Below are 245,912 nucleotides of genomic sequence, written 5' to 3'. Positions count from 1 at the left end.
AGAGAAGCACATTTTGAGTTTTTTTTAATATTTTCAAATATAACCGCTGAAACCATAGTTTTTGTACTTTTTGCTTTAATTCAAGCAAATATAACGATATTCATTCAAAAAACTGTTCAAATTCAATTTTCAATAAGAAATCGTTGTCACGGATTTTGTATCTTGAAGAAAAAAAACATGCGATTTTTTCGGTACACTTTTGAATGCATTTTTTTCTGGACATATTTTTGACCGAATTTAGCTTAAATACCGATAAAATACTCATTAAAAGTGATTTCATCTCGATTGATCAATAAATAAAAATGTACCTCGATTTTTAATAGAATTTTCAAAATCGACGTTTCACGACCACAGAAGCACATTTTGAGAATTTTTTCAATATTTTCAAATATAACCGCTGAAACCATAGTTTTTGTACTTTTTGCTTAAATTCAAGCAAATATAACGATATTCATTCAAAAAACTGTTAAAATTCAATTTTACATTAAGAAATCGTTTTCACGGATTTTGTATCTTGAAGAAAAAAAACATGCGATTTTTTCGGTACACTTTTGAATGTATTTTTTTCTGGACAAATTTTTGACCGAATTTAGCTTAACTACATATAAAATACTCATTAAAAGCGATTTCATCTCGATTGATCAATAAATAAAAATGTACCTCGATTTTTAATAGAATTTTCAAAATCGACGTTTCTCGGCCAGAGAAGCACATTTTGAAATTTTTTTTCACTATTTTCAAATATATCCGCTGAAACCATAGTTTTTGTACTTTTTGCTTTAATTCAAGCAAATATAACGATTTTCATTCAAAAAACTGTTAAAATTCAATTTTCAATAAGAAATTGTTGTCACGGATTTTGTATCTTGAAGAAAAAAACATGCGATTTTTTCGGTACACTTTTTAATGCATTTTTTTCTGGACAAACTTTTGACGGAATTTAGCTTAAATACCTATAAAATACTCATTAAAAGTGATTTCAACTCGATTGATCAATAAATAAAAATATACCTCGATTTTTTATAGAATTTTCAAAATCGACGTTTCTCGACCAGAGAAGCACATTTTGAGATTTTTTTTCACTATTTTCAAATATATCCGCTGAAACCATAGTTTTTGTACTTTTTGCTTTAATTCAAGCAAATATAACGATTTTCATTCAAAAAACTGTTAAAATTCAATTTTCAATAAGAAATTGTTGTCACGGATTTTGTATCTTGAAGAAAAAAACATGCGATTTTTTCGGTACACTTTTTAATGCATTTTTTTCTGGACAAACTTTTGACGGAATTTGGCTTAAATACCTATAAAATACTCATTAAAAGTGATTTCATCTCGATTGATCAATAAATAAAAATATACCTCGATTTTTAATAGAATTTTCAAAATCGACGTTTCTCGACCAGAGAAGCACATTTTGAGTTTTTTTTAATATTTTCAAATATAACCGCTGAAACCATAGTTTTTGTACTTTTTGCTTTAATTCAAGCAAATATAACGATATTCATTCAAAAAACTGTTCAAATTCAATTTTCAATAAGAAATCGTTGTCACGGATTTTGTATCTTGAAGAAAAAAAACATGCGATTTTTTCGGTACACTTTTGAATGCATTTTTTTCTGGACATATTTTTGACCGAATTTAGCTTAAATACCGATAAAATACTCGTTAAAAGTGATTTCAACTCAATTGATCAATAAATAAAAATATACCTCGATTTTTTATAGAATTTTCAAAATCGACGTTTCTCGACCAGAGAAGCACATTTTGAGATTTTTTTTCACTATTTTCAAATATATCCGCTGAAACCATAGTTTTTGTACTTTTTGCTTTAATTCAAGCAAATATAACGATTTTCATTCAAAAAACTGTTAAAATTCAATTTTCAATAAGAAATTGTTGTCACGGATTTTGTATCTTGAAGAAAAAAACATGCGATTTTTTCGGTACACTTTTGAATGCATTTTTTTCTGGACAAATTTTTGACCGAATTTAGCTTAACTACATATAAAATACTCATTAAAAGTGATTTCATCTCGATCGATCAATAAATAAAAATATACCTCGATTTTTTATAGAATTTTCAAAATCGACGTTTCTCGACCAGAGAAGCACATTTTGAGATTTTTTTTCAATATTTTCAAATATATCCGCTGAAACCATAGTTTTTGTACTTTTTGCTTTAATTCAAGCAAATATAACGATTTTCATTCAAAAAACTGTTAAAATTCAATTTTCAATAAGAAATTGTTGTCACGGATTTTGTATCTTGAAGAAAAAAACATGCGATTTTTTCGGTACACTTTTTAATGCATTTTTTTCTGGACAAATTTTTGACCGAATTTAGCTTAAATACCTATAAAATACTCATTAAAAGTGATTTCATCTCGATTGATCAATAAATAAAAATATACCTCGATTTTTTATAGAATTTTCAAAATCGACGTTTCTCGACCAGAGAAGCACATTTTGAGTTTTTTTTAATATTTTCAAATATAACCGCTGAAACCATAGTTTTTGTACTTTTTGCTTTAATTCAAGCAAATATAACGATATTCATTCAAAAAACTGTTCAAATTCAATTTTCAATAAGAAATCGTTGTCACGGATTTTGTATCTTGAAGAAAAAAAACATGCGATTTTTTCGGTACACTTTTGAATGCATTTTTTTCTGGACATATTTTTGACCGAATTTAGCTTAAATACCGATAAAATACTCATTAAAAGTGATTTCATCTCGATTGATCAATAAATAAAAATGTACCTCGATTTTTAATAGAATTTTCAAAATCGACGTTTCTCGACCACAGAAGCACATTTTGAGAATTTTTTCAATATTTTCAAATATAACCGCTGAAACCATAGTTTTTGTACTTTTTGCTTAAATTCAAGCAAATATAACGATATTCATTCAAAAAACTGTTAAAATTCAATTTTACATTAAGAAATCGTTTTCACGGATTTTGTATCTTGAAGAAAAAAAACATGCGATTTTTTCGGTACACTCTTGAATGTATTTTTTTCTGGACAAATTTTTGACCGAATTTAGCTTAACTACATATAAAATACTCATTAAAAGCGATTTCATCTCGATTGATCAATAAATAAAAATGTACCTCGATTTTTAATAGAATTTTCAAAATCGACGTTTCTCGGCCAGAGAAGCACATTTTGAGAATTTTTTCAATATTTTCAAATATAACCGCTGAAACCATAGTTTTTGTACTTTTTGCTTAAATTCAAGCAAATATAACGATTTTCATTCAAAAAACTGTTAAAATTCAATTTTCAATAAGAAATTGTTGTCACGGATTTTGTATCTTGAAGAAAAAAACATGCGATTTTTTCGGTACACTTTTTAATGCATTTTTTTCTGGACAAATTTTTGACCGAATTTAGCTTAAATACCTATAAAATACTCATTAAAAGTGATTTCATCTCGATTGATCAATAAATAAAAATATACCTCGATTTTTTATAGAATTTTCAAAATCGACGTTTCTCGACCAGAGAAGCACATTTTGAGTTTTTTTTAATATTTTCAAATATAACCGCTGAAACCATAGTTTTTGTACTTTTTGCTTTAATTCAAGCAAATATAACGATATTCATTCAAAAAACTGTTCAAATTCAATTTTCAATAAGAAATCGTTGTCACGGATTTTGTATCTTGAAGAAAAAAAACATGCGATTTTTTCGGTACACTTTTGAATGCATTTTTTTCTGGACATATTTTTGACCGAATTTAGCTTAAATACCGATAAAATACTCATTAAAAGTGATTTCATCTCGATTGATCAATAAATAAAAATGTACCTCGATTTTTAATAGAATTTTCAAAATCGACGTTTCTCGACCACAGAAGCACATTTTGAGAATTTTTTCAATATTTTCAAATATAACCGCTGAAACCATAGTTTTTGTACTTTTTGCTTAAATTCAAGCAAATATAACGATATTCATTCAAAAAACTGTTAAAATTCAATTTTACATTAAGAAATCGTTTTCACGGATTTTGTATCTTGAAGAAAAAAAACATGCGATTTTTTCGGTACACTCTTGAATGTATTTTTTTCTGGACAAATTTTTGACCGAATTTAGCTTAACTACATATAAAATACTCATTAAAAGCGATTTCATCTCGATTGATCAATAAATAAAAATGTACCTCGATTTTTAATAGAATTTTCAAAATCGACGTTTCTCGGCCAGAGAAGCACATTTTGAGAATTTTTTCAATATTTTCAAATATAACCGCTGAAACCATAGTTTTTGTACTTTTTGCTTAAATTCAAGCAAATATAACGATATTCATTCAAAAAACTGTTAAAATTCAATTTTACATTAAGAAATCGTTTTCACGGATTTTGTATCTTGAAGAAAAAAAACATGCGATTTTTTCGGTACACTTTTGAATGTATTTTTTTCTGGACAAATTTTTGACCGAATTTAGCTTAACTACATATAAAATACTCATTAAAAGCGATTTCATCTCGATTGATCAATAAATAAAAATGTACCTCGATTTTTAATAGAATTTTCAAAATCGACGTTTCTCGGCCAGAGAAGCACATTTTGAGATTTTTTTTCACTATTTTCAAATATATCCGCTGAAACCATAGTTTTTGTACTTTTTGCTTTAATTCAAGCAAATATAACGATTTTCATTCAAAAAACTGTTAAAATTCAATTTTCAATAAGAAATTGTTGTCACGGATTTTGTATCTTGAAGAAAAAAACATGCGATTTTTTCGGTACACTTTTTAATGCATTTTTTTCTGGACAAACTTTTGACGGAATTTGGCTTAAATACCTATAAAATACTCATTAAAAGTGATTTCAACTCGATTGATCAATAAATAAAAATATACCTCGATTTTTTATAGAATTTTCAAAATCGACGTTTCTCGACCAGAGAAGCACATTTTGAGATTTTTTTCACTATTTTCAAATATATCCGCTGAAACCATAGTTTTTGTACTTTTTGCTTTAATTCAAGCAAATATAACGATTTTCATTCAAAAAACTGTTAAAATTCAATTTTACATTAAGAAATCGTTTTCACGGATTTTGTATCTTGAAGAAAAAAAACATGCGATTTTTTCGGTACACTTTTGAATGTATTTTTTTCTGGACAAATTTTTGACCGAATTTAGCTTAAATACATATAAAATACTCATTAAAAGCGATTTCATCTCGATTGATCAATAAATAAAAATGTACCTCGATTTTTAATAGAATTTTCAAAATCGACGTTTCTCGACCAGAGAAGCACATTTTGAGTTTTTTTATCACTATTTTCAAATATAACCGCTGAAACCATTATTTTTGTACTTTTTGCTATAATTCAAGCAAATATAATGATATTCATTCAAAAAACTGTTAAAATTCAATTTTCAATGAGAAATCGTTGTCACGGATTTTGTATCTTGAAGAAAAAAAATGCGATTTTTTCGGTACACTTTTGAATGCATTTTTTCTGGACAAATTTTTGACCGAATTTAGCTTAAATACCTATAAAATACTCATTAAAAGTGATTTGATATCGATTGATCAAAAAATAAAAATGTGCCTCGATTTTTAATAACATTTTCAAAATCGACGTTTCTCGGCCAGAGAAGCACATTTTGAGATTTTTTTCACTATTTTCAAATATAACCGCTAAAACCTTAGTTTTTGTATTTTTTGCTTTAATTCAAGCAAATATAACGATTTTCATTCAAAAAACTGTTAAAATTCAATTTTACTTTAAGAAATCGTTGTCACGGATTTTGTATGTTGAAGAAAAAAAAACATACGATTTTTTCGGTACAATTTTGAATGCATTTTTTTCTGGACAAATTTTTGACCGAATTTAGCTTAAATACCTATAAAATACTCATTAAAAGTGATTTCATCTCGATTGATCAATAAATAAAAATGTACCTTGATTTTTAATAGAATTTTCAAAATCGACGTTTCTCGGCCAGAAAAGCACATTTTGAGTTTTTTTTCACTATTTTCAAATATAATCACTGAAACCATTATTTTTGTACTTTTTGCTTTAATTCAACAAATGTAACGATATTCATTCATAAAACTGTTCAAATTCAATTTTCAATAAGAAATCGTTGTCACGGATTTTGTATCTTGAAGAAAAAAAACATGCGATTTTTTCGGTACACTTTTGAATGTATTTTTTTCTGGACAAATTTTTGACCGAATTTAGCTTAACTACATATAAAATACTCATTAAAAGCGATTTCATCTCGATTGATCAATAAATAAAAATGTACCTCGATTTTTAATAGAATTTTCAAAATCGACGTTTCTCGGCCAGAGAAGCACATTTTGAGATTTTTTTTCACTATTTTCAAATATATCCGCTGAAACCATAGTTTTTGTACTTTTTGCTTTAATTCAAGCAAATATAACGATTTTCATTCAAAAAACTGTTAAAATTCAATTTTCAATAAGAAATTGTTGTCACGGATTTTGTATCTTGAAGAAAAAAACATGCGATTTTTTCGGTACACTTTTTAATGCATTTTTTTCTGGACAAACTTTTGACGGAATTTGGCTTAAATACCTATAAAATACTCATTAAAAGTGATTTCATCTCGATTGATCAATAAATAAAAATATACCTCGATTTTTTATAGAATTTTCAAAATCGACGTTTCTCGACCAGAGAAGCACATTTTGAGTTTTTTTTAATATTTTCAAATATAACCGCTGAAACCATAGTTTTTGTACTTTTTGCTTTAATTCAAGCAAATATAACGATATTCATTCAAAAAACTGTTCAAATTCAATTTTCAATAAGAAATCGTTGTCACGGATTTTGTATCTTGAAGAAAAAAAACATGCGATTTTTTCGGTACACTTTTGAATGCATTTTTTTCTGGACATATTTTTGACCGAATTTAGCTTAAATACCGATAAAATACTCATTAAAAGTGATTTCATCTCGATTGATCAATAAATAAAAATGTACCTCGATTTTTAATAGAATTTTCAAAATCGACGTTTCACGACCACAGAAGCACATTTTGAGAATTTTTTCAATATTTTCAAATATAACCGCTGAAACCATAGTTTTTGTACTTTTTGCTTAAATTCAAGCAAATATAACGATATTCATTCAAAAAACTGTTAAAATTCAATTTTACATTAAGAAATCGTTTTCACGGATTTTGTATCTTGAAGAAAAAAAACATGCGATTTTTTCGGTACACTTTTGAATGTATTTTTTTCTGGACAAATTTTTGACCGAATTTAGCTTAACTACATATAAAATACTCATTAAAAGCGATTTCATCTCGATTGATCAATAAATAAAAATGTACCTCGATTTTTAATAGAATTTTCAAAATCGACGTTTCTCGGCCAGAGAAGCACATTTTGAAATTTTTTTTCACTATTTTCAAATATATCCGCTGAAACCATAGTTTTTGTACTTTTTGCTTTAATTCAAGCAAATATAACGATTTTCATTCAAAAAACTGTTAAAATTCAATTTTCAATAAGAAATTGTTGTCACGGATTTTGTATCTTGAAGAAAAAAACATGCGATTTTTTCGGTACACTTTTTAATGCATTTTTTTCTGGACAAACTTTTGACGGAATTTAGCTTAAATACCTATAAAATACTCATTAAAAGTGATTTCAACTCGATTGATCAATAAATAAAAATATACCTCGATTTTTTATAGAATTTTCAAAATCGACGTTTCTCGACCAGAGAAGCACATTTTGAGATTTTTTTTCACTATTTTCAAATATATCCGCTGAAACCATAGTTTTTGTACTTTTTGCTTTAATTCAAGCAAATATAACGATTTTCATTCAAAAAACTGTTAAAATTCAATTTTCAATAAGAAATTGTTGTCACGGATTTTGTATCTTGAAGAAAAAAACATGCGATTTTTTCGGTACACTTTTTAATGCATTTTTTTCTGGACAAACTTTTGACGGAATTTGGCTTAAATACCTATAAAATACTCATTAAAAGTGATTTCATCTCGATTGATCAATAAATAAAAATATACCTCGATTTTTAATAGAATTTTCAAAATCGACGTTTCTCGACCAGAGAAGCACATTTTGAGTTTTTTTTAATATTTTCAAATATAACCGCTGAAACCATAGTTTTTGTACTTTTTGCTTTAATTCAAGCAAATATAACGATATTCATTCAAAAAACTGTTCAAATTCAATTTTCAATAAGAAATCGTTGTCACGGATTTTGTATCTTGAAGAAAAAAAACATGCGATTTTTTCGGTACACTTTTGAATGCATTTTTTTCTGGACATATTTTTGACCGAATTTAGCTTAAATACCGATAAAATACTCGTTAAAAGTGATTTCAACTCAATTGATCAATAAATAAAAATATACCTCGATTTTTTATAGAATTTTCAAAATCGACGTTTCTCGACCAGAGAAGCACATTTTGAGATTTTTTTTCACTATTTTCAAATATATCCGCTGAAACCATAGTTTTTGTACTTTTTGCTTTAATTCAAGCAAATATAACGATTTTCATTCAAAAAACTGTTAAAATTCAATTTTCAATAAGAAATTGTTGTCACGGATTTTGTATCTTGAAGAAAAAAACATGCGATTTTTTCGGTACACTTTTTAATGCATTTTTTTCTGGACAAACTTTTGACGGAATTTGGCTTAAATACCTATAAAATACTCATTAAAAGTGATTTCATCTCGATTGATCAATAAATAAAAATGTACCTCGATTTTTAATAGAATTTTCAAAATCGACGTTTCTCGACCACAGAAGCACATTTTGAGAATTTTTTCAATATTTACAAATATAACCGCTGAAACCATAGTTTTTGTACTTTTTGCTTAAATTCAAGCAAATATAACGATATTCATTCAAAAAACTGTTAAAATTCAATTTTACATTAAGAAATCGTTGTCACGGATTTTGTATCTTGAAGAAAAAAAACATGCGAGTTTTTCGGTACACTTTTGAATGCATTTTTTTCTGGACATATTTTTGACCGAATTTAGCTTAAATACCGATAAAATACTCATTAAAAGTGATTTCATCTCGATTGATCAATAAATAAAAATGTACCTCGATTTTTAATAGAATTTTCAAAATCGACGTTTCACGACCACAGAAGCACATTTTGAGAATTTTTTCAATATTTTCAAATATAACCGCTGAAACCATAGTTTTTGTACTTTTTGCTTAAATTCAAGCAAATATAACGATATTCATTCAAAAAACTGTTAAAATTCAATTTTACATTAAGAAATCGTTTTCACGGATTTTGTATCTTGAAGAAAAAAAACATGCGATTTTTTCGGTACACTTTTGAATGTATTTTTTTCTGGACAAATTTTTGACCGAATTTAGCTTAACTACATATAAAATACTCATTAAAAGCGATTTCATCTCGATTGATCAATAAATAAAAATGTACCTCGATTTTTAATAGAATTTTCAAAATCGACGTTTCTCGGCCAGAGAAGCACATTTTGAAATTTTTTTTCACTATTTTCAAATATATCCGCTGAAACCATAGTTTTTGTACTTTTTGCTTTAATTCAAGCAAATATAACGATTTTCATTCAAAAAACTGTTAAAATTCAATTTTCAATAAGAAATTGTTGTCACGGATTTTGTATCTTGAAGAAAAAAACATGCGATTTTTTCGGTACACTTTTTAATGCATTTTTTTCTGGACAAACTTTTGACGGAATTTAGCTTAAATACCTATAAAATACTCATTAAAAGTGATTTCAACTCGATTGATCAATAAATAAAAATATACCTCGATTTTTTATAGAATTTTCAAAATCGACGTTTCTCGACCAGAGAAGCACATTTTGAGATTTTTTTTCACTATTTTCAAATATATCCGCTGAAACCATAGTTTTTGTACTTTTTGCTTTAATTCAAGCAAATATAACGATTTTCATTCAAAAAACTGTTAAAATTCAATTTTCAATAAGAAATTGTTGTCACGGATTTTGTATCTTGAAGAAAAAAACATGCGATTTTTTCGGTACACTTTTTAATGCATTTTTTTCTGGACAAACTTTTGACGGAATTTGGCTTAAATACCTATAAAATACTCATTAAAAGTGATTTCATCTCGATTGATCAATAAATAAAAATATACCTCGATTTTTAATAGAATTTTCAAAATCGACGTTTCTCGACCAGAGAAGCACATTTTGAGTTTTTTTTAATATTTTCAAATATAACCGCTGAAACCATAGTTTTTGTACTTTTTGCTTTAATTCAAGCAAATATAACGATATTCATTCAAAAAACTGTTCAAATTCAATTTTCAATAAGAAATCGTTGTCACGGATTTTGTATCTTGAAGAAAAAAAACATGCGATTTTTTCGGTACACTTTTGAATGCATTTTTTTCTGGACATATTTTTGACCGAATTTAGCTTAAATACCGATAAAATACTCATTAAAAGTGATTTCATCTCGATTGATCAATAAATAAAAATGTACCTCGATTTTTAATAGAATTTTCAAAATCGACGTTTCTCGACCACAGAAGCACATTTTGAGAATTTTTTCAATATTTTCAAATATAACCGCTGAAACCATAGTTTTTGTACTTTTTGCTTAAATTCAAGCAAATATAACGATATTCATTCAAAAAACTGTTAAAATTCAATTTTACATTAAGAAATCGTTGTCACGGATTTTGTATCTTGAAGAAAAAAAACATGCGAGTTTTTCGGTACACTTTTGAATGCATTTTTTTCTGGACATATTTTTGACCGAATTTAGCTTAAATACCGATAAAATACTCATTAAAAGTGATTTCATCTCGATTGATCAATAAATAAAAATGTACCTCGATTTTTAATAGAATTTTCAAAATCGACGTTTCACGACCACAGAAGCACATTTTGAGAATTTTTTCAATATTTTCAAATATAACCGCTGAAACCATAGTTTTTGTACTTTTTGCTTAAATTCAAGCAAATATAACGATATTCATTCAAAAAACTGTTAAAATTCAATTTTACATTAAGAAATCGTTTTCACGGATTTTGTATCTTGAAGAAAAAAAACATGCGATTTTTTCGGTACACTTTTGAATGTATTTTTTTCTGGACAAATTTTTGACCGAATTTAGCTTAACTACATATAAAATACTCATTAAAAGCGATTTCAACTCGATTGATCAATAAATAAAAATATACCTCGATTTTTTATAGAATTTTCAAAATCGACGTTTCTCGACCAGAGAAGCACATTTTGAGATTTTTTTTCACTATTTTCAAATATATCCGCTGAAACCATAGTTTTTGTACTTTTTGCTTTAATTCAAGCAAATATAACGATTTTCATTCAAAAAACTGTTAAAATTCAATTTTCAATAAGAAATTGTTGTCACGGATTTTGTATCTTGAAGAAAAAAACATGCGATTTTTTCGGTACACTTTTTAATGCATTTTTTTCTGGACAAACTTTTGACGGAATTTGGCTTAAATACCTATAAAATACTCATTAAAAGTGATTTCATCTCGATTGATCAATAAATAAAAATATACCTCGATTTTTAATAGAATTTTCAAAATCGACGTTTCTCGACCAGAGAAGCACATTTTGAGTTTTTTTTAATATTTTCAAATATAACCGCTGAAACCATAGTTTTTGTACTTTTTGCTTTAATTCAAGCAAATATAACGATATTCATTCAAAAAACTGTTCAAATTCAATTTTCAATAAGAAATCGTTGTCACGGATTTTGTATCTTGAAGAAAAAAAACATGCGATTTTTTCGGTACACTTTTGAATGCATTTTTTTCTGGACATATTTTTGACCGAATTTAGCTTAAATACCGATAAAATACTCATTAAAAGTGATTTCATCTCGATTGATCAATAAATAAAAATGTACCTCGATTTTTAATAGAATTTTCAAAATCGACGTTTCTCGACCACAGAAGCACATTTTGAGAATTTTTTCAATATTTTCAAATATAACCGCTGAAACCATAGTTTTTGTACTTTTTGCTTAAATTCAAGCAAATATAACGATATTCATTCAAAAAACTGTTAAAATTCAATTTTACATTAAGAAATCGTTGTCACGGATTTTGTATCTTGAAGAAAAAAAACATGCGAGTTTTTCGGTACACTTTTGAATGCATTTTTTTCTGGACATATTTTTGACCGAATTTAGCTTAAATACATATAAAATACTCATTAAAAGCGATTTCATCTCGATTGATCAATAAATAAAAATGTACCTCGATTTTTAATAGAATTTTCAAAATCGACGTTTCTCGGCCAGAGAAGCACATTTTGAGATTCTTTTTCACTATTTTCAAATATATCCGCTGAAACCATAGGTTTTGTACTTTTTGCTTTAATTCAACAAATGTAACGATATTCATTCATAAAACTGTTCAAATTCAATTTTCATTAAGAAATTGTTGTCACGGATTTTGTATCTTGAAGAAAAAAACATGCGATTTTTTCGGTACACTTTTGAATGTATTTTTTTCTGGACAAATTTTTGACCGAATTCAGCTTAGTTACCTATAAAATACTCATGAAAAGTGATTTCATCTCGATCGATCAAAAAATAAAAATGTACCTCGATTTTTAATAACATTTTCAAAATCGACGTATCTCGACCAGAGAAGCACATTTTGAGAATTTTTTCAATATTTTCAAATATAACCGCTGAAACCATAGTTTTTGTATTTTTTGCTTAAATTCAAGCAAATATAACGATATTCATTCAAAAAACTGTTAAAATTCAATTTTACATTAAGAAATCGTTGTCACGGATTTTGTATCTTGAAGAAAAAAACATGCGATTTTTTCGGTACACTTTTGAATGTATTTTTTTCTGGACAAATTTTTGACCGAATTTAGCTTAACTACATATAAAATGCTCATTAAAAGCGATTTCATCTCGATTGATCAATAAATAAAAATGTACCTCGATTTTTAATAGAATTTTCAAAATCGACGTTTCTCGGCCAGAGAAGCACATTTTGAGATTTTTTTTCACTATTTTCAAATATAACCGCTGAAACCATAGTTTTTGTACTTTTTGCTTTAATTCAAGCAAATATAACGATTTTCATTCAAAAAACTGTTAAAATTCAATTTTCAATAAGAAATTGTTATCACGGATTTTGTATCTTGAAGAAAAAAACATGCGATTTTTTCGGTACCCTTTTGAATGTATTTTTTTCTGGACAAATTTTTGACCGAATTTAGCTTAAATACATATAAAATACTCATTAAAAGCGATTTCATCTCGATTGATCAATAAATAAAAATGTACCTCGATTTTTAATAGAATTTTCAAAATCGACGTTTCTCGGCCAGAGAAGCACATTTCGAGATTTTTTTTCACTATTTTCAAATATATCCGCTGAAACCATAGGTTTTGTACTTTTTGCTTTAATTCAACAAATGTAACGATATTCATTCATAAAACTGTTCAAATTCAATTTTCATTAAGAAATTGTTGTCACGGATTTTGTATCTTGAAGAAAAAAACATGCGATTTTTTCGGTACACTTTTGAATGCATTTTTTTCTGGACAAATATTTGACCCAATTTAGCTTAAATACATATAAAATACTCATTAAAAGGGATTTCATCACGATTGATCAATAAATAAAAATATACCTCGATTTTTAATAACATTTTCAAAATCGACGTTTCTCGACCAGAGAAGCACATTTTGAGTTTTTTTTCGCTATTTTCAAATATAACCGCTGAATCCATTATTTTTGTACTTTTTGCTTTAATTTAAGCAAATATAACGATATTCATTCAAAAAACTGTTAAAATTCAATTTTCAATGAGAAATCGTTGTCACGGATTTTGTATCTTGAAAAAAAAAATGCGATTTTTTCGGTACACTTTTGAATGCATTTTTTTCTGGACAAATTTTTGACCGAATTTAGCTTAAATACCTATAAAATACTCATTAAAAGTGATTTCATCTCGATTGATCAATAAATAAAAATGTACCTCGATTTTTAATAGAATTTTCAAAATCGACGTTTCTCGACCAGAGAAGCACATTTTGAGATTTTTTTCACTATTTTCAAATATAACCGCTAAAACCTTAGTTTTTGTATTTTTTGCTTTAATTCAAGCAAATATAACGATATTCATTCAAAAAACTGTTCAAATTCAATTTTCATTAAGAAATTGTTGTCACGGATTTTTTTTCTTGAAGAAAAAAAACATGCGATTTTTTCGGTACACTTTTGATTGCATTTTTTTCTGGACAAATATTTGACCCAATTTAGCTTAAATACATATAAAATACTCATTAAAAGGGATTTCATCACGATTGATCAATAAATAAAAATATACCTCGATTTTTAATAACATTTTCAAAATCGACGTTTCTCGACCAGAGAAGCACATTTTGAGTTTTTTTTCGCTATTTTCAAATATAATCACTGGAACCATTATTTGTGTACTTTTTGCTTTAATTTAAGCAAATTTAACGATATTCATTCACAAAACTGTTCAAATTCAATTTTCAATAAGAAATCGTTGTCACGGATTTTTTATCAAGAAGAAAAAAACATGCGATTTTTTCGGTACACTTTTTAATGCATTTTTTTCTGGACAAACTTTTGACGGAATTTGGCTTAAATACCTATAAAATACTCATTAAAAGTGATTTCATCTCGATTGATCAATAAATAAAAATATACCTCGATTTTTTATAGAATTTTCAAAATCGACATTTCTCGACCAGAGAAGCACATTTTGAGTTTTTTTTAATATTTTCAAATATAACCGCTGAAACCATAGTTTTTGTACTTTTTGCTTTAATTCAAGCAAATATAACGATATTCATTCAAAAAACTGTTCAAATTCAATTTTCAATAAGAAATCGTTGTCACGGATTTTGTATCTTGAAGAAAAAAAACATGCGATTTTTTCGGTACACTTTTGAATGCATTTTTTTCTGGACATATTTTTGACCGAATTTAGCTTAAATACCGATAAAATACTCATTAAAAGTGATTTCATCTCGATTGATCAATAAATAAAAATGTACCTCGATTTTTAATAGAATTTTCAAAATCGACGTTTCTCGACCACAGAAGCACATTTTGAGAATTTTTTCAATATTTTCAAATATAACCGCTGAAACCATAGTTTTTGTACTTTTTGCTTAAATTCAAGCAAATATAACGATATTCATTCAAAAAACTGTTAAAATTCAATTTTACATTAAGAAATCGTTGTCACGAATTTTGTATCTTGAAGAAAAAAAACATGCGAGTTTTTCGGTACACTTTTGAATGCATTTTTTTCTGGACATATTTTTGACCGAATTTAGCTTAAATACATATAAAATACTCATTAAAAGCGATTTCATCTCGATTGATCAATAAATAAAAATGTACCTCGATTTTTAATAGAATTTTCAAAATCGACGTTTCTCGGCCAGAGAAGCACATTTTGAGATTCTTTTTCACTATTTTCAAATATATCCGCTGAAACCATAGGTTTTGTACTTTTTGCTTTAATTCAACAAATGTAACGATATTCATTCATAAAACTGTTCAAATTCAATTTTCATTAAGAAATTGTTGTCACGGATTTTGTATCTTGAAGAAAAAAACATGCGATTTTTTCGGTACACTTTTGAATGTATTTTTTTCTGGACAAATTTTTGACCGAATTCAGCTTAGTTACCTATAAAATACTCATAAAAAGTGATTTCATCTCGATCGATCAAAAAATAAAAATGTACCTCGATTTTTAATAACATTTTCAAAATCGACGTATCTCGACCAGAGAAGCACATTTTGAGAATTTTTTCAATATTTTCAAATATAACCGCTGAAACCATAGTTTTTGTATTTTTTGCTTAAATTCAAGCAAATATAACGATATTCATTCAAAAAACTGTTAAAATTCAATTTTACATTAAGAAATCGTTGTCACGGATTTTGTATCTTGAAGAAAAAAACATGCGATTTTTTCGGTACACTTTTGAATGTATTTTTTTCTGGACAAATTTTTGACCGAATTTAGCTTAACTACATATAAAATGCTCATTAAAAGCGATTTCATCTCGATTGATCAATAAATAAAAATGTACCTCGATTTTTAATAGAATTTTCAAAATCGACGTTTCTCGGCCAGAGAAGCACATTTTGAGATTTTTTTTCACTATTTTCAAATATAACCGCTGAAACCATAGTTTTTGTACTTTTTGCTTTAATTCAAGCAAATATAACGATTTTCATTCAAAAAACTGTTAAAATTCAATTTTCAATAAGAAATTGTTATCACGGATTTTGTATCTTGAAGAAAAAAACATGCGATTTTTTCGGTACCCTTTTGAATGTATTTTTTTCTGGACAAATTTTTGACCGAATTTAGCTTAAATACATATAAAATACTCATTAAAAGCGATTTCATCTCGATTGATCAATAAATAAAAATGTACCTCGATTTTTAATAGAATTTTCAAAATCGACGTTTCTCGGCCAGAGAAGCACATTTCGAGATTTTTTTTCACTATTTTCAAATATATCCGCTGAAACCATAGGTTTTGTACTTTTTGCTTTAATTCAACAAATGTAACGATATTCATTCATAAAACTGTTCAAATTCAATTTTCATTAAGAAATTGTTGTCACGGATTTTGTATCTTGAAGAAAAAAACATGCGATTTTTTCGGTACACTTTTGAATGCATTTTTTTCTGGACAAATATTTGACCCAATTTAGCTTAAATACATATAAAATACTCATTAAAAGGGATTTCATCACGATTGATCAATAAATAAAAATATACCTCGATTTTTAATAACATTTTCAAAATCGACGTTTCTCGACCAGAGAAGCACATTTTGAGTTTTTTTTCGCTATTTTCAAATATAACCGCTGAATCCATTATTTTTGTACTTTTTGCTTTAATTTAAGCAAATATAACGATATTCATTCAAAAAACTGTTAAAATTCAATTTTCAATGAGAAATCGTTGTCACGGATTTTGTATCTTGAAAAAAAAAATGCGATTTTTTCGGTACACTTTTGAATGCATTTTTTTCTGGACAAATTTTTGACCGAATTTAGCTTAAATACCTATAAAATACTCATTAAAAGTGATTTCATCTCGATTGATCAATAAATAAAAATGTACCTCGATTTTTAATAGAATTTTCAAAATCGACGTTTCTCGACCAGAGAAGCACATTTTGAGATTTTTTTCACTATTTTCAAATATAACCGCTAAAACCTTAGTTTTTGTATTTTTTGCTTTAATTCAAGCAAATATAACGATATTCATTCAAAAAACTGTTCAAATTCAATTTTCATTAAGAAATTGTTGTCACGGATTTTTTTTCTTGAAGAAAAAAAACATGCGATTTTTTCGGTACACTTTTGATTGCATTTTTTTCTGGACAAATATTTGACCCAATTTAGCTTAAATACATATAAAATACTCATTAAAAGGGATTTCATCACGATTGATCAATAAATAAAAATATACCTCGATTTTTAATAACATTTTCAAAATCGACGTTTCTCGACCAGAGAAGCACATTTTGAGTTTTTTTTCGCTATTTTCAAATATAATCACTGGAACCATTATTTGTGTACTTTTTGCTTTAATTTAAGCAAATTTAACGATATTCATTCACAAAACTGTTCAAATTCAATTTTCAATAAGAAATCGTTGTCACGGATTTTTTATCAAGAAGAAAAAAACATGCGATTTTTTCGGTACACTTTTTAATGCATTTTTTTCTGGACAAACTTTTGACGGAATTTGGCTTAAATACCTATAAAATACTCATTAAAAGTGATTTCATCTCGATTGATCAATAAATAAAAATATACCTCGATTTTTTATAGAATTTTCAAAATCGACATTTCTCGACCAGAGAAGCACATTTTGAGTTTTTTTTAATATTTTCAAATATAACCGCTGAAACCATAGTTTTTGTACTTTTTGCTTTAATTCAAGCAAATATAACGATATTCATTCAAAAAACTGTTCAAATTCAATTTTCAATAAGAAATCGTTGTCACGGATTTTGTATCTTGAAGAAAAAAAACATGCGATTTTTTCGGTACACTTTTGAATGCATTTTTTTCTGGACAAATTTTTGACCGAATTTAGCTTAAATACCGATAAAATACTCATTAAAAGTGATTTCATCTCGATTGATCAATAAATAAAAATGTACCTCGATTTTTAATAGAATTTTCAAAATCGACGTTTCTCGACCAGAGAAGCACATTTTGAGTTTTTTTATCACTATTTTCAAATATAACCGCTGAAACCATTATTTTTGTACTTTTTGCTATAATTCAAGCAAATATAACGATATTCATTCAAAAAACTGTTAAAATTCAATTTTCAATAAGAACTCGTTGTCACGGATTTTGTATCTTGAAGAAAAAAAAACATGCGATTTTTTCGGTACAATTTTGAATGCATTTTTTTCTGGACAAATTTTTGACCGAATTTAGCTTAAATACATATAAAATACTCATTAAAAGCGATTTCATCTCGATTGATCAATAAATAAAAATGTACCTCAATTTTTAATAGAATTTTCAAAATCGACGTTTCTCGGCCAGAGAAGCAAATTTTGAGATTTTTTTCACTATTTTCAAATATAACCGCTAAAACCTTAGTTTTTGTATTTTTTGCTTTAGTTCAAGCAAATATAACGATTTTCATTCAAAAAACTGTTAAAATTCAATTTTACTTTAAGAAATCGTTGTCTCGGATTTTGTATCTTGAAGAAAAAAAACATGCGATTTTTTCGGTAACATTTTGAATGCATTTTTTTCTGGACAAATTTTTGACCGAATTTAGCTTAAATACCTATAAAATACTCACTAAAAGTGATTTCATCTCGATTGATCAATAAATAAAAATGTACCTTGATTTTTAATAGAATTTTCAAAATCGACGTTTCTCGGCCAGAGAAGCACATTTTGAGATTTATTTTCACTATTTTCAAATATAACCGCTGAAACCATTATTTTTGTACTTTTTGCTATAATTCAAGCAAATATAACGATATTCATTCAAAAAACTCTTAAAATTCAATTTTCAATGAGAAATCGTTGTCACGGATTTTGTATCTTGAAGAAAAAAAACATGCGATTTATTCGGTACAATTTTGAATGCATTTTTTTCAGGACAAATTTTTGACCGAATTTAGCTTAAATACCTATAAAATACTCATTAAAAGTGATTTGATATCGATTGATCAAAAATAAAAATGTGCCTCGATTTTTAATAACATTTTCAAAATCGACGTTTCTCGGCCAGAGAAGCACATTTTGAGTTTTTTTTCGCTATTTTCAAATATAACCGCTGAAACCATAGTTTTTGTACTTTTTGCTTTAATTCAAGAAAATATAACGATATTCATTCAAAAAACTGTTAAAATTCAATTTTCAATTAGAAATCGTCGTCACGGATTTTGTATCTTGAAGAAAAAAAAAATGCGATTTTTTCGGTACACTTTTGAATGCATTTTTTTCTGGACAAATTTTTGACCGAATTTAGCTTAAATACCTATAAAATACTCATTAAAAGTGATTTCATAGCGTTGAAAGTCATAACTTTTCCACAATACCTGACAACCATTTAATTTCTGAGCTTCCGTGGCGCAATGGTTAGCGCACTCAGCTGTTATTCAAAAGGTTGGTGGTTCGAGCCCACCCGGGAGCAGTGTTGTGAGGTCTCAGATGTGACGTAAAAAGTCGGAGTTTTTCCACAATACCTGACGACCATTTAATTTTTGGGCTTCCGTGTCGCAATGGTTAGCGCGTTCGGCTGTTAACCGAAAGGTTGGTGGTTCGGGCCCACCCAGGAGAGGTGTTGTGGGGTCTCAGATGTAGCGTGAAAAGTCATAACTTTTCCACAATACCTGACAGCCATTTAATTTCCGAGCTTCCGTGGCTCAATGGTTAGCGCGTTCGGCTGTTAACCTAAAGGTTGGTGGTTCGAGCCCACCCGGGAGAAGTGTTGTGTGGTCTCAGATGTAGCGTGAAAAGTCATAACTTTTCGACAATACCTGACAACCATTTAATTTCTGAGCTTCCGTGGCTCAATGGTTAGCGCGTGCGGCTTTTAACCAATAGGTTGGTGGTTCGAGCCTATCCGGGAGCGGTGTTGTGAGGTCTCAGATGTAACGTAAAATGTCGGAGGTTTTCCACAATACCTGACTAACATTCAATTTTTGGGCTTCCGTGGCTCAATGGTTAGCGCGTTCGGCTGTTAACCGAAAGGTTGGTGGTTCGAGCCCACCCGGAAGAGATGTTGTGGGGTCTCAGATGTAGCATGAAAAGTCATAACTTTTCCACAATACCTGACAACCATTTAAGTTCCGAGCTTCCGTGGCTCAATGGTAAGCGCGTTCGGCTGTTAACCGAAAGGTTGGTGGTTCGAGCCCACCAGGGAGAGGTGTTGTGTGGTCTCAGATGTAGCGTGAAAAGTCGGAGTTTTTCCACAATACCTGACGACCATTTAATTTTTGGGCTTCCGTGGCGCAATGGTTAGCGCGTTCGGCTGTTAACCGAAAGGTTGGTGGTTCGAGCCCACCCGGGAGAGGTGTTGTGTGGTCTCAGATGTAGCGTGAAAAGTCATAACTTTTCCACAATACCTGACGACCATTTAATTTTTGGGCTTCCGTGGCGCAGCGGTTAGCGCGTTCGGCTGTTAACCGAAAGGTTGGTCGTTCGAGCCCACCCGGGAGAGGTGTTGTGGGGTCTCAGACGTAACGTAAAAAGCCAAAGTTTTTCCACAATTCGTGACGAACATTTAATTTTTGGGCTTCCGTGACGCAATGGTTAGCGCGTTCAGCTGTTAACCGAAAGGTTGGTGGTTCGAGCCCACCCGGAAGAGGTGTTGTGGGGTCTCAGATCTAGCGTGAAAAGTCATAACTTTTCCACAATACCTGACAACCATTTAATTTCTGAGCTTCCGTGGCCAAATGGTTAGCGCGCTCAGCTGTTATTCAAAAGGTTGGTGATTCGAGCCCACCCGGGAGCAGTGTTGTGAGGTCTCAGATGTGACGTAAAAAGTCGGAGTTTTTCCACAATACCAGACGACCATTTAATTTTTGGGCTTCCGTTGCGCAATGGTTAGCGCGTTCGGCTGTTAACCGAAAGGTTGGTGGTTCGGGCCCACCCAGGAGAGGTGTTGTGGGGTCTCAGATATAGCGTGAAAAGTCACAACTTTTCCACAATACCTGACAACCATTTAATTTCCGAGCTTCCGTGGCTCAATTGTTAGCGCGTTCGGCTGTTAAATGAAAGGTTGGTGGTTCGAGCCCACCCGGGAGAGGTGTTGTGTGGTCTCAGATGTAGCGTTGAAAGTCATAACTTTTCCACAATACCTGACAACCATTTAATTTCTGAGCTTCCGTGGCGCAATGGTTAGCGCGCTCAGCTGTTATTCAAAAGGTTGGTGGTTCGAGCCCACCCGGGAGCAGTGTTGTGAGGTCTCAGATGTGACGTAAAAAGTCGGAGTTTTTCCACAATACCTGACGACCATTTAATTTTTGGGCTTCCGTGGCGCAATGGTTAGCGCGTTCGGCTGTTAACCGAAAGGTTGGTGGTTCGGGCCCACCCAGGAGAGGTGTTGTGGGGTCTCAGATGTAGCGTGAAAAGTCATAACTTTTCCACAATACCTGACAACCATTTAAGTTCCGAGCTTCCGTGGCTCAATGGTTTGCGCGTTCGGCTGTTAACCGAAAGGTTGGTGGTTCGAGCCCACCCGGGAGAGGTGTTGTGTGGTCTCAGATGTAGCGTGAAAAGTCAAAACTTTTCCACAATACCTGACAACCATTTAAGTTCCGAGCTTCCGTGGCTCAATGGTTAGCGCGTTCGGCTGTTAACCGAAAGGTTGGTGGTTCGGGCCCACCCAGGAGAGGTGTTGTGGGGTCTCAGATATAGCGTGAAAAGTCATAACTTTTCCACAATACCTGACAACCATTTAATTTCCGAGCTTCCGTGGCTCAATTGTTAGCGCGTTCGGCTGTTAAATGAAAGGTTGGTGGTTCGAGCCCACCCGGGAGAGGTGTTGTGTGGTCTCAGATGTAGCGTTGAAAGTCATAACTTTTCCACAATACCTGACAACCATTTAATTTCTGAGCTTCCGTGGCGCAATGGTTAGCGCGCTCAGCTGTTATTCAAAAGGTTGGTGGTTCGAGCCCACCCGGGAGCAGTGTTGTGAGGTCTCAGATGTGACGTAAAAAGTCGGAGTTTTTCCACAATACCTGACGACCATTTAATTTTTGGGCTTCCGTGGCGCAATGGTTAGCGCGTTCGGCTGTTAACCGAAAGGTTGGTGGTTCGGGCCCACCCAGGAGAGGTGTTGTGGGGTCTCAGATGTAGCGTGAAAAGTCATAACTTTTCCACAATACCTGACAGCCATTTAATTTCCGAGCTTCCGTGGCTCAATGGTTAGCGCGTTCGGCTGTTAACCTAAAGGTTGGTGGTTCGAGCCCACCCGGAAGAAGTGTTGTGTGGTCTCAGATGTAGCGTGAAAAGTCATAACTTTTCGACAATACCTGACAACCATTTAATTTCTGAGCTTCCGTGGCTCAATGGTTAGCGCGTGCGGCTTTTAACCAATAGGTTGGTGGTTCGAGCCTATCCGGGAGCGGTGTTGTGAGGTCTCAGATGTAACGTAAAATGTCGGAGGTTTTCCACAATACCTGACTAACATTCAATTTTTGGGCTTCCGTGGCTCAATGGTTAGCGCGTTCGGCTGTTAACCGAAAGGTTGGTGGTTCGAGCCCACCCGGAAGAGATGTTGTGGGGTCTCAGATGTAGCATGAAAAGTCATAACTTTTCCACAATACCTAACAACCATTTAAGTTCCGAGCTTCCGTGGCTCAATGGTAAGCGCGTTCGGCTGTTAACCGAAAGGTTGGTGGTTCGAGCCCACCCGGGAGAGGTGTTGTGTGGTCTCAGATGTAGCGTTGAAAGTCATAACTTTTCCACAATACCTGACAACCATTTAATTTCTGAGCTTCCGTGGCGCAATGGTTAGCGCGCTCAGCTGTTATTCAAAAGGTTGGTGGTTCGAGCCCACCCGGGAGCAGTGTTGTGAGGTCTCAGATGTGTCGTAAAAAGTCGGAGTTTTTCCACAATACCTGACGACCATTTAATTTTTGGGCTTCCGTGGCGCAATGGTTAGCGCGTTCGGCTGTTAACCGAAAGGTTGGTGGTTCGGGCCCACCCAGGAGAGGTGTTGTGGGGTCTCAGATGTAGCGTGAAAAGTCATAACTTTTCCACAATACCTGACAACCATTTAAGTTCCGAGCTTCCGTGGCTCAATGGTTTGCGCGTTCGGCTGTTAACCGAAAGGTTGGTGGTTCGAGCCCACCCGGGAGAGGTGTTGTGTGGTCTCAGATGTAGCGTGAAAAGTCAAAACTTTTCCACAATACCTGACAACCATTTAAGTTCCGAGCTTCCGTGGCTCAATGGTTAGCGCGTTCGGCTGTTAACCGAAAGGTTGGTGGTTCGGGCCCACCCAGGAGAGGTGTTGTGGGGTCTCAGATGTGGCGTGAAAAGTCATAACTTTTCCACAATACCTGACAACCATTTAATTTCCGAGCTTCCGTGGCTCAATGGTTAGCGCGCTCAGCTGTTATTCAAAAGGTTGGTGGTTCGAGCCCACCCGGGAGCAGTGTTGTGATGTCTCAGATGTGACGTAAAAAGTCGGAGTTTTTCCACAATACCTGTCGACCATTTAATTTTTGGGCTTCCGTTGCGATATGGTTAGTGCGTTCGGCTGTTAACCGAAAGGTTGGTGGTTCGGGCCCACCCAGGAGAGGTGTTGTGGGTCTCAGATGTAGCGTGAAAAGTCATAACTTTTCCACAATACCTGACAACCAATTAATTTCCGAGCTTCCGTGGCTCAATATGGTTAGCGCGTTCGGCTGTTAACCTAAAGGTTGGTGGTTCGAGCCCACCCGGGGAGGTGTTGTGTGTTCTCATATGTAGCGTGAAAAGTCATAACTTTTCCACAATACCTGACAACCATTTAATTTCCGAGCTTCCGTGGATCAATGGTTAGCGCGTTCGGCTGTTAACCGAAAGGTTGGTGGTTCGAGCCCACCCGGGAGAGGTGTTGTGTGGTCTCAGAAGTAGCGTGAAAAGTCATAACTTTTCCACAATTCCTGACAACCATTTAATTTCTGAGCTTCCGTGGCGCAGTGGTTAGCGCGTTCGGCTGTTAACCGAAAGGTTGGTGGTTCGAGCCCAACCGGAAGAGGTGTTGTGGGGTCTCAGATGTAACGTAAAATGCCAAAGTTTTTCCACAATTCCCGAGGAACATTTAATTTTTGAGCTTCCGTGACGCAATGGTTAGCGCGTTCAGCTGTTAACCGAAAGGTTGGTGGTTCGAGCCCACCCGGGAGAGGTGTTGTGTGGTCTCAGATGTAGCGTGAAAAGTCATAACTTTTCCACAATACCTGACAACCATTTAATTCCTGAGCTTCCGTGGCGCAGTGGTTAGCGCGTTCGGCTGTTATCCGAAAGGTTGGTGGTTCGAGCCCACCCGGAAGAGGTGTTGTGGGGTCTCAGATATAACGTAAAATGCCAAAGTTTTTCCACAATTCCCGAGGAACATTTAATTTTTGGGCTTCCGTGACGTAATGGTTAGCGCGTTCAGCTGTTAACCGAAAGGTTGGTGGTTCGAGCCCACCCGGAAGAGGTGTTGTGGGGTCTCAGATGTAGCGTGAAAAGTCATAACTTTTCCACAATACCTAACAACCATTTAAGTTCCGAGCTTCCGTGGCTCAATGGTTAGCGCGTTCGGCTGTTAACCGAAAGGTTGGTGGTTCGAGCCCACCCGGGAGAGGTGTTGTGTGGTCTCAGATGTAGCGTGAAAAGTCATAACTTTTCCACAATACCTGACAACCATTTAATTTCTGAGCTTCCGTGGCGCAATGGTTAGCGCGCTCAGCTGTTATTCTAAAGGTTGGTGGTTCGAGCCCACCCGGGAGCAGTGTTGTGATGTCTCAGATGTGACGTAAAAAGTCGAAGTTTTTCCACAATACCTGACGACCATTTAATTTTTGGGCTTCCGTTGCACAATGGTTAGCGCGTTCGGCTGTTTACCGAAAGGTTGGTGGTTCGGGCCCACCCAGGAGAGGTATTGTGGGGTCTCAGATGTGGCGTGAAAAGTCATAACATTTCCACAATACCTGACAACCATTTAATTTCCGAGCTTCCGTGGCTCAATGGTTAGCGCGTTCGGCTGTTAACCGAAAGGTTGGTGGTTCGAGACCACCCGGGAGAGGTGTTGTGTGGTCTCAGATGTAGCGAGAAAAGTCATAACTTTTCCACAATACCTGACAACCATTTAATTTCTGAGCTTCCGTGGCGCAATGGTTAGCGCGCTCAGCTGTTATTCAAAAGGTTGGTGGTTCGAGGCCACCCGGGAGCAGTGTTGTGATGTCTCAGATGTGACGTAAAAAGTCGGAGTTTTTCCACAATACCTGACGACCATTTAATTTTTGGGCTTCCGTTGCGCAATGGTTAGCGCGTTCGGCTGTTAACCGAAAGGTTGGTGGTTCGGGCCCACCCAGGAGAGGTGATGTGGGGTCTCAGATGTAGCGTGAAAAGTCATAACTTTTCCACAATACCTGACAACCATTTAATTTCCGAGCTTCCGTGGCTCAATGGTTAGCGCGTTCGGCTGTTAACCTAAAGGTTGGTGTGACGTAATGTAGGCTTATCATCTAAATGATCTTTGTACCGAAAGCTGTAATTGATAAGATCACGTGATAACATAATGTAGATAAATAGCCAGGATTTATTGTATAACGAGTTAGTTAACGACGGCTTCACGGCATGAAGTGTATACCCTGTTTATCGTGTAAATAAAGATTAATTAACTAAGTTAGTCGCAGTTGAACTCTAACTAAACATGGTGTCAGAAGTGGGATAGAATCTGGATGGAGCGGCACTTGCCAATATCCGGAGTTGCAGTCCAGCTTCGAAAAGATTTTTGCTCCCGATAACTGCCCCAATGTATGGTCGACCGATGGGATTTGATAACGCTCTCGTTCAACGCAGTTATTCAGCTCGGTGAAATCCACGCAAATACGAAGGCTTCCTTCGCGCTTTAGGACGACTACCATTGGTGAACACCACTTCGTGGCTTCTTCTATTTTGCGAATCACCCCCTGGTCGATCATCTTGTCCAACTCCTCCTTGACTTTGTCCATCAACGGTAGGGAAATTCGCCTGGGCGTGGCAATGGAGAAGGCCGCTGTTCCTGGCTTTAATTTGATCTTGTACGCCTGAGCCATGCACCCCAAACCCGAAAAGAGACCAGGAAACTCTGCCATGACATCGGTGTGAGAGACTTCCTGGATTTTACTTTCGTCAAGTCGCTGCAGCAAACGTAAATCTTCACTGGCTTTCAGACTCAGCAGAGGGAGCTGCAGTCCTTGGATTATGTATATGTAGTCGCTAATGGTTCTGTCACCCCATTTCATCGTCACTGCCGCCATGCCCCTGCAATTGAGCTGAACTTTGCCAGGCCCAAATAGCCGCCGGTTTGATTGTTCCACCCGCAGATCGCGGATGGATGTTCCGACCGATGGCTATTTGGGCGCGCTAACCATTTGGCCACGGAAGCTCAGAAATTAAATGGTTGTCAGGTATTGTGGAAAAGTTATGACTTTTCACGCTACATCTTAGACCACACAACACCTCTCCCGGGTGGGCTCGAACCACCAACCTTTCATTTAACAGCCGAACGCGCTAACAATTGAGCCACGGAAGCTCGGAAATTCAATGGTTGTCAGGTATTGTGGAAAAGTTATGACTTTTCACGCTACATCTGAGACCCCACAACATCTCTTCCGGGTGGGCTCCAACCACCAACCTTTCGGTTAAAAGCCGAACGGGATAGCCACTGCGCCACGGAAGCCCAAAAATTAAATGGCCGTCAGGTATTGTGGAAAAACTCTGACTTTTTACGTCACATCTGAGACCTCACAACACTGCTCCTGGGTGGGCTCGAACCACCAACCTTTTGAATAACAGCTGAGCGCGCTAACCATTGCGCCAAGGAAGCTCAGAAATTAAATGGTTGTCAGGTATTGTGGAAAAGTTATGACTTTTCACGCTACATCTGAGACCACACAACACCTCTCCCAGGTGGGCTCGAACCACCAACCTTTCGGTTAACAGCCGAACGCGCTTACCATTGAGCCACGGAAGCTCGGAACTTAAATGGTTGTCAGGTATTGTGGAAAAGTTATGACTTTTCACGCTACATCTGAGACCCCACAACATCTCTTCCGGGTGGGCTCGAACCACCAACCTTTCGGTTAACAGCCGAACGCGCTAACCACTGCGCCACGGAAGCCCAAAAATTAAATGGTCGTCAGGTATTGTGGAAAAGTTATGACTTTTCACGCTACATCTGAGACCACACAACACTTCTCCCGGGTGGGCTCGAACCACCGACCTTTAGGTTAACAGCCGAACGCGCTAACCATTGCGCCACGGAAGCTCGGAAATTAAATGGTTTTCAGGTATTGTGGAAAAGTTATGACTTTTCACGCTAGATCTGAGACCCCACAACACCTCTTCCGGGTGGGCTCGAACCACCAACCTTTCGGTTAACAGCTGAACGCGCTAACCATTGCGTCACGGAAGCCCAAAAATTAAATGTTCGTCAGGAATTGTGGAAAAACTTTGGCTTTTACGTTACATCTGAGACCCCACAACACCTCTCCCGGGTGGGCTCGAACCACCAACCTTTCGGTTAACAGCCGAACGTGCTAACCACTGCGCCACGGAAGCCCAAAAATTAAATGGTCGTCAGGTATTGTGGAAAAGTTATGACTTTTCACGCTACATCTGAGACCCCACAACACCTCTCCTGGGTGGGCCCGAACCACCAACCTTTCGGTTAACAGCCGAACGCGCTAACCATTGCGCCACGGAAGCCCAAACATTAAATGGTCGTCAGGTATTGTGGAAAAACTCCGACTTTTTACGTCACATCTGAGACCTCACAACACTGCTCCTGGGTGGGCTCGAACCACCAACCTTTTGAATAACAGCTGAGCGCGCTAACCATTGCGCCAAGGAAGCTCAGAAATTAAATGGTTGTCAGGTATTGTGGAAAAGTTATGACTTTTCACGCTACATCTGAGACCACACAACACCTCTCCCAGGTGGGCTCGAACCACCAACCTTTCGGTTAACAGCCGAACGCGCTTACCATTGAGCCACGGAAGCTCGGAACTTAAATGGTTGTCAGGTATTGTGGAAAAGTTATGACTTTTCACGCTACATCTGAGACCCCACAACATCTCTTCCGGGTGGGCTCGAACCACCAACCTTTCGGTTAACAGCCGAACGCGCTAACCACTGCGCCACGGAAGCCCAAAAATTAAATGGTCGTCAGGTATTGTGGAAAAGTTATGACTTTTCACGCTACATCTGAGACCACACAACACTTCTCCCGGGTGGGCTCGAACCACCGACCTTTAGGTTAACAGCCGAACGCGCTAACCATTGAGCCACGGAAGCTCGGAAATTAAATGGTTTTCAGGTATTGTGGAAAAGTTATGACTTTTCACGCTAGATCTGAGACCCCACAACACCTCTTCCGGGTGGGCTCGAACCACCAACCTTTCGGCTAACAGCTGAACGCGCTAACCATTGCGTCACGGAAGCCCAAAAATTAAATGTTCGTCAGGAATTGTGGAAAAACTTTGGCTTTTACGTTACAACTGAGACCCCACAACACCTCTCCCGGGTGGGCTCGAACCACCAACCTTTCGGTTAACAGCCGAACGTGCTAACCACTGCGCCACGGAAGCCCAAAAATTAAATGGTCGTCAGGTATTGTGGAAAAGTTATGACTTTTCACGCTACATCTGAGACCCCACAACACCTCTCCTGGGTGGGCCCGAACCACCAACCTTTCGGTTAACAGCCGAACGCGCTAACCATTGCGCCACGGAAGCCCAAATATTAAATGGTCGTCAGGTATTGTGGAAAAACTCCGACTTTTTACGTCACATCTGAGACCTCACAACACTGCTCCCGGGTGGGCTCGAACCACCAACCTTTTGAATAACAGCTGAGAGCGCTAACCATTGCGCCACGGAAGCTCAGAAATTAAATGGTTGTCAGGTATTGTGGAAAAGTTATGACTTTTCACGATACATCTAAGACCACACAACACCTCTCCCTGGTGGGCTCGAACCACCAACCTTTCGGTTAACAGCCGAACGCGCTTACCATTGAGCCACGGAAGCTCGGAACTTAAATGGTTGTCAGGTATTGTGGAAAAGTTATAACTTTTCACGCTACATCTGAGACCCCACAACACCTCTCCTGGGTGGGCCCGAACCACCAACCTTTCGGTTAACAGCCGAACGCGCTAACCATTGCGCCACGGAAGCCCAAAAATTAAATGGTCGTCAGGTATTGTGGAAAAACTCCGACTTTTTACGTCACATCTGAGACCTCACAACACTGCTCCCGGGTGGGCTCGAACCACCAACCTTTTGAATAACAGCTGAGCGCGCTAACCATTGCGCCACGGAAGCTCAGAAATTAAATGGTTGTCAGGTATTGTGGAAAAGTTATGACTTTTCACGCTACATCTGAGACCACACAACACCTCTCCCTGGTGGGCTCGAACCACCAACCTTCGGTTAACAGCCGAACGCGCTTACCATTGAGCCACGGAAGCTCGGAACTTAAATGGTTGTCAGGTATTGTGGAAAAGTTATGACTTTTCACGCTACATCTGAGACCCCACAACACCTCTCCTGGGTGGGCCCGAACCACCAACCTTTCGGTTAACAGCCGAACGCGCTAACCATTGCGCCACGGAAGCCCAAAAATTAAATGGTCGTCAGGTATTGTGGAAAAACTCCGACTTTTTACGTCACATCTGAGACCTCACAACACTGCTCCCGGGTGGGCTCGAACCACCAACCTTTTGAATAACAGCTGAGCGCGCTAACCATTGCGCCACGGAAGCTCAGAAATTAAATGGTTGTCAGGTATTGTGGAAAAGTTATGACTTTTCACGCTACATCTGAGACCACACAACACCTCTCCCTGGTGGGCTCGAACCACCAACCTTTCGGTTAACAGCCGAACGCGCTTACCACTGAGCCACGGAAGCTCGGAACTTAAATGGTTGTCAGGTATTGTGGAAAGTTATGACTTTTCACGCTACATCTGAGACCCCACAACATCTCTTCCGGGTGGGCTCGAACCACCAACCTTTCGGTTAACAGCCGAACGCGCTAACCACTGTGCCACGGAAGCCCAAAAATTAAATGGCCGTCAGGTATTGTGGAAAAACTCTGACTTTTTACGTCACATCTGAGACCTCACAACACTGCTCCCGGGTGGGCTCGAACCATCAACCTTTTGAATAACAGCTGAGCGCGCTAACCATTGCTCCAAGGAAGCTCAGAAATTAACTGGTTGTCAGGTATTGTGGAAAAGTTATGACTTTTCACGCTACATCTGAGACCCCACAACACCTCTCCTGGGTGGGCCCGAACCACCAACCTTTCGGTTAACAGCCGAACGCGCTAACCATTGCGCCACGGAAGCCCAAAAATTAAATGGTCGTCAGGTATTGTGGAAAAACTCCGACTTTTTACGTCACATCTGAGACCTCACAACACTGCTCCCGGGTGGGCTCGAACCACCAACCTTTTGAATAACAGCTGAGCGCGCTAACCATTGCGCCACGGAAGCTCAGAAATTAAATGGTTGTCAGGTATTGTGGAAAAGTTATGACTTTTCACGCTACATCTGAGACCACACAACACCTCTCCCTGGTGGGCTCGAACCACCAACCTTTCGGTTAACAGCCGAACGCGCTTACCATTGAGCCACGGAAGCTCGGAACTTAAATGGTTGTCAGGTATTGTGGAAAAGTTATGACTTTTCACGCTACATCTGAGACCCCACAACACCTCTCCTGGGTGGGCCCGAACCACCAACCTTTCGGTTAACAGCCGAACGCGCTAACCATTGCGCCACGGAAGCCCAAAAATTAAATGGTCGTCAGGTATTGTGGAAAAACTCCGACTTTTTACGTCACATCTGAGACCTCACAACACTGCTCCCGGGTGGGCTCGAACCACCAACCTTTTGAATAACAGCTGAGCGCGCTAACCATTGCGCCACGGAAGCTCAGAAATTAAATGGTTGTCAGGTATTGTGGAAAAGTTATGACTTTTCACGCTACATCTGAGACCACACAACACCTCTCCCTGGTGGGCTCGAACCACCAACCTTTCGGTTAACAGCCGAACGCGCTTACCATTGAGCCACGGAAGCTCGGAACTTAAATGGTTGTCAGGTATTGTGGAAAGTTATGACTTTTCACGCTACATCTGAGACCCCACAACATCTGAAGAATGTTATTGGTGAACACATATTATTTTCTGCAGTATCAAGAAGTTTAATAAGAAAATCAATTTTATTTTTAGGTTAGGTTAGGTTAGGTTAGGTTAGGTTAGGTTTGGTTAGGTTTGGTTAGGTTTGGTTAGGTCAGGTTAGGTTAGGTTAGGTTAGGTTAGGTTAGGTTAGGTTAGGTTAGGTTAGTTTAGGTTAGGTTAGTTTAGGTTAGGTTAGGTTAGGTTTGGTTAGGTTTGGTTAGGTTAGGTTAGGTTAGGTTTGGTTAGGTTAGGTTAGGTTTGGTTAGGTTTGGTTAGGTTTGGTTAGGTTAGGTTAGGTTAGGTTAGGTTAAGTTAGGTTAGGTTAGGTTAGGTTAGGTTAGTTTAGGTTAGGTTTGGATAGTTTTGGTTAGGTTTGGTTAGGTCAGGTTAGGTTAGGTTTGGTCAGGTTAGGTTAGGTTAGGTTAGGTTAGTTTAGGTTAGGTTAGGTTTGGTTAGGTTTGGTTAGGTTAGGTTAGGTTTGGTTAGGTTAGGTTAGGTTAGGTTAGGTTAGGTTAGGTTAGGTTAGGTCAGGTTAGGTTTGGTTAGGTTTGGTTTGGTATGGTTTGGTTAGGTTTGGTTTGGTTTGGTTTGGTTTGGTTTGGTTTGGTTTGGTTTGGTTAGGTTTGGTTTGGTTAGGTTAGGGTTGGTTTGGTTTGGTTAGGTTTGGTTTGGTTTGGTTAGGTTTGGTTTGGTTTGGTTAGGTTTGGTTAGGTTTGGTTAGGTTTGGTTAGGTTTGATTAGGTTTGGTTAGGTTTGGTTAGGTTAGGTTAGGTTAGGTTAGGTTAGGTTAGGTTAGGTTAGGTTAGGTTAGGTTAGGTTAGGTTAGGTTAGGTTAGGTTAGGTTAGGTTAGGTTAGGTTAGGTTAGGTTAGGTTAGGTTAGGTTAGGTTAGGTTAGGTTAGGTTAGGTTAGGTTAGGTTAGGTTAGGTTAGGTTAGGTTAGGTTAGGTTAGGTTAGGTTAGGTTAGGTTAGGTTAGGTTAGGTTAGGTTAGGTTAGGTTAGGTTAGGTTAGGTTAGGTTAGGTTAGGTTAGGTTAGGTTAGGTTAGGTTAGGTTAGGTTAGGTTAGGTTAGGTTAGGTTAGGTTAGGTTAGGTTAGGTTAGGTTAGGTTAGGTTAGGTTAGGTTAGGTTAGGTTAGGTTAGGTTAGGTTAGGTTAGGTTAGGTTAGGTTAGGTTAGGTTAGGTTAGGTTAGGTTAGGTTAGGTTAGGTTAGGTTAGGTTAGGTTAGGTTAGGTTAGGTTAGGTTAGGTTAGGTTAGGTTAGTAATATTTTATAAATCATTTAACAATGTTACGCCTTTTCCAAAATATTGAAATTTAGCTTCATTGACTTCTCAAATAATATGCCTTTTCCAAAACATTACTGTTATGTTAGGTTAGGTTTGGTTTGGTTTGGTTAGGTTAGGTTAGGTTAGTAATATTTTATAATTCATTTAACAATGTTACGCCTTTTCCAAAATATTGATGTTTAGCTTCATTGACTTCTCAAATTATATGCCTTTTCCAAAACATTACTTCTATGTTAACTTAGGTTTGGTTAAATTAGGTTAGTAATAATTTATAAATCATTTAACAATGTTACGCCTTTTCCAAAATATTGAAATTTAGCTTCATGGACTTCTCCAAAAATATGCCTTTTCCAAAACATTACTGTTATATTAGGTTACGTTTGGTTTAGTATTTTCTGCAACAACAAGAAGTTTAATAGGAAAATCAATAGAAAAATAGGATTGAAAGGAAAATTCATGATTGGAAAACCGCCCAAATTGCGGTATTCGGTCTAATGGGATTCGGTCGAACGAGACATTCGATCCAATGGGATTCGACTCAATGGTAGACAATCGTTAAATAACATCGGACCCATATAAAATACGGAATTTAATTTTTTCGAGGTGTTACACTTGCTTACACTAAGTGTATCTTTAGACCTAGTATAAACGATTTTGTTAGCTCTGATCGTAAAGAAGGAATTCGTTAATTAATCTCTATATAATAATGTTAATGTTACAAAGTTTACTACTTCGCTTATTTTTAACAGACGAGACTTTTCGAAGAGAGGTTCCGTATGAGCAAGGAAAGGAACATTATAAATATTTCTTATGGTGCGTTTTTGGATAATTTGTATTCTCTTAATGTTATGATTAGTAGTCCAACCCCAGATGGATATCCCGTATGTAAGGGCTGAGTAGAATAAGGAGTAGTAAATTTCAAATAGTGTAGCTCTCGGGACTAAGTTTTTGCAGTGATGTATTAGTCCACAGGCTTTAGCTAGTCCCTTACATACCATGTCGACTTGAATATTCCATTTTAAGTTTTCATTTAGCCAAATCCCCATGTATTTATAATTTGTGACTCGTTTAAGAATACGACTATTAATAGTAACCTTTTCGTAAGTGTTTTTGTCGTTGCTGTTGTTGGAGAATATGATATATTCCGTTTTGTCTGTGTCAGAGTTTTTCCACAATACCTGACGAACGTTTAACTTTTGGGCTTCCGTAGCGCAATGGTTAGCGCGTTCAGCTGGTAACCGAAAGGTTGGTGGTTCGAGCCCACCCGGGAGAGGTGTTGTGAAGTCTTAGATGTAGCGTGAAAAGTCATAACTTTTCCACAATACCTGACAACCATTTAATTTCTGAGCTTCCGTGGCGCAATGGTTAGCGCGTTTACCTGTTAACCGAAAGGTTGGTGGTTCGAGCCCACCCGGGAGAGGTGTAATGGGGTCTCAGATGTAGCGTGAAAAGTCATAACTTTTCCACAATACCTGACAACCATTTAACTTCTGAGCTTCCGTGGCTCAATGGTTAGCGCGTTCGGCTGTTAACTAATAGTTTGGTGGTTCGAGTCTATCCGGGAGCGGTTTTGTGAGGTCTCAGATGTAACGTAAAATGTCAGAGTTTTTTCCACAATACCTGACGAACGTTTAATTTTTGGGTTTCCGTAGCGAAATGGTTAGCGCGTTCGGCTGTTAACCGAAGTTGTTGGTTCGAGCCCACCCAGGAGAGGTGTTGTGGGGTCTCAGATGTAGCGTGAAAAGTCATAACTTTTCCACAATACCTGACAACCATTTAATTTCCGAGCTTCCGTGGCTCAATGGTTAGCGCGTTCGGCTGTCAACCGAAAGGTTGGTGGTTCGAGCCCACCCGGGAGCAGTGTTGTGTGGTCCCAGATGTGACGTAAAAAGTCGGAGATTTTCCACAATACCTGACGACCATTCAATTTTTGGGCTTCCGTTGCGCAATGGTTAGCGCGTTCGGCTGTTAACCGAAAGGTTAGTGGTTCGGGCCCACCCAGGATAGGTGTTGTGGGGTCTCAGATGTAGCGTGAAAAGTCATAACTTTTCCACAATACCTGACAACCATTTAATTTCTGAGCTTCCTTGGAGCAATGGTTAGCGCGCTCAGCTGTTATTCAAAAGGATGGTGGTTCGAGCCCACCCGGGAGCAGTGTTGTGAGGTCTCAGATGTGACGTAAAAAGTCAGAGTTTTTCCACAATTCCTGACGACCATTTAATTTTTCGCCTTCCGTGGCTCACTGGTTAGCGTGTTCGGCTGTTAACCGAAAGGTTGGTGGTTCGAGCCCACCCGGGAGAGGTGTTGTGGGGTCTCAGATGTAACGTAAAATGTCAGAGTTTTTCCACAATACCTGACGGCCATTTAATTTTTTGGCTTCCGTGGCGCAATGGTTAGCGCGTTCGGCTGTTAACCGAAAGGTTGGTGGTTCGAGCCCAACCAGGAACTGTGTTGTGAGGTCTCAGATGTGACGTAAAAAGTTTATTTATTTCATGTTTACATTAGATTCGTTTCATAAGGGCCTAAGTCAACTAGCGACTTTTTAGCCCTGCTTCGCATAGATTTTTATAACAAAACAAATAATAAAATTCTAGTAGTTAAAACTGATAATAAATTAATAAATAAATTAATTTAAAAACAAAGTTAATAATAAAAACAAAGTTTAAATCAAAAAATCAAAAAAGTTGAGCCTATTATATTATTTCGATTAATTGAATCTTAAACAGCTAATCCAAATTGAAGAGGGTTATTATCATAAAGGGTTTATTATCTAGGAGGTCCCAATTTAAATTCTTATCAGTTTTAATAATATATGTTCTTTTAGTTTGAATTTGAATAGTTTAATATTATCCAAATCTCGTATTTCTTGGGGAAGGGTGTTAAATAACATCGGACCCATATAAAATACGGAATTTAATTTTTTCGAGGTGTTACACTTGCTTACACTAAGTGTATCTTTAGACCTAGTATAAACGATTTTGTTAGCTCTGATCGTAAAGAAGGAATTCGTTAATTAATCTCTATATAATAATGTTAATGTTACAAAGTTTACTACTTCGCTTATTTTTAACAGACGAGACTTTTCGAAGAGAGGTTCCGTATGAGCAAGGAAAGGAACATTATAAATATTTCTTATGGTGCGTTTTTGGATAATTTGTATTCTCTTAATGTTATGATTAGTAGTCCAACCCCAGATGGATATCCCGTATGTAAGGGCTGAGTAGAATAAGGAGTAGTAAATTTCAAATAGTGTAGCTCTCGGGACTAAGTTTTTGCAGTGATGTATTAGTCCACAGGCTTTAGCTAGTCCCTTACATACCATGTCGACTTGAATATTCCATTTTAAGTTTTCATTTAGCCAAATCCCCATGTATTTATAATTTGTGACTCGTTTAAGAATACGACTATTAATAGTAACCTTTTCGTAAGTGTTTTTGTCGTTGCTGTTGTTGGAGAATATGATATATTCCGTTTTGTCTGTGTCAGAGTTTTTCCACAATACCTGACGAACGTTTAACTTTTGGGCTTCCGTAGCGCAATGGTTAGCGCGTTCAGCTGGTAACCGAAAGGTTGGTGGTTCGAGCCCACCCGGGAGAGGTGTTGTGAAGTCTTAGATGTAGCGTGAAAAGTCATAACTTTTCCACAATACCTGACAACCATTTAATTTCTGAGCTTCCGTGGCGCAATGGTTAGCGCGTTTACCTGTTAACCGAAAGGTTGGTGGTTCGAGCCCACCCGGGAGAGGTGTAATGGGGTCTCAGATGTAGCGTGAAAAGTCATAACTTTTCCACAATACCTGACAACCATTTAACTTCTGAGCTTCCGTGGCTCAATGGTTAGCGCGTTCGGCTGTTAACTAATAGTTTGGTGGTTCGAGTCTATCCGGGAGCGGTTTTGTGAGGTCTCAGATGTAACGTAAAATGTCAGAGTTTTTTCCACAATACCTGACGAACGTTTAATTTTTGGGTTTCCGTAGCGAAATGGTTAGCGCGTTCGGCTGTTAACCGAAGTTGTTGGTTCGAGCCCACCCAGGAGAGGTGTTGTGGGGTCTCAGATGTAGCGTGAAAAGTCATAACTTTTCCACAATACCTGACAACCATTTAATTTCCGAGCTTCCGTGGCTCAATGGTTAGCGCGTTCGGCTGTCAACCGAAAGGTTGGTGGTTCGAGCCCACCCGGGAGCAGTGTTGTGTGGTCCCAGATGTGACGTAAAAAGTCGGAGATTTTCCACAATACCTGACGACCATTCAATTTTTGGGCTTCCGTTGCGCAATGGTTAGCGCGTTCGGCTGTTAACCGAAAGGTTAGTGGTTCGGGCCCACCCAGGATAGGTGTTGTGGGGTCTCAGATGTAGCGTGAAAAGTCATAACTTTTCCACAATACCTGACAACCATTTAATTTCTGAGCTTCCTTGGAGCAATGGTTAGCGCGCTCAGCTGTTATTCAAAAGGATGGTGGTTCGAGCCCACCCGGGAGCAGTGTTGTGAGGTCTCAGATGTGACGTAAAAAGTCAGAGTTTTTCCACAATTCCTGACGACCATTTAATTTTTCGCCTTCCGTGGCTCACTGGTTAGCGTGTTCGGCTGTTAACCGAAAGGTTGGTGGTTCGAGCCCACCCGGGAGAGGTGTTGTGGGGTCTCAGATGTAACGTAAAATGTCAGAGTTTTTCCACAATACCTGACGGCCATTTAATTTTTTGGCTTCCGTGGCGCAATGGTTAGCGCGTTCGGCTGTTAACCGAAAGGTTGGTGGTTCGAGCCCAACCAGGAACTGTGTTGTGAGGTCTCAGATGTGACGTAAAAAGTTTATTTATTTCATGTTTACATTAGATTCGTTTCATAAGGGCCTAAGTCAACTAGCGACTTTTTAGCCCTGCTTCGCATAGATTTTTATAACAAAACAAATAATAAAATTCTAGTAGTTAAAACTGATAATAAATTAATAAATAAATTAATTTAAAAACAAAGTTAATAATAAAAACAAAGTTTAAATCAAAAAATCAAAAAAGTTGAGCCTATTATATTATTTCGATTAATTGAATCTTAAACAGCTAATCCAAATTGAAGAGGGTTATTATCATAAAGGGTTTATTATCTAGGAGGTCCCAATTTAAATTCTTATCAGTTTTAATAATATATGTTCTTTTAGTTTGAATTTGAATAGTTTAATATTATCCAAATCTCGTATTTCTTGGGGAAGGGTGTTAAATAACATCGGACCCATATAAAATACGGAATTTAATTTTTTCGAGGTGTTACACTTGCTTACACTAAGTGTATCTTTAGACCTAGTATAAACGATTTTGTTAGCTCTGATCGTAAAGAAGGAATTCGTTAATTAATCTCTATATAATAATGTTAATGTTACAAAGTTTACTACTTCGCTTATTTTTAACAGACGAGACTTTTCGAAGAGAGGTTCCGTATGAGCAAGGAAAGGAACATTATAAATATTTCTTATGGTGCGTTTTTGGATAATTTGTATTCTCTTAATGTTATGATTAGTAGTCCAACCCCAGATGGATATCCCGTATGTAAGGGCTGAGTAGAATAAGGAGTAGTAAATTTCAAATAGTGTAGCTCTCGGGACTAAGTTTTTGCAGTGATGTATTAGTCCACAGGCTTTAGCTAGTCCCTTACATACCATGTCGACTTGAATATTCCATTTTAAGTTTTCATTTAGCCAAATCCCCATGTATTTATAATTTGTGACTCGTTTAAGAATACGACTATTAATAGTAACCTTTTCGTAAGTGTTTTTGTCGTTGCTGTTGTTGGAGAATATGATATATTCCGTTTTGTCTGTGTCAGAGTTTTTCCACAATACCTGACGAACGTTTAACTTTTGGGCTTCCGTAGCGCAATGGTTAGCGCGTTCAGCTGCTAACCGAAAGCTTGGTGGTTTGAGCCCACCCGGGAGAGATGTTGTGGGGTCTCAGATGTAACGTAAAAAGTCAAAGTTTTTCCAGAATACCTGACGAACATTTAATTTTTGGGCTTCCGTGGCGCAATGGTTAGCGCGTTCAGCTGGTAACCGACAGGTTGGTGGTTCGAGCCCACCCGGGAGAGGTGTTGTGAAGTCTCAGATGTAGCGTGAAAAGTCATAACTTTTCCACAATACCTGACAACCATTTAATTTCTGAGCTTCCGTGGCGCAATGGTTAGCGCGTTTACCTGTTAACCGAAAGGTTGGTGGTTCGAGCCCACCCGGGAGAGGTGTAATGGGGTCTCAGATGTAGCGTGAAAAGTCATAACTTTTCCACAATACCTGACAACCATTTAACTTCTGAGCTTCCGTGGCTCAATGGTTAGCGCGTTCGGCTGTTAACTAATAGTTTGGTGGTTCGAGTCTATCCGGGAGCGGTTTTGTGAGGTCTCAGATGTAACGTAAAATGTCAGAGTTTTTTCCACAATACCTGACGAACGTTTAATTTTTGGGCTTCCGTAGCGCAATGGTTAGCGTTTTCAGCGGTGAACCGAAAGTTTGGTGGTTCGAGACCACCCGGGAGAGATGTTGTGGGGTCTCAGATGTAACGTAAAAAGTCAAAGTTTTTCCAGAATACCTGACGAACATTTAATTTTTGGGCTTCCGTGGAGCAATGGTTAGCGCGTTCACCTGTTAACCGAAAGGTTTCTGGTTCGAGCCCACCCGGGAGAGGTGTTGTGAAGTCTCAGATGTAGCGTGAAAAGTCATAACTTTTCCACAATACCTGACAACAAAAGTAATATAAGAAACCTCCCTTCGGGAGGAAAGTATACAAAGGCGAATTTTTCCCGATACATCCTCGTACCGCGAATGTCCCCGCGCATTTATACGGCCGTAAACAAAGTTTAAAAAATAGGGCCGGGCCGCGTAAAGCGTAGGAATACATTCTCTGATCTCGCGATTGCGTCGGCTGCTTAAGTTAAGTCAATTTCACAGACTCATGGTAATTTTAAACTATTCCAATGAAAAAATCCATGCAGCATTATTAGATTTTGATGATAATCAATCATTAATAAATAGGCAGTGACTCGATAAAAGGATTTTCATAGGTCTTTGCGTAAAATTTGAATTAAACCCTTACCTTGCCAAGGTATATGACTAACACTATACATACATAGATTTTAAAATGGCGTTATTATCTCGAAAATTTATTCTTGTATTCATAATTTTCATCTTCTTCTTGGCTTTACAACAAACTAGATTTTCGTTTTGAAATAACCGTATGGGAATATTTATGAACAAAATCAGGAATCTTCAATTTCTTTACGACAGACGGCTAAGCAGACTACACTAGTTTGAAGCGAGCCTTTTTCCTCTTTCCCTTTCCAACGACCATATCAAAGGACTAAGATCTACAGTACCTTGTCCGTGAGCAATAGTGTCTGAATATGGTATTTGGCGGTTCGAGGATGTCTCGCGTGTTTTAACGTTATGCCTATGGCGTCTTGTATACTTCCCTCCCGTAGGGAGGTTTCTTATATTACTTCTGCTGACAACCTTTTAATTTCTGAGCTTCCGTGGCCCAATGGTTAGCGCGTTCAGCTGGTAACCGAAAGGTTGGTGGTTCGCGCCCATCTTGGAGCGGTTTTGTGAGGTCTCAGATGTGACGTAAAAAGTCAGAGTTTTTCCACATTACCTGACGAACATTTAATTTTTGGGCTTCCGTGGCGCAATGGTTTGCGCGTTCAACTGTTAACCGAAAGGTTGGTGTTTCGAGCCCATCCAGGAGAGGTGTTGTGGGGTCTCAAATGTAGCGTAAAAAGTCAAAACATTTCCACAATACGTAACAACCATTTAATACCTGAGCTTCCGCGGCTCAATGGTTAGCGCGTTCGGCTGTTAACCGAAAGTATGGTGGTTCGAGCCCAACCGGGAACTGTGTTGTGAGGTCTCAGATGTGACGTAAAAAGTCAGAGTTTTTCCACAATACCTGACGAGCAAGTAATTTTTGGGCTTCCGTGGCGCAATGGTTTGCGCGTTCAGCTGTTAACCGAAAGGTTGGTGGTTCGAGCCCACCCGGGAGAGATGTTGTGGGGTCTCAGATGTAACGTAAAAAGTCAAATTTTTTCCAGAATACCTGACGAACATTTAATTTTTGGGCTTCCGTGGCGCAATGGTTAGCGCGTTCACCTGTTTACCGAAAGGTTGGTGGTTCGAGCCCACCCAGGAGACGTGTAATGGGGTCTCAGATGTAGCGTGAAAAGTCATAACTTTTCCTCAATACCTGACAGCCATTTAATTTCTGAGCTTCCGTGGCTCAATGGTTCGCGCGTTCGGCTGTTATCTAATAGGTTGGTGGTTCGAGTCTATCCGGGAGCGGTGTTGTGAGGTCTCAGATGTAACGTAATGTGGCAGAATTTTTCCACAATACCTGACGAACATTTAATTTTTGGGCTTCCGTGGCGCATTGGTTAGCGCCTTCGGCTGTTAACCGAAAGGTTGGTGGTTCGAGCCCAACCAGGAACTGTGTTGTGAGGTCTCAGATGTGACGTAAAAAGTCAGAGTTTTTCCACAATACCTGACGAACGTTTAATTTTTGGGCATCCGTGGCGCAATGGTTAGCGCGTTCAGCTGATAACCGAAAGGTTGAAGGTTCGAGCCAACCCGGGAGAGATGTTGTGGGGTCTCAGATGTAACGTAAAAAGTCAAAAAATTTCCAGAATACCTGACGAACATTTAATTTTTGGGCTTCCGTGGCGCAATGGTTAGCGCGTTCAGCTGGTAACCGAAAGGTTGGTGGTTCGAGCCCACCCGGGAGAGGTGTTGTGAAGTCTCAGATGTAGCGTGAAAAGTCATAACTTTTCCACAACACGTGATCGATCAATACCTGACGACCATTTAATTTTTTGGCATCCGTGGCGCAATGGTTAGCGCGTACGGCTTTTAACTAATAGGTTGGTGGTTCGAGTCTATCCGGGAGCGGTGTTGTGAGGTCTCAGATGTAACGTAAAATGTCAGAGTTTTTTCCACAATATCTGACGAACATTTAATTTTTGGGCTTCCGTGGCGCAATGGTTAGCGCGTTCGGCTGTTAACCGAGCCACGGAAGCTCAGAAATTAAATGGCTGTCAGGTATTGAGGAAAAGTTATGACTTTTCACGCTACATCTGAGACCCCATTACACCTCTCCTGGGTGGGCTCGAACCACCAACCTTTCGGTAAACAGGTGAACGCGCTAACCATTGCGCCACGGAAGCCCAAAAATTAAATGTTCGTCAGGTATTCTGGAAAAACTTTGACTTTTTACGTTACATCTGAGACCCCACAACATCTCTCCCGGGTGGGCTCGAACCACCAACCTTTCGGTTAACAGCTGAACGCGCAAACCATTGCGCCACGGAAGCCCAAAAATTACTTGCTCGTCAGGTATTGTGGAAAAACTCTGACTTTTTACGTCACATCTGAGACCTCACAACACAGTTCCCGGTTGGGCTCGAACCACCATACTTTCGGTTAACAGCCGAACGCGCTAACCATTGAGCCGCGGAAGCTCAGATATTAAATGGTTGTCAGCAGAAGTAATATAAGAAACCTCCCTACGGGAGGGAAGTATACAAGACGCCATAGGCATAACGTTAAAACACGCGAGACATCCTCGAACCGCCAAATACCATATTCAGACACTATTGCTCACGGACAAGGTACTGTAGATCTTAGTCCTTTGATATGGTCGTTGGAAAGGGAAAGAGGAAAAAGGCTCGCTTCAAACTAGTGTAGTCTGCTTAGCCGTCTGTCGTAAAGAAATTGAAGATTCCTGATTTTGTTCATAAATATTCCCATACGGTTATTTCAAAACGAAAATCTAGTTTGTTGTAAAGCCAAGAAGAAGATGAAAATTATGAATACAAGAATAAATTTTCGAGATAATAACGCCATTTTAAAATCTATGTATGTATAGTGTTAGTCATATACCTTGGCAAGGTAAGGGTTTAATTCAAATTTTACGCAAAGACCTATGAAAATCCTTTTATCGAGTCACTGCCTGTTTATTAATGATTGATTATCATCAAAATCTAATAATGCTGCATGGATTTTTTCATTGGAATAGTTTAAAATTACCATGAGTCTGTGAAATTGACTTAACTTAAGCAGCCGACGCAATCGCGAGATCAGAGAATGTATTCCTACGCTTTACGCGGCCCGGCCCTATTTTTTAAACATTGTTTACGGCCGTATAAATGCGCGGGGACATTCGCGGTACGAGGATGTATCGGGAAAAATTCGCCTTTGTATACTTTCCTCCCGAAGGGAGGTTTCTTATATTACTTTTGTTGTCAGGTATTGTGGAAAAGTTATGACTTTTCACGCTACATCTGAGACTTCACAACACCTCTCCCGGGTGGGCTCGAACCAGCAATCTTTCGGTTAACAGGTGAACGCGCTAACCATTGCTCCACGGAAGCCCAAAAATTAAATGTTCATCAGGTATTCTGGAAAAACTTTGACTTTTTACGTTACATCTGAGACCCCACAACATCTCTCCCGGGTGGTCTCGAACCACCAAACTTTCGGTTCACCGCTGAAAACGCTAACCATTGCGCTACAGAAGCCCAAAAATTAAACGTTCGTCAGGTATTGTGGAAAAAACTCTGACATTTTACGTTACATCTGAGACCTCACAAAACCGCTCCCGGATAGACTCGAACCACCAAACTATTAGTTAACAGCAGAACGCGCTAACCATTGAGCCACGGAAGCTCAGAAGTTAAATGGTTGTCAGGTATTGTGGAAAAGTTATGACTTTTCACGCTACATCTGAGACCCCATTACACCTCTCCCGGGTGGGCTCGAACCACCAACCTTTCGGTTAACAGGTAAACGCGCTAACCATTGCGCCACGGAAGCTCAGAAATTAAATGGTTGTCAGGTATTGTGGAAAAGTTATGACTTTTCACGCTACATCTGAGACTTCACAACACCTCTCCCGGGTGGGCTCGAACCACCAACCTGTCGGTTACCAGCTGAACGCGCTAACAATTGCGCCACGGAAGCCCAAAAATTAAATGTTCGTCAGGTATTCTGGAAAAACTTTGACTTTTTACGTTACATCTGAGACCCCACAACATCTCTCCCGGGTGGGCTCAAACCACCAAGCTTTCGGTTAGCAGCTGAACGCGCTAACCATTGCGCTACGGAAGCCCAAAAGTTAAACGTTCGTCAGGTATTGTGGAAAAACTCTGACACAGACAAAACGGAATATATCATATTCTCCAACAACAGCAACGACAAAAACACTTACGAAAAGGTTACTATTAATAGTCGTATTCTTAAACGAGTCACAAATTATAAATACATGGGGATTTGGCTAAATGAAAACTTAAAATGGAATATTCAAGTCGACATGGTATGTAAGGGACTAGCTAAAGCCTGTGGACTAATACATCACTGCAAAAACTTAGTCCCGAGAGCTACACTATTTGAAATTTACTACTCCTTATTCTACTCAGCCCTTACATACGGGATATCCATCTGGGGTTGGACTACTAATCATAACATTAAGAGAATACAAATTATCCAAAAACGCACCATAAGAAATATTTATAATGTTCCTTTCCTTGCTCATACGGAACCTCTCTTCGAAAAGTCTCGTCTGTTAAAAATAAGCGAAGTAGTAAACTTTGTAACATTAACATTATTATATAGAGATTAATTAACGAATTCCTTCTTTACGATCAGAGCTAACAAAATCGTTTATACTAGGTCTAAAGATACACTTAAAGTAAGCAAGTGTAACACCTCGAAAAAATTAAATTCCGTATTTTATATGGGTCCGATGTTATTTAACACCCTTCCCCAAGAAATACGAGATTTGGATAATATTAAACTATTCAAATTCAAACTAAAAGAACATATATTATTAAAACTGATAAGAATTTAAATTGGGACCTCCTAGATAATAAACCCTTTATGATAATAACCCTCTTCAATTTGGATTAGCTGTTTAAGATTCAATTAATCGAAATAATATAATAGGCTCAACTTTTTTGATTTTTTGATTTAAACTTTGTTTTTATTATTAACTTTGTTTTTAAATTAATTTATTTATTAATTTATTATCAGTTTTAACTACTAGAATTTTATTATTTGTTTTGTTATAAAAATCTATGCGAAGCAGGGCTAAAAAGTCGCTAGTTGACTTAGGCCCTTATGAAACGAATCTAATGTAAACATGAAATAAATAAACTTTTTACGTCACATCTGAGACCTCACAACACAGTTCCTGGTTGGGCTCGAACCACCAACCTTTCGGTTAACAGCCGAACGCGCTAACCATTGCGCCACGGAAGCCAAAAAATTAAATGGCCGTCAGGTATTGTGGAAAAACTCTGACATTTTACGTTACATCTGAGACCCCACAACACCTCTCCCGGGTGGGCTCGAACCACCAACCTTTCGGTTAACAGCCGAACACGCTAACCAGTGAGCCACGGAAGGCGAAAAATTAAATGGTCGTCAGGTATTGTGGAAAAACTCTGACTTTTTACGTCACATCTGAGACCTCACAACACTGCTCCCGGGTGGGCTCGAACCACCAACCTTTTGAATAACAGCTGAGCGCGCTAACCATTGCTCCAAGGAAGCTCAGAAATTAAATGGTTGTCAGGTATTGTGGAAAAGTTATGACTTTTCACGCTACATCTGAGACCCCACAACACCTATCCTGGGTGGGCCCGAACCACTAACCTTTCGGTTAACAGCCGAACGCGCTAACCATTGCGCAACGGAAGCCCAAAAATTGAATGGTCGTCAGGTATTGTGGAAAATCTCCGACTTTTTACGTCACATCTGGGACCACACAACACTGCTCCCGGGTGGGCTCGAACCACCAACCTTTCGGTTAACAGCCGAACGCGCTAACCATTGAGCCACGGAAGCTCGGAAATTAAATGGTTGTCAGGTATTGTGGAAAAGTTATGACTTTTCACGCTACATCTGAGACCCCACAACATCTCTCCCGGGTGGTCTCGAACCACCAAACTTTCGGTTCACCGCTGAAAACGCTAACCATTGCGCTACGGAAGCCCAAAAATTAAACGTTCGTCAGGTATTGTGGAAAAAACTCTGACATTTTACGTTACATCTGAGACCTCACAAAACCGCTCCCGGATAGACTCGAACCACCAAACTATTAGTTAACAGCAGAACGCGCTAACCATTGAGCCACGGAAGCTCAGAAGTTAAATGGTTGTCAGGTATTGTGGAAAAGTTATGACTTTTCACGCTACATCTGAGACCCCATTACACCTCTCCCGGGTGGGCTCGAACCACCAACCTTTCGGTTAACAGGTAAACGCGCTAACCATTGCGCCACGGAAGCTCAGAAATTAAATGGTTGTCAGGTATTGTGGAAAAGTTATGACTTTTCACGCTACATCTGAGACTTCACAACACCTCTCCCGGGTGGGCTCGAACCACCAACCTGTCGGTTACCAGCTGAACGCGCTAACAATTGCGCCACGGAAGCCCAAAAATTAAATGTTCGTCAGGTATTCTGGAAAAACTTTGACTTTTTACGTTACATCTGAGACCCCACAACATCTCTCCCGGGTGGGCTCAAACCACCAAGCTTTCGGTTAGCAGCTGAACGCGCTAACCATTGCGCTACGGAAGCCCAAAAGTTAAACGTTCGTCAGGTATTGTGGAAAAACTCTGACACAGACAAAACGGAATATATCATATTCTCCAACAACAGCAACGACAAAAACACTTACGAAAAGGTTACTATTAATAGTCGTATTCTTAAACGAGTCACAAATTATAAATACATGGGGATTTGGCTAAATGAAAACTTAAAATGGAATATTCAAGTCGACATGGTATGTAAGGGACTAGCTAAAGCCTGTGGACTAATACATCACTGCAAAAACTTAGTCCCGAGAGCTACACTATTTGAAATTTACTACTCCTTATTCTACTCAGCCCTTACATACGGGATATCCATCTGGGGTTGGACTACTAATCATAACATTAAGAGAATACAAATTATCCAAAAACGCACCATAAGAAATATTTATAATGTTCCTTTCCTTGCTTATACGGAACCTCTCTTCGAAAAGTCTCGTCTGTTAAAAATAAGCGAAGTAGTAAACTTTGTAACATTAACATTATTATATAGAGATTAATTAACGAATTCCTTCTTTACGATCAGAGGTAACAAAATCGTTTATACTAGGTCTAAAGATACACTTAAAGTAAGCAAGTGTAACACCTCGAAAAAATTAAATTCCGTATTTTATATGGGTCCGATGTTATTTAACACCCTTCCCCAAGAAATACGAGATTTGGATAATATTAAACTATTCAAATTCAAACTAAAAGAACATATATTATTAAAACTGATAAGAATTTAAATTGGGACCTCCTAGATAATAAACCCTTTATGATAATAACCCTCTTCAATTTGGATTAGCTGTTTAAGATTCAATTAATCGAAATAATATAATAGGCTCAACTTTTTTGATTTTTTGATTTAAACTTTGTTTTTATTATTAACTTTGTTTTTAAATTAATTTATTTATTAATTTATTATCAGTTTTAACTACTAGAATTTTATTATTTGTTTTGTTATAAAAATCTATGCGAAGCAGGGCTAAAAAGTCGCTAGTTGACTTAGGCCCTTATGAAACGAATCTAATGTAAACATGAAATAAATAAACTTTTTACGTCACATCTGAGACCTCACAACACAGTTCCTGGTTGGGCTCGAACCACCAACCTTTCGGTTAACAGCCGAACGCGCTAACCATTGCGCCACGGAAGCCAAAAAATTAAATGGCCGTCAGGTATTGTGGAAAAACTCTGACATTTTACGTTACATCTGAGACCCCACAACACCTCTCCCGGGTGGGCTCGAACCACCAACCTTTCGGTTAACAGCCGAACACGCTAACCAGTGAGCCACGGAAGGCGAAAAATTAAATGGTCGTCAGGTATTGTGGAAAAACTCTGACTTTTTACGTCACATCTGAGACCTCACAACACTGCTCCCGGGTGGGCTCGAACCACCAACCTTTTGAATAACAGCTGAGCGCGCTAACCATTGCTCCAAGGAAGCTCAGAAATTAAATGGTTGTCAGGTATTGTGGAAAAGTTATGACTTTTCACGCTACATCTGAGACCCCACAACACCTATCCTGGGTGGGCCCGAACCACTAACCTTTCGGTTAACAGCCGAACGCGCTAACCATTGCGCAACGGAAGCCCAAAAATTGAATGGTCGTCAGGTATTGTGGAAAATCTCCGACTTTTTACGTCACATCTGGGACCACACAACACTGCTCCCGGGTGGGCTCGAACCACCAACCTTTCGGTTAACAGCCGAACGCGCTAACCATTGAGCCACGGAAGCTCGGAAATTAAATGGTTGTCAGGTATTGTGGAAAAGTTATGACTTTTTACGCTACATCTGAGACCCCACAACACCTCTCCTGGGTGGGCTCGAACCAACAACCTTTCGGTTAACAGCCGAACGCGCTAACCATTTCGCTACGGAAGCCCAAAAATTAAACGTTCGTCAGGTATTGTGGAAAAAACTCTGACATTTTACGTTACATCTGAGACCTCACAAAACCGCTCCCGGATAGACTCGAACCACCAAACTATTAGTTAACAGCCGAACGCGCTAACCATTGAGCCACGGAAGCTCAGAAGTTAAATGGTTGTCAGGTATTGTGGAAAAGTTATGACTTTTCACGCTACATCTGAGACCCCATTACACCTCTCCCGGGTGGGCTCGAACCACCAACCTTTCGGTTAACAGGTAAACGCGCTAACCATTGCGCCACGGAAGCTCAGAAATTAAATGGTTGTCAGGTATTGTGGAAAAGTTATGACTTTTCACGCTACATCTGAGACTTCACAACACCTCTCCCGGGTGGGCTCGAACCACCAACCTTTCGGTTACCAGCTGAACGCGCTAACCATTGCGCCACGGAAGCCCAAAAATTAAATGTTCGTCAGGTATTCTGGAAAAACTTTGACTTTTTACGTTACATCTGAGACCCCACAACATCTCTCCCGGGTGGGCTCAAACCACCAAGCTTTCGGTTAGCAGCTGAACGCGCTAACCATTGCGCTACGGAAGCCCAAAAGTTAAACGTTCGTCAGGTATTGTGGAAAAACTCTGACACAGACAAAACGGAATATATCATATTCTCCAACAACAGCAACGACAAAAACACTTACGAAAAGGTTACTATTAATAGTCGTATTCTTAAACGAGTCACAAATTATAAATACATGGGGATTTGGCTAAATGAAAACTTAAAATGGAATATTCAAGTCGACATGGTATGTAAGGGACTAGCTAAAGCCTGTGGACTAATACATCACTGCAAAAACTTAGTCCCGAGAGCTACACTATTTGAAATTTACTACTCCTTATTCTACTCAGCCCTTACATACGGGATATCCATCTGGGGTTGGACTACTAATCATAACATTAAGAGAATACAAATTATCCAAAAACGCACCATAAGAAATATTTATAATGTTCCTTTCCTTGCTCATACGGAACCTCTCTTCGAAAAGTCTCGTCTGTTAAAAATAAGCGAAGTAGTAAACTTTGTAACATTAACATTATTATATAGAGATTAATTAACGAATTCCTTCTTTACGATCAGAGGTAACAAAATCGTTTATACTAGGTCTAAAGATACACTTAAAGTAAGCAAGTGTAACACCTCGAAAAAATTAAATTCCGTATTTTATATGGGTCCGATGTTATTTAACACCCTTCCCCAAGAAATACGAGATTTGGATAATATTAAACTATTCAAATTCAAACTAAAAGAACATATATTATTAAAACTGATAAGAATTTAAATTGGGACCTCCTAGATAATAAACCCTTTATGATAATAACCCTCTTCAATTTGGATTAGCTGTTTAAGATTCAATTAATCGAAATAATATAATAGGCTCAACTTTTTTGATTTTTTGATTTAAACTTTGTTTTTATTATTAACTTTGTTTTTAAATTAATTTATTTATTAATTTATTATCAGTTTTAACTACTAGAATTTTATTATTTGTTTTGTTATAAAAATCTATGCGAAGCAGGGCTAAAAAGTCGCTAGTTGACTTAGGCCCTTATGAAACGAATCTAATGTAAACATGAAATAAATAAACTTTTTACGTCACATCTGAGACCTCACAACACAGTTCCTGGTTGGGCTCGAACCACCAACCTTTCGGTTAACAGCCGAACGCGCTAACCATTGCGCCACGGAAGCCAAAAAATTAAATGGCCGTCAGGTATTGTGGAAAAACTCTGACATTTTACGTTACATCTGAGACCCCACAACACCTCTCCCGGGTGGGCTCGAACCACCAACCTTTCGGTTAACAGCCGAACACGCTAACCAGTGAGCCACGGAAGGCGAAAAATTAAATGGTCGTCAGGTATTGTGGAAAAACTCTGACTTTTTACGTCACATCTGAGACCTCACAACACTGCTCCCGGGTGGGCTCGAACCACCAACCTTTTGAATAACAGCTGAGCGCGCTAACCATTGCTCCAAGGAAGCTCAGAAATTAAATGGTTGTCAGGTATTGTGGAAAAGTTATGACTTTTCACGCTACATCTGAGACCCCACAACACCTATCCTGGGTGGGCCCGAACCACTAACCTTTCGGTTAACAGCCGAACGCGCTAACCATTGCGCAACGGAAGCCCAAAAATTGAATGGTCGTCAGGTATTGTGGAAAATCTCCGACTTTTTACGTCACATCTGGGACCACACAACACTGCTCCCGGGTGGGCTCGAACCACCAACCTTTCGGTTAACAGCCGAACGCGCTAACCATTGAGCCACGGAAGCTCGGAAATTAAATGGTTGTCAGGTATTGTGGAAAAGTTATGACTTTTTACGCTACATCTGAGACCCCACAACACCTCTCCTGGGTGGGCTCGAACCAACAACCTTTCGGTTAACAGCCGAACGCGCTAACCATTTCGCTACGGAAGCCCAAAAATTAAACGTTCGTCAGGTATTGTGGAAAAAACTCTGACATTTTACGTTACATCTGAGACCTCACAAAACCGCTCCCGGATAGACTCGAACCACCAAACTATTAGTTAACAGCCGAACGCGCTAACCATTGAGCCACGGAAGCTCAGAAGTTAAATGGTTGTCAGGTATTGTGGAAAAGTTATGACTTTTCACGCTACATCTGAGACCCCATTACACCTCTCCCGGGTGGGCTCGAACCACCAACCTTTCGGTTAACAGGTAAACGCGCTAACCATTGCGCCACGGAAGCTCAGAAATTAAATGGTTGTCAGGTATTGTGGAAAAGTTATGACTTTTCACGCTACATCTGAGACTTCACAACACCTCTCCCGGGTGGGCTCGAACCACCAACCTTTCGGTTACCAGCTGAACGCGCTAACCATTGCGCCACGGAAGCCCAAAAATTAAATGTTCGTCAGGTATTCTGGAAAAACTTTGACTTTTTACGTTACATCTGAGACCCCACAACATCTCTCCCGGGTGGGCTCAAACCACCAAGCTTTCGGTTAGCAGCTGAACGCGCTAACCATTGCGCTACGGAAGCCCAAAAGTTAAACGTTCGTCAGGTATTGTGGAAAAACTCTGACACAGACAAAACGGAATATATCATATTCTCCAACAACAGCAACGACAAAAACACTTACGAAAAGGTTACTATTAATAGTCGTATTCTTAAACGAGTCACAAATTATAAATACATGGGGATTTGGCTAAATGAAAACTTAAAATGGAATATTCAAGTCGACATGGTATGTAAGGGACTAGCTAAAGCCTGTGGACTAATACATCACTGCAAAAACTTAGTCCCGAGAGCTACACTATTTGAAATTTACTACTCCTTATTCTACTCAGCCCTTACATACGGGATATCCATCTGGGGTTGGACTACTAATCATAACATTAAGAGAATACAAATTATCCAAAAACGCACCATAAGAAATATTTATAATGTTCCTTTCCTTGCTCATACGGAACCTCTCTTCGAAAAGTCTCGTCTGTTAAAAATAAGCGAAGTAGTAAACTTTGTAACATTAACATTATTATATAGAGATTAATTAACGAATTCCTTCTTTACGATCAGAGGTAACAAAATCGTTTATACTAGGTCTAAAGATACACTTAAAGTAAGCAAGTGTAACACCTCGAAAAAATTAAATTCCGTATTTTATATGGGTCCGATGTTATTTAACACCCTTCCCCAAGAAATACGAGATTTGGATAATATTAAACTATTCAAATTCAAACTAAAAGAACATATATTATTAAAACTGATAAGAATTTAAATTGGGACCTCCTAGATAATAAACCCTTTATGATAATAACCCTCTTCAATTTGGATTAGCTGTTTAAGATTCAATTAATCGAAATAATATAATAGGCTCAACTTTTTTGATTTTTTGATTTAAACTTTGTTTTTATTATTAACTTTGTTTTTAAATTAATTTATTTATTAATTTATTATCAGTTTTAACTACTAGAATTTTATTATTTGTTTTGTTATAAAAATCTATGCGAAGCAGGGCTAAAAAGTCGCTAGTTGACTTAGGCCCTTATGAAACGAATCTAATGTAAACATGAAATAAATAAACTTTTTACGTCACATCTGAGACCTCACAACACAGTTCCTGGTTGGGCTCGAACCACCAACCTTTCGGTTAACAGCCGAACGCGCTAACCATTGCGCCACGGAAGCCAAAAAATTAAATGGCCGTCAGGTATTGTGGAAAAACTCTGACATTTTACGTTACATCTGAGACCCCACAACACCTCTCCCGGGTGGGCTCGAACCACCAACCTTTCGGTTAACAGCCGAACACGCTAACCAGTGAGCCACGGAAGGCGAAAAATTAAATGGTCGTCAGGTATTGTGGAAAAACTCTGACTTTTTACGTCACATCTGAGACCTCACAACACTGCTCCCGGGTGGGCTCGAACCACCAACCTTTTGAATAACAGCTGAGCGCGCTAACCATTGCTCCAAGGAAGCTCAGAAATTAAATGGTTGTCAGGTATTGTGGAAAAGTTATGACTTTTCACGCTACATCTGAGACCCCACAACACCTATCCTGGGTGGGCCCGAACCACTAACCTTTCGGTTAACAGCCGAACGCGCTAACCATTGCGCAACGGAAGCCCAAAAATTGAATGGTCGTCAGGTATTGTGGAAAATCTCCGACTTTTTACGTCACATCTGGGACCACACAACACTGCTCCCGGGTGGGCTCGAACCACCAACCTTTCGGTTAACAGCCGAACGCGCTAACCATTGAGCCACGGAAGCTCGGAAATTAAATGGTTGTCAGGTATTGTGGAAAAGTTATGACTTTTTACGCTACATCTGAGACCCCACAACACCTCTCCTGGGTGGGCTCGAACCAACAACCTTTCGGTTAACAGCCGAACGCGCTAACCATTTCGCTACGGAAGCCCAAAAATTAAACGTTCGTCAGGTATTGTGGAAAAAACTCTGACATTTTACGTTACATCTGAGACCTCACAAAACCGCTCCCGGATAGACTCGAACCACCAAACTATTAGTTAACAGCCGAACGCGCTAACCATTGAGCCACGGAAGCTCAGAAGTTAAATGGTTGTCAGGTATTGTGGAAAAGTTATGACTTTTCACGCTACATCTGAGACCCCATTACACCTCTCCCGGGTGGGCTCGAACCACCAACCTTTCGGTTAACAGGTAAACGCGCTAACCATTGCGCCACGGAAGCTCAGAAATTAAATGGTTGTCAGGTATTGTGGAAAAGTTATGACTTTTCACGCTACATCTGAGACTTCACAACACCTCTCCCGGGTGGGCTCGAACCACCAACCTTTCGGTTACCAGCTGAACGCGCTAACCATTGCGCCACGGAAGCCCAAAAATTAAATGTTCGTCAGGTATTCTGGAAAAACTTTGACTTTTTACGTTACATCTGAGACCCCACAACATCTCTCCCGGGTGGGCTCAAACCACCAAGCTTTCGGTTAGCAGCTGAACGCGCTAACCATTGCGCTACGGAAGCCCAAAAGTTAAACGTTCGTCAGGTATTGTGGAAAAACTCTGACACAGACAAAACGGAATATATCATATTCTCCAACAACAGCAACGACAAAAACACTTACGAAAAGGTTACTATTAATAGTCGTATTCTTAAACGAGTCACAAATTATAAATACATGGGGATTTGGCTAAATGAAAACTTAAAATGGAATATTCAAGTCGACATGGTATGTAAGGGACTAGCTAAAGCCTGTGGACTAATACATCACTGCAAAAACTTAGTCCCGAGAGCTACACTATTTGAAATTTACTACTCCTTATTCTACTCAGCCCTTACATACGGGATATCCATCTGGGGTTGGACTACTAATCATAACATTAAGAGAATACAAATTATCCAAAAACGCACCATAAGAAATATTTATAATGTTCCTTTCCTTGCTCATACGGAACCTCTCTTCGAAAAGTCTCGTCTGTTAAAAATAAGCGAAGTAGTAAACTTTGTAACATTAACATTATTATATAGAGATTAATTAACGAATTCCTTCTTTACGATCAGAGCTAACAAAATCGTTTATACTAGGTCTAAAGATACACTTAAAGTAAGCAAGTGTAACACCTCGAAAAAATTAAATTCCGTATTTTATATGGGTCCGATGTTATTTAACACCCTTCCCCAAGAAATACGAGATTTGGATAATATTAAACTATTCAAATTCAAACTAAAAGAACATATATTATTAAAACTGATAAGAATTTAAATTGGGACCTCCTAGATAATAAACCCTTTATGATAATAACCCTCTTCAATTTGGATTAGCTGTTTAAGATTCAATTAATCGAAATAATATAATAGGCTCAACTTTTTTGATTTTTTGATTTAAACTTTGTTTTTATTATTAACTTTGTTTTTAAATTAATTTATTTATTAATTTATTATCAGTTTTAACTACTAGAATTTTATTATTTGTTTTGTTATAAAAATCTATGCGAAGCAGGGCTAAAAAGTCGCTAGTTGACTTAGGCCCTTATGAAACGAATCTAATGTAAACATGAAATAAATAAACTTTTTACGTCACATCTGAGACCTCACAACACAGTTCCTGGTTGGGCTCGAACCACCAACCTTTCGGTTAACAGCCGAACGCGCTAACCATTGCGCCACGGAAGCCAAAAAATTAAATGGCCGTCAGGTATTGTGGAAAAACTCTGACATTTTACGTTACATCTGAGACCCCACAACACCTCTCCCGGGTGGGCTCGAACCACCAACCTTTCGGTTAACAGCCGAACACGCTAACCAGTGAGCCACGGAAGGCGAAAAATTAAATGGTCGTCAGGTATTGTGGAAAAACTCTGACTTTTTACGTCACATCTGAGACCTCACAACACTGCTCCCGGGTGGGCTCGAACCACCAACCTTTTGAATAACAGCTGAGCGCGCTAACCATTGCTCCAAGGAAGCTCAGAAATTAAATGGTTGTCAGGTATTGTGGAAAAGTTATGACTTTTCACGCTACATCTGAGACCCCACAACACCTATCCTGGGTGGGCCCGAACCACTAACCTTTCGGTTAACAGCCGAACGCGCTAACCATTGCGCAACGGAAGCCCAAAAATTGAATGGTCGTCAGGTATTGTGGAAAATCTCCGACTTTTTACGTCACATCTGGGACCACACAACACTGCTCCCGGGTGGGCTCGAACCACCAACCTTTCGGTTAACAGCCGAACGCGCTAACCATTGAGCCACGGAAGCTCGGAAATTAAATGGTTGTCAGGTATTGTGGAAAAGTTATGACTTTTCACGCTACATCTGAGACCCCACAACACCTCTCCTGGGTGGGCTCGAACCAACAACCTTTCGGTTAACAGCCGAACGCGCTAACCATTTCGCTACGGAAGCCCAAAAATTAAACGTTCGTCAGGTATTGTGGAAAAAACTCTGACATTTTACGTTACATCTGAGACCTCACAAAACCGCTCCCGGATAGACTCGAACCACCAAACTATTAGTTAACAGCCGAACGCGCTAACCATTGAGCCACGGAAGCTCAGAAGTTAAATGGTTGTCAGGTATTGTGGAAAAGTTATGACTTTTCACGCTACATCTGAGACTTCACAACACCTCTCCCGGGTGGGCTCGAACCACCAACCTTTCGGTTACCAGCTGAACGCGCTAACCATTGCGCCACGGAAGCCCAAAAATTAAATGTTCGTCAGGTATTCTGGAAAAACTTTGACTTTTTACGTTACATCTGAGACCCCACAACATCTCTCCCGGGTGGGCTCAAACCACCAAGCTTTCGGTTAGCAGCTGAACGCGCTAACCATTGCGCTACGGAAGCCCAAAAGTTAAACGTTCGTCAGGTATTGTGGAAAAACTCTGACACAGACAAAACGGAATATATCATATTCTCCAACAACAGCAACGACAAAAACACTTACGAAAAGGTTACTATTAATAGTCGTATTCTTAAACGAGTCACAAATTATAAATACATGGGGATTTGGCTAAATGAAAACTTAAAATGGAATATTCAAGTCGACATGGTATGTAAGGGACTAGCTAAAGCCTGTGGACTAATACATCACTGCAAAAACTTAGTCCCGAGAGCTACACTATTTGAAATTTACTACTCCTTATTCTACTCAGCCCTTACATACGGGATATCCATCTGGGGTTGGACTACTAATCATAACATTAAGAGAATACAAATTATCCAAAAACGCACCATAAGAAATATTTATAATGTTCCTTTCCTTGCTCATACGGAACCTCTCTTCGAAAAGTCTCGTCTGTTAAAAATAAGCGAAGTAGTAAACTTTGTAACATTAACATTATTATATAGAGATTAATTAACGAATTCCTTCTTTACGATCAGAGCTAACAAAATCGTTTATACTAGGTCTAAAGATACACTTAGTGTAAGCAAGTGTAACACCTCGAAAAAATTAAATTCCGTATTTTATATGGGTCCGATGTTATTTAACGATTGTCTACCATTGAGTCGAATACCATTGGATCGAATGTCTCGTTCGACCGAATCCCATTAGACCGAATACCGCAATTTGGGCGGTTTTCCAATCATGAATTTTCCTTTCAATCCTATTTTTCTATTGATTTTCCTATTAAACTTCTTGTTGTTGCAGAAAATACTAAACCAAACGTAACCTAATATAACAGTAATGTTTTGGAAAAGGCATATTTTTGGAGAAGTCCATGAAGCTAAATTTCAATATTTTGGAAAAGGCGTAACATTGTTAAATGATTTATAAATTATTACTAACCTAATTTAACCAAACCTAAGTTAACATAGAAGTAATGTTTTGGAAAAGGCATATAATTTGAGAAGTCAATGAAGCTAAACATCAATATTTTGGAAAAGGCGTAACATTGTTAAATGAATTATAAAATATTACTAACCTAACCTAACCTAACCAAACCAAACCAAACCTAACCTAACATAACAGTAATGTTTTGGAAAAGGCATATTATTTGAGAAGTCAATGAAGCTAAATTTCAATATTTTGGAAAAGGCGTAACATTGTTAAATGATTTATAAAATATTACTAACCTAACCTAACCTAACCTAACCTAACCAAACCTAACCAAACCTAACCAAACCTAACCACACCTAACCAAACCTAACCAAACCTAACCAAACCTAACCAAACCTAACCAAACCAAACCAAACCTAACCAAACCAAACCAAACCTAACCAAACCAAACCAACCCTAACCTAACCAAACCAAACCTAACCAAACCAAACCAAACCAAACCAAACCAAACCAAACCTAACCAAACCATACCAAACCAAACCTAACCAAACCTAACCTGACCTAACCTAACCTAACCTAACCTAACCTAACCTAACCTAACCTAACCTAACCAAACCTAACCTAACCTAACCAAACCTAACCAAACCTAACCTAACCTAAACTAACCTAACCTAACCTAACCTAACCTGACCAAACCTAACCTAACCTGACCTAACCAAACCTAACCAAAACTATCCAAACCTAACCTAAACTAACCTAACCTAACCTAACCTAACTTAACTTAACCTAACCTAACCTAACCTAACCTAACCAAACCTAACCAAACCTAACCTAACCTAACCTAACCAAACCTAACCAAACCTAACCTAACCTAACCTAAACTAACCTAACCTAAACTAACCTAACCTAACCTAACCTAACCTAACCTAACCTAACCTGACCTAACCAAACCTAACCAAACCTAACCAAAACTAACCAAACTTAACCTAACCTAACCTAACCTAACCTAACCTAAAAATAAAATTGATTTTCTTATTAAACTTCTTGATACTGCAGAAAATAATATGTGTTCACCAATAACATTCTTCAATAAATTTCAGAAAATAACTTCCATTTTTGGAAATTGTCTAACCCTAACCTAACCATACCTAACGTAATCTAACCTTACCATTAAGAGATCTCCCTCCCAAGTACTGACGGCGCTCGATGCTGCTTAACTTCTTCGATCATCCAAATCACTTTATCCATTGCGCTACTGGAGCCCGGCAACTCAAGGAAAACGCTATGATTTTATATGCGTAAACCCATCCCATTCAGTCGAAAGCTCTTCCATTTAAATATTCCCATTCAGTAGAAAATCGCTCTTTGGGCTATAAATTGTTTTAAATTTGGCTACAATTTTAGAAATTTGAATTCGATCCAACGGGATTCTATCCAATAGGATATTACCTATTTAACACCCTTCCCCAAGAAATACGAGATTTGGATAATATTAAACTATTCAAATTCAAACTAAAAGAACATATATTATTAAAACTGATAAGAATTTAAATTGGGACCTCCTAGATAATAAACCCTTTATGATAATAACCCTCTTCAATTTGGATTAGCTGTTTAAGATTCAATTAATCGAAATAATATAATAGGCTCAACTTTTTTGATTTTTTGATTTAAACTTTGTTTTTATTATTAACTTTGTTTTTAAATTAATTTATTTATTAATTTATTATCAGTTTTAACTACTAGAATTTCATTATTTGTTTTGTTATAAAAATCTATGCGAAGCAGGGCTAAAAAGTCGCTAGTTGACTTAGGCCCTTATGAAACGAATCTAATGTAAACATGAAATAAATAAACTTTTTACGTCACATCTGAGACCTCACAACACAGTTCCGAGCTTCCGTGGCTCAATGGTAAGCGCGTTCGGCTGTTAACCGAAAGGTTGGTGGTTCGAGCCCACCAGGGAGAGGTGTTGTGTGGTCTCAGATGTAGCGTGAAAAGTCATAACTTTTCCACAATACCTGACAACCATTTAATTTCTGAGCTTCCGTGGCGCAATGGTTAGCGCGCTCAGCTGTTATTCAAAAGGTTGGTGGTTCGAGCCCACCCGGGAGCAGTGTTGTGAGGTCTCAGATGTGACGTAAAAAGTCGGAGTTTTTCCACAATACCTGACGACCATTTAATTTTTGGGCTTCCGTGGCGCAATGGTTAGCGCGTTCGGCTGTTAACCGAAAGGTTGGTGGTTCGGGCCCACCCAGGAGAGGTGTTGTGGGGTCTCAGATGTAGCGTGAAAAGTCATAACTTTTCCACAATACCTGACAACCAGTTAATTTCTGAGCTTCCTTGGAGCAATGGTTAGCGCGCTCAGCTGTTATTCAAAAGGTTGGTGGTTCGAGCCCACCCGGGAGCAGTGTTGTGAGGTCTCAGATGTGACGTAAAAAGTCGGAGTTTTTCCACAATACCTGACGACCATTTAATTTTTGGGCTTCCGTGGCGCAATGGTTAGCGCGTTCGGCTGTTAACCGAAAGGTTGGTGGTTCGGGCCCACCCAGGAGAGGTGTTGTGGGGTCTCAGATGTAGCGTGAAAAGTCATAACTTTTCCACAATACCTGACAACCATTTAAGTTCCGAGCTTCCGTGGCTCAATGGTAAGCGCGTTCGGCTGTTAACCGAAAGGTTGGTGGTTCGAGCCCACCAGGGAGAGGTGTTGTGTGGTCTCAGATGTAGCGTGAAAAGTCATAACTTTTCCACAATACCTGACAACCATTTAATTTCTGAGCTTCCGTGGCGCAATGGTTAGCGCGCTCAGCTGTTATTCAAAAGGTTGGTGGTTCGAGCCCACCCGGGAGCAGTGTTGTGAGGTCTCAGATGTGACGTAAAAAGTCGGAGTTTTTCCACAATACCTGACGACCATTTAATTTTTGGGCTTCCGTGGCGCAATGGTTAGCGCGTTCGGCTGTTAACCGAAAGGTTGGTGGTTCGGGCCCACCCAGGAGAGGTGTTGTGGGGTCTCAGATGTAGCGTGAAAAGTCATAACTTTTCCACAATACCTGACAACCATTTAAGTTCCGAGCTTCCGTGGCTCAATGGTAAGCGCGTTCGGCTGTTAACCGAAAGGTTGGTGGTTCGAGCCCACCAGGGAGAGGTGTTGTGTGGTCTCAGATGTAGCGTGAAAAGTCATAACTTTTCCACAATACCTGACAACCATTTAATTTCTGAGCTTTCGTGGCGCAATGGTTAGCGCGCTCAGCTGTTATTCAAAAGGTTGGTGGTTCGAGCCCACCCGGGAGCAGTGTTGTGAGGTCTCAGATGTGACGTAAAAAGTCGGAGTTTTTCCACAATACCTGACGACCATTTAATTTTTGGGCTTCCGTGGCGCAATGGTTAGCGCGTTCGGCTGTTAACCGAAAGGTTGGTGGTTCGGGCCCACCCAGGAGAGGTGTTGTGGGGTCTCAGATGTAGCGTGAAAAGTCATAACTTTTCCACAATACCTGACAACCAGTTAATTTCTGAGCTTCCTTGGAGCAATGGTTAGCGCGCTCAGCTGTTATTCAAAAGGTTGATGGTTCGAACCCACCCGGGAGCAGTGTTGTGAGGTCTCAGATGTGACGTAAAAAGTCAGAGTTTTTCCACAATACCTGACGGCCATTTAATTTTTGGGCTTCCGTGGCACAGTGGTTAGCGCGTTCGGCTGTTAACCGAAAGGTTGGTGGTTCGAGCCCACCCGGAAGAGATGTTGTGGGGTCTCAGATGTAGCGTGAAAAGTCATAACTTTCCACAATACCTGACAACCATTTAAGTTCCGAGCTTCCGTGGCTCAATGGTAAGCGCGTTCGGCTGTTAACCGAAAGGTTGGTGGTTCGAGCCCACCAGGGAGAGGTGTTGTGTGGTCTCAGATGTAGCGTGAAAAGTCATAACTTTTCCACAATACCTGACAACCATTTAATTTCTGAGCTTCCGTGGCGCAATGGTTAGCGCGCTCAGCTGTTATTCAAATGGTTGGTGGTTCGAGCCCACCCGGGAGCAGTGTTGTGAGGTCTCAGATGTGACGTAAAAAGTCGGAGTTTTTCCACAATACCTGACGACCATTTAATTTTTGGGCTTCCGTGGCGCAATGGTTAGCGCGTTCGGCTGTTAACCGAAAGGTTGGTGGTTCGGGCCCACCCAGGAGAGGTGTTGTGGGGTCTCAGATGTAGCGTGAAAAGTCATAACTTTTCCACAATACCTGACAACCAGTTAATTTCTGAGCTTCCTTGGAGCAATGGTTAGCGCGCTCAGCTGTTATTCAAAAGGTTGGTGGTTCGAGCCCACCCGGGAGCAGTGTTGTGAGGTCTCAGATGTGACGTAAAAAGTCGGAGTTTTTCCACAATACCTGACGACCATTTAATTTTTGGGCTTCCGTGGCGCAATGGTTAGCGCGTTCGGCTGTTAACCGAAAGGTTGGTGGTTCGGGCCCACCCAGAAGAGGTGTTGTGGGGTCTCAGATGTAGCGTGAAAAGTCATAACTTTTCCACAATACCTGACAACCATTTAAGTTCCGAGCTTCCGTGGCTCAATGGTAAGCGCGTTCGGCTGTTAACCGAAAGGTTGGTGGTTCGAGCCCACCAGGGAGAGGTGTTGTGTGGTCTCAGATGTAGCGTGAAAAGTCATAACTTTTCCACAATACCTGACAACCATTTAATTTCTGAGCTTCCGTGGCGCAATGGTTAGCGCGCTCAGCTGTTATTCAAAAGGTTGGTGGTTCGAGCCCACCCGGGAGCAGTGTTGTGAGGTCTCAGATGTGACGTAAAAAGTCGGAGTTTTTCCACAATACCTGACGACCATTTAATTTTTGGGCTTCCGTGGCGCAATGGTTAGCGCGTTCGGCTGTTAACCGAAAGGTTGGTGGTTCGGGCCCACAAAGGAGAGGTGTTGTGGGGTCTCAGATGTAGCGTGAAAAGTCATAACTTTTCCACAATACCTGACAACCATTTAAGTTCCGAGCTTCCGTGGCTCAATGGTAAGCGCGTTCGGCTGTTAACCGAAAGGTTGGTGGTTCGAGCCCACCAGGGAGAGGTGTTGTGTGGTCTCAGATGTAGCGTGAAAAGTCATAACTTTTCCACAATACCTGACAACCATTTAATTTCTGAGCTTTCGTGGCGCAATGGTTAGCGCGCTCAGCTGTTATTCAAAAGGTTGGTGGTTCGAGCCCACCCGGGAGCAGTGTTGTGAGGTCTCAGATGTGACGTAAAAAGTCGGAGTTTTTCCACAATACCTGACGACCATTTAATTTTTGGGCTTCCGTGGCGCAATGGTTAGCGCGTTCGGCTGTTAACCGAAAGGTTGGTGGTTCGGGCCCACCCAGGAGAGGTGTTGTGGGGTCTCAGATGTAGCGTGAAAAGTCATAACTTTTCCACAATACCTGACAACCAGTTAATTTCTGAGCTTCCTTGGAGCAATGGTTAGCGCGCTCAGCTGTTATTCAAAAGGTTGATGGTTCGAGCCCACCCGGGAGCAGTGTTGTGAGGTCTCAGATGTGACGTAAAAAGTCAGAGTTTTTCCACAATACCTGACGGCCATTTAATTTTTGGGCTTCCGTGGCACAGTGGTTAGCGCGTTCGGCTGTTAACCGAAAGGTTGGTGGTTCGAGCCCACCCGGAAGAGATGTTGTGGGGTCTCAGATGTAGCGTGAAAAGTCATAACTTTCCACAATACCTGACAACCATTTAAGTTCCGAGCTTCCGTGGCTCAATGGTAAGCGCGTTCGGCTGTTAACCGAAAGGTTGGTGGTTCGAGCCCACCAGGGAGAGGTGTTGTGTGGTCTCAGATGTAGCGTGAAAAGTCATAACTTTTCCACAATACCTGACAACCATTTAATTTCTGAGCTTCCGTGGCGCAATGGTTAGCGCGCTCAGCTGTTATTCAAAAGGTTGGTGGTTCGAGCCCACCCGGGAGCAGTGTTGTGAGGTCTCAGATGTGACGTAAAAAGTCGGAGTTTTTCCACAATACCTGACGACCATTTAATTTTTGGGCTTCCGTGGCGCAATGGTTAGCGCGTTCGGCTGTTAACCGAAAGGTTGGTGGTTCGGGCCCACCCAGGAGAGGTGTTGTGGGGTCTCAGATGTAGCGTGAAAAGTCATAACTTTTCCACAATACCTGACAACCATTTAAGTTCCGAGCTTCCGTGGCGCAATGGTTAGCGCGTTCGGCTGTTAACCGAAAGGTTGGTGGTTCGGGCCCACCCAGGAGAGGTGTTGTGGGGTCTCAGATGTAGCGTGAAAAGTCATAACTTTTCCACAATACCTGACAACCAGTTAATTTCTGAGCTTCCTTGGAGCAATGGTTAGCGCGCTCAGCTGTTATTCAAAAGGTTGATGGTTCGAGCCCACCCGGGAGCAGTGTTGTGAGGTCTCAGATGTGACGTAAAAAGTCAGAGTTTTTCCACAATACCTGACGGCCATTTAATTTTTGGGCTTCCGTGGCACAGTGGTTAGCGCGTTCGGCTGTTAACCGAAAGGTTGGTGGTTCGAGCCCACCCGGAAGAGATGTTGTGGGGTCTCAGATGTAGCGTGAAAAGTCATAACTTTCCACAATACCTGACAACCATTTAAGTTCCGAGCTTCCGTGGCTCAGTGGTAAGCGCGTTCGGCTGTTAACCGAAAGGTTGGTGGTTCGAGCCCACCAGGGAGAGGTGTTGTGTGGTCTCAGATGTAGCGTGAAAAGTCATAACTTTTCCACAATACCTGACAACCATTTAATTTCTGAGCTTCCGTGGCGCAATGGTTAGCGCGCTCAGCTGTTATTCAAAAGGTTGGTGGTTCGAGCCCACCCGGGAGCAGTGTTGTGAGGTCTCAGATGTGACGTAAAAAGTCGGAGTTTTTCCACAATACCTGACGACCATTTAATTTTTGGGCTTCCGTGGCGCAATGGTTAGCGCGTTCGGCTGTTAACCGAAAGGTTGGTGGTTCGGGCCCACCCAGGAGAGGTGTTGTGGGGTCTCAGATGTAGCGTGAAAAGTCATAACTTTTCCACAATACCTGACAACCATTTAAGTTCCGAGCTTCCGTGGCTCAATGGTAAGCGCGTTCGGCTGTTAACCGAAAGGTTGGTGGTTCGAGCCCACCAGGGAGAGGTGTTGTGTGGTCTCAGATGTAGCGTGAAAAGTCATAACTTTTCCACAATACCTGACAACCATTTAATTTCTGAGCTTCCGTGGCGCAATGGTTAGCGCGCTCAGCTGTTATTCAAAAGGTTGGTGGTTCGAGCCCACCCGGGAGCAGTGTTGTGAGGTCTCAGATGTGACGTAAAAAGTCGGAGTTTTTCCACAATACCTGACGACCATTTAATTTTTGGGCTTCCGTGGCGCAATGGTTAGCGCGTTCGGCTGTTAACCGAAAGGTTGGTGGTTCGGGCCCACCCAGGAGAGGTGTTGTGGGGTCTCAGATGTAGCGTGAAAAGTCATAACTTTTCCACAATACCTGACAACCAGTTAATTTCTGAGCTTCCTTGGAGCAATGGTTAGCGCGCTCAGCTGTTATTCAAAAGGTTGATGGTTCGAGCCCACCCGGGAGCAGTGTTGTGAGGTCTCAGATGTGACGTAAAAAGTCAGAGTTTTTCCACAATACCTGACGGCCATTTAATTTTTGGGCTTCCGTGGCACAGTGGTTAGCGCGTTCGGCTGTTAACCGAAAGGTTGGTGGTTCGAGCCCACCCGGAAGAGATGTTGTGGGGTCTCAGATGTAGCGTGAAAAGTCATAACTTTCCACAATACCTGACAACCATTTAAGTTCCGAGCTTCCGTGGCTCAATGGTAAGCGCGTTCGGCTGTTAACCGAAAGGTTGGTGGTTCGAGCCCACCAGGGAGAGGTGTTGTGTGGTCTCAGATGTAGCGTGAAAAGTCATAACTTTTCCACAATACCTGACAACCATTTAATTTCTGAGCTTCCGTGGCGCAATGGTTAGCGCGCTCAGCTGTTATTCAAAAGGTTGGTGGTTCGAGCCCACCCGGGAGCAGTGTTGTGAGGTCTCAGATGTGACGTAAAAAGTCGGAGTTTTTCCACAATACCTGACGACCATTTAATTTTTGGGCTTCCGTGGCGCAATGGTTAGCGCGTTCGGCTGTTAACCGAAAGGTTGGTGGTTCGGGCCCACCCAGGAGAGGTGTTGTGGGGTCTCAGATGTAGCGTGAAAAGTTATAACTTTTCCACAATACCTGACAACCATTTAAGTTCCGAGCTTCCGTGGCTCAATGGTAAGCGCGTTCGGCTGTTAACCGAAAGGTTGGTGGTTCGAGCCCACCAGGGAGAGGTGTTGTGTGGTCTTAGATGTATCGTGAAAAGTCATAACTTTTCCACAATACCTGACAACCATTTAATTTCTGAGCTTCCGTGGCGCAATGGTTAGCGCTCTCAGCTGTTATTCAAAAGGTTGGTGGTTCGAGCCCACCCGGGAGCAGTGTTGTGAGGTCTCAGATGTGACGTAAAAAGTCGGAGTTTTTCCACAATACCTGACGACCATTTAATATTTGGGCTTCCGTGGCGCAATGGTTAGCGCGTTCGGCTGTTAACCGAAAGGTTGGTGGTTCGGGCCCACCCAGGAGAGGTGTTGTGGGGTCTCAGATGTAGCGTGAAAAGTCATAACTTTTCCACAATACCTGACGACCATTTAATTTTTGGGCTTCCGTGGCGCAGTGGTTAGCACGTTCGGCTGTTAACCGAAAGGTTGGTGGTTCGAGCCCACCCGGGAGAGGTGTTGTGGGGTCTCAGTTGTAACGTAAAAGCCAAAGTTTTTCCACAATTCCTGACGAACATTTAATTTTTGGGCTTCCGTGACGCAATGGTTAGCGCGTTCAGCTGTTAGCCGAAAGGTTGGTGGTTCGAGCCCACCCGGAAGAGGTGTTGTGGGGTCTCAGATCTAGCGTGAAAAGTCATAACTTTTCCACAATACCTGAAAACCATTTAATTTCCGAGCTTCCGTGGCTCAATGGTTAGCGCGTTCGGCTGTTAACCTAAAGGTCGGTGGTTCGAGCCCACCCGGGAGAAGTGTTGTGTGGTCTCAGATGTAGCGTGAAAAGTCATAACTTTTCCACAATACCTGACGACCATTTAATTTTTGGGCTTCCGTGGCGCAGTGGTTAGCGCGTTCGGCTGTTAACCGAAAGGTTGGTGGTTCGAGCCCACCCGGAAGAGATGTTGTGGGGTCTCAGATGTAGCGTGAAAAGTCATAACTTTTCCACAATACCTGACAACCATTTAAGTTCCGAGCTTCCGTGGCTCAATGGTAAGCGCGTTCGGCTGTTAACCGAAAGGTTGGTGGTTCGAGCCCACCTGGGAGAGGTGTTGTGTGGTCTCAGATGTAGCGTGAAAAGTCATAACTTTTCCACAATACCTGACAACCATTTAATTTCTGAGCTTCCTTGGCGCAATGGTTAGCGCGCTCAGCTGTTATTCAAAAGGTTGGTGGTTCGAGCCCACCCAGGAGCAGTGTTGTGAGGTCTCAGATGTGACGTAAAAAGTCGGAGTTTTTCCACAATACCTGACGACCATTTAATTTTTGGGCTTCCGTGGCGCAATGGTTAGCGCGTTCGGCTGTTAACCGAAAGGTTGGTGGTTCGGGCCCACCCAGGAGAGGTGTTGTGGGGTCTCAGATGTAGCGTGAAAAGTTATAACTTTTCCACAATACCTGACAACCATTTAAGTTCCGAGCTTCCGTGGCTCAATGGTAAGCGCGTTCGGCTGTTAACCGAAAGGTTGGTGGTTCGAGCCCACCAGGGAGAGGTGTTGTGTGGTCTTAGATGTATCATGAAAAGTCATAACTTTTCCACAATACCTGACAACCATTTAATTTCTGAGCTTCCGTGGCGCAATGGTTAGCGCGCTCAGCTGTTATTCAAAAGGTTGGTGGTTCGAGCCCACCCGGGAGCAGTGTTGTGAGGTCTCAGATGTGACGTAAAAAGTCGGAGTTTTTCCACAATACCTGACGACCATTTAATGTTTGGGCTTCCGTGGCGCAATGGTTAGCGCGTTCGGCTGTTAACCGAAAGGTTGGTGGTTCGGGCCCACCCAGGAGAGGTGTTGTGGGGTCTCAGATGTAGCGTGAAAAGTCATAACTTTTCCACAATACCTGACGACCATTTAATTTTTGGGCTTCCGTGGCGCAGTGGTTAGCACGTTCGGGTGTTAACCGAAAGGTTGGTGGTTCGAGCCCACCCGGGAGAGGTGTTGTGGGGTCTCAGATGTAACGTAAAAGCCAAAGTTTTTCCACAATTCCTGACGAACATTTAATTTTTGGGCTTCCGTGACGCAATGGTTAGCGCGTTCAGCTGTTAACCGAAAGGTTGGTGGTTCGAGCCCACCCGGAAGAGGTGTTGTGGGGTCTCAGATCTAGCGTGAAAAGTCATAACTTTTCCACGATACCTGAAAACCATTTAATTTCCGAGCTTCCGTGGCGCAATGGTTAGCGCGTTCGGCTGTTAACCTAAAGGTCGGTGGTTCGAGCCCACCCGGGAGAAGTGTTGTGTGGTCTCAGATGTAGCGTGAAAAGTCATAACTTTTCCACAATACCTGACGACCATTTAATTTTTGGGCTTCCGTGGCGCAGTGGTTAGCGCGTTCGGCTGTTAACCGAAAGGTTGGTGGTTCGAGCCCACCCGGAAGAGATGTTGTGGGGTCTCAGATGTAGCGTGAAAAGTCATAACTTTTCCACAATACCTGACAACCATTTAAGTTCCGAGCTTCCGTGGCTCAATGGTAAGCGCGTTCGGCTGTTAACCGAAAGGTTGGTGGTTCGAGCCCACCTGGGAGAGGTGTTGTGTGGTCTCAGATGTAGCGTGAAAAGTCATAACTTTTCCACAATACCTGACAACCATTTAATTTCTGAGCTTCCTTGGCGCAATGGTTAGCGCGCTCAGCTGTTATTCAAAAGGTTGGTGGTTCGAGCCCACCCAGGAGCAGTGTTGTGAGGTCTCAGATGTGACGTAAAAAGTCAGAGTTTTTCCACAATACCTGACGGCCATTTAATTTTTGGGCTTCCGTGGCGCAGTGGTTATCCCGTTCGGCTTTTAACCGAAAGGTTGGTGGTTGGAGCCCACCCGGAAGAGATGTTGTGGGGTCTCAGATGTAGCGTGAAAAGTCATAACTTTTCCACAATACCTGACAACCATTGAATTTCCGAGCTTCCGTGGCTCAATTGTTAGCGCGTTCGGCTGTTAAATGAAAGGTTGGTGGTTCGAGCCCACCCGGGAGAGGTGTTGTGTGGTCTAAGATGTAGCGTGAAAAGTCATAACTTTTCCACAATACCTGACAACCATTTAATTTCTGAGCTTCCGTGGCCAAATGGTTAGCGCGCCCAAATAGCCATCGGTCGGAACATCCATCCGCGATCTGCGGGTGGAACAATCAAACCGGCGGCTATTTGGGCCTGGCAAAGTTCAGCTCAATTGCAGGGGCATGGCGGCAGTGACGATGAAATGGGGTGACAGAACCATTAGCGACTACATATACATAATCCAAGGACTGCAGCTCCCTCTGCTGAGTCTGAAAGCCAGTGAAGATTTACGTTTGCTGCAGCGACTTGACGAAAGTAAAATCCAGGAAGTCTCTCACACCGATGTCATGGCAGAGTTTCCTGGTCTCTTTTCGGGTTTGGGGTGCATGGCTCAGGCGTACAAGATCAAATTAAAGCCAGGAACAGCGGCCTTCTCCATTGCCACGCCCAGGCGAATTTCCCTACCGTTGATGGACAAAGTCAAGGAGGAGTTGGACAAGATGATCGACCAGGGGGTGATTCGCAAAATAGAAGAAGCCACGAAGTGGTGTTCACCAATGGTAGTCGTCCTAAAGCGCGAAGGAAGCCTTCGTATTTGCGTGGATTTCACCGAGCTGAATAACTGCGTTGAACGAGAGCGTTATCAAATCCCATCGGTCGACCATACATTGGGGCAGTTATCGGGAGCAAAAATCTTTTCGAAGCTGGACTGCAACTCCGGATATTGGCAAGTGCCGCTCCATCCAGATTCTATCCCACTTCTGACACAATGTTTAGTTAGAGTTCAACTGCGACTAACTTAGTTAATTAATCTTTATTTACACGATAAACAGGGTATACACTTCATGCCGTGAAGCCGTCGTTAACTAACTCGTTATACAATAAATCCTGGCTATTTATCTACATTATGTTATCACGTGATCTTATCAATTACAGCTTTCGGTACAAAGATCATTTAGATGATAAGCCTACATTACGTCACACCAACCTTTAGGTTAACAGCCGAACGCGCTAACCATTGAGCCACGGAAGCTCGGAAATTAAATGGTTGTCAGGTATTGTGGAAAAGTTATGACTTTTCACGCTACATCTGAGACCCCACATCACCTCTCCTGGGTGGGCCCGAACCACCAACCTTTCGGTTAACAGCCGAACGCGCTAACCATTGCGCAACGGAAGCCCAAAAATTAAATGGTCGTCAGGTATTGTGGAAAAACTCCGACTTTTTACGTCACATCTGAGACATCACAACACTGCTCCCGGGTGGCCTCGAACCACCAACCTTTTGAATAACAGCTGAGCGCGCTAACCATTGCGCCACGGAAGCTCAGAAATTAAATGGTTGTCAGGTATTGTGGAAAAGTTATGACTTTTCTCGCTACATCTGAGACCACACAACACCTCTCCCGGGTGGTCTCGAACCACCAACCTTTCGGTTAACAGCCGAACGCGCTAACCATTGAGCCACGGAAGCTCGGAAATTAAATGGTTGTCAGGTATTGTGGAAATGTTATGACTTTTCACGCCACATCTGAGACCCCACAATACCTCTCCTGGGTGGGCCCGAACCACCAACCTTTCGGTAAACAGCCGAACGCGCTAACCATTGTGCAACGGAAGCCCAAAAATTAAATGGTCGTCAGGTATTGTGGAAAAACTTCGACTTTTTACGTCACATCTGAGACATCACAACACTGCTCCCGGGTGGGCTCGAACCACCAACCTTTAGAATAACAGCTGAGCGCGCTAACCATTGCGCCACGGAAGCTCAGAAATTAAATGGTTGTCAGGTATTGTGGAAAAGTTATGACTTTTCACGCTACATCTGAGACCACACAACACCTCTCCCGGGTGGGCTCGAACCACCAACCTTTCGGTTAACAGCCGAACGCGCTAACCATTGAGCCACGGAAGCTCGGAACTTAAATGGTTGTCAGGTATTGTGGAAAAGTTATGACTTTTCACGCTACATCTGAGACCCCACAACACCTCTTCCGGGTGGGCTCGAACCACCAACCTTTCGGTTAACAGCTGAACGCGCTAACCATTACGTCACGGAAGCCCAAAAATTAAATGTTCCTCGGGAATTGTGGAAAAACTTTGGCATTTTACGTTATATCTGAGACCCCACAACACCTCTTCCGGGTGGGCTCGAACCACCAACCTTTCGGATAACAGCCGAACGCGCTAACCACTGCGCCACGGAAGCTCAGGAATTAAATGGTTGTCAGGTATTGTGGAAAAGTTATGACTTTTCACGCTACATCTGAGACCACACAACACCTCTCCCGGGTGGGCTCGAACCACCAACCTTTCGGTTAACAGCTGAACGCGCTAACCATTGCGTCACGGAAGCTCAAAAATTAAATGTTCCTCGGGAATTGTGGAAAAACTTTGGCATTTTACGTTACATCTGAGACCCCACAACACCTCTTCCGGTTGGGCTCGAACCACCAACCTTTCGGTTAACAGCCGAACGCGCTAACCACTGCGCCACGGAAGCTCAGAAATTAAATGGTTGTCAGGAATTGTGGAAAAGTTATGACTTTTCACGCTACTTCTGAGACCACACAACACCTCTCCCGGGTGGGCTCGAACCACCAACCTTTCGGTTAACAGCCGAACGCGCTAACCATTGATCCACGGAAGCTCGGAAATTAAATGGTTGTCAGGTATTGTGGAAAAGTTATGACTTTTCACGCTACATATGAGAACACACAACACCTCCCCGGGTGGGCTCGAACCACCAACCTTTCGGTTAACAGCTGAACGCGCTAACCATTGCGCTACGGAAGCCCAAAAATTAAATGGTCGTCAGGTATTGTGGAAAAACTCTTACCTTTTACGTCACATCTGAGACCTTACAACACCGCTCCCGGATGGGCTCGATCCACCAACCTTTCGGGTAACAGCCGCTTCCGTAGCGCAATGGTTAGCGCGTTCAGAAAGCGGATGGCAATGGTACATATCCAAGAGACGAGGATGTAGGGATTTTGGTACCACTGGCTTAGCAACGTGGAAGGCAGAACTCTTTCGGTATAATAAATCGTCCCGGAGCTCATAGAGCGTGTGCTCCTTCCCATTTCTGAGACCTGTCCGTACAGTAGTCCAATCGTCATCAGCTTCCTGGGCCTCCCGAATGTCTTTTAATGATAAGGGTTGTATTTCATGCTGGTCGGCTGTGAGAAAAATGGACAGGAATGTTTTAATAGGGACTTTCTCACTTTGTTGAAATGCCTGAATAGGGCGAGATAACGCATCAGCGACTCGGTTAGTTTTACCCGGGCAGTGAAGGATATCGAAATCATACTCCTGTAACTCGATGGCCCATCTCAGGAGTTTACTCTTTTGGTCTTTCAACGTAAACAGCCAGGTAAGGGCCTTATGATCAGTGATGACGGTGAAGTGACGGCCTTCTAGATAAGGACGGAACTTCCGGATAGCCTTGACGACAGCGAGGCATTCCTTCTCAGGAATACCATAATTAAATTCCGCCCCTTGAAAGGACTTGCTATAATAAGCCAGTGGGACCTCCCTTCCATCCTGAATCTGCGAGAGCATAGCACCCACGGCATGTTCGCTAGCGTCCGTAGTGAGAATATAGTCGGATTCGGGGTCGGGTACTTGGAGTAGGACAGCATCGGCGATTTTAGACTTGATACTTTCAAATGCTGTATTTTCCCGATTCCCCCACGTCCAAGGAACATTTTTCCTCCTCAATTTTTGGAGGGGTGCTACCACGTCTGTGAGATTAGGTATAAATTTCGCGTGCCAAGTTACCATCCCAAGGAAAGTAGATAACTCGGAAATGTTCCGGGGTGGTTTCACGGCCCTAATTTCTTTCACCTTGTCCTCATCAATGGCTATCCCATTCCTGGAAACTTCGTATCCTAGTACCTTCACCGAACTACAGGCAATCTCACACTTCGTGAGTTTTAGCGTTAGACCGGCTTTCCTCAGACGTGTGAATAAATACCGTAAAGCCGTCATATGATCCTTCCAGGACCGGGAGATGACAATGATATCATCCAGATAAGCAACGATCCCCAGGTGTCGACCATGTTTCAGGACCATATCCATGAGACGTTGAAACGTAGCTGGGGAGTTCTTTAATCCAAATGGCATTACAGTGAATTGGAACTTTCCTTTATGTGTAATAAAAGCAGTATACTTAGCACTCTTGGGGTCCATCGGTATTTCCCAGAAACCTGACCGGAGATCAAATTTCGATATGTATGCGGGTTGTTGAAATGTATCCAAAATATCGTCGATCCTTGGCAGGGGATACGGATCAGTAATGGTTATCTTATTGACATCCCGACTGTCAACACAGAATCGACCCTCAGGGCTGTCCTTCTTCGGGACAACGATTGCGGGACTGGCGAAAGGGCTGTTTGAAGGAGCAATAACCCCTTGTTGCAACATTTCCTCTATTTGCTCTTCAATCAGCTTCCTATTGCGGGGACTGGTACGGTATGGTCGTCTCACGACAGGCATGGCCCCGGGTATTAACTTGATTTTGTGTTTGATCCAAGTGGTTCGTCCCGTGCGTTCCGTGACGACATCCGGAAACTGTTTAAAAAGGTCAAGAAGCTCGTCCTTTTGTAGGGAGGTTACGGACGGGCCTATGATTGATGCAACTTGTGAGGTTAACTCCCTTGACAACGGTTCCATAGTGTGATGTGGTGTTTCCATTTCATATAAGGATATAGTGTTTCCTCCTATACAGGCTACGTGCTTACCCCAATCCGTGATGATATCATGGTCAACCAAAAAGTTGCTACCCAGAACGATGGGGTATGGTAGATATTCAGCAACATCAAATTCCGTCTCGCTCATCACAAGTCCTCCTTCCAAACGGACGCTAATATTAATCTTACCGACCAACGGTAGGTCCGAAATGAAACCAGTTGCAGAGATATCCTTAGTCCGCGTCATCGACCCATATAATCCTAGAGTCCTCACCATTCTCAGGCTCATAAAACAGCAGTTAGCCCCAGAGTCGATAAAAGCAAGATTAGTAATATTATTAATAATTAACTTCAAGCCAAATCCTTTTCCAAGTGTTAATAGTGCAGGGTTTCCTTTCGGAGAAGTACGGGTACCTGCTGGCTCCGCCTCCGTATTTAGTTTTCCTGGTTGGCTGGTGACCGAGAAGCGCCCTGGTTGGTGCCTGTAGGTCGAGGTGGTGTAGCGAAGCGAGGAGGTCGGGAGGGCGTTCCCGACGGTTCCCGAACAGGTGACTGCTGAACACCACTCCCATTGCTCGGTAAAGGTTGATTACGGTTGAAATAACTCGGCCCACTATTACGGAAATACCGGTTATTACTAATATTACCCCTGCCTCGGGACTGACTCCTGTTGCTGTTATAACTACGGGCCTCAACTTGTGGACCACTTCCTTCACTAAATTGTACTCGTTTTGGAGAGTGTTGTGGTACGGCATCATGAGACGTTAACCGACGGGCCTCGTTTTCGAAGATGTTCAAAGATGTGCACCAGGCAGGAGAGAAGGAGGCTTTATAACAAGGTAATATATTAGTTAAAATAAGTCGAAGCATTTCGGATTCACTGTATGGATTTCGTAAGCCCTGATTGCGGCGAAACATTCGTAGTTCGTAATCGAGGAGGGATTCCCCCTCTTGTTGTCTGTCTTGTACCATATTCATACGAATAGTATTGTCACGGTCTTCGGAAAGATACTTATCATTAAATGCAGCGGTAAATCGGTCCCAACGTAGATCAAACGGGCCAAGAGCGCTTCTTAAGCCATTAAACCATACAGCAGCCCGGTCCAAAAGAGATTGTTGTAAAATCCATTTCAGGTCCACCTCTGATATTCGCCGTAGTCGGATGTATGTACCCAAATCCTCTAAGTACTTTTTTGGATTATCATCAGAATTATCTGAAAAACTTGGGAGAGACATTTTCGTGGTTACAGGGGTGGATGTGTGTAATTCGTGGGACATAGAAGCTTGTCCCATGCCCATTTCACAACTGGGAGTCTCAGGGATGGTATCATACGAAAGCCGAGGTTGACAAGGCGTCGAGGTGGCCTCGAATTCTGAAGTCCGGTGACTGGGGCCTGAGGGAATGCTGCTCTGATTTTGCCCCACTTGAGTGGTTATGTCTCCAGCTTGGCAGGATGTAGTCTCGCCCCAATGAACATGGCGGTGTTCCTGTGGTCCCTTCTGTGAGGCAGTATCGGACCCAAAAATACTCGACAACCGCTGGGAATTGGTAGTAAAATCGACAGAAGGTGGCATAGGTCTCTGGGCTTTAACGGCAATAGTTAGTTCCTGCAATGCCTGTTGGATTTGTTGCATTGAGAGGACTAAAGCAGCCAAGTCCGTATTGCCTGGATGAGGACCTGATGGAGCAGTAACCGTAGGACCAGGACCAACGGGTGTTGGATTGTTCCCTGTTATCAAACTTGTACTCATCCAAGTAAAAATAAGATCCATCAGGGAATTACAAAGACGCAAAACAGGATATATCACATAGCGAATCTTAAGGCAGAAACAACTAAAAATATATCTGAGTACGATAAAGGGAAAGTCCATTAGGAGACCCCAACACTTATGAAAGGAATCGTTCGTGTGCGGGCGTAAAATCGTACAGACTGCAAACTTCATAACCTTTAAGGCGACTAATAGTGTGAAGGTCTTAAAGCAATATGGGTTGCATATGAATAAATCCAATAACTCACATACTCCTACTATAAACATAGTTACGTAAAATAGTATCTCTTCGAGTAACTGGGTAACTACCAAACGACCATTATTAGAGAGGCCACGTGTGGCGTTAAATACTAACGACGGCATAAATGACATTATGCAGATGTCCTAAACGCTGGGATGTACAAAAGCCAAGGCGAAACAATAACCATAACAGCCCAACCGCGTGGTGAACGCTAAGCCTAACACGGGCCTTAGTAGTGGATTCCCCCCATGGGCCACCATATGTAACAATGCATTACATGGGGATAGGTAAGAGCTAACATCGTGCAGTAGGTTCTAAGTCCGTAAATAAAGTATTATAAAGACTTCTTACTTTGGTACTTGAACGTCGATTTATTTTCACTTATCTTTAATATTTTAACAGCGTTATCCCGGTATTGACTCTATTAAGCGACCGTCTCTCTAGCTCGACTCCCAAGAACTGCTCAAGAGGCGGGTGCTTCCCGTTTATATACCCGCGATCTTGTCCCTTAGAGTCGTCTGCTACAGGGTCTGCTACACCACCAACCTATTAGTTAAAAGCCGAACGCGCTAACCATTGCGCCATGGAAGCCCAAAAATTAAATGGTCGTCAAGTATTGTGGAAAAACTCTGATTTTTACGTCACATCTGAGACTTCACAACACCTCTCCCGGGTTGGCCCGAACCACCAACCTTTCGGTTACCAGCTGAACGCGCTAACCATTGCGCTACGGAAGCCCAAAAACTAAATGTTCGTCAGGTATTGTGGAAAAACTCTGACTTTTTACGTCACATCTGAGACCTCACAACACAGTTCCTGGTTAGGCTCGAACCACCAACCTTTCGGTTAACAACCGAACGCGCTAACCATTGCGCCACGGAAGCCAAAAAATTAAATGGTCGTCAGGTATTGTGGAAATACTCTGACATTTTACGTTACATCTGAGACCTCACAAAACCCCTCCCGTATAGGCTCGAACCACCAACCTATTAGTTAAAAGCCGAACGCGCTAACCATTGCGCCACGGAAGCCCAAAAATTAAATGGTCGTCAGGTATTGTGGAAAAACTCTGATTTTTACGTCACATCTGAGACTTCACAACACCTCTCCCGGGTGGGCTCGAACCACCAACCTTTCGGTTACCAGCTGAACGCGCTAACCATTGCGCCACGGAAGCCCAAAAATTAAATATTCGTCAGGTATTCTGGAAAAACTCTGACTTTTTACGTCACATCTGAGACCTCACAACACAGTTCCTGGTTAGGCTCGAACCACCAACCTTTCGGTTAACAACCGAACGCGCTAACCATTGCGCCACGGAAGCCAAAAAATTAAATGGTCGTCAGGTATTGTGGAAATACTCTGACATTTTCCGTTACATCTGAGACCTCACAAAACCCCTCCCGTATAGGCTCGAACCACCAACCTATTAGTTAAAAGCCGAACGCACTAACCATTGCGCCATGGAAGCCCAAAAATTAAATGGTCGTCAGGTATTGTGGAAAAACTCTGATTTTTACGTCACATCTGAGACTTCACAACACCTCTCCCGGGTTGGCTCGAACCACCAACCTTTCGGTTACCAGCTGAACGCGCTAACCATTGCGCTACGGAAGCGGCTGTTACCCGAAAGGTTGGTGGATCGAGCCCATCCGGGAGCGGTGTTGTAAGGTCTCAGATGTGACGTAAAAGGTAAGAGTTTTTCCACAATACCTGACGACCATTTAATTTTTGGGCTTCCGTAGCGCAATGGTTAGCGCGTTCAGCTGTTAACCGAAAGGTTGGTGGTTCGAGCCCACCCGGGAGAGATGTTGTGGGGTCTCAGATGTAGCGTGAAAAGTCATAACTTCTCCACAATACCTGACAACCATTTAATATCCGAGCTTCGGTGGCTCAATGGTTAGCGCGTTCGGCTGTTAACCGAAAGGTTGGTGGTTCGAGCCCACCCGGGAGAGATGTTGTGTGGTCTCAGATGTAGCGTGAAAAGTCATAACTTTTCCACATTACCTGACTACCATTTAATTTCTGAGCTTCCGTGGCTCAATAGTTAGCGCGTTCGGCTGTTAACCAATAGGTTGGTGGTTCGAGCCTAACCGGGAGCGGTGTTGTGAGGTCTCAGGTGTAACGTAAAATGTCAGAGTTTTTCCACAATACCTGACTAACATTCAATTTTTGGGCTTCCGTGGCTCAATGGTTAGCGCGTTCGGCTGTTAACCGAAAGGTTGGTGGTTCGAGCCCACCCGGGGAGGTGTTGTGTGTTCTCAGATGTAGCGTGAAAAGTCATAACTTTTCCACAATACCTGACAACCATTTAATTTTTGGGCTTCCGTGGCGCAATGGTTAGCGCGTTCGGTTGTTATTTGAAAGGTTGGTGGTTCGAGCCCACCCGGGAGAGGTAATGTGGCGTCTCAGATGTAACGTTAAAAGCCAAATTTTTTCCACAATACCTGACGAACATTTAATTTTTGGGCTTCCGTGACACAATGGTTAGCGCGTTCAGCTGTTAACCGATAGGTTGGTGGTTCGCTCTAATCTTGGGGCGGTTTTGTGAGGTCTCAGATGTGACGTAAAAAGTCAGAGTTTTTCCACATTACCTGACGAACATTTAATTTTTGGGCTTCCGTGGCGCAATGTTTTGCGAGTTCAGCTGTTAACCGAAAGGTTGGTGTTTCCAGCCCATCCAGGAGAGGTGTTGTGGGGTCTCAGATGTAGCGTAAAAAGTCAAAACTTTCCACAATACGTAACAACCATTTAATAAATGAGCTTCCGCGGCTCAATAGTTAGCGCGTTCGGCTGTTAACCAATAGGTTGGTGGTTCGAGCCCACTCGGGAGCGGTTTTGTGGGATCTCAAATGTAACGTAAAAAGCCAAAGTTCTTCCACAATACCTGACGACCATTTAATTTTTGGGCTTCCGTGGCGCAATGGTTAGCGCGTTCGGCTTTTAACTAATAGGTTGGTGGTTCGAGCCTATCCGGGAGCGGTGTTGTGAGGTCTCAGATGTAACGTAAAATGTCAGAGTTTTTCCACAATACCTGACGACCATTTAATTTTTGGGCTTCCGTGGCGCAATGGTTAGCGCGTACGGCTTTTAACTAATAGGTTGGTGGTTCGAGTCTATCCGGGAGCGGTGTTGTGAGGTCTCAGATGTAACGTAAAATGTCAGAGTTTTTTCCACAATATCTGACGAACATTTAATTTTTGGGCTTCCGTGGCGCAATGTTTAGCGCGTTCGGCTGTTAACCGAAAGGTTGTTGGTTCGAGCCCACCCAGGAGAGGTGTTGTGGCGTCTCAGATGTAACGTTAAAAGCCAAATTTTTTCCACAATACCTGACGAACATTTAATTTTTTGGCTTCCGTGGCGCAATGGTTAGCGCGTTCGGCTGTTAACCGAAAGGTTGGTGGTTCGAGCCCAACCAGGAACTGTGTTGTGAGGTCTCAGATGTGACGTAAAAAGTTTATTTATTTCATGTTTACATTAGATTCGTTTCATAAGGGCCTAAGTCAACTAGCGACTTTTTAGCCCTGCTTCGCATAGATTTTTATAACAAAACAAATAATAAAATTCTAGTAGTTAAAACTGATAATAAATTAATAAATAGATTAATTTAAAAACAAAGTTAATAATAAAAACAAAGTTTAAATCAAAAAATCAAAAAAGTTGAGCCTATTATATTATTTCGATTAATTGAATCTTAAACAGCTAATCCAAATTGAAGAGGGTTATTATCATAAAGGGTTTATTATCTAGGAGGTCCCAATTTAAATTCTTATCAGTTTTAATAATATATGTTCTTTTAGTTTGAATTTGAATAGTTTAATATTATCCAAATCTCGTATTTCTTGGGGAAGGGTGTTAAATAGGTAATATCCTATTGGATAGAATCCCGTTGGATCGAATTCAAATTTCTAAAATTGTAGCCAAATTTAAAACAATTTATAGCCCAAAGAGCGATTTTCTACTGAATGGGAATATTTAAATGGAAGAGCTTTCGACTGAATGGGATGGGTTTACGCATATAAAATCATAGCGTTTTCCTTGAGTTGCCGGGCTCCAGTAGCGCAATGGATAAAGTGATTTGGATGATCGAAGAAGTTAAGCAGCATCGAGCGCCGTCAGTACTTGGGAGGGAGATCTCTTAATGGTAAGGTTAGATTACGTTAGGTATGGTTAGGTTAGGGTTAGACAATTTCCAAAAATGGAAGTTATTTTCTGAAATTTATTGAAGAATGTTATTGGTGAACACATATTATTTTCTGCAGTATCAAGAAGTTTAATAAGAAAATCAATTTTATTTTTAGGTTAGGTTAGGTTAGGTTAGGTTAGGTTAGGTTAGGTTAGGTTAGGTTTGGTTAGTTTTGGTTAGGTTTGGTTAGGTTTGGTTAGGTCAGGTTAGGTTAGGTTAGGTTAGGTTAGGTTAGGTTAGGTTAGGTTAGGTTAGTTTAGGTTAGGTTAGTTTAGGTTAGGTTAGGTTAGGTTTGGTTAGGTTTGGTTAGGTTAGGTTAGGTTAGGTTTGGTTAGGTTTGGTTAGGTTAGGTTAGGTTAGGTTAGGTTAAGTTAAGTTAGGTTAGGTTAGGTTAGGTTAGTTTAGGTTAGGTTTGGATAGTTTTGGTTAGGTTTGGTTAGGTCAGGTTAGGTTAGGTTTGGTCAGGTTAGGTTAGGTTAGGTTAGGTTAGTTTAGGTTAGGTTAGGTTTGGTTAGGTTTGGTTAGGTTAGGTTAGGTTTGGTTAGGTTAGGTTAGGTTAGGTTAGGTTAGGTTAGGTTAGGTTAGGTCAGGTTAGGTTTGGTTAGGTTTGGTTTGGTATGGTTTGGTTAGGTTTGGTTTGGTTTGGTTTGGTTTGGTTTGGTTTGGTTAGGTTTGGTTTGGTTAGGTTAGGGTTGGTTTGGTTTGGTTAGGTTTGGTTTGGTTTGGTTAGGTTTGGTTTGGTTTGGTTAGGTTTGGTTAGGTTTGGTTAGGTTTGGTTAGGTTTGGTTAGGTGTGGTTAGGTTTGGTTAGGTTTGGTTAGGTTTGGTTAGGTTAGGTTAGGTTAGGTTAGGTTAGTAATATTTTATAAATCATTTAACAATGTTACGCCTTTTCCAAAATATTGAAATTTAGCTTCATTGACTTCTCAAATAATATGCCTTTTCCAAAACATTACTGTTATGTTAGGTTAGGTTTGGTTTGGTTTGGTTAGGTTAGGTTAGGTTAGTAATATTTTATAATTCATTTAACAATGTTACGCCTTTTCCAAAATATTGATGTTTAGCTTCATTGACTTCTCAAATTATATGCCTTTTCCAAAACATTACTTCTATGTTAACTTAGGTTTGGTTAAATTAGGTTAGTAATAATTTATAAATCATTTAACAATGTTACGCCTTTTCCAAAATATTGAAATTTAGCTTCATGGACTTCTCCAAAAATATGCCTTTTCCAAAACATTACTGTTATATTAGGTTACGTTTGGTTTAGTATTTTCTGCAACAACAAGAAGTTTAATAGGAAAATCAATAGAAAAATAGGATTGAAAGGAAAATTCATGATTGGAAAACCGCCCAAATTGCGGTATTCGGTCTAATGGGATTCGGTCGAACGAGACATTCGATCCAATGGTATTCGACTCAATGGTAGACAATCGTTAAATAACATCGGACCCATATAAAATACGGAATTTAATTTTTTCGAGGTGTTACACTTGCTTACACTAAGTGTATCTTTAGACCTAGTATAAACGATTTTGTTAGCTCTGATCGTAAAGAAGGAATTCGTTAATTAATCTCTATATAATAATGTTAATGTTACAAAGTTTACTACTTCGCTTATTTTTAACAGACGAGACTTTTCGAAGAGAGGTTCCGTATGAGCAAGGAAAGGAACATTATAAATATTTCTTATGGTGCGTTTTTGGATAATTTGTATTCTCTTAATGTTATGATTAGTAGTCCAACCCCAGATGGATATCCCGTATGTAAGGGCTGAGTAGAATAAGGAGTAGTAAATTTCAAATAGTGTAGCTCTCGGGACTAAGTTTTTGCAGTGATGTATTAGTCCACAGGCTTTAGCTAGTCCCTTACATACCATGTCGACTTGAATATTCCATTTTAAGTTTTCATTTAGCCAAATCCCCATGTATTTATAATTTGTGACTCGTTTAAGAATACGACTATTAATAGTAACCTTTTCGTAAGTGTTTTTGTCGTTGCTGTTGTTGGAGAATATGATATATTCCGTTTTGTCTGTGTCAGAGTTTTTCCACAATACCTGACGAACGTTTAACTTTTGGGCTTCCGTAGCGCAATGGTTAGCGCGTTCAGCTGCTAACCGAAAGCTTGGTGGTTTGAGCCCACCCGGGAGAGATGTTGTGGGGTCTCAGATGTAACGTAAAAAGTCAAAGTTTTTCCAGAATACCTGACGAACATTTAATTTTTGGGCTTCCGTGGCGCAATGGTTAGCGCGTTCAGCTGGTAACCGAAAGGTTGGTGGTTCGAGCCCACCCGGGAGAGGTGTTGTGAAGTCTCAGATGTAGCGTGAAAAGTCATAACTTTTCCACAATACCTGACAACCATTTAACTTCTGAGCTTCCGTGGCTCAATGGTTAGCGCGTTCGGCTGTTAACTAATAGTTTGGTGGTTCGAGTCTATCCGGGAGCGGTTTTGTGAGGTCTCAGATGTAACGTAAAATGTCAGAGTTTTTTCCACAATACCTGACGAACGTTTAATTTTTGGGCTTCCGTAGCGAAATGGTTAGCGCGTTCGGCTGTTAACCGAAAGGTTGTTGGTTCGAGCCCACCCAGGAGAGGTGTTGTGGGGTCTCAGATGTAGCGTGAAAAGTCATAACTTTTCCACAATACCTGACAACCATTTAATTTCCGAGCTTCCGTGGCTCAATGGTTAGAGCGTTCGGCTGTTAACCGAAAGGTTGGTGGTTCGAGCCCACCCGGGAGCAGTGTTGTGTGGTCCCAGATGTGACGTAAAAAGTCGGAGATTTTCCACAATACCTGACGACCATTCAATTTTTGGGCTTCCGTTGCGCAATGGTTAGCGCGTTCGGCTGTTAACCGAAAGGTTAGTGGTTCGGGCCCACCCAGGATAGGTGTTGTGGGGTCTCAGATGTAGCGTGAAAAGTCATAACTTTTCCACAATACCTGACAACCATTTAATTTCTGAGCTTCCTTGGAGCAATGGTTAGCGCGCTCAGCTGTTATTCAAAAGGTTGGTGGTTCGAGCCCACCCGGGAGCAGTGTTGTGAGGTCTCAGATGTGACGTAAAAAGTCAGAGTTTTTCCACAATACCTGACGACCATTTAATTTTTCGCCTTCCGTGGCTCACTGGTTAGCGTGTTCGGCTGTTAACCGAAAGGTTGGTGGTTCGAGCCCACCCGGGAGAGGTGTTGTGGGGTCTCAGATGTAACGTAAAATGTCAGAGTTTTTCCACAATACCTGACGGCCATTTAATTTTTTGGCTTCCGTGGCGCAATGGTTAGCGCGTTCGGCTGTTAACCGAAAGGCTGGTGGTTCGAGCCCAACCAGGAACTGTGTTGTGAGGTCTCAGATGTGACGTAAAAAGTTTATTTATTTCATGTTTACATTAGATTCGTTTCATAAGGGCCTAAGTCAACTAGCGACTTTTTAGCCCTGCTTCGCATAGATTTTTATAACAAAACAAATAATAAAATTCTAGTAGTTAAAACTGATAATAAATTAATAAATAAATTAATTTAAAAACAAAGTTAATAATAAAAACAAAGTTTAAATCAAAAAATCAAAAAAGTTGAGCCTATTATATTATTTCGATTAATTGAATCTTAAACAGCTAATCCAAATTGAAGAGGGTTATTATCATAAAGGGTTTATTATCTAGGAGGTCCCAATTTAAATTCTTATCAGTTTTAATAATATATGTTCTTTTAGTTTGAATTTGAATAGTTTAATATTATCCAAATCTCGTATTTCTTGGGGAAGGGTGTTAAATAACATCGGACCCATATAAAATACGGAATTTAATTTTTTCGAGGTGTTACACTTGCTTACTTTAAGTGTATCTTTAGACCTAGTATAAACGATTTTGTTAGCTCTGATCGTAAAGAAGGAATTCGTTAATTAATCTCTATATAATAATGTTAATGTTACAAAGTTTACTACTTCGCTTATTTTTAACAGACGAGACTTTTCGAAGAGAGGTTCCGTATGAGCAAGGAAAGGAACATTATAAATATTTCTTATGGTGCGTTTTTGGATAATTTGTATTCTCTTAATGTTATGATTAGTAGTCCAACCCCAGATGGATATCCCGTATGTAAGGGCTGAGTAGAATAAGGAGTAGTAAATTTCAAATAGTGTAGCTCTCGGGACTAAGTTTTTGCAGTGATGTATTAGTCCACAGGCTTTAGCTAGTCCCTTACATACCATGTCGACTTGAATATTCCATTTTAAGTTTTCATTTAGCCAAATCCCCATGTATTTATAATTTGTGACTCGTTTAAGAATACGACTATTAATAGTAACCTTTTCGTAAGTGTTTTTGTCGTTGCTGTTGTTGGAGAATATGATATATTCCGTTTTGTCTGTGTCAGAGTTTTTCCACAATACCTGACGAACGTTTAACTTTTGGGCTTCCGTAGCGCAATGGTTAGCGCGTTCAGCTGCTAACCGAAAGCTTGGTGGTTTGAGCCCACCCGGGAGAGATGTTGTGGGGTCTCAGATGTAACGTAAAAAGTCAAAGTTTTTCCAGAATACCTGACGAACATTTAATTTTTGGGCTTCCGTGGCGCAATGGTTAGCGCGTTCAGCTGGTAACCGAAAGGTTGGTGGTTCGAGCCCACCCGGGAGAGGTGTTGTGAAGTCTCAGATGTAGCGTGAAAAGTCATAACTTTTCCACAATACCTGACAACCATTTAATTTCTGAGCTTCCGTGGCGCAATGGTTAGCGCGTTTACCTGTTAACCGAAAGGTTGGTGGTTCGAGCCCACCCGGGAGAGGTGTAATGGGGTCTCAGATGTAGCGTGAAAAGTCATAACTTTTCCACAATACCTGACAACCATTTAACTTCTGAGCTTCCGTGGCTCAATGGTTAGCGCGTTCGGCTGTTAACTAATAGTTTGGTGGTTCGAGTCTATCCGGGAGCGGTTTTGTGAGGTCTCAGATGTAACGTAAAATGTCAGAGTTTTTTCCACAATACCTGACGAACGTTTAATTTTTGGGCTTCCGTAGCGAAATGGTTAGCGCGTTCGGCTGTTAACCGAAAGGTTGTTGGTTCGAGCCCACCCAGGAGAGGTGTTGTGGGGTCTCAGATGTAGCGTAAAAAGTCATAACTTTTCCACAATACCTGACAACCATTTAATTTCCGAGCTTCCGTGGCTCAATGGTTAGCGCGTTCGGCTGTTAACCGAAAGGTTGGTGGTTCGAGCCCACCCGGGAGCAGTGTTGTGTGGTCCCAGATGTGACGTAAAAAGTCGGAGATTTTCCACAATACCTGACGACCATTCAATTTTTGGGCTTCCGTTGCGCAATGGTTAGCGCGTTCGGCTGTTAACCGAAAGGTTAGTGGTTCGGGCCCACCCAGGATAGGTGTTGTGGGGTCTCAGATGTAGCGTGAAAAGTCATAACTTTTCCACAATACCTGACAACCATTTAATTTCTGAGCTTCCTTGGAGCAATGGTTAGCGCGCTCAGCTGTTATTCAAAAGGTTGGTGGTTCGAGCCCACCCGGGAGCAGTGTTGTGAGGTCTCAGATGTGACGTAAAAAGTCAGAGTTTTTCCACAATACCTGACGACCATTTAATTTTTCGCCTTCCGTGGCTCACTGGTTAGCGTGTTCGGCTGTTAACCGAAAGGTTGGTGGTTCGAGCCCACCCGGGAGAGGTGTTGTGGGGTCTCAGATGTAACGTAAAATGTCAGAGTTTTTCCACAATACCTGACGGCCATTTAATTTTTTGGCTTCCGTGGCGCAATGGTTAGCGCGTTCGGCTGTTAACCGAAAGGTTGGTGGTTCGAGCCCAACCAGGAACTGTGTTGTGAGGTCTCAGATGTGACGTAAAAAGTTTATTTATTTCATGTTTACATTAGATTCGTTTCATAAGGGCCTAAGTCAACTAGCGACTTTTTAGCCCTGCTTCGCATAGATTTTTATAACAAAACAAATAATAAAATTCTAGTAGTTAAAACTGATAATAAATTAATAAATAAATTAATTTAAAAACAAAGTTAATAATAAAAACAAAGTTTAAATCAAAAAATCAAAAAAGTTGAGCCTATTATATTATTTCGATTAATTGAATCTTAAACAGCTAATCCAAATTGAAGAGGGTTATTATCATAAAGGGTTTATTATCTAGGAGGTCCCAATTTAAATTCTTATCAGTTTCAATAATATATGTTCTTTTAGTTTGAATTTGAATAGTTTAATATTATCCAAATCTCGTATTTCTTGGGGAAGGGTGTTAAATAACATCGGACCCATATAAAATACGGAATTTAATTTTTTCGAGGTGTTACACTTGCTTACTTTAAGTGTATCTTTAGACCTAGTATAAACGATTTTGTTACCTCTGATCGTAAAGAAGGAATTCGTTAATTAATCTCTATATAATAATGTTAATGTTACAAAGTTTACTTCTTCGCTTATTTTTAACAGACGAGACTTTTCGAAGAGAGGTTCCGTATGAGCAAGGAAAGGAACATTATAAATATTTCTTATGGTGCGTTTTTGGATAATTTGTATTCTCTTAATGTTATGATTAGTAGTTCAACCCTAGATGGATATCCCGTATGTAAGGGCTGAGTAGAATAAGGAGTAGTAAATTTCAAATAGTGTAGCTCTCGGGACTAAGTTTTTGCAGTGATGTATTAGTCCACAGGCTTTAGCTAGTCCCTTACATACCATGTCGACTTGAATATTCCATTTTAAGTTTTCATTTAGCCAAATCCCCATGTATTTATAATTTGTGACTCGTTTAAGAATACGACTATTAATAGTAACCTTTTCGTAAGTGTTTTTGTCGTTGCTGTTGTTGGAGAATATGATATATTCCGTTTTGTCTGTGTCAGAGTTTTTCCACAATACCTGACGAACGTTTAACTTTTGGGCTTCCGTAGCGCAATGGTTAGCGCGTTCAGCTGCTAACCGAAAGCTTGGTGGTTTGAGCCCACCCGGGAGAGATGTTGTGGGGTCTCAGATGTAACGTAAAAAGTCAAAGTTTTTCCAGAATACCTGACGAACATTTAATTTTTGGGCTTCCGTGGCGCAATGGTTAGCGCGTTCAGCTGGTAACCGAAAGGTTGGTGGTTCGAGCCCACCCGGGAGAGGTGTTGTGAAGTCTCAGATGTAGCGTGAAAAGTCATAACTTTTCCACAATACCTGACAACCATTTAATTTCTGAGCTTCCGTGGCGCAATGGTTAGCGCGTTTACCTGTTAACCGAAAGGTTGGTGGTTCGAGCCCACCCGGGAGAGGTGTAATGGGGTCTCAGATGTAGCGTGAAAAGTCATAACTTTTCCACAATACCTGACAACCATTTAACTTCTGAGCTTCCGTGGCTCAATGGTTAGCGCGTTCGGCTGTTAACTAATAGTTTGGTGGTTCGAGTCTATCCGGGAGCGGTTTTGTGAGGTCTCAGATGTAACGTAAAATGTCAGAGTTTTTTCCACAATACCTGACGAACGTTTAATTTTTGGGCTTCCGTAGCGAAATGGTTAGCGCGTTCGGCTGTTAACCGAAAGGTTGTTGGTTCGAGCCCACCCAGGAGAGGTGTTGTGGGGTCTCAGATGTAGCGTAAAAAGTCATAACTTTTCCACAATACCTGACAACCATTTAATTTCCGAGCTTCCGTGGCTCAATGGTTAGCGCGTTCGGCTGTTAACCGAAAGGTTGGTGGTTCGAGCCCACCCGGGAGCAGTGTTGTGTGGTCCCAGATGTGACGTAAAAAGTCGGAGATTTTCCACAATACCTGACGACCATTCAATTTTTGGGCTTCCGTTGCGCAATGGTTAGCGCGTTCGGCTGTTAACCGAAAGGTTAGTGGTTCGGGCCCACCCAGGATAGGTGTTGTGGGGTCTCAGATGTAGCGTGAAAAGTCATAACTTTTCCACAATACCTGACAACCATTTAATTTCTGAGCTTCCTTGGAGCAATGGTTAGCGCGCTCAGCTGTTATTCAAAAGGTTGGTGGTTCGAGCCCACCCGGGAGCAGTGTTGTGAGGTCTCAGATGTGACGTAAAAAGTCAGAGTTTTTCCACAATACCTGACGACCATTTAATTTTTCGCCTTCCGTGGCTCACTGGTTAGCGTGTTCGGCTGTTAACCGAAAGGTTGGTGGTTCGAGCCCACCCGGGAGAGGTGTTGTGGGGTCTCAGATGTAACGTAAAATGTCAGAGTTTTTCCACAATACCTGACGGCCATTTAATTTTTTGGCTTCCGTGGCGCAATGGTTAGCGCGTTCGGCTGTTAACCGAAAGGTTGGTGGTTCGAGCCCAACCAGGAACTGTGTTGTGAGGTCTCAGATGTGACGTAAAAAGTTTATTTATTTCATGTTTACATTAGATTCGTTTCATAAGGGCCTAAGTCAACTAGCGACTTTTTAGCCCTGCTTCGCATAGATTTTTATAACAAAACAAATAATAAAATTCTAGTAGTTAAAACTGATAATAAATTAATAAATAAATTAATTTAAAAACAAAGTTAATAATAAAAACAAAGTTTAAATCAAAAAATCAAAAAAGTTGAGCCTATTATATTATTTCGATTAATTGAATCTTAAACAGCTAATCCAAATTGAAGAGGGTTATTATCATAAAGGGTTTATTATCTAGGAGGTCCCAATTTAAATTCTTATCAGTTTCAATAATATATGTTCTTTTAGTTTGAATTTGAATAGTTTAATATTATCCAAATCTCGTATTTCTTGGGGAAGGGTGTTAAATAACATCGGACCCATATAAAATACGGAATTTAATTTTTTCGAGGTGTTACACTTGCTTACTTTAAGTGTATCTTTAGACCTAGTATAAACGATTTTGTTACCTCTGATCGTAAAGAAGGAATTCGTTAATTAATCTCTATATAATAATGTTAATGTTACAAAGTTTACTTCTTCGCTTATTTTTAACAGACGAGACTTTTCGAAGAGAGGTTCCGTATGAGCAAGGAAAGGAACATTATAAATATTTCTTATGGTGCGTTTTTGGATAATTTGTATTCTCTTAATGTTATGATTAGTAGTTCAACCCTAGATGGATATCCCGTATGTAAGGGCTGAGTAGAATAAGGAGTAGTAAATTTCAAATAGTGTAGCTCTCGGGACTAAGTTTTTGCAGTGATGTATTAGTCCACAGGCTTTAGCTAGTCCCTTACATACCATGTCGACTTGAATATTCCATTTTAAGTTTTCATTTAGCCAAATCCCCATGTATTTATAATTTGTGACTCGTTTAAGAATACGACTATTAATAGTAACCTTTTCGTAAGTGTTTTTGTCGTTGCTGTTGTTGGAGAATATGATATATTCCGTTTTGTCTGTGTCAGAGTTTTTCCACAATACCTGACGAACGTTTAACTTTTGGGCTTCCGTAGCGCAATGGTTAGCGCGTTCAGCTGCTAACCGAAAGCTTGGTGGTTTGAGCCCACCCGGGAGAGATGTTGTGGGGTCTCAGATGTAACGTAAAAAGTCAAAGTTTTTCCAGAATACCTGACGAACATTTAATTTTTGGGCTTCCGTGGCGCAATTGTTAGCGCGTTCAGCTGGTAACCGACAGGTTGGTGGTTCGAGCCCACCCGGGAGAGGTGTTGTGAAGTCTCAGATGTAGCGTGAAAAGTCATAACTTTTCCACAATACCTGACAACCATTTAATTTCTGAGCTTCCGTGGCGCAATGGTTAGCGCGTTTACCTGTTAACCGAAAGGTTGGTGGTTCGAGCCCACCCGGGAGAGGTGTAATGGGGTCTCAGATGTAGCGTGAAAAGTCATAACTTTTCCACAATACCTGACAACCATTTAACTTCTGAGCTTCCGTGGCTCAATGGTTAGCGCGTTCTGCTGTTAACTAATAGTTTGGTGGTTCGAGTCTATCCGGGAGCGGTTTTGTGAGGTCTCAGATGTAACGTAAAATGTCAGAGTTTTTTCCACAATACCTGACGAACGTTTAATTTTTGGGCTTCCGTAGCGCAATGGTTAGCGTTTTCAGCGGTGAACCGAAAGTTTGGTGGTTCGAGACCACCCGGGAGAGATGTTGTGGGGTCTCAGATGTAGCGTGAAAAGTCATAACTTTTCCACAATACCTGACAACCATTTAATTTCCGAGCTTCCGTGGCTCAATGGTTAGCGCGTTCGGCTGTTAACCGAAAGGTTGGTGGTTCGAGCCCACCCGGGAGCAGTGTTGTGTGGTCCCAGATGTGACGTAAAAAGTCGGAGATTTTCCACAATACCTGACGACCATTCAATTTTTGGGCTTCCGTTGCGCAATGGTTAGCGCGTTCGGCTGTTAACCGAAAGGTTAGTGGTTCGGGCCCACCCAGGATAGGTGTTGTGGGGTCTCAGATGTAGCGTTAAAAGTCATAACTTTTCCACAATACCTGACAACCATTTAATTTCTGAGCTTCCTTGGAGCAATGGTTAGCGCGCTCAGCTGTTATTCAAAAGGTTGGTGGTTCGAGCCCACCCGGGAGCAGTGTTGTGAGGTCTCAGATGTGACGTAAAAAGTCAGAGTTTTTCCACAATACCTGACGACCATTTAATTTTTCGCCTTCCGTGGCTCACTGGTTAGCGTGTTCGGCTGTTAACCGAAAGGTTGGTGGTTCAAATTCGAGAATAGAAATACGAGATTTGGATAATATTAAACTATTCAAATTCAAACTAAAAGAACATATATTATTAAAACTGATAAGAATTTAAATTGGGACCTCCTAGATAATAAACCCTTTATGATAATAACCCTCTTCAATTTGGATTAGCTGTTTAAGATTCAATTAATCGAAATAATATAATAGGCTCAACTTTTTTGATTTTTTGATTTAAACTTTGTTTTTATTATTAACTTTGTTTTTAAATTAATTTATTTATTAATTTATTATCAGTTTTAACTACTAGAATTTTATTATTTGTTTTGTTATAAAAATCTATGCGAAGCAGGGCTAAAAAGTCGCTAGTTGACTTAGGCCCTTATGAAACGAATCTAATGTAAACATGAAATAAATAAACTTTTTACGTCACATCTGAGACCTCACAACACAGTTCCTGGTTGGGCTCGAACCACCAACCTTTCGGTTAACAGCCGAACGCGCTAACCATTGCGCCACGGAAGCCAAAAAATTAAATGGCCGTCAGGTATTGTGGAAAAACTCTGACATTTTACGTTACATCTGAGACCCCACAACACCTCTCCCGGGTGGGCTCGAACCACCAACCTTTCGGTTAACAGCCGAACACGCTAACCAGTGAGCCACGGAAGGCGAAAAATTAAATGGTCGTCAGGTATTGTGGAAAAACTCTGACTTTTTACGTCACATCTGAGACCTCACAACACTGCTCCCGGGTGGGCTCGAACCACCAACCTTTTGAATAACAGCTGAGCGCGCTAACCATTGCTCCAAGGAAGCTCAGAAAATAAATGGTTGTCAGGTATTGTGGAAAAGTTATGACTTTTCACGCTACATCTGAGACCCCACAACACCTATCCTGGGTGGGCCCGAACCACTAACCTTTCGGTTAACAGCCGAACGCGCTAACCATTGCGCAACGGAAGCCCAAAAATTGAATGGTCGTCAGGTATTGTGGAAAATCTCCGACTTTTTACGTCACATCTGGGACCACACAACACTGCTCCCGGGTGGGCTCGAACCACCAACCTTTCGGTTAACAGCCGAACGCGCTAACCATTGAGCCACGGAAGCTCGGAAATTAAATGGTTGTCAGGTATTGTGGAAAAGTTATGACTTTTCACGCTACATCTGAGACCCCACAACATCTCTCCCGGGTGGTCTCGAACCACCAAACTTTCGGTTCACCGCTGAAAACGCTAACCATTGCGCTACGGAAGCCCAAAAATTAAACGTTCGTCAGGTATTGTGGAAAAAACTCTGACATTTTACGTTACATCTGAGACCTCACAAAACCGCTCCCGGATAGACTCGAACCACCAAACTATTAGTTAACAGCAGAACGCGCTAACCATTGAGCCACGGAAGCTCAGAAGTTAAATGGTTGTCAGGTATTGTGGAAAAGTTATGACTTTTCACGCTACATCTGAGACCCCATTACTCCTCTCCCGGGTGGGCTCGAACCACCAACCTTTCGGTTAACAGGTAAACGCGCTAACCATTGCGCCACGGAAGCTCAGAAATTAAATGGTTGTCAGGTATTGTGGAAAAGTTATGACTTTTCACGCTACATCTGAGACTTCACAACACCTCTCCCGGGTGGGCTCGAACCACCAACCTGTCGGTTACCAGCTGAACGCGCTAACAATTGCGCCACGGAAGCCCAAAAATTAAATGTTCGTCAGGTATTCTGGAAAAACTTTGACTTTTTACGTTACATCTGAGACCCCACAACATCTCTCCCGGGTGGGCTCAAACCACCAAGCTTTCGGTTAGCAGCTGAACGCGCTAACCATTGCGCTACGGAAGCCCAAAAGTTAAACGTTCGTCAGGTATTGTGGAAAAACTCTGACACAGACAAAACGGAATATATCATATTCTCCAACAACAGCAACGACAAAAACACTTACGAAAAGGTTACTATTAATAGTCGTATTCTTAAACGAGTCACAAATTATAAATACATGGGGATTTGGCTAAATGAAAACTTAAAATGGAATATTCAAGTCGACATGGTATGTAAGGGACTAGCTAAAGCCTGTGGACTAATACATCACTGCAAAAACTTAGTCCCGAGAGCTACACTATTTGAAATTTACTACTCCTTATTCTACTCAGCCCTTACATACGGGATATCCATCTGGGGTTGGACTACTAATCATAACATTAAGAGAATACAAATTATCCAAAAACGCACCATAAGAAATATTTATAATGTTCCTTTCCTTGCTCATACGGAACCTCTCTTCGAAAAGTCTCGTCTGTTAAAAATAAGCGAAGTAGTAAACTTTGTAACATTAACATTATTATATAGAGATTAATTAACGAATTCCTTCTTTACGATCAGAGGTAACAAAATCGTTTATACTAGGTCTAAAGATACACTTAAAGTAAGCAAGTGTAACACCTCGAAAAAATTAAATTCCGTATTTTATATGGGTCCGATGTTATTTAACACCCTTCCCCAAGAAATACGAGATTTGGATAATATTAAACTATTCAAATTCAAACTAAAAGAACATATATTATTAAAACTGATAAGAATTTAAATTGGGACCTCCTAGATAATAAACCCTTTATGATAATAACCCTCTTCAATTTGGATTAGCTGTTTAAGATTCAATTAATCGAAATAATATAATAGGCTCAACTTTTTTGATTTTTTGATTTAAACTTTGTTTTTATTATTAACTTTGTTTTTAAATTAATTTATTTATTAATTTATTATCAGTTTTAACTACTAGAATTTTATTATTTGTTTTGTTATAAAAATCTATGCGAAGCAGGGCTAAAAAGTCGCTAGTTGACTTAGGCCCTTATGAAACGAATCTAATGTAAACATGAAATAAATAAACTTTTTACGTCACATCTGAGACCTCACAACACAGTTCCTGGTTGGGCTCGAACCACCAACCTTTCGGTTAACAGCCGAACGCGCTAACCATTGCGCCACGGAAGCCAAAAAATTAAATGGCCGTCAGGTATTGTGGAAAAACTCTGACATTTTACGTTACATCTGAGACCCCACAACACCTCTCCCGGGTGGGCTCGAACCACCAACCTTTCGGTTAACAGCCGAACACGCTAACCAGTGAGCCACGGAAGGCGAAAAATTAAATGGTCGTCAGGTATTGTGGAAAAACTCTGACTTTTTACGTCACATCTGAGACCTCACAACACTGCTCCCGGGTGGGCTCGAACCACCAACCTTTTGAATAACAGCTGAGCGCGCTAACCATTGCTCCAAGGAAGCTCAGAAATTAAATGGTTGTCAGGTATTGTGGAAAAGTTATGACTTTTCACGCTACATCTGAGACCCCACAACACCTATCCTGGGTGGGCCCGAACCACTAACCTTTCGGTTAACAGCCGAACGCGCTAACCATTGCGCAACGGAAGCCCAAAAATTGAATGGTCGTCAGGTATTGTGGAAAATCTCCGACTTTTTACGTCACATCTGGGACCACACAACACTGCTCCCGGGTGGGCTCGAACCACCAACCTTTCGGTTAACAGCCGAACGCGCTAACCATTGAGCCACGGAAGCTCGGAAATTAAATGGTTGTCAGGTATTGTGGAAAAGTTATGACTTTTTACGCTACATCTGAGACCCCACAACACCTCTCCTGGGTGGGCTCGAACCAACAACCTTTCGGTTAACAGCCGAACGCGCTAACCATTTCGCTACGGAAGCCCAAAAATTAAACGTTCGTCAGGTATTGTGGAAAAAACTCTGACATTTTACGTTACATCTGAGACCTCACAAAACCGCTCCCGGATAGACTCGAACCACCAAACTATTAGTTAACAGCCGAACGCGCTAACCATTGAGCCACGGAAGCTCAGAAGTTAAATGGTTGTCAGGTATTGTGGAAAAGTTATGACTTTTCACGCTACATCTGAGACCCCATTACACCTCTCCCGGGTGGGCTCGAACCACCAACCTTTCGGTTAACAGGTAAACGCGCTAACCATTGCGCCACGGAAGCTCAGAAATTAAATGGTTGTCAGGTATTGTGGAAAAGTTATGACTTTTCACGCTACATCTGAGACTTCACAACACCTCTCCCGGGTGGGCTCGAACCACCAACCTTTCGGTTACCAGCTGAACGCGCTAACCATTGCGCCACGGAAGCCCAAAAATTAAATGTTCGTCAGGTATTCTGGAAAAACTTTGACTTTTTACGTTACATCTGAGACCCCACAACATCTCTCCCGGGTGGGCTCAAACCACCAAGCTTTCGGTTAGCAGCTGAACGCGCTAACCATTGCGCTACGGAAGCCCAAAAGTTAAACGTTCGTCAGGTATTGTGGAAAAACTCTGACACAGACAAAACGGAATATATCATATTCTCCAACAACAGCAACGACAAAAACACTTACGAAAAGGTTACTATTAATAGTCGTATTCTTAAACGAGTCACAAATTATAAATACATGGGGATTTGGCTAAATGAAAACTTAAAATGGAATATTCAAGTCGACATGGTATGTAAGGGACTAGCTAAAGCCTGTGGACTAATACATCACTGCAAAAACTTAGTCCCGAGAGCTACACTATTTGAAATTTACTACTCCTTATTCTACTCAGCCCTTACATACGGGATATCCATCTGGGGTTGGACTACTAATCATAACATTAAGAGAATACAAATTATCCAAAAACGCACCATAAGAAATATTTATAATGTTCCTTTCCTTGCTCATACGGAACCTCTCTTCGAAAAGTCTCGTCTGTTAAAAATAAGCGAAGTAAAAAACTTTGTAACATTAACATTATTATATAGAGATTAATTAACGAATTCCTTCTTTACGATCAGAGCTAACAAAATCGTTTATACTAGGTCTAAAGATACACTTAAAGTAAGCAAGTGTAACACCTCGAAAAAATTAAATTCCGTATTTTATATGGGTCCGATGTTATTTAACACCCTTCCCCAAGAAATACGAGATTTGGATAATATTAAACTATTCAAATTCAAACTAAAAGAACATATATTATTAAAACTGATAAGAATTTAAATTGGGACCTCCTAGATAATAAACCCTTTATGATAATAACCCTCTTCAATTTGGATTAGCTGTTTAAGATTCAATTAATCGAAATAATATAATAGGCTCAACTTTTTTGATTTTTTGATTTAAACTTTGTTTTTATTATTAACTTTGTTTTTAAATTAATTTATTTATTAATTTATTATCAGTTTTAACTACTAGAATTTTATTATTTGTTTTGTTATAAAAATCTATGCGAAGCAGGGCTAAAAAGTCGCTAGTTGACTTAGGCCCTTATGAAACGAATCTAATGTAAACATGAAATAAATAAACTTTTTACGTCACATCTGAGACCTCACAACACAGTTCCTGGTTGGGCTCGAACCACCAACCTTTCGGTTAACAGCCGAACGCGCTAACCATTGCGCCACGGAAGCCAAAAAATTAAATGGCCGTCAGGTATTGTGGAAAAACTCTGACATTTTACGTTACATCTGAGACCCCACAACACCTCTCCCGGGTGGGCTCGAACCACCAACCTTTCGGTTAACAGCCGAACACGCTAACCAGTGAGCCACGGAAGGCGAAAAATTAAATGGTCGTCAGGTATTGTGGAAAAACTCTGACTTTTTACGTCACATCTGAGACCTCACAACACTGCTCCCGGGTGGGCTCGAACCACCAACCTTTTGAATAACAGCTGAGCGCGCTAACCATTGCTCCAAGGAAGCTCAGAAATTAAATGGTTGTCAGGTATTGTGGAAAAGTTATGACTTTTCACGCTACATCTGAGACCCCACAACACCTATCCTGGGTGGGCCCGAACCACTAACCTTTCGGTTAACAGCCGAACGCGCTAACCATTGCGCAACGGAAGCCCAAAAATTGAATGGTCGTCAGGTATTGTGGAAAATCTCCGACTTTTTACGTCACATCTGGGACCACACAACTAGGACTGTTCACGAGCTCGAGCCAGCTCGGGCTCGTGACGAGCGAGCCGAGTTCGAGCCGAGCCGAGCCGCCACTTTTGCGGCTCGATTAATTAACGAGCGAGCTTTTTTATGGTCGAGCCGAGCCGAGCCGACAGGCATCGAGCCACTACGACTCGCGAGCCGGCTCGCGAGCTTAGTCACTTATATAGTGCTTTCCTTTAAGTCTTAATTCTCTCCACCAATAGTGTTCCGTTGTATTTTTACATGAAATAAACTTAATAAAGCGTGGGAAAAATTTCTCGTCTCTAACCTTGAGCATATTTTACCGAGCGGGTTTTACTGAACCACTAAATTCCTAAACATGAGATGGTATTTACAGTCGCTCTCAAGTTTGACGTTGGTAGTAGCAATTTTTTAAAACATGTATATATTAATCGAGCCAGCTCGGCTCGGCTCGATCATTTTCGAGCCGAGCCGAGCTAGAGCCGAGCCAAGACCCAGCTCGGCTCGACTCGAGCCGAGCCGCCGTTTTTTTGACTCGAGCCGAGCCGAGCTTTTAAAAAGCTCGCTCAGCTCGGTCGTGAACAGTCCTACACACAACACTGCTCCCGGGTGGGCTCGAACCACCAACCTTTCGGTTAACAGCCGAACGCGCTAACCATTGAGCCACGGAAGCTCGGAAATTAAATGGTTGTCAGGTATTGTGGAAAAGTTATGACTTTTCACGCTACATCTGAGACCCCACAACACCTCTCCTGGGTGGGCTCGAACCAACAACCTTTCGGTTAACAGCCGAACGCGCTAACCATTTCGCTACGGAAGCCCAAAAATTAAACGTTCGTCAGGTATTGTGGAAAAAACTCTGACATTTTACGTTACATCTGAGACCTCACAAAACCGCTCCCGGATAGACTCGAACCACCAAACTATTAGTTAACAGCCGAACGCGCTAACCATTGAGCCACGGAAGCTCAGAAGTTAAATGGTTGTCAGGTATTGTGGAAAAGTTATGACTTTTCACGCTACATCTGAGACTTCACAACACCTCTCCCGGGTGGGCTCGAACCACCAACCTTTCGGTTACCAGCTGAACGCGCTAACCATTGCGCCACGGAAGCCCAAAAATTAAATGTTTTTCAGGTATTCTGGAAAAACTTTGACTTTTTACGTTACATCTGAGACCCCACAACATCTCTCCCGGGTGGGCTCAAACCACCAAGCTTTCGGTTAGCAGCTGAACGCGCTAACCATTGCGCTACGGAAGCCCAAAAGTTAAACGTTCGTCAGGTATTGTGGAAAAACTCTGACACAGACAAAACGGAATATATCATATTCTCCAACAACAGCAACGACAAAAACACTTACGAAAAGGTTACTATTAATAGTCGTATTCTTAAACGAGTCACAAATTATAAATACATGGGGATTTGGCTAAATGAAAACTTAAAATGGAATATTCAAGTCGACATGGTATGTAAGGGACTAGCTAAAGCCTGTGGACTAATACATCACTGCAAAAACTTAGTCCCGAGAGCTACACTATTTGAAATTTACTACTCCTTATTCTACTCAGCCCTTACATACGGGATATCCATCTGGGGTTGGACTACTAATCATAACATTAAGAGAATACAAATTATCCAAAAACGCACCATAAGAAATATTTATAATGTTCCTTTCCTTGCTCATACGGAACCTCTCTTCGAAAAGTCTCGTCTGTTAAAAATAAGCGAAGTAGTAAACTTTGTAACATTAACATTATTATATAGAGATTAATTAACGAATTCCTTCTTTACGATCAGAGCTAACAAAATCGTTTATACTAGGTCTAAAGATACACTTAGTGTAAGCAAGTGTAACACCTCGAAAAAATTAAATTCCGTATTTTATATGGGTCCGATGTTATTTAACGATTGTCTACCATTGAGTCGAATACCATTGGATCGAATGTCTCGTTCGACCGAATCCCATTAGACCGAATACCGCAATTTGGGCGGTTTTCCAATCATGAATTTTCCTTTCAATCCTATTTTTCTATTGATTTTCCTATTAAACTTCTTGTTGTTGCAGAAAATACTAAACCAAACGTAACCTAATATAACAGTAATGTTTTGGAAAAGGCATATTTTTGGAGAAGTCCATGAAGCTAAATTTCAATATTTTGGAAAAGGCGTAACATTGTTAAATGATTTATAAAATATTACTAACCTAACCTAACCTAACCTAACCTAACCAAACCTAACCAAACCTAACCAAACCTAACCACACCTAACCAAACCTAACCAAACCTAACCAAACCTAACCAAACCTAACCAAACCAAACCAAACCTAACCAAACCAAACCAAACCTAACCAAACCAAACCAACCCTAACCTAACCAAACCAAACCTAACCAAACCAAACCAAACCAAACCAAACCAAACCAAACCTAACCAAACCATACCAAACCAAACCTAACCAAACCTAACCTGACCTAACCTAACCTAACCTAACCTAACCTAACCTAACCTAACCTAACCTAACCAAACCTAACCTAACCTAACCAAACCTAACCAAACCTAACCTAACCTAAACTAACCTAACCTAACCTAACCTAACCTGACCAAACCTAACCTAACCTGACCTAACCAAACCTAACCAAAACTATCCAAACCTAACCTAAACTAACCTAACCTAACCTAACCTAACTTAACTTAACCTAACCTAACCTAACCTAACCTAACCAAACCTAACCAAACCTAACCTAACCTAACCTAACCAAACCTAACCAAACCTAACCTAACCTAACCTAAACTAACCTAAACTAAACTAACCTAACCTAACCTAACCTAACCTAACCTAACCTAACCTAACCTAACCTGACCTAACCAAACCTAACCAAACCTAACCAAAACTAACCAAACCTAACCTAACCTAACCTAACCTAACCTAACCTAAAAATAAAATTGATTTTCTTATTAAACTTCTTGATACTGCAGAAAATAATATGTGTTCACCAATAACATTCTTCAATAAATTTCAGAAAATAACTTCCATTTTTGGAAATTGTCTAACCCTAACCTAACCATACCTAACGTAATCTAACCTTACCATTAAGAGATCTCCCTCCCAAGTACTGACGGCGCTCGATGCTGCTTAACTTCTTCGATCATCCAAATCACTTTATCCATTGCGCTACTGGAGCCCGGCAACTCAAGGAAAACGCTATGATTTTATATGCGTAAACCCATCCCATTCAGTCGAAAGCTCTTCCAATTAAATATTCCCATTCAGTAGAAAATCGCTCTTTGGGCTATAAATTGTTTTAAATTTGGCTACAATTTTAGAAATTTGAATTCGATCCAACGGGATTCTATCCAATAGGATATTACCTATTTAACACCCTTCCCCAAGAAATACGAGATTTGGATAATATTAAACTATTCAAATTCAAACTAAAAGAACATATATTATTAAAACTGATAAGAATTTAAATTGGGACCTCCTAGATAATAAACCCTTTATGATAATAACCCTCTTCAATTTGGATTAGCTGTTTAAGATTCAATTAATCGAAATAATATAATAGGCTCAACTTTTTTGATTTTTTGATTTAAACTTTGTTTTTATTATTAACTTTGTTTTTAAATTAATTTATTTATTAATTTATTATCAGTTTTAACTACTAGAATTTCATTATTTGTTTTGTTATAAAAATCTATGCGAAGCAGGGCTAAAAAGTCGCTAGTTGACTTAGGCCCTTATGAAACGAATCTAATGTAAACATGAAATAAATAAACTTTTTACGTCACATCTGAGACCTCACAACACAGTTCCTGGTTGGGCTCGAACCACCAACCTTTCGGTTAACAGCCGAACGCGCTAACCATTGCGCCACGGAAGCCAAAAAATTAAATGGCCGTCAGGTATTTTGGAAAAACTCTGACATTTTACGTTACATCTGAGACCCCACAACACCTCTCCCGGGTGGGCTCGAACCACCACCCTTTCGGTTAACAGCCGAACACGCTAACCAGTGCGCCACGGAAGGCGAAAAATTAAATGGTCGTCAGGTATTGTGGAAAAACTCTGACTTTTTACGTCACATCTGAGACCTCACAACACTGCTCCCGGGTGGGCTCGAACCACCAACCTTTTGAATAACAGCTGAGCGCGCTAACCATTGCTCCAAGGAAGCTCAGAAATTAAATGGTTGTCAGGTATTGTGGAAAAGTTATGACTTTTCACGCTACATCTGAGACCCCACAACACCTATCGTGGGTGGGCCCGAACCACTAACCTTTCGGTTAACAGCCGAACGCGCTAACCATTGAGCCACGGAAGCTCGGAAATTAAATGGTTGTCAGGTATTGTGGAAAAGTTATGACTTTTCACGCTACATCTGAGACCCCACAACATCTCTCCCGGGTGGTCTCGAACCACCAAACTTTCGGTTCACCGCTGAAAACGCTAACCATTGCGCTACGGAAGCCCAAAAATTAAACGTTCGTCAGGTATTGTGGAAAAAACTCTGACATTTTACGTTACATCTGAGACCTCACAAAACCGCTCCCGGATAGACTCGAACCACCAAACTATTAGTTAACAGCAGAACGCGCTAACCATTGAGCCACGGAAGCTCAGAAGTTAAATGGTTGTCAGGTATTGTGGAAAAGTTATGACTTTTCACGCTACATCTGAGACCCCATTACACCTCTCCCGGGTGGGCTCGAACCACCAACCTTTCGGTTAACAGGTAAACGCGCTAACCATTGCGCCACGGAAGCTCAGAAATTAAATGGTTGTCAGGTATTGTGGAAAAGTTATGACTTTTCACGCTACATCTGAGACTTCACAACACCTCTCCCGGGTGGGCTCGAACCACCAACCTGTCGGTTACCAGCTGAACGCGCTAACAATTGCGCCACGGAAGCCCAAAAATTAAATGTTCGTCAGGTATTCTGGAAAAACTTTGACTTTTTACGTTACATCTGAGACCCCACAACATCTCTCCCGGGTGGGCTCAAACCACCAAGCTTTCGGTTAGCAGCTGAACGCGCTAACCATTGCGCTACGGAAGCCCAAAAGTTAAACGTTCGTCAGGTATTGTGGAAAAACTCTGACACAGACAAAACGGAATATATCATATTCTCCAACAACAGCAACGACAAAAACACTTACGAAAAGGTTACTATTAATAGTCGTATTCTTAAACGAGTCACAAATTATAAATACATGGGGATTTGGCTAAATGAAAACTTAAAATGGAATATTCAAGTCGACATGGTATGTAAGGGACTAGCTAAAGCCTGTGGACTAATACATCACTGCAAAAACTTAGTCCCGAGAGCTACACTATTTGAAATTTACTACTCCTTATTCTACTCAGCCCTTACATACGGGATATCCATCTGGGGTTGGACTACTAATCATAACATTAAGAGAATACAAATTATCCAAAAACGCACCATAAGAAATATTTATAATGTTCCTTTCCTTGCTCATACGGAACCTCTCTTCGAAAAGTCTCGTCTGTTAAAAATAAGCGAAGTAGTAAACTTTGTAACATTAACATTATTATATAGAGATTAATTAACGAATTCCTTCTTTACGATCAGAGGTAACAAAATCGTTTATACTAGGTCTAAAGATACACTTAAAGTAAGCAAGTGTAACACCTCGAAAAAATTAAATTCCGTATTTTATATGGGTCCGATGTTATTTAACACCCTTCCCCAAGAAATACGAGATTTGGATAATATTAAACTATTCAAATTCAAACTAAAAGAACATATATTATTAAAACTGATAAGAATTTAAATTGGGACCTCCTAGATAATAAACCCTTTATGATAATAACCCTCTTCAATTTGGATTAGCTGTTTAAGATTCAATTAATCGAAATAATATAATAGGCTCAACTTTTTTGATTTTTTGATTTAAACTTTGTTTTTATTATTAACTTTGTTTTTAAATTAATTTATTTATTAATTTATTATCAGTTTTAACTACTAGAATTTTATTATTTGTTTTGTTATAAAAATCTATGCGAAGCAGGGCTAAAAAGTCGCTAGTTGACTTAGGCCCTTATGAAACGAATCTAATGTAAACATGAAATAAATAAACTTTTTACGTCACATCTGAGACCTCACAACACAGTTCCTGGTTGGGCTCGAACCACCAACCTTTCGGTTAACAGCCGAACGCGCTAACCATTGCGCCACGGAAGCCAAAAAATTAAATGGCCGTCAGGTATTGTGGAAAAACTCTGACATTTTACGTTACATCTGAGACCCCACAACACCTCTCCCGGGTGGGCTCGAACCACCAACCTTTCGGTTAACAGCCGAACACGCTAACCAGTGAGCCACGGAAGGCGAAAAATTAAATGGTCGTCAGGTATTGTGGAAAAACTCTGACTTTTTACGTCACATCTGAGACCTCACAACACTGCTCCCGGGTGGGCTCGAACCACCAACCTTTTGAATAACAGCTGAGCGCGCTAACCATTGCTCCAAGGAAGCTCAGAAATTAAATGGTTGTCAGGTATTGTGGAAAAGTTATGACTTTTCACGCTACATCTGAGACCCCACAACACCTATCCTGGGTGGGCCCGAACCACTAACCTTTCGGTTAACAGCCGAACGCGCTAACCATTGCGCAACGGAAGCCCAAAAATTGAATGGTCGTCAGGTATTGTGGAAAATCTCCGACTTTTTACGTCACATCTGGGACCACACAACACTGCTCCCGGGTGGGCTCGAACCACCAACCTTTCGGTTAACAGCCGAACGCGCTAACCATTGAGCCACGGAAGCTCGGAAATTAAATGGTTGTCAGGTATTGTGGAAAAGTTATGACTTTTTACGCTACATCTGAGACCCCACAACACCTCTCCTGGGTGGGCTCGAACCAACAACCTTTCGGTTAACAGCCGAACGCGCTAACCATTTCGCTACGGAAGCCCAAAAATTAAACGTTCGTCAGGTATTGTGGAAAAAACTCTGACATTTTACGTTACATCTGAGACCTCACAAAACCGCTCCCGGATAGACTCGAACCACCAAACTATTAGTTAACAGCCGAACGCGCTAACCATTGAGCCACGGAAGCTCAGAAGTTAAATGGTTGTCAGGTATTGTGGAAAAGTTATGACTTTTCACGCTACATCTGAGACCCCATTACACCTCTCCCGGGTGGGCTCGAACCACCAACCTTTCGGTTAACAGGTAAACGCGCTAACCATTGCGCCACGGAAGCTCAGAAATTAAATGGTTGTCAGGTATTGTGGAAAAGTTATGACTTTTCACGCTACATCTGAGACTTCACAACACCTCTCCCGGGTGGGCTCGAACCACCAACCTTTCGGTTACCAGCTGAACGCGCTAACCATTGCGCCACGGAAGCCCAAAAATTAAATGTTCGTCAGGTATTCTGGAAAAACTTTGACTTTTTACGTTACATCTGAGACCCCACAACATCTCTCCCGGGTGGGCTCAAACCACCAAGCTTTCGGTTAGCAGCTGAACGCGCTAACCATTGCGCTACGGAAGCCCAAAAGTTAAACGTTCGTCAGGTATTGTGGAAAAACTCTGACACAGACAAAACGGAATATATCATATTCTCCAACAACAGCAACGACAAAAACACTTACGAAAAGGTTACTATTAATAGTCGTATTCTTAAACGAGTCACAAATTATAAATACATGGGGATTTGGCTAAATGAAAACTTAAAATGGAATATTCAAGTCGACATGGTATGTAAGGGACTAGCTAAAGCCTGTGGACTAATACATCACTGCAAAAACTTAGTCCCGAGAGCTACACTATTTGAAATTTACTACTCCTTATTCTACTCAGCCCTTACATACGGGATATCCATCTGGGGTTGGACTACTAATCATAACATTAAGAGAATACAAATTATCCAAAAACGCACCATAAGAAATATTTATAATGTTCCTTTCCTTGCTCATACGGAACCTCTCTTCGAAAAGTCTCGTCTGTTAAAAATAAGCGAAGTAGTAAACTTTGTAACATTAACATTATTATATAGAGATTAATTAACGAATTCCTTCTTTACGATCAGAGGTAACAAAATCGTTTATACTAGGTCTAAAGATACACTTAAAGTAAGCAAGTGTAACACCTCGAAAAAATTAAATTCCGTATTTTATATGGGTCCGATGTTATTTAACACCCTTCCCCAAGAAATACGAGATTTGGATAATATTAAACTATTCAAATTCAAACTAAAAGAACATATATTATTAAAACTGATAAGAATTTAAATTGGGACCTCCTAGATAATAAACCCTTTATGATAATAACCCTCTTCAATTTGGATTAGCTGTTTAAGATTCAATTAATCGAAATAATATAATAGGCTCAACTTTTTTGATTTTTTGATTTAAACTTTGTTTTTATTATTAACTTTGTTTTTAAATTAATTTATTTATTAATTTATTATCAGTTTTAACTACTAGAATTTTATTATTTGTTTTGTTATAAAAATCTATGCGAAGCAGGGCTAAAAAGTCGCTAGTTGACTTAGGCCCTTATGAAACGAATCTAATGTAAACATGAAATAAATAAACTTTTTACGTCACATCTGAGACCTCACAACACAGTTCCTGGTTGGGCTCGAACCACCAACCTTTCGGTTAACAGCCGAACGCGCTAACCATTGCGCCACGGAAGCCAAAAAATTAAATGGCCGTCAGGTATTGTGGAAAAACTCTGACATTTTACGTTACATCTGAGACCCCACAACACCTCTCCCGGGTGGGCTCGAACCACCAACCTTTCGGTTAACAGCCGAACACGCTAACCAGTGAGCCACGGAAGGCGAAAAATTAAATGGTCGTCAGGTATTGTGGAAAAACTCTGACTTTTTACGTCACATCTGAGACCTCACAACACTGCTCCCGGGTGGGCTCGAACCACCAACCTTTTGAATAACAGCTGAGCGCGCTAACCATTGCTCCAAGGAAGCTCAGAAATTAAATGGTTGTCAGGTATTGTGGAAAAGTTATGACTTTTCACGCTACATCTGAGACCCCACAACACCTATCCTGGGTGGGCCCGAACCACTAACCTTTCGGTTAACAGCCGAACGCGCTAACCATTGCGCAACGGAAGCCCAAAAATTGAATGGTCGTCAGGTATTGTGGAAAATCTCCGACTTTTTACGTCACATCTGGGACCACACAACACTGCTCCCGGGTGGGCTCGAACCACCAACCTTTCGGTTAACAGCCGAACGCGCTAACCATTGAGCCACGGAAGCTCGGAAATTAAATGGTTGTCAGGTATTGTGGAAAAGTTATGACTTTTTACGCTACATCTGAGACCCCACAACACCTCTCCTGGGTGGGCTCGAACCAACAACCTTTCGGTTAACAGCCGAACGCGCTAACCATTTCGCTACGGAAGCCCAAAAATTAAACGTTCGTCAGGTATTGTGGAAAAAACTCTGACATTTTACGTTACATCTGAGACCTCACAAAACCGCTCCCGGATAGACTCGAACCACCAAACTATTAGTTAACAGCCGAACGCGCTAACCATTGAGCCACGGAAGCTCAGAAGTTAAATGGTTGTCAGGTATTGTGGAAAAGTTATGACTTTTCACGCTACATCTGAGACCCCATTACACCTCTCCCGGGTGGGCTCGAACCACCAACCTTTCGGTTAACAGGTAAACGCGCTAACCATTGCGCCACGGAAGCTCAGAAATTAAATGGTTGTCAGGTATTGTGGAAAAGTTATGACTTTTCACGCTACATCTGAGACTTCACAACACCTCTCCCGGGTGGGCTCGAACCACCAACCTTTCGGTTACCAGCTGAACGCGCTAACCATTGCGCCACGGAAGCCCAAAAATTAAATGTTCGTCAGGTATTCTGGAAAAACTTTGACTTTTTACGTTACATCTGAGACCCCACAACATCTCTCCCGGGTGGGCTCAAACCACCAAGCTTTCGGTTAGCAGCTGAACGCGCTAACCATTGCGCTACGGAAGCCCAAAAGTTAAACGTTCGTCAGGTATTGTGGAAAAACTCTGACACAGACAAAACGGAATATATCATATTCTCCAACAACAGCAACGACAAAAACACTTACGAAAAGGTTACTATTAATAGTCGTATTCTTAAACGAGTCACAAATTATAAATACATGGGGATTTGGCTAAATGAAAACTTAAAATGGAATATTCAAGTCGACATGGTATGTAAGGGACTAGCTAAAGCCTGTGGACTAATACATCACTGCAAAAACTTAGTCCCGAGAGCTACACTATTTGAAATTTACTACTCCTTATTCTACTCAGCCCTTACATACGGGATATCCATCTGGGGTTGGACTACTAATCATAACATTAAGAGAATACAAATTATCCAAAAACGCACCATAAGAAATATTTATAATGTTCCTTTCCTTGCTCATACGGAACCTCTCTTCGAAAAGTCTCGTCTGTTAAAAATAAGCGAAGTAAAAAACTTTGTAACATTAACATTATTATATAGAGATTAATTAACGAATTCCTTCTTTACGATCAGAGCTAACAAAATCGTTTATACTAGGTCTAAAGATACACTTAAAGTAAGCAAGTGTAACACCTCGAAAAAATTAAATTCCGTATTTTATATGGGTCCGATGTTATTTAACACCCTTCCCCAAGAAATACGAGATTTGGATAATATTAAACTATTCAAATTCAAACTAAAAGAACATATATTATTAAAACTGATAAGAATTTAAATTGGGACCTCCTAGATAATAAACCCTTTATGATAATAACCCTCTTCAATTTGGATTAGCTGTTTAAGATTCAATTAATCGAAATAATATAATAGGCTCAACTTTTTTGATTTTTTGATTTAAACTTTGTTTTTATTATTAACTTTGTTTTTAAATTAATTTATTTATTAATTTATTATCAGTTTTAACTACTAGAATTTTATTATTTGTTTTGTTATAAAAATCTATGCGAAGCAGGGCTAAAAAGTCGCTAGTTGACTTAGGCCCTTATGAAACGAATCTAATGTAAACATGAAATAAATAAACTTTTTACGTCACATCTGAGACCTCACAACACAGTTCCTGGTTGGGCTCGAACCACCAACCTTTCGGTTAACAGCCGAACGCGCTAACCATTGCGCCACGGAAGCCAAAAAATTAAATGGCCGTCAGGTATTGTGGAAAAACTCTGACATTTTACGTTACATCTGAGACCCCACAACACCTCTCCCGGGTGGGCTCGAACCACCAACCTTTCGGTTAACAGCCGAACACGCTAACCAGTGAGCCACGGAAGGCGAAAAATTAAATGGTCGTCAGGTATTGTGGAAAAACTCTGACTTTTTACGTCACATCTGAGACCTCACAACACTGCTCCCGGGTGGGCTCGAACCACCAACCTTTTGAATAACAGCTGAGCGCGCTAACCATTGCTCCAAGGAAGCTCAGAAATTAAATGGTTGTCAGGTATTGTGGAAAAGTTATGACTTTTCACGCTACATCTGAGACCCCACAACACCTATCCTGGGTGGGCCCGAACCACTAACCTTTCGGTTAACAGCCGAACGCGCTAACCATTGCGCAACGGAAGCCCAAAAATTGAATGGTCGTCAGGTATTGTGGAAAATCTCCGACTTTTTACGTCACATCTGGGACCACACAACTAGGACTGTTCACGAGCTCGAGCCAGCTCGGGCTCGTGACGAGCGAGCCGAGTTCGAGCCGAGCCGAGCCGCCACTTTTGCGGCTCGATTAATTAACGAGCGAGCTTTTTTATGGTCGAGCCGAGCCGAGCCGACAGGCATCGAGCCACTACGACTCGCGAGCCGGCTCGCGAGCTTAGTCACTTATATAGTGCTTTCCTTTAAGTCTTAATTCTCTCCACCAATAGTGTTCCGTTGTATTTTTACATGAAATAAACTTAATAAAGCGTGGGAAAAATTTCTCGTCTCTAACCTTGAGCATATTTTACCGAGCGGGTTTTACTGAACCACTAAATTCCTAAACATGAGATGGTATTTACAGTCGCTCTCAAGTTTGACGTTGGTAGTAGCAATTTTTTAAAACATGTATATATTAATCGAGCCAGCTCGGCTCGGCTCGATCATTTTCGAGCCGAGCCGAGCTAGAGCCGAGCCAAGACCCAGCTCGGCTCGACTCGAGCCGAGCCGCCGTTTTTTTGACTCGAGCCGAGCCGAGCTTTTAAAAAGCTCGCTCAGCTCGGCTCGTGAACAGTCCTACACACAACACTGCTCCCGGGTGGGCTCGAACCACCAACCTTTCGGTTAACAGCCGAACGCGCTAACCATTGAGCCACGGAAGCTCGGAAATTAAATGGTTGTCAGGTATTGTGGAAAAGTTATGACTTTTCACGCTACATCTGAGACCCCACAACACCTCTCCTGGGTGGGCTCGAACCAACAACCTTTCGGTTAACAGCCGAACGCGCTAACCATTTCGCTACGGAAGCCCAAAAATTAAACGTTCGTCAGGTATTGTGGAAAAAACTCTGACATTTTACGTTACATCTGAGACCTCACAAAACCGCTCCCGGATAGACTCGAACCACCAAACTATTAGTTAACAGCCGAACGCGCTAACCATTGAGCCACGGAAGCTCAGAAGTTAAATGGTTGTCAGGTATTGTGGAAAAGTTATGACTTTTCACGCTACATCTGAGACTTCACAACACCTCTCCCGGGTGGGCTCGAACCACCAACCTTTCGGTTACCAGCTGAACGCGCTAACCATTGCGCCACGGAAGCCCAAAAATTAAATGTTTTTCAGGTATTCTGGAAAAACTTTGACTTTTTACGTTACATCTGAGACCCCACAACATCTCTCCCGGGTGGGCTCAAACCACCAAGCTTTCGGTTAGCAGCTGAACGCGCTAACCATTGCGCTACGGAAGCCCAAAAGTTAAACGTTCGTCAGGTATTGTGGAAAAACTCTGACACAGACAAAACGGAATATATCATATTCTCCAACAACAGCAACGACAAAAACACTTACGAAAAGGTTACTATTAATAGTCGTATTCTTAAACGAGTCACAAATTATAAATACATGGGGATTTGGCTAAATGAAAACTTAAAATGGAATATTCAAGTCGACATGGTATGTAAGGGACTAGCTAAAGCCTGTGGACTAATACATCACTGCAAAAACTTAGTCCCGAGAGCTACACTATTTGAAATTTACTACTCCTTATTCTACTCAGCCCTTACATACGGGATATCCATCTGGGGTTGGACTACTAATCATAACATTAAGAGAATACAAATTATCCAAAAACGCACCATAAGAAATATTTATAATGTTCCTTTCCTTGCTCATACGGAACCTCTCTTCGAAAAGTCTCGTCTGTTAAAAATAAGCGAAGTAGTAAACTTTGTAACATTAACATTATTATATAGAGATTAATTAACGAATTCCTTCTTTACGATCAGAGCTAACAAAATCGTTTATACTAGGTCTAAAGATACACTTAGTGTAAGCAAGTGTAACACCTCGAAAAAATTAAATTCCGTATTTTATATGGGTCCGATGTTATTTAACGATTGTCTACCATTGAGTCGAATACCATTGGATCGAATGTCTCGTTCGACCGAATCCCATTAGACCGAATACCGCAATTTGGGCGGTTTTCCAATCATGAATTTTCCTTTCAATCCTATTTTTCTATTGATTTTCCTATTAAACTTCTTGTTGTTGCAGAAAATACTAAACCAAACGTAACCTAATATAACAGTAATGTTTTGGAAAAGGCATATTTTTGGAGAAGTCCATGAAGCTAAATTTCAATATTTTGGAAAAGGCGTAACATTGTTAAATGATTTATAAAATATTACTAACCTAACCTAACCTAACCTAACCTAACCAAACCTAACCAAACCTAACCAAACCTAACCACACCTAACCAAACCTAACCAAACCTAACCAAACCTAACCAAACCTAACCAAACCAAACCAAACCTAACCAAACCAAACCAAACCTAACCAAACCAAACCAACCCTAACCTAACCAAACCAAACCTAACCAAACCAAACCAAACCAAACCAAACCAAACCAAACCTAACCAAACCATACCAAACCAAACCTAACCAAACCTAACCTGACCTAACCTAACCTAACCTAACCTAACCTAACCTAACCTAACCTAACCTAACCAAACCTAACCTAACCTAACCAAACCTAACCAAACCTAACCTAACCTAAACTAACCTAACCTAACCTAACCTAACCTGACCAAACCTAACCTAACCTGACCTAACCAAACCTAACCAAAACTATCCAAACCTAACCTAAACTAACCTAACCTAACCTAACCTAACTTAACTTAACCTAACCTAACCTAACCTAACCTAACCAAACCTAACCAAACCTAACCTAACCTAACCTAACCAAACCTAACCAAACCTAACCTAACCTAACCTAAACTAACCTAAACTAAACTAACCTAACCTAACCTAACCTAACCTAACCTAACCTAACCTAACCTAACCTGACCTAACCAAACCTAACCAAACCTAACCAAAACTAACCAAACCTAACCTAACCTAACCTAACCTAACCTAACCTAAAAATAAAATTGATTTTCTTATTAAACTTCTTGATACTGCAGAAAATAATATGTGTTCACCAATAACATTCTTCAATAAATTTCAGAAAATAACTTCCATTTTTGGAAATTGTCTAACCCTAACCTAACCATACCTAACGTAATCTAACCTTACCATTAAGAGATCTCCCTCCCAAGTACTGACGGCGCTCGATGCTGCTTAACTTCTTCGATCATCCAAATCACTTTATCCATTGCGCTACTGGAGCCCGGCAACTCAAGGAAAACGCTATGATTTTATATGCGTAAACCCATCCCATTCAGTCGAAAGCTCTTCCATTTAAATATTCCCATTCAGTAGAAAATCGCTCTTTGGGCTATAAATTGTTTTAAATTTGGCTACAATTTTAGAAATTTGAATTCGATCCAACGGGATTCTATCCAATAGGATATTACCTATTTAACACCCTTCCCCAAGAAATACGAGATTTGGATAATATTAAACTATTCAAATTCAAACTAAAAGAACATATATTATTAAAACTGATAAGAATTTAAATTGGGACCTCCTAGATAATAAACCCTTTATGATAATAACCCTCTTCAATTTGGATTAGCTGTTTAAGATTCAATTAATCGAAATAATATAATAGGCTCAACTTTTTTGATTTTTTGATTTAAACTTTGTTTTTATTATTAACTTTGTTTTTAAATTAATTTATTTATTAATTTATTATCAGTTTTAACTACTAGAATTTCATTATTTGTTTTGTTATAAAAATCTATGCGAAGCAGGGCTAAAAAGTCGCTAGTTGACTTAGGCCCTTATGAAACGAATCTAATGTAAACATGAAATAAATAAACTTTTTACGTCACATCTGAGACCTCACAACACAGTTCCTGGTTGGGCTCGAACCACCAACCTTTCGGTTAACAGCCGAACGCGCTAACCATTGCGCCACGGAGGCCAAAAAATTAAATGGCCGTCAGGTATTTTGGAAAAACTCTGACATTTTACGTTACATCTGAGACCCCACAACACCTCTCCCGGGTGGGCTCGAACCACCACCCTTTCGGTTAACAGCCGAACACGCTAACCAGTGCGCCACGGAAGGCGAAAAATTAAATGGTCGTCAGGTATTGTGGAAAAACTCTGACTTTTTACGTCACATCTGAGACCTCACAACACTGCTCCCGGGTGGGCTCGAACCACCAACCTTTTGAATAACAGCTGAGCGCGCTAACCATTGCTCCAAGGAAGCTCAGAAATTAAATGGTTGTCAGGTATTGTGGAAAAGTTATGACTTTTCACGCTACATCTGAGACCCCACAACACCTATCGTGGGTGGGCCCGAACCACTAACCTTTCGGTTAACAGCCGAACGCGCTAACCATTGCGCAACGGAAGCCCAAAAATTGAATGGTCGTCAGGTATTGTGGAAAATCTCCGACTTTTTACGTCACATCTGGGACCACACAACACTGCTCCCGGGTGGGCTCGAACCACCAACCTTTCGGTTAACAGCCGAACGCGCTAACCATTGAGCCACGGAAGCTCGGAAATTAAATGGTTGTCAGGTATTGTGGAAAAGTTATGACTTTTCACGCTACATCTGAGACCCCACAACACCTCTCCTGGGTGGGCTCGAACCAACAACCTTTCGGTTAACAGCCGAACGCGCTAACCATTGCGCGACGGAAGCCCAAAAATTAAATGTTCGTCCGATATTGTGGAAAAAACTCTGACATTTTACGTAACATCTGAGACCTCACAACACCGCTCCCGGATAGACTCGAACCACCAAACTATTAGTTAACAGCCGAACGCGCTAACCATTGAGCCACGGAAGCTCAGAAATTAAATGGTTGTCAGGTATTGTGGAAAAGTTATGACTTTTCACGCTACATCTGAGACCCCATTACACCTCTCCCGGGTGGGCTCGAACCACCAACCTTTCGGTTAACAGGTGAACGCGCTAACCATTGCGCCACGGAAGCTCAGAAATTAAATGGTTGTCAGGTATTGTGGAAAAGTTATAACTTTTCACGCTACATCTGAGACTTCACAACACCTCTCCCGGGTGGGCTCGAACCACCAACCTTTCGGTTACCAGCTGAACGCGCTAACCATTGCGCCACGGAAGCCCAAAAATTAAACGTTCGTCAGGTATTGTGGAAAAACTCTGACTTTTTACGTCACATCTGAGACCTCACAACACAGTTCCTGGTTAGGCTCGAACCACCAACCTTTCGGTTAACAACCGAACGCGCTAACCATTGCGCCACGGAAGCCAAAAAATTAAATGTTCGTCAGGTATTGTGGAAAAAATTTGGCTTTTAACGTTACATCTGAGACGCCACAATACCTCTCCCGGGTGGGCTCGAACCACCAACCTTTCGAATAACAGCCGAACGCGCTAACCATTGCGCCACGGAAGCCCAAAAATTAAATGGTTGTCAGGTATTGTGGAAAAGTTATGACTTTTCACGCTACATCTGAGAACACACAACACCTCCCCGGGTGGGCTCGAACCACCAACCTTTCGGTTAACAGCCGAACGCGCTAACCATTGAGCCACGGAAGCCCAAAAATTGAATGTTAGTCAGGTATTGTGGAAAAACTCTGACATTTTACGTTACATCTGAGACCTCACAACACCGCTCCCGGATAGGCTCGAACCACCAACCTATTGGTTAACAGCCGAACGCGCTAACTATTGAGCCACGGAAACTCAGAAATTAAATGGTAGTCAGGTAATGTGGAAAAGTTATGACTTTTCACGCTACATCTGAGACCACACAACATCTCTCCCGGGTGGGCTCGAACCACCAACCTTTCCGTTACCAGCCGAACTTGTAACCATTGAGCCACGGAAAATCGGAAATTAAATGGTTGTCAGGTATTGTGGAAAAGTTATGACTTTTCACGCTACATCTGAGACCCCACAACACCTCTCCTGGGTGGGCTCGAACCAACAACCTTTCGGTTAACAGCCGAACGCGCTAAACATTGCGCCACGGAAGCCCAAAAATTAAATGTTCGTCAGATATTGTGGAAAAAACTCTGACATTTTACGTTACATCTGAGACCTCACAACACCGCTCCCGGATAGACTCGAACCATCAACCTATTAGTTAAAAGCCGTACGCGCTAACCATTGCGCCACGGAAGCCCAAAAATTAAATGGTCGTCAGGTATTGTGGAAAAACTCTGACATTTTACGTTACATCTGAGACCTCACAACACCGCTCCCGGATAGGCTCGAACCAACAACCTATTAGTTAAAAGCCGAACGCGCTAACCATTGCGCCACGGAAGCCCAAAAATTAAATGGTCGTCAGGTATTGTGGAAGAACTTTGGCTTTTTACGTTACATTTGAGATCCCACAAAACCGCTCCCCAGTGGGCTCGAACCACCAACCTATTGGTTAACAGCCGAACGCGCTAACTATTGAGCCGCGGAAGCTCAGTTATTAAATGGTTGTTACGTATTGTGGAAAGTTTTGACTTTTTACGCTACATCTGAGACCCCACAACACCTCTCCTGGATGGGCTGGAAACACCAACCTTTCGGTTAACAGCTGAACTCGCAAAACATTGCGCCACGGAAGCCCAAAAATTAAATGTTCGTCAGGTAATGTGGAAAAACTCTGACTTTTTACGTCACATCTGAGACCTCACAAAACCGCCCCAAGATTAGAGCGAACCACCAACCTATCGGTTAACAGCTGAACGCGCTAACCATTGTGTCACGGAAGCCCAAAAATTAAATGTTCGTCAGGTATTGTGGAAAAAATTTGGCTTTTAACGTTACATCTGAGACGCCACATTACCTCTCCCGGGTGGGCTCGAACCACCAACCTTTCAAATAACAGCCGAACGCGCTAACCATTGCGCCACGGAAGCCCAAAAATTAAATGGTTGTCAGGTATTGTGGAAAAGTTATGACTTTTCACGCTACATCTGAGAACACACAACACCTCCCCGGGTGGGCTCGAACCACCAACCTTTCGGTTAACAGCCGAACGCGCTAACCATTGAGCCACGGAAGCCCAAAAATTGAATGTTAGTCAGGTATTGTGGAAAAACTCTGACATTTTACGTTACATCTGAGACCTCACAACACCGCTCCCGGTTAGGCTCGAACCACCAACCTATTGGTTAACAGCCGAACGCGCTAACTATTGAGCCACGGAAGCTCAGAAATTAAATGGTAGTCAGGTAATGTGGAAAAGTTATGACTTTTCACGCTACATCTGAGACCACACAACATCTCTCCCGGGTGGGCTCGAACCACCAACCTTTCGGTTAACAGCCGAACGCGCTAACCATTGAGCCACCGAAGCTCGGGTATTAAATGGTTGTCAGGTATTGTGGAGAAGTTATGACTTTTCACGCTACATCTGAGACCCCACAACATCTCTCCCGGGTGGGCTCGAACCACCAACCTTTCGGTTAACAGCTGAACGCGCTAACCATTGCGCTACGGAAGCCCAAAAATTAAATGGTCGTCAGGTATTGTGGAAAAACTCTTACCTTTTACGTCACATCTGAGACCTTACAACACCGCTCCCGGATGGGCTCGATCCACCAACCTTTCGGGTAACAGCCGCTTCCGTAGCGCAATGGTTAGCGCGTTCAGCTGGTAACCGAAAGGTTGGTGGTTCGAGCCAACCCGGGAGAGGTGTTGTGAAGTCTCAAATGTGACGTAAAAATCAGAGTTTTTCCACAATACCTGACGACCATTTAATTTTTGGGCTTCCATGGCGCAATGGTTAGTGCGTTCGGCTTTTAACTAATAGGTTGGTGGTTCGAGCCTATACGGGAGGGGTTTTGTGAGGTCTCAGATGTAACGGAAAATGTCAGAGTATTTCCACAATACCTGACGACCATTTAATTTTTTGGCTTCCGTGGCGCAATGGTTAGCGCGTTCGGTTGTTAACCGAAAGGTTGGTGGTTCGAGCCTAACCAGGAACTGTGTTGTGAGGTCTCCGATGTGACGTAAAAAGTCAGAGTTTTTCCACAATACCTGACGAACGTTTAATTTTTGGGCTTCCGTAGCGAAATGGTTAGCGCGTTCAGCTAATAACCGAAAAGTTGGTGGTTCGAGCCCACCCGGGAGAGATGTTGTGGGGTCTCAGATGTAACGTAAAAAGTCAAGTTTTTCCAGAATACCTGACGAATATTTAATTTTTGGGCTTCCGTGGCGCAATGGTTAGCGCGTTCAGCTGGTAACCGAAAGGTTGGTGGTTCGAGCCCACCCGGGAGAGGTGTTGTGAAGTCTCAGATGTGACGTAAAAATCAGAGTTTTTCCACAATACCTGACGACCATTTAATTTTTGGGCTTCCGTGGCGCAATGGTTAGCGCGTTCGGCTTTTAACTAATAGGTTGGTGGTTCGAGCCTATACGGGAGGGGTTTTGTGAGGTCTCAGATGTAACGTAAAATGTCAGAGTATTTCCACAATACCTGACGACCATTTAATTTTTTGGCTTCCGTGGCGCAATGGTTAGCGCGTTCGGTTGTTAACCGAAAGGTTGGTGGTTCGAGCCTAACCAGGAACTGTGTTGTGAGGTCTCAGATGTGACGTAAAAAGTCAGAGTTTTTCCACAATACCTGACGAACATTTAATTTTTGGGCTTCCGTAGCGCAATGGTTAGCGCGTTCAGCTGGTAACCGAAAGGTTGGTGAGTCGGGCCAACCCGGGAGAGGTGTTGTGAAGTCTCAGATGTGACGTAAAAATCAGAGTTTTTCCACAATACCTGACGACCATTTAATTTTTGGGCTTCCATGGCGCAATGGTTAGCGCGTTCGGCTTTTAACTAATAGGTTGGTGGTTCGAGCCTATACGGGAGGGGTTTTGTGAGGTCTCAGATGTAACGTAAAATGTCAGAGTATTTCCACAATACCTGGCGACCATTTAATTTTTTGGCTTCCGTGGCGCAATGGTTAGCGCGTTCGGTTGTTAACCGAAAGGTTGGTGGTTCGAGCCTAACCAGGAATTGTGTTGTGAGGTCTCAGATGTGACGTAAAAAGTCAGAGTTTTTCCACAATACCTGACGAACGTTTAATTTTTGGGCTTCCGTAGCGAAATGGTTAGCGCGTTCAGCTGTTAACCGAAAAGTTGGTGGTTCGAGCCCACCCGGGAGAGATGTTGTGGGGTCTCAGATGTAACGTAAAAAGTCAAGTTTTTCCAGAATACCTGACGAATATTTAATTTTTGGGCTTCCGTGGCGCAATGGTTAGCGCGTTCAGCTGGTAACCGAAAGGTTGGTTGTTCGAGCTCACCCGGGAGAGGTGTTGTGAAGTCTCAGATGTGACGTAAAAATCAGAGTTTTTCCACAATACCTGACGACCATTTAATTTTTGTTCTTCCGTGGCGCAATGGTTAGCGCGTTCGGCTGTTAACCGAAAGGTTGGTGGTTGGAGCCCAACCGGGAGCTGTGTTGTGAAGTCTCAGATGTGACGTAAAATGTCAGAGTATTTCCACAATACCTGACGACCATTTAATTTTTTGGCTTCCGTGGCGCAATGGTTAGCGCGTTCGGTTGTTAACCGAAAGGTTGGTGGTTCGAGCCTAACCAGGAACTGTGTTGTGAGGTCTCAGATGTGACGTAAAAAGTCAGAGTTTTTCCACAATACCTGACGAACGTTTAATTTTTGGGCTTCCGTAGCGAAATGGTTAGCGCGTTCAGCTGTTAACCGAAAAGTTGGTGGTTCGAGCCCACCTGGGAGAGATGTTGTGGGGTCTCAGATGTAACGTAAAAAGTCAAGTTTTTTCAGAATACCTGACGAATATTTAATTTTTGGGCTTCCGTGGCGCAATGGTTAGCGCGTTCAGCTGGTAACCGAAAGGTTGGTGGTTCGAGCCCACCCGGGAGAGGTGTTGTGAAGTCTCAGATGTGACGTAAAAATCAGAGTTTTTCCACAATACCTGACGACCATTTAATTTTTGGGCTTCCGTGGCGCAATGGTTAGCGCGTTCGGCTTTTAACTAATAGGTTGGTGGTTCGAGCCTATACGGGAGGGGTTTTGTGAGGTCTCAGATGTGACGTAAAATGTCAGAGTATTTCCACAATACCTGACGACCATTTAATTTTTTGGCTTCCGTGGCGCAATGGTTAGCGCGTTCGGTTGTTAACCGAAAGGTTGGTGGTTCGAGCCTAACCAGGAACTGTGTTGTGAGGTCTCAGATGTGACGTAAAAAGTCAGAGTTTTTCCACAATACCTGACGAACATTTAATTTTTGGGCTTCCGTAGCGCAATGGTTAGCGCGTTCAGCTGGTAACCGAAAGGTTGGTGGTTCGGGCCAACCCGGGAGAGGTGTTGTGAAGTCTCAGATGTGACGTAAAAATCAGAGTTTTTCCACAATACCTGACGACCATTTAATTTTTGGGCTTCCATGGCGCAATGGTTAGCCCGTTCGGCTTTTAACTAATAGGTTGGTGGTTCGAGCCTATACGGGAGGGGTTTTGTGAGGTCTCAGATGTAACGTAAAATGTCAGAGTATTTCCACAATACCTGACGACCATTTAATTTTTTGGCTTCCGTGGCGCAATGGTTAGCGCGTTCGGTTGTTAACCGAAAGGTTGGTGGTTCGAGCCTAACCAGGAACTGTGTTGTGAGGTCTCAGATGTGACGTAAAAAGTCAGAGTTTTTCCACAATACCTGACGAACGTTTAATTTTTGGGCTTCCGTAGAGAAATGGTTAGCGCGTTCAGCTGTTCACCGAAAAGTTGGTGGTTCGAGCCCACCCGGGAGAGATGTTGTGGGGTCTCAGATGTAACGTAAAAAGTCAAGTTTTTCCAGAATACCTGACGAATATTTAATTTTTGGGCTTCCGTGGCGCAATGGTTAGCGCGTTCAGCTGGTAACCGAAAGGTTGGTTGTTCGAGCTCACCCGGGAGAGGTGTTGTGAAGTCTCAGATGTGACGTAAAAATCAGAGTTTTTCCACAATACCTGACGACCATTTAATTTTTGTTCTTCCGTGGCGCAATGGTTAGCGCGTTCGGCTGTTAACCGAAAGGTTGGTGGTTCGAGCCCAACCGGGAGCTGTGTTGTGAAGTCTCAAATGTGACGTAAAATGTCAGAGTATTTCCACAATACCTGACGACCATTTAATTTTTTGGCTTCCGTGGCGCAATGGTTAGCGCGTTCGGTTGTTAACCGAAAGGTTGGTGGTTCGAGCCTAACCAGGAACTGTGTTGTGAGGTCTCAGATGTGACGTAAAAAGTCAGAGTTTTTCCACAATACCTGACGAACGTTTAATTTTTGGGCTTCCGTAGCGAAATGGTTAGCGCGTTCAGCTGTTAACCGAAAAGTTGGTGGTTCGAGCCCACCTGGGAGAGATGTTGTGGGGTCTCAGATGTAACGTAAAAAGTCAAGTTTTTCCAGAATACCTGACGAATATTTAATTTTTGGGCTTCCGTGGCGCAATGGTTAGCGCGTTCAGCTGGTAACCGAAAGGTTGGTTGTTCGAGCTCACCCGGGAGAGGTGTTGTGAAGTCTCAGATGTGACGTAAAAATCAGAGTTTTTCCACAATACCTGACGACCATTTAATTTTTGTTCTTCCGTGGCGCAATGGTTAGCGCGTTCGGCTGTTAACCGAAAGGTTGGTGGTTCGAGCCCAACCGGGAGCTGTGTTGTGAAGTCTCAAAGGTGACGTAAAATGTCAGAGTATTTCCACAATACCTGACGACCATTTAATTTTTTGGCTTCCGTGGCGCAATGGTTAGCGCGTTCGGTTGTTAACCGAAAGGTTGGTGGTTCGAGCCTAACCAGGAACTGTGTTGTGAGGTCTCAGATGTGACGTAAAAAGTCAGAGTTTTTCCACAATACCTGACGAACGTTTAATTTTTGGGCTTCCGTAGCGAAATGGTTAGCGCGTTCAGCTGTTAACCGAAAAGTTGGTGGTTCGAGCCCACCCGGGAGAGATGTTGTGGGGTCTCAGATGTAACGTAAAAAGTCAAGTTTTTCCAGAATACCTGACGAATATTTAATTTTTGGGCTTCCGTGGCGCAATGGTTAGCGCGTTCAGCTGGTAACCGAAAGGTTGGTGGTTTGAGCCCACCCGGGAGAGGTGTTGTGAAGTCTCAGATGTGACGTAAAAATCAGAGTTTTTCCACAATACCTGACGACCATTTAATTTTTGGGCTTCCGTGGCGCAATGGTTAGCGCGTTCGGCTTTTAACTAATAGGTTGGTGGTTCGAGCCTATACGGGAGGGGTTTTGTGAGGTCTCAGATGTAACGTAAAATGTCAGAGTATTTCCACAATACCTGACGACCATTTAATTTTTTGGCTTCCGTGGCGCAATGGTTAGCGCGTTCGGTTGTTAACCGAAAGGTTGGTGGTTCGAGCCTAACCAGGAACTGTGTTGTGAGGTCTCAGATGTGACGTAAAAAGTCAGAGTTTTTCCACAATACCTGACGAACGTTTAATTTTTGGGCTTCCGTAGCGCAATGGTTAGCGCGTTCAGCTGGTAACCGAAAGGTTGGTGGTTCGGGCCAACCCGGGAGAGGTGTTGTGAAGTCTCAGATGTGACGTAAAAATCAGAGTTTTTCCACAATACCTGACGTCAATTTAATTTTTGGGCTTCCATGGCGCAATGGTTAGCGCGTTCGGCTTTTAACTAATAGGTTGGTGGTTCGAGCCTATACGGGAGGGGTTTTGTGAGGTCTCAGATGTAACGTAAAATGTCAGAGTATTTCCACAATACCTGACGACCATTTAATTTTTTGGCTTCCGTGGCGCAATGGTTAGCGCGTTCGGTTGTTAACCGAAAGGTTGGTGGTTCGAGCCTAACCAGGAACTGTGTTGTGAGGTCTCAGATGTGACGTAAAAAGTCAGAGTTTTTCCATAATACCTGACGAACGTTTAATTTTTGGGCTTCCGTAGCGAAATGGTTAGCGCGTTCAGCTGTTAACCGAAAAGTTGGTGGTTCGAGCCCACCCGGGAAAGATGTTGTGGGGTCTCAGATGTAACGTAAAAAGTCAAGTTTTTCCAGAATACCTGACGAATATTTAATTTTTGGGCTTCCGTGGCGCAATGGTTAGCGCGTTCAGCTGGTAACCGAAGGGTTGGTTGTTCGAGCCCACCCGGGAGAGGTGTTGTGAAGTCTCAGATGTGACGTAAAAATCAGAGTTTTTCCACAATACCTGACGACCATTTAATTTTTGTTCTTCCGTGGCGCAATGGTTAGCGCGTTCGGCTGTTAACCGAAAGGTTGGTGGTTCGAGCCCAACCGGGAGCTGTGTTGTGAAGTCTCAAATGTGACGTAAAATGTCAGAGTATTTCCACAATACCTGACGACCATTTAATTTTTTGGCTTCCGTGGCGCAATGGTTAGCGCGTTCGGTTGTTAACCGAAAGGTTGGTGGTTCGAGCCTAACCAGGAACTGTGTTGTGAGGTCTCAGATGTGACGTAAAAAGTCAGAGTTTTTCCACAATACCTGACGATCGTTTAATTTTTGGGCTTCCGTAGCGAAATGGTTAGCGCGTTCAGCTGTTAACCGAAAAGTTGGTGGTTCGAGCCCACCCGGGAGAGATGTTGTGGGGTCTCAGATGTAACGTAAAAAGTCAAGTTTTTCCAGAATACCTGACGAATATTTAATTTTTGGGCTTCCGTGGCGCAATGGTTAGCGCGTTCAGCTGGTAACCGAAAGGTTGGTGGTTCGAGCCCACCCGGGAGAGGTGTTGTGAAGTCTCAGATGTGACGTAAAAATCAGAGTTTTTCCACAATACCTGACGACCATTTAATTTTTGGGCTTCCGTGGCGCAATGGTTAGCGCGTTCGGCTTTTAACTAATAGGTTGGTGGTTCGAGCCTATACGGGAGGGGTTTTGTGAGGTCTCAGATGTAACGTAAAATGTCATAGTATTTCCACAATACCTGACGACCATTTAATTTTTTGGCTTCCGTGGCGCAATGGTTAGCGCGTTCGGTTGTTAACCGAAAGGTTGGTGGTTCGAGCCTAACCAGGAACTGTGTTGTGAGGTCTCAGATGTGACGTAAAAAGTCAGAGTTTTTCCACAATACCTGACGAACGTTTAATTTTTGGGCTTCCGTGGGGCAATGGTTAGCGCGTTCAGCTGGTAACCGAAAGGTTGGTGGTTCGAGGCCACCCGGGAGAGGTGTTGTGAAGTCTCAGATGTAGCGTGAAAAGTCATAACTTTTCCACAATACCTGACAACCATTTAAATTCTGAGCTTCCGTGGCTCAATGGTTAGCGCGTTCGGCTGTTAACTAATAGGTTGGTGGTTCGAGTCTATCCGGGAGCGGTGTCGTGAGGTCTCAGATGTAACGTAAAATGTCAGTGTTTTTCCACAAAACCTGACGAACATTTAATTTTTGGGCTTTCGTAGCGCAATTGTTAGCGCGTTCACCTGTTAACCGAAAGGTTGGTGGTTCGAGCCCACCCGGGAGAGGTGTAATGGGGTCTCAGATGTAAAGTGAAAAGTCATAACTTTTCCACAATACCTGACAACCGTTTAATTTCTGAGCTTCCGTGGCTCAATGGTTAGCGCGTTCGGCTGTTAACTAATAGGTTGGTGGTTCGAGTCTATCCGGGAGCGGTGTTGTGAGGTCTCAGATGTAACGTAAAATGTCAGAGTTTTTTCCACAATATCTGACGAACATTTAGTTTTTGGGCTTCCGTGGCGCAATGGTTAGCGCGTTCGGCAGTTAACCGAAAGGTTGGTGGTTCGAGCCCAACCGGGAACTGTGTTGTGAGGTCTCAGATGTGACGTAAAATGTCAGAGTTTTTTCCACAATATCTGACGAACATTTAGTTTTTGGGCTTCCGTGGCGCAATGGTTAGCGCGTTCGGCAGTTAACCGAAAGTTTGGTGGTTCGAGCCCAACCGGGAACTGTGTTGTGAGGTCTCAGATGTGACGTAAAAAGTCAGAGTTTTTCCACAATACCTGACGAACGTTTAATTTTGGGCTTCCGTAGCGCAATGGTTAGCGTGTTCAGCTGTTAACCGAAAGGTTGGTGGTTCGAGCCCACCCGGGAGAGATGTTGTGGGGTCTCAGATGTAACGTAAAAAGTCAAAGTTTTTCCAGAATACCTGACGAACATTTAATTTTTGTGCTTCCGTGGGGCAATGGTTAGCGCGTTCAGCTGGTAACCGAAAGGTTGGTGGTTCGAGCCCACCCGGGAGAGGTGTTGTGAAGTCTCAGATGTAGCGTGAAAAGTCATAACTTTTCCACAATACCTGACAACCATTTAGTTTCTGAGCTTCCGTGGCGCAATGGTTAGCGCGTTCAGCTGGTAACCGAAAGGTTTGTGGTTCGAGCCCATCCAGGAGAGGTGTTGTGAGGTCTCAGATGTAGCATAAAAAGTCAGAGTTTTTCCACAATACCTGACGAACATTTAGTTTTTGGGCTTCCGTGGCGCAATGGTTAGCGCGTTCGGCAGTTAACCGAAAGTTTGGTGGTTCGAGCCCAACCGGGAACTGTGTTGTGAGGTCTCAGATGTGACGTAAAAAGTCAGAGTTTTTCCACAATACCTGACGAACGTTTAATTTTGGGCTTTCGTGGCGCAATGGTTAGCGCGTTCGGCTGTTAACTAATAGGTTGGTGGTTCCAGTCTATCCGGGAGCGGTGTTGTGAGGTCTCAGATGTAACGTAAAATGTCAGAGTTTTTCAACAATACCTGACGAACATTTAATTTTTGGGCTTCCGTGGCGCAATGGTTAGCGCGTTCACCTGTTAACCGAAAGGTTGGTGGTTCGAGCCCACCCGGGAGAGGTGTAATGGGGTCTCAGATGTAGCGTGAAAAGTCATAACTTTTCCACAATACCTGACAACCATTTAAATTCTGAGCTTCCGTGGCTCAATGGTTAGCGCGTTCGGCTGTTAACTTATAGGTTGGTGGTTCGAGTCTATCCGGGAGCGGTGTCGTGAGGTCTCAGATGTAACGTAAAATGTCAGAGTTTTTTCCACAATATCTGACGAACATTTAGTTTTTGGGCTTCCGTGGCGCAATGGTTAGCGCGTTCGGCAATTAACCGAAAGGTTGGTGGTTCGAGCCCAACCGGGAACTGTGTTGTGAGGTATCAGATGTGACGTAAAAAGTCAGAGTTTTTCCACAATACCTGACGAACGTTTAATTTTGGGCTTCCGTAGCGCAATGGTTAGCGTGTTCAGCTGTTAACCGAAAGGTTGGTGGTTCGAGCCCACCCGGGAGAGATGTTGTGGGGTCTCAGATGTAATGTAAAAAGTCAAAGTTTTTCCAGAATACCTGACGAACATTTAATTTTTGTGCTTCCGTGGGGCAATGGTTAGCGCGTTCAGCTGGTAACCGAAAGGTTGGTGGTTCGAGCCCACCCGGGAGAGGTGTTGTGAAGTCTCAGATGTAGCGTGAAAAGTCATAACTTTTCCACAATACCTGACAACCATTTAGTTTCTGAGCTTCCGTGGCGCAATGGTTAGCGCGTTCACCTGTTAACCGAAAGGTTGGTGGTTCGAGCCCACCCGGGAGAGGTGTAATGGGGTCTCAGATGTAGCGTGAAAAGTCATAACTTTTCCACAATACCTGACAACTATTTAAATTCTGAGCTTCCGTGGCTCAATGGTTAGCGCGTTCGGCTGTTAACTTATAGGTTGGTGGTTCGAGTCTATCCGGGAGCGGTGTCGTGAGGTCTCAGATGTAACGTAAAATGTCAGAATTTTTCCACAATACCTGACGAACATTTAATTTTTGGGCTTCCGTGGCGCAATGGTTAGCGCGTTCACCTGTTAACCGAAAGGTTGGTGGTTCGAGCCCACCCGGGAGAGGTGTAATGGGGTCTCAGATGTAGCGTGAAAAGTCATAACTTTTCCACAGTACCTGACAACCATTTAATTTCTTAGCTTCCGTGGCTCAATGGTTAGCGCGTTCGGCTGTTAACTAATAGTTTGGTGGTTCGAGTCTATCCGGGAGCGGTGTTGTGAGGTCTCAGATGTAACGTAAAATGTCAGAGTTTTTTCCACAATATCTGACGAACATTTAGTTTTTGGGCTTCCGTGGCGCAATGGTTAGCGCGTTCGGCAATTAACCGAAAGGTTGGTGGTTCGAGCCCAACCGGGAACTGTGTTGTGAGGTATCAGATGTGACGTAAAAAGTCAGAGTTTTTCCACAATACCTGACGAACGTTTAATTTTGGGCTTCCGTAGCGCAATGGTTAGCGTGTTCAGCTGTTAACCGAAAGGTTGGTGGTTCGAGCCCACCCGGGAGAGATGTTGTGGGGTCTCAGATGTAACGTAAAAAGTCATAACTTTTCCACAATACCTGACAACCATTTAGTTTCTGAGCTTCCGTGGCGCAATGGTTAGCGCGTTCAGCTGGTAACCGAAAGGTTTGTGGTTCGAGCCCATCCAGGAGAGGTGTTGTGAGGTCTCAGATGTAGCATAAAAGGTCAGAGTTTTTCCACAATACCTGACGACCATTTAATTTTTGGGCTTCCGTGGCGCAATGGTTAGCGCGTTCGGCTGTTAACTAATAGGTTGGTGGTTCGAGTCTATCCGGGAGCGGTGTTGTGAGGTCTCAGATGTAACGTAAAATGTCAGAGTTTTTCCACAATACCTGACGAACATTTAATTTTTGGGCTTCCGTGGCGCAATGGTTAGCGCGTTCACCTGTTAACCGAAAGGTTGGTGGTTCGAGCCCACCCAGGAGAGGTGTTGTGGGGTCTCAGATGTAGCGTGAAAAGTCATAACTTTTCCTCAAAACCTGACAACCATTTAATTTCCGAGCTTCCGTGGCGCAATGGTTAGCGCGCTCAGCTGTTATTCAAAAGGTTGGTGGTTCGAGCCCACCCGGGAGCAGTGTTGTGAGGTCTCAGATGTGACGTAAAAAGTCAGAGTTTTTCCACAATACCTGACGACCATTTAATTTTAGGGCTTCCGTGGAGCAGTGGTTAGCGTGTTCGGCTGTTAACCGAAAGGTTGGTGGATCGAGCCCATCCGGGAGCGGTGTTGTAAGGTCTCAAATGTGACGTGAAAGATCAGAGTTTTTCCACAATACCTGACGACCATTTAATTTTTGGGCTTCCGTGGCGCAATGATTAGCGTGTTCGGCTGTTAACCGAAAGGTTGGTGGTTCGAGCCCATCCGGGAGCGGTGTTGTAAGGTCTCAGATGTGACGTAAAAGGTCAGAGTTTTTCCACAATACCTGACGATTATTTAATTTTTGAGCTTCCGTGGCGCAATAGTTAGCGTGTTCAGCTGTTAACCGAAAGGTTGGTGGTTCGAGCCCACCCGGGAGAGGTGTTGTGAGGTCTCAGATGTAACGTGAAAAGCCAAAGTTTTTCCACAATACCAGACGAACATTTAATTTTTGGGCTTCCGTGGCGCAATGGTTAGCGCGTTCACCTCTTTACCGAAAGGTTGGTGGTTCGAGCCCACCCGGGAGAGGTGTTGTGAGGTCTCAGATGTAACGTAAAAGGTAAGAGTTTTTCCACAATACCTGACGACCATTTAATTTTTGGGCTTCCGTGGCGCAATGGTTAGCGTGTTCGGCTGTTAACCGAAAGGTTGGTGGATCGAGCCCATCCGGGAGCGGTGTTGTAAGGTCTCAAATGTGACGTAAAAGATCAGAGTTTTTCCACAATACCTGACGACCATTTAATTTTTGGGCTTCCGTGGCGCAATGATTAGCGTGTTCGGCTGTTAACCGAAAGGTTGGTGGTTCGAGCCCATCCGGGAGCGGTGTTGTAAGGTCTCAGATGTGACGTAACAGGTCAGAGTTTTTCCACAATACCTGACGATTATTTAATTTTTGAGCTTCCGTGGCGCAATAGTTAGCGTGTTCAGCTGTTAACCGAAAGGTTGGTGGTTCGAGCCCACCCGGGAGAGGTGTTGTGGGGTCTCAGATGTAACGTGAAAAGCCAAAGTTTTTCCACAATACCAGACGAACATTTAATTTTTGGGCTTCCGTGGCGCAATGGTTAGCGCGTTCACCGGTTAACCGAAAGGTTGGTGGTTCGAGCCCACCCGGGAGAGGTGTTGTGAGGTCTCAGATGTAACGTAAAATGTCAGAGTTTTTTCCACAATATCTGACGAACATTTAGTTTTTGGGCTTCCGTGGCGCAATGGTTAGCGCGTTCGGCAATTAACCAAAAGGTTGGTGGTTCGAGCCCAACCGGGAACTGTGTTGTGAGGTCTCAGATGTGACGTAAAAAGTCAAAGTTTTTCCAGAATACCTGACGAACATTTAATTTTTGGGCTTCCGTGGCGCAATGGTTAGCGCGTTCGGCTGTTAACTAATAGGTTGGTGGTTCGAGTCTATCCGGGAGCGGTGTTGTGAGGTCTCAGATGTAACGTAAAATGTCAGAGTTTTTCCACAATACCTGACGAACATTTAATTTTTGGGCTTCCGTGGCGCAATGGTTAGCGCGTTCACCTGTTAACCGAAAGGTTGGTGGTTCGAGCCCACCCAGGAGAGGTGTTGTGGGGTCTCAGATGTAGCGTGAAAAGTCATAACTTTTCCTCAAAACCTGACAACCATTTAATTTCCGAGCTTCCGTGGCGCAATGGTTAGCGCGCTCAGCTGTTATTCAAAAGGTTGGTGGTTCGAGCCCACCCGGGAGCAGTGTTGTGAGGTCTCAGATGTGACGTAAAAAGTCAGAGTTTTTCCACAATACCTGACGACCATTTAATTTTAGGGCTTCCGTGGAGCAGTGGTTAGCGTGTTCGGCTGTTAACCGAAAGGTTGGTGGATCGAGCCCATCCGGGAGCGGTGTTGTAAGGTCTCAAATGTGACGTGAAAGATCAGAGTTTTTCCACAATACCTGACGACCATTTAATTTTTGGGCTTCCGTGGCGCAATGATTAGCGTGTTCGGCTGTTAACCGAAAGGTTGTTGGTTCGAGCCCATCCGGGAGCGGTGTTGTAAGGTCTCAGATGTGACGTAAAAGGTCAGAGTTTTTCCACAATACCTGACGATTATTTAATTTTTGAGCTTCCGTGGCGCAATAGTTAGCGTGTTCAGCTGTTAACCGAAAGGTTGGTGGTTCGAGCCCACCCGGGAGAGGTGTTGTGAGGTCTCAGATGTAACGTGAAAAGCCAAAGTTTTTCCACAATACCAGACGAACATTTAATTTTTGGGCTTTCGTGGCGCAATGGTTAGCGCGTTCACCTCTTTACCGAAAGGTTGGTGGTTCGAGCCCACCCGGGAGAGGTGTTTTGAGGTCTCAGATGTAACGTAAAAGGTAAGAGTTTTTCCACAATACCTGACGACCATTTAATTTTTGGGCTTCCGTGGCGCAATGGTTAGCGTGTTCGGCTGTTAACCGAAAGGTTGGTGGATCGAGCCCATCCGGGAGCGGTGTTGTAAGGTCTCAAATGTGACGTAAAAGATCAGAGTTTTTCCACAATACCTGACGACCATTTAATTTTTGGGCTTCCGTGGCGCAATGATTAGCGTGTTCGGCTGTTAACCGAAAGGTTGGTGGTTCGAGCCCATCCGGGAGCGGTGTTGTAAGGTCTCAGATGTGACGTAACAGGTCAGAGTTTTTCCACAATACCTGACGATTATTTAATTTTTGAGCTTCCGTGGCGCAATAGTTAGCGTGTTCAGCTGTTAACCGAAAGGTTGGTGGTTCGAGCCCACCCGGGAGAGGTGTTGTGGGGTCTCAGATGTAACGTGAAAAGCCAAAGTTTTTCCACAATAGCAGACGAACATTTAATTTTTGGACTTCCGTGGCGCAATGGTTAGCGCGTTCACCTGTTAACCGAAAGGTTGGTGGTTCGAGCCCACCCGGGAGAGGTGTAATGGAGTCTCAAATGTAGCGTGAAAAGTCATAACTTTTCCACAGTACCTGACAACCATTTAATTTCTGAGCTTCCGTGGCTCAATGGTTAGCGCGTTCGGCTGTTAACTAATAGTTTGGTGGTTCGAGTCTATCCTGGAGCGGTGTTGTGAGGTCTCAGATGTAACGTAAAATGTCAGAGTTTTTTCCACAATATCTGACGAACATTTAGTTTTTGGGCTTCCGTGGCGCAATGGTTAGCGCGTTCGGCAATTAACCGAAAGGTTGGTGGTTCGAGCCCACCCGGGAGAGGTGTTGTGGTGTCTCAGATGTAGCGTAAAAAGTCAGAGTTTTTCCACAATACCTGACGACCATTTAATTTTTGGGCTTCCGTGGCGCAATGGTTAGCGCGTTCAGCTGGTAACCGAAAGGTTGGTGGTTCGGGCCCACCCGGGAGCGGTGTTGTGAAGTCTCAGATGTAGCGTGAAAAGTCATAACTTTTCCACAATACCTGACAACCATTTAGTTTCTGAGCTTCCGTGGCGCAATGGTTAGCGCGTTCAGCTGGTAACCGAAAGGTTTGTGGTTCGAGCCCATCCAGGAGAGGTGTTGTGGGGTCTCAGATGTAGCGTAAAAAGTCAGAGTTTTTCCACAATACCTGACGACCATTTAACTTTTCGGCTTCCGTGGCACAATGGTTAGCGCGTTCTGCTGTTAACCGAAAGGTTGGTGGTTCGAGTCCATCCGGGAGCGGTGTTGTGAGGTCTCAGATGTGACGTAAAAAGTCAGAGTTTTTCCACAATACCTGACGACTATTTAATTTTTGGGCTTCCGTGGCGCAAAGGTTATCGCGTACAGCTGTTAACCGAAAGGTTGGTGGTTCGAGCCCACCCGGAGAGGTGTTGTGGGGTCTCAGATGTAGCGTGATAAGTCAAAGTTTTTCCACAATACCTGACGAACATATAATTTTTCGGCTTCCGTGTCGCAATGGTTAGCGCGTTCAGCTGTTTACCGAAAGGTTTGTGGTTCGAGCCCATCCAGGAGAGGTGTTGTGGGGTCTCAGATGTAGCGTAAAAAGTCAGAGTTTTTCCACAATACCTGACGACCATTTAACTTTTCGGCTTCCGTGGCACAATGGTTAGCGCGTTCTGCTGTTAACCGAAAGGTTGGTGGTTCGAGTCCATCCGGGAGCGGTGTTGTGAGGTCTCAGATGTGACGTAAAAAGTCAGAGTTTTTCCACAATACCTGACGACTATTTAATTTTTGGGCTTCCGTGGCGCAAAGGTTATCGCGTACAGCTGTTAACCGAAAGGTTGGTGGTTCGAGCCCACCCGGAGAGGTGTTGTGGGGTCTCAGATGTAGCGTGATAAGTCAAAGTTTTTCCACAATACCTGACGAACATATAATTTTTCGGCTTCCGTGTCGCAATGGTTAGCGCGTTCAGCTGTTTACCGAAAGGTTGGTGGTTCGAGCCCATCCGGGAGCGGTGTTGTGAGGTCTCAGATGTGACGAAAAAAGTCAGGTTTTTCCACAATACCTGACGAACATTTAATTTTTGGGCTTCCGTGGCGCAATGGTTAACGCGTTCGGCTGTTACCCGAAAGGTTGGTGGTTCAAGCCCACCCGGGAGCAGTGTTGTGAGGTCTCAGATGTGACGTAAAAAGTCAGAGTTTTTCCACAATCCCTGACGACCATTTAATTTTTGGGCTTCAGTGGAGCAGTGGTTAGCGCGTTCGGCTGTTACCCGAAAGGTTGGTGGTTCAAGCCCACCCGGGAGAGGTGTTTTGGAGTCTCAGATGTAACGTAAAAAGCCAATGTTTTTCCACGATACCTAACGAACATTTAATTTTTGGGCTTCCGTGGCGCAATGTTTAGCGCGTTCGGCTGTTAACCGAAAGGTTGGTGGTTCGAGCCCACGCGGGAGAGGTGTTGTGGGGTCTCAGATGTAGCGAGAAAAGTCATAACTTTTCCTCAATACCTGACAACCATTTAATTTCCGAGCTTCCGTGGCGCAATGGTTAGCGCGCTCAGCTGTTATTCAAAAGGTTGGTGGTTCGAGCCCACCCGGGAGCAGTGTTGTGAGGTCTCAGACGTGACGTAAAAAGTCAGAGTTTTTCCACAATACCTGACGACCATTTAATTTTTGGGCTTCCGTGGCGCAGTGGTTAGCGCGTTCGGCTGTTAACCGAAAGGTTGGTGGTTCGAGCCCACCCGGGAGAGGTGTTGTGGGGTCTCAGATGTAACGTGAAAAGTCATAACTTTTCCACAATACCTGACAACCATTTAATTTCCGAGCTTCCGTGGCTCAATGGTTAGCGCGTTCGGCTGTTAACGAATAGGTTGGTGGTTCGAGCCTATCCGATAGCGGTGTTTTGAGGTCTCAGATGTAACGTAAAATATCAGAGTTTTTCCACAATACCTGACTAACATTCATTTGTTGGGCTTCCGTGGCGCAATGATTAGCGCGTTCAGCTGTTAACCGAAAGGTTGGTGGTTCGAGCCCACGCGGGAGAGGTGTTGTGGGGTCTCAGATGTAGCGAGAAAAGTCATAACTTTTCCTCAATACCTGACAACCATTTAATTTCCGAGCTTCCGTGGCGCAATGGTTAGCGCGCTCAGCTGTTATTCAAATGGTTGGTGGTTCGAGCCCACCCGGGAGCAGTGTTGTGAGGTCTCAGATGTGACGTAAAAAGTCAGAGTTTTTCCACAATACCTGACGACCATTTAATTTTTGGGCTTCCGTGGAGCAGTGGTTAGCGCGTTCGGCTGTTAACCGAAAGGTTGGTGGTTCGAGCCCACCCGGGAGAGGTGTTGTGGGGTCTCAGATGTAACGTAAAAAGCCAAAGTTTTTCCACAATACCTGACGACCATTTAATTTTTCGGCTTCCGTGGCACAATGGTTAGCGCGTTCGGCTGTTAACCGAAAGGTTGGTGGTTCCAGCTCACCCGGGAGATATGTTGTGTGGTCTCAGATGTAGCGTGAAAAGTCATAACTTTTCCACAATACCTGACAACCATTTAATTTCTGAGCTTCCTTGGCGCAATGGTTAGCGCGTTCAGCTGTTAACCGAAAGGTTGGTGGTTCGAGCCCACCCGGAAGAGGTGTTGTGGGGGGTCTCAGATGTAGCGTGAAAAGTCATAACTTTTCCACAATACCTGACAATCATTTAAGTTCCGTGCTTCCGTGGCTCAATGGTTAGCGCGTTCGGCTGTTAACCGAAAGGTTGGTGGTTCGAGCTCACCCGGGAGAGATGTTGTGTGGTCTCAGATGTAGCGTGAAAAGTCATAACTTTTCCACAATACCTGACAACCATTTAATTTCTGAGCTTCCTTGGCGCAATGGTTAGCGCGCTCAGCTGTTATTCAAAAGGTTGGTGGTTCGAGCCCACCCGGAAGAGGTGTTGTGGGGGGTCTCAGATGTAGCGTGAAAAGTCATAACTTTTCCACAATACCTGACAATCATTTAAGTTCCGTGCTTCCGTGGCTCAATGGTTAGCGCGTTCGGCTGTTAACCGAAAGGTTGGTGGTTCGAGCTCACCCGGGAGAGATGTTGTGTGGTCTCAGATGTAGCGTGAAAAGTCATAACTTTTCCACAATACCTGACGACCATTTAATTTTTGGGCTTTTTTGGCGCAGTGGTTAAGGCGTTCGGCTGTTAACCGAAAGGTTGGTGGTTCGAGCCCACCAGGGAGAGGTGTTTTGGAGTCTCAGATGTAACGTAAAAAGCCAAAGTTTTTCCACAATACCTGACGACCATTTAATTTTTGGGCTTCCGTGGCGCGATGGTTAGCGCGTTCGGCTGTTAACCGAAGGGTTGTTGGTTCGAGCCCACCCGGGAGAGGTGTTGTGGGGTCTCAGATGTAGCGTGAAAAGTCATAACTTTTCCACAATACCTGACAACCATTTAATTTCCGAGCTTCCGTGACTCAATGGTTAGCGCGTTCGGCTGTTAACCGAAAGGTTAGTGGTTCGAGCCCACCCGGGAGAGATGTTGTGTGGTCTCAGATGTAGCGTGAAAAGTCATAACTTTTCCACAATACCTGACAAACGTTTAATTTCTGAGCTTCCGTGGCGCAATGGTTAGCGCGTTCACCTGTTAACCGAAAGGTTGGTGGTTCGAGCCCACCCGGGAGAGTTGTAATGGGGTCTCAGATGTAGCGTGAAAAGTCATAACTTTTCCACAATACCTGATAACCATTTAACTTCTGAGCTTCCGTGGCTCAATGGTTAGCGCGCTCAGCTGTTATTCAAAAGGTTGGTGGTTAGAGCCCACCCGGGAGCAGAGTTGTGAGGTCTCAGATGTGACGTAAAAAGTCAGAGTTTTTCCACAATACCTGACGACCATTTAATTTTTGGGCTTCCTTGGCGCAGTGGTTAGCGCGTTCGGCTGTTAACCAAAAGGTTGGTGGTTCGAGCCCATCCAGGAGAGGTGTTGTGGGGTCTCAGATGTAGCGTGAAAAGTCATAACTTTTCCACAATACCTGACAACCATTTAATTTCTGAGCTTCCTTGGCGCAATGGTTAGCGCGCTCAGCTGTTATTCAAAAGGTTGGTGGTTCGAGCCCACCCGAGAGCAGTGTTGTGAGGACTCAGTGTGACGTAAAAAGTCAGAGTTTTTCCACAATAACTGACGACCATTTAATTTTTGGGCTTCCGTGGCGCAGTGGTTAGCGCGTTCGGCTGTTAACCGAAAGGTCGGTGGTTCGAGCCCACCCGGGAGAGGTGTTGTGGGGTCTCAGATATAACGTAAAAAGCCAAAGTTTTCAACAATTCCTGACAACCATTTAAGTTCCGAGCTTCCGTGGCGCAGTGGTTAGCGCGTTTGGCTGTTAACCAAAAGGTTGGTGGTTCGAGCCCACCCAGGAGAGGTGTTGTGGGGTCTCAGATGTAGCGTGAAAAGTCATAACTTTTCCACAATACCTGACAACCATTTAATTTCTGAGCTTCCTTGGCGCAATGGTTAGCGCGCTCAGCTGTTATTCAAAAGGTTGGTGGTTCGAGCCCACCCGGGAGCAGTGTTGTGAGGTCTCAGATGTGACATAAAAAGTCAGAGTTTTTCCACAATACCTGACGACCATTTAATTTTTGGGCTTTTGTGGCGCAGTGGTTAGCGCGTTCGGCTGTTAACCGAAAGGTTGGTGGTTCGAGCCCACCAGGGAGAGGTGTTTTGGAGTCTCAGATGTAACGTAAAAAGCCAAAGTTTTTCCACAATACCTGACGACCATTTAATTTTTGGGCTTCCGTGGCGCGATGGTTAGCGCGTTCGGCTGTTAACCGAAGGGTTGTTGGATCGAGCCCACCCGGGAGAAGTGTTGTGGGGTCTCAGATGTAGCGTGAAAAGTCATAACTTTTCCACAATACCTGACAACCATTTAATTTCCGAGCTTCCGTGACTCAATGGTTAGCGCGTTCGGCTGTTAACCGAAAGGTTAGTGGTTCGAGCCCACCCGGGAGAGATGTTGTGTGGTCTCAGATGTAGCGTGAAAAGTCATAACTTTTCCACAATACCTGACAAACGTTTAATTTCTGAGCTTCCGTGGCGCAATGGTTAGCGCGTTCACCTGTTAACCGAAAGGTTGGTGGTTCGAGCCCACCCGGGAGAGTTGTAATGGGGTCTCAGATGTAGCGTGAAAAGTCATAACTTTTCCACAATACCTGATAACCATTTAACTTCTGAGCTTCCGTGGCTCAATGGTTAGCGCGCTCAGCTGTTATTCAAAAGGTTGGTGGTTAGAGCCCACCCGGGAGCAGAGTTGTGAGGTCTCAGATGTGACGTAAAAAGTCAGAGTTTTTCCACAATACCTGACGACCATTTAATTTTTGGGCTTCCTTGGCGCAGTGGTTAGCGCGTTCGGCTGTTAACCAAAAGGTTGGTGGTTCGATCCCACCCAGGAGAGGTGTTGTGGGGTCTCAGATGTAGCGTGAAAAGTCATACCTTTTCCACAATACCTGACAACCATTTAATTTCTGAGCTTCCTTGGCGCAATGGTTAGCGCGCTCAGCTGTTATTCAAAAGGTTGGTGGTTCGAGCCCACCCGGGAGAGGTGTTGTGGGGTCTCAGATATAACGTAAAAAGCCAAAGTTTTCAACAATTCCTGACAACCATTTAAGTTCCGAGCTTCCGTGGCGCAGTGGTTAGCGCGTTTGGCTGTTAACCAAAAGGTTGGTGGTTCGAGCCCACCCAGGAGAGGTGTTGTGGGGTCTCAGATGTAGCGTGAAAAGTCATAACTTTTCCACAATACCTGACAACCATTTAATTTCTGAGCTTCCTTGGCGCAATGGTTAGCGCGCTCAGCTGTTATTCAAAAGGTTGGTGGTTCGAGCCCACCCGGGAGCAGTGTTGTGAGGTCTCAGATGTGACATAAAAAGTCAGAGTTTTTCCACAATACCTGACGACCATTTAATTTTTGGGCTTCCGTGGCGCGATGGTTAGCGCGTTCGGCTGTTAACCGAAGGGTTGTTGGTTCGAGCCCACCCGGGAGAGGTGTTGTGGGGTCTCAGATGTAGCGTGAAAAGTCATAACTTTTCCTCAATACCTGACAACCATTTAATTTCCGAGCTTCCGTGACTCAATGGTTAGCGCGTTCGGCTGTTAACCGAAAGGTTAGTGGTTTGAGCCCACCCGGGAGAGGTGTTGTTTGGTCTCAGATGTAGCGTGAAAAGTCATAACTTTTCCACAATACCTGACAACCATTTAATTTGTGAGCTTCCGTGGCGCAATGGTTAGCGCGTTCACCTGTTAACCGAAAGGTTGGTGGTTCGAGCCCACCCGGGAGAGTTGTAATGGGGTCTCAGATGTAGCGTGAAAAGTCATAACTTTTCCACAATACCTGATAACCATTTAACTTCTGAGCTTCCGTGGCTCAATGGTTAGCGCGCTCAGCTGTTATTCAAAAGGTTGGTGGTTAGAGCCCACCCGGGAGCAGTGTTGTGAGGTCTCAGATGTGACGTAAAAAGTCAGAATTTTTCCACAATACCTGACGACCATTTAATTTTTGGGCTTCCGTGGCGCAGTGGTTAGCGCGTTCGGCTGTTAACCAAAAGGTTGGTGGTTCGAGCCCACCCAGGAGAGGTGTTGTGGGGTCTCAGATGTAGCGTGAAAAGTCATAACTTTTCCACAATACCTGACAACCATTTAATTTCTGAGCTTCCTTGGCGCAATGGTTAGCGCGCTCAGCTGTTATTCAAAAGGTTGGTGGTTCGAGCCCACCCGGGAGCAGTGTTGTGAGGTCTCAGATGTGACGTAAAAAGTCAGAGTTTTTCCACAATACCTGACGACCATTTAATTTTTGGGCTTCCGTGGCGCGATGGTTAGCGCGTTCGGCTGTTAACCGAAGGGTTGTTGGTTCGAGCCCACCCGGGAGAGGTGTTGTGGGGTCTCAGATGTAGCGTGAAAAGTCATAACTTTTCCTCAATACCTGACAACCATTTAATTTCCGAGCTTCCGTGACTCAATGGTTAGCGCGTTCGGCTGTTAACCGAAAGGTAAGTGGTTTGAGCCCACCCGGGAGAGGTGTTGTGTGGTCTCAGATGTAGCGTGAAAAGTCATAACTTTTCCACAATACCTGACAACCATTTAATTTGTGAGCTTCCGTTGCGCAATGGTTAGCGCGTTCACCTGTTAACCGAAAGGTTGGTGGTTCGAGCCCACCCGGGAGAGTTGTAATGGGGTCTCAGATGTAGCGTGAAAAGTCATAACTTTTCCACAATACCTGATAACCATTTAACTTCTGAGCTTCCGTGGCTCAATGGTTAGCGCGCTCAGCTGTTATTCAAAAGGTTGGTGGTTGGAGCCCACCCGGGAGCAGTGTTGTGAGGTCTCAGATGTGACGTAAAAAGTCAGAGTTTTTCCACAATACCTGACAACCATTTAATTTTTGGGCTTCCGTGGCGCAGTGGTTAGCGCGTTCGGCTGTTAACCAAAAGGTTGGTGGTTCGAGCCCACCCGGGAGAGGTGTTGTGGGGTCTCAGATGTAGCGTGAAAAGTCATAACTTTTCCACAATACCTGACAACCATTTAATTTCTGAGCTTCCTTGGCGCAATGGTTAGCGCGCTCAGCTGTTATTCAAAAGGTTGGTGGTTCGAGCCCACCCGGGAGAGGTGTTGTGGGGTCTCAGATATAACGTAAAAAGCCAAAGTTTTCAACAATTCCTGACAACCATTTAAGTTCCGAGCTTCCGTGGCGCAGTGGTTAGCGCGTTTGGCTGTTAACCAAAAGGTTGGTGGTTCGAGCCCACCCAGGAGAGGTGTTGTGGGGTCTCAGATGTAGCGTGAAAAGTCATAACTTTTCCACAATACCTGACAACCATTTAATTTCTGAGCTTCCTTGGCGCAATGGTTAGCGCGCTCAGCTGTTATTCAAAAGGTTGGTGGTTCGAGCCCACCCGGGAGCAGTGTTGTGAGGTCTCAGATGTGACATAAAAAGTCAGAGTTTTTCCACAATACCTGACGACCATTTAATTTTTGGGCTTCCGTGGCGCGATGGTTAGCGCGTTCGGCTGTTAACCGAAGGGTTGTTGGTTCGAGCCCACCCGGGAGAGGTGTTGTGGGGTCTCAGATGTAGCGTGAAAAGTCATAACTTTTCCTCAATACCTGACAACCATTTAATTTCCGAGCTTCCGTGACTCAATGGTTAGCGCGTTCGGCTGTTAACCGAAAGGTTAGTGGTTTGAGCCCACCCGGGAGAGGTGTTGTGTGGTCTCAGATGTAGCGTGAAAAGTCATAACTTTTCCACAATACCTGACAACCATTTAATTTGTGAGCTTCCGTGGCGCAATGGTTAGCGCGTTCACCTGTTAACCGAAAGGTTGGTGGTTCGAGCCCACCCGGGAGAGTTGTAATGGGGTCTCAGATGTAGCGTGAAAAGTCATAACTTTTCCACAATACCTGATAACCATTTAACTTCTGAGCTTCCGTGGCTCAATGGTTAGCGCGCTCAGCTGTTATTCAAAAGGTTGGTGGTTAGAGCCCACCCGGGAGCAGTGTTGTGAGGTCTCAGATGTGACGTAAAAAGTCAGAATTTTTCCACAATACCTGACGACCATTTAATTTTTGGGCTTCCGTGGCGCAGTGGTTAGCGCGTTCGGCTGTTAACCAAAAGGTTGGTGGTTCGAGCCCACCCAGGAGAGGTGTTGTGGGGTCTCAGATGTAGCGTGAAAAGTCATAACTTTTCCACAATACCTGACAACCATTTAATTTCTGAGCTTCCTTGGCGCAATGGTTAGCGCGCTCAGCTGTTATTCAAAAGGTTGGTGGTTCGAGCCCACCCGGGAGCAGTGTTGTGAGGTCTCAGATGTGACGTAAAAAGTCAGAGTTTTTCCACAATACCTGACGACCATTTAATTTTTGGGCTTCCGTGGCGCGATGGTTAGCGCGTTCGGCTGTTAACCGAAGGGTTGTTGGTTCGAGCCCACCCGGGAGAGGTGTTGTGGGGTCTCAGATGTAGCGTGAAAAGTCATAACTTTTCCTCAATACCTGACAACCATTTAATTTCCGAGCTTCCGTGACTCAATGGTTAGCGCGTTCGGCTGTTAACCGAAAGGTTAGTGGTTTGAGCCCACCCGGGAGAGGTGTTGTGTGGTCTCAGATGTAGCGTGAAAAGTCATAACTTTTCCACAATACCTGACAACCATTTAATTTGTGAGCTTCCGTTGCGCAATGGTTAGCGCGTTCACCTGTTAACCGAAAGGTTGGTGGTTCGAGCCCACCCGGGAGAGTTGTAATGGGGTCTCAGATGTAGCGTGAAAAGTCATAACTTTTCCACAATACCTGATAACCATTTAACTTCTGAGCTTCCGTGGCTCAATGGTTAGCGCGCTCAGCTGTTATTCAAAAGGTTGGTGGTTGGAGCCCACCCGGGAGCAGTGTTGTGAGGTCTCAGATGTGACGTAAAAAGTCAGAATTTTTCCACAATACCTGACGACCATTTAATTTTTGGGCTTCCGTGGCGCAGTGGTTAGCGCGTTCGGCTGTTAACCAAAAGGTTGGTGGTTCGAGCCCACCCAGGAGAGGTGTTGTGGGGTCTCAGATGTAGCGTGAAAAGTCATAACTTTTCCACAATACCTGACAACCATTTAATTTCTGAGCTTCCTTGGCGCAATGGTTAGCGCGCTCAGCTGTTATTCAAAAGGTTGGTGGTTCGAGCCCACCCGGGAGCAGTGTTGTGAGGTCTCAGATGTGACGTAAAAAGTCAGAGTTTTTCCACAATACCTGACAACCATTTAATTTTTGGGCTTCCGTGGCGCAGTGGTTAGCGCGTTCGGCTGTTAACCGAAAGGTTAGTGGTTCGAGCCCACCCGGGAGAGGTGTTGTGTGGTCTCAGATGTTGCGTGAAAAGTCATAACTTTTCCACAATACCTGACAACCATTTAATTTGTGAGCTTCCGTGGCGCAATGGTTAGCGTGTTCACCTGTTAACCGAAAGGTTGGTGGTTCGAGCCCACCCGGGAGAGTTGTAATGGGGTCTCAGATGTAGCGTGAAAAGTCATAACTTTTCCACAATACCTGATAACCATTTAACTTCTGAGCTTCCGTTGCTCAATGGTTAGCGCGCTCAGCTGTTATTCAAAAGGTTGGTGGTTAGAGCCCACCCGGGAGCAGGGTTGTGAGGTCTCAGATGTGACGTAAAAAGTCAGAGTTTTTCCACAATAACTGACGACCATTTAATTTTTGGGCTTCCGTGGCGCAGTGGTTAGCGCGTTCGGCTGTTAACCGAAAGGTCGGTGGTTCGAGCCCACCCGGGAGAGGTGTTGTGGGGTCTCAGATATAACGTAAAAAGCCAAAGTTTTCAACAATTCCTGACAACCATTTAAGTTCCGAGCTTCCGTGGCGCAGTGGTTAGCGCGTTTGGCTGTTAACCAAAAGGTTGGTGGTTCGAGCCCACCCAGGAGAGGTGTTGTGGGGTCTCAGATGTAGCGTGAAAAGTCATAACTTTTCCACAATACCTGACAACCATTTAATTTCTGAGCTTCCTTGGCGCAATGGTTAGCGCGCTCAGCTGTTATTCAAAAGGTTGGTGGTTCGAGCCCACCCGGGAGCAGTGTTGTGAGGTCTCAGATGTGACATAAAAAGTCAGAGTTTTTCCACAATACCTGACGACCATTTACTTTTTGGGCTTTTGTGGCGCAGTGGTTAGCGCGTTCGGCTGTTAACCGAAAGGTTGGTGGTTCGAGCCCACCCGGGAGAGGTGTTGTGGGGTCTCAGATGTAGCGTGAAAAGTCATAACTTTTCCTCAATACCTGACAACCATTTAATTTCCGAGCTTCCGTGACTCAATGGTTAGCGCGTTCGGCTGTTAACCGAAACGTTAGTGGTTTGAGCCCACCCGGGAGAGGTGTTGTGTGGTCTCAGATGTAGCGTGAAAAGTCATAACTTTTCCACAATACCTGACAACCATTTAATTTGTGAGCTTCCGTGGCGCAATGGTTAGCGCGTTCACCTGTTAACCGAAAGGTTGGTGGTTCGAGCCCACCCGGGAGAGTTGTAATGGGGTCTCAGATGTAGCGTGAAAAGTCATAACTTTTCCACAATACCTGATAACCATTTAACTTCTGAGCTTCCGTGGCTCAATGGTTAGCGCGCTCAGCTGTTATTCAAAAGGTTGGTGGTTAGAGCCCACCCGGGAGCAGTGTTGTGAGGTCTCAGATGTGACGTAAAAAGTCAGAATTTTTCCACAATACCTGACGACCATTTAATTTTTGGGCTTCCGTGGCGCAGTGGTTAGCGCGTTCGGCTGTTAACCAAAAGGTTGGTGGTTCGAGCCCACCCAGGAGAGGTGTTGTGGGGTCTCAGATGTAGCGTGAAAAGTCATAACTTTTCCACAATACCTGACAACCATTTAATTTCTGAGCTTCCTTGGCGCAATGGTTAGCGCGCTCAGCTGTTATTCAAAAGGTTGGTGGTTCGAGCCCACCCGGGAGCAGTGTTGTGAGGTCTCAGATGTGACGTAAAAAGTCAGAGTTTTTCCACAATACCTGACGACCATTTAATTTTTGGGCTTCCGTGGCGCAGTGGTTAGCGCGTTCGGCTGTTAACCGAAAGGTTAGTGGTTCGAGCTCACCCGGGAGAGGTGTTGTGTGGTCTCAGATGTTGCGTGAAAAGTCATAACTTTTCCACAATACCTGACAACCATTTAATTTGTGAGCTTCCGTGGCGCAATGGTTAGCGTGTTCACCTGTTAACCGAAAGGTTGGTGGTTCGAGCCCACCCGGGAGAGTTGTAATGGGGTCTCAGATGTAGCGTGAAAAGTCATAACTTTTCCACAATACCTGATAACCATTTAACTTCTGAGCTTCCGTTGCTCAATGGTTAGCGCGCTCAGCTGTTATTCAAAAGGTTGGTGGTTAGAGCCCACCCGGGAGCAGTGTTGTGAGGTCTCAGATGTGACGTAAAAAGTCAGAGTTTTTCCACAATACCTGACGACCATTTAATTTTTGGGCTTCCGTGGCGCAGTGGTTAGCGCGTTCGGCTGTTAACCAAAAGGTTGGTGGTTCGATCCCACCCAGGAGAGGTGTTGTGGGGTCACAGATGTAGCGTGAAAAGTCATAACTTTTCCACAATACCTGACAACCATTTAATTTCTGAGCTTCCTTGGCGCAATGGTTAGCGCGCTCAGCTGTTATTCAAAAGGTTGGTGGTTCGAGCCCACCCGAGAGCAGTGTTGTGAGGTCTCAGATGTGACGTAAAAAGTCAGAGTTTTTCCACAATACCTGACGACCATTTAATTTTTGGGCTTCCGTGGCGTAGTGGTTAGCGCGTTCGGCTGTTAACCGAAAGGTTGGTGGTTCGAGCCCACCCGGGAGAGGTGTTGTGGGGTCTCAGATGTAACGTAAAAAGCCAAAGTTTTTCAACAATTCCTGACGAACATTTAATTTTTGGGCTTCCGTGACGCAATGGTTAGCGCGTTCAGCTGTTAACCGAAAGGTTGGTGGTTCGAGCCCACCCGGAAGAGGTGTTGTGGGGTCTCAGATGTAGCGTGAAAAGTCATAACTTTTCCACAATACCTGATAACCATTTAACTTCTGAGCTTCCGTTGCTCAATGGTTAGCGCGCTCAGCTGTTATTCAAAAGGTTGGTGGTTAGAGCCCACCCGGGAGCAGTGTTGTGAGGTCTCAGATGTGACGTAAAAAGTCAGAGTTTTTCCACAATAACTGACGACCATTTAATTTTTGGGCTTCCGTGGCGCAGTGGTTAGCGCGTTCGGCTGTTAACCGAAAGGTCGGTGGTTCGAGCCCACCCGGGAGAGGTGTTGTGGGGTCTCAGATATAACGTAAAAAGCCAAAGTTTTCAACAATTCCTGACAACCATTTAAGTTCCGAGCTTCCGTGGCGCAGTGGTTAGCGCGTTTGGCTGTTAACCAAAAGGTTGGTGGTTCGAGCCCACCCAGGAGAGGTGTTGTGGGGTCTCAGATGTAGCGTGAAAAGTCATAACTTTTCCACAATACCTGACAACCATTTAATTTCTGAGCTTCCTTGGCGCAATGGTTAGCGCGCTCAGCTGTTATTCAAAAGGTTGGTGGTTCGAGCCCACCCGGGAGCAGTGTTGTGAGGTCTCAGATGTGACATAAAAAGTCAGAGTTTTTCCACAATACCTGACGACCATTTAATTTTTGGGCTTTTGTGGCGCAGTGGTTAGCGCGTTCGGCTGTTAACCGAAAGGTTGGTGGTTCGAGCCCACCAGGGAGAGGTGTTTTGGAGTCTCAGATGTAACGTAAAAAGCCAAAGTTTTTCCACAATACCTGACGACCATTTAGTTTTTGGGCTTCCGTGGTGCGATGGTTAGCGCGTTCGGCTGTTAACCGAAGGGTTGTTGGTTCGAGCCCACCCGGGAGAGGTGTTGTGGGGTCTCAGATGTAGCGTGAAAAGTCATAACTTTTCCTCAATACCTGACAACCATTTAATTTCCGAGCTTCCGTGACTCAATGGTTAGCGCGTTCGGCTGTTAACCGAAAGGTTAGTGGTTTGAGCCCACCCGGGAGAGGTGTTGTGTGGTCTCAGATGTAGCGTGAAAAGTCATAACTTTTCCACAATACCTGACAACCATTTAATTTGTGAGCTTCCGTGGCGCAATGGTTAGCGCGTTCACCTGTTAACCGAAAGGTTGGTGGTTCGAGCCCACCCGGGAGAGTTGTAATGGGGTCTCAGATATAAGTGAAAAGTCATAACTTTTCCACAATACCTGATAACCATTTAACTTCTGAGCTTCCGTGGCTCAATGGTTAGCGCGCTCAGCTGTTATTCAAAAGGTTGGTGGTTAGAGCCCACCCGGGAGCAGTGTTGTGAGGTCTCAGATGTGACGTAAAAAGTCAGAATTTTTCCACAATACCTGACGACCATTTAATTTTTGGGCTTCCGTGGCGCAGTGGTTAGCGCGTTCGGCTGTTAACCAAAAGGTTGGTGGTTCGAGCCCACCCAGGAGAGGTGTTGTGGGGTCTCAGATGTAGCGTGAAAAGTCATAACTTTTCCACAATACCTGACAACCATTTAATTTCTGAGCTTCCTTGGCGCAATGGTTAGCGCGCTCAGCTGTTATTCAAAAGGTTGGTGGTTCGAGCCCACCCGGGAGCAGTGTTGTGAGGTCTCAGATGTGACGTAAAAAGTCAGAGTTTTTCCACAATACCTGACGACCATTTAATTTTTGGGCTTCCGTGGCGCAGTGGTTAGCGCGTTCGGCTATTAACCGAAAGGTTAGTGGTTCGAGCTCACCCGGGAGAGGTGTTGTGTGGTCTCAGATGTTGCGTGAAAAGTCATAACTTTTCCACAATACCTGACAACCATTTAATTTGTGAGCTTCCGTGGCGCAATGGTTAGCGTGTTCACCTGTTAACCGAAAGGTTGGTGGTTCGAGCCCACCCGGGAGAGTTGTAATGGGGTCTCAGATGTAGCGTGAAAAGTCATAACTTTTCCACAATACCTGATAACCATTTAACTTCTGAGCTTCCGTTGCTCAATGGTTAGCGCGCTCAGCTGTTATTCAAAAGGTTGGTGGTTAGAGCCCACCCGGGAGCAGTGTTGTGAGGTCTCAGATGTGACGTAAAAAGTCAGAGTTTTTCCACAATACCTGACGACCATTTAATTTTTGGGCTTCCGTGGCGCAGTGGTTAGCGCGTTCGGCTGTTAACCAAAAGGTTGGTGGTTCGATCCCACCCAGGAGAGGTGTTGTGGGGTCACAGATGTAGCGTGAAAAGTCATAACTTTTCCACAATACCTGACAACCATTTAATTTCTGAGCTTCCTTGGCGCAATGGTTAGCGCGCTCAGCTGTTATTCAAAAGGTTGGTGGTTCGAGCCCACCCGAGAGCAGTGTTGTGAGGTCTCAGATGTGACGTAAAAAGTCAGAGTTTTTCCACAATACCTGACGACCATTTAATTTTTGGGCTTCCGTGGCGTAGTGGTTAGCGCGTTCGGCTGTTAACCGAAAGGTTGGTGGTTCGAGCCCACCCGGGAGAGGTGTTGTGGGGTCTCAGATGTAACGTAAAAAGCCAAAGTTTTTCAACAATTCCTGACGAACATTTAATTTTTGGGCTTCCGTGACGCAATGGTTAGCGCGTTCAGCTGTTAACCGAAAGGATGGTGGTTCGAGCCCACCCGGAAGAGGTGTTGTGGGGTCTCAGATGTAGCGTGAAAAGTCATAACTTTTCCACAATACCTGACAACCATTTAATTTCTGAGCTTCCTTGGCGCAATGGTTAGCGCGCTCAGCTGTTATTCAAAAGGTTGGTGGTTCGAGCCCACCCGGGAGCAGTGTTGTGAGGTCTCAGGTGTGACGTAAAAAGTCAGAGTTTTTCCGCAATACCTGACGACCATTTAATTTTTGGGCTTCTGTGGCGCAGTGGTTAGCGCGTTCGGCTGTTAACCGAAAGGTTGGTGGTTCGAGCCCACCCGGGAGAGGTGTTGTGGGGTCTCAGATGTAGCGTGAAAAGTCATAACTTTTCCACAATACCTGACAACCATTTAAGTTCCGAGCCTCCGTGGCTCAATGGTTAGCGCGTTCGCCTGTTAACCGAAAGGTTGGTGGTTCGAGCCCACCCGGGAGAGGTGTTGTGTGGTCTCAGATGTAGCGTGAAAAGTCATAACTTTTCCACAATACCTGACAACCATTTAATTTGTGAGCTTCCGTGGCGCAATGGTTAGCGCGTTCACCTGTTAACCGAAAGGTTGGTGGTTCGAGCCCACCCGGGAGAGTTGTAATGGGGTCTCAGATGTAGCGTGAAAAGTCATAACTTTTCCACAATACCTGATAACCATTTAACTTCTGAGCTTCCGTGGCTCAATGGTTAGCGCGCTCAGCTGTTATTCAAAAGGTTGGTGGTTAGAGCCCACCCGGGAGCAGTGTTGTGAGGTCTCAGATGTGACGTAAAAAGTCAGAATTTTTCCACAATACCTGACGACCATTTAATTTTTGGGCTTCCGTGGCGCAGTGGTTAGCGCGTTCGGCTGTTAACCAAAAGGTTGGTGGTTCGAGCCCACCCAGGAGAGGTGTTGTGGGGTCTCAGATGCAGCGTGAAAAGTCATAACTTTTCCACAATACCTGACAACCATTTAATTTCTGAGCTTCCTTGGCGCAATGGTTAGCGCGCTCAGCTGTTATTCAAAAGGTTGGTGGTTCGAGCCCACCCGGGAGCAGTGTTGTGAGGTCTCAGATGTGACGTAAAAAGTCAGAGTTTTTCCACAATACCTGACGACCATTTAATTTTTGGGCTTCCGTGGCGCAGTGGTTAGCGCGTTCGGCTGTTAACCGAAAGGTTAGTGGTTCGAGCCCACCCGGGAGAGGTGTTGTGTGGTCTCAGATGTTGCGTGAAAAGTCATAACTTTTCCGCAATACCTGACAACCATTTAATTTGTGAGCTTCCGTGGCGCAATGGTTAGCGTGTTCACCTGTTAACCGAAAGGTTGGTGGTTCGAGCCCACCCGGGAGAGTTGTAATGGGGTCTCAGATGTAGCGTGAAAAGTCATAACTTTTCCACAATACCTGATAACCATTTAACTTCTGAGCTTCCGTTGCTCAATGGTTAGCGCTCAGCTGTTATTCAAAAGGTTGGTGGTTAGAGCCCACCCGGGAGCAGTGTTGTGAGGTCTCAGATGTGACGTAAAAAGTCAGAGTTTTTCCACAATACCTGACGACCATTTAATTTTTGGGCTTCCGTGGCGTAGTGGTTAGCGCGTTCGGCTGTTAACCGAAAGGTTGGTGGTTCGAGCCCACCCGGGAGAGGTGTTGTGGGGTCTCAGATGTAACGTAAAAAGCCAAAGTTTTTCAACAATTCCTGACGAACATTTAATTTTTGGGCTTCCGTGACGCAATGGTTAGCGCGTTCAGCTGTTAACCGAAAGGATGGTGGTTCGAGCCCACCCGGAAGAGGTGTTGTGGGGTCTCAGATGTAGCGTGAAAAGTCATAACTTTTCCACAATACCTGACAACCATTTAATTTCTGAGCTTCCTTGGCGCAATGGTTAGCGCGCTCAGCTGTTATTCAAAAGGTTGGTGGTTCGAGCCCACCCGGGAGCAGTGTTGTGAGGTCTCAGGTGTGACGTAAAAAGTCAGAGTTTTTCCGCAATACCTGACGACCATTTAATTTTTGGGCTTCTGTGGCGCAGTGGTTAGCGCGTTCGGCTGTTAACCGAAAGGTTGGTGGTTCGAGCCCACCCGGGAGAGGTGTTGTGGGGTCTCAGATGTAGCGTGAAAAGTCATAACTTTTCCACAATACCTGACAACCATTTAAGTTCCGAGCCTCCGTGGCTCAATGGTTAGCGCGTTCGCCTGTTAACCGAAAGGTTGGTGGTTCGAGCCCACCCGGGAGAGGTGTTGTGTGGTCTCAGATGTAGCGTGAAAAGTCATAACTTTTCCACAATACCTGACAACCATTTAATTTGTGAGCTTCCGTGGCGCAATGGTTAGCGCGTTCACCTGTTAACCGAAAGGTTGGTGGTTCGAGCCCACCCGGGAGAGTTGTAATGGGGTCTCAGATGTAGCGTGAAAAGTCATAACTTTTCCACAATACCTGATAACCATTTAACTTCTGAGCTTCCGTGGCTCAATGGTTAGCGCGCTCAGCTGTTATTCAAAAGGTTGGTGGTTAGAGCCCACCCGGGAGCAGTGTTGTGAGGTCTCAGATGTGACGTAAAAAGTCAGAATTTTTCCACAATACCTGACGACCATTTAATTTTTGGGCTTCCGTGGCGCAGTGGTTAGCGCGTTCGGCTGTTAACCAAAAGGTTGGTGGTTCGAGCCCACCCAGGAGAGGTGTTGTGGGGTCTCAGATGTAGCGTGAAAAGTCATAACTTTTCCACAATACCTGACAACCATTTAATTTCTGAGCTTCCTTGGCGCAATGGTTAGCGCGCTCAGCTGTTATTCAAAAGGTTGGTGGTTCGAGCCCACCCGGGAGCAGTGTTGTGAGGTCTCAGATGTGACGTAAAAAGTCAGAGTTTTTCCACAATACCTGACGACCATTTAATTTTTGGGCTTCCGTGGCGCAGTGGTTAGCGCGTTCGGCTGTTAACCGAAAGGTTAGTGGTTCGAGCCCACCCGGGAGAGGTGTTGTGTGGTCTCAGATGTTGCGTGAAAAGTCATAACTTTTCCGCAATACCTGACAACCATTTAATTTGTGAGCTTCCGTGGCGCAATGGTTAGCGTGTTCACCTGTTAACCGAAAGGTTGGTGGTTCGAGCCCACCCGGGAGAGTTGTAATGGGGTCTCAGATGTAGCGTGAAAAGTCATAACTTTTCCACAATACCTGATAACCATTTAACTTCTGAGCTTCCGTTGCTCAATGGTTAGCGCTCAGCTGTTATTCAAAAGGTTGGTGGTTAGAGCCCACCCGGGAGCAGTGTTGTGAGGTCTCAGATGTGACGTAAAAAGTCAGAGTTTTTCCACAATACCTGACGACCATTTAATTTTTGGGCTTCCGTGGCGCAGTGGTTAGCGCGTTCGGCTGTTAACCAAAAGGTTGGTGGTTCGAGCCCACCCAGGAGAGGTGTTGTGGGGTCACAGATGTAGCGTGAAAAGTCATAACTTTTCCACAATACCTGACAACCATTTAATTTCTGAGCTTCCTTGGCGCAATGGTTAGCGCGCTCAGCTGTTATTCAAAAGGTTGGTGGTTCGAGCCCACCCGAGAGCAGTGTTGTGAGGTCTCAGATGTGACGTAAAAAGTCAGAGTTTTTCCACAATACCTGACGACCATTTAATTTTTGGGCTTCCGTGGCGTAGTGGTTAGCGCGTTCGGCTGTTAACCGAAAGGTTGGTGGTTCGAGCCCACCCGGGAGAGGTGTTGTGGGGTCTCAGATGTAACGTAAAAAGCCAAAGTTTTTCAACAATTCCTGACGAACATTTAATTTTTGGGCTTCCGTGACGCAATGGTTAGCGCGTTCAGCTGTTAACCGAAAGGTTGGTGGTTCGAGCCCACCCGGAAGAGGTGTTGTGGGGTCTCAGATGTAGCGTGAAAAGTCATAACTTTTCCACAATACCTGATAACCATTTAACTTCTGAGCTTCCGTTGCTCAATGGTTAGCGCTCAGCTGTTATTCAAAAGGTTGGTGGTTAGAGCCCACCCGGGAGCAGTGTTGTGAGGTCTCAGATGTGACGTAAAAAGTCAGAGTTTTTCCACAATACCTGACGACCATTTAATTTTTGGGCTTCCGTGGCGCAGTGGTTAGCGCGTTCGGCTGTTAACCAAAAGGTTGGTGGTTCGAGCCCACCCAGGAGAGGTGTTGTGGGGTCACAGATGTAGCGTGAAAAGTCATAACTTTTCCACAATACCTGACAACCATTTAATTTCTGAGCTTCCTTGGCGCAATGGTTAGCGCGCTCAGCTGTTATTCAAAAGGTTGGTGGTTCGAGCCCACCCGAGAGCAGTGTTGTGAGGTCTCAGATGTGACGTAAAAAGTCAGAGTTTTTCCACAATACCTGACGACCATTTAATTTTTGGGCTTCCGTGGCGTAGTGGTTAGCGCGTTCGGCTGTTAACCGAAAGGTTGGTGGTTCGAGCCCACCCGGGAGAGGTGTTGTGGGGTCTCAGATGTAACGTAAAAAGCCAAAGTTTTTCAACAATTCCTGACGAACATTTAATTTTTGGGCTTCCGTGACGCAATGGTTAGCGCGTTCAGCTGTTAACCGAAAGGTTGGTGGTTCGAGCCCACCCGGAAGAGGTGTTGTGGGGTCTCAGATCATGAACGAAATAGTGAACAATCCAGGACATGCCTTTAATGAAAAAACCCGTCCACTATGTGTAACAAGCGACTAGTAGTTCCCCCTGTTGAGACAAATTCGCGCCAGCGGAACTACGTCATTTTAGGGACAGAATTAAAGGTCACGTGAGAGAGTGGCATACACGAAATATAGAATGTGGTTTATGTAAATAGGGAGAAATGAGGTAAGCTGTAAATACCGATTATCACTGATTCAGTTTGGAAACACACAGTGCTTATTCTTAACCATTTTACTTAAATAACGACCAAATTTCAATAATTTGAAGAAAATTGAACAGGAGATAACATTTACGCCATTAGATTTCAAAATTTCAAATATTATACTTTATTTGTTCACCCGCAGATGGCGTTAGCAAAAACGGAAATTACAGCTTAATTTGTCCCCAATTTATTTTTCTCTCTCAAACTTCCATCCCCTCCGCCTATCTTTCCACCCCCTTTTTGTTACAACTAGTGGATGTCTCGGTTTGTACGTGCAAAGGTACGGCTGTTAAGTCCTGGATTGTTCACTATTTCGTTCATGCTCAGATGTAGCGTGAAAAGTCATAACTTTTCCACAATACCTGACAACCATTTAAGTTCCGAGCTTCCGTGGCGCAGTGGTTAGCGCGTTTGGCTGTTAACCAAAAGGTTGGTGGTTCGAGCCCACCCAGGAGAGGTGTTGTGGGGTCTCAGATGTAGCGTGAAAAGTCATAACTTTTCCACAATACCTGACAACCATTTAATTTCTGAGCTTCCTTGGCGCAATGGTTAGCGCGCTCAGCTGTTATTCAAAAGGTTGGTGGTTCGAGCCCACCCGGGAGCAGTGTTGTGAGGTCTCAGGTGTGACGTAAAAAGTCAGAGTTTTTCCGCAATACCTGACGACCATTTAATTTTTGGGCTTCTGTGGCGCAGTGGTTAGCGCGTTCGGCTGTTAACCGAAAGGTTGGTGGTTCGAGCCCACCCGGGAGAGGTGTTGTGGGGTCTCAGATGTAGCGTGAAAAGTCATAACTTTTCCACAATACCTGACAACCATTTAAGTTCCGAGCCTCCGTGGCTCAATGGTTAGCGCGTTCGCCTGTTAACCGAAAGGTTGGTGGTTCGAGCCCACCCGGGAGAGGTGTTGTGTAGTCTCAGATGTAGCGTGAAAAGTCATAACTTTTCCACAATACCTGACAACCATTTAATTTCTGAGCTTCCGTGGCGCAATGGTTAGCGCGCTCAGCTGTTATTCAAAAGGTTGGTGGTTCGAGCCCACCCGTGAGCAGTGTTGTGATGTATCAGATGTGACGTAAAAAGTCGGAGTTTTTCCACAATACCTGACGACCATTTAATTTTTGGGCTTCCGTGGCGCAGTGGCTAGCGCGTTCGGCTGTTAACCAAAAGGTTGGTGGTTCGAGCCCACCCAGGAGAGGTGTTGTGGGGTCTCAGATGTAGCGTGAAAAGTCATAACTTTTCCACAATACCTGACAACCATTTAATTTCTGAGCTTCCTTGGCGCAATGGTTAGCGCGCTCAGCTGTTATTCAAAAGGTTGGTGGTTCGAGCCCACCCGGGAGCAGTGTTGTGAGGTCTCAGATGTGACGTAAAAAGTCAGAGTTTTTCCACAATACCTGACGACCATTTAATTTTTGGGCTTCCGTGGCGTAGTGGTTAGCGCGTTCGGCTGTTAACCGAAAGGTTGGTGGTTCGAGCCCACCCGGGAGAGGTGTTGTGGGGTCTCAGATGTAACGTAAAAAGCCAAAGTTTTTCAACAATTCCTGACGAACATTTAATTTTTGGGCTTCCGTGACGCAATGGTTAGCGCGTTCAGCTGTTAACCGAAAGGTTGGTGGTTCGAGCCCACCCGGAAGAGGTGTTGTGGGGTCTCAGATGTAGCGTGAAAAGTCATAACTTTTCCACAATACCTGACAACCATTTAAGTTCCGAGCTTCCGTGGCGCAGTGGTTAGCGCGTTTGGCTGTTAACCAAAAGGTTGGTGGTTCGAGCCCACCCAGGAGAGGTAATGTGGGGTCTCAGATGTAGCGTGAAAAGTCATAACTTTTCCACAATACCTGACAACCATTTAATTTCTGAGCTTCCTTGGCGCAATGGTTAGCGCGCTCAGCTGTTATTCAAAAGGTTGGTGGTTCGAGCCCACCCGGGAGCAGTGTTGTGAGGTCTCAGGTGTGACGTAAAAAGTCAGAGTTTTTCCGCAATACCTGACGACCATTTAATTTTTGGGCTTCTGTGGCGCAGTGGTTAGCGCGTTCGGCTGTTAACCGAAAGGTTGGTGGTTCGAGCCCACCCGGTAGAGGTGTTGTGGGGTCTCAGATGTAGCGTGAAAAGTCATAACTTTTCCACAATACCTGACAACCATTTAAGTTCCGAGCCTCCGTGGCTCAATGGTTAGCGCGATCGCCTGTTAACCGAAAGGTTGGTGGTTCGAGCCCACCCGGGAGAGGTGTTGTGGGGTCTCAGATGTAGCGTGAAAAGTCATAACTTTTCCACAATACCTGACGACCATTTAATTTCTGAGCTTCCTTGGCGCAATGGTTAGCGCGCTCAGCTGTTATTCAAAAGGTTGGTGGTTCGAGCCCACCCGGGAGCAGTGTTGTGAGGTCTCAGATGTGACGTAAAAAGTCAGAGTTTTTCCACAATACCTGACGACCATTTAATTTTTGGGCTTCCGTGGCGTAGTGGTTAGCGCGTTCGGCTGTTAACCGAAAGGTTGGTGGTTCGAGCCCACCCGGGAGAGGTGTTGTGGGGTCTCAGATGTAGCGTGAAAAGTCATAACTTTTCCACAATACCTGACAACCATTTAAGTTCCGAGCTTCCGTGGCGCAGTGGTTAGCGCGTTTGGCTGTTAACCAAAAGGTTGGTGGTTCGAGCCCACCCAGGAGAGGTGTTGTGGGGTCTCAGATGTAGCGTGAAAAGTCATAACTTTTCCACAATACCTGACAACCATTTAATTTCTGAGCTTCCTTGGCGCAATGGTTAGCGCGCTCAGCTGTTATTCAAAAGGTTGGTGATTCGAGCCCACCCGGGAGCAGTGTTGTGAGGTCTCAGGTGTGACGTAAAAAGTCAGAGTTTTTCCGCAATACCTGACGACCATTTAATTTTTGGGCTTCTGTGGCGCAGTGGTTAGCGCGTTCGGCTGTTAACCGAAAGGTTGGTGGTTCGAGCCCACCCGGGAGAGGTGTTGTGGGGTCTCAGATGTAGCGTGAAAAGTCATAACTTTTCCACAATACCTGACAACCATTTAATTTCTGAGCTTCCTTGGCGCAATGGTTAGCGCGCTCAGCTGTTATTCAAAAGGTTGGTGGTTCGAGCCCACCCGGGAGCAGTGTTGTGAGGTCTCAGATGTGACGTAAAAAGTCAGAGTTTTTCCACAATACCTGACGACCATTTAATTTTTGGGCTTCCGTGGCGTAGTGGTTAGCGCGTTCGGCTGTTAACCGAAAGGTTGGTGGTTCGAGCCCACCCGGGAGAGGTGTTGTGGGGTCTCAGATGTAACGTAAAAAGCCAAAGTTTTTCAACAATTCCTGACGAACATTTAATTTTTGGGCTTCCGTGACGCAATGGTTAGCGCGTTCAGCTGTTAACCGAAAGGTTGGTGGTTCGAGCCCACCCGGTAGAGGTGTTGTGGGGTCTCAGATGTAGCGTGAAAAGTCATAACTTTTCCACAATACCTGACAACCATTTAAGTTCCGAGCCTCCGTGGCTCAATGGTTAGCGCGATCGCCTGTTAACCGAAAGGTTGGTGGTTCGAGCCCACCCGGGAGAGGTGTTGTGGGGTCTCAGATGTAGCGTGAAAAGTCATAACTTTTCCACAATACCTGACGACCATTTAATTTCTGAGCTTCCTTGGCGCAATGGTTAGCGCGCTCAGCTGTTATTCAAAAGGTTGGTGGTTCGAGCCCACCCGGGAGCAGTGTTGTGAGGTCTCAGATGTGACGTAAAAAGTCAGAGTTTTTCCACAATACCTGACGACCATTTAATTTTTGGGCTTCCGTGGCGTAGTGGTTAGCGCGTTCGGCTGTTAACCGAAAGGTTGGTGGTTCGAGCCCACCCGGGAGAGGTGTTGTGGGGTCTCAGATGTAGCGTGAAAAGTCATAACTTTTCCACAATACCTGACAACCATTTAAGTTCCGAGCTTCCGTGGCGCAGTGGTTAGCGCGTTTGGCTGTTAACCAAAAGGTTGGTGGTTCGAGCCCACCCAGGAGAGGTGTTGTGGGGTCTCAGATGTAGCGTGAAAAGTCATAACTTTTCCACAATACCTGACAACCATTTAATTTCTGAGCTTCCTTGGCGCAATGGTTAGCGCGCTCAGCTGTTATTCAAAAGGTTGGTGATTCGAGCCCACCCGGGAGCAGTGTTGTGAGGTCTCAGGTGTGACGTAAAAAGTCAGAGTTTTTCCGCAATACCTGACGACCATTTAATTTTTGGGCTTCTGTGGCGCAGTGGTTAGCGCGTTCGGCTGTTAACCGAAAGGTTGGTGGTTCGAGCCCACCCGGGAGAGGTGTTGTGGGGTCTCAGATGTAGCGTGAAAAGTCATAACTTTTCCACAATACCTGACAACCATTTAATTTCTGAGCTTCCTTGGCGCAATGGTTAGCGCGCTCAGCTGTTATTCAAAAGGTTGGTGGTTCGAGCCCACCCGGGAGCAGTGTTGTGAGGTCTCAGATGTGACGTAAAAAGTCAGAGTTTTTCCACAATACCTGACGACCATTTAATTTTTGGGCTTCCGTGGCGTAGTGGTTAGCGCGTTCGGCTGTTAACCGAAAGGTTGGTGGTTCGAGCCCACCCGGGAGAGGTGTTGTGGGGTCTCAGATGTAACGTAAAAAGCCAAAGTTTTTCAACAATTCCTGACGAACATTTAATTTTTGGGCTTCCGTGACGCAATGGTTAGCGCGTTCAGCTGTTAACCGAAAGGTTGGTGGTTCGAGCCCACCCGGAAGAGGTGTTGTGGGGTCTCAGATGTAGCGTGAAAAGTCATAACTTTTCCACAATACCTGACAACCATTTAAGTTCCGAGCTTCCGTGGCGCAGTGGTTAGCGCGTTTGGCTGTTAACCAAAAGGTTGGTGGTTCGAGCCCACCCAGGAGAGGTGTTGTGGGGTCTCAGATGTAGCGTGAAAAGTCATAACTTTTCCACAATACCTGACAACCATTTAATTTCTGAGCTTCCTTGGCGCAATGGTTAGCGCGCTCAGCTGTTATTCAAAAGGTTGGTGGTTCAAGCCCACCCGGGAGCAGTGTTGTGAGGTCTCAGGTGTGACGTAAAAAGTCAGAGTTTTTCCGCAATACCTGACGACCATTTAATTTTTGGGCTTCTGTGGCGCAGTGGTTAGCGCGTTCGGCTGTTAACCGAAAGGTTGGTGGTTCGAGCCCACCCGGGAGAGGTGTTGTGGGGTCTCAGATGTAGCGTGAAAAGTCATAACTTTTCCACAATACCTGACAACCATTTAATTTCTGAGCTTCCTTGGCGCAATGGTTAGCGCGCTCAGCTGTTATTCAAAAGGTTGGTGGTTCGAGCCCACCCGGGAGCAGTGTTGTGAGGTCTCAGATGTGACGTAAAAAGTCAGAGTTTTTCCACAATACCTGACGACCATTTAATTTTTGGGCTTCCGTGGCGTAGTGGTTAGCGCGTTCGGCTGTTAACCGAAAGGTTGGTGGTTCGAGCCCACCCGGGAGAGGTGTTGTGGGGTCTCAGATGTAACGTAAAAAGCCAAAGTTTTTCAACAATTCCTGACGAACATTTAATTTTTGGGCTTCCGTGACGCAATGGTTAGCGCGTTCAGCTGTTAACCGAAAGGTTGGTGGTTCGAGCCCACCCGGAAGAGGTGTTGTGGGGTCTCAGATGTAGCGTGAAAAGTCATAACTTTTCCACAATACCTGACAACCATTTAAGTTCCGAGCTTCCGTGGCGCAGTGGTTAGCGCGTTTGGCTGTTAACCAAAAGGTTGGTGGTTCGAGCCCACCCAGGAGAGGTGTTGTGGGGTCTCAGATGTAGCGTGAAAAGTCATAACTTTTCCACAATACCTGACAACCATTTAATTTCTGAGCTTCCTTGGCGCAATGGTTAGCGCGCTCAGCTGTTATTCAAAAGGTTGGTGGTTCAAGCCCACCCGGGAGCAGTGTTGTGAGGTCTCAGGTGTGACGTAAAAAGTCAGAGTTTTTCCGCAATACCTGACGACCATTTAATTTTTGGGCTTCTGTGGCGCAGTGGTTAGCGCGTTCGGCTGTTAACCGAAAGGTTGGTGGTTCGAGCCCACCCGGGAGAGGTGTTGTGGGGTCTCAGATGTAGCGTGAAAAGTCATAACTTTTCCACAATACCTGACAACCATTTAAGTTCCGAGCCTCCGTGGCTACAAGGTTAGCGCGTTCGCCTGTTAACCGAAAAAATTCACGTCTATCTTTTATTCGGGAATAAAATTATATAACACAATATCACCAGAAATTCAAGCCAAACCGAATTTATTTAGATTTAAAAAGACTATAAAATCACTAATATTGGAAAAAAATAACAAAACCTTTACTTTTTTATTTAATTTGTTTTTATAAAGCCACCTTTGGCATAACCCATTGTTAAATTTTTTATGTTATACCATGCCATTGTTTAATTTCAAGTGGATATAACATATATACATTAAGTTTTTTCACGAATCTTTAACATTATTTATTATAAGACACCATTGTTAAATCTATTTTTATTTGATTAAATTAAAATTGTTATATTAAATTAAACAGATAGGCACGGGGCTTACAAGTCACAATGTGACTTAGCCCCGTGGTATACTGTATCTGTAATGCAAATAAAATAAACATTTTGAATTGAATTTGAATTGAATTTGAGGTTGGTGGTTCGAGCCCACCCGGGAGAGGTGTTGTGTAGTCTCAGATGTAGCGTGAAATGTCATTACTTTTCCACAATACCTGACAACCATTTAATTACTGAGCTTCCGTGGCGCAATGGTTAGCGCGCTCAGCTGTTATTCAAAAGGTTGGTGGTTCGAGCCCACCCGGGAGCAGTGTTGTGATGTCTCAGATGTGACGTAAAAAGTCGGAGTTTTTCCACAATACCTGACGACCATTTAATTTTTGGGCTTCCGTTGCGCAATGGTTAGCGCGTTCGGCTGTTAACCCAGGAGAGGTGTTGTGGGGTCTCAGATGTAGCGTGAAAAGTCATAACTTTTCCACAATACCTGACGAACATTTAATTTCCGAGCTTCCGTGGCTCAATGGTTAGCGCGTTCGGCTGTTAATTGAAAGGTTGGTGGTTCGAGCCCACCCGGGAGAGGTGTTGTGGGGTCTCAGATGTAGCGTGAAAAGTCATAACTTTTCCACAATACCTGACAACCATTTAATTTCTGAGCTTCCTTGGCGCAATGGTTAGCGCGCTCAGCTGTTATTCATAAGGTTGGTGGTTTGAGCCCACCCGGGAGCAGTGTTGTGAGGTCTCAGACGTGACGTAAAAAGTCAGAGTTTTTCCACAATACCTGACGACCATTTAATTTTTGGGCTTCCGTGGCGCAGTGGTTAGCGCGTTCGGCTGTTAACCGAAAGGTTGGTGGTTCGAGCCCACCCGGGAGAGGTGTTGTGACGTCTCAGATGTAACGTAAAAAGCCAAAGTTTTTCCACATTTCCTGACGAACATTTAATTTTTGGGCTTCCGTGACGCAATGGTTAGCGCGTTCAGCTGTTAACCGAAAGGTTGGTGGTTCGAGCCCACCCGGAAGAGGTGTTGTGGGGTCTCAGATGTAGCGTGAAAAGTCATAACTTTTCCACAATACCTGACAACCATTTAAGTTCCGAGCTTCCGTGGCTCAATGGTTAGCGCGCTCAGCTGTTATTCAAAAGGTTGGTGGTTCGAGCCCACCCGGGAGCAGTGTTGTGAGGTCTCAGGTGTGACGTAAAAAGTCAGAGTTTTTCCGCAATACCTGACGACCATTTAATTTTTGGGCTTCTGTGGCGCAGTGGTTAGCGCGTTCGGCTGTTAACCGAAAGGTTGGTGGTTCGAGCTCACCCGGGAGAGGTGTTGTGGGGTCTCAGATGTAGCGTGAAAAGTCATAACTTTTCCACAATACCTGACAACCATTTAAGTTCCGAGCCTCCGTGGCTCAATGGTTAGCGCGTTCGGCTGTTAACCGAAAGGTTGGTGGTTCGGGCCCACCCAGGAGAGGTGTTGTGGGGTCTCAGATGTAGCGTGAAGAGTCATAACTTTTCCACAATACCTGACGAACATTTAATTTCCGAGCTTCCGTGGCTCAATGGTTAGCGCGTTCGGCTGTTAATTGAAAGGTTGGTGGTTCGAGCCCACCCGGGAGAGGTGTTGTGTAGTCTCAGATGTAGCGTGAAAAGTCATAACGTTTCCACAATACCTGACAACCATTTAATTTCTGAGCTTCCGTGGCGCAATGGTTAGCGCGCTCAGCTGTTATTCAAAAGGTTGGTGGTTCGAGCCCACCCGGGAGCAGTGTTGTGATGTATCAGATGTGACGTAAAAAGTCGGAGTTTTTCCACAATACCTGACGACCATTTAATTTTTGGGCTTCCGTGGCGCAGTGGTTAGCGTGTTCGGCTGTTAACCAAAAGGTTGGTGGTTCGAGCCCACCCAGGAGAGGTGTTGTGGGGTCTCAGATGTAGCGTGAAAAGTCATAACTTTTCCACAATACCTGACAACCATTTAATTTCTGAGCTTCCTTGGCGCAATGGTTAGCGCGCTCAGCTGTTATTCAAAAGGTTGGTGGTTCGAGCCCACCCGGGAGCAGTGTTGTGAGGTCTCAGATGTGACGTAAAAAGTCAGAGTTTTTCCACAATACCTGACGACCATTTAATTTTTGGGCTTCCGTGGCGTAGTGGTTAGCGCGTTCGGCTGTTAACCGAAAGGTTGGTGGTTCGAGCCCACCCGGGAGAGGTGTTGTGGGGTCTCAGATGTAGCGTGAAAAGTCATAACTTCCCACAATACCTGACAACCATTTAAGTTCCGAGCCTCCGTGGCTCAATGGTTAGCGCGTTCGGCTGTTAACCGAAAGGTTGGTGGTTCGGGCCCACCCAGGAGAGGTGTTGTGGGGTCTCAGATGTAGCGTGAAGAGTCATAACTTTTCCACAATACCTGACGAACATTTAATTTCCGAGCTTCCGTGGCCCAATGGTTAGCGCGTTCGGCTGTTAATTGAAAGGTTGGTGGTTCGAGCCCACCCGGGAGAGGTGTTGTGGGGTCTCAGATGTAGCGTGAAAAGTCATAACTTTTCCACAATACCTGACAACCATTTAATTTCAAGCTTCCTTGGCGCAATGGTTAGCGCGCTCAGCTGTTATTCATAAGGTTGGTGGTTCGAGCCCACCCGGGAGCAGTGTTGCGAGGTCTCAGACGTGACGTAAAAAGTCAGAGTTTTTCCACAATACCTGACGACCATTTAATTTTTGGGCTTCCGTGGCGCAATGGTTAGCGCGTTCAGCAGTTAACCGAAAGGTTGGTGGTTCGCGCACATCTTGGAGCGGTTTTGTGAGGTCTCAGATGTGACGTAAAAAGTCAGAGTTTTTCCACATTACCTGACAAACATTTAATTTTTGGGCTTCCGTGGCGCAATTGTTAGCGCGTTCACCTGTTAACCAATTGGTTGTTGGTTCGAGCCTATCCGGGAGCGGTGTTGTGAGGTCTCAGATGTAACGTAAAAAGTCAGAGCTTTTCCACAATACCTGACGACCATTTAATTTTTGGGCTTCAAGGCGCAATGGTTAGCGCGTTCTGCAGTTAACCGAAAGGTTGGTGGTTCGCGCACATCTTGGAGCGGTTTTGTGAGGTCTCAGATGTGACGTAAAAAGTCAGAGTTTTTCCACATTACCTGACGAACATTTAATTTTTGGGCTTCCGTGGCGCAATGGTTAGCGCGTTAAGCTGTTAACCGAAAGGTTGGTGGTTCGAGCCCACCCGGGAGAGGTGTTGTGGGGTCTCAGATGTAGCGTGAAAAGTCATAACGTTTCCACAATACCTGACAACCATTTAAGTTCCGAGCCTCCGTGGCTCAATGGTTAGCGCGTTCGCCTGTTAACCGAAAGGTTGGTGGTTCGAGCCCACCCGGGAGAGGTGTTGTGTAGTCTCAGATGTAGCGTGAAAAGTCATAACTTTTCCACCATAACTGACAACCATTTAATTTCTGAGCTTCCGTGGCGCAATGGTTAGCGCGCTCAGCTGTTATTCAAAAGGTTGGTGGTTAGAGCCCACCCGGGAGCAGAGTTGTGAGGTCTCAGATGTGACGTAAAAAGTCAGAGTTTTTCCACAATACCTGACGACCATTTAGTTTTTGGGCTTCCGTGGCGCAGTGGTTAGCGCGTTCGGCTGTTAACCAAAAGGTTGGTGGTTCGAGCCCACCCAGGAGAGGTGTTGTGGGGTCTCAGATGTAGCGTGAAAAGTCATAACTTTTCCACAATACCTGACAACCATTTAATTTCTGAGCTTCCTTGGCGCAATGGTTAGCGCGCTCAGCTGTTATTCAAAAGGTTGGTGGTTCGAGCCCACCCGGGAGCAGTGTTGTGAGGTCTCAGATGTGACGTAAAAAGTCAGAGTTTTTCCACAGTACCTGACGACCATTTAATTTTTGGGCTTCCGTAGCGTAGTGGTTAGCGCGTTCGGCTGTTAACCGAAAGGTTGGTGGTTCGAGCCCACCCGGGAGAGGTGTTGTGGGGTCTCAGATGTAACGTAAAAAGCCAAAGTTTTTCAACAATTCCTGACGAACATTTAATTTTTGGGCTTCCGTGACGCAATGGTTAGCGCGTTCAGCTGTTAACCGAAAGGTTGGTGGTTCGAGCCCACCCGGAAGAGGTGTTGTGGGGTCTCAGATGTAGCGTGAAAAGTCATAACTTTTCCACAATACCTGACAACCATTTAAGTTCCGAGCTTCCGTGGCGCAGTGGTTAGCGCGTTTGGCTGTTAACCAAAAGGTTGGTGGTTCGAGCCCACCCAGGAGAGGTGTTGTGGGGTCTCAGATGTAGCGTGAAAAGTCATAACTTTTCCACAATACCTGACAACCATTTAATTTCTGAGCTTCCTTGGCGCAATGGTTAGCGCGCTCAGCTGTTATTCATAAGGTTGGTGGTTCGAACCCACCCGGGAGCAGTGTTGTGAGGTCTCAGACGTGACGTAAAAAGTCAGAGTTTTTCCACAATACCTGACGACCATTTAATTTTTGGGCTTCCGTGGCGCAGTGGTTAGCGCGTTCGGCTGTTAACCGAAAGGTTGGTGGTTCGAGCCCACCCGGGAGAGGTGTTGTGGGGTCTCAGAAGTAACGTAAAAAGCCAAAGTTTTTCCACAATTCCTGACGAACATTTAATTTTTGGGCTTCCGTGACGCAATGGTTAGCGCGTTCAGCTGTTAACCGAAAGGTTGGTGGTTCGAGCCCACCCGGAAGAGGTGTTATGGGGTCTCAGATGTAGCGTGAAAAGTCATAACTTTTCCACAATACCTGACAACCATTTAAGTTCCGAGCTTCCGTGGCTCAATGGTTAGCGCGTTCGGCTGTTGCCCGAAAGGTTGGTGGTTCGAGCCCACCAGGGAGAGGTGTTGTGTGGTCTCAGATGTAGCGTGAAAAGTCATAACTTTTCCACAATACCTGACAACCATTTAATTTCTGAGCTTCCTTGGCGCAATGGTTAGCGCGCTCAGCTGTTATTCAAAAGGTTGGTGGTTCGAGCCCACCTGGGAGCAGTGTTGTGAGGTCTCAGATGTGACGTAAAAAGTCAGAGTTTTTCCACAATACCTGACGACCATTTAATTTTTGGGCTTCCATGGCGTAGTGGTTAGCGCGTTCGGCTGTTAACCGAAAGGTTGGTGGTTCGAGCCCACCCGGGAGAGGTGTTGTGGGGTCTCAGATGTAACGTAAAAACCCAAAGTTTTTCCACAATTCCTGACGAACATTTAATTTTTGGGCTTCCGTGACGCAATGGTTAGCGCGTTCAGCTGTTAACCGAAAGGTTGGTGGTTCGAGCCCACCCGGAAGAGGTGTTGTGGGGTCTCAGATGTAGCGTGAAAAGTCATAACTTTTCCACAATACCTGACAACCATTTAAGTTCCGAGCTTCCGTGGCTCAATGGTTAGCGCGTTCGGCTGTTACCCGAAAGGTTGGTGGTTCGAGCCCACCAGGGAGAGGTGTTGTGTGGTCTCAGATGTAGCGTGAAAAGTCATAACTTTTCCACAATACCTGACAACCATTTAATTTCTGAGCTTCCGTGGCGCAATGGTTAGCGCGCTCAGCTGTTATTCAAAAGGTTGGTGGTTCGAGCCCACCCGGGAGCAGTGTTGTGAGGTCTCAGATGTGACGTAAAAAGTCGCAGTTTTTCCACAATACCTGACGACCATTTAATTTTTGGGCTTCCGTGGCGCAATGGTTAGCGCGTTCAGCTGTTAACCGAAAGGTTGGTGGTTCGAGCCCACCCGGAAGAGGTGTTGTGGGGTCTCAGATGTAGCGTGAAAAGTCATAACTTTTCCACAATACCTTACAACCATTTAAGTTCCGAGCTTCCGTGGCTCAATGGTTAGCGCGTTCGGCTGTTAATTGAAAGGTTGGTGGTTCGAGCCCACCCGGGAGAGGTGTTGTGGGGTCTCAGATGTAGCGTGAAAAGTCATAACTTTTCCACAATACCTGACAACCATTTAAGTTCCGAGCTTCCGTGGCTCAATGGTTAGCGCGTTCGGCTGATAACCGAAAGGTTGGTGGTTCGAGCCCACCCGGGAGAGGTGTTGTGTGGTCTCAGATGTAGCGTGAAAAGTCATAACTTTTCCACAATACCTGACAACCATTTAATTTCTGAGCTTCCGTGGTGCAATGGTTAGCGCGCTCAGCTGTTATTCAAAAGGTTGGTGGTTCGAGCCCACCCGGGAGCAGTGTTGTGAGGTCTCAGATGTGACGTAAAAAGTCGGAGTTTTTCCACAATACCTGACGACCATTTAATTTTTGGGCTTCCGTGGCGCAATGGTTAGCGCGTTCAGCTGTTAACCGAAAGGTTGGTGGTTCGAGCCCACCCGGAAGAGGTGTTGTGGGGTCTCAGATGTAGCGTGAAAAGTCATAACTTTTCCACAATACCTTACAACCATTTAAGTTCCGAGCTTCCGTGGCTCAATGGTTAGCGCGTTCGGCTGTTAATTGAAAGGTTGGTGGTTCGAGCCCACCCGGGAGAGGTGTTGTGGGGTCTCAGATGTAGCGTGAAAAGTCATAACTTTTCCACAATACCTGACAACCATTTAAGTTCCGAGCTTCCGTGGCTCAATGGTTAGCGCGTTCGGCTGATAACCGAAAGGTTGGTGGTTCGAGCCCACCCGGGAGAGGTGTTGTGTGGTCTCAGATGTAGCGTGAAAAGTCATAACTTTTCCACAATACCTGACAACCATTTAATTTCTGAGCTTCCGTGGTGCAATGGTTAGCGCGCTCAGCTGTTATTCAAAAGGTTGGTGGTTCGAGCCCACCCGGGAGCAGTGTTGTGAGGTCTCAGATGTGACGTAAAAAGTCAGAGTTTTTCCACAATACCTGACGACCATTTAATTTTTGGGCTTCCGTGGCGCAGTGGTTAGCGCGTTCGGCTGTTAACCGAAAGGTTGGTGGTTCGAGCCCACCCGGGAGAGGTGTTGTGGGGTCTCAGATGTAACGTAAAAACCCAAAGTTTTTCCACAATTCCTGACGATCATTTAATTTTTGGGCTTCCGTGACGCAATGGTTAGCGCGTTCAGCTGTTAACCGAAAGGTTGGTGGTTCGAGCCCACCCGGAAAAGGTGTTGTGGGGTCTCAGATGTAGCGTGAAAAGTCATAACTTTTCCACAATACCTTACAACCATTTAAGTTCCGAGCTTCCGTGGCTCAATGGTTAGCGCGTTCGGCTGTTAATTGAAAGGTTGGTGGTTCGAGCCCACCCGGGAGAGGTGTTGTGGGGTCTCAGATGTAGCGTGAAAAGTCATAACTTTTCCACAATACCTGACAACCATTTAAGTTCCGAGCTTCCGTGGCTCAATGGTTAGCGCGTTCGGCTGATAACCGAAAGGTTGGTGGTTCGAGCCCACCCGGGAGAGGTGTTGTGTGGTCTCAGATGTAGCGTGAAAAGTCATAACTTTTCCACAATATCTGACAACCATTTAATTTCTGAGCTTCCGTGGCGCAATGGTTAGCGCGCTCAGCTGTTATTCAAAAGGTTGGTGGTTCGAGCCCACCCGGGAGCAGTGTTGTGAGGTCTCAGATGTGACGTAAAAAGTCGGAGTTTTTCCACAATACCTGACGACCATTTAATTTTTGGGCTTCCGTGGCGCAATGGTTAGCGCGTTCAGCTGTTAACCGAAAGGTTGGTGGTTCGAGCCCACCCGGAAGAGGTGTTGTGGGGTCTCAGATGTAGCGTGAAAAGTCATAACTTTTCCACAATACCTTACAACCATTTAAGTTCCGAGCTTCCGTGGCTCAATGGTTAGCGCGTTCGGCTGTTAATTGAAAGGTTGGTGGTTCGAGCCCACCCGGGAGAGGTGTTGTGGGGTCTCAGATGTAGCGTGAAAAGTCATAACTTTTCCACAATACCTGACAACCATTTAAGTTCCGAGCTTCCGTGGCTCAATGGTTAGCGCGTTCGGCTGATAACCGAAAGGTTGGTGGTTCGAGCCCACCCGGGAGAGGTGTTGTGTGGTCTCAGATGTAGCGTGAAAAGTCATAACTTTTCCACAATACCTGACAACCATTTAATTTCTGAGCTTCCGTGGTGCAATGGTTAGCGCGCTCAGCTGTTATTCAAAAGGTTGGTGGTTCGAGCCCACCCGGGAGCAGTGTTGTGAGGTCTCAGATGTGACGTAAAAAGTCGGAGTTTTTCCACAATACCTGACGACCATTTAATTTTTGGGCTTCCGTGGCGCAATGGTTAGCGCGTTCAGCTGTTAACCGAAAGGTTGGTGGTTCGAGCCCACCCGGAAGAGGTGTTGTGGGGTCTCAGATGTAGCGTGAAAAGTCATAACTTTTCCACAATACCTTACAACCATTTAAGTTCCGAGCTTCCGTGGCTCAATGGTTAGCGCGTTCGGCTGTTAATTGAAAGGTTGGTGGTTCGAGCCCACCCGGGAGAGGTGTTGTGGGGTCTCAGATGTAGCGTGAAAAGTCATAACTTTTCCACAATACCTGACAACCATTTAAGTTCCGAGCTTCCGTGGCTCAATGGTTAGCGCGTTCGGCTGATAACCGAAAGGTTGGTGGTTCGAGCCCACCCGGGAGAGGTGTTGTGTGGTCTCAGATGTAGCGTGAAAAGTCATAACTTTTCCACAATACCTGACAACCATTTAATTTCTGAGCTTCCGTGGTGCAATGGTTAGCGCGCTCAGCTGTTATTCAAAAGGTTGGTGGTTCGAGCCCACCCGGGAGCAGTGTTGTGAGGTCTCAGATGTGACGTAAAAAGTCAGAGTTTTTCCACAATACCTGACGACCATTTAATTTTTGGGCTTCCGTGGCGCAGTGGTTAGCGCGTTCGGCTGTTAACCGAAAGGTTGGTGGTTCGAGCCCACCCGGGAGAGGTGTTGTGGGGTCTCAGATGTAACGTAAAAACCCAAAGTTTTTCCACAATTCCTGACGATCATTTAATTTTTGGGCTTCCGTGACGCAATGGTTAGCGCGTTCAGCTGTTAACCGAAAGGTTGGTGGTTCGAGCCCACCCGGAAAAGGTGTTGTGGGGTCTCAGATGTAGCGTGAAAAGTCATAACTTTTCCACAATACCTGACAACCATTTAAGTTCCGAGCTTCCGTGGCTCAATGGTTAGCGCGTTCGGCTGTTACCCGAAAGGTTGGTGGTTCGAGCCCACCAGGGAGAGGTGTTGTGTGGTCTCAGATGTAGCGTGAAAAGTCATAACTTTTCCACAATACCTGACAACCATTTAATTTCTGAGCTTCCGTGGCGCAATGGTTAGCGCGCTCAGCTGTTATTCAAAAGGTTGGTGGTTCGAGCCCACCCGGGAGCAGTGTTGTGATGTCTCAGATGTGACGTAAAAAGTCGGAGTTTTTCCACAATACCTGACGAACATTTAATTTTTGGGCTTCCGTGACGCAATGGTTAGCGCGTTCAGCTGTTAACCGAAAGGTTGGTGGTTCGAGCCCACCCGGAAGAGGTGTTGTGGGGTCTCAGATGTAGCGTGAAAAGTCATAACTTTTCCACAATACCTGACAACCATTTAAGTTCCGAGCTTCCGTGGCTCAATGGTTAGCGCGTTCGGCTGTTGCCCGAAAGGTTGGTGGTTCGAGCCCACCAGGGAGAGGTGTTGTGTGGTCTCAGATGTAGCGTGAAAAGTCATAACTTTTCCAGAATACCTGACAACCATTTAATTTCTGAGCTTCCGTGGCGCAATGGTTAGCGCGCTCAGCTGTTATTCAAAAGGTTGGTGGTTCGAGCCCACCCGGGAGCAGTGTTGTGATGTCTCAGATGTGACGTAAAAAGTCGGAGTTTTTCCACAATACCTGACGACCATTTAATTTTTCGGCTTCCGTGGCGCAGTGGTTAGCGCGTTCGGCTGTTAACCAAAAGGTTGGTGGTTCGAGCCCACCCAGGAGAGGTGTTGTGGGGTCTCAGATGTAGCGTGAAAAGTCATAACTTTTCCACAATACCTGACAACCATTTAATTTCTGAGCTTCCTTGGCGCAATGGTTAGCGCGCTCAGCTGTTATTCAAAAGGTTGGTGGTTCGAGCCCACCTGGGAGCAGTGTTGTGAGGTCTCAGATGTGACGTAAAAAGTCAGAGTTTTTCCACAATACCTGACGACCATTTAATTTTTGGGCTTCCATGGCGTAGTGGTTAGCGCGTTCGGCTGTTAACCGAAAGGTTGGTGGTTCGAGCCCACCCGGGAGAGGTGTTGTGGGGTGTCAGATGTAACGTAAAAAGCCAAAGTTTTTCAACAATTCCTGACGAACATTTAATTTTTGGGCTTCCGTGACGCAATGGTTAGCGCGTTCAGCTGTTAACCGAAAGGTTGGTGGTTCGAGCCCACCCGGAAGAGGTGTTGTGGGGTCTCAGATGTAGCGTGAAAAGTCATAACTTTTCCACAATACCTGACAACCATTTAAGTTCCGAGCTTCCGTGGCGCAGTGGTTAGCGCGTTTGGCTGTTAACCAAAAGGTTGGTGGTTCGAGCCCACCCAGGAGAGGTGTTGTGGGGTCTCAGATGTAGCGTGAAAAGTCATAACTTTTCCACAATACCTGACAACCATTTAATTTCTGAGCTTCCTTGGCCCAATGGTTAGCGCGCTCAGCTGTTATTCAAAAGGTTGGTGGTTCGAGCCCACCCCGGAGCAGTGTTGTGAGGTCTCAGGTGTGACGTAAAAAGTCAGAGTTTTTCCGCAATACCTGACGACCATTTAATTTTTGGGCTTCTGTGGCGCAGTGGTTAGCGCGTTCGGCTGTTAACCCAAAGGTTGGTGGTTCGAGCCCACCCGGGAGAGGTGTTGTGGGGTCTCAGATGTAGCGTGAAAGTCATAACTTTTCCACAATACCTGACAACCATTTAAGTTCCGAGCCTCCGTGGCTCAATGGTTAGCGCGTTCGCCTGTTAACCGAAAGGTTGGTGGTTCGAGCCCACCCGGGAGAGGTGTTGTGTAGTCTCAGATGTAGCGTGAAAAGTCATAACTTTTCCACAATACCTGACAACCATTTAATTTCTGAGCTTCCGTGGCGCAATGGTTAGCGCGCTCAGCTGTTATTCAAAAGGTTGGTGGTTCGAGCCCACCTGGGAGCAGTGTTGTGAGGTCTCAGATGTGACGTAAAAAGTCAGAGTTTTTCCACAATACCTGACGACCATTTAATTTTTGGGCTTCCATGGCGTAGTGGTTAGCGCGTTCGGCTGTTAACCGAAAGGATGGTTGTTCGAGCCCACCCGGGAGAGGTGTTGTGGGGTCTCAGATGTAACGTAAAAAGCCAAAGTTTTTCAACAATTCCTGACGAACATTTAATTTTTGGGCTTCCGTGACGCAATGGTTAGCGCGTTCAGCTGTTAACCGAAAGGTTGGTGGTTCGAGCCCACCCGGAAGAGGTGTTGTGGGGTCTCAGATGTAGCGTGAAAAGTCATAACTTTTCCACAATACCTGACAACCATTTAATTTCTGAGCTTCCTTGGCGCAATGGTTAGCGCGCTCAGCTGTTATTCAAAAGGTTGGTGGTTCGAGCCCACCTGGGAGCATTGTTGTGAGGTCTCAGATGTGACGTAAAAAGTCAGAGTTTTTCCACAATACCTGACGACCATTTAATTTTTGGGCTTCCATGGCGTAGTGGTTAGCGCGTTCGGCTGTTAACCGAAAGGTTGGTGGTTCGAGCCCACCCGGGAGAGGTGTTGTGGGGTCTCAGATGTAACGTAAAAAGCCAAAGTTTTTCAACAATTCCTGACGAACATTTAATTTTTGGGCTTCCGTGACGCAATGGTTAGCGCGTTCAGCTGTTAACCGAAAGGTTGGTGGTTCGAGCCCACCCGGAAGAGGTGTTGTGGGGTCTCAGATGTAGCGTGAAAAGTCATAACTTTTCCACAATACCTGACAACCATTTAAGTTCCGAGCTTCCGTGGCGCAGTGGTTAGCGCGTTTGGCTGTTAACCAAAAGGTTGGTGGTTCGAGCCCACCCAGGAGAGGTGTTGTGGGGTCTCAGATGTAGCGTGAAAAGTCATAACTTTTCCACAATACCTGACAACCATTTAATTTCTGAGCTTCCTTGGCCCAATGGTTAGCGCGCTCAGCTGTTATTCAAAAGGTTGGTGGTTCGAGCCCACCCCGGAGCAGTGTTGTGAGGTCTCAGGTGTGACGTAAAAAGTCAGAGTTTTTCCGCAATACCTGACGACCATTTAATTTTTGGGCTTCTGTGGCGCAGTGGTTAGCGCGTTCGGCTGTTAACCGAAAGGTTGGTGGTTCGAGCCCACCCGGGAGAGGTGTTGTGGGGTCTCAGATGTAGCGTGAAAGTCATAACTTTTCCACAATACCTGACAACCATTTAAGTTCCGAGCCTCCGTGGCTCAATGGTTAGCGCGTTCGACTGTTAACCGAAAGGTTGGTGGTTCGAGCCCACCCGGGAGAGGTGTTGTGTAGTCTCAGATGTAGCGTGAAAAGTCATAACTTTTCCACAATACCTGACAACCATTTAATTTCTGAGCTTCCGTGGCGCAATGGTTAGCGCGCTCAGCTGTTATTCAAAAGGTTGGTGGTTCGAGCCCACCCGGGAGCAGTGTTGTGATGTCTCAGATGTGACGTAAAAAGTCGGAGTTTTTCCACAATACCTGACGACCATTTAATTTTTGGGCTTCCGTTGCGCAATGGTTAGCGCGTTCGGCTGTTAATTGAAAGGTTGGTGGTTCGAGCCCACCCGGGAGAGGTGTTGTGGGGTCTCAGATGTAGCGTGAAAAGTCATAACTTTTCCACAATACCTGACAACCATTTAAGTTCCGAGCTTCCGTGGCTCAATGGTTAGCGCGTTCGGCTGATAACCGAAAGGTTGGTGGTTCGAGCCCACCCGGGAGAGGTGTTGTGTGGTCTCAGATGTAGCGTGAAAAGTCATAACTTTTCCACAATACCTGACAACCATTTAATTTCTGAGCTTCCGTGGCGCAATGGTTAGCGCGCTCAGCTGTTATTCAAAAGGTTGGTGGTTCGAGCCCACCCGGGAGCAGTGTTGTGAGGTCTCAGATGTGACGTAAAAAGTCAGAGTTTTTCCACAATACCTGACGACCATTTAATTTTTGGGCTTCCGTGGCGCAGTGGTTAGCGCGTTCGGCTGTTAACCGAAAGGTTGGTGGTTCGAGCCCACCCGGGAGAGGTGTTGTGGGGTCTCAGATGTAACGTAAAAACCCAAAGTTTTTCCACAATTCCTGACGAACATTTAATTTTTGGGCTTCCGTGACGCAATGGTTAGCGCGTTCAGCTGTTAACCGAAAGGTTGGTGGTTCGAGCCCACCCGGAAGAGGTGTTGTGGGGTCTCAGATGTAGCGTGAAAAGTCATAACTTTTCCACAATACCTGACAACCATTTAAGTTCCGAGCTTCCGTGGCTCAATGGTTAGCGCGTTCGGCTGTTACCCGAAAGGTTGGTGGTTCGAACCCACCAGGGAGAGGTGTTGTGTGGTCTCAGATGTAGCGTGAAAAGTCATAACTTTTCCACAATACCTGACAACCATTTAATTTCTGAGCTTCCGTGGCACTGTGGTTAGCGCGCTCAGCTGTTATTCAAAAGGTTGGTGGTTCGAGCCCACCCGGGAGCAGTGTTGTGAGGTCTCAGATGTGACGTAAAAAGTCGGAGTTTTTCCATAATACCTGACGACCATTTAATTTTTGGGCTTCCGTGGCGCAATGGTTAGCGCGTTCAGCTGTTAACCGAAAGGTTGGTGGTTCGAGCCCACCCGGAAGAGGTGTTGTGGGGTCTCAGATGTAGCGTGAAAAGTCATAACTTTTCCACAATACCTTACAACCATTTAAGTTCCGAGCTTCCGTGGCTCAATGGTTAGCGCGTTCGGCTGTTAATTGAAAGGTTGGTGGTTCGAGCCCACCCGGGAGAGGTGTTGTGGGGTCTCAGATGTAGCGTGAAAAGTCATAACTTTTCCACAATACCTGACAACCATTTAAGTTCCGAGCTTCCGTGGCTCAATGGTTAGCGCGTTCGGCTGATAACCGAAAGGTTGGTAGTTCGAGCCCACCCGGGAGAGGTGTTGTGTGGTCTCAGATGTAGCGTGAAAAGTCATAACTTTTCCACAATACCTGACAACCATTTAATTTCTGAGCTTCCGTGGCGCAATGGTTAGCGCGCTCAGCTGTTATTCAAAAGGTTGGTGGTTCGAGCCCACCCGGGAGCAGTGTTGTGAGGTCTCAGATGTGACGTAAAAAGTCGGAGTTTTTCCACAATACCTGACGACCATTTAATTTTTGGGCTTCCGTGGCGCAATGGTAAGCGCGTTCAGCTGTTAACCGAAAGGTTGGTGGTTCGAGCCCACCCGGAAGAGGTGTTGTGGGGTCTCAGATGTAGCGTGAAAAGTCATAACTTTTCCACAATACCTTACAACCATTTAAGTTCCGAGATTCCGTGGCTCAATGGTTAGCGCGTTCGGCTGTTAATTGAAAGGTTGGTGGTTCAAGCCCACCCGGGAGAGGTCTTGTAGGGTCTCAGATGCAGCGTGAAAAGTCATACCTTTTCCACAATACCTGACAACCATTTAATTTCTGAGCTTCCGTGGCGCAATGGTTAGCGCGCTCAGCTGTTATTCAAAAGGTTGGTGGTTCGTGCCCACCCGGGAGCAGTGTTGTGTGGTCCCAGATGTGACGTAAAAAGTCGGAGATTTTCCACAATACCTGCCGACCATTCAATTTTAGGGCTTCTGTTGCGCAGTGGTTAGCGCGTTCGGCTGTTAACCGAAAGGTTGGTGGTTCGAGCCGACCCGGGAGAGGTGTTGTGGGGTCTCAGATGTAACGTAAAAAGCCAAAGTTTTTCCACAATTCCTGACGAACATTTAATTTTTGGGCTTCCGTGACGCGATGGTTAGCGCGTTCGGCTGCTAACCGAAAGGTTGGTGGTTCGAGCCCACCCTGGAGAGGTGTTGTGGGGTCTCAGATGTAACGTAAAAAGTCAAAGTTTTTCCAGAATACCTGACGAACATTTAATTTTTGGGCTTCCGTGGCGCAATAGTTAGCGCGTTCAGCTGTTAACCGAAAGGTTGGTGGTTCGAGCCCACCCGGAAGAGGTGTTGTGGGGTCTCAGATGTAGCGTGAAAAGTCATAACTTTTCCACAATACCTTACAACCATTTAAGTTCCGAGCTTCCGTGGCTCAATGGTTAGCGCGTTCGGCTGATAACCGAAAGGTTGGTGGTTCGAGCCCACCCGGAAGAGGTGTTGTGTTGTCTCAGATGTAGCGTGAAAAGTCATAACTTTTCCACAATACCTTACAACCATTTAAGTTCCGAGCTTCCGTGGCTCAATGGTTAGCGCGTTCGGCTGTTAACCGAACGGTTGGTGGTTCGAGCCGACCCGGGAGAGGTGTTGTGGGGTCTCAGATGTAACGTAAAAAGCCAAAGTTTTTCCACAATTCCTGACGAACATTTAATTTTTGGGCTTCCGTGACGCAATGTTTAGCGCGTTCAGCTGTTAACCGAAAGGTTGGTGGTTCGAGCCCACCCAGAAGAGGTGTTGTGGGGTCTCAGATGTAGCGTGAAAAGTCATAACTTTTCCACAATACATGACAACCATTTAATTTCTGAGCTTCCGTGGCTCAATAATTAGCGCGTTCGGCTGTTAACCAATAGGTTGGTGGTTCGAGCCTATCCGGGAGCGGTGTTGTGAGGTCTCAGATGTAACGTAAAATGTCAGAGTTTTTCCACAATACCTGACTAACATTCAATTTTTGGGCTTCCGTAGCGCAATGGTTAGCGCGTTCAGCTGTTTACCGAAAGGTTGGTGGTTCGAGCCCACCCGGGAGAGATGTTGTGGGGTCTCAGATGTAACGAAAAAAGTCATAACTTTTCCACAATACCTTACAAAGATTTAAGTTCCGAGCTTCCGTGGCTCAAAGGTTAGCGCGTTCGGCCTTTAATTGAAAGGTTGGTGGTTCGAGCCCACCCGGGAGAGGTGTTGTGGGGTCTCAGATGTAGCGTGAAAAGTCATAACTTTTCCACAATACCTGACAACCGTTTAAGTTCCGAGCTTCCGTGGCTCAATGGTTAGCGCGTTCGGCTGATAACCGAAAGGTTGGTGGTTCGAGCCCACCCGGGAGAGGTGTTGTGTGGTCTCAGATGTAGCGTGAAAAGTCATAACTTTTCCACAATACCTGACAACCATTTCATTTCTGAGCTTCCGTGGCGCAATGGTTAGCGCGCTCAGCTGTTATTCAAAAGGTTGGTGGTTCGAGCCCACCCGGGAGCAGTGTTGTGAGGTCTCAGATGTGACGTAAAAAGTCGGAGTTTTTCCACAATACCTGACGACCATTTAATTTTTGGGCTTCCGTGGCGCAATGGTAAGCGCGTTCAGCTGTTAACCGAAAGGTTGGTGGTTCGAGCCCACCCAGAAGAGGTGTTGTGGGGTCTCAGATGTAGCGTGAAAAGTCATAACTTTTCCACAATACCTGACAACCATTTAATTTCTGAGCTTCCGTGGCTCAATAGTTAGCGCGCTCAGCTGTTATTCAAAAGGTTGGTGGTTCGAGCCCACCCGGGAGCAGTGTTGTGAGGTCTCAGATGTGACGTAAAAAGTCGGAGTTTTTCCACAATACCTGACGACCATTTAATTTTTGGGCTTCCGTAGCGCAATGGTTAGCGCGTTCAGCTGTTTACCGAAAGGTTGGTGGTTCGAGCCCACCCGGAAGAGGTGTTGTGGGGTCTCAGATGTAGCGTGAAATGTCATAACTTTTCCACAATACCTTACAACCATTTAAGTTCCGAGCTTCCGTGGCTCAATGGTTAGCGCGTTCGGCTGTTAATTGAAAGGTTGGTGGTTCGAGCCCACCCGGGAGAGGTGTTGTGGGGTCTCAGATGTAGCGTGGAAAGTCATAACTTTTCCACAATACCTGACAACCGTTTAAGTTCCGAGCTTCCGCGGCTCAATGGTTAGCGCGTTCGGCTGATAACCGAAAGGTTGGTGGTTCGAGCCCACCCGGGAGAGGTGTTGTGTGGTCTCAGATGTAGCGTGAAAAGTCATAACTTTTCCACAATACCTGACAACCATTTAATTTCTGAGCTTCCGTGGCGCAATGGTTAGCGCGTTCGGCTGTTAACCGAAAGGTTGGTGGTTCGAGCCGACCCGGGAGAGGTGTTGTGGGGTCTCAGATGTAGCGTGAAAAGTCATAACTTTTCCACAATACCTGACAACCATTTAATTTCTGAGCTTCCGTGGCTCAATAGTTAGCGCGCTCGGCTGTTATTCAAAAGGTTGGTGGTTCGAGCCCACCCGAGAGAGGTCTTGTAGGGTCTCAGATGCAGCGTGAAAAGTCATAACTTTTCCACAATACCTGACAACCATTTAATTTCTGAGCTTCCGTGGCGCAATGGTAAGCGCGCTCAGCTGTTATTCAAAAGGTTGGTGGTTCGAGCCCACCCGGGAGCAGTGTTGTGTGGTCCCAGATGTGACGTAAAAAGTCGGAGATTTTCCACAATACCTGCCGACCATTCAATTTTTGGGCTTCCGTTGCGCAATGGTTAGCGCGTTCGGCTGTTAACCGAAAGGTTGGTGGTTCGAGCCGACCCGGGAGAGGTGTTGTGGGGTCTCAGATGTAACGTAAAAAGCCAAAGTTTTTCCACAATTCCTGACGAACATTTAATTTTTGGGCTTCCGTGACGCGATGGTTAGCGCGTTCAGCTGTTAACCGAAAGGTTGGTGGTTCGAGCCCACCCTGGAGAGGTGTTGTGTAGTCTCAGATGTAGCATGAAAAGTCAGAGTTTTTCCACAATACCTGACGAACGTTTAATTTTTGGGCTTCCGTAGCGCAATGGTTAGCGCGTTCAGCTGTTAACCGAAAGGTTGGTGGTTCGAGCCCACCCAGAAGAGGTGTTGTGGGGTCTCAGATGTAGCGTGAAAAGTCATAACTTTTCCACAATACATGACAACCATTTAATTTCTGAGCTTCCGTGGCTCAATAATTAGCGCGTTCGGCTGTTAACCAATAGGTTGGTGGTTCGAGCCTATCCGGGAGCGGTGTTGTGAGGTCTCAGATGTAACGTAAAATGTCAGAGTTTTTCCACAATACCTGACTAACATTCAATTTTTGGGCTTCCGTAGCGCAATGGTTAGCGCGTTCAGCTGTTTACCGAAAGGTTGGTGGTTCGAGCCCACCCGGGAGAGATGTTGTGGGGTCTCAGATGTAACGAAAAAAGTCATAACTTTTGCACAATACCTTACAACCATTTAAGTTCCGAGCTTCCGTGGCTCAAAGGTTAGCGCGTTCGGCTGTTAATTGAAAGGTTGGTGGTTCGAGCCCACCCGGGAGAGGTGTTGTGGGGTCTCAGATGTAGCGTGAAAAGTCATAACTTTTCCACAATACCTGACAACCGTTTAAGTTCCGAGCTTCCGTGGCTCAATGGTTAGCGCGTTCGGCTGATAACCGAAAGGTTGGTGGTTCGAGCCCAACCGGGAGAGGTGTTGTGTGGTCTCAGATGTAGCGTGAAAAGTCATAACTTTTCCACAATACCTAACAACCATTTAATTTCTGAGCTTCCGTGGCGCAATGGTTAGCGCGCTCAGCTGTTATTCAAAAGGTTGGTGGTTCGAGCCCACCCGGGAGCAGTGTTGTGAGGTCTCAGATGTGACGTAAAAAGTCGGAGTTTTTCCACAATACCTGACGACCATTTAATTTTTGGGCTTCCGTGGCGCAATGGTAAGCGCGTTCAGCTGTTAACCGAAAGGTTGGTGGTTCGAGCCCACCCAGAAGAGGTGTTGTGGGGTCTCAGATGTAGCGTGAAAAGTCATAACTTTTCCACAATACCTTACAACCATTTAAGTTCCGAGCTTCCGTGGCTCAATGGTTAGCGCGTTCGGCTGTTAATTGAAAGGTTGGTGGTTCGAGCCCACCCGGGAGAGGTCTTGTAGGGTCTCAGATGCAGCGTGAAAAGTCATAACTTTTCCACAATACCTGACAACCATTTAATTTCTGAGCTTCCGTGGCGCAATGGTTAGCGCGCTCAGCTGTTATTCAAAAGGTTGGTGGTTCGAGCCCACCCGGGAGCAGTGTTGTGTGGTCCCAGATGTGACGTAAAAAGTCGGAGATTTTCCACAATACCTGCCGACCATTCAATTTTTGGGCTTCCGTTGCGCAATGGTTAGCGCGTTCGGCTGTTAACCGAAAGGTTGGTGGTTCGAGCCGACCCGGGAGAGGTGTTGTGGGGTCTCAGATGTAACGTAAAAAGCCAAAGTTTTTCCACAATTCCTGACGAACATTTAATTTTTGGGCTTCCGTGACGCGATGGTTAGCGCGTTCAGCTGTTAACCGAAAGGTTGGTGGTTCGAGCCCACCCTGGAGAGGTGTTGTGGGGTCTCAGATGTAACGTAAAAAGTCAAAGTTTTTCCAGAATACCTGACGAACATTTAATTTTTGGGCTTCCGTGGCGCAATAGTTAGCGCGTTCAGCTGTTAACCGAAAGGTTGGTGGTTCGAGCCCACCCGGAAGAGGTGTTGTGGGGTCTCAGATGTAGCGTGAAAAGTCATAACTTTTCCACAATACCTTCCAACCATTTAAGTTCCGAGCTTCCGTGGCTCAATGGTTAGCGCGTTCGGCTGTTAACCGAAAGGTTGGTGGTTCGAGCCGACCCGGGAGAGGTGTTGTGGGGTCTCAGATGTGACGTAAAAAGCCAAAGTTTTTCCACAATTCCTGACGAACATTTAATTTTTGGGCTTCCGTGACGCAATGGTTAGCGCGTTCAGCTGTTAACCGAAAGGTTGGTGGTTCGAGCCCACCCTGGAGAGGTGTTGTGTAGTCTCAGATGTAGCATGAAAAGTCAGAGTTTTTCCACAATATCTGACGAACGTTTCATTTTTGGGCTTCCGTAGCGCAATGGTTAGCGCGTTCAGCTGTTAACCGAAAGGTTGGTGGTTCGAGCCCACCCAGAAGAGGTGTTGTGGGGTCTCAGATGTAGCGTGAAAAGTCATAACTTTTCCACAATACCTGACAAACATTTAAGTTCCGAGCTTCCGCGGCTCAATGGTTAGCGCGTTCGGCTGATAACCGAAAGGTTGGTGGTTCGAGCCCACCCGGGAGAGGTGTTGTGTGGTCTCAGATGTAGCGTGAAAAGACATAACTTTTCCACAATACCTGACAACCATTTAATTTCTGAGCTTCCGTGGCGCAATGGTTAGCGCGCTCAGCTGTTATTCAAAAGGTTGGTGGTTCGAGCCCACCCGGGAGCAGTGTTGTGAGGTCTCAGATGTGACGTAAAAAGTCGGAGTTTTTCCACAATACCTGACGACCATTTAATTTTTGGGCTTCCGGGGCGCAATGGTAAGCGCGTTCAGCTGTTAACCGAAAGGTTGGTGGTTCGAGCCCACCCGGAAGAGGTGTTGTGGGGTCTCAGATGTAGCGTGAAAAGTCATAACTTTTCCACAATACCTTACAACCAGTTAAGTTCCGAGCTTCCGTGGCTCAATGGTTAGCGCGTTCGGCTGTTAATTGAAAGGTTGGTGGTTCGAGCCCACCCGGGAGAGGTCTTGTAGGGTCTCAGATGCAGCGTGAAAAGTCATAACTTTTCCACAATACCTGACAACCATTTAATTTCTAAGCTTCCGTGGCGCAATGGTTAGCGCGCTCAGCTGTTATTCAAAAGGTTGGTGGTTCGAGCCCACCCGGGAGCAGTGTTGTGTGGTCCCAGATGTGACGTAAAAAGTCGGAGATTTTCCACAATACCTGCCGACCATTCAATTTTTGGGCTTCCGTTGCGCAATGGTTAGCGCGTTCGGCTGTTAACCGAAAGGTTGGTGGTTCGAGCCGACCCGGGAGAGGTTGTGTGGGGTCTCAGATGTAACGTAAAAAGCCAAAGTTTTTCCACAATTCCTGACGAACATTTAATTTTTGGGCTTCCGTGACGCGATGGTTAGCGCGTTCAGCTGTTAACCGAAAGGTTGGTGGTTCGAGCCCACCCTGGAGAGGTGTTGTGGGGTCTCAGATGTAACGTAAAAAGTCAAAGTTTTTCCAGAATACCTGACGAACATTTAATTTTTGGGCTTCCGTGGCGCAATAGTTAGCGCGTTCAGCTGTTAACCGAAAGGTTGGTGGTTCGAGCCCACCCGGAAGAGGTGTTGTGGGGTCTCAGATGTAACGTAAAAAGCCAAAGTTTTTCCACAATTCCTGACGAACATTTAATTTTTGGGCTTCCGTGACGCAATGGTTAGCGCGTTCAGCTGTTAACCGAAAGGTTGGTGGTTCGAGCCCACCCTGGAGAGGTGTTGTGTAGTCTCAGATGTAGCATGAAAAGTCAGAGTTTTTCCACAATACCTGACGAACGTTTAATTTTTGGGCTTCCGTAGCGCAATGGTTAGCGCGTTCAGCTGTTAACCGAAAGGTTGGTGGTTCGAGCCCACCCGGAAGAGGTGTTGTGGGGTCTCAGATGTAGCGTGAAAAGTCATAACTTTTCCACAATACCTTACAACCATTTAAGTTCCGAGCTTCCGTGGCTCAATGGTTAGCGCGTTCGGCTGTTAACCGAAAGGTTGGTGGTTCGAGCCGACCCGGGAGAGGTGTTGTGGGGTCTCAGATGTAACGTAAAAAGCCAAAGTTTTTCCACAATTCCTGACGAACATTTAATTTTTGGGCTTCCGTGACGCAATGGTTAGCGCGTTCAGCTGTTAACCGAAAGGTTGGTGGTTCGAGCCCACCCTGGAGAGGTGTTGTGTAGTCTCAGATGTAGCATGAAAAGTCAGAGTTTTTCCACAATACCTGACGAACGTTTAATTTTTGGGCTTCCGTAGCGCAATGGTTAGCGCGTTCAGCTGTTAACTGAAAGGTTGGTGGTTCGAGCCCACCCAGAAGAGGTGTTGTGGGGTCTCAGATGTAGCGTGAAAAGTCATAACTTTTCCACAATACCTGACAACCATTTAATTTCTGAGCTTCCGTGGCTCAATAGTTAGCGCGTTCGGCTGTTAACCAATAGGTTGGTGGTTCGAGCCTATCCGGGAGCGGTGTTGTGAGGTCTCAGATGTAACGTAAAATGTCAGAGTTTTTCCACAATACCTGACTAACATTCAATTTTTGAGCTTCCGTAGCGCAATGGTTAGCGCGTTCAGCTGTTTACCGAAAGGTTGGTGGTTCGAGCCCACCCGGGAGAGATGTCGTGGGGTCTCAGATGTAACGAAAAAAGTCAAAGTTTTTCCAGAATACCTGACGAACATTTAATTTTTGGGCTTCCGTGGCGCAATAGTTAGCGCGTTCAGCTGTTAACCGAAAGGTTGGTGGTTCGAGCCCACCCGGAAGAGGTGTTGTGGGGTCTCAGATGTAGCGTGAAAAGTCATAACTTTTCCACAATACCTTACAACCATTTAAGTTCCGAGCTTCCGTGGCTCAATGGTTAGCGCGTTCGGCTGATAACCGAAAGGTTGGTGGTTCGAGCCCACCCGGGAGAGGTGTTGTGTGGTCTCAGATGTAGCGTGAAAAGTCATAACTTTTCCAGAATAACTGACAACCATTTAATTTCTGAGCTTCCGTGGCGCAATGGTTAGCGCGCTCAGCTGTTATTCAAAAGGTTGGTGGTTCGAGCCCACCCGGGAGCAGTGTTGTGAGGTCTCAGATGTAACGTAAAAAGCCAAAGTTTATCCACAATTCCTGACGAACATTTAATTTTTGGGCTTCCGTGACGCAATGGTTAGCGCGTTCAGCTGTTAACCGAAAGGTTGGTGGTTCGAGCCTACCCGGAAGAGGTGTTGTGGGGTCTCAGATGTAGCGTGAAAAGTCATAACTTTTCCACAATACCTTACAACCATTTAAGTTCCGAGCTTCCGTGGCTCAATGGTTAGCGCGTTCGGCTGTTAATTGAAAGGTTGGTGGTTCGAGACCACCCAGAAGAGGTGTTGTGGGGTCTCAGATGTAGCGTGATAAGTCAAAGTTTTTCCACAATACCTGACGACCATTTAAATTTTCGGCTTCCGTTGCGCAATGGTTAGCGCGTTCAGCTGTTAACCGAAAGGTTGGTGGTTCGAGCCCACCCGGGAGCAGTGTTGTGTGGTCCCAGATGTGACGTAAAAAGTCGGAGATTTTCCACAATACCTGACGACCATTCAATTTTTGGGCTTCCGTTGCGCAATGGTTAGCGCGTTCGGCTGTTAACCGAAAGGTTGGTGGTTCGAGCCGACCCGGGAGAGGTGTTGTGGGGTCTCAGATGTAGCGAGAAAAGTCATAACTTTTCCACAATACCTTACAACCATTTAAGTTCCGAGCTTCCGTGGCTCAATGGTTAGCGCGTTCGGCTGATAACCGAAAGGTTGGTGGTTCGAGCCCACCCGGGAGAGGTGTTGTGTGGTCTCAGGTGTAGCGTGAAAAGTCATAACATTTCCACAATACCTGACAAACATTTAATTTCTGAGATTCCGTGGCGCAATGGTTAGCGCGCTCAGCTGTTATTCTAAAGGTTGGTGGTTCGAGCCCACCCGGGAGCAGTGTTGTGAGGTCTCAGATGTGACGTAAAAAGTCGGAGTTATTCCACAATACCTGACGACCATTTAATTTTTGGGCTTCCGTAGCGCAATGGTTTGCGCGTTCGGCTGTTAACCGAAAGGTTGGTGGTTCGGGCCGACCCGGGAGAGGTGTTGTGGGGTCTCAGATGTAGCGAGAAAAGTCATAACTTTTCCACAATACCTTACAACCATTTAAGTTCCGAGCTTCCGTGGCTCAATGGTTAGCGCGTTCGGCTGATAACCGAAAGGTTGGTGGTTCGAGCCCACCCGGGAGAGGTGTTGTGTGGTCTCAGGTGTAGCGTGAAAAGTCATAACATTTCCACAATACCTGACAAACATTTAATTTCTGAGATTCCGTGGCGCAATGGTTAGCGCGCTCAGCTGTTATTCAAAAGGTTGGTGGTTCGAGCCCACCCGAGAGCAGTGTTGTGAGGTCTCAGATGTGACGTAAAAAGTCGGAGTTATTCCACAATACCTGACGACCATTTAATTTTTGGGCTTCCGTAGCGCAATGGTTTGCGCGTTCGGCTGTTAACCGAAAGGTTGGTGGTTCGGGCCCACCCAGGAGAGGTGTTGTGGGGTCTCAGATGTAGCGTGAAAAGTCATAACTTTTCCACAATACCTGACAACCATTTAATTTCGGAGCTTCCGTGGCTCAATAGTTAGCGCGTTCGGCTGTTAGACAATAGGTTGGTGGTTCGAGCCTATCCGGGAGCGGTGTTGTGGGGTCTCAGATGTAACGTAAAATGTCAGAGTTTTTCCACATTACCTGACGAACATTTAATTTTTGGGCTTCCGTGGCGCAATTGTTAGCGCGTTCACCTGTTAACCGAAAGGTTGGTGGTTCGAGCCCACCCGGGAGAGATGTTGTGGGGTCTCAGATGTAATGTAAAAAGTCGGAGTTATTCCACAATACCTGACGACCATTCAATTTTTGGGCTTCCGTAGCGCAATGGTTAGCGCGTTCAGCTGTTAACCGAAAGGTTGGTGGTTCGAGCCCACCCGGGAGAGATGTTGTGGGGTCTCAGATGTAACGTAAAAAGTCAAAGTTTTTCCAGAATACCTGAAGAACATTTAATTTTTGGGCTTCCGTGGCGCAATGGTTAGCGCGCTCAGCTGTTATTCGAAAGGTTGGTGGTTCGAGCCCACCCGGGAGCAGTGTTGTGAGGTCTCAGATGTGACGTAAAAAGTCGGAGTTATTCCACAATACCTGACGACCATTTAATTTTTGGGCTTCCGTAGCGCAATGGTTTGCGCGTTCGGCTGTTAACCGAAAGGTTGGTGGTTCGGGCCCACCCAGGAGAGGTGTTGTGGGGTCTCAGATGTAGCGTGAAAAGTCATAACTTTTCCACAATACCTGACAACCATTTAATTTCGGAGCTTCCGTGGCTCAATAGTTAGCGCGTTCGGCTGTTAATTGAAAGGTTGGTGGTTCGAGACCACCCAGAAGAGGTGTTGTGGGGTCTCAGATGTAGCGTGATAAGTCAAAGTTTTTCCACAATACCTGACGACCATTTAAATTTTCGGCTTCCGTTGCGCAATGGTTAGCGCGTTCAGCTGTTAACCGAAAGGTTGGTGGTTCGAGCCCACCCGGGAGCAGTGTTGTGTGGTCCCAGATGTGACGTAAAAAGTCGGAGATTTTCCACAATACCTGACGACCATTCAATTTTTGGGCTTCCGTTGCGCAATGGTTAGCGCGTTCGGCTGTTAACCGAAAGGTTGGTGGTTCGAGCCGACCCGGGAGAGGTGTTGTGGGGTCTCAGATGTAGCGAGAAAAGTCATAACTTTTCCACAATACCTTACAACCATTTAAGTTCCGAGCTTCCGTGGCTCAATGGTTAGCGCGTTCGGCTGATAACCGAAAGGTTGGTGGTTCGAGCCCACCCGGGAGAGGTGTTGTGTGGTCTCAGGTGTAGCGTGAAAAGTCATAACATTTCCACAATACCTGACAAACATTTAATTTCTGAGATTCCGTGGCGCAATGGTTAGCGCGCTCAGCTGTTATTCTAAAGGTTGGTGGTTCGAGCCCACCCGGGAGCAGTGTTGTGAGGTCTCAGATGTGACGTAAAAAGTCGGAGTTATTCCACAATACCTGACGACCATTTAATTTTTGGGCTTCCGTAGCGCAATGGTTTGCGCGTTCGGCTGTTAACCGAAAGGTTGGTGGTTCGGGCCGACCCGGGAGAGGTGTTGTGGGGTCTCAGATGTAGCGAGAAAAGTCATAACTTTTCCACAATACCTTACAACCATTTAAGTTCCGAGCTTCCGTGGCTCAATGGTTAGCGCGTTCGGCTGATAACCGAAAGGTTGGTGGTTCGAGCCCACCCGGGAGAGGTGTTGTGTGGTCTCAGGTGTAGCGTGAAAAGTCATAACATTTCCACAATACCTGACAAACATTTAATTTCTGAGATTCCGTGGCGCAATGGTTAGCGCGCTCAGCTGTTATTCAAAAGGTTGGTGGTTCGAGCCCACCCGAGAGCAGTGTTGTGAGGTCTCAGATGTGACGTAAAAAGTCGGAGTTATTCCACAATACCTGACGACCATTTAATTTTTGGGCTTCCGTAGCGCAATGGTTTGCGCGTTCGGCTGTTAACCGAAAGGTTGGTGGTTCGGGCCCACCCAGGAGAGGTGTTGTGGGGTCTCAGATGTAGCGTGAAAAGTCATAACTTTTCCACAATACCTGACAACCATTTAATTTCGGAGCTTCCGTGGCTCAATAGTTAGCGCGTTCGGCTGTTAGACAATAGGTTGGTGGTTCGAGCCTATCCGGGAGCGGTGTTGTGGGGTCTCAGATGTAACGTAAAATGTCAGAGTTTTTCCACATTACCTGACGAACATTTAATTTTTGGGCTTCCGTGGCGCAATTGTTAGCGCGTTCACCTGTTAACCGAAAGGTTGGTGGTTCGAGCCCACCCGGGAGAGATGTTGTGGGGTCTCAGATGTAATGTAAAAAGTCGGAGTTATTCCACAATACCTGACGACCATTCAATTTTTGGGCTTCCGTAGCGCAATGGTTAGCGCGTTCAGCTGTTAACCGAAAGGTTGGTGGTTCGAGCCCACCCGGGAGAGATGTTGTGGGGTCTCAGATGTAACGTAAAAAGTCAAAGTTTTTCCAGAATACCTGAAGAACATTTAATTTTTGGGCTTCCGTGGCGCAATGGTTAGCGCGCTCAGCTGTTATTCGAAAGGTTGGTGGTTCGAGCCCACCCGGGAGCAGTGTTGTGAGGTCTCAGATGTGACGTAAAAAGTCGGAGTTATTCCACAATACCTGACGACCATTTAATTTTTGGGCTTCCGTAGCGCAATGGTTTGCGCGTTCGGCTGTTAACCGAAAGGTTGGTGGTTCGGGCCCACCCAGGAGAGGTGTTGTGGGGTCTCAGATGTAGCGTGAAAAGTCATAACTTTTCCACAATACCTGACAACCATTTAATTTCGGAGCTTCCGTGGCTCAATAGTTAGCGCGTTCGGCTGTTAGACAATAGGTTGGTGGTTCGAGCCTATCCGGGAGCGGTGTTGTGGGGTCTCAGATGTAACGTAAAATGTCAGAGTTTTTCCACATTACCTGACGAACATTTAATTTTTGGGCTTCCGTGGCGCAATTGTTAGCGCGTTCACCTGTTAACCGAAAGGTTGGTGGTTCGAGCCCACCCGGGAGAGATGTTGTGGGGTCTCAGATGTAATGTAAAAAGTCGGAGTTATTCCACAATACCTGACGACCATTCAATTTTTGGGCTTCCGTAGCGCAATGGTTAGCGCGTTCAGCTGTTAACCGAAAGGTTGGTGGTTCGAGCCCACCCGGGAGAGATGTTGTGGGGTCTCAGATGTAACGTAAAAAGTCAAAGTTTTTCCAGAATACCTGAAGAACATTTAATTTTTGGGCTTCCGTGGCGCAATGGTTAGCGCGCTCAGCTGTTATTCGAAAGGTTGGTGGTTCGAGCCCACCCGGGAGCAGTGTTGTGAGGTCTCAGATGTGACGTAAAAAGTCGGAGTTATTCCACAATACCTGACGACCATTTAATTTTTGGGCTTCCGTGGCGCAATGGTTTGCGCGTTCGGCAGTTAACCGAAAGGTTGGTGGTTCGGGCCCACCCAGGAGAGGTGTTGTGGGGTCTCAGATGTAGCGTGAAAAGTCATAACTTTTCCACAATACCTGACAACCATTTACTTTCTGAGCTTCCGTGCCTCAATGGTTAGCGCGTTCGGCTGTTAACCAATAGGTTGGTGGTTCGAGCCTATCCGGGAGCGGTGTTGTGAGGTCTCAGATGTAACGTAAAAAGTCAAAGTTTTTCCAGAATACCTGACGAACATTTAATTTTTAGGCTTCCGTGGCGCAATGGTTAGCGCGTTCAGCTGGTAACCGAAAGGTTGGTGGTTCGAGCCCACCCGGGAGAGGTGTTGTGAAGTCTCGGATGTAGCGTGACAAGTCAAAGTTTTTACACAATACCTGACGACCATTTAATTTTTCGGCTTCCTTGGCGCAATGGTTAGCGCGTTCGGCTGTTAACCGAAAGGTTGGTGGTTCGAGCCCATACGGGAGCGGTGTTGTGAGGTCTCAGATGTGTCGTAAAAAGTCAGAGCTTTTCCACAATACCTGACGACCATTTAATTTTTGCGCTTCCGTGGCGCAATGGTTAGCGCGTTCAGCAGTTAACCGAAAGGTTGGTGGTTCGCGCACATCTTGGAGCGGTTTTGTGAGGTCTCAGATGTGACGTAAAAAGACAGAGTTTTTCCACAATACCTGACGAACATTTAATTTTTGGGCTTCCGTGGCGCAATGGTTAGCGCGTACTGCTGTTAAGCGAAAGGTTGGTGGTTCGAGCCCACCCGGAGAGGTGTTGTGGGGTCTCAGATGTAGCGTGACAAGTCAAAGTTTTTCCACAATACCTGACGACCATTTAATTTTTGGGCTTCCGTGGCGCAATGGTTAGCGCGTTCGGCTGTTAACCGAAAGGTTGGTGGTTCGAGCCCATCCGGGAGCGGTGTTGTGAGGTCTCAGATGTGTCGTAAAAAGTCAGAGCTTTTCCACAATACCTGACGACCATTTAATTTTTGGGCTTCCGTGGCGCGATGGTTAGCGCGTTCAGCTGGTAACCGAAGGGTTGGTGGTTCGAGCCCACCCAGGAGAGGTGGTGTGAAGTCTCAGATGTAGCGTGAAAAGTCATAACTTTTCCACAATACCTGACAAACATTTAATTTCTGAGCTTCCGCGGCTCAATGGTTAGCGCGTTCGGCTGTTAACCGAAAGGTTGGTGGTTCGAGCCCACCCGGAGAGGTGTTGTGAAGTCTCAGATGTAGCGTGAAAAGTCAAAGTTTTTCAACAATACCTGACGACCATTTAATTTCTGAGCTTCCGCGGCTCAATGGTTAGCGCGTTCGGCTGTTAACCGAAAGGTTGGTGGTTCGAGCCCATCCGGGAGCGGTGTTGTGAGGTCTCAGATGTGTCGTAAAAAGTCAGAGCTTTTCCACAATACCTGACGACCATTTAATTTTTGGGCTTCCGTGGCGCAATGGTTAGCGCGTTCAGCAGTTAACCGAAAGGTTGGTGGTTCGCGCACATCTTGGAGCGGTTTTGTGAGGTCTCAGATGTGACGTAAAAAGTCAGAGTTTTTCCACATTACCTGACGAACATTTAATTTTTGGGCTTCCGTGGCGCAATTGTTGGCGCGTTCACCTGTTAACCGAAAGGTTGGTGGTTCGAGCCCACCCGGGAGAGATGTTGTGGTGTCTCAGATGTAACGTAAAAAGTCAAAGTTTTTCCAGAATACCTGACTAACATTCAATTTTTGGGCTTCCGTAGCGCAATGGTTAGTGCGTTCAGCTGTTAACCGAAAGGTTGGTGGTTCGAGCCCACCCGGGAGAGATGTTGAGGGGTCTCAGATGTGACGTAAAAAGTCAGATTTTTTCCACAATACCTGACGAACATTTAATTTTTGGGCTTCCGTGGCGCAATGGTTAGCGCGTTCGGCTGTTAACCGAAAGGTTGGTGGTTCGAGCCCATCCGGGAGCGGTGTTGTGAGGTCTCAGATGTGTCGTAAAAAGTCAGAGCTTTTCCACAATACCTGACGACCATTTAATTTTTGGGCTTCCGTGGCGCAATGGTTAGCGCGTTCAGCAGTTAACCGAAAGGTTGGTGGTTCGCGCACATCTTGGAGCGGTTTTGTGAGGTCTCAGATGTGACGTAAAAGTCAGAGTTTTTCCACATTACCTGACGAACATTTAATTTTTGGGCTTCCGTGGCGCAATTGTTAGCGCGATCACCTGTTAACCGAAAGGTTGGTGGTTCCAGCCCACCCGGGAGAGATGTTGTGGGGTCTCAGATGTAACGTAAAAAGTCAAAGTTTTTCCAGAATACCTGACGAACATTTAATTTTTGGGCTTCCGTAGCGCGATGGTTAGCGCGTTCAGCTGGTAACCGAAAGGTTGGTGGTTCGAGCCCACCCAGGAGAGGTGTTGTGAAGTCTCAGATGTAGCGTGAAAAGTCATAACTTTTCCACAATACCTGACAAACATTTAATTTCTGAGCTTCCGCGGCTCAATGGTTAGCGCGTTCGGCTGTTAACCGAAAGGTTGGTGGTTCGAGCCCATCCGGGAGCGGTGTTGTGAGGTCTCAGATGTGTCGTAAAAAGTCAGAGCTTTTCCACAATACCTGACGACCATTTAATTTTTGGGCTTCCGTGGCGCAATGGTTAGCGCGTTCAGCAGTTAACCGAAAGGTTGGTGGTTCGCGCACATCTTGGAGCGGTTTTGTGAGGTCTCAGATGTGACGTAAAAAGTCAGAGTTTTTCCACATTACCTGACGAACATTTAATTTTTGGGCTTCCGTGGCGCAATTGTTGGCGCGTTCACCTGTTAACCGAAAGGTTGGTGGTTCGAGCCCACCCGGGAGAGATGTTGTGGTGTCTCAGATGTAACGTAAAAAGTCAAAGTTTTTCCAGAATACCTGACTAACATTCAATTTTTGGGCTTCCGTAGCGCAATGGTTAGTGCGTTCAGCTGTTAACCGAAAGGTTGGTGGTTCGAGCCCACCCGGGAGAGATGTTGAGGGGTCTCAGATGTGACGTAAAAAGTCAGATTTTTTCCACAATACCTGACGAACATTTAATTTTTGGGCTTCCGTGGCGCAATGGTTAGCGCGTTCGGCTGTTAACCGAAAGGTTGGTGGTTCGAGCCCATCCGGGAGCGGTGTTGTGAGGTCTCAGATGTGTCGTAAAAAGTCAGAGCTTTTCCACAATACCTGACGACCATTTAATTTTTGGGCTTCCGTGGCGCAATGGTTAGCGCGTTCAGCAGTTAACCGAAAGGTTGGTGGTTCGCGCACATCTTGGAGCGGTTTTGTGAGGTCTCAGATGTGACGTAAAAGTCAGAGTTTTTCCACATTACCTGACGAACATTTAATTTTTGGGCTTCCGTGGCGCAATTGTTAGCGCGATCACCTGTTAACCGAAAGGTTGGTGGTTCCAGCCCACCCGGGAGAGATGTTGTGGGGTCTCAGATGTAACGTAAAAAGTCAAAGTTTTTCCAGAATACCTGACGAACATTTAATTTTTGGGCTTCCGTAGCGCGATGGTTAGCGCGTTCAGCTGGTAACCGAAAGGTTGGTGGTTCGAGCCCACCCAGGAGAGGTGTTGTGAAGTCTCAGATGTAGCGTGAAAAGTCATAACTTTTCCACAATACCTGACAAACATTTAATTTCTGAGCTTCCGCGGCTCAATGGTTAGCGCGTTCGGCTGTTAACCGAAAGGTTGGTGGTTCGAGCCCACCCGGAGAGGTGTTGTGAAGTCTCAGATGTAGCGTGAAAAGTCAAAGTTTTTCAACAATACCTGACGACCATTTAATTTCTGAGCTTCCGCGGCTCAATGGTTAGCGCGTTCGGCTGTTAACCGAAAGGTTGGTGGTTCGAGCCCATCCGGGAGCGGTGTTGTGAGGTCTCAGATGTGTCGTAAAAAGTCAGAGCTTTTCCACAATACCTGACGACCATTTAATTTTTGGGCTTCCGTGGCGCAATGGTTAGCGCGTTCAGCAGTTAACCGAAAGGTTGGTGGTTCGCGCACATCTTGGAGCGGTTTTGTGAGGTCTCAGATGTGACGTAAAAAGTCAGAGTTTTTCCACATTACCTGACGAACATTTAATTTTTGGGCTTCCGTGGCGCAATTGTTAGCGCGTTCACCTGTTAACCGAAAGGTTGGTGGTTCGAGCCCACCCGGGAGAGATGTTGTGGGGTCTCAGATGTAACGTAAAAAGTCAAAGTTTTTCCAGAATACCTGACTAACATTCAATTTTTGGGCTTCCGTAGCGCAATGGTTAGTGCGTTCAGCTGTTAACCGAAAGGTTGGTGGTTCGAGCCCACCCGGGAGAGATGTTGAGGGGTCTCAGATGTGACGTAAAAAGTCAGATTTTTTCCACAATACCTGACGAACATTTAATTTTTGGGCTTCCGTGGCGCAATGGTTAGCGCGTTCGGCTGTTAACCGAAAGGTTGGTGGTTCGAGCCCATCCGGTAGCGGTGTTGTGAGGTCTCAGATGTGTCGTAAAAAGTCAGAGCTTTTCCACAATACCTGACGACCATTTAATTTTTGGGCTTCCGTGGCGCAATGGTTAGCGCGTTCAGCAGTTAACCGAAAGGTTGGTGGTTCGCGCACATCTTGGAGCGGTTTTGTGAGGTCTCAGATGTGACGTAAAAGTCAGAGTTTTTCCACATTACCTGACGAACATTTAATTTTTGGGCTTCCGTGGCGCCATTGTTAGCGCGTTCACCTGTTAACCGAAAGGTTGGTGGTTCGAGCCCACCCGGGAGAGATGTTGTGGGGTCTCAGATGTAACGTAAAAAGTCAAAGTTTTTCCAGAATACCTGACTAACATTCAATTTTTGGGCTTTCGTAGCGCAATGGTTAGTGCGTTCAGCTGTTAACCGAAAGGTTGGTGGTTCGAGCCCACCCGGGAGAGATGTTGAGGGGTCTCAGATGTAACGTAAAAAGTCAAAGTTTTTCCAGAATACCTGAAGAACATTTAATTTTTGGGCTTCCGTGGCGCAATGGTTAGCGCGTTCGGCTGTTAACCGAAAGGTTGGTGGTTCGAGCCCATCCGGGAGCGGTGTTGTGAGGTCTCAGATGTGTCGTAAAATGTCAGAGCTTTTCCACAATACCTGACGACCATTTAATTTTTGGGCTTCCGTGGCGCAATGGTTAGCACGTTCAGCAGTCAACCGAAAGGTTGGTGGTTCGCGCACATCTTGGAGCGGTTTTGTGAGGTCTCAGATGTGACGTAAAAAGTCAGAGTTTTTCCACAACACCTGACGAACATTTAATTTTTGGGCTTCCGTGGCGCAATTGTTAGCGCGTTCACCTGTTAACCAATAGGTTGTTGGTTCGAGCCTATCCGGGAGCGGTGTTGTGAGGTCTCAGATGTAACGTAAAATGTCAGAGTTTTTCCACAATACCTGACTAACATTCAATTTTTGGGCTTCCGTTGCGCAATGGTTAGCGCGTTCAGCTGTTAACCGAAAGGTTGGTGTTTCGAGCCCACCCGGGAGAGATGTTGTGGGGTCTCAGATGTAACGTAAAAAGTCAAAGTTTTTCCAGAATACCTGAAGAACATTTAATTTTTGGGCTTCCGTGGCGCAATGGTTAGCGCGTTAAGCTGTTAACCGAAAGGTTGGTGGTTCGAGCCCACCCAGAAGAGGTGTTGTGGGGTCTCAGATGTAGCGTAAAAAGTCATAACTTTTCCAGAATACCTGACAACCATTTAATTTCTGAGCTTCCGTGGCTCAATGGTTAGCGCGTTCGGCTGTTAACCAATAGGTTGGTGGTTCGAGCCTATCCGGGAGCGGTGTTGTGAGGTCTCAGATGTAACGTAAAATGTCAGAGTTTTTCCACAATACCTGACTAACATTCAATTTTTGGGCTTCCGTAGCGCAATGGTTAGCGCGTTCAGCTGTTAACCGAAAGGTTGGTGGTTCGAGCCCACCCGGAAGAGATGTTGTGGGGTCTCAGATGTAACGTAAAAAGTCATAACTTTTCCACAATACCTGACAAACATTTAATTTCTGAGCTTCCGTGGCCCAATGGTTAGCGCGTTCAGCTGGTAACCGAAAGGTTGGTGGTTCGCGCCCATCTTGGAGCGGTTTTGTGAGGTCTCAGATGTGACGTAAAAAGTCAGAGTTTTTCCACAATACCTGACGAACATTTAATTTTTGGGCTTCCGTGGCGCAATGGTTAGGGCGTACTGCTGTTAAGCGAAAGGTTGGTGGTTCGAGCCCACCCGGAGAGGTGTTGTGGGGTCTCAGATGTAGCGTGACAAGTCAAAGTTTTTCCACAATACCTGACGACCATTTAATTTTTGGGCTTCCGTGGCGCAATGGTTAGCGCGTTCAGCAGTTAACCAATAGGTTGGTGGTTCGAGCCTATCCGGGAGCGGTGTTGTGAGGTCTCAGATGTAACGTAAAATGTCAGAATTTTTCCAGAATACCTGACGAACATTTAATTTTTGGGCTTCCGTGGCGCAATGGTTAGCGCGTTCGGCTGTTAACCGAAAGGTTGGTGGTTCGAGCCCAACTAGGAACTGTGTTGTGAGGTCTCAGATGTGACGTAAAAAGTCAGAGTTTTTCCACAATACCTGACGAACGTTTAATTTTTGGGCTTCCGTAGCGCAATGGTTAGCGCGTTCAGCTGTTAACCGAAAGGTTGGTGGTTTGAGGCCATCCGGGAGCTGTGTTGCGAGGTCTCAGATGTGACGTAAAATGTCAGAGTTTTTCCACAATACCTGACGAACATTTAATTTTTGGGCTTCCGTGGCGCAATGGTTAGCGCGCTCACCTGTTAACCGAAATGTTGGTGGTTCGAGCCCACCCGGGACAGGTGTAATGGGGTCTCAGATGTAGCGTGAAAAGTCATAACTTTTCCACAATAGCTGACAACCATTTAATTTCTGAGCTTCCGTGGCTCAATGGTTAGCGCGTTCGGCTGTTAACCAATAGGTTGGTGGTTCGAACCCACCCGGGAGCGGTTTTGTGGGATCTCAAATGTAACGTAAAAAGCCAAAGTTTTTCCACAATACCTGACGACCATTTAATTTTTGGCCTTCCGTGGCGCAATGGTCAGCGCATTCGGCTGTTAACCGAAAGGTTGGTGGTTCGAGCCCACCAGGGAGAGGTGTTGTGTGATCTCAGATGTAGCGAGAAAAGTCATAACTTTTCCACAATACCTTACAACCATTTAAGTTCCGAGCTTCCGTGGCTCAATGGTTAGCGCGTTCGGCTGTTAACCGAAAGGTTGGTGGTTCGAGCCCACCCGGGAGAGGTGTTGTGTGGTCTCAGGTGTAGCGTGAAAAGTCATAACATTTCCACAATACCTGACAAACATTTAATTTCTGAGATTCCGTGGCGCAATGGTTAGCGCGCTCAGCTGTTATTCAAAAGGTTGGTGGTTCGAGCCCACCCGGGAGCAGTGTTGTGAGGTCTCAGATGTGACGTAAAAAGTCGGCGTTATTCCAAAATACCTGACGACCATTTAATTTTTGGGCTTCCGTGGCGCAATGGTTTGCGCGTTCGGCTGATAACCGAAAGGTTGGTGGTTCGGGCCCACCCAGGAGAGGTGTTGTGGGGTCTCAGATGTAGCGTGAAAAGTCATAACTTTTCCACAATACCTGACAACCATTTAATTTCCGAGCTTCCGAGGGTCAATGGTTAGCGCGTTCGGCTGTTAACAGAAAGGTTGGTGGTTCGAGCCCACCCGGGAGAGGTGTTGTGTGGTCTCTGATGTAGCGTGAAAAGTCAGAGTTTTTCCACAATACCTGACGAACGTTTCATTTATGGGCTTTCGTAGCGCAATGGTTAGCGCGTTCAGCTGTTAACCGAAAGGTTGGTGGTTCGAGCCCACCCGGGAGAGATGTTGTGGGGTCTCAGATGTAGCGAGAAAAGTCATAACTTTTCCACAATACCTTAAGGCCTGTCCAGACTGACACATTTTGCGCGTTCGCATCTTCGCTGCGCTTGTTTGCAATATCGCTCTGCTGTCCAAATTGGGTTTTCGTTACTTTGCGTCCTCATATCGCAAAGATGCAAATTTCTTGCGACTAGGCCAAGAATTTCGCGCCTTCGCGAGATAAGCACCAATCATAGACGAGAGTACGGGTGGGGTGTGGAGGGTGGCGATTAGTTTTGTTTTTATCACTTTTTCACAATGGTGGAAGCAGCGTGCAGCTCAGTCGAGTCACTATTAATAAATATGGTGAACGTAGATGGCGCAATGATTTCTCAAATTTCATTGGCTCTCAGAATAGGAAAAGCAAAATATTTGCGTGTATCTGAACAGTAGGGCAAATATTTTTCATGTACGGTTACGAAGATGCGAATAAACTAAGGCGCGAACACGCGAGCGCGAGCTCAATGTGGACAAAGCTTTACAACCATTTAAGTTCCGAGCTTCCGTGGCTCAATGGTTAGCGCGTTCGGCTGTTAACCGAAAGGTTGGTGGTTCGAGCCCACCCGGGAGAGGTGTTGTGTGGTCTCAGGTGTAGCGTGAAAAGTCATAACATTTCCACAATACCTGACAAACATTTAATTTCTGAGATTCCGTGGCGCAATGGTTAGCGCGCTCAGCTGCTATTCAAAAGGTTGGTGGTTCGAGCCCACCCGGGAGCAGTGTTGTGAGTTCTCAGATGTGACGTAAAAAGTCGGCGTTATTCCACAATACCTGACGACCATTTAATTTTTGGGCTTCCGTGGCGCAATGGTTTGCGCGTTCGGCTGTTAACCGAAAGGTTGGTGGTTCGGGCCCACCCAGGAGAGGTGTTGTGGGGTCTCAGATGTAGCGTGAAAAGTCATAACTTTTCCACAATACCTGACAACCATTTAATTTCCGAGCTTCCGTGGGTCAATGGTTAGCGCGTTCGGCTGTTAACCGAAATGTTGGTGGTTCGAGCCCACCCGGGAGAGGTGTTGTGTGGTCTCAGATGTAGCGTGAAAAGACAGAGTTTTTCCACAATACCTGACGAACGTTTCATTTATGGGCTTCCGTAGCGCAATGGTTAGCGCGTTCAGCTGTTAACCGAAAGGTTGGTGGTTCGAGCCCACCCGGGAGCAGTGTTGTGAGTTCTCAGATGTGACGTAAAAAGTCGGCGTTATTCCAAAATACCTGACGACCATTTAATTTTTGGGCTTCCGTGGCGCAATGGTTTGCGCGTTCGGCTGTTAACCGAAAGGTTGGTGGTTCGGGCCCACCCAGGAGAGGTGTTGTGGGGTCTCAGATGTAGCGTGAAAAGTCATAACTTTTCCACAATACCTGACAACCATTTAATTTCCGAGCTTCCGTGGGTCAATGGTTAGCGCGTTCGGCTGTTAACCGAAAGGTTGGTGGTTCGAGCCCACCCGGGAGAGGTGTTGTGTGGTCTCAGATGTGACGTAAAAAGTCAGAGTTTTTCCACAATACCTGACGAACATTTAATTTTTGGGCTTCCGTGGTGCAATGGTTAGCGCGTTCAGCTGTTAACCGAAAGGTTGGTGGTTCGAGACCATCCGGGACCGGTGTTGTGAGGTCTCAGATGTGACGTAAAAAGTCAGAGTTTTTCCACAATACCTGACGACCATTTAATTTTTGGGCTTCCGTGGCGCAATGGTTAGCGCGTTCGGCTGTTAACCGAAAGGTTGGTGGTTCGAGCCCAACCAGGAACTGTGTTGTGAGGTCTCAGATGTGACGTAAAATGTCAGAGTTTTTCCACAATACCTGACGAACATTTAATTTTTGGGCTTCCGTGGCGCAATGGTTAGCGCGTTCACCTGTTAACCGAAATGTTGGTGGTTCGAGCCCACCCGGGACAGGTGTAATGGGGTCTCAGATGTAGCGTGAAAAGTCATAACTTTTCCACAATAGCTGACAACCATTTAATTTCTGAGCTTCCGTGGCTCAATGGTTAGCGCGTTCGGCTGTTAACCAATAGGTTGGTGGTTCGAACCCACCCGGGAGCGGTTTTGTGGGATCTCAAATGTAACGTAAAAAGCCAAAGTTTTTCCACAATACCTGACGACCATTTAATTTTTGGCCTTCCGTGGCGCAATGGTCAGCGCGTTCGGCTGTTAACCGAAAGATTGGTGGTTCGAGCCCACCAGGGAGAGGTGTTGTGTGGTCTCAGATGTAGCGAGAAAAGTCATAACTTTTCCACAATACCTTACAACCATTTAAGTTCCGAGCTTCCGTGGCTCAATGGTTAGCGCGTTCGGCTGTTAACCGAAAGGTTGGTGGTTCGAGCCCACCCGGGAGAGGTGTTGTGTGGTCTCAGGTGTAGCGTGAAAAGTCATAACATTTCCACAATACCTGACAAACACTTAATTTCTGAGATTCCGTGGCGCAATGGTTAGCGCGCTCAGCTGTTATTCAAAAGGTTGGTGGTTCGAGCCCACCCGGGAGCAGTGTTGTGAGTTCTCAGATGTGACGTAAAAAGTCGGCGTTATTCCACAATACCTGACGACCATTTAATTTTTGGGCTTCCTTGGCGCAATGGTTTGCGCGTTCGGCTGTTAACCGAAAGGTTGGTGAGTCGGGCCCACCCAGGAGAGGTGTTGTGGGGTCTCAGATGTAACGTGAAAAGTCATAACTTTTCCACAATACCTGACAACCATTTAATTTCCGAGCTTCCGTGGGTCAATGGTTAGCGCGTTCGGCTGTTAACCGAAAGGTTGGTGGTTCGAGCCCACCCGGGAGAGGTGTTGCGTGGTCTCAGATGTAGCGTGAAAAGTCAGAGTTTTTCCACAATACCTGACGAACGTTTCATTTATGGGCTTCCGTAGCGCAATGGTTAGCGCGTTCAGCTGTTAACCGAAAGGTTGGTGGTTCGATCCCACCCGGAAGAGGTGTTGTGGGGTCTCAGATGTAGCGAGAAAAGTCATAACTTTTCCACAATACCTTACAACCATTTAAGTTCCGAGCTTCCGTGGCTCAATGGTTAGCGCGTTCGGCTGTTAACCGAAAGGTTGGTGGTTCGAGCCCACCCGGGAGAGGTGTTGTGTGGTCTCAGGTGTAGCGTGAAAAGTCATAACATTTACACAATACCTGACAAACATTTAATTTCTGAGATTCCGTGGCGCAATGGTTAGCGCGCTCAGCTGTTATTCAAAAGGTTGGTGGTTCGAGCCCACCCGGGAGCAGTGTTGTGAGGTCTCAGATGTGACGTAAAAAGTCGGAGTTATTCCACAATACCTGACGACCATTTAATTTTTGGGCTTCCGTGGCGCAATGGTTTGCGCGTTCGGCTGTTAACCGAAAGGTTGGTGGTTCGGGCCCACCCAGGAGAGGTGTTCTGGGGTCTCAGATGTAGCGTGAAAAGTCATAACTTTTCCACAATACCTGACAACCATTTAACTTCCGAGCTTCCGTGGGTCAATGGCTAGCGCGTTCGGCTGTTAACCGAAAGGTTGGTGGTTCGAGCCCACCCGGGAGAGGTGTTGTGTGGTCTCAGATGTAGCGTGAAAAGTCAGAGTTTTTCCACAATACCTGACGAACGTTTCATTTATGGGCTTCCGTAGCGCAATGGTTAGCGCGTTCAGCTGTTAACCGAAAGGTTGGTGGTTCGAGCCCACCCGGAAGAGGTGTTGTGGGGTCTCAGATGTAACGAGAAAAGTCATAACTTTTCCACAATACCTTACAACCATTTAAGTTCCGAGCTTCCGTGGCTCAATGGTTAGCGCGTTCGGCTGTTAACCGAAAGGTTGGTGGTTCGAGCCCACCCGGGAGAGGTGTTGTGTGGTCTCAGAAGTAGCGTAAAAAGTCATAACTTTTCCACAATACCTGACAACCATTTACTTTCTGAGCTTCCGTGGCTCAATGGTTAGCGCGTTCGGCTGTTAACCAATAGGTTGGTGGTTCGAGCCTATCCGGGAGCGGTGTTGTGAGGTCTCAGATGTAACGTAAAATGTCAGAGTTTCTCCACAATACCTGACTAACATTCAATTTTTGGGCTTCCGTAGCGCAATGGTTAGCGCGTTCAGCTGTTAACCGAAAGGTTGGTGGTTCGAGCCCACCCGGAAGAGGTGTTGTGGGGTCTCAGATGTAACGAGAAAAGTCATAACTTTTCCACAATACCTGACAAACATTTAATTTCTGAGCTTCCGCGGCTCAATGGTTAGCGCGTTCGGCTGTTAACCGAAAGGTTGGTGGTTCGAGCCCACCCGGGAGAGGTGTTGTGGGGTCTCAGATGTAACGTAAAAAGCCAAAGTTTTTCCACAATACCTGACGAACATTTAATTTCTGAGATTCCGTGACGCAATGGTTAGCGTGTTCAGCTGTTAACCGAAAGGTTGGTGGTTCGAGCCCACCCAGAAGAGGTGTTGTGGGGTCTCAGATGTAGCGTGAAAAGTCATAACTTTTCCACAATACCTGACAACCTTTTAATTTCTGAGCTTCCGTTTCTCAATGGTTAGCGCGTTCGGCTGTTAACCAATAGGTTGTTGGTTCGAGCCTATCCGGGAGCGGTGTTGTGAGGTCTCAGATGTAACGTAAAATGTCAGAGTTTTTCCACAATACCTGACTAACATTCAATTTTTAGGCTTCCGTAGTGCAATGGTTAGCGCGTTCAGCTGTTAACCGAAAGGTTGGTGGTTCGAGCCCACCCGGGAGAGATGTTGTGGGGTCTCAGATGTAGCGTGAAAAGTCATAACTTTTCCACAATACCTGACAACCATTTAATTTTTCGGCTTCCTTGGCGCAATGGTTAGCGCGTTCGGCTGTTAACCGAAAGGTTGGTGGTTCGAGCCCATCCGGGAGCGGTGTTGTGAGGTCTCAGATGTAACGTAAAAAGTCAGATTTTTTCCACAATACCTGACGAACATTTAATTTTTGGGCTTCCGTGGCGCAATGGTTAGCGCGTTCGTCTGTTAACCGAAAGGTTGGTGGTTCGAGCCCATCCGGGAGCGGTGTTGTGAGGTCTCAGATGTGTCTTAAAAAGTCAGAGCTTTTCCACAATACCTGACGACCATTTAATTTTTGGGCTTCCGTGGCGCAATGGTTAGCGCGTTCAGCAGTTAACCGAAAGGTTGGTGGTTCGCGCACATCTTGGAGCGGTTTTGTGAGGTCTCAGATGTGACGTAAAAAGTCAGAGTTTTTCCACATTACCTGACGAACATTTAATTCTTGGGCTTCCGTGGCGCGATGGTTAGCGCGTTCAGCTGGTAACCGAAAGGTTGGTGGTTCGAGCCCCTCCATTAGAGGTGTTGTGAAGTCTCAGATGTAGCGTGAAAAGTCATAACTTTTCCACAATACCTGACAAACATTTAATTTCTGAGCTTCCGCGGCTCAATGGTTAGCGCGTTCGGCTGTTAACCGAAAGGTTGGTGGTTCGAGCCCACCCGGGAGAGGTGTTGTGGGGTCTCAGATGTAACGTAAAAAGCCAAAGTTTTTCCACAATACCTGACGAACATTTAATTTCTGAGATTCCGTGACGCAATGGTTAGCGTGTTCAGCTGTTAACCGAAAGGTTGGTGGTTCGAGCCCACCCAGAAGAGGTGTTGTGGGGTCTCAGATGTAGCGTGAAAACTCATAACTTTTCCACAATACCTGACAACCTTTTAATTTCTGAGCTTCCGTTTCTCAATGGTTAGCGCGTTCGGCTGTTAACCAATAGGTTGTTGGTTCGAGCCTATCCGGGAGCGGTGTTGTGAGGTCTCAGATGTAACGTAAAATGTCAGAGTTTTTCCACAATACCTGACTAACATTCAATTTTTAGGCTTCCGTAGCGCAATGGTTAGCGCGTTCAGCTGTTAACCGAAAGGTTGGTGGTTCGAGCCCACCCGGGAGAGATGTTGTGGGGTCTCAGATGTAACGTAAATAGTCAAAGTTTTTCCTGAATACCTGACGAACATTTAATTTTTGGGCTTCCGTGGCGCAATGGTTAGCGCGTTCAGCTGGTAACCGGAAGGTTGGTGGTTCGAGCCCACCCGGGAGAGGTGTTGTGAAGTCTCGGATGTAGCGTGAAAAGTCATAACTTTTCCACAATACCTGACAAACATTTAATTTCTGAGCTTCCGTGGCCCAATGGTTAGCGCGTTCAGCTGGTAACCGAAAGGTTGGTGGTTCGAGCCCATCCGGGAGCTGTGTTGTGAGGTCTCAGATGTGACGTAAAATGTCAGAGTTTTTCCACAATACCTGACGAACATTTAATTTTTGGGCTTCCGTGGTGCAATTGTTAGCGCGTTTACCTGTTAACCGAAAGGTTGGTGGTTCGAGCCCACCCGGGAGAGGTGTAATGGGGTCTCAGTTGTAGCGTGAAAAGTCATAACTTTTCCACAATAGCTGACAACCATTTAAGTTCTGAGCTTCCGTGGCTCAATGGTTAGCGCGCTCAGCTGTTATTCAAAAGGTTGGTGGTTCGAGCCCACCCGGAGAGGTGTTGTGAGGTCTCAGATGTGACGTAAAAAGTCAGAGTTTTTCCACAATACCTGACGAACATTTAATTTTTGGGCTTCCGTGGTGCAATGGTTAGCGCGTTTAGCTGTTAACCGAAAGATTGGGGGTTCGAGCCCATCCGGGAGCGGTGTTGTGAGGTCTTAGATGTGACGTAAAAAGTCAGAGTTTTTCCACAATACCTGACGACCATTTAATTTTTGGGCTTCCGTGGCGCAATGGTTAGCGCGTTCAGCAGTTAACCGAAAGGTTGGTGGTTCGCGCACATCTTGGAGCGGTTTTGTGAGGTCTAAGATGTGACGTAAAAAGTCAGAGTTTTTCCACATTACCTGACGAACATTTAATTTTTGGGCTTCCGTGGCGCAATGGTTTGCGCGTTCAGCTGTTAACCGAAAGCTTGGTGTTTCGAGCCCATCCAGGAGAGGTGTTGTGGGGTCTCAGATGTAGCGTAAAAAGTCAAAACTTTTCCACAATACGTAACAACCATTAAATTTCTGAGCTTCTGCGGCTCAATGGTTAGCGCGTTCGGCTGTTAACCAATATGTTGGTGGTTCGAGCACACCCGGGAGCGGTTTTGTGGGATCTCAAATGTAACGTAGCAAGCCAAAGTTTTTCCACAATAACTGACGACCATTTAATTTTTGGGCTTCTGTGGCGCAATGGTTAGCGCGCTCGGCTGTTAACTAATAGGTTGGTGGTTCAAGCCTATCCGGGAGCGGTTTTGTGAGGTCTCAGATGTAACGTAAAATGTCAGAGTTTTTCCACAATACCTGACGAACATTTAATTTTTGGGCTTCCGTGGGGCAATTGTTAGCGCGTTTACCTGTTAACCGAAAGGTTGGTGGTTCGAGCCCACCCGGGAGAGGTGTAATGGGGTCTCAGTTGTAGCGTGAAAAGTCATAACTTTTCCACAATAGCTGACAACCATTTAATTTCTGAGCTTCCGTGGCTCAATGGTTAGCGCGCTCAGCTGTTAACCGAAAGGTTGGTGGTTCGAGCCTAACCAGGAACTGTGTTGTGAGGTCTCAGATGTGACGTAAAAAGTCAGAGTTTTTCCACAATACCTGACGAACGTTTAATTTTTGGGCTTCCGTAGCGCAATGGTTAGCGCGTTCAGCTGGTAACCGAAAGGTTGGTGGTTCGAGCCCACCCGGGAGAGGTGTTGTGAAGTCTCAGATGTGACGTAAAAATCAGAGTTTTTCCACAATACCTGACGACCATTTAATTTTTGGGCTTCCGTGGTGCAATGGTTAGCGCGTTTACCTGTTAACCGAAAGGTTGGTGGTTCGAGCCCACCCGGGAGAGGTGTAATGGGGTCTCAGTTGTAGCGTGAAAAGTCATAACTTTTCCACAATAGCTGACAACCATTTAAGTTCTGAGCTTCCGTGGCTCAATGGTTAGCGCGCTCAGCTGTTATTCAAAAGGTTGGTGGTTCGAGCCCACCCGGAGAGGTGTTGTGAGGTCTCAGATGTGACGTAAAAAGTCAGAGTTTTTCCACAATACCTGACGAACATTTAATTTTTGGGCTTCCGTGGTGCAATGGTTAGCGCGTTTAGCTGTTAACCGAAAGGTTGGTGGTTCAAGCCTATCCGGGAGCGGTTTTGTGAGGTCTCAGATGTAACGTAAAATGTCAGAGTTTTTCCACAATACCTGACGAACATTTAATTTTTGGGCTTCCGTGGGGCAATTGTTAGCGCGTTTACCTGTTAACCGAAAGGTTGGTGGTTCGAGCCCACCCGGGAGAGGTGTAATGGGGTCTCAGTTGTAGCGTGAAAAGTCATAACTTTTCCACAATAGCTGACAACCAGTTAATTTCTGAGCTTCCGTGGCTCAATGGTTAGCGCGCTCAGCTGTTAACCGAAAGGTTGGTGGTTCGAGCCTAACCAGGAACTGTGTTGTGAGGTCTCAGATGTGACGTAAAAAGTCAGAGTTTTTCCACAATACCTGACGAACGTTTAATTTTTGGGCTTCCGTAGCGCAATGGTTAGCGCGTTCAGCTGGTAACCGAAAGGTTGGTGGTTCGAGCCCACCCGGGAGAGGTGTTGTGAAGTCTCAGATGTGACGTAAAAATCAGAGTTTTTCCACAATACCTGACGACCATTTAATTTTTGGGCTTCCGTGGTGCAATTGTTAGCGCGTTTACCTGTTAACCGAAAGGTTGGTGGTTCGAGCCCACCCGGGAGAGGTGTAATGGGGTCTCAGTTGTAGCGTGAAAAGTCATAACTTTTCCACAATAGCTGACAACCATTTAAGTTCTGAGCTTCCGTGGCTCAATGGTTAGCGCGCTCAGCTGTTATTCAAAAGGTTGGTGGTTCGAGCCCACCCGGAGAGGTGTTGTGAGGTCTCAGATGTGACGTAAAAAGTCAGAGTTTTTCCACAATACCTGACGAACATTTAATTTTTGGGCTTCCGTGGTGCAATGGTTAGCGCGTTTAGCTGTTAACCGAAAGGTTGGTGGTTCGAGCCCATCCGGGAGCGGTGTTGTGAGGTCTTAGATGTGACGTAAAAAGTCAGAGTTTTTCCACAATACCTGACGACCATTTAATTTTTGGGCTTCCGTGGCGCAATGGTTAGCGCGTTCAGCAGTTAACCGAAAGGTTGGTGGTTCGCGCACATCTTGGAGCGGTTTTGTGAGGTCTAAGATGTGACGTAAAAAGTCAGAGTTTTTCCACAATACCTGACGAACGTTTAATTTTTGGGCTTCCGTAGCGCAATGGTTAGCGCGTTCAGCTGGTAACCGAAAGGTTGGTGGTTCGAGCCCACCCGGGAGAGGTGTTGTGAAGTCTCAGATGTGACGTAAAAATCAGAGTTTTTCCACAATACCTGACGACCATTTAATTTTTGGGCTTCCGTGGTGCAATTGTTAGCGCGTTTACCTGTTAACCGAAAGGTTGGTGGTTCGAGCCCACCCGGGAGAGGTGTAATGGGGTCTCAGTTGTAGCGTGAAAAGTCATAACTTTTCCACAATAGCTGACAACCATTTAAGTTCTGAGCTTCCGTGGCTCAATGGTTAGCGCGCTCAGCTGTTATTCAAAAGGTTGGTGGTTCGAGCCCACCCGGAGAGGTGTTGTGAGGTCTCAGATGTGACGTAAAAAGTCAGAGTTTTTCCACAATACCTGACGAACATTTAATTTTTGGGCTTCCGTGGTGCAATGGTTAGCGCGTTTAGCTGTTAACCGAAAGGTTGGTGGTTCGAGCCCATCCGGGAGCGGTGTTGTGAGGTCTTAGATGTGACGTAAAAAGTCAGAGTTTTTCCACAATACCTGACGACCATTTAATTTTTGGGCTTCCGTGGCGCAATGGTTAGCGCGTTCAGCAGTTAACCGAAAGGTTGGTGGTTCGCGCACATCTTGGAGCGGTTTTGTGAGGTCTAAGATGTGACGTAAAAAGTCAGAGTTTTTCCACATTACCTGACGAACATTTAATTTTTGGGCTTCCGTGGCGCAATGGTTTGCGCGTTCAGCTGTTAACCGAAAGCTTGGTGTTTCGAGCCCATCCAGGAGAGGTGTTGTGGGGTCTCAGATGTAGCGTAAAAAGTCAAAACTTTTCCACAATACGTAACATCCATTAAATTTCTGAGCTTCTGCGGCTCAATGGTTAGCGCGTTCGGCTGTTAACCAATATGTTGGTGGTTCGAGCCCACCCGGGAGCGGTTTTGTGGGATCTCAAATGTAACGTAGCAAGCCAAAGTTTTTCCACAATAACTGACGACCATTTAATTTTTGGGCTTCTGTGGCGCAATGGTTAGCGCGCTCGGCTGTTAACTAATAGGTTGGTGGTTCAAGCCTATCCGGGAGCGGTTTTGTGAGGTCTCAGATGTAACGTAAAATGTCAGAGTTTTTCCAAAATACCTGACGAACATTTAATTTTTGGGCTTCCGTGGGGCAATTGTTAGCGCGTTTACCTGTTAACCGAAAGGTTGGTGGTTCGAGCCCACCCGGGAGAGGTGTAATGGGGTCTCAGTTGTAGCGTGAAAAGTCATAACTTTTCCACAATAGCTGACAACCATTTAATTTCTGAGCTTTCGTGGCTCAATGGTTAGCGCGCTCAGCTGTTAACCGAAAGGTTGGTGGTTCGAGCCTAACCAGGAACTGTGTTGTGGGGTCTCAGATGTGACGTAAAAAGTCAGAGTTTTTCCACAATACCTGACGAACGTTTAATTTTTGGGCTTCCGTAGCGCAATGGTTAGCGCGTTCAGCTGGTAACCGAAAGGTTGGTGGTTCGAGCCCACCCGGGAGAGGTGTTGTGAAGTCTCAGATGTGACGTAAAAATCAGAGTTTTTCCACAATACCTGACGACCATTTAATTTTTGGGCTTCCGTGGCGCAATGGTTAGCGCGTTCAGCTGGTAACCGAAAGGTTGGTGGTTCGAGCCCACCCGGGAGAGGTGTTGTGAAGTCTCGGATGTAGCGTGAAAAGTCATAACTTTTCCACAATACCTGACAAACATTTAATTTCTGAGCTTCCGTGGCCCAATGGTTAGCGCGTTCAGCTGGTAACCGAAAGGTTGGTGGTTCGAGCCCATCCGGGAGCTGTGTTGTGAGGTCTCAGATGTGACGTAAAATGTCAGAGTTTTTCCACAATACCTGACGAACATTTAATTTTTGGGCTTCCGTGGTGCAATTGTTAGCGCGTTTACCTGTTAACCGAAAGGTTGGTGGTTCGAGCCCACCCGGGAGAGGTGTAATGGGGTCTCAGTTGTAGCGTGAAAAGTCATAACTTTTCCACAATAGCTGACAACCATTTAAGTTCTGAGCTTCCGTGGCTCAATGGTTAGCGCGCTCAGCTGTTATTCAAAAGGTTGGTGGTTCGAGCCCACCCGGAGAGGTGTTGTGAGGTCTCAGATGTGAGGTAAAAAGTCAGAGTTTTTCCACAATACCTGACGACCATTTAATTTTTGGGCTTCCGTGGCGCAATGGTTAGCGCGTTCAGCAGTTAATCGAAAGGTTGGTGGTTCGCGCACATCTTGGAGCGGTTTTGTGAGGTCTAAGATGTGACGTAAAAAGTCAGAGTTTTTCCACATTACCTGACGAACATTTAATTTTTGGGCTTCCGTGGCGCAATGGTTTGCGCGTTCAGCTGTTAACCGAAAGCTTGGTGTTTCGAGCCCATCCAGGAGAGGTGTTGTGGGGTCTCAGATGTAGCGTAAAAAGTCAAAACTTTTCCACAATACGTAACAACCTTTAAATTTCTGAGCTTCTGCGGCTCAATGGTTAGCGCGTTCGGCTGTTAACCAATATGTTGGTGGTTCGAGCCCACCCGGGAGCGGTTTTGTGGGATCTCAAATGTAACGTAGCAAGCCAAAGTTTTTCCACAATAACTGACGACCATTTAATTTTTGGGCTTCTGTGGCGCAATGGTTAGCGCGCTCGGCTGTTAACTAATAGGTTGGTGGTTCAAGCCTATCCGGGAGCGGTTTTGTGAGGTCTCAGATGTAACGTAAAATGTCAGAGTTTTTCCACAATACCTGACGAACATTTAATTTTTGGGCTTCCGTGGGGCAATTGTTAGCGCGTTTACCTGTTAACCGAAAGGTTGGTGGTTCGAGCCCACCCGGGAGAGGTGTAATGGGGTCTCAGTTGTAGCGTGAAAAGTCATAACTTTTCCACAATAGCTGACAACCATTTAATTTCTGAGCTTCCGTGGCTCAATGGTTAGCGCGCTCAGCTGTTAACCGAAAGGTTGGTGGTTCGAGCCTAACCAGGAACTGTGTTGTGAGGTCTCAGATGTGACGTAAAAAGTCAGAGTTTTTCCACAATACCTGACGAACGTTTAATTTTTGGGCTTCCGTAGCGCAATGGTTAGCACGTTCAGCTGGTAACCGAAAGGTTGGTGGTTCGAGCCCACCCGGGAGAGGTGTTGTGAAGTCTCAGATGTGACGTAAAAATCAGAGTTTTTCCACAATACCTGACGACCATTTAATTTTTGGGCTTCCGTGGCGCAATGGTTAGCGCGTTCGGCTTTTAACTAATAGGTTGGTGGTTCGAGCCTATACGGGAGGGGTTTTGTGAGGTCTCAGATGTAACGTAAAATGTCAGAGTATTTCCACAATACCTGACGACCATTTAATTTTTTGGCTTCCGTGGCGCAATGGTTAGCGCGTTCGGTTGTTAACCGAAAGGTTGGTGGTTCGAGCCTAACCAGGAACTGTGTTGTGAGGTCTCAGATGTGACGTAAAAAGTCATAACTTTTCCACAATACCTGACAACCATTTAAGTTCCGTGCTTCCGTGGCTCAATGGTTAGCGCGTTCGGCTGTTAACCGAAAGGTTGGTGGTTCGAGCCCACCCGGGAGAGGTGTTGTGTGGTCTCAGAAGTAGCGTGATAAGTCAAAGTTTTTCCACAATACCTGACGACCATTTAATTTTTGGCTTCCGTGGCACAATGGTTAGCGCGTTCGGCTGTTAACCGAAAGGTTGGTGGTTCGAGCTCACCCGGGAGAGATGTTGTGGGGTCTCAGATGTAGCGTGAAAAGTCATAACTTTTCCACAATACCTGAAAAAAATTTAATTTCTGAGCTTCCGTGGCGCAATGGTTAGCGCGCTCAGCTGTTATTCAAAAGGTTGGTGGTTCGAGCCCACCCGGGAGCAGTGTTGTGAGGTCTCAGATGTGACGTAAAAAGTCGGAGTTTTTCCACAATACCTGACGACCATTTAATTTTTGGGCTTCCGTGGCGCAATGGTTAGCGCGTTCGGCTTTTAACTAATAGGTTGGTGGTTCGAGCCTATACGGGAGGGGTTTTGTGAGGTCTCAGATGTAACGTAAAATGTCAGAGTATTTCCACAATACCTGACGACCATTTAATTTTTTGGCTTCCGTGGCGCAATGGTTAGCGCGTTCGGTTGTTAACCGAAAGGTTGGTGGTTCGAGCCTAACCAGGAACTGTGTTGTGAGGTCTCAGATGTGACGTAAAAAGTCATAACTTTTCCACAATACCTGACAACCATTTAAGTTCCGTGCTTCCGTGGCTCAATGGTTAGCGCGTTCGGCTGTTAACCGAAAGGTTGGTGGTTCGAGCCCACCCGGGAGAGGTGTTGTGTGGTCTCAGAAGTAGCGTGATAAGTCAAAGTTTTTCCACAATACCTGACGACCATTTAATTTTTCGGCTTCCGTGGCACAATGGTTAGCGCGTTCGGCTGTTAACCGAAAGGTTGGTGGTTCGAGCTCACCCGGGAGATATGTTGTGTGGTCTCTGATGTAGCGTGAAAAGTCATAACTTTTCCACAATACCTGACAAACATTTAATTTCTGAGCTTCCGTGGCGCAATGGTTAACGCGTTCAGCTGTTAACCGAAAGGTTGGTGGTTCGAACCCACCCGGGAGAGGTGTTGTGGGGTCTCAGATGTAACGTAAAAAGCTAAAGACTTTCCACAATACCTGACGAACATTTAATTTTTGGGCTTCCGTGGCGCAAAGGTTAGCGCGTTCAGCTGTTAACCGAAAGGTTGGTGGTTCGAGCCAACCCGGGAGAGATGTTGTGGGGTCTCAGATGTAGCGTGAAAAGTCATAACTTTTCCAGAATACCTGACAACCATTTACTTTTTGGGCTTCCGTGGCGCAATGGTTAGCGCGTTCGGCTGTTAACCGAAAGGTTGGTGGTTCGAGCCTATCCGGGAGCGGTGTTGTAAGGTCTCAGATGTAACGTAAAATATCAGAGTTTTTCCACAATACCTGACTAATATTCATTTGTTGGGCTTCCGTGGTGCAATGATTAGCGCGTTCAGCTGTTAACCGAAAGGTTCGTGGTTCGAACCCACCCGGGAGAGGTGTTGTGGGGTCTCAGATGTAACGTAAAAAGCCAAAGTTTTTCCACAATACCTGACGAACATTTAATTTTTGGGCTTCCGTGGCGCAATGGTTAGCGCGTTCAGCTTTTAACCGAAAGGTTGGTGGTTCGAGCCCACCCGGGAGAGGTGTTGTGGGGTCTCAGATGTAGCGTGAAAAGTCATAACTTTTCCACAATACCTGACAACCATTTAATTTCCGAGCTTCCGTGGCTCAATGGTTAGCGCGTTTGGCTGTTAACCAATAGGTTGGTGGTTCGAGCCTATCCGGTAGCGGTGCTTTGAGGTCTCAGATGTAACGTAAAATATCAGAGTTTTTCCACAATACCTGACTAACATTCATTTGTTGGGCTTCCGTGGCGCAATGATTAGCGCGTTCAGCTGTTAACCGAAAGTTTCGTGGTTCGAGCCCACCCGGGAGAGGTGTTGTGGGGTCTCAGATGTAACGTAAAAAGCCAAAGATTTTCCACAATACCTGACGAACGTTTAATTTTTGGGCTTCCGTAGCGCAATGGTTAGCGCGTTCAGCTGGTAACCGAAAGGTTGGTGGTTCGAGCCCACCCGGGAGAGGTGTTGTGAAGTCTCAGATGTGACGTAAAAATCAGAGTTTTTCCACAATACCTGACGACCATTTAATTTTTGGGCTTCCGTGGCGCAATGGTTAGCGCGTTCGGCTTTTAACTAATAGGTTGGTGGTTCGAGCCTATACGGGAGGGGTTTTGTGAGGTCTCAGATGTAACGTAAAATGTCAGAGTATTTCCACAATACCTGACGACCATTTAATTTTTTGGCTTCCGTGGCGCAATGGTTAGCGCGTTCGGTTGTTAACCGAAAGGTTGGTGGTTCGAGCCTAACCAGGAACTGTGTTGTGAGGTCTCAGATGTGACGTAAAAAGTCATAACTTTTCCACAATACCTGACAACCATTTAAGTTCCGTGCTTCCGTGGCTCAATGGTTAGCGCGTTCGGCTGTTAACCGAAAGGTTGGTGGTTCGAGCCCACCCGGGAGAGGTGTTGTGTGGTCTCAGAAGTAGCGTGATAAGTCAAAGTTTTTCCACAATACCTGACGACCATTTAATTTTTCGGCTTCCGTGGCACAATGGTTAGCGCGTTCGGCTGTTAACCGAAAGGTTGGTGGTTCGAGCTCACCCGGGAGAGATGTTGTGGGGTCTCAGATGTAGCGTGAAAAGTCATAACTTTTCCACAATACCTGACAAACATTTAATTTCTGAGCTTCCGTGGCGCAATGGTTAGCGCGCTCAGCTGTTATTCAAAAGGTTGGTGGTTCGAGCCCACCCGGGAGCAGTGTTGTGAGGTCTCAGATGTGACGTAAAAATCCGGAGTTTTTCCACAATACCTGACGACCATTTAATTTTTGGGCTTCCGTGGCGCAATGGTTAGCGCGTTCAGCTGTTAACCGAAAGGTTGGTGGTTCGAGCCCACCCGGAGAGGTGTTGTGGGGTCTCAGATTTAGCGTGATAAGTCAAAGTTTTTCCACAATACCTGACGACCATTTAATTTTTCGGCTTCCGTGGCACAATGGTTAGCGCGTTCGGCTGTTAACCGAAAGGTTGGTGGTTCGAGCTCACCCGGGAGATATGTTGTGTGGTCTCTGATGTAGCGTGAAAAGTCATAACTTTTCCACAATACCTGACAAACATTTAATTTCTGAGCTTCCGTGGCGCAATGGTTAACGCGTTCAGCTGTTAACCGAAAGGTTGGTGGTTCGAGCCCACCCGGGAGAGGTGTTGTGTGGTCTCAGAAGTAGCGTGATAAGTCAAAGTTTTTCCACAATACCTGACGACCATTTAATTTTTGGGCTTCCGTGGCGCAAAGGTTAGCGCGTTCAGCTGTTAACCGAATGGTTGGTGGTTCGAGCCAACCCGGGAGAGATGTTGTGGGGTCTCAGATGTAGCGTGAAAAGTCATAACTTTTCCACAATACCTGACAAACATTTAATTTCTGAGCTTCCGTGGCGCAATGGTTAGCGCGCTCAGCTGTTATTCAAAAGGTTGGTGGTTCGAGCCCACCCGGGAGCAGTGTTGTGAGGTCTCAGATGTGACGTAAAAAGTCGGAGTTTTTCCACAATACCTGACGACCATTTAATTTTTGGGCTTCCGTGGCGCAATGGTTAGCGCGTTCAGCTGTTAACCGAAAGGTTGGTGGTTCGAGCCCACCCGGAGAGGTGTTGTGGGGTCTCAGATTTAGCGTGATAAGTCAAAGTTTTTCCACAATACCTGACGACCATTTAATTTTTCGGCTTCCGTGGCACAATGGTTAGCGCGTTCGGCTGTTAACCGAAAGGTTGGTGGTTCGAGCTCACCCGGGAGATATGTTGTGTGGTCTCTGATGTAGCGTGAAAAGTCATAACTTTTCCACAATACCTGACAAACATTTAATTTCTGAGCTTCCGTGGCGCAATGGTTAACGCGTTCAGCTGTTAACCGAAAGGTTGGTGGTTCGAGCCCACCCGGGAGAGGTGTTGTGTGGTCTCAGAAGTAGCGTGATAAGTCAAAGTTTTTCCACAATACCTGACGACCATTTAATTTTTGGGCTTCCGTGGCGCAAAGGTTAGCGCGTTCAGCTGTTAACCGAAAGGTTGGTGGTTCGAGCCAACCCGGGAGAGATGTTGTGGGGTCTCAGATGTAGCGTGAAAAGTCATAACTTTTCCACAATACCTGACAAACATTTAATTTCTGAGCTTCCGTGGCGCAATGGTTAGCGCGCTCAGCTGTTATTCAAAAGGTTGGTGGTTCGAGCCCACCCGGGAGCAGTGTTGTGAGGTCTCAGATGTGACGTAAAAAGTCGGAGTTTTTCCACAATACCTGACGACCATTTAATTTTTGGGCTTCCGTGGCGCAATGGTTAGCGCGTTCAGCTGTTAACCGAAAGGTTGGTGGTTCGAGCCCACCCGGAGAGGTGTTGTGGGGTCTCAGATTTAGCGTGATAAGTCAAAGTTTTTCCACAATACCTGACGACCATTTAATTTTTCGGCTTCCGTGGCACAATGGTTAGCGCGTTCGGCTGTTAACCGAAAGGTTGGTGGTTCGAGCTCACCCGGGAGATATGTTGTGTGGTCTCTGATGTAGCGTGAAAAGTCATAACTTTTCCACAATACCTGACAAACATTTAATTTCTGAGCTTCCGTGGCGCAATGGTTAACGCGTTCAGCTGTTAACCGAAAGGTTGGTGGTTCGAGCCCACCCGGGAGAGGTGTTGTGGGGTCTCAGATGTAACGTAAAAAGCTAAAGACTTTCCACAATACCTGACGAACATTTAATTTTTGGGCTTCCGTGGCGCAAAGGTTAGCGCGTTCAGCTGTTAACCGAAAGGTTGGTGGTTCGAGCCAACCCGGGAGAGATGTTGTGGGGTCTCAGATGTAGCGTGAAAAGTCATAACTTTTCCAGAATACCTGACAACCATTTACTTTTTGGGCTTCCGTGGCGCAATGGTTAGCGCGTTCGGCTGTTAACCGAAAGGTTGGTGGTTCGAGCCTATCCGGGAGCGGTGTTGTAAGGTCTCAGATGTAACGTAAAATATCAGAGTTTTTCCACAATACCTGACTAATATTCATTTGTTGGGCTTCCGTGGTGCAATGATTAGCGCGTTCAGCTGTTAACCGAAAGGTTCGTGGTTCGAACCCACCCGGGAGAGGTGTTGTGGGGTCTCAGATGTAACGTAAAAAGCCAAAGTTTTTCCACAATACCTGACGAACATTTAATTTTTGGGCTTCCGTGGCGCAATGGTTAGCGCGTTCAGCTTTTAACCGAAAGGTTGGTGGTTCGAGCCCACCCGGGAGAGGTGTTGTGCGGTCTCAGATGTAGCGTGAAAAGTCATAACTTTTCCACAATACCTGACAACCATTTAATTTCCGAGCTTCCGTGGCTCAATGGTTAGCGCGTTTGGCTGTTAACCAATAGGTTGGTGGTTCGAGCCTATCCGGTAGCGGTGCTTTGAGGTCTCAGATGTAACGTAAAATATCAGAGTTTTTCCACAATACCTGACTAACATTCATTTGTTGGGCTTCCGTGGCGCAATGATTAGCGCGTTCAGCTGTTAACCGAAAGTTTCGTGGTTCGAGCCCACCCGGGAGAGGTGTTGTGGGGTCTCAGATGTAACGTAAAAAGCCAAAGATTTTCCACAATACCTGACGAACATTTAATTTTTGGGCTTCCGTGGCGCAAAGGTTAGCGCGTTCAGCTGTTAACCGAAAGGTTGGTGGTTCGAGCCCACCCGGGAGAGGTGTTATGGAGTCTCAGATGTAGCGTGAAAAGTCATAACTTTTTCACAATACCTGACAAGCATTTAATTTCTGAGCTTCCGTGGCGCAATGGTTATTGCGCTCAGCTGTTATTCAAAAGGTTGGTGGTTCGAGCCCACCCGGGAGCAGTGTTGTGAGGTCTCAGATGTGACGTAAAATGTCAGAGTTTTTCCACAATACCTGACAACCATTTACTATTTGGGCTTCCGTGACGCAATGGTTAGCGCGTTCAGCTGTTAACCGAAAGGTTGGTGGTTCGAGCCAACCCGGGAGAGGTGTTGTGGGGTCTCAGATGTAGCGTGAAAAGTCATAACTTTTCCACAATACCTGACAACCATTTACTTTTTGGGCTTCCGTGGCGCAGTGGTTAGCGCGTTCGGCTGTTAACCGAAAGGTTGGTGGTTCGAGCCCATCCGGGAGCGGTTTTGTGAGGTCTCAGATGTGACGTAAAGAGTCAGAGTTTTTCCACAATACCTGACGAACGTTTAATTTTTGGGCTTCCGTGGCTTAATGGTTAGCGCGTTCAGCTGTTAACCAAAAGGTTGTTGGTTCGAGCCTATCCGGGAGCGGTGTTGTGAGGTCTCAGATGTAACGTAAAATATCAGAGTTTTTCCACAATACCTGACTAATATTCATTTGTTGGGCTTCCGTGGCGCAATGGTTAGCGCGTTCAGCTGTTAACCGAAAGGTTGGTGGTTCGAGCCCACCCGGGAGAGGTGTTGTGGGGTCTCAGATGTAACGTAAAAAGCCAAAGTTTTTCCACAATACCTGACGAGCATTTAATTTTCGGGCTTCCGTGGCGCAATGGTTAACGCGTTCAGCTGTTAACCGAAAGGTTGGTGGTTCGAGCCCACCCGGGAGAGGTGTTGTGGGGTCTCAGATGTAACGTAAAAAGCCAAAGATTTCCCACAATACCTGGAGAACATTTAATTTTTGGGCTTCCGTGGCGCAAAGGTTAGCGCGTTCAGCTGTTAACCGAAAGGTTGGTGGTTCGAGCCCACTCGGGAGAGGTGTTATGGAGTCTCAGATGTAGCGTGAAAAGTCATAACTTTTCCACAATACCTGACAACCATTTACTTTTTGGGCTTCCGTGGCGCAATGGTTAGCGCGTTCGGCTGTTAACCGAAAGGTTAATGGTTCGAGCACAACCGGGAGCAGTGTTGTGAGGTCTCATGTGTGACGTAAAAAGTCAGAGTTTTTCCACAATACCTGACGAACATTTAATTTTTGGGCTTCCGTAGCGCAATGGTTAGCGCGTTCAGCTGTTAACCGAAAGGTTGGTGGTTCGAGCCCACCCGGGAGAGGTGTTGTGGGGTCTCATATGCAACGTAAAAAGCCAAAGTTTTTCCACAATACCTGACGAGCATTTAGTTTTTGGGCTTCCGTGGCGCAATGGTTAACGCGTTCAGCTGTTAACCGAAAGGTTGGTGGTTCGAGCCCACCCGGGAGAGGTGTTGTGGGGTCTCAGATGTAACGTAAAAAGCCAAAGATTTTCCACAATGCCTGACGAACATTTAATTTTTGGGCTTCCGTGGCGCAAAGGTTAGCGCGTTCAGCTGTTAACCGAAAGGTTGGTGGTTCGAGCCAACCCGGGAGAGGTGTTGTGCGGTCTCAGATGTAGCGTGAAAAGTCATAACTTTTCCACAATACCTGACAACCATTTACTTTTTGGGCTTCCGTGGCGCAATGGTTAGCGCGTTCGGCTGTTAACCGAAAGGTTGGTGGTTCGAGCCTATCCGGGAGCGGTTTTGTGAGGTCTCATATGTGACGTAAAGAGTCAGAGTTTTTCCACAATACCTGACGAACATTTAATTTTTGCGCTTCCGTGGCGTAATGGTTAGCGCGTTCGGCTGTTAACCGAAAGGTTAATGGTTCGAGCACAACCGGGAGCTGTGTTGTGAGGTCTCAGATGTGACGTAAAAAGTCAGAGTTTTTCCACAATACCTGACGAACGTTTAATTTTTGGGCTTCCGTGGCTTAATGGTTAGCGCGTTCAGCTGTTAACCAATAGGTTGTTGGTTCGAGCCTATCCGGGAGCGGTGTTGTGAGGTCTCAGATGTAACGTAAAATATCAGAGTTTTTCCACAATACCTGACTAATATTCATTTGTTGGGCTTCCGTGGCGCAATGATTAGCGCGTTCAGCTGTTAACCGAAAGTTTCGTGGTTCGAGCCCACCCGGGAGAGGTGTTGTGGGGTCTCAGATGTAACGTAAAAAGCCAAAGATTTTCCACAATACCTGACAAACATTTAATTTTTGGGCTACCGTGGCGCAAAGGTTAGCGCGTTCAGCTGTTAACCGAAAGGTTGGTGGTTCGAGCCCACCCGGGAGAGGTGTTATGGAGTCTCAGATGTAGCGTGAAAAGTCATAACTTTTTCACGATACCTGACAAGCATTTAATTTCTGAGCTTCCGTGGCGCAATGGTTATTGCGCTCAGCTGTTATTCAAAAGGTTGGTGGTTCGAGCCCACCCGGGAGCAGTGTTGTGAGGTCTCAGATGTGATGTAAAAAGTCAGAGTTTTTCCACAATACCTGACAACCATTTACTATTTGGGCTTCCGTGGCGCAATGGTTAGCGCGTTCAGCTGTTAACCGAAAGGTTGGTGGTTCGAGCCAACCCGGGAGAGGTGTTGTGGGGTCTCAGATGTAGCGTGAAAAGTCATAACTTTTCCACAATACCTGACAACCATTTACTTTTTGGGCTTCCGTGGCGCAGTGGTTAGCGCGTTCAGCTGTTAACCAAAAGGTTGTTGGTTCGAGCCTATCCGGGAGCGGTGTTGTGAGGTCTCAGATGTAACGTAAAATATCAGATTTTTTCCACAATACCTGACTAATATTCATTTGTTGGGCTTCCGTGGCGCAATGATTAGCGCGTTCAGCTGTTAACCGAAAGTTTCGTGGTTCGAGCCCACCCGGGAGAGGTGTTGTGGGGTCTCAGATGTAACGTAAAAGGCCAAAGATTTTCCACAATACATGACGAACATTTAATTTTTGGGCTTCCGTGGCTCAATGGTTAGCGCGTTCGGCTGGTAACCAAAAGGTTGGTGGTTCGAGCCTATCCGGTAGCGGTGTTTTGAGGTCTCAGATGTAACGTAAAATATCAGAGTTTTTCCACAATACCTGACTAACATTCATTTGTTGGGCATCCGTGGCGCAATGATTAGCGCGTTCAGCTGTTAACCGAAAGGTTGGTGGTTCGAGCCCACCCGGGAGAGGTGTTATGGAGTCTCAGATGTAGCGTGAAAAGTCATAACTTTTCCACAATACCTGACAACCATTTACTTTTTGGGCTTCCGTGGCGCAATGGTTAGCGCGTTCGGCTGTTAACCGAAAGGTTGGTGGTTCGAGCCTATCCGGGAGCGGTTTTGTGAGGTCTCATATGTGACGTAAAGAGTCAGAGTTTTTCCACAATACCTGACGAACATTTAATTTTTGCGCTTCCGTGGCGTAATGGTTAGCGCGTTCGGCTGTTAACCGAAAGGTTAATGGTTCGAGCACAACCGGGAGCTGTGTTGTGAGGTCTCAGATGTGACGTAAAAAGTCAGAGTTTTTCCACAATACCTGACGAACGTTTAATTTTTGGGCTTCCGTGGCTTAATGGTTAGCGCGTTCAGCTGTTAACCAATAGGTTGTTGGTTCGAGCCTATCCGGGAGCGGTGTTGTGAGGTCTCAGATGTAACGTAAAATATCAGAGTTTTTCCACAATACCTGACTAATATTCATTTGTTGGGCTTCCGTGGCGCAATGATTAGCGCGTTCAGCTGTTAACCGAAAGTTTCGTGGTTCGAGCCCACCCGGGAGAGGTGTTGTGGGGTCTCAGATGTAACGTAAAAAGCCAAAGATTTTCCACAATACCTGACAAACATTTAATTTTTGGGCTACCGTGGCGCAAAGGTTAGCGCGTTCAGCTGTTAACCGAAAGGTTGGTGGTTCGAGCCCACCCGGGAGAGGTGTTATGGAGTCTCAGATGTAGCGTGAAAAGTCATAACTTTTTCACGATACCTGACAAGCATTTAATTTCTGAGCTTCCGTGGCGCAATGGTTATTGCGCTCAGCTGTTATTCAAAAGGTTGGTGGTTCGAGCCCACCCGGGAGCAGTGTTGTGAGGTCTCAGATGTGACGTAAAAAGTCAGAGTTTTTCCACAATACCTGACAACCATTTACTATTTGGGCTTCCGTGGCGCAATGGTTAGCGCGTTCAGCTGTTAACCGAAAGGTTGGTGGTTCGAGCCAACCCGGGAGAGGTGTTGTGGGGTCTCAGATGTAGCGTGAAAAGTCATAACTTTTCCACAATACCTGACAACCATTTACTTTTTGGGCTTCCGTGGCGCAGTGGTTAGCGCGTTCAGCTGTTAACCAAAAGGTTGTTGGTTCGAGCCTATCCGGGAGCGGTGTTGTGAGGTCTCAGATGTAACGTAAAATATCAGATTTTTTCCACAATACCTGACTAATATTCATTTGTTGGGCTTCCGTGGCGCAATGATTAGCGCGTTCAGCTGTTAACCGAAAGTTTCGTGGTTCGAGCCCACCCGGGAGAGGTGTTGTGGGGTCTCAGATGTAACGTAAAAGGCCAAAGATTTTCCACAATACATGACGAACATTTAATTTTTGGGCTTCCGTGGCTCAATGGTTAGCGCGTTCGGCTGGTAACCAAAAGGTTGGTGGTTCGAGCCTATCCGGTAGCGGTGTTTTGAGGTCTCAGATGTAACGTAAAATATCAGAGTTTTTCCACAATACCTGACTAACATTCATTTGTTGGGCATCCGTGGCGCAATGATTAGCGCGTTCAGCTGTTAACCGAAAGGTTGGTGGTTCGAGCCCACCCGGGAGAGGTGTTATGGAGTCTCAGATGTAGCGTGAAAAGTCATAACTTTTTCACAATACCTGACAAGCATTTAATTTCTGAGCTTCCGTGGCGTAATGGTTATTGCGCTCAGCTGTTATTCAAAAGGTTGGTGGTTCGAGCCCACCCGGGAGCAGTGTTGTGAGGTCTCAGATGTGACGTAAAAAGTCAGAGTTTTTCCACAATACCTGACGAACATTTAATTTTTGGGCTTCCATAGCGCAATGGTTAGCGCGTTCAGCTGTTAACCGAAAGGTTGGTGGTTCGAGCCAACCCGGGAGAGGTGTTGTGGGGTCTCAGATGTAGCGTGAAAAGTCATAACTTTTCCACAATACCAGACAACCATTTACTTTTTGGGCTTCCGTGGCGCAATGGTTAGCGCGTTCGGCTGTTAACCGAAAGGTTGGTGGTTCGAGCCTATCCGGGAGCGGTTTTGTGAGGTCTCAGATGTGACGTAAAGAGTCAGAGTTTTTCCACAATACCTGACGAACATTTAATTTTTGGGCTTCCGTGGCGCAATGGTTATTGCGTTCGGCTGTTAACCGAAAGGGTCGTGGTTCGAGCCCACCCGGGAGAGGTGTTGTGGGGTCTCAGATGTAACGTAAAAAGCCAAAGTTTTTCCACAATACCTGACGAACATTTAATTTTTGGGCTTCCGTGGCGCAATGTTTAGCGCGTTCGGCTGTTAACCGAAAGGTTGGTGGTTCGAGCCTATCCGGGAGCGGTTTTGTGAGGTCTCATATGTGACGTAAAGAGTCAGAGTTTTTCCACAATACCTGACGAACATTTAATTTTTGCGCTTCCGTGGCGTAATGGTTAGCGCGTTCGGCTGTTAACCGAAAGGTTAATGGTTCGAGCACAACCGGGAGCTGTGTTGTGAGGTCTCAGATGTGACGTAAAAAGTCAGAGTTTTTCCACAATACCTGACGAACGTTTAATTTTTGGGCTTCCGTGGCTTAATGGTTAGCGCGTTCAGCTGTTAACCAATAGGTTGTTGGTTCGAGCCTATCCGGGAGCGGTGTTGTGAGGTCTCAGATGTAACGTAAAATATCAGAGTTTTTCCACAATACCTGACTAATATTCATTTGTTGGGCTTCCGTGGCGCAATGATTAGCGCGTTCAGCTGTTAACCGAAAGTTTCGTGGTTCGAGCCCACCCGGGAGAGGTGTTGTGGGGTCTCAGATGTAACGTAAAAAGCCAAAGATTTTCCACAATACCTGACAAACATTTAATTTTTGGGCTACCGTGGCGCAAAGGTTAGCGCGTTCAGCTGTTAACCGAAAGGTTGGTGGTTCGAGCCCACCCGGGAGAGGTGTTATGGAGTCTCAGATGTAGCGTGAAAAGTCATAACTTTTTCACGATACCTGACAAGCATTTAATTTCTGAGCTTCCGTGGCGCAATGGTTATTGCGCTCAGCTGTTATTCAAAAGGTTGGTGGTTCGAGCCCACCCGGGAGCAGTGTTGTGAGGTCTCAGATGTGACGTAAAAAGTCAGAGTTTTTCCACAATACCTGACGAACATTTAATTTTTGGGCTTCCATAGCGCAATGGTTAGCGCGTTCAGCTGTTAACCGAAAGGTTGGTGGTTCGAGCCAACCCGGGAGAGGTGTTGTGGGGTCTCAGATGTAGCGTGAAAAGTCATAACTTTTCCACAATACCAGACAACCATTTACTTTTTGGGCTTCCGTGGCGCAATGGTTAGCGCGTTCGGCTGTTAACCGAAAGGTTGGTGGTTCGAGCCTATCCGGGAGCGGTTTTGTGAGGTCTCAGATGTGACGTAAAGAGTCAGAGTTTTTCCACAATACCTGACGAACATTTAATTTTTGGGCTTCCGTGGCGCAATGGTTATTGCGTTCGGCTGTTAACCGAAAGGGTCGTGGTTCGAGCCCACCCGGGAGAGGTGTTGTGGGGTCTCAGATGTAACGTAAAAAGCCAAAGTTTTTCCACAATACCTGACGAACATTTAATTTTTGGGCTTCCGTGGCGCAATGGTTAGCGCGTTCAGCTGTTAACCGAAAGGTTGGTGGTTCGAGCCCACCCGGGAGAGGTGTTGTGGGGTCTCAGATGTAACGTAAAAAGCCAAAGTTTAAATTCAAATTCAAAATGTTTGTTTTTTACTTTTCATTACGTATACAGTTTGCTACGGGGCTAAGTCACATTGTGACTTGTAAGCCCCGTGCCTATCTGCTTAATTTAATACAACAATTTAATTTAAAAAATAGATTTAACAATGGTGTATTATAATAATTAGTGTTAAAGATTCATGAAAAAAGAATTAATGAATTTATGTTATATCCACTTAAAATTGAACAGTGGCATGGTATAATATTAAAAATTTAACAATTGGTTATGCCAAAAGTGGCTTTATAAAAACAAATTAAATTAAAAAGTAAAGGTTTTATTATTTTTTTCTTCTATTAGTGATTTTATAGTCTTTTTAAATCTAGTTAAAGTCGGTTTTGCTTGAATTTCAGGTGATATTGTGTTATATATTTTTATTCCCGTATAAAATATTGACGTGAATTTTTTTGAAGTGTTACATTTAGGTAAATCTAATAGCTCTAGTGATATTGTATGTCTATTTTTCTGCTTCATTTTTAGTAGGCTATTTTTCCACAATACCTGACGAACATTTAATTTTTGGGCTTCCGTGGCGCAATGGTTAGCGCGTTCGGCTGTTAACCGAAAGGTTGGTGGTTCGAGCCTATCCTGGAGCGGTTTTGTGAGGTCTCAGATGTGACGTAAAGAGTCAGAGTTTTTCCACAATACCTGACGAACATTTAATTTTAGGGCTTCCGTGGCGCAATGGTTATTGCGTTCGGCTGTTAACCTAAAGGTTGGTGGTTCGAGCACAACCGGGAGCTGTGTTGTGAGGTCTCAGATGTGACGTAAAAAGTCAGAGTTTTTCCACAATACCTGACGAACGTTTAATTTTTGGGCTTCCGTGGCTTAACGGTTAGCGCGTTCAGCTGTTAACCAATAGGTTGTTGGTTCGAGCCTATCCGGGAGCGGTGTTGTGAGGTCTCAGATGTAACGTAAAAAGCCAAAGTTTTTCCACAATACCTGACGAACATTTAATTTTTGGGCTTCCGTGGCGCAATGGTTAGCGCGTTCAGCTGTTAACCGAAAGGTTGGTGGTTCGAGCCCACCCGGGAGAGATGTTGTGGGTCTCGGATGTAGCGTGAAAAGTCATAACTTTTCCACAATACCTGACTAATATTCATTTGTTGGGCTTCCGTGGCGCAATGATTAGCGCGTTCAGCTGTTAACCGAAAGGGTCGTGGCTCGAGCCCACCCGGGAGAGGTGTTGTGGGGTCTCAGATGTAACGTAAAAAGCCAAAGTTTTTCCACAATACCTGACGAACATTTAATTTTTGGGCTTCCGTGGCGCAATGGTTAGCGCGTTCGGCTGTTAACCGAAAGGTTGGTGGTTCGAGCACAACCGGGAGCTGTGTTGTGAGGTCTCAGATGTGACGTAAAAAGTCAGAGTTTTTCCACAATACCTGACGAACGTTTAATTTTTGGGCTTCCGTGGCTTAACGGTTAGCGCGTTCAGCTGTTAACCAATAGGTTGTTGGTTCGAGCCTATCCGGGAGCGGTGTTGTGAGGTCTCAGATGTAACGTAAAAAGCCAAAGTTTTTCCACAATACCTGACGAACATTTAATTTTTGGGCTTCCGTGGCGCAATGGTTAGCGCGTTCAGCTGTTAACCGAAAGGTTGGTGGTTCGAGCCCACCCGGGAGAGATGTTGTGGGTCTCGGATGTAGCGTGAAAAGTCATAACTTTTCCACAATACCTGACTTATATTCATTTGTTGGGCTTCCGTGGCGCAATGGTTAGCGCGTTCGGCTGTTATTCAAAAGGTTGGTGGTTCAAGCCCACCCGGGAGCAGTGTGGTGAGGTCTCAGATGTGACGTAAAATATCAGAGTTTTTCCACAATACCTGACTAACATTCATTTGTTGGTCTTCCGTGGCGCAATGATTAGCGCGTTCGGCTGTTAACCGAAAGGTTGGTGGTTCGAGCCCACCCGGGAGAGGTGTTATGGAGTCTCAGATGTAGCGTGAAAAGTCATAACTTTTCCACAATACCTGACAAGCATTTAATTTCTGAGCTTCCGTGGCGCAATGGTTATTACGCTCAGCTGTTATTCAAAAGGTTGTTTGTTAGATCCTATCCGGGAGCGGTGTTGTGAGGTCTCAGATATAACGTAAAATATCATAGTTTTTCCACAATACCTGACGAACATTTAATTTTTGGGCTTCCGTGGCGCAATGGTTAGCGCGTTCGGCTGTTAACCAAAAGGTTGGTGGTTCGAGCACAACCGGGAGCTGTGTTGTGAGGTCTCAGATGTGACGTAAAAAGTCAGAGTTTTTCCACAATACCTGACGAACATTTAATTTTTGGGCTTCCGTGCCGCAATGGTTAGCGCGTTCAGCTGTTTACCGAAAGGTTGGTGGTTCGAGCCCACCCGGGAGAGGTGTTGTGGGGTCTCAGATGTAACGTAAAAAGCCAAAGATTTTCCACAATACCTGACGACCATTAAATTTTTCGGCTTCCGTGGCACAATGGTTAGCGCGTTCGGCTGTTAACCGAAAGGTTGGTGGTTCGAGCTCACCCGGGAGAGATGTTGTGTGGTCTCTGATGTAGCGTGAAAAGTCATAACTTTTCCACAATACCTGACAAACATTTAATTTCTGAGCTTCCGTGGCGCAATGGTTAACGCGTTCAGCTGTTAACCGAAAGGTTGGTGGTTCGAGCCCACCCGGGAGAGGTGTTATGGAGTCTCAGATGTAGCGTGAAAAGTCATAACTTTTCCACAATACCTGACAAGCATTTAATTTCTGAGCTTCCGTGGCGCAATGGTTATTGCGCTCAGCTGTTATTCAAAAGGTTGGTGGTTCGAGCCCACCCGGGAGCAGTGTTGTGAGGTCTCAGATGTGACGTAAAAAGTCAGAGTTTTTCCACAATACCTGACGAACATTTAATTTTTGGGCTTCCGTAGCTCAATGGTTAGCGCGTTCAGCTGTTAACCGAAAGGTTCGTGGTTCCAGCCCACCCGGGAGAGGTGTTGTGGGGTCTCAGATGTAACGTAAAAAGCTAAAGATTTTCCACAATACCTGACGAACATTTAATTTTTGGGCTTCCGTGGCGCAAAGGTTAGCGCGTTCAGCTGTTAACCGAAAGGTTGGTGGTTCGAGCCCACCCGGGAGAGGTGTTATGGAGTCTCAGATGTAGCGTGAAAAGTCATAACTTTTCCACAATACCTGACAAGCATTTAATTTCTGAGCTTCCGTGGCGCAATGGTTATTGCGCTCAGCTGTTATTCAAAAGGTTGGTGGTTCGAGCCCACCCGGGAGCAGTGTTGTGAGGTCTCAGATGTGACGTAAAAAGTCAGAGTTTTTCCACAATACCTGACGAACATTTAATTTTTGGGCTTCCGTAGCTCAATGGTTAGCGCGTTCAGCTGTTAACCGAAAGGTTCGTGGTTCCAGCCCACACGGGAGAGGTGTTGTGGGGTCTCAGATGTAACGTAAAAAGCCAAAGTTTTTCCACAATACCTGACGAACATTTAATTTTTGGGCTTCCGTGGCGCAATGGTTAGCGCGTTCAGCTGTTAACCGAAAGGTTGGTGGTTCGAGCCCACCCCGGAGAGGTGTTGTGGGGTCTCAGATGTAGCGTGAAAAGTGATAACTTTTCCACAATACCTGACAACCATTTACTTTTTGGGCTTCCGTGGCGCAATGGTTAGCGCGTTCGGCTGTTAACCGAAAGGTTGGTGGTTCGAGCCCATACGGGAGCGGTTTTGTGAGGTCTCAGATGTGACGTAAAGAGTCAGAGTTTTTCCACAATACCTGACAAGCATTTAATTTCTGAGCTTCCGTGGCGCAATGGTTATTGCGCTCAGCTGTTATTCAAAAGGTTGTTGGTTAGATCCTATCCGGGAGAGGTGTTGTGGGGTCTCAGATGTAACGTAAAAAGCCAAAGTTTTTCCACAATACCTGACGAACATTTAATTTTTGGGCTTCCGTGGCGCAATGGTTAGCGCGTTCGGCTGTTAACCGAAAGGTTGGTGGTTCGAGCACAACCGGGAGCTGTGTTGTGAGGTCTCAGATGTGACGTAAAAAGTCAGAGTTTTTCCACAATACCTGACGAACATTTAATTTTTGGGCTTCCGTGCCGCAATGGTTAGCGCGTTCAGCTGTTTACCGAAAGGTTGGTGGTTCGAGCCCACCCGGGAGAGGTGTTGTGGGGTCTCAGATGTAACGTAAAAAGCCAAAGATTTTCCACAATACCTGACGACCATTAAATTTTTCGGCTTCCGTGGCACAATGGTTAGCGCGTTCGGCTGTTAACCGAAAGGTTGGTGGTTCGAGCTCACCCGGGAGAGATGTTGTGTGGTCTCTGATGTAGCGTGAAAAGTCATAACTTTTCCACAATACCTGACAAACATTTAATTTCTGAGATTCCGTGGCGCAATGGTTAGCGCGCTCAGCTGTTATTCAAAAGGTTGGTGGTTCGAGCCCACCCGGGAGCAGTGTTGTGAGGTCTCAGATGTGACGTAAAAAGTCGGCGTTATTCCAAAATACCTGACGACCATTTAATTTTTGGGCTTCCGTGGCGCAATGGTTTGCGCGTTCGGCTGTTAACCGAAAGGTTGGTGGTTCGGGCCCACCCAGGAGAGGTGTTGTGGGGTCTCAGATGTAGCGTGAAAAGTCATAACTTTTCCACAATACCTGACAACCATTTAATTTCCGAGCTTCCGTGGGTCAATGGTTAGCGCGTTCGGCTGTTAACCGAAAGGTTGGTGGTTCGAGCCCACCCGGGAGAGGTGTTGTGTGGTCTCAGATGTAGCGTGAAAAGTCAGAGTTTTTCCACAATACCTGACGAACGTTTCATTTATGGGCTTCCGTAGCGCAATGGTTAGCGCGTTCAGCTGTTAACCGAAAGGTTGGTGGTTCGAGCCCACCCGGGAGCAGTGTTGTGAGGTCTCAGATGTGACGTAAAAAGTCGGCGTTATTCCAAAATACCTGACGATCATTTAATTTTTGGGCTTCCGTGGCGCAATGGTTTGCGCGTTCGGCTGTTAACCGAAAGGTTGGTGGTTCGGGCCCACCCAGGAGAGGTGTTGTGGGGTCTCAGATGTAGCGTGAAAAGTCATAACTTTTCCACAATACCTGACAACCATTTAATTTCCGAGCTTCCGTGGGTCAATGGTTAGCGCGTTCGGCTGTTAACCGAAAGGTTGGTGGTTCGAGCCCACCCGGGAGAGGTGTTGTGTGGTCTCAGATGTAGCGTGAAAAGTCAGAGTTTTTCCACAATACCTGACGAACGTTTCATTTATGGGCTTCCGTAGCGCAATGGTTAGCGCGTTCAGCTGTTAACCGAAAGGTTGGTGGTTCGAGCCCACCCGGGAGAGATGTTGTGGGGTCTCAGATGTAGCGAGAAAAGTGATAACTTTTCCACATTACCTTACAACCATTTAAGTTCCGAGCTTCCGTGGCTCAATGGTTAGCGCATGCGGCTGTTAACCGAAAGGTTGGTGGTTCGAGCCCACCCGGGATAGGTGTTGTGTGGTCTCAGGTGTAGCGTGAAAAGTCATAACATTTCCCCAATACCTGACAAACATTTAATTTCTGAGATTCCGTGGCGCAATGGTTAGCGCGCTAAGCTGCTATTCAAAAGGTTGGTGGTTCGAGCCCACCCGGGAGCAGTGTTGTGAGTTCTCAGATGTGACGTAAAAAGTCGGCGTTATTCCACAATACCTGACGACCATTTAATTTTTGGGCTTCCGTCGCGCAATGGTTTGCGCGTTCGGCTGTTAACCGAAAGGTTGGTGGTTCGGGCCCACCCAGGAGAGGTGTTGTGGGGTCTCAGATGTAGCGTGAAAAGTCATAACTTTTCCACAATACCTGACAACCATTTAATTTCCGAGCTTCCGTGGGTCAATGGTTAGCGCGTTCGGCTGTTAACCGAAAGGTTAGTGGTTCGAGCCCACCCGGGAGAGGTGTTGTGTGGTCTCAGATGTGACTTAAAAAGTCAGAGTTTTTCCACAATACCTGACGAACGTTTAATTTTTGGGCTTCCGTAGCGCAATGGTTAGCGCGTTCAGTTGTTAACCGAAAGGTTGGTGGTTTGAGGCCATCCGGGATCTGTGTTGTGAGGTCTCAGATGTGACGTAAAATGTCAGAGTTTTTCCACAATACCTGACGAACATTTAATTTTTGGGCTTCCGTGGCGCAATGGTTAGCGCGTTCACCTGTTAACCGAAATGTTGGTGGTTCGAGCCCACCCGGGACAGGTGTAATGGGGTCTCAGATGTAGCGTGAAAAGTCATAACTTTTCCACAATAGCTGACAACCATTTAATTTCTGAGCTTCCGTGGCTCAATGGTTAGCGCGTTCGGCTGTTAACCAATAGGTTGGTGGTTCGAACCCACCCGGGAGCGGTTTTGTGGGATCTCAAATGTAACGTAAAAAGCCAAAGTTTTTCCACAATACCTGACGACCATTTAATTTTTGGCCTTCCGTGGCGCAATGGTCAGCGCGTTCGGCTGTTAACCGAAAGATTGGTGGATCGAGCCCACCAGGGAGAGGTGTTGTGTGGTCTCAGGTGTAGCGTGAAAAGTCATAACATTTCCACAATACCTGACAAACATTTATTTTCTGAGATTCCGTGGCGCAATGGTTAGCGCGCTCAGCTGTTATTCAAAAGGTTGGTGGTTCGAGCCCACCCGGGAGCAGTGTTGTGAGGTCTCAGATGTGACGTAAAAAGTCGGCGTTATTCCAAAATACCTGACGACCATTTAATTTTTGGGCTTCCGTGGCGCAATGGTTTGCGCGTTCGGCTGTTAACCGAATGGTTGGTGGTTCGGGCCCACCCAGGAGAGGTGTTGTGGGGTCTCAGATGTAGCGTGAAAAGTCATAACTTTTCCACAATACCTGACAACCATTTAATTTCCGAGCTTCCGTGGGTCAATGGTTAGCGCGTTCGGCTGTTAACCGAAAGGTTGGTGGTTCGAGCCCACCCGGGAGAGGTGTTGTGTGGTCTCAGATGTAGCGTGAAAAGTCAGAGTTTTTCCACAATACCTGACGAACGTTTCATTTATGGGCTTCCGTAGCGCAATGGTTAGCGCGTTCAGCTGTTAACCGAAAGGTTGGTGGTTCGAGCCCACCCGGGAGAGATGTTGTGGGGTCTCAGATGTAGCGAGAAAAGTCATAACTTTTCCACAATACCTTACAACCATTTAAGTTCCGAGCTTCCGTGGCTCAATGGTTAGCGCGTTCGGCTGTTAACCGAAAGGTTGGTGGTTCGAGCCCACCCGGGAGAGGTGTTGTGTGGTCTCAGGTGTAGCGTGAAAAGTCATAACATTTCCACAATACCTGACAAACACTTAATTTCTGAGATTCCGTGGCGCAATGGTTAGCGCGCTCAGCTGTTATTCAAAAGGTTGGTGGTTCGAGCCCACCCGGGAGCAGTGTTGTGAGTTCTCAGATGTGACGTAAAAAGTCGGCGTTATTCCACAATACCTGATGACCATTTAATTTTTGGGCTTCCGTGGCGCAATGGTTTGCGCGTTCGGCTGTTAACCGAAAGGTTGGTGAGTCGGGCCAACCCAGGAGAGGTGTTGTGGGGTCTCAGATGTAACGTGAAAAGTCATAACTTTTCCACAATACCTGACAACCATTTAATTTCCGAGCTTCCGTGGGTCAATGGTTAGCGCGTTCGGCTGTTAACCGAAAGGTTGGTGGTTCGAGCCCACCCGGGAGAGGTGTTGCGTGGTCTCAGATGTAGCGTGAAAAGTCAGAGTTTTTCCACAATACCTGACGAACGTTTCATTTATGGGCTTCCGTAGCGCAATGGTTAGCGCGTTCAGCTGTTAACCGAAAGGTTGGTGGTTCGAGCCCACCCGGAAGAGGTGTTGTGGGGTCTCAGATGTAGCGAGAAAAGTCATAACTTTTCCACAATACCTTACAACCATTTAAGTTCCGAGCTTCCGTGGCTCAATGGTTAGCGCGTTCGGCTGTTAACCGAAAGGTTGGTGGTTCGAGCCCACCCGGGAGAGGTGTTGTGTGGTCTCAGGTGTAGCGTGAAAAGTCATAACATTTCCACAATACCTGACAAACATTTAATTTCTGAGATTCCGTGGCGCAATGGTTAGCGCGCTCAGCTGTTATTCAAAAGGTTGGTGGTTCGAGCCCACCCGGGAGCAGTGTTGTGAGGTCTCAGATGTGACGTAAAAAGTCGGAGTTATTCCACAATACCTGACGACCATTTAATTTTTGGGCTTCCGTGGCGCAATGGTTTGCGCGTTCGGCTGTTAACCGAAAGGTTGGTGGTTCGGGCCCACCCAGGAGAGGTGTTCTGGGGTCTCAGATGTAGCGTGAAAAGTCATAACTTTTCCACAATACCTGACAACCATTTAACTTCCGAGCTTCCGTGGGTCAATGGCTAGCGCGTTCGGCTGTTAACCGAAAGGTTGGTGGTTCGAGCCCACCCGGGAGAGGTGTTGTGTGGTCTCAGATGTAGCGTGACCCACGGAAGCTCGGAAATTAAATGGTTGTCAGGTATTGTGGAAAAGTTATGACTTTTCACGCTACATCTGAGACCCCACAACACCTCTCCTGGGTGGGCCCGAACCACCAACCTTTCGGTTAACAGCCGAACGCGCAAACCATTGCGCCACGGAAGCCCAAAAATTAAATGGTCGTCAGGTATTTTGGAATAACGCCGACTTTTTACGTCACATCTGAGACCTCACAACACTGCTCCCGGGTGGGCTCGAACCACCAACCTTTTGAATAACAGCTGAGCGCGCTAACCATTGCGCCACGGAATCTCAGAAATTAAATGTTTGTCAGGTATTGTGGAAATGTTATGACTTTTCACGCTACACCTGAGACCACACAACACCTCTCCCGGGTGGGCTCGAACCACCAACCTTTCGGTTAACAGCCGAACGCGCTAACCATTGAGCCACGGAAGCTCGGAACTTAAATGGTTGTAAGGTATTGTGGAAAAGTTATGACTTTTCTCGCTACATCTGAGACCCCACAACACCTCTTCCGGGTGGGCTCGAACCACCAACCTTTCGGTTAACAGCTGAACGCGCTAACCATTGCGCTACGGAAGCCCATAAATGAAACGTTCGTCAGGTATTGTGGAAAAACTCTGACTTTTCACGCTACATCTGAGACCACGCAACACCTCTCCCGGGTGGGCTCGAACCACCAACCTTTCGGTTAACAGCCGAACGCGCTAACCATTGACCCACGGAAGCTCGGAAATTAAATGGTTGTCAGGTATTGTGGAAAAGTTATGACTTTTCACGCTACATCTGAGACCCCACAACACCTCTCCTGGGTGGGCCCGAACCACCACCCTTTCGGTTAACAGCCGAACGCGCAAACCATTGCGCCACGGAAGCCCAAAAATTAAATGGTCGTCAGGTATTGTGGAATAACGCCGACTTTTTACGTCACATCTGAGAACTCACAACACTGCTCCCGGGTGGGCTCGAACCACCAACCTTTTGAATAGCAGCTGAGCGCGCTAACCATTGCGCCACGGAATCTCAGAAATTAAATGTTTGTCAGGTATTGTGGAAATGTTATGACTTTTCACGCTACACCTGAGACCACACAACACCTCTCCCGGGTGGGCTCGAACCACCAACCTTTCGGTTAACAGCCGAACGCGCTAACCATTGAGCCACGGAAGCTCGGAACTTAAATGGTTGTAAGGTATTGTGGAAAAGTTATGACTTTTCTCGCTACATCTGAGACCCCACAACATCTCTCCCGGGTGGGCTCGAACCACCAACCTTTCGGTTAACAGCTGAACGCGCTAACCATTGCGCTACGGAAGCCCATAAATGAAACGTTCGTCAGGTATTGTGGAAAAACTCTGACTTTTCACGCTACATCAGAGACCACACAACACCTCTCCCGGGTGGGCTCGAACCACCAACCTTTCTGTTAACAGCCGAACGCGCTAACCATTGACCCACGGAAGCTCGGAAATTAAATGGTTGTCAGGTATTGTGGAAAAGTTATGACTTTTCACGCTACATCTGAGACCCCACAACACCTCTCCTGGGTGGGCCCGAACCACCAACCTTTCGGTTAACAGCCGAACGCGCAAACCATTGCGCCACGGAAGCCCAAAAATTAAATGGTCGTCAGGTATTTTGGAATAACGCCGACTTTTTACGTCACATCTGAGACCTCACAACACTGCTCCCGGGTGGGCTCGAACCACCAACCTTTTGAATAACAGCTGAGCGCGCTAACCATTGCGCCACGGAATCTCAGAAATTAAATGTTTGTCAGGTATTGTGGAAATGTTATGACTTTTCACGCTACACCTGAGACCACACAACACCTCTCCCCGGTGGGCTCGAACCACCAACTTTTCGGTTAACAGCCGAACGCGCTAACCATTGAGCCACGGAAGCTCGGAACTTAAATGGTTGTAAGGTATTGTGGAAAAGTTATGACTTTTCTCGCTACATCTGAGATCACACAACACCTCTCCCTGGTGGGCTCGAACCACCAACCTTTCGGTTAACAGCCGAATGCGCTGACCATTGCGCCACGGAAGGCCAAAAATTAAATGGTCGTCAGGTATTGTGGAAAAACTTTGGCTTTTTACGTTACATTTGAGATCCCACAAAAAAGCTCCCGGGTGGGTTCGAACCACCAACCCATTGGTTAACAGCCGAACGCGCTAACCATTGAGCCACGGAAGCTCAGAAATTAAATGGTTGTCAGCTATTGTGGAAAAGTTATGACTTTTCACGCTACATCTGAGACCCCATTACACCTGTCCCGGGTGGGCTCGAACCACCAACATTTCGGTTAACAGGTGAGCGCGCTAACCATTGCGCCACGGAAGCCCAAAAATTAAATGTTCGTCAGGTATTGTGGAAAAACTCTGACATTTTACGTCACATCTGAGACCTCGCAACACAGCTCCCGGATGGCCTCAAACCACCAACCTTTCGGTTAACAGCTGAACGCGCTAACCATTGCGCTACGGAAGCCCAAAAATTAAACGTTCGTCAGGTATTGTGGAAAAACTCTGACTTTTTACGTCACATCTGAGACCTCACAACACAGTTCCTGGTTGGGCTCGAACCACCAACCTTTCGGTTAACAGCCGAACGCGCTAACCATTGCGCCACGGAAGCCCAAAAATTAAATGTTCGTCAGGTATTCTGGAAAAACTTTGACTATTTACGTTACATCTGAGGCCCACAACATCTCTCCCGGGTGGGCTCGAACCACCAAATTTTCAGTTAACAGCTGAACGCGCTAACCATTGCGCTACGGAAGCCCAAAAATTGAATGTTAGTCAGGTATTGTGGAAAAATTCTGACATTTTACGTTACATCTGAGACCTCACAACACCGCTCCCGGATAGGCTCGAACCACCAACCTATTGGTTAACAGCCGAACGCGCTAACCATTGAGCCACGGAAGCTCAGAAATTAAATGGTTGTCAGGTATTCTGGAAAAGTTATGACTTTTTACGTTACATCTGAGACCCCACAACATCTCTCCCGGGTGGGCTCGAAACACCAACCTTTCGGTTAACAGCTGAACGCACTAACCATTGCGCTACGGAAGCCCAAAAATTGAATGTTAGTCAGGTATTCTGGAAAAACTTTGACTTTTTACGTTACATCTGAGACCCCACAACATCTCTCCCGGGTGGGCTCGAACCACCAACCTTTCGGTTAACAGGTGAACGCGCTAACAATGGCGCCACGGAAGCCCGAAAATTAAATGTTCGTCAGGTAATGTGGAAAAATTCTGACTTTTACGTCACATCTGAGACCTCACAAAACCGCTCCAAGATGTGCGCGAACCACCAACCTTTCGGTTGACTGCTGAACGCGCTAACCATTGCGCCACGGAAGCCCAAAAATTAAATGGTCGTCAGGTATTGTGGAAAAGCTCTGACTTTTTACGACACATCTGAGACCTCACAACACCGCTCCCGGATGGGCTCGAACCACCAACCTTTCGGTTAACAGCCGAACGCGCTAACCATTGCGCCACGGAAGCCCAAAAATTAAATGTTCGTCAGGTATTGTGGAAAAAATCTGACTTTTTACGTCACATCTGAGACCCCTCAACATCTCTCCCGGGTGGGCTCGAACCACCAACCTTTCGGTTAACAGCTGAACGCACTAACCATTGCGCTACGGAAGCCCAAAAATTGAATGTTAGTCAGGTATTCTGGAAAAACTTTGACTTTTTACGTTACATCTGAGACCCCACAACATCTCTCCCGGGTGGGCTCGAACCACCAACCTTTCGGTTAACAGGTGAACGCGCTAACAATTGCGCCACGGAAGCCCAAAAATTAAATGTTTGTCAGGTAATGTGGAAAAACTCTGACTTTTTACGTCACATCTGAGACCTCACAAAACCGCTCCAAGATGTGCGCGAACCACCAACCTTTCGGTTAACTGCTGAACGCGCTAACCATTGCGCCACGGAAGCCCAAAAATTAAATGGTCGTCAGGTATTGTGGAAGAGCTCTGACTTTTTACGACACATCTGAGACCTCACAACACCGCTCCCGGATGGGCTCGAACCACCAACCTTTCGGTTAACAGCCGAACGCGCTAACCATTGAGCGGCGGAAGCTCAGAAATTAAATGGTCGTCAGGTATTGTTGAAAAACTTTGACTTTTCACGCTACATCTGAGACTTCACAACACCTCTCCGGGTGGGCTCGAACCACCAACCTTTCGGTTAACAGCCGAACGCGCTAACCATTGAGCCGCTGAAGCTCAGAAATTAAATGTTTGTCAGGTATTGTGGAAAAGTTATGACTTTTCACGCTACATCTGAGACTTCACAACACCTCTCCTGGGTGGGCTCGAACCACCAACCTTTCGGTTACCAGCTGAACGCGCTAACCATCGCGCTACGGAAGCCCAAAAATTAAATGTTCGTCAGGTATTCTGGAAAAACTTTGACTTTTTACGTTACATCTGAGACCCCACAACATCTCTCCCGGGTGGGCTGGAACCACCAACCTTTCGGTTAACAGGTGATCGCGCTAACAATTGCGCCACGGAAGCCCAAAAATTAAATGTTCGTCAGGTAATGTGGAAAAACTCTGACTTTTACGTCACATCTGAGACCTCACAAAACCGCTCCAAGATGTGCGCGAACCACCAACCTTTCGGTTAACTGCTGAACGCGCTAACCATTGCGCCACGGAAGCCCAAAAATTAAATGGTCGTCAGGTATTGTGGAAAAGCTCTGACTTTTTACGACACATCTGAGACCTCACAACACCGCTCCCGGATGGGCTCGAACCACCAACCTTTCGGTTAACAGCCGAACGCGCTAACCATTGCGCCACGGAAGCCCAAAAATTAAATGTTCGTCAGGTATTGTGGAAAAAATCTGACTTTTTACGTCACATCTGAGACCCCTCAACATCTCTCCCGGGTGGGCTCGAACCACCAACCTTTCGGTTAACAGCTGAACGCACTAACCATTGCGCTACGGAAGCCCAAAAATTGAATGTTAGTCAGGTATTCTGGAAAAACTTTGACTTTTTACGTTACATCTGAGACCCCACAACATCTCTCCCGGGTGGGCTCGAACCACCAACCTTTCGGTTAACAGGTGAACGCGCTAACAATTGCGCCACGGAAGCCCAAAAATTAAATGGTCGTCAGGTATTTTGGAATAACGCCGACTTTTTACGTCACATCTGAGACCTCACAACACTGCTCCCGGGTGGGCTCGAACCACCAACCTTTTGAATAACAGCTGAGCGCGCTAACCATTGCGCCACGGAATCTCAGAAATTAAATGTTTGTCAGGTATTGTGGAAATGTTATGACTTTTCACGCTACACCTGAGACCACACAACACCTCTCCCCGGTGGGCTCGAACCACCAACCTTTCGGTTAACAGCCGAACGCGCTAACCATTGAGCCACGGAAGCTCGGAACTTAAATGGTTGTAAGGTATTGTGGAAAAGTTATGACTTTTCTCGCTAAATCTGAGATCACACAACACCTCTCCCTGGTGGGCTCGAACCACCAACCTTTCGGTTAACAGCCGAATGCGCTGACCATTGCGCCACGGAAGGCCAAAAATTAAATGGTCGTCAGGTATTGTGGAAAAACTTTGGCTTTTTACGTTACATTTGAGATCCCACAAAAAAGCTCCCGGGTGGGTTCGAACCACCAACCTATTGGTTAACAGCCGAACGCGCTAACCATTGAGCCACGGAAGCTCAGAAATTAAATGGTTGTCAGCTATTGTGGAAAAGTTATGACTTTTCACGCTACATCTGAGACCCCATTACACCTGTCCCGGGTGGGCTCGAACCACCAACATTTCGGTTAACAGGTGAGCGCGCTAACCATTGCGCCACGGAAGCCCAAAAATTAAATGTTCGTCAGGTATTGTGGAAAAACTCTGACATTTTACGTCACATCTGAGACCTCGCAACACAGCTCCCGGATGGCCTCAAACCACCAACCTTTCGGTTAACAGCTGAACGCGCTAACCATTGCGCTACGGAAGCCCAAAAATTAAACGTTCGTCAGGTATTGTGGAAAAACTCTGACTTTTTACGTCACATCTGAGACCTCACAACACAGTTCCTGGTTGGGCTCGAACCACCAACCTTTCGGTTAACAGCCGAACGCGCTAACCATTGCGCCACGGAAGCCCAAAAATTAAATGTTCGTCAGGTATTCTGGAAAAACTTTGACTATTTACGTTACATCTGAGGCCCACAACATCTCTCCCGGGTGGGCTCGAACCACCAAATTTTCAGTTAACAGCTGAACGCGCTAACCATTGCGCTACGGAAGCCCAAAAATTGAATGTTAGTCAGGTATTGTGGAAAAATTCTGACATTTTACGTTACAAATGAGACCTCACAACACCGCTCCCGGATAGGCTCGAACCACCAACCTATTGGTTAACAGCCGAACGCGCTAACCATTGAGCCACGGAAGCTCAGAAATTAAATGGTTGTCAGGTATTCTGGAAAAGTTATGACTTTTTACGTTACATCTGAGACCCCACAACATCTCTCCCGGGTGGGCTCGAAACACCAACCTTTCGGTTAACAGCTGAACGCGCTAACCATTGCGCAACGGAAGCCCAAAAATTGAATGTTAGTCAGGTATTGTGGAAAAACTCTGACATTTTACGTTACATCTGAGACCTCACAACACCGCTCCCGGATAGGCTCGAACCAACAACCTATTGGTTAACAGGTGAACGCGCTAACAATTGCGCCACGGAAGCCCAAAAATTAAATGTTCGTCAGGTGTTGTGGAAAAACTCTGACTTTTTACGTCACATCTGAGACCTCACAAAACCGCTCCAAGATGTGCGCGAACCACCAACCTTTCGGTTGACTGCTGAACGCGCTAACCATTGCGCCACGGAAGCCCAAAAATTAAATGGTCGTCAGGTATTGTGGAAAAGCTCTGACATTTTACGACACATCTGAGACCTCACAACACCGCTCCCGGATGGGCTCGAACCACCAACCTTTCGGTTAACAGCCGAACGCGCTAACCATTGCGCCACGGAAGCCCAAAAATTAAATGTTCTTCAGGTATTCTGGAAAAACTTTGACTTTTTACGTTACATCTGAGACCCCTCAACATCTCTCCCGGGTGGGCTCGAACCACCAACCTTTCGGTTAACAGCTGAACGCACTAACCATTGCGCTACGGAAGCCCAAAAATTGAATGTTAGTCAGGTATTCTGGAAAAACTTTGACTTTTTACGTTACATCTGAGACCCCACAACATCTCTCCCGGGTGGGCTCGAACCACCAACCTTTCGGTTAACAGGTGAACGCGCTAACAATGGCGCCACGGAAGCCCAAAAATTAAATGTTCGTCAGGTAATGTGGAAAAACTCTGACTTTTACGTCACATCTGAGACCTCACAAAACCGCTCCAAGATGTGCGCGAACCACCAACCTTTCGGTTAACTGCTGAACGCGCTAACCATTGCGCCACGGAAGCCCAAAAATTAAATGGTCGTCAGGTATTGTGGAAGAGCTCTGACTTTTTACGACACATCTGAGACCTCACAACACCGCTCCCGGATGGGCTCGAACCACCAACCTTTCGGTTAACAGCCGAACGCGCTAACCATTGAGCCGCGGAAGCTCAGAAATTAAATGGTCGTCAGGTATTGTTGAAAAACTTTGACTTTTCACGCTACATCTGAGACTTCACAACACCTCTCCGGGTGGGCTCGAACCACCAACCTTTCGGTTAACAGCCGAACGCGCTAACCATTGAGCCGCTGAAGCTCAGAAATTAAATGTTTGTCAGGTATTGTGGAAAAGTTATGACTTTTCACGCTACATCTGAGACTTCACAACACCTCTCCTGGGTGGGCTCGAACCACCAACCTTTCGGTTACCAGCTGAACGCGCTAACCATCGCGCTACGGAAGCCCAAAAATTAAATGTTCGTCAGGTATTCTGGAAAAACTTTGACTTTTTACGTTACATCTGAGACCCCACAACATCTCTCCCGGGTGGGCTGGAACCACCAACCTTTCGGTTAACAGGTGATCGCGCTAACAATTGCGCCACGGAAGCCCAAAAATTAAATGTTCGTCAGGTAATGTGGAAAAACTCTGACTTTTACGTCACATCTGAGACCTCACAAAACCGCTCCAAGATGTGCGCGAACCACCAACCTTTCGGTTAACTGCTGAACGCGCTAACCATTGCGCCACGGAAGCCCAAAAATTAAATGGTCGTCAGGTATTGTGGAAAAGCTCTGACTTTTTACGACACATCTGAGACCTCACAACACCGCCCTTTCGGTTAACAGCTGAACGCGCTAACCATTGCGCTACGGAAGCCCAAAAATTGAATGTTAGTCAGGTATTGTGGAAAAACTCTGACATTTTACGTTACATCTGAGACCTCACAACACCGCTCCCGGATAGGCTCGAACCACCAACCTATTGGTTAACAGCCGAACGCGCTAACCATTGAGCCACGGAAGCTCAGAAATTAAATGGTTGTCAGGTATTCTGGAAAAGTTATGACTTTTTACGCTACATCTGAGACCCCACAACACCTCTTCTGGGTGGGCTCGAACCACCAACCTTTCGGTTAACAGCTTCACGCGCTAACCATTGCGCCACGGAAGCCCAAAAATTAAATGTTCTTCAGGTATTCTGGAAAAACTTTGACTTTTTACGTTACATCTGAGACCCCACAACATCTCTCCCGGGTGGGCTCGAAACACCAACCTTTCGGTTAACAGCTGAACGCACTAACCATTGCGCTACGGAAGCCCAAAAATTGAATGTTAGTCAGGTATTCTGGAAAAACTTTGACTTTTTACGTTACATCTGAGACCCCACAACATCTCTCCCGGGTGGGCTCGAACCACCAACCTTTCGGTTAACAGGTGAACGCGCTAACAATGGCGCCACGGAAGCCCGAAAATTAAATGTTCGTCAGGTAATGTGGAAAAATTCTGACTTTTACGTCACATCTGAGACCTCACAAAACCGCTCCAAGATGTGCGCGAACCACCAACCTTTCGGTTGACTGCTGAACGCGCTAACCATTGCGCCACGGAAGCCCAAAAATTAAATGGTCGTCAGGTATTGTGGAAAAGCTCTGACTTTTTACGACACATCTGAGACCTCACAACACCGCTCCCGGATGGGCTCGAACCACCAACCTTTCGGTTAACAGCCGAACGCGCTAACCATTGCGCCACGGAAGCCCAAAAATTAAATGTTCGTCAGGTATTGTGGAAAAAATCTGACTTTTTACGTCACATCTGAGACCCCTCAACATCTCTCCCGGGTGGGCTCGAACCACCAACCTTTCGGTTAACAGCTGAACGCACTAACCATTGCGCTACGGAAGCCCAAAAATTGAATGTTAGTCAGGTATTCTGGAAAAACTTTGACTTTTTACGTTACATCTGAGACCCCACAACATCTCTCCCGGGTGGGCTCGAACCACCAACCTTTCGGTTAACAGGTGAACGCGCTAACAATTGCGCCACGGAAGCCCAAAAATTAAATGTTTGTCAGGTAATGTGGAAAAACTCTGACTTTTTACGTCACATCTGAGACCTCACAAAACCGCTCCAAGATGTGCGCGAACCACCAACCTTTCGGTTAACTGCTGAACGCGCTAACCATTGCGCCACGGAAGCCCAAAAATTAAATGGTCGTCAGGTATTGTGGAAGAGCTCTGACTTTTTACGACACATCTGAGACCTCACAACACCGCTCCCGGATGGGCTCGAACCACCAACCTTTCGGTTAACAGCCGAACGCGCTAACCATTGAGCGGCGGAAGCTCAGAAATTAAATGGTCGTCAGGTATTGTTGAAAAACTTTGACTTTTCACGCTACATCTGAGACTTCACAACACCTCTCCGGGTGGGCTCGAACCACCAACCTTTCGGTTAACAGCCGAACGCGCTAACCATTGAGCCGCTGAAGCTCAGAAATTAAATGTTTGTCAGGTATTGTGGAAAAGTTATGACTTTTCACGCTACATCTGAGACTTCACAACACCTCTCCTGGGTGGGCTCGAACCACCAACCTTTCGGTTACCAGCTGAACGCGCTAACCATCGCGCTACGGAAGCCCAAAAATTAAATGTTCGTCAGGTATTCTGGAAAAACTTTGACTTTTTACGTTACATCTGAGACCCCACAACATCTCTCCCGGGTGGGCTGGAACCACCAACCTTTCGGTTAACAGGTGATCGCGCTAACAATTGCGCCACGGAAGCCCAAAAATTAAATGTTCGTCAGGTAATGTGGAAAAACTCTGACTTTTACGTCACATCTGAGACCTCACAAAACCGCTCCAAGATGTGCGCGAACCACCAACCTTTCGGTTAACTGCTGAACGCGCTAACCATTGCGCCACGGAAGCCCAAAAATTAAATGGTCGTCAGGTATTGTGGAAAAGCTCTGACTTTTTACGACACATCTGAGACCTCACAACACCGCTCCCGGATGGGCTCGAACCACCAACCTTTCGGTTAACAGCCGAACGCGCTAACCATTGCGCCACGGAAGCCCAAAAATTAAATGTTCGTCAGGTATTGTGGAAAAAATCTGACTTTTTACGTCACATCTGAGACCCCTCAACATCTCTCCCGGGTGGGCTCGAACCACCAACCTTTCGGTTAACAGCTGAACGCACTAACCATTGCGCTACGGAAGCCCAAAAATTGAATGTTAGTCAGGTATTCTGGAAAAACTTTGACTTTTTACGTTACATCTGAGACCCCACAACATCTCTCCCGGGTGGGCTCGAACCACCAACCTTTCGGTTAACAGGTGAACGCGCTAACAATTGCGCCACGGAAGCCCAAAAATTAAATGGTCGTCAGGTATTTTGGAATAACGCCGACTTTTTACGTCACATCTGAGACCTCACAACACTGCTCCCGGGTGGGCTCGAACCACCAACCTTTTGAATAACAGCTGAGCGCGCTAACCATTGCGCCACGGAATCTCAGAAATTAAATGTTTGTCAGGTATTGTGGAAATGTTATGACTTTTCACGCTACACCTGAGACCACACAACACCTCTCCCCGGTGGGCTCGAACCACCAACCTTTCGGTTAACAGCCGAACGCGCTAACCATTGAGCCACGGAAGCTCGGAACTTAAATGGTTGTAAGGTATTGTGGAAAAGTTATGACTTTTCTCGCTAAATCTGAGATCACACAACACCTCTCCCTGGTGGGCTCGAACCACCAACCTTTCGGTTAACAGCCGAATGCGCTGACCATTGCGCCACGGAAGGCCAAAAATTAAATGGTCGTCAGGTATTGTGGAAAAACTTTGGCTTTTTACGTTACATTTGAGATCCCACAAAAAAGCTCCCGGGTGGGTTCGAACCACCAACCTATTGGTTAACAGCCGAACGCGCTAACCATTGAGCCACGGAAGCTCAGAAATTAAATGGTTGTCAGCTATTGTGGAAAAGTTATGACTTTTCACGCTACATCTGAGACCCCATTACACCTGTCCCGGGTGGGCTCGAACCACCAACATTTCGGTTAACAGGTGAGCGCGCTAACCATTGCGCCACGGAAGCCCAAAAATTAAATGTTCGTCAGGTATTGTGGAAAAACTCTGACATTTTACGTCACATCTGAGACCTCGCAACACAGCTCCCGGATGGCCTCAAACCACCAACCTTTCGGTTAACAGCTGAACGCGCTAACCATTGCGCTACGGAAGCCCAAAAATTAAACGTTCGTCAGGTATTGTGGAAAAACTCTGACTTTTTACGTCACATCTGAGACCTCACAACACAGTTCCTGGTTGGGCTCGAACCACCAACCTTTCGGTTAACAGCCGAACGCGCTAACCATTGCGCCACGGAAGCCCAAAAATTAAATGTTCGTCAGGTATTCTGGAAAAACTTTGACTATTTACGTTACATCTGAGGCCCACAACATCTCTCCCGGGTGGGCTCGAACCACCAAATTTTCAGTTAACAGCTGAACGCGCTAACCATTGCGCTACGGAAGCCCAAAAATTGAATGTTAGTCAGGTATTGTGGAAAAATTCTGACATTTTACGTTACAAATGAGACCTCACAACACCGCTCCCGGATAGGCTCGAACCACCAACCTATTGGTTAACAGCCGAACGCGCTAACCATTGAGCCACGGAAGCTCAGAAATTAAATGGTTGTCAGGTATTCTGGAAAAGTTATGACTTTTTACGTTACATCTGAGACCCCACAACATCTCTCCCGGGTGGGCTCGAAACACCAACCTTTCGGTTAACAGCTGAACGCGCTAACCATTGCGCAACGGAAGCCCAAAAATTGAATGTTAGTCAGGTATTGTGGAAAAACTCTGACATTTTACGTTACATCTGAGACCTCACAACACCGCTCCCGGATAGGCTCGAACCAACAACCTATTGGTTAACAGGTGAACGCGCTAACAATTGCGCCACGGAAGCCCAAAAATTAAATGTTCGTCAGGTGTTGTGGAAAAACTCTGACTTTTTACGTCACATCTGAGACCTCACAAAACCGCTCCAAGATGTGCGCGAACCACCAACCTTTCGGTTGACTGCTGAACGCGCTAACCATTGCGCCACGGAAGCCCAAAAATTAAATGGTCGTCAGGTATTGTGGAAAAGCTCTGACATTTTACGACACATCTGAGACCTCACAACACCGCTCCCGGATGGGCTCGAACCACCAACCTTTCGGTTAACAGCCGAACGCGCTAACCATTGCGCCACGGAAGCCCAAAAATTAAATGTTCTTCAGGTATTCTGGAAAAACTTTGACTTTTTACGTTACATCTGAGACCCCTCAACATCTCTCCCGGGTGGGCTCGAACCACCAACCTTTCGGTTAACAGCTGAACGCACTAACCATTGCGCTACGGAAGCCCAAAAATTGAATGTTAGTCAGGTATTCTGGAAAAACTTTGACTTTTTACGTTACATCTGAGACCCCACAACATCTCTCCCGGGTGGGCTCGAACCACCAACCTTTCGGTTAACAGGTGAACGCGCTAACAATGGCGCCACGGAAGCCCAAAAATTAAATGTTCGTCAGGTAATGTGGAAAAACTCTGACTTTTACGTCACATCTGAGACCTCACAAAACCGCTCCAAGATGTGCGCGAACCACCAACCTTTCGGTTAACTGCTGAACGCGCTAACCATTGCGCCACGGAAGCCCAAAAATTAAATGTTCGTCAGGTATTGTGGAAAAAATCTGACTTTTTACGTCACATCTGAGACCCCTCAACATCTCTCCCGGGTGGGCTCGAACCACCAACCTTTCGGTTAACAGCTGAACGCACTAACCATTGCGCTACGGAAGCCCAAAAATTGAATGTTAGTCTGGTATTCTGGAAAAACTTTGACTTTTTACGTTACATCTGAGACCTCACAAAACCGCTCCCGGATAGACTCGAACCACCAAACTATTAGTTAACAGCCGAACGCGCTAACCATTGAGCCACGGAAGCTCAGAAGTTAAATGGTTGTCAGGTATTGTGGAAAAGTTATGACTTTTCACGCTACATCTGAGACCCCATTACACCTCTCCCGGGTGGGCTCGAACCACCAACCTTTCGGTTAACAGGTAAACGCGCTAACCATTGCGCCACGGAAGCTCAGAAATTAAATGGTTGTCAGGTATTGTGGAAAAGTTATGACTTTTCACGCTACATCTGAGACTTCACAACACCTCTCCGGGTGGGCTCGAACCACCAACCTTTCGGTTAACAGCCGAACGCGCTAACCATTGAGCCGCTGAAGCTCAGAAATTAAATGTTTGTCAGGTATTGTGGAAAAGTTATGACTTTTCACGCTACATCTGAGACTTCACAACACCTCTCCTGGGTGGGCTCGAACCACCAACCTTTCGGTTACCAGCTGAACGCGCTAACCATCGCGCTACGGAAGCCCAAAAATTAAATGTTCGTCAGGTATTCTGGAAAAACTTTGACTTTTTACGTTACATCTGAGACCCCACAACATCTCTCCCGGGTGGGCTGGAACCACCAACCTTTCGGTTAACAGGTGATCGCGCTAACAATTGCGCCACGGAAGCCCAAAAATTAAATGTTCGTCAGGTAATGTGGAAAAACTCTGACTTTTACGTCACATCTGAGACCTCACAAAACCGCTCCAAGATGTGCGCGAACCACCAACCTTTCGGTTAACTGCTGAACGCGCTAACCATTGCGCCACGGAAGCCCAAAAATTAAATGGTCGTCAGGTATTGTGGAAAAGCTCTGACTTTTTACGACACATCTGAGACCTCACAACACCGCTCCCGGATGGGCTCGAACCACCAACCTTTCGGTTAACAGCCGAACGCGCTAACCATTGAGCCGCGGAAGCTCAGAAATTAAATGGTCGTCAGGTATTGTTGAAAAACTTTGACTTTTCACGCTACATCTGAGACTTCACAACACCTCTCCGGGTGGGCTCGAACCACCAACCTTTCGGTTAACAGCCGAACGCGCTAACCATTGAGCCGCTGAAGCTCAGAAATTAAATGTTTGTCAGGTATTGTGGAAAAGTTATGACTTTTCACGCTACATCTGAGACTTCACAACACCTCTCCTGGGTGGGCTCGAACCACCAACCTTTCGGTTACCAGCTGAACGCGCTAACCATCGCGCTACGGAAGCCCAAAAATTAAATGTTCGTCAGGTATTCTGGAAAAACTTTGACTTTTTACGTTACATCTGAGACCCCACAACATCTCTCCCGGGTGGGCTCGAACCACCAACCTTTCGGTTAACAGGTGATCGCGCTAACAATTGCGCCACGGAAGCCCAAAAATTAAATGTTCGTCAGGTAATGTGGAAAAACTCTGACTTTTACGTCACATCTGAGACCTCACAAAACCGCTCCAAGATGTGCGCGAACCACCAACCTTTCGGTTAACTGCTGAACGCGCTAACCATTGCGCCACGGAAGCCCAAAAATTAAATGGTCGTCAGGTATTGTGGAAAAGCTCTGACTTTTTACGACACATCTGAGACCTCACAACACCGCCCTTTCGGTTAACAGCTGAACGCGCTAACCATTGCGCTACGGAAGCCCAAAAATTGAATGTTAGTCAGGTATTGTGGAAAAACTCTGACATTTTACGTTACATCTGAGACCTCACAACACCGCTCCCGGATAGGTTCGAACCACCAACCTATTGGTTAACAGCCGAACGCGCTAACCATTGAGCCACTGAAGCTCAGAAATTAAATGGTTGTCAGGTATTCTGGAAAAGTTATGACTTTTTACGCTACATCTGAGACCCCACAACACCTCTTCTGGGTGGGCTCGAACCACCAACCTTTCGGTTAACAGCTTAACGCGCTAACCATTGCGCCACGGAAGCCCAAAAATTAAATGTTCTTCAGGTATTCTGGAAAAACTTTGACTTTTTACGTTACATCTGAGACCCCACAACATCTCTCCCGGGTGGGCTCGAAACACCAACCTTTCGGTTAACAGCTGAACGCGCTAACCATTGCGCAACGGAAGCCCAAAAATTGAATGTTAGTCAGGTATTGTGGAAAAACTCTGACATTTTACGTTACATCTGAGACCTCACAACACCGCTCCCGGATAGGCTCGAACCAACAACCTATTGGTTAACAGGTGAACGCGCTAACAATTGAGCCACGGAAGCCCAAAAATTAAATGTTCGTCAGGTGTTGTGGAAAAACTCTGACTTTTTACGTCACATCTGAGACCTCACAAAACCGCTCCAAGATGTGCGCGAACCACCAACCTTTCGGTTGACTGCTGAACGCGCTAACCATTGCGCCACGGAAGCCCAAAAATTAAATGGTCGTCAGGTATTGTGGAAAAGCTCTGACATTTTACGACACATCTGAGACCTCACAACACCGCTCCCGGATGGGCTCGAACCACCAACCTTTCGGCTAACAGCCGAACGCGCTAACCATTGCGCCACGGAAGCCCAAAAATTAAATGTTCTTCAGGTATTCTGGAAAAACTTTGACTTTTTACGTTACATCTGAGACCCCTCAACATCTCTCCCGGGTGGGCTCGAACCACCAACCTTTCGGTTAACAGCTGAACGCACTAACCATTGCGCTACGGAAGCCCAAAAATTGAATGTTAGTCAGGTATTCTGGAAAAACTTTGACTTTTTACGTTACATCTGAGACCCCACAACATCTCTCCCGGGTGGGCTCGAACCACCAACCTTTCGGTTAACAGGTGAACGCGCTAACAATGGCGCCACGGAAGCCCAAAAATTAAATGTTCGTCAGGTAATGTGGAAAAACTCTGACTTTTACGTCACATCTGAGACCTCACAACACCGCTCCCGGATGGGCTCGAACCACCAACCTTTCGGTTAACAGCCGAACGCGCTAACCATTGCGCCACGGAAGCCCAAAAATTAAATGTTCGTCAGGTATTGTGGAAAAAATCTGACTTTTTACGTCACATCTGAGACCCCTCAACATCTCTCCCGGGTGGGCTCGAACCACCAACCTTTCGGTTAACAGCTGAACGCACTAACCATTGCGCTACGGAAGCCCAAAAATTGAATGTTAGTCAGGTATTCTGGAAAAACTTTGACTTTTTACGTTACATCTGAGACCCCACAACATCTCTCCCGGGTGGGCTCGAACCACCAACCTTTCGGTTAACAGGTGAACGCGCTAACAATTGCGCCACGGAAGCCCAAAAATTAAATGTTCGTCAGGTAATGTGGAAAAACTCTGACTTTTTACGTCACATCTGAGACCTCACAAAACCGCTCCAAGATGTGCGCGAACCACCAACCTTTCGGTTAACTGCTGAACGCGCTAACCATTGCGCCACGGAAGCCCAAAAATTAAATGGTCGTCAGGTATTGTGGAAAAGCTCTGACTTTTTACGACACATCTGAGACCTCACAACACCGCCCTTTCGGTTAACAGCTGAACGCGCTAACCATTGCGCTACGGAAGCCCAAAAATTGAATGTTAGTCAGGTATTGTGGAAAAACTCTGACATTTTACGTTACATCTGAGACCTCACAACACCGCTCCCGGATAGGTTCGAACCACCAACCTATTGGTTAACAGCCGAACGCGCTAACCATTGAGCCACTGAAGCTCAGAAATTAAATGGTTGTCAGGTATTCTGGAAAAGTTATGACTTTTTACGCTACATCTGAGACCCCAAAACACCTCTTCTGGGTGGGCTCGAACCACCAACCTTTCGGTTAACAGCTTAACGCGCTAACCATTGCGCCACGGAAGCCCAAAAATTAAATGTTCTTCAGGTATTCTGGAAAAACTTTGACTTTTTACGTTACATCTGAGACCCCACAACATCTCTCCCGGGTGGGCTCGAAACACCAACCTTTCGGTTAACAGCTGAACGCGCTAACCATTGCGCAACGGAAGCCCAAAAATTGAATGTTAGTCAGGTATTGTGGAAAAACTCTGACATTTTACGTTACATCTGAGACCTCACAACACCGCTCCCGGATAGGCTCGAACCAACAACCTATTGGTTAACAGGTGAACGCGCTAACAATTGAGCCACGGAAGCCCAAAAATTAAATGTTCGTCAGGTGTTGTGGAAAAACTCTGACTTTTTACGTCACATCTGAGACCTCACAAAACCGCTCCAAGATGTGCGCGAACCACCAACCTTTCGGTTGACTGCTGAACGCGCTAACCATTGCGCCACGGAAGCCCAAAAATTAAATGGTCGTCAGGTATTGTGGAAAAGCTCTGACATTTTACGACACATCTGAGACCTCACAACACCGCTCCCGGATGGGCTCGAACCACCAACCTTTCGGCTAACAGCCGAACGCGCTAACCATTGCGCCACGGAAGCCCAAAAATTAAATGTTCTTCAGGTATTCTGGAAAAACTTTGACTTTTTACGTTACATCTGAGACCCCTCAACATCTCTCCCGGGTGGGCTCGAACCACCAACCTTTCGGTTAACAGCTGAACGCACTAACCATTGCGCTACGGAAGCCCAAAAATTGAATGTTAGTCAGGTATTCTGGAAAAACTTTGACTTTTTACGTTACATCTGAGACCCCACAACATCTCTCCCGGGTGGGCTCGAACCACCAACCTTTCGGTTAACAGGTGAACGCGCTAACAATGGCGCCACGGAAGCCCAAAAATTAAATGTTCGTCAGGTAATGTGGAAAAACTCTGACTTTTACGTCACATCTGAGACCTCACAACACCGCTCCCGGATGGGCTCGAACCACCAACCTTTCGGTTAACAGCCGAACGCGCTAACCATTGCGCCACGGAAGCCCAAAAATTAAATGTTCGTCAGGTATTGTGGAAAAAATCTGACTTTTTACGTCACATCTGAGACCCCTCAACATCTCTCCCGGGTGGGCTCGAACCACCAACCTTTCGGTTAACAGCTGAACGCACTAACCATTGCGCTACGGAAGCCCAAAAATTGAATGTTAGTCAGGTATTCTGGAAAAACTTTGACTTTTTACGTTACATCTGAGACCCCACAACATCTCTCCCGGGTGGGCTCGAACCACCAACCTTTCGGTTAACAGGTGAACGCGCTAACAATTGCGCCACGGAAGCCCAAAAATTAAATGTTCGTCAGGTAATGTGGAAAAACTCTGACTTTTTACGTCACATCTGAGACCTCACAAAACCGCTCCAAGATGTGCGCGAACCACCAACCTTTCGGTTAACTGCTGAACGCGCTAACCATTGCGCCACGGAAGCCCAAAAATTAAATGGTCGTCAGGTATTGTGGAAAAGCTCTGACTTTTTACGACACATCTGAGACCTCACAACACCGCTCCCGGATGGGCTCGAACCACCAACCTTTCGGTTAACAGCCGAACGCGCTAACCATTGAGCCGCGGAAGCTCAGAAATTAAATGGTCGTCAGGTATTGTTGAAAAACTTTGACTTTTCACGCTACATCTGAGACTTCACAACACCTCTCCGGGTGGGCTCGAACCACCAACCTTTCGGTGGCGCAATTGTTAGCGCGATCACCTGTTAACCGAAAGGTTGGTGGTTCCAGCCCACCCGGGAGAGATGTTGTGGGGTCTCAGATGTAACGTAAAAAGTCAAAGTTTTTCCAGAATACCTGACGAACATTTAATTTTTGGGCTTCCGTAGCGCGATGGTTAGCGCGTTCAGCTGGTAACCGAAAGGTTGGTGGTTCGAGCCCACCCAGGAGAGGTGTTGTGAAGTCTCAGATGTAGCGTGAAAAGTCATAACTTTTCCACAATACCTGACAAACATTTAATTTCTGAGCTTCCGCGGCTCAATGGTTAGCGCGTTCGGCTGTTAACCGAAAGGTTGGTGGTTCGAGCCCACCCGGAGAGGTGTTGTGAAGTCTCAGATGTAGCGTGAAAAGTCAAAGTTTTTCAACAATACCTGACGACCATTTAAATTCTGAGCTTCCGCGGCTCAATGGTTAGCGCGTTCGGCTGTTAACCGAAAGGTTGGTGGTTCGAGCCCATCCGGGAGCGGTGTTGTGAGGTCTCAGATGTGTCGTAAAAAGTCAGAGCTCTTCCACAATACCTGACGACCATTTAATTTTTGGGCTTCCGTGGCGCAATGGTTAGCGCGTTCAGCAGTTAACCGAAAGGTTGGTGGTTCGCGCACATCTTGGAGCGGTTTTGTGAGGTCTCAGATGTGACGTAAAAAGTCAGAGTTTTTCCACATTACCTGACGAACATTTAATTTTTGGGCTTCCGTGGCGCAATTGTTAGCGCGTTCAGCTGGTAACCGAAAGGTTGGTGGTTCGAGCCCACCCAGGAGAGGTGTTGTGAAGTCTCAGATGTAGCGTGAAAAGTCATAACTTTTCCACAATACCTGACAAACATTTAATTTCTGAGCTTCCGCGGCTCAATGGTTAGCGCGTTCGGCTGTTAACCGAAAGGTTGGTGGTTCGAGCCCACCCGGAGAGGTGTTGTCAAGTCTCAGATGTAGCGTGAAAAGTCAAAGTTTTTCAACAATACCTGACGACCATTTAATTTCTGAGCTTCCGCGGCTCAATGGTTAGCGCGTTCGGCTGTTAACCGAAAGGTTGGTGGTTCGAGCCCATCCGGGAGCGGTGTTGTGAGGCCTCAGATGTGTCGTAAAAAGTCAGAGCTCTTCCACAATACCTGACGACCATTTAATTTTTGGGCTTCCGTGGCGCAATGGTTAGCGCGTTCAGCAGTTAACCGAAAGGTTGGTGGTTCGCGCACATCTTGGAGCGGTTTTGTGAGGTCTCAGATGTGACGTAAAAGTCAGAGTTTTTCCACATTACCTGACGAACATTTAATTTTTGGGCTTCCGTGGCGCCATTGTTAGCGCGTTCACCTGTTAACCGAAAGGTTGGTGGTTCGAGCCCACCCGGGAGAGATGTTGTGGGGTCTCAGATGTAACGTAAAAAGTCAAAGTTTTTCCAGAATACCTGACTAACATTCAATTTTTGGGCTTCCGTAGCGCAATGGTTAGTGCGTTCAGCTGTTAACCGAAAGGTTGGTGGTTCGAGCCCACCCGGGAGAGATGTTGAGGGGTCTCAGATGTAACGTAAAAAGTCAAAGTTTTTCCAGAATACCTGAAGAACATTTAATTTTTGGGCTTCCGTGGCGCAATGGTTAGCGCGTTCGGCTGTTAACCGAAAGGTTGGTGGTTCGAGCCCATCCGGGAGCGGTGTTGTGAGGTCTCAGATGTGTCGTAAAATGTCAGAGCTTTTCCACAATACCTGACGACCATTTAATTTTTGGGCTTCCGTGGCGCAATGGTTAGCGCGTTCAGCAGTCAACCGAAAGGTTGGTGGTTCGCGCACATCTTGGAGCGGTTTTGTGAGGTCTCAGATGTGATGTAAAAAGTCAGAGTTTTTCCACAACACCTGACGAACATTTAATTTTTGGGCTTCCGTGGCGCAATTGTTAGCGCGTTCACCTGTTAACCAATAGGTTGTTGGTTCGAGCCTATCCGGGAGCGGTGTTGTGAGGTCTCAGATGTAACGTAAAATGTCAGAGTTTTTCCACAATACCTGACTAACATTCAATTTTTGGGCTTCCGTTGCGCAATGGTTAGCGCGTTCAGCTGTTAACCGAAAGGTTGGTGTTTCGAGCCCACCCGGGAGAGATGTTGTGGGGTCTCAGATGTAACGTAAAAAGTCAAAGTTTTTCCAGAATACCTGAAGAACATTTAATTTTTGGGCTTCCGTGGCGCAATGGTTAGCGCGTTAAGCTGTTAACCGAAAGGTTGGTGGTTCGAGCCCACCCAGAAGAGGTGTTGTGGGGTCTCAGATGTAGCGTAAAAAGTCATAACTTTTCCAGAATACCTGACAACCATTTAATTTCTGAGCTTCCGTGGCTCAATGGTTAGCGCGTTCGGCTGTTAACCAATAGGTTGGTGGTTCGAGCCTATCCGGGAGCGGTGTTGTGAGGTCTCAGATGTAACGTAAAATGTCAGAGTTTTTCCACAATACCTGACTAACATTCAATTTTTGGGCTTCCGTAGCGCAATGGTTAGCGCGTTCAGCTGTTAACCGAAAGGGCGGTGTTGTGAGGTCTCAGATGTGTCGTAAAAAGTCAGATTTTTTCCACATTACCTGACGAACATTTAATTTTTGGGCTTCCGTGGCGCAATTGTTAGCGCGATCACCTGTTAACCGAAAGGTTGGTGGTTCCAGCCCACCCGGGAGAGATGTTGTGGGGTCTCAGATGTAACGTAAAAAGTCAAAGTTTTTCCAGAATACCTGACGAACATTTAATTTTTGGGCTTCCGTAGCGCGATGGTTAGCGCGTTCAGCTGGTAACCGAAAGGTTGGTGGTTCGAGCCCACCCAGGAGAGGTGTTGTGAAGTCTCAGATGTAGCATGAAAAGTCATAACTTTTCCACAATACCTGACAAACA

General features: G+C 44.4%; 62 non-coding genes across 62 annotated transcripts; 50 read left to right on the top strand and 12 right to left on the bottom strand.

The window, feature by feature from the left end:
• Window positions 1–33,923: 33,923 nt before the first annotated feature.
• On the top strand, window positions 33,924–33,996 carry TRNAT-GGU (transfer RNA threonine (anticodon GGU)). Its single transcript has one exon. It is a non-coding gene; the product is annotated as a tRNA-Thr (tRNA).
• Window positions 33,997–34,510: 514 nt separating this feature from the next.
• Window positions 34,511–34,583, top strand: TRNAD-GUC (transfer RNA aspartic acid (anticodon GUC)). Its single transcript has one exon. It is a non-coding gene; the product is annotated as a tRNA-Asp (tRNA).
• A 1,664-nt stretch (window positions 34,584–36,247) lies between these two features.
• TRNAT-GGU (transfer RNA threonine (anticodon GGU)) lies at window positions 36,248–36,320 on the top strand. The gene has a single exon. It is a non-coding gene; the product is annotated as a tRNA-Thr (tRNA).
• A 514-nt stretch (window positions 36,321–36,834) lies between these two features.
• On the top strand, window positions 36,835–36,907 carry TRNAD-GUC (transfer RNA aspartic acid (anticodon GUC)). Its single transcript has one exon. It is a non-coding gene; the product is annotated as a tRNA-Asp (tRNA).
• A 1,811-nt stretch (window positions 36,908–38,718) lies between these two features.
• Window positions 38,719–38,791, top strand: TRNAT-GGU (transfer RNA threonine (anticodon GGU)). Its single transcript has one exon. It is a non-coding gene; the product is annotated as a tRNA-Thr (tRNA).
• A 2,604-nt stretch (window positions 38,792–41,395) lies between these two features.
• TRNAT-GGU (transfer RNA threonine (anticodon GGU)) lies at window positions 41,396–41,468 on the top strand. Its single transcript has one exon. It is a non-coding gene; the product is annotated as a tRNA-Thr (tRNA).
• A 7,105-nt stretch (window positions 41,469–48,573) lies between these two features.
• On the bottom strand, window positions 48,574–48,646 carry TRNAT-GGU (transfer RNA threonine (anticodon GGU)). The gene has a single exon. It is a non-coding gene; the product is annotated as a tRNA-Thr (tRNA).
• Window positions 48,647–51,046: 2,400 nt separating this feature from the next.
• On the bottom strand, window positions 51,047–51,119 carry TRNAT-GGU (transfer RNA threonine (anticodon GGU)). Its single transcript has one exon. It is a non-coding gene; the product is annotated as a tRNA-Thr (tRNA).
• Window positions 51,120–53,519: 2,400 nt separating this feature from the next.
• Window positions 53,520–53,592, bottom strand: TRNAT-GGU (transfer RNA threonine (anticodon GGU)). Its single transcript has one exon. It is a non-coding gene; the product is annotated as a tRNA-Thr (tRNA).
• Window positions 53,593–55,845: 2,253 nt separating this feature from the next.
• TRNAT-GGU (transfer RNA threonine (anticodon GGU)) lies at window positions 55,846–55,918 on the bottom strand. The gene has a single exon. It is a non-coding gene; the product is annotated as a tRNA-Thr (tRNA).
• A 20,131-nt stretch (window positions 55,919–76,049) lies between these two features.
• TRNAT-GGU (transfer RNA threonine (anticodon GGU)) lies at window positions 76,050–76,122 on the bottom strand. Its single transcript has one exon. It is a non-coding gene; the product is annotated as a tRNA-Thr (tRNA).
• A 367-nt stretch (window positions 76,123–76,489) lies between these two features.
• TRNAT-GGU (transfer RNA threonine (anticodon GGU)) lies at window positions 76,490–76,562 on the bottom strand. Its single transcript has one exon. It is a non-coding gene; the product is annotated as a tRNA-Thr (tRNA).
• A 4,796-nt stretch (window positions 76,563–81,358) lies between these two features.
• Window positions 81,359–81,431, top strand: TRNAT-GGU (transfer RNA threonine (anticodon GGU)). Its single transcript has one exon. It is a non-coding gene; the product is annotated as a tRNA-Thr (tRNA).
• A 369-nt stretch (window positions 81,432–81,800) lies between these two features.
• Window positions 81,801–81,873, top strand: TRNAN-GUU (transfer RNA asparagine (anticodon GUU)). Its single transcript has one exon. It is a non-coding gene; the product is annotated as a tRNA-Asn (tRNA).
• Window positions 81,874–83,684: 1,811 nt separating this feature from the next.
• On the top strand, window positions 83,685–83,757 carry TRNAT-GGU (transfer RNA threonine (anticodon GGU)). Its single transcript has one exon. It is a non-coding gene; the product is annotated as a tRNA-Thr (tRNA).
• Window positions 83,758–86,157: 2,400 nt separating this feature from the next.
• TRNAT-GGU (transfer RNA threonine (anticodon GGU)) lies at window positions 86,158–86,230 on the top strand. Its single transcript has one exon. It is a non-coding gene; the product is annotated as a tRNA-Thr (tRNA).
• A 7,567-nt stretch (window positions 86,231–93,797) lies between these two features.
• TRNAT-GGU (transfer RNA threonine (anticodon GGU)) lies at window positions 93,798–93,870 on the bottom strand. Its single transcript has one exon. It is a non-coding gene; the product is annotated as a tRNA-Thr (tRNA).
• A 2,836-nt stretch (window positions 93,871–96,706) lies between these two features.
• On the bottom strand, window positions 96,707–96,779 carry TRNAT-GGU (transfer RNA threonine (anticodon GGU)). The gene has a single exon. It is a non-coding gene; the product is annotated as a tRNA-Thr (tRNA).
• A 6,195-nt stretch (window positions 96,780–102,974) lies between these two features.
• On the bottom strand, window positions 102,975–103,047 carry TRNAT-GGU (transfer RNA threonine (anticodon GGU)). Its single transcript has one exon. It is a non-coding gene; the product is annotated as a tRNA-Thr (tRNA).
• Window positions 103,048–105,447: 2,400 nt separating this feature from the next.
• Window positions 105,448–105,520, bottom strand: TRNAT-GGU (transfer RNA threonine (anticodon GGU)). The gene has a single exon. It is a non-coding gene; the product is annotated as a tRNA-Thr (tRNA).
• A 2,837-nt stretch (window positions 105,521–108,357) lies between these two features.
• TRNAT-GGU (transfer RNA threonine (anticodon GGU)) lies at window positions 108,358–108,430 on the bottom strand. Its single transcript has one exon. It is a non-coding gene; the product is annotated as a tRNA-Thr (tRNA).
• Window positions 108,431–112,299: 3,869 nt separating this feature from the next.
• Window positions 112,300–112,372, bottom strand: TRNAT-GGU (transfer RNA threonine (anticodon GGU)). The gene has a single exon. It is a non-coding gene; the product is annotated as a tRNA-Thr (tRNA).
• A 2,467-nt stretch (window positions 112,373–114,839) lies between these two features.
• Window positions 114,840–114,912, top strand: TRNAT-GGU (transfer RNA threonine (anticodon GGU)). Its single transcript has one exon. It is a non-coding gene; the product is annotated as a tRNA-Thr (tRNA).
• Window positions 114,913–115,425: 513 nt separating this feature from the next.
• Window positions 115,426–115,498, top strand: TRNAT-GGU (transfer RNA threonine (anticodon GGU)). The gene has a single exon. It is a non-coding gene; the product is annotated as a tRNA-Thr (tRNA).
• Window positions 115,499–117,037: 1,539 nt separating this feature from the next.
• TRNAT-GGU (transfer RNA threonine (anticodon GGU)) lies at window positions 117,038–117,110 on the top strand. The gene has a single exon. It is a non-coding gene; the product is annotated as a tRNA-Thr (tRNA).
• Window positions 117,111–119,235: 2,125 nt separating this feature from the next.
• Window positions 119,236–119,308, top strand: TRNAT-GGU (transfer RNA threonine (anticodon GGU)). Its single transcript has one exon. It is a non-coding gene; the product is annotated as a tRNA-Thr (tRNA).
• Window positions 119,309–120,847: 1,539 nt separating this feature from the next.
• On the top strand, window positions 120,848–120,920 carry TRNAT-GGU (transfer RNA threonine (anticodon GGU)). The gene has a single exon. It is a non-coding gene; the product is annotated as a tRNA-Thr (tRNA).
• A 1,397-nt stretch (window positions 120,921–122,317) lies between these two features.
• Window positions 122,318–122,390, top strand: TRNAT-GGU (transfer RNA threonine (anticodon GGU)). Its single transcript has one exon. It is a non-coding gene; the product is annotated as a tRNA-Thr (tRNA).
• Window positions 122,391–123,199: 809 nt separating this feature from the next.
• On the top strand, window positions 123,200–123,272 carry TRNAN-AUU (transfer RNA asparagine (anticodon AUU)). The gene has a single exon. It is a non-coding gene; the product is annotated as a tRNA-Asn (tRNA).
• Window positions 123,273–123,492: 220 nt separating this feature from the next.
• TRNAT-GGU (transfer RNA threonine (anticodon GGU)) lies at window positions 123,493–123,565 on the top strand. Its single transcript has one exon. It is a non-coding gene; the product is annotated as a tRNA-Thr (tRNA).
• A 663-nt stretch (window positions 123,566–124,228) lies between these two features.
• On the top strand, window positions 124,229–124,301 carry TRNAN-AUU (transfer RNA asparagine (anticodon AUU)). Its single transcript has one exon. It is a non-coding gene; the product is annotated as a tRNA-Asn (tRNA).
• Window positions 124,302–128,198: 3,897 nt separating this feature from the next.
• TRNAN-AUU (transfer RNA asparagine (anticodon AUU)) lies at window positions 128,199–128,271 on the top strand. The gene has a single exon. It is a non-coding gene; the product is annotated as a tRNA-Asn (tRNA).
• A 74-nt stretch (window positions 128,272–128,345) lies between these two features.
• Window positions 128,346–128,418, top strand: TRNAT-GGU (transfer RNA threonine (anticodon GGU)). The gene has a single exon. It is a non-coding gene; the product is annotated as a tRNA-Thr (tRNA).
• A 14,180-nt stretch (window positions 128,419–142,598) lies between these two features.
• On the top strand, window positions 142,599–142,671 carry TRNAN-AUU (transfer RNA asparagine (anticodon AUU)). Its single transcript has one exon. It is a non-coding gene; the product is annotated as a tRNA-Asn (tRNA).
• Window positions 142,672–160,787: 18,116 nt separating this feature from the next.
• On the top strand, window positions 160,788–160,860 carry TRNAI-GAU (transfer RNA isoleucine (anticodon GAU)). Its single transcript has one exon. It is a non-coding gene; the product is annotated as a tRNA-Ile (tRNA).
• Window positions 160,861–161,375: 515 nt separating this feature from the next.
• On the top strand, window positions 161,376–161,448 carry TRNAI-GAU (transfer RNA isoleucine (anticodon GAU)). Its single transcript has one exon. It is a non-coding gene; the product is annotated as a tRNA-Ile (tRNA).
• A 662-nt stretch (window positions 161,449–162,110) lies between these two features.
• TRNAI-GAU (transfer RNA isoleucine (anticodon GAU)) lies at window positions 162,111–162,183 on the top strand. The gene has a single exon. It is a non-coding gene; the product is annotated as a tRNA-Ile (tRNA).
• Window positions 162,184–162,698: 515 nt separating this feature from the next.
• Window positions 162,699–162,771, top strand: TRNAI-GAU (transfer RNA isoleucine (anticodon GAU)). The gene has a single exon. It is a non-coding gene; the product is annotated as a tRNA-Ile (tRNA).
• A 515-nt stretch (window positions 162,772–163,286) lies between these two features.
• TRNAI-GAU (transfer RNA isoleucine (anticodon GAU)) lies at window positions 163,287–163,359 on the top strand. Its single transcript has one exon. It is a non-coding gene; the product is annotated as a tRNA-Ile (tRNA).
• Window positions 163,360–167,547: 4,188 nt separating this feature from the next.
• Window positions 167,548–167,620, top strand: TRNAI-GAU (transfer RNA isoleucine (anticodon GAU)). The gene has a single exon. It is a non-coding gene; the product is annotated as a tRNA-Ile (tRNA).
• A 1,103-nt stretch (window positions 167,621–168,723) lies between these two features.
• Window positions 168,724–168,796, top strand: TRNAI-GAU (transfer RNA isoleucine (anticodon GAU)). The gene has a single exon. It is a non-coding gene; the product is annotated as a tRNA-Ile (tRNA).
• A 1,103-nt stretch (window positions 168,797–169,899) lies between these two features.
• TRNAI-GAU (transfer RNA isoleucine (anticodon GAU)) lies at window positions 169,900–169,972 on the top strand. The gene has a single exon. It is a non-coding gene; the product is annotated as a tRNA-Ile (tRNA).
• An 809-nt stretch (window positions 169,973–170,781) lies between these two features.
• On the top strand, window positions 170,782–170,854 carry TRNAI-GAU (transfer RNA isoleucine (anticodon GAU)). Its single transcript has one exon. It is a non-coding gene; the product is annotated as a tRNA-Ile (tRNA).
• An 809-nt stretch (window positions 170,855–171,663) lies between these two features.
• TRNAI-GAU (transfer RNA isoleucine (anticodon GAU)) lies at window positions 171,664–171,736 on the top strand. Its single transcript has one exon. It is a non-coding gene; the product is annotated as a tRNA-Ile (tRNA).
• Window positions 171,737–173,133: 1,397 nt separating this feature from the next.
• TRNAI-GAU (transfer RNA isoleucine (anticodon GAU)) lies at window positions 173,134–173,206 on the top strand. The gene has a single exon. It is a non-coding gene; the product is annotated as a tRNA-Ile (tRNA).
• Window positions 173,207–174,750: 1,544 nt separating this feature from the next.
• TRNAI-GAU (transfer RNA isoleucine (anticodon GAU)) lies at window positions 174,751–174,823 on the top strand. The gene has a single exon. It is a non-coding gene; the product is annotated as a tRNA-Ile (tRNA).
• A 2,279-nt stretch (window positions 174,824–177,102) lies between these two features.
• Window positions 177,103–177,175, top strand: TRNAI-GAU (transfer RNA isoleucine (anticodon GAU)). The gene has a single exon. It is a non-coding gene; the product is annotated as a tRNA-Ile (tRNA).
• Window positions 177,176–177,984: 809 nt separating this feature from the next.
• On the top strand, window positions 177,985–178,057 carry TRNAI-GAU (transfer RNA isoleucine (anticodon GAU)). The gene has a single exon. It is a non-coding gene; the product is annotated as a tRNA-Ile (tRNA).
• A 368-nt stretch (window positions 178,058–178,425) lies between these two features.
• TRNAI-GAU (transfer RNA isoleucine (anticodon GAU)) lies at window positions 178,426–178,498 on the top strand. The gene has a single exon. It is a non-coding gene; the product is annotated as a tRNA-Ile (tRNA).
• A 1,544-nt stretch (window positions 178,499–180,042) lies between these two features.
• Window positions 180,043–180,115, top strand: TRNAI-GAU (transfer RNA isoleucine (anticodon GAU)). Its single transcript has one exon. It is a non-coding gene; the product is annotated as a tRNA-Ile (tRNA).
• A 368-nt stretch (window positions 180,116–180,483) lies between these two features.
• TRNAI-GAU (transfer RNA isoleucine (anticodon GAU)) lies at window positions 180,484–180,556 on the top strand. Its single transcript has one exon. It is a non-coding gene; the product is annotated as a tRNA-Ile (tRNA).
• Window positions 180,557–182,541: 1,985 nt separating this feature from the next.
• Window positions 182,542–182,614, top strand: TRNAT-GGU (transfer RNA threonine (anticodon GGU)). The gene has a single exon. It is a non-coding gene; the product is annotated as a tRNA-Thr (tRNA).
• A 13,464-nt stretch (window positions 182,615–196,078) lies between these two features.
• TRNAT-GGU (transfer RNA threonine (anticodon GGU)) lies at window positions 196,079–196,151 on the top strand. The gene has a single exon. It is a non-coding gene; the product is annotated as a tRNA-Thr (tRNA).
• A 74-nt stretch (window positions 196,152–196,225) lies between these two features.
• On the top strand, window positions 196,226–196,298 carry TRNAT-GGU (transfer RNA threonine (anticodon GGU)). The gene has a single exon. It is a non-coding gene; the product is annotated as a tRNA-Thr (tRNA).
• A 1,396-nt stretch (window positions 196,299–197,694) lies between these two features.
• Window positions 197,695–197,767, top strand: TRNAT-GGU (transfer RNA threonine (anticodon GGU)). Its single transcript has one exon. It is a non-coding gene; the product is annotated as a tRNA-Thr (tRNA).
• An 807-nt stretch (window positions 197,768–198,574) lies between these two features.
• TRNAT-GGU (transfer RNA threonine (anticodon GGU)) lies at window positions 198,575–198,647 on the top strand. Its single transcript has one exon. It is a non-coding gene; the product is annotated as a tRNA-Thr (tRNA).
• Window positions 198,648–199,307: 660 nt separating this feature from the next.
• TRNAT-GGU (transfer RNA threonine (anticodon GGU)) lies at window positions 199,308–199,380 on the top strand. Its single transcript has one exon. It is a non-coding gene; the product is annotated as a tRNA-Thr (tRNA).
• A 1,395-nt stretch (window positions 199,381–200,775) lies between these two features.
• On the top strand, window positions 200,776–200,848 carry TRNAT-GGU (transfer RNA threonine (anticodon GGU)). Its single transcript has one exon. It is a non-coding gene; the product is annotated as a tRNA-Thr (tRNA).
• A 73-nt stretch (window positions 200,849–200,921) lies between these two features.
• On the top strand, window positions 200,922–200,994 carry TRNAT-GGU (transfer RNA threonine (anticodon GGU)). Its single transcript has one exon. It is a non-coding gene; the product is annotated as a tRNA-Thr (tRNA).
• A 74-nt stretch (window positions 200,995–201,068) lies between these two features.
• On the top strand, window positions 201,069–201,141 carry TRNAT-GGU (transfer RNA threonine (anticodon GGU)). The gene has a single exon. It is a non-coding gene; the product is annotated as a tRNA-Thr (tRNA).
• Window positions 201,142–202,390: 1,249 nt separating this feature from the next.
• Window positions 202,391–202,463, top strand: TRNAT-GGU (transfer RNA threonine (anticodon GGU)). The gene has a single exon. It is a non-coding gene; the product is annotated as a tRNA-Thr (tRNA).
• A 2,424-nt stretch (window positions 202,464–204,887) lies between these two features.
• TRNAT-GGU (transfer RNA threonine (anticodon GGU)) lies at window positions 204,888–204,960 on the top strand. Its single transcript has one exon. It is a non-coding gene; the product is annotated as a tRNA-Thr (tRNA).
• The last annotated feature ends 40,952 nt before the right edge of the window (window positions 204,961–245,912 follow it).

The sequence above is a fragment of the Phalangium opilio genome, unplaced genomic scaffold, assembly GCF_054372755.1.
Source record: "Phalangium opilio isolate 3A_F unplaced genomic scaffold, DU_Popi_V2 ptg000209l_1, whole genome shotgun sequence".
Lineage (NCBI taxonomy): Eukaryota > Metazoa > Arthropoda > Arachnida > Opiliones > Phalangiidae > Phalangium > Phalangium opilio.
Note: the sequence above shows the minus strand (reverse complement) of the source record. Positions and strands in the feature narration are given on the sequence as shown.